The following is a 288,358-nucleotide window of genomic DNA, read 5'->3' on the forward strand; positions in this document are numbered from 1 at the left end:
CAAGTGTAGGCTTAGTCTTCCTAAAGTCCATCACCAGCTCCATTGTCTTACTGATGTTGAGCTGCAGGTGATTCAGCTTGCACCTTCAAAGTCTTTCACCAGGGCCCTGAATTCATCCTCGCATCCTCCCTTTACACACCCAACTATTGCTGAGTCATCAGATAATTTCTGCAGATGACATGACTCAGTGTTAGTGTTATAGCTAAAGTCCAAGGCCCCAGTGCTTCTTATAGCCATGTCTGACACACAGCTCTGAAGCCACACATACTGTGGTCTGCCAGTCAGGTAGTCCATTATCCAGGATACATTGGAGTGCCAACTTGCACTAAACTGAGTTTTTCCCCTAGCAATGAAGGCTGCACGATACTGAAGGTACTTGAGAAATCAAAAATCATGATCATCACAGTGCTGCCCTGCTTATCCAAATGGGAGCAGCCTCTGTTTCACAGATAGATGTGAGCCAAGTTATTGTAGGCTGAGAGTGTTCTCTGGAGTCAGCATATCATATATATTAGTCGATATGAATAGTCTGACCCAAAGTATCAACTGTCTATTTTCCTCTATACGTGGGGCCTGAAACATCAGGAACTTAAGACATATGAGCAGAAGTAGGCCTTTTGGCCTATTGATTCTGGTCTTCCATTCAGTCATGGCTGATTTATTTCCCCTCTCAGCCCCATTCTCATTCCTTCACCATCTGCATGTTGTACCAGTGACTTCTTGTAAGATGGTAGCACGCATACAAGCAGTAGCCTCTTAAAAGCCAACCGAAGGTGCTTTTCTCCTTGTTAAATGTGTTTTTATACATAGTAAGACTCTTCTTTATATCAATAATGACCTCCTGTACAGCAGATCCTACACATCAGTGAGCTACTTGTTGTTTGGAGTAGATGGCTGGCAGCTCAGAGAAGACAAGTTGGCCTGAAAGGCAAAGGTTGTCGAATTGGCTTGTAGGGCTGGGATGTCGAATCGGGCCATTGGGCTGGGGATGTCGAATCGGGCCATTGGGCCGGGGATGTCGAATCGGGCCATTGGGCCGGGGATGTCGAATCGGGCCATTGGGCTGGGGATGTCGAATCGGGCCATTGGGCTGGGGATGTCGAATCGGGCCATTGGGCTGGGGATGTCGAATCGGGCCATTGGGCTGGGGGATTATAGCTGGGACTTTGGGCCGCAGGAGAAACTGGACTGGGTTCAGAAGAAACGACCTAGGTGGAGACTGTGCTACTGCCTGGAGTTGGGGCCTTCGAATTGGCATAAGGACGGTGAGCAGGGAAACAGTGAGTGACTGTCATGGATGTTTCTTTAGTGATCGCAAGACCCTGTTGGATATGGAATGTTGCAGACCTACTTCCTTTGTTTGGAGGTAGGACAGGCGGTGAGGCAGCAGCATCGCCTCGGTTGTAGCTAGGACTAGGCCTCAGTCCTCTTGTGTTGTAATGTGCCGTCCAGGCTCGGTTGGGATGGCCTCTCCCGTAGGTGCTGACCCCAGTGGTGATCGGTGGAATTACAGGCTGGACTGCTGAGAACCATCTATGTGTGGGACTTGTCACTCAGGAACTTGCTGTAAAAAATTTGTTTTCTTGTGTGACTATGTTCTTTTTCCCTTATTATTTTGAATGTGCATGTATGGCTTTATACCTTGGCCTCAGAGGAACACTGTCTCATTCAGCTTTATCCATGTATGATTTGAATGACAATTAAACGATCTTATTTGATGCAACCTTTGGAACCCTTTCTAATACGAATGTATCAAACTCTGCTTTAAATATACCCAATGGTTTGGCCTCCACAACCATAAGTGGCAAACAATTCCACTGATTCACCAGCCTTTAGCTAAAAGAATTCCTCCTCATCATTGTTCTAGAGCAACTTCCTTCTGTTCTGGGGTTGTACCCTCTGGTCCTAGACTCCCACCATTGGAAACATACACTCCATGTCCACTCGAACTCAACCTTTCAAATATTCAGTAGGATTCAATGAGATCCCCCTTCCATTCTTATAAACTCCAGCAAGTACATGCCCAGAGACATCAAACCTCCTCGTATGTTAATGTTTTCATTCCTGAGATCATTCCCTTAAACTTTCTCTGGACCCTTTCCAATGCCTGCTCATCCTTTCTTAGATATAGGAGCCAAACCTGCTCACCACACTCCAAATATGGTCTGACCCCCAATGAAGTTCCTCCAGCAGATTTTGCTCAAGGTTCCAGAATTTGCAAACCTTGTACTATTGATCACAAACAAAATGCAATCCAATGGCTTTATCCAGGCTACCAAGTAGAGATTCTAACAGAAATAGCTGGCGTATCAGTTTCACTGCACAATTTGTGACATTCCATTCACAGCTGCAGAAATAATTGAGATAGCACAAAAAGCTGTTGTCTCAAAGAAGTATTTGCTTCAACTGTCCTTTAAGGAAGAGCTTCAAAGGTTCATTGAACCTTAAGGGAAAAACACCTTATCTCTATCTTGAGTAGGTGACCACTTACTTTGAAAATGGAGAATTACAAACTCTCCACATAGTCCTTGTCAAATCCCCTCATGGCCTTGTATGTTTCACTTGTATTTTGAAAAGGTACATATAATGCATTCTGTCTTAATTTAAGATTTAATTGTTAATGAAGTGATATTTTTAAGTACTTGCATGATTTGACTGCAACTCCTGAGTTCTCAGATGCAATCAATGTTTTTATTTTAAGCTATTTTGATTTTTCAACTTATGAAACATTGTCCAGCAACACAATTCTTTCATAATTTAAGGAGCACCTATGCAATAGCAGGTGTGCAAAAAATCTGCGTGTCCCAAAAAGCCTGCCAGTGAACTCAACCTTTAATTGCTGTAAAATTGTGAATAATTTTTTAAGAGAGCAGTGAATTATTTTCTACATAAATATGTGAAGGCATATAGCAATTGAGAAATAAAACAAAGAGAAGCTACAGGAGGCCATTCTTCCCCCAGGACTACCATGCCATTCATAAAAATCATGACTAATCTTCTGCTTAAGTACCATATGTCCATACTATGGCCTTGATTCTTTAAGTTCCTTAACATCCAGAAGTCTTTTGATCTCTGTTTTGTATAAGATGTTGGTGAGGCCAACATTGGAGTGCAGTCCTGGTCAACCACCTACCTAAAGGAAGGATATAAATAAGGTCAAAAGACTATAGAGAAAATTTACCAGGATGTTGCCAGGACTTGATGATCTGAGTTATAGGGAAAGGTTAAATAGGTCAGGGCTTCCCTGGAGCAATGGAGATTAAGGGGAGATTTGATAGAGGTATACAAAATTATGAGGGGTTTAGGTAGGGTAAGTGCAAACAGGATTTTTTTTCCACTGAGGTTGGGTGAGACTAGAACTCAAAGTTATAGGATAAGGGTGAAAGGTGAAATATTCAAGAGGGCATTGAGAGTGTGGAATGAGCTGCCAGTGGAATTGGTGGATGCGTCAACATTTAAAAGAAATTTGGATAGATACATGGATGAGAGGAATATGGAGGGCTATGATCTGGGTGGAAGTCAATGGAAGTAGGTAGAATAATAATATGGTATGAACTAGATGGGCTGAAGAGTCTGTTTCTGTGCTGTAGTTTTCTATGACTCTATGATGAGATGTTTATCTCCTCAAACATGTCTCCTGCAGCTATTACCATAATTTTATGTAACCTCAATTACTACTTCAATTTTGCTTTCTTTTGCCCTCTGTTGAAATAATATGAGAAATGGGTAACTGCTGAAAATTTGTATTGTAATATACATATGAACGTATGATTTATGATAAGGAGTCAGGCTCACAAGCATGCATTACTATTTTATAACTGTGATTGAGTTCTAAAGAGGCAGGATCAATTTGCACTTGGAAGAGCAAGAAATGATTAAAGTAAGTCAGAATGACTTTGTGAAAATGGATTTTAGTAAGTGTTTTCACAAAGTTCCATATGATTAACTAGCCAGAATGTAAGATTCATGGATGCAAGGCGACAGGGCCAATTGGGTAGAAAATTAGTTTGGTGGAAGGTGTGGTGGCAGAGAATTATTTTTCCAGACTAGAGCTCAGTGATTAGTGAAGTACCACAGGGACAGGTGCTGGGGATATATCCTCATTCAAACTGCTAATATGCCAGTGGCAGGAGGACACCAAAATTGGTGGTGCAGAGGACAATGAAGGTTAAGATTTTATAGCTTCTAGCCAACAGCTCCTTCCTCCCCACCATCCTCAACACGAGTGCCCTCAAGGCTGAGTGTGGAGCGCATTGATGTACACTCTGCTCGTACGTGACCGCACGTCCAAACTGCCAAATAATCACGTTATCAAGTTTGTAGATGACACAACATAGTGTTGGGGCTCATCGTCAACAATGATGAAGTGGCCTATAGAGAGGAGGTGGAAGATGAAGAGGCCTAATTCCTGGCAAATAACCTCTTCCTCAATGTCAACAAGACATAGTTATCTATTTCAGGAGAACTCACACCCCTCTCTACATTAGTGGCATAGCATTGAAAACTGCAAGCAGTTTCAAACTCCTGGGAATGCACATCTCACACAACCTCTCAGGGTCGCAGAACACATTCCACACAATCTTGAAAGCTCACCAACGCCTCCAGTTTCTGAGGAACCTGAAAATAGCTGGACTCGGCACGTCTATACTCGCACCATTCTACAGCAGAGAGGTGGAGAACATGCTAACAAACTGCATCATGGCACAGTACAGAAACTGCACTGTGGTGAGCAGGAAGGCTCTACAACAGGTAGTCCAATCTCCCCAACGCATCACAGGCACCAGCCTACCCACCATCACATTAAGTAAATACAGACATTAAGTAAATTAAGTAAATACAGTAAATTAAATTAAGTAAATACAGACATTAAGTAAATTAAGTAAATACAGACATTAAGTAAATACAGAAAGGTGCCGGAAAAGGGTCAGTCACACCATAAAGGGTCTCACCCACTCTGCTCATGGACTGCTTGTCCAACTCCCACACTGAGGAAGCTATGTAACATCCACACCAGGACCACCAGACAGAAAAACTGTCATTTTCCCTAAGCAGTAAGGCTGATAGACATCTCCCCTCCCACTAACTCACCGCTCCACACCCCCGGACACCACCACTACTTTATCATTTCCTGACAGTCACCTCCCAATTAGCATTAAGATAATTTATAGGTATAAAAAAGACAAACTAGCATTTAACTGAGTAACAGTTTATGTATTTAAATGAAATACAGAATAAATTAGAACACTACTAATACTTCCACAGTACCGTAAACTGTATATTAGTTCTTAATAGCTACTGACGAAGGATTTGATCCATCATATTCTTTTGATTGACTGTAAATGAACAAAATCAGTGCAGACATCGATAATCAACTGCCTTCATGCAATGGTTTAGATGATTGCATCCTCCAAATCTTCATTTTCATTGTAACCTTCAAGATTGGCGATACCATCAAATTCTTCATAATTCCTAACTAGTTGAAGTGAAATTGTTTCATTTTCACTCCCAGCTGTTTCTAGCATTTCCAAACCTGAATGCTTGAAACTGCAGTGAGTAAAACGGTTCTGAGTTGCCTCACTGCTTATATCTCTCAAACTATCAATGACAGAAATCACTGCTTACTGAACGCAATCAAATGCAATTGACGCTATTTAAAAACTGATCTCCCTAAGCATGGTGGAATGTCTAACGGCCACACAGGAGCACGCGACTGATGCAAGTCAGAAACTGTTTGGCAACAGTCCTTTGCCCGAATTAAGCAGCATAGTGTCCCAAATAAGTGAAGGGAATCACTGTTTTTTTTCTTGGTTTAGTTTTTGTTCTTCAAGTATTGTCCCAAATAAACAGCTGCCATGATTAATCAATGGCCCAATTAACCAGAGTTGTGTGTTTGAACTTGTGTAATCCAGTGAAGATACTTTCCTGAGAACATTATTCATTTGCTAACCAGGAATCAATGTGGTTACAGGGAAGACAATATCTGCCTACCTTTTCAGACTGGTGAATGATGAATGTTTCGTTGAAGGTCTAAATGAGAAAGGGAAAAATAATTTTAAAGTTAATTTGAATCAAAAGATATAACACATTCTAACTAACATATAAGATCTCACACTTTTAAGTAACAAAATATGCCGTAAAAATGTTCAAATAAAGTGGTCTAACAATTCTCAGAGTTTTTAAACTCCTTGATTTGTAGTATGCTACTTTAGCTTTTAAAAATCCAATGATGAAATGATACCCTTCTATCCTCTGCTGAATAAAAACAGTGATTTGTCTCCAGTTTAGTATGTGTAATCTGAATATGTAGGTCATAAGTGGAGAACATGGAGTTTACAGTAATTCTCCTGACCCAAAACTCTGAATAGATTCAGTACTGAAAAAGAAATAACGCTCCTACTTGTCTGACCATCTTAGATTTAATCCTCTCTAAAATGTGCTGAGTCCACAAATCTGTTGACTAAGAACCTACTTAAAAATAAACATCTGTGACTTTTAAAGAAAAGAACATCTGGAATTTTTAAGTCCAAATCCTTAAAAAAAAACACGGCACCAGCAGAAGAGGCTAACTCACAGACATGAATCACATGTCAAATTCTTGAATTCTCTTGCACTTTACTGAGGAGAGCACGCATTGCTCCTAAATTGCAGAAAAATGGTTGATATAAAATTATCATTTATATTGTACGGGGGGGGGGGGGGTGTCATAGGGTGAAAGAAGGAATTTATTAATTTCAACTTGGAGCACTAAAGACACAAACACTGAGATTTGTACCAGCTGCAAAAATCACAACCTCTTCAGGATTTACATGCACTTTATAGATTTATTAGAGGTGATTAATCGCCGACTTCTACTTGTTTGAGAGATTAGGCTGCTCCTACTGTCTGCATTAAAAAGAGGCCATTATCACCTTAGCAATGCCATTCTTTGCATTGCAAAGCCTCCATATGGGACACAAGAGAATATTCACATTCCATCTGCTGCAAGCATTTTTTTTTCAAATTTTAATGCTGATTTTTGCATTTTTATTGTTCTCTCATGGTGGCAGCAGATCTAGTTTTTTTTCCCCCTGACTATGTTTATAATAATCTCATAGGCCAAAACCTTCATCTCCTCTTCCGTGGGAGATAATGGCTTATTTTTTTCCCTATTTGTTTTATTGTGATGTTCACAAAGCCTTCTGAACATTCATGGGTTAAACTCAACACTAAAATAATGCAAGGCAGAAAACCGAGCCCATTAACTCGTCACCAGCACATATTGCTAAGAGCTTCCTTGATACCAGCAAATAATTGTGTGCCCATTCTCCGCGTGCAGTTGTTGGTAGACTATTGAGAAACAGTGCATCCCAATTGAGCCTGATTGAGTCCTCACTATGCACATATAGTACATATCCATAAAAATATTTAACTTTCACACAAGTAATGACCCTATTTCCGTTTACCATCCCCGTGTATTCATATTCTTCCCCCACTACCACCACCTACCCATTTCTAATACAGACAACAGATTGACAGTGGCAAATGAGATTGCAGATATTGGTTGGAAGCTGGAGCAACGCACAAGATGCTGGAGACACTCAAAGAGTCAGGCATCATCTTCCATGTTCCACCTTTCTCTCCTAGCTGATTCGATGATCTTTGTTACCTCTGTTACGTACCCCATAACTGGGTCACTTACCAGCAAAGTGAGAGAGGTCCGTTGAAGTCTGATGGTACTATTTTTAACAGTATTTATTGATAAAAATACACAAAATAATATCAATGCAAACATACAGATAATATACGTTGTCAATACCAAATCTAAAAGCGCGGATCTAATAATAATCATTAAGAAATAGCTCTATCGTTGTCTAGGGTATAATATATTGTCCAATGGAAATATGAAAGTCACTTTAGTTCCTTCAAGCTGCAGTGTTTTGGTTTGAGAGAAAGACGGGTTAAAACTTGCCCATTCCTTTTATGATGTCAATCCTTCGAGAGTCATTGGGAGTTGATTTCCCTGTTGTTAGCTAAAAACCGTTCTTCTGTGGTAAAGGCACACCGATTCCGTGGCAATTGGAACCGAACGCACATGGCCTTCCCCACCGGCTTTCGCTATTATGGGATCGCTAGCGTTTCTTCTGGTGCATCTGAGGGGCTGTTCCCACAGACCCTCTTTTATCCTGACTCACAGGGTCGCAGATGTCAATCAGGTTGGAATGATGCAATCCCTCCACCAACCAGCCCACTTTGCCTGAGGGCTTCCACGAAACACAGTATTTTAATACACAATTCCGTCTCCAAGAGACAATGGCCGTTTCCTGTAGCTCTATATCGCCGGAGGGGTCAAGACATTCCAAACGTCTCTCTCTCTCATTTCCTGGCTCTCCTGAACTGACTCAATAGTGATCTTGTGATTCTCACGAAGGAGGGGGCTACCCCGCACCCTTCGGCCCCTCAGAGCTGTGGTACATTCATAACACCCCCTTTCTTCAAAGCGTTTTCACCGCTGGTGAAAACGAAGTAGTACAGAGTCTTACAGGATTTTAGAATCTAACACAATACAGAAGTTTTTTTTTCACAGAGTAATACAGTTAAACATTCAATTCAGCATCTAAACAGTTAATGATTACAGTGTCACTTCCTTTAATATCTTAACATCTTGCACCTTACTAAAGTCTTGTAGCATCAGACTTCAATTTAATAACCACCTATTTTTATTTCTTTCCTTCAGCAATCAAAAACTAAAGAGTTGTGATCTTAGCTTACGTGTATACTACAAAAGTTCATGCAAATGCTAATCTTTCTGTTGCTTTCAAACTTAACAGGCAGGCTTCCATGGGGTGGTCTTTAATATTCACATGCTTTGTCGAAATCCCGTAAAACCGGCTTTTGCTATTTCAAAATGGCATCCCCATTAACCCTCGCCTCTTTTCCGGTTAGTTCCCACGTGGGGAGCTTGGGTACCCTGGCGAAATAGGCTTTTGCCCGCTTCTTCCATCGGAGTTATTTTATCAACACTGTGTCCCAAACTTAGACCATCTTCTGAATTTCCACCCAATTCTTTAATTTTACGCAAGTTGTTAGTTTTCTCTTCAGGACCCTTCAGGCTATTAGTTTTCAGTACGAACTCTTTGTTCAAGCAGCATTTCAGATTCTGCCTTTTCACACCACACTCTGGAATAACAATAGCATGGGGGGCCCTGTCATCTCCCAACTCAACCTGTAAGTGATCCGCAGGCTTTAAATTTTCTTCATTCGATTTGGGAACTACATATTTCCCGTTTCCTTCAATAATAATATTCATCTTCCCACTTTTGATCTCCGCATTAACCTTTAACACATTCGAGCACAACCAACTGGGAACTCTCACTTCCCACTATTACCAAGGTTAACCCTTTCTTCAGTGAACCAAGTCTATCTGACCCACAAGGACGGCCTTCCTTTTCAACTGAATCAAATACCTCAGATTTTTTTCTGAGCTCCATTACTAGGTTCAGTACCACGTGCATCCACATCTTGGACACACTCAAATGGGACATTTGCCTCTTCCAGGCTTTCAATACCCATACCCGGTCCAAATTCTAAATTCCCCTGATTCTCCCAGTTACTCTCTGGGGAACTCCCTTCTGGAGTAAACTCAACCCCACGGGCTGAAACAACCTCATCTGCTAACCCAGGAGACTTCTTCAAGGTAAGAGCACCCTTTTCATCTAGGACGGCCCTCATTTCATTATCGGGAACACCTTTAGAATTTTCAACTTCTTCAAACAGTTCTGCCAAACCAGACAGATCATCCATGTCCAACTCTGGACCTCTTAACAGCTCTATCTGTTTCTCATCTTTATCTCCTGCCTCTAGAACTTTTCTCCTTGCTAAGGGCAGGTCTACCTCCTCTCCCTTACTCTCTTTCACTTTACTACTCTTCATTTTACCACCCTCTAAACCCTTGTGGTACAGGGTTGGTAAGAACATCTCGGCCAAATCGATACTGGCCTGATTTAAACTGCTCTCTGTCTCAACTGCCTTTCTCGACATGCTGCGAGTGACCGCGCATGCGGGATAGATCTGGGAATCTAGGGGCGGAGCCTCAACACTCACCAGCCAGCTTGTCAGCGTCATTGCTGCCCAAACCTTACCACCAGCTAAATCATTACCCAGAAGGACTTCTGCGTCAGTTCTCGGGAATTCTGATCGCACTCCCATTTCAACTGGTCCAGAGACTAGCTCACAATTCATAATGACCCTATGCAAGGGCACCATTTCCGTCCCTTTGCCTATTCCTTTCACTGCTACCATTCCCGTCTTGTGTCCAAAATCTAGTACCTTACTGCTGATCAATGATAGCTCAGCCCCCGTGTCTCTCCAGATCCGTACTGGAACTGGTGTGTCTCCCTCCCTCACAGACAGGGTTCCGTTTGACAGACAAGTCTCAGACCCTTCTCGTACTCTGTCTACCCGGGGCTCTCTTGTCAATTTACTGATTACCACTGCACATCCGATAGGGACTGCCGCTTTCCCTTTTCCTATCTCTTTCCCCGGAGGAAAGCACTTAGATGCAATATGCCCCCTCTTTCCACAATTAAAACAGGTCAAGCCAGGAAATTTCTGGCCGTCTGGCCTTTCCCCCTCAACCTTACCACTAGCTCCCAGCGGGACCTCTGCCTCAGCCGGCGGGCTTTCTCGATCATTCCCATGGTCTCTCTGGGAACTTTTATTTGAGGAAAACTTTGTCTTGTGGGTTACGGCATATTCATCTGCGAACCTAGCAAATTCTGAGATGGACTTATTCGGCTTCTCATTCAAATACATCCGGATATCCTCCGAAACACAACCTTTCAATTCCTCAATCAGAATTAACTCCCTGAGACACCAATAATCCTCTTCCACTATCTCTGTTGTGCACCAATGGTCCAAGAGCACACCCTTCTCATAGGCAAACTCGGTATACGTCTGATTCCACCCTTACTCTAAAGTTCTGAACTTTTGTCTATACGTATCAGGTACTAACTCATAACTCCAGAGAATGGCCGCCTTTACTTCGTCATAACTCTCCTCCTCTCCCTCCTCCATGGCCAACGCCGTATATGCCCGCTGTGCCTTCCCTTTTAACACACTTTGTAACAGCGCCACCCACTGAACTCTGGGCCACTTCTGATTCACTGCCACCTTTTCAAAAAGCAAGAAATAACTAACAACATCCGTCTCCGCGAACGGAGGTACAAACCTCAACTCTCGACTAACATTGAACCGCTCCTCTCGGTCTGACCCTTGATCGCTTCATCCTTGCCTTAACTTTGCCATCTCCAAGTCATGTTACCTTTGTTTCTCTGCCTTCCCATACTCTCTCTTCTTCTGGGCTCTCTCTCTCTCTCTCTCTCTTTCTCAGCTGCTTCCAGCTGTTTTAACTGAATTTCATGCTCTCTTTGTTTCTCAGCTCTTTCATTCTCCTTCTCAGCTGCTTCCAGCTGCTTTACCTTAATTGCATGTTCTAACCTTAATTTCTCCAACTCTAACTGAGCCGTCCCACTAGCTGGTACCTTTTCAGGGATATTTTCCAACACCTCAGCTGCAAACACATTCCTCCCAATATAATACTGAGTTATTGCCCTTCGCACCTCCTGCTTTTTCATTGACAACCTCACCTCTGCGAGGTTTAACCCCTTCGCCAAATTTATCAAGTCTGATTTGGTGGCCGCCTCTAGTGTCTCCAGAGCCGGGTTTTCTATAAATTCACCAACGTCCATCTTTGCTGGTTTCCCATCTGGCTACCTGTGTAACCAGATCCAAGTTTGGACTGACAAGCCCGATTCACTGGCCCTCCAATTTGTTATCAAATCCCGGACGAGCCCCCAAATTGTTACATACCCCGTAACTGGGTCACTTACCAGCAAAGATAGAGAGGTCTGTTGAAGTCTGATGGTACTATTTTTAACTATTTATTGATAAAAAATACACAAAATAATATCAATGCAAACATACAGATAATATACTTCGTCAATACTAAATCTAAAAGCGCGGATCTAATAATAATCAATAAGAAATAGCTCTATCATTGTCTAGGGTATAATATATTGTCCGATGGAAATATAAAAGTCACTTTAGTTCCTTCAAGCTGCAGAGTTTTGGTTTGAGAGAAAGACGGGTTAAAACTTGTCCATTCCTTTTATGATGTCAATCCTTTGAGAGTTGTTGGGAGTTGATTTCCCCATTGTTAGCTAAAAACCGTTCTTCCGTGGTAAAGGCACACCGATTCCAGGGCAAATGGAACCAAACGCACGTGGCCTTCCCCATCGGCTTTCGCTATTACAGGATCACTAGCGTTTCTTTTGGTGCGTCTGAGGGGCTGTTCTAATTTTAAGTTCAGGAACAAACTGGAAATCTAACCTGATATATCTGGTAGTCATTTTGTAACCTTTAAACCTGATTATCATAAATAACTTTTTGCAGATTTAGCTTCACATCTTGTTTTTGTATATTCTATATCACTTGATCGATGACCAAGTTTGTCATTAATAGTGTTATCCATGTAATTGTGAATCTTTTAATACCTTGAGAACTAATACTTCCAGGTACATCATCGAATCATACAGGAATTGTACAGCACAAGAACGACCTCTTTGGGTCATCTCATCCACACTGACTTTAATGCTCTTCTACAGTAATCCCATTTGCCTGAGTTGAGGCTACTTACCTTTACACCAGGTGTTCCCAACCTTTTCTTATGCCATGGACTAATAGCATTAAACAAGAGGTCCGTGGACCCAATGTTGGGATACCCTGCTTTACACCCTTCCTACCTAAGTAGCTGCATCGGAAACGGGCTCACATGCGCCAGTTGTTCTGGCTGCTTGTTCCACACTTCCACAACCCTTTGAGTGAAGCAGTTTCCCCTCATGTTCCCCTTAAACTTTTCACCTTTCACCCTTAACCCATGACCTCTGGTTGTAGTATCACCCAACCTCAGCGGAAAAAGCCTATTTGCATTTGCATTTATCCTGTCTATACCCCTCACAATTTTGTATACCTCTTTCAAATCTCATCTTAATCTTTATTCTGTGAATAAACTCTTAACTTATTCAATCTTCCTTATAACTCAGGTCCTCCAGACCCAGCAACGTCCTTGTAAATTTTCTCTGTACTCTTTCAACTTTAATACCTTTCCTGTAAGTAGGCGACCAAAACTGCACACTATATTCCAAATTATGGCTCAAATATGCCTTTTCGATCTTCAACATAGCATCTCGTGATCTTGTGATATGCCTGAGGGCTGGATCACATAGTGCTGAGGAGTAACTGTCATCAGTCACTCCCAGAACAATTACATTTTCTCAATTCAGCATTGTAATTTCCGCAACTCCTCTCACACTAGGTCACACCTGAGCACTGGCAAATTGACAAAGGTAATTCCTGCATCTTGGTCAGTAATGGCCTGCCACATATTCTGACAATATGCCCCAAGGAGTTTCTCTCTGATTTGTGCATTGTTCAAGAATCCCTTCTCATTTTTCAAACACACCTTAAGGGTGAACACCGCAAGCCAAAACTCAATCTACTGAACATATATTGCAGAACAATCACAAAACCAAAACTGCAAAGTGATTCTCGAGAGTAAGATCTAAACTCTGTACAAGTACAAAAAACTTCCTTGTATTTCAACCCGTTGCAATAAATTCGACATATCATTTCCCTTCTTAAGTTCTTATGTTACCTGCATGCTAACATAACTCTTTCATAGACCATGACATCAAGAACCTCCTGAAGAACCTTTAATAGTTTTCTCAAAATTTTTTTTAAAACATTCAGGTTTTTTTTAAACTAAGTGAAAAGCCTGTAGCCCTTTCTTACTCATCTACTGAATCTTTTTATATCCCTTTGCCGATTGAGTACTTTCCACAAGCTCACATTCCCAGCTGTTCCACTTTCAATACTGAAGTCATACAAAGTGAAAGAAGATTCAGTACAGTGTCTTTTCATCATTACACTCCCATGACTAATCAATGCAAAGGTCTTCTGTTCGATCACAGATACATTTGTTACCAATTATTATGTTGCCGACTATGGAAATAATAATCTCTTGAGGGTTGAAGGAATGAATGTTTTATGCTTAAAATTTCCCAGATGAAGATTTCCAGTCTCCTACCTGATATTTAACGCTCAATGATAATTAATATGGAGAAACAAACAGGCATATGTAATTATCACAAAGATTGATTCAAGTATTTCTTCTCATAACTGCCTGCTGTCAGCATGAGTTGGAGATTTAGAGTCCTTCTTTGTATTAATTCATTGAAATTAATGAAATCAAATTTTATATATGCAAGCACATGAAATTCAGATACATGAGGAGATAAATGTCTTCCCAAGGTCTCACTCTATAATTTCCAATTTAAAATAATGGACTGACTTTTAACTAGGAGCTATGGAGATGGTGTAAGGGATTTTGTGAGAGCTGCCTGGGTATCTCAAAAGTTCATGAACCAAAATTTTTATGTGACTTATTATTAACATATTATTTCTAATTTATTTGATTAGCTAAGTTGCCCATACATGCCAATGATCATCCTGGTACATGTTCGGTTTTCAGCTCCTTTCCATAAAGGGGCTTGAACTTGCAGCATAATTGATTTTGAAGCTGTTGCTTGTTAACCCAAGTGCAAAAAACAAACAACAAATAGCACAAAATTGCACTGACACTTTATATCTTATCAGATTAAACCATGATCAGCACTGCCATAATGAACAGGCATAGTATTCTCCTCTGACAGAGTAAGATGCCTGCAGATGATACAAACTCAGCATGACTTGAGGTTACCACAAAAGAAGTCAATCGAAGCATATTTTCCATTTCCTGCACTCAGAAGAGAAAGCAGCTTTACAACTTCCAAAATATAAGTGTGAAGCCATGTTCTAACAGGAAAGTTATTCCAGCCCCCTCTACATTCCGTCTTAATTTATTCAAACACATCATTCCTCTAATCACTCACCTCATAGGTACAGCAATGATTCCCTGTCTGTGCACTTGTTCATATTACCACCCAATCTGTAACTACTCATCTTTGTACAATGTCAATCCTTTCCCACGCAGTGATTCATAACAAAAATGTGTTTTCATTCCTTTCATTCTTCCTTTCAGTGCAAGATATTAATCTCATTTACACTTCTCTTCTCTTCTCCAATGCTGGAGAAGAAAGAACGCCATGGAGTGCTGAAAACTAGTATCCTACAGCTGTTAAATATTAGAACCATAGGGCAGTCATTCTGGAGAGAGTTAACATGTTAGAAGATAATTGGGTAATATGTGTCATATCCATTCATAAAGTAGGGACCAAATTGACAACATTCTTGTTCAACCTATTTAATAAGGAAAACTCAAAATAAGATATGAAGAAAATAAACAAGGAATGTATCCTCACAGCTCCTGGTAATAAAATTAAGTTGTAAACTCTAACCATTTTAGCCCTTATATTTGTGATTTAGTATACAGATTCACTGCAAAGCATGGTGTAAACGATGCCTGTTTTCCTTGTTACTACACTGTGATAATGGACATGTTCTGAATTCACAGAGAAAATGCACACAATCACCTTAAAAAGAGAAATATAACAGAGCATAATCATAACAACATAAAAATATATATATGTTATTCAGCCATAGTTCAGCTAATGGGCTGGAGATCACTTTACAATTTGCTCTCACCTTCAGCCAGTATAAACCCTTCACCCATACATTATCAAACCCAGCCACCCACAAAAGATAAAATTCAGGCCAACATCCTGTGAAGCTCCTGCAACTTATATTATCCAGCAGAAAAATCCTTTCAGAGAGAAGAAAGTAAAATATGATAATTGATATTACAATTTAGAACAAGAATGCTTGAGTTAAAAACGTATCCTGCAGCTAAAACTTCTCCTGCATGAGAAAACTCTGTCAAAAGTGTAACAGTGCATTTCTTTCCTACAATCAATATTAATATTTTAGCCACAGCTCTTTACCTCATGTCATCATTAAGCATTTCTTCAATGTTGGAACACTGCATGGGGCCTCTTTTTCTTTTAAACGCATCTGTCACAAATACTGACATGAAAGTTCAGAAACTGAAAAAAAGTTGATTGCATTAAAAGATGAGTTAGTGAGTGGTTTCCTTGCTCGATCTGTATGCAGTACATCAATCTAGATGCTGACAGACAAAATCTAAATAATGTTCACTCCTCTATGATTAATAGTGAGCCTGATGTCAAATTTTAGTACGAGTTTAAAATTTCTTGTGGATCAGAAAATGGATCCATTAGTGTTGTTTTACATGCACACATGAACACGATTTATCTAGATTAGATCGTGTTGGTGAGCAGTTCTGCATGAAACTGCAGTCATTACAAAATTGGACCAGGTACATTGGTGCACAATTCACGTAAGTGCTCTTGGCATTTTCTGGAGTCAGTTTTGCATGTAATGAGAGCCACTGGTTAGGCATTGCACAATTCCTCTCTTACTACCATAATCTGAAACTTTTGGGCCACTGAGCAGCCATACAGATACTTACTGAGCGAGCAGGGATACTTGTGTTAGAAGTTCATAAAAGAAGGGAATGAACACTATGACTAAAGCCATTAGTAACATCAGTGAGGTGAAAGTGTGGTGAAGCTATCCCCGGTTAGGTTTAATGGCATAATCACAAACCTAAAAATGTTACCAGTTATTTAGCATTTCTTTACATTATCATGAGCTACTAATGATAGTATCATAAATGGCCTAGCACTTCACGAATGTGACAAAGCTCAAGGTGCAAAGTTCTAAGTACTGTAAATTTATTATCAAAGTACATATATATACTACTTTGAGATGCATTTACTCCTGCAGGCATGCACAGTAGAACAAGGAAATTCAATAGAGTCAATGAAAGACTACACTTAAACAAGGACTGACAAACAACCAGTGTGCAAAAAAAGACAAACTGTGCAAATACAAATAATAATGATATGTGAGGTCTTATCTGTCCCCCATTGTGTGGCTGATTGGGGAAATCTCTGCAGATATGCAGGGCAGGTGCGAAATAAAATACCACCGAAGGAACAAACCAGAAACAAATCCAGGCACACCAGTATTCAGACTGGGCAGTGCTCTGGTCAGCATCTGTTCTCCATGTTAGGGCAGCTGAGACCAAAACCTGGTTCTTGGTATAAAAAGCAATACCCTTTCACTTTAGAAATAAAGAGATATCTCCGGAGTAGACGGACATGACTGCTGCCTGGGCATGCCTGGAGCTGGCACCGGACATGACAGGAAGTGAACCGCAAGCGGTGCTCTGCTGAATAAGTGGACAGGCACTGGGAAACCTCAACAAAAGATACAACCAGCTTTCAAGGTAGCCCCCCAACACCAGAGGCTGCGACTGTAGCAGGGAGTCTCAGGGAAGCTGTCCACTTACAACTGAGACCACTCAAACAGTTACGAGAAGAAAGTCACACATGAGATAGTCATTAGAAGCCAACACATTCATAATGTGTGTGTATTATCGAGTAATGGAATGTGCGACTGACATGGCAGCATACAGGGACAAACTTCATCAATAGTTTATAGCACAATAACCATTCCTGCAAGTAAATGCACAGCAAATGGCAGATCAGAGTAGGGTGATAATAAAAAATAACTTAATCCCTATACTGTAGTTATGTTAAACCATATAAAACATGACATTGCACAAGAGCTAGAAGGAAACCAACATAAAAACAACAACACCATACAAGAAAAAATTGAAGATGCCATTCCTCTCCCCCCCCCCCCCCCAAAGCACTGATGAAAATAGAATTACTTCTACAACTGCTCCATGCAAGATACAACCAACCTAACAAAAGACAATGCTTGGCACCTCTAAAGCCAGACTAAATGCTCCAGAGGAAGAAAACAGAATTATCAGTTCAGGAACAATAAGAAAGGTTCATATATTGAAACAAAATTTGACGCAGCAAAGTATCACCAACCCTATCACAGAAATACTCTGATCAAATAGGGGTGCATTATCAAGAAGCAGGCCAGATTAGGGAGGAAAAAGAATGACAATTGAAGATATTCAAACCCCTGAAGTTACAAAGCATGCCATCAAAAATTGAAAACGCTCTCATGAATATTATATTAACATAATATTTAGGAAAACTTGAAAGATTTAAAGAACTACACACAATAACAAATGGATATGCTGAAAGTGGTTATAAAAAGTACCCACAACTGAAGAAGTACTGGCAGTGATAATATTCATAATTATTGGTAAAAAAATGTAATTGCCTTCATCTGTACCTATTAATACACATCAAATTTTTTTCTTAAACATCCCAAAACATGCCCAAATTTTTGACAAAAAGTAAAACATATTTCTTACCTAAAGGAGAAATCGCAAATGACCCATCAAGATATTGACCTATTACTTTTTTATAAATTATATATAAAACTGTAACATCATGCATCTCACAACTAATCTCCACTCACTTGGATAACCAAACCATACTTACAGGAGAGCAGAAGGGATGCTGTAAGGGTATGAAAAGATGTAAAGAACTACTGATGATAGATAGATTCTGTAATGTTAAAGCAAGCTATGAGAAAAAGCTGAAATCTTTCATGTTGTTACATTGACTACCAAAAAGCATTTGATTCTGTCCCACATTCATGGTTAATAGAAATTCATAATATATATATAAACTACACCCAATACAGGTGTCCCCCGCTTCACGAAAGTTTACTTTACACCACTTCACTTTCTCAAAACACCTACATTAGTACCTGCTTTTGCTAACCGAAAGAAATCCGAAGATGATTTTTGCTTTTGTGAGAGAAGGTGCCTGCTTTAAACTTGTGTTTACCCTGAGAATGACTACAGTGACCATGAGGCCTTGCGTGGGCAGCTGGGTGCGCATGCATGTATGTGCTGTGTTTTTTGTACAAATCGGTTTTGTCTAAACCTTCCCAATTCTGGTAAGTGAAACTACACTGTACACACATTATTTCTACTTTATATAGGCTGTGTATACCTGCTTTTACTATAGATTAGTGTTATCTTAGGTTTTATGTGCTATTTGGTATGATTTTGGTAGGTTATTTTGTGTGTCTGGGAACACTCAAAAATTTTTCCCATATAAATTAATGGTAACTGCTTCTTCGCTTTATGCCATTTCGGCTTACGAAAGGTTTCGGAGGGATGCTCTACTTTCGGATAGTGGGGGAAACCTGTACTTGTGAAATTTCTATAACATCTGATGAAGCATTGGAGTACTATAATCACATTATCTATTAACAACCACAAAAAAGCACTTATCAATATAAACTGAGGCATTTATCAGGGTGACTCTCTAAGCCTCACTATGGCTTTGTCTAGCTTTAACCCTGCTCTCTAATTTACTGAGTTAGACAAAAATAGGATATCAGATCAGAAACAACCAAATGAATTACACCTTGACACACCTTCTATACATGGATGACTTGAAATTATACACTACTACATCAGTATAGCTAAAGCAATTAATTCAAATAGTAGAACTGCTTTTGAAATATTTAAGCTTGAACTTTGGACGAGATAAGTGTAAACCATTAAACATAAAGAAAGGTGCCATATAGCTAGTAGAATATAAAACAGAGCAGCAGGATAGAATACAACCAGTGGAAGAATAGGAAACATACAAATATCTGGGATATGAACAAGCAAAGAAAATAGATCATAGTGTGATCAAGAGAAAACTTCCGTCAAAATTTACTTCAAGGCCAAAGAAAATCTGCCAAACAGAGCTCAGTGGTAAAACTATAACAAGGGCAATAAACACTTTTGCAATACCCATATTAAATGTAGACTGTCGGCATGATATCTTAGTCTGAAACTGATCTGGAAAATTTACAAAGAAAAATAAGAACTGAAATGTCAAATTTTAGAAAACACTGTATATTCAAATGCCGTTAGATTAACACTACCTAAATCAGAAGGAGAAAAGGAATAACAGACATAAAAAAATTACTATAAAATTTGATAAAACTTCTAAGGATATATTTTCATCAACAAAAACAGGATTTAGTACTCTATACGAGGAAATGTAATTCTGATAACATATCTTTGAACTTAAATGAAAGCACAATGCAGAAAAATGAATAAGTTGTAACCATAGAAGAAAAAGTTAACCAACAAAAGAGGATGACCCTCCACAGAAGACATTCCCATGATCTGACCAGCCTAGATGCTGATAAGGAGTGTTGAGTGCCTGGCTCAGAGTTGGAGACCTCTTCCCAGAAACCAAAGGGTTCCTTGTGAAAATACAGGACTAAGTGGCTAACACAAAAAAAAATCAGAAACACAAAAATAAAAGATCAACAAATTCAAGACAATAAATGCAGAAAATGCCGAAAGAAACCAGAAACAATCCAAACATTCCAGGATCCTGTGGCAGTTTAATTCAATCTGATTACTTCCACAGGCACAATCAAGTGGCAAACACCATTCACCAAAATCTTGCCTTAAAATACAAACTCATAAAAGAAACCATACCTTACTCTAAATACAAGCCTGATCCAGTGAAAGAGTCAGATTCCTACAAATTATATTATGACTGGTCCATTGTTGCAGATAGGTCAATCTATAATTACTGTCTGGATCTGATATTACAGGATAAACAAGCAGGAACAACTTAGTTAACAGATATATCCATTCCAACATGCATAACATACATACAGTGGCATGCAAAAGTTTGGGCACCCCTGGTCAAAATTTCTGTCACTCTGAATAGTTAAGTGAGTAGAAGATGAACTGATCTCCAAAAGTCATAAAGTTAAAGATGAAATATTCTTTTCAACTTTTTAAGCAAGATTGATGTATTATTTTTGTTTTGTACAATTTTAGAGAGGGGAAAAAAGAAAAGGAGCACTATGCAAAAGTTTGGGCACTCCAAGAGTCTTGAGCTCTCAGATAACTTTTATCAAGGTCCCAGATCTTAATTAGTTTGTTAGGGCTATGGCTTCATCATTAGGAAAGGCCAGGTGATACAAACTTCAAAGCTTTATAAATACCCTGACTCCTCAAATCTTGTCCCAACAATCAGCAGCTATGGGCTCCTCTAAGCAGCTACCTTGCAACTCTGAAAGTTAAAATAAATGATGTCCACAAAGAAGGAGAAGGCTATCAGAAGATAGCAAAGAGCTTTCAGGTAGCTGTTTCCTCAGTTCATAATGTAATTAAGAAATGGCAGTTGACAGGAACAATGGAGGTCAAGTTGAGGTCTGGAAGACCAAGAAAACTTTCTGAGAGAACTGCTTGTAAGGATTGCTAGAAAGGCAAATCAGAACCTCCATTTGACTGCAAAAGACCTTCAGAAAGATTTAGCAGACTCTGGAGAGGTGGTGCACTGTTCTACTGTGCAGTGATACCTGCACAGATATGACCTTTGTGGAAGAATCATCAGAAGAAAACTTTTCCTGCATCCTCACCACAAAATTCAGTGTCAGAAGTTTGCAAAGGAACATCTAAACAAGCCTGATGCATTTTGGAAACAAGTCTTGTGGACTGATGAAGTTAAAATAGAACTTTTTGGCCGCAATGAGCAAAGGTACGTTTGGACAAAAAAAGGGTGCAGAATTTCATGAAAAGAACACCTCTCCAACTGTTAAGCACGGGGGTGGATCAATCGTGTTTTGGGCTTGTGATACAGCTGGTGACACAGGGAACAGTTTGCTGGAAGAGAGAAGAATGAATTCAATTAAATACCAGCAAATTCTGGAAGCAAACATCACAATGTCTGTAAAAAAGCTGAAGATGAAAAGAGAATGGCTTCTACAATAGGATAATGATCCTAAACACACCTCAAAATCCACAATGGACTACCTCAAGAGGTGCAAGCTGAAGGTTTTGCCCTGGCCCTCACAGTCCCCTGAACTAAACATCATCAAAAATCTGTGGATAGACCTCAAAAGAGCAGTGCATGCAAGATGGCCCAAGATTATCATAGAACTCAAAGCCTTTTGCACGGAAGAATGGGTGAAAATCCCCCAAACAAGAATTGAAAGTCTCTTAGCTGGCTACAGAAAGCATTTACAAGCTGTGATACTTGCCAAAGGGGGTGTTACTAGGTACTGACCATTCAGGTTGCCCAAACTTTTGCTTTTTTGTTACTTTGAAACTGTAAAAGATGGAAATATAAAAAGTAATCTTGCTTAAAACATTAAAAAAATGTCATCTTTAACTTTACGCCTTTTGGAAATCAGGTCATCTTTTACTTGCTTAGCTATTCACAGTAACAGAAATTTTGACCAGGGGAGCCCAAACTTTTGTGTGCCACTGTAAATCAATAAGTGAAAGCACCAGAAATTTGCTGAATTAAAAGAGGAAATTGAAAGACTATGGAATATGAACAGGATATACATTGTCCCAAAAATGATATTGACAACTAGCATCATCTCAAAGTCACTACACAATAGCATTAAACAATTAGGCATACACAGCAATATTTATGTAAATCTTCAGAAAGCCACAATACTAATTACCACTGGAATAGTCTGAAAGATCCTAGCAACTGAGAAATGAGTGTTTATACCTCAGGTTTTACCAGCTTGAGCTGAGGAAAAATAAAAATATAATAAAAAATAAATCAATCAATAATACTGAGAATATCAGTTGTAGAGTCCTTAAAAGTGAGTCCGTATGTTGTGGAATCAGTTCCGATTTGAAAAGTTCAGTTCTGAGATAGTTAGTGCAACTCTATTATAGCTCGGAGTGTCCAAGTTCGAAGTTCAATTCTGGTGCCATTTGTATGTTCTCCCGTGACTGCATGGATTTCCTATGGGTGCTCTGGTCTCCTCCCACAGTCCAACGTTGTGGGTTAATTGGTCACTGTAAATTGTTCTTTGATTAGACTAGGGTTAATTGGTGGGTTGCTGTGTGGAGTGCCAGATGGGCCTGTTCCATGTTGTATCTCTCAATAAGTCAACAAACAAACATACTTTCCACAAACATTGATAGGATTTTAAGTGTGAAATGCCATTGGCCGGGTACTAAATCTGCCAGAGTTATTTGGGTAACTCCAGACAAGTCCAAATTATGGAAAACAGCATTTAGGATGAAAACTGAATCCTAATAACAAATGTTCATAAATAGATTCATACAACACTACAGGACAGAATCAATCTCTTAAGTACATCTAGTCCATGCTGAAATATAAATCCATTCAACAACTATTTTCACATTTTTATCAAAATAATGCCTCATGGATTTCCTGCTTTAGGCCATTCTTAGCCACAGGTGATGTGCTTGTTATACTGCAAGTTGCATGAGATTTTTTTTTCGAAATGAACAGATGCAGCCTTGGTAAAGAAAATGGAGTTACAAGAATGGGTTTATATGACTGCTAGCACTGCTTGCCCTTTGCATCAGGCAGTATTCTTAACTTTCATCTGCAAACTTAGAAGCATGCAAAGCTGTATAAGAGTGTAGCTTTGTTTCAATGGCTTGGCTACCCTTGAGATGGCACTGAATCACTTATTGTGCTACATGGCAGTTCAAGCAATGGTTTACAAAATACTAAACCATTTCTACCACCTTATGATCCTTATGCTCTGGCCACTAGGCCTCAAAATCTCTTCCTTCCAGTTGTTACATTAGAACTGCAGAGGCATATCTGCAAAGCTAGGAGACCACATTCTTTTTGCTTCTTCCTGTCGCACTACTCTCCCACACTTGTGCCACCGGAAACGGAAGGTGCCTTACCTTTCTTCGCTTTAATTGGCTTCATCATTCTAAACAATTCATCATTATTCAGCTTCCTTCTCAGATGCAGCAACTTAAAATAGAAGTAAATTACCAATCAAATGGTGAATGCATCAAGAAATTACAAGAGATTTCATAGAGAAAAGAGAATTACTCTACTGCAACCATAAAAGTCAAAATTCAGTTCATTTGCCTTAAATTCAACACTATCTTCCCCGTTCGCAACCTAAGTCTCAGTTATATTCTCCAAATATTACTGTGGCGAATCAAGTCCTAATATGCTAAAAATATTCAGTGGCTTAATAAAAAAATCAAAAATTGCAGCCTGATAATATTATCAGAGACACAAATATTTTCAATGTCACCTGCACGGATGTCCTGCAATGCATTTCCTCCTATGATGCCTCTTGTCAACAAAGTCTTCACAGACTTCAGTCAATCATATTCAGACCTTTCCCCATTCCCACTGTTTTCAAAGCTCCCTTTTTCCAATGACAATTATAGCCCTACTCTCCCTACCCCCCTTCTAATGTTGGGACTGATATTTTTATAAAAGGCAGGGAATTCAATGAGGTTTGATGTCTGTGAACAAAACCATGCCAATGCCTAGTTTGCCTTTTGAGAATTCAAATGTTATTTTGTGTTACACTTTTAAAGTTAATGATATTAATTGTGATATATGAAAATATTATGATTAACCAAAATGCATCATTTTAAAGTTAATTCTTACGATATTTTCATCTAGCATTTTACCAACACTGGTGAAATGTTGAATAATAGAGCCCATGTAACTACTTATTTTCAAATTCTGTGGCTTACAAATTAGGCAGCTCTTGGGATGCTATCTATTTGAATCTGTTCCAAATTTGTTTGGTTTTTGGCCAGTTTTTTATTGAATTTTGGATTGCCACAAATATTGTATCTACAGGCCATCCCAGGAGAATTCCCAACTAATGAATGCTCTGCACTAAAATGAACTCTCATAATATTCTTCAATTCAAAAGTCTAATGTTCATGATCCTTTTTGCAAACGGCTGAACTAGTTTCCCCTTTCCACTTTTAGTAATCGTTTTTCTTATCAGTTTTATCTTCTTTTAATGCTGTTCATTACAATACTGCGGAGGCACAGTTACCATAAAAGGTGACTTTTGTGTAATTTCTGTCTCGTGGACAAAATCAATGTTTGTAAAAACAGAACCCATTCATTATCCAGGGACAGCCTGTACCAGTAATTCAATAATCTTGTATTGTAGCAGCAACAGAGTAACAGAGAGAGTTTCTAACATAGCCTTGTAAAGTTCTCTTGAATCGTCACCCGATTTACTAGATCCATTGGTAATTTTCTTTTAACCAATTATTAATGCATTGCCACTTCTTATTCACTCAGCTGAGTTTGCAAAGTTGATTTGGTACAGAAAATACAGCATTCCTACTGTGAGCCTTTGCTATTTGTCTGTCAAAATTTCTATCAGAGCTGATGATTATTCAATTTCTGTCATTGTCCTGGAAAAAAAAACATGGGGAGTGGCAGCCTCATAGCCTGTTCTACCATTTAATGATATCATCGATGATCTGTGATCTAGTTGTACATACATTAAAGTTTTGTATAAGAAAAATACTTTAAAAAATATCTTAAAATCTTATTCAGTTTAAGAATTGACCTAAAATCAATTTCTTTTTGAAGAGAGTTCCAAAACAAACTATCCTCTGCCTGTAAAAGAGGTTCTCAAAGTCCTGGCTTTACTTGTTACTCTGTGCCCTTGGTTAAAAATTAGCAACCGATCAGAAATATTTGTCCACATACACACACACATCCCCTTGAGAACTCAGAACCAGTCAACTCTTTATCTAGCAAACTCCAGAAGATGCAATCAGACTTTATGGAATCTATTTTTGAATGCAAGCTGTTGTACTTATTTTCCAAGAACCAATCAATATCAGAGTGCCAATGGCACAATTGAAATTGATCACAGAGGGAATCATTTGGTTAAAAGAAGACAGAATTTTGAAATGAGCCAATTCCTTCACATCGTTACATGCATAGTTGAGATTTCGTCCTGGAAGATCAACTACCGCCACCCTAACACTTCTCCATCCTCTATCTTGAAGCACCATCAAGAATGGAGAAGATAACAGCATCTGTTCATCATAAGCTGGAACAATTTGATTCATACTGAGGAAAATGGTTTAACTACATAATGCCTCATAGGCCTGATTTTATTCTCACAAATCAATGAATCTGTTGTAAAAAAAAAGATCACTCCCTACTTGTAAATAGTGTTTTCCTTTTGCTTGTTTTTTCTTTCCGCTCTTTTCTGTAAGTGTATACCTCAGATAAATACTTTGTGGAGATTTATGATATATATGACTATATGATATATATGTACAATGTCTAAAATACATCTTATGGAAATGTTTGTTTGATGATGAACTTCAATAAAAAGATAAATTACAAAAAAAAGAAATAAAAGAATGTGAGTTCTTTTATTATGCTAGTATTATCTGAACTGATTTAAGATTGATCTTACTTTCTTTTATCCTTGCAAAAGTAAGCTGTTGAGTAATTCTGCTATTAGTTCTTAACTTTGAATTGGCTTGCAGCTTGTTAAACTAAAAACATTCTTGTGCTGGTAATGCCTGCAGACTACTCCCAACTTCCCATGGTTTGAGACCATAAGACTTAGGAGCAGAGAACTAGGCCACTCTGTCCATCGTGTCTGCTCTGCCATGCTCTGACTGGTTTATTAACCTTCTCAACCCCATTCTCCTACTTTCTCCCCATAACTTTTGATGCCCTGACTAATCAAGAATTTATCAAACTCTGCTTTAAGTGTACTGTGTGGCTTGGCCTGTGGCAATGAGCTCCACTGATTCACTACTGTCTGGCTAAAGAAATTGCTGCCCATCTGTGGTGTTCTAAATGAACGTGCTTCTATTCCGTGGTTGGGTCCTTGGGTCCTAGACTCACCCACTAGAGAAAATAACCCCTCTCCACATCCATTCCATCCAGGCCTTTCAATATTTGATAGATTTCAGTGACATCCCCCCTCCCCCCATTCTTCTAAACTCCAGCAAGTCCAGTCCCAGAGCCATCACATGTTAACCCTTTCATTCCTGGAATCATTCTTGTGAACCATCTCTCGACCCTCTCCAATGCTAGCACATCTTTTCTTCAACAAGGGGCCCAAAACGGCTCACAATACTCCAAGTGCAGTCTGACTAATGTCTTATAAAGCATCAGCATTACATCCTCACTCTTATATTCCAGTCCTCTCAAAACAAATACAAACATTGCATGTGCCTTCCTTGTCACCGACTCAACCTACAAGTTAACTTGGAGCAAATCTAGCATAAGGACTTGCCAGTCCTTTGCACCTCTGATTTCTAATTTCTCCCCATTTAGAAAACAGTCTCTGCCTTTATTCCTTATACCAAAGTGCATGACCATACACTTCCCTACATTATAATCCATCTGCTACTTCTTTGCCCATTCTCCCAAACTGTCTATGTTCTGCAGACTCCCTGTTTCCTCAACACTACCTGCCCTCCACCTATCTTCATATCATCCACAAATTGGCCACAAATCCATGAGTTCTGTCATCCAAGTCATTGACAGATAACATGAAAAGGAGCAATTCAAATACCCACCGCTGCAGAACACCAAGCTGGTGTGAATCAGCATATAGGAGGGAGATTGAAAATCTGGCTGAGTGGTGCCACAACAACAACCTCTCACTCACTGTCAGCAAGACCGAGGAGATGACTATTGATTCAAGAGGAGGAAATCGGAGGTCAATGAATCAGTTCTCATCAGGGGATCAGAGGAGGTTGTGTTATTATTTATGTACATAATAAAGAACTGCAATTCCCAGTGTGCAGTGCAAGCAGTTCACCTGGAACTGGAAGTGACATTGAAGAGCTGGCCACACGCTCAGGTTGAACTGAAGCCATCACTGTTAATAAAAGTGCCAGTGTTTTTAGCCACGCTGTTTGTCTTTATTAAGAGCAAGCATAACATAGTGCCAGACATCAGCATGAGGACTAAACACAGACAGTAAATGTGCCACAAGCAATTAAGAGAGAGACGCTAGGTTTCAACAGAGAGAAGCTGCCAGCCAAAAAGCACATTGTGTCCTGAAGTTGCCGTTGTTCACTGAGAGAGATTCAAGTGGGAGCCCAAGAATTCTGTATGTTAAGTCTCCTCCCACCTATACAGTTTACCAGCAATCTAATTGATAACAAGAAATGCTTCAAACAACGATTCAATATACATTTGGCAGTAAGCAGAGCAGAAGGGAACGATCAAAAATAGAAAGCATCAATCTTTCCACATGTAGTTGGTGAAGATGCTTTGGATATCTACAACAGCTTTCAAATTGATGAGACACCTTTGCCATTTGACACTGGTGACAATATTGGTTGAGTATTTTGTCCCAAGTAAAAACATCAAATTTGAAAGATAAGTAAGTTCTTTTCCTGTGACCAGAAACAAGCTGTTAGCTTTGATCAATACTTAGCTAAACTTCACACACTGAGTAAGTCCTGTGAGGTTGGACTTCACTAGTTAGAGGCAAAATAGTTTGTGGAACTTCAAATAATAGTCTCAAGGAAAAATTACTCCATTAAAAAGATTTAACGCTGGAAAAAGTTGTAGAATGTATAGGGCAGCCAAGACCACACGATATCAAGCTAAGGAGCTGTAGAAGACAAAAACAACAGTGAATGTTGTGAAAACAGAGGGGCAGAGCACAATGTGTTTCCCAAGGCAACAGCAAAGACGTAGGCTCAAACAGCAAATGTAGAGGATGGCAAATCCCAGAGACATGTCCTGCTCATGGAAAATCTGGCAATATGTGTGAGAAGAGGAACCATTTCATAAAATTCTGCAATACTAGGGCTACCATGAAAAAGGTGCACACTGTTGCTAAGGAAATGGAGGAAGCCTTCGTGGATTCTCTGCAGACTGCAAGTGCTGGTAGTACAGAATGGATTGTTCTAGTGACTGTGAATGAGACAGTAGTTCCATTCAAGCTCGATGCCGGAGCTCAAGTGAATCTGTTTTCCATGGATGATTACAAGACTCTCAAGGTAAAGAGCATTTACCCAGTGAAGTTAAAAAAGACCAGCTATACGGGACAGAATGTCCCAGTATAAATATAGTGAACTTCAAGTACATGGGGCAGCACCTAAAAGCACAGCCACTGATTGTTGAAAAGAGAGTACAGCCAATATCTGAGTGTATGTGAAAAGCTCAACCTGGTGAAAAAGTTTTCATTGTGGCTTCACAGACCACACTTCACTTTTGGAAGATGTCTTTGAAGGGTTTGGATGCTTACTTAGTGTACACAAAATTTATATAGGGAAGTTCCATTTGCACTTAGAGTCAAACTGAAACAAGAAATAACACACATGGAAAGGATAAATATCATATAGAAAATTGAAGAACCAGCAGATTGGGTGAGCTCACTGCTCATCATGCAAAAGGAAAATGGAACATTGTAGATATGTTTAGACCCAAGACATCTCAATAAAGCTATCAAGAGAGAGCATTTTAAATTGCCAACATGGGAGGAGGTCATGTCCCAGTTTGCAGGTGCCAAGTGGTTTAGCAAACTTGATGCAGCTTCTGGGTTTTGCCAGATGAAGTTTGATGAGGCAAGTTCAAGACTGAGTATTTTTAACACGCCACAGGGAAAGTATCACTTTCTCCAGTTACCATATGGGATTCTGTCCACACTGGAAGTCTACCATAAAACCATCCACATGGTGTTTAAGAGCATACCAGGTGTCGAGACCATGATGAATGACATCGTCGTCTGGGAGTCCACCAAGGAAAATATGGACAACTGAAACAGGAGCTAGAGGTGATATGGAATGCCAATATGAAATCAAATAATGTGAGTTTGGTGTTAAGACACTGACTTTCATAGGAGATGTCATATCGGAAGAGGGATTGAAGCTTGGTCCAAGAAAAATGTCAGCCATTGAGAATATGGAGAGGGCTCAAAACAAAGAGGAGGTGAGATGTTTCCTGGGTATGGTGACCTACCTGGCCAAGCTCATCCCTTGACTGTCAATGGTGTCAGTACCACTTAATTCACTCTTGAGTGGCAAACTGAGTGGATTTAGTCTTACAAGCAAGATGAGTGTTTCCAGAGGCTGAAAAGCATCCCATGCTGAAGTTTATGATCCAAAAAGGTATACTAGGACCTTGGCTGATGAGCCCCGGTATGGTCTTGGAGCAGTACTACTGCAGCAGCAGCACAATGATACTTGGCAAATTGTGGCCTTTGCAGCAAGGGCTTTAACAAGTGCAGAAGCCAACTGTACACAAATGGAGAAAGAACTCACCAGCATTTGAAGGGCTCCATCAATATATCTATGGACAAGCTTTTGAAGTGGAGATAGACTATAAACCACCGGTCACAATAATGTCCAAACCACTGAATGACTGTCCCATGAGGACAGTGCATGTTGATAAGGCTGCAGAAATATGATGTGAAGATGATCTACACATCAGGAAAATATATGTTTGCTGCTGATGCTCTGTCTTGAACAGTCAACAAGAATGAACAGAGTGACCAAGAGATTAATGCTGATATTCTGGCCTCTGCTGACATGATTGTAATCTCCATTCCAATATCTCCTTATGGAACAGAGAAGATTAGGACAGCAGCAGGGACAGATGAAACAATGAAAATACTCAAGGAGACAAGACAGAAGCAATGGTCAGCAACTAGGAATGACTGCCCAATGTATATTTGGGATCAATTAGAATGTAGAGCTGAACTGATATGGTCTTCAAAGGGAACAGGTTTGTGATTCCAGAGCCGCCACACAAGGAATTGCTCTAGAAGATATATGAAGGTGAGGAAAAATGTGAATGAAGAAATCATGAAGTGATGTACTGGCCAAGAATGAACTAAGACATCAGCCAGACCATTGCTTCATATGAAGCATGTTTTACTTATAAACTAAAGCAGCAAGCAGTACTGCTTACCCTGCACCCTGCACCTGACAGGCCATACTTCAAAGTTGGAATGGATTTGTTTGATTGCAATAGGAAGAATCGTATTGTTGTAACAGACCACTCTTCCAATTACCCAGATCAGATGACACTACAATCAACATCCAGCAAATTGGCCACTACCCACATCACCCAAAATCTAATGGCCTAGCAGAGAGTTAATTCAAGGCAATTAAGAGCTTCATGAAGAAAGTGCAAGAAAGATGAGAGGATTTCTACAAAAGTCTAATGATTAACAGAACTGTGCTACTGCAGAATGGCCTTTAACCAGCCCAAATGCTGATGGGTCAATGCATATGCACTAACCTTCCAGTGCATAAAAACTTGTTGACACCTAAAGGAGCACAGAAGATCGAATTGGCTAAAGAGAAAGGGAAAGAAAAGCGGAAACGGTATCACAAGACTGTGAAAATCCTACCAGTCCTGAAGCCTGGAGATCAAGTGCAAATCTGAGATCATAATTCAGGCACATGGTCCATGCAAGGATATGTGCAAGAGGAAGTTGTTCCACATTCCTACCAGATACAGATGGAATGAAGGACACCTCTGAGAAGGAACCATGTGCATCTACAACCACAAGCTCCAACCCATAGCTGTGACAGGTCACCTGTCAGTACACCAAAGGAGCCAGCAAATGTGAAAAATAAATTCATTGATCAAATTCCTCAGAAAGACATTAATATTAACACAATGCATCTGTGGAGACAAATAGCAGACCAAAAAGTTTCAACAAACCCCTGGATTGAGAGCTACTGAGTAATTAAGGGACTGTAATTGCTCAGTACTATTGAAGTTAATGTGAGTATCGTTTTTGGAAAGCATTATTGTTTCTTGCACATGTACGAGGACATAGTATTGTGGTTGTTTTTTCTTTAAAGGGGGAACGTGTTATTATGCGTATACATAACAAAGAACTGCAGTCCCCAGTGTGAAAGGCTGGCTGTTCACCTGGAACCAGGAGTGAGCGTTTTTACCCATGCTATTTGTCTTTATTAAGAACAAACATAACAGTGGAAATGGTCAGCAACTTTAAATTCCTTGGTGTTATCATTTCATAGGATCTGTTCTGGGTCCAGCACGTAAATACCACTATGAAGAAAGCACAGCCCCACCTCTAATTTCTTAGAAGTTTTCAAAGATTTGGTATGTCGTCTAAAACTTTGACAAACTTCTACAGATGGATGGTGGATAGTATATTGACTAGTTGTATCATGGCCTGGTATCGAAAAACCAATGCCCTTGTGTGGAAAAGCCTATAGAAGGTAGTGGATATGGCCCAGTCCATCACAGATAAAGCCATCCTCACAAAAGAGCACATCAACATGGAGTGCTGTCACAGGAAAGCAGCATCCATCATCAAGGACCCCAATCATCAAAATCATGCTCTCTTTTTGTTGCTGCCATCTTGAAGTCTCAGAACCTGCACCACCAGTTTCAAGAACAGCTATTACTCCTCAACCATCAAGTTTTTGAACCAGAGGGGATAACTTCACTCAATGTGACTTGACACATCACTGAATTGTTCTCATTGAATTGGTCTCACTTTCAAGGATACTTGATCGCATGTTCTTGTTATTTATTATTATTAATTTTCTTCTTCTTTCTTTGTTTTTGTATTTGAACAGTTGTTCTTTTTGTTGGCACATTAGTTATTGTCTGCCCTATTGATTTTATTGTGCTTCTTGTACTTACTGTTACTGCACTCAAGAAAATTAATCTCAGAGTTGTATATTGTGACATATATGTACTTTGATAATAAATTTACTTTAAACTTTGAACTAGTCACAAGATGCCAACCAGAAAAGGCCCCCTTTATTCCCACTCTTTGCATCCTGCCAGTCAGCCAGTGTTTGATTGATGCTAGTATCTGTGCTGATGTACCATGGGCTCTTATTTTGTTAAGCAGTCCCATGTGCAGCTCCTTGCCAAAGCCTCAAGAATTCTACACATCTGTCAGGCAAGATTTCCCCTTAAGGAAACCGTGCTGACTTTGGCCTATTTTATCATGTGTGTCCAAGTACTCCAAAGCCTTATTTTTAATAATAAACTCCAACATCCCAACCACTGGAATGAGGTGAAGTGGCCTATAATTTCCTTTCAGCTACATCCTCCCTTCTTAAAGAGTGCAGTGACATTTGCAATTTTCGAGTCCTCTGGAACCATGACACTATCTAGTAATTCTTGGAAACATAGAAACATAGAAAGCATACAGCTCAGTACAATCCTTTCAGCCCACAAAGCTGTGCCAAACATGTCCTTGCCTATAAATACTATTGGTAACCCATGGGTGAAATTGACTCTTAAAATATGGAACACTAGTATAAAAGAATATAATCCAGAGGGAGATATTGCAATTCTTAAATGGTGTGCATATGACTCAGATTTTACACCAAATAAATTGGATGCTAGTTTTAAGGACTAGACAGCTAAAGGAATAACAGTTATTTGCAACATAATGAAAGAAGGAACATTGTTCAGTTTTGAAATGCTTAAAGAGAAACACTTAATAGAAAAACAAGATTTTTGTCGGTATTTACAGATGCGACAATATGTTAATAAGATGCTTAAAGATGTAACCAAGGCAAGTACATGCTTGATAGAGCTCTTTAGAAAAGCATATAGTCAGATAATGGTAGTTGAATCATTTCAAGTATGTATAAGGGGTTGTCAAATCTTAAAACACATTTGACTTCATATAGTAAAACAAAATGAGAGAAGGAAGGAAGGATAATTATATCTGAGGAAGAATGGACAACAATATGGAGATATCAATGGAAGTGTACCAGTTCACAGAAATGGAGGGAGTTTGGATGGAAAAGCTTGATAAGATATTTTATTACACCCTCTCAGAAATCCCATTATGATAGTAACCTCCCTGTTTGCTGGAGAAATTGTGAAAATCAAAATGCAAATCATTATCATATTTTTTGGAACTGCCCTGTTATCAAAAACTATTGGTGGGGGATACACAATGCCCTACAAGACATCTTTAAATGTGAAATACCCTTAGAATATAAGACCATATATTTTGGATATATACCTCAAGAATGGTGGAAAAGAGATAAATATTTAATGAATATACTGTTGGTGGCTGGTAAAAAGACTCTTACTAGGAAATGGTTATCACAGGAGAGCCCAACTTTAAATACATGGATGGAAATTACAATGGACATTTACAAAATGGAGAAGATAACAGCATCTGTTCATCATAAGCTGGAACAATTTGATTCATACTGGGAAAAATGGTTTAACTACATAATGCCTCATAGGCCTGATTTTATTCTCACAAATCAATGAATCTGTTGTAAAAAAAAGATCACTCTCTACTTGTACATAGTTCTTTCCTTTTGCTTGTTTTTTCTTTCCACTCTTTTCTGTAAGTGTATACCTCAGATAAATGCTTTGTGGAGATTTGTGATATATATGACTATATGATATATATGTACAATGTCTGAAATACATCTTATGGAAATGTTTGTTTGATGATGAACTTCAATAAAAAAATAAATTACAAAAGAATAGAAATTACCTAGGGTCACACATAGCCCTCTATTTTTCTAAGCTCCATGTACCGATCCAGAAGTCTCTTAAAAGATCCTATTGTATGTGCCTCCACCACTATTGCCGGCCCCCCATTCCAAGCACTCACCAAACTTTACGTAAAAAACTTATATCTGACATCTCCTCTGTACCTACTTCCAAGCACCTTAAAACTGTGCCCTCTCGTGTTAGCCATTTCAGCCCTAGGAAAAAGCCTCTGACTATCCACATGTAATCAATACCTCTCATCATTTCATATACCTCTATCAGGTCACCTCTCATCCTCCGTCACTCCAAGGAGAAAAAGCAAAGTTCACTCAAACTATTCTCATAAGGCATGCTCCCCAATCCAGGCAACATCCTTGTAAATCTCCTCTGCACCCTTGCTATGGTTTCCACATCCTTCCTGTAGAGAGGCAACCAGAACTAAGCACAGTACTCCCAAGTGTTGTCTAACTAGGGTCCTATGAAGCTGTAACATTACCCTTTGGCTCCTAAACTCAATCCCATGATTGATGAAGGCCAATGCACCATTGGGCTTCTTAACCACAGATTCAACCTGTGTAGCAACTTTGAATGCCCTATAGACTGGAACCCCAAGATCCCTCTGATCCTCCACACTGCCAAGAGTCTTACCATTAATACTATATTCTGCCATCATATTTAACCTACCAAAATGAACCACCTCACACTTATGGGGATTGAAGTCCATCTGCCACTTCTCAGCCTAGTTTTGCATCCTATTGATGTCCCACTGTAGCCTCTGACAGCCCTCCACACTATCCACAATACCTCCAACCTTTGTGTCATCAGCAAGTTTACTAACCCATCCTTCCACTTCTCCATCCAGGTCATTTTTAAAAATCACGAAGAGTAAGTGTCCCAGAACAGATCCCTGAGACTCACCACTGGTCACTGACCTCCGTGCAGAATATGGCCCATCTACAACCATTCTTTGCCTTCTGTGGGCAAGCCATTTCTGGATGCACAAAGCAAGATCCCCTTGTATCCCATGCCTCCTTATTTTCTCAATAAGCCTTGCATGGGGTACCTTATCAAATGCCTTGCTGAAATCCATATACACTACATCTACTGCCCTACCTTCATCAATGTGTTTAATCACATCCTTTAAAAATTCAATTAAGCTTGTAAGGCACAACCTTCCTTTGACAAAGCCATGTTGACTATTCTTAATCATATTATGCCTCTCCAAATGTTCATAAATCCTGCCTCTCAGGATCTTTTCCATCAACTTACCCACCACTGAAGTAAGACTCACTGGTCTATAATTTCCTGGGCTATCTCTACTCCCTTTCTTGAATAATGGAACAACATCCAGAACCCTCCGATCACCCAGAAACTCTCTCATCCTCACTGATACAAAGATCATCACCAGGGGCTCAGCAATCTCCTCCCTTGCCTCCCACAGTAGCCTGGGGTACATCCTGTCCGGTCCAGGCAACTTATCCAATGATGATTTCCAAAAGCTCCATCACATCCTCTTTCTTAATACCTACATGCTCAAGCTTTTCAGTCTACTGTAAGTCAACCCTACAATCACCAGGATCCTTTTCTTTAGTGAATACTGAAGCAAAGTATTCATTACGTACCTCTGCCATCTCCTCTGGTTCCATACAGACTTTTCCATTATCACACTTGATTGGTTGTATTCTCTCATGTCATATCCTTTTGCTCATCACATACTTGTAGAATGCCTTGGGTTTTTTTTTTAAATCCTGCATGCCAAGGCCTTCTCATGGCTCCTTCTGGCTCTCCTAACGTCATTCTTAAGCTCCTTCCTGCTGGCCTTATAATCTTCTAGATCCCTATCACCCAGTTTTTTTTAACCTTTCATAAGCTTTTCTTTTCTTCTTGATTAGAGTTACAACAGCCTTTGTACACCATGGTTCCTGTACCCTACCATAACTTCCCTGTCTCACTGGAGTGTTTCTAAGCAGAACTCCATGGAAGTATTCCCAGAACATTTGCCACATTTCTGCTGTACATTTCCCTGAGAACATCTGTTCCCAATTTATGCTTCCAAGTTCCTGCCTAATAGCTTCATATTTTCCTTACTCCAATTAAATGGTTTCCTAACATGTCTGTTCCTATCTCTCTCCAATGCTATGGTAAAGGAGATAGAATTGTGTTGACTATCTCCAAAATGCTCTCCCACTGAGAGATCTGACTCCACCCCATCTAAATGCCTTGCTCTAGGGAGATGCCAGTTAACATTTGGGAAATTAAAATCTCCCACCACGACAACCTTGTTATTATTACTCCTTTCCAGAATCTGTCTCCTTATCTGCTCCTCGATGTCCATGTTACTATTGGGTGGTCTATAAAAACCACCCAGTGGAATTATTGACCCCTTCCTGTTCCTAATTTCCACCCACAGAGACTCCGTAGGCCAACCCTCCATGACTTCCTCTTTTTCTGCAGCCGTGGCACTATCTCTGATCAACAGTGCCACACCTCCACCTCTTTTGCCTCCCTCCCTGTCCTTTCTGAAACATCTAAGGCCTGGCATTCTAAGTAACCATTCCTGCCCCTGAGCTATCCAAGTCTCTGTAATGACTGCAACATCATAGTTCCAAGTACTGATCTACGCTCTAAGCTCAGCCTCCTTGTTCATAATACTCCTTACATTAAAATAGACACATCTCAAACCATCGGTCTGAGCGTGTCCCTTCTCTATCACCTGCTGATCCTCCCTCTTACACTGTCTACAAGCTTTCTCTATTTATGAGCCAATCACCTCTTCTTCCATCTCTTCAGTTCAGTTCCCACCCCTCAGCAATTCTAGTTTAAACTCTCCCCAATAGCTGTAGCAAACATCCCCACCAGGATATTGGTCCCCCTTGGATTCAAGTGCAATCCGTTCTTTTTGTACAGGTCATACCTGCCGCAAAAGAGGTCCCAGTGATCAAGAAATCTGAATCCCTGCCCCCTGCTCCAATTCCTTTGCCATGTATTTATCCTCCACTTCATTCTATTCTTATATTCACTGTCACATGGCACAGACAGTAATCCTGAGATTACTACCTTTGAGGTCCTGCTTCTCAACTTCCTTCCTAACTCCCTTTCTTGACAGATCATTACTAGTACTTCCACAAACTCTTCAGCTATCTCTTTCAGAACCCTGGGATGTAGTCCATGTGGTACAACATTTCAAGGTTTAGAAGTACATAAAGCACAGTATACAACCCTGAGATTCATTTTCCAACCTTGAAGCAAAGAAACTCCAAAGAACATGTTTAAAGGAAAAAGCACACACAACAAAGACCAACAAATACCCAGCATGCGATAAAAAGAACAAATCATGCAGACAACAAAAAGCCAACAAATAGCATACAGAATATTAAACATCAAACCGCAAAGTCCCTGAAAATGAGTCCTCGGCCGTGAGATGCTGAGGTGATTGAAGCTGCTCCAGAAGCTGATGGCCGTGGCCACAGCCACCAAGTCAGTCAGTTCAGCGCAGTGATGTTGGTTGCAGGTCACGGCTGCAGAGCCGGTTCCATGCCAAAGCACCTTAATCAAATCACACAGATTATAAACAAAGAGTAAACAAAAGCACGTGAATCATGAATTGCAGTGTTCCCAGAAGTGACTCCACAGCTGCAGAGTGCAGAAATATCAAATTGCAGATTTCTCTGAAAGTGCGTGCACAGTCACAAGCTGCTGAGGAGATTGACCCAAGCCTCCTAATACCTTCAGTGAGAAACAACTAGAGGGAGACCAGTCAAACACAGCAGCCACCGCTGAACACCCACTCATTTTCTGCTCTCGTCCTCATAGATTTTAATCTTGCTCGATGCTTTCATTGACACAGAGTAATAGAGATGTGTACAGGTTCATGTTCTTCCATTAGGAATCAATGACTGCCCCTGCACACTTTACTCTCAACCTCACCAAATTCCCCTGGAGATTACAAAAATACCAGATTACCTAGTTGGCACAAAAATACATCCTTAACCTGGGAATTACAGAATGCAATTGATCACAGTTCAGGAGATGTATAGTTAAAAGAAGAAGCGTATGTAGTGGTTTTGTGAGTTATCTGCTGGATGTCATAGTTGGTCGCTGGCACCATCTTGTCAGAAGACCTTGATAAGTTCAGGTGACTTTCCTACCTTTGGAACATTCAGCTTCACAAGCACCTTCTCCTTCATCCCAACCTGATTGACATCTGAGACCCCGTGAGGAAGTATAAAAGAGGGTCTGGGGAACAACCCCTTCAGACACACCAGAAGAAACGCTAGCGATCCCGTAATAGCGGGAAGCCATTTGAAGGAAGCCACGTGCATTCGGTTCCCTTGCCTGGGGGTGGTGGCTGGTACCACAGAAAACGACTTGGAACTAACAACGGGGAACCAACTCCCCCGACTCAACGGATTGGCCTCATAAAAGACCCGGGCAAGTTTAAAACCATCTCTCTTAAACCCAAAGAGCTGCAGCTTGAAAGGACAGTGACTTTTATCTTTCCATTGGACAATACAATATCCCCTAGACAAACGATAGAGCTATTGCTTAATTGATGATTATTATTATACCCGCATTTTTAGATTGAGTATTGACAACGTATTTTATCTGAATGTCTGTATTAATCTTATTTTTGTGCCCCTTTATAAATAAAGACTTTAAAAAATAGTACCATCAGACTTCAACGGGCCTCTCTATCTTTGCTGGTAAGTGACCCAGTTACGGGGTTCGTAACAATACACATTTCCACCCCCTGAGACTCTCGAGTTTCTGACTTAATGTTTTCCATAGTGACGACTGAAACAAAATTCGTCTGCCATTTCTTTGTCCTGCATTTTCACCCCTCCAGTGTCATTTTCCAACAATCTGAAATCCATACTCACTTCTCTTTTACTGTTGAAGTATCTGAAAAAATCTTTTTGAATCCCCTTTTATATTATTGGATAGCTTATCTTCATATTTTATCTTTTCTGTCTTTATGGCTTTTTAGTTGCCACCTGTTGGCTTTTAAAAGCTTCACTAACTTCCACTAATTTTGCAATATTATAGACCCTCCCTTTTGTTTTTATGCTGTCTTTGACTTCCTTTGTCAGCCACAGTTGCCTCATCATCTCTTTAGAATACTTCTTGCTCTTTGGGATGTATCTAACCTTGCATCTTCCGAATTGACCCTAGCCATTGCTCTTCTGCTGTCATTCCTGCTAGTGTCCCTTTCCAAACAACTTTGGCCAGTTCCTCTCTCATGCCTCCGTAATTCCTTTTAGTCCACTGTAATACTGAAACAACAAACTTAATGTTCTCCCTCTCAAAGTTCAGGATGAATTCTATCATATTCTGATACTGCCTCCTAAAGTTTTTTTTTTATCTTAAGCTTCCTAATCTAATCCAGTTCATTAACAATATCCAGTCCAGGGTTACCTTTCCCCTAATGGGATCAACCACACTCTACTCTAAAAAGCCATCTGATAGGCAGTCTACAAATTCCCTTTCTTGGGAAGCAACACCAACCAGATTTTCCCAATCTACCTGCATATTGAGGTCTCCCATGACTAGTGTAACATTACATTTTTTACATGCCTTTTCTATCTCTTGTTGTAATTCATATCCCACATTCTGGCCACGCTTTGGAGGCCTGTATATTATTCCTAACAGGGTCCCTTTACTTCTGCAGTTCCTTAACTCTACCTACAAGGACTCTCCATCTTTCAGTTTTATGTTACCTCTTCCTAAGGATTTGATTTCATTTTTTACCAACAGTCACCCCACGTCCTCTGCCTACCTGCCTGTACTTGTGTGTATCCTTAGATGTTATGTTCTCAACTATAGTTTTCTTTCAACCATGACTCAGTGATGCCCATAATGTCATACCTGTTCATCTTTAAATGTACTGCAATACTACCTTCTTGTATATTGCAGGCATTCCAAAATAACACTTTCAATCCTGTATTCATCATCCTTTTCAATTTTTCCTGTATATTACACCTCAACTTATCCCATTGACTGCAATTTTGCTCTATCATCTACCTGTCTTTCACGGTTTCACTACACACTGCCTACTTGTATACTAACTGCCCCATTTTTAATCCTATCACTCTGATTCCCACCCCCAAGGGTAATGGTCTCGCTCAAGCTCAGGTTTAACCTGTTCTTTTTCTACAGGCTATACCTTCCCCAGAAGAGATCCCAATTATCCAGAAATCTGAAACGTTGCTCCCTGCACTCGGCCACTCATTCATTTGTTCTTTATTGAAGATACTTGTTCATTGGCGAGAAATGGTGTCTGTAAGATCTTTAATTTTAACAGTAACTCATTGAAGTCCAGACCCCTAAGCTGTTGGTCACTTGGGCTAAACATGTTTTATTACTCCACTCAACTTTATGAAATTGTACACTCTGGTTCCTTGAATTCCTGGTCCTGATTGAGAGACAGGACAAAGTCTAGAGTTTACTCTTGGGAGAAATATAGGAATAATGAAGTTATTTGGACATATACATTATAGAGCTTACTGAAAACTGCTGGAGAGATATAAAATCACTCACAAAGAAGCATCAAGTAATATCAAAATTGTATATAATTGTAGAAAGGTTATCTGGAGTTTGGCACAATTTAAAGAGAATTGTGCAATGACATGAATAAAGATTGCATGAAAAGGAAGGATGAATTGTATGCATTGTCCTTGTTTTTCTTTATACCAAGTTAATCTCTACAATATTTTCCAATATATCTAGACACTATTGCAGATATATCTGCAATGAAAAGCCTTGCAGATTCAGGGCCTAAAACTTGGTGACTGACATCCAAAGACTTTTCGATGGTCAATTGGTCAAAATCACCCTTTCTACCAGGGTTTTAACATTATTTACGCTCTGGACCCTTACAAATGGTCCATGGACTCCCAATTAGGGAACACCTGCTTTAGATATAATCTTGTGCATCATTTAAAACTAAAAAAAAAAATCTCTTGACGGTAACCAGTGCATACAATAGACTTAATAAGCCCAATAATTAGAACTGGATAGGGAGCAGCTGTTCCACTCCCCCCTCAGTAACCACTCTTGTCAACCAGTAAAGAAATTGGACAGGAATATTCAAGTGTTAGCTTATTGAAGTATAACTTATGTTGGTGAATAAAGCATTTTTTATTGAAGGCACCAGTTCTGTTACCTTGTATCGAGTGGTCAACTGCTGCTGAGGAAGTCCTTGTGTTCCTTGTCAAAGCCTTCTGAAACCAGGGAGCCTGCTCTCCTCTTCCTCTGGTGGCAGTGAAGAGTATAATCCTTGAGATTCCAGCTCAATCTTACCAAACTGTGCAGGGTAAGATACTTTGCTGTTATGGATGCCATTATATCTACACTTTTTTGCCTACTACAATGTTACTAACCATAGGATTACTCCAACAATTAGTCAACTATCCTGTTACATAGTTCCCATTTACTAGAGCTGGCCTTCTATATGATGAACCTGGCTGCTTTCAATTCACCAAACATCAACAAAATAAGATAAGCTCATGTGCATTAATAATTCAAAAGCACTTTTTCTGAGTGACAGATGCATTCAAAGAATTCTTCTTTCTTCAGACTTCCTGCACCCTGTCTTGGCTGTTTAAGGGAAGGTACTGTTTGTTCTCAGTGCTAGATCCCAACATCGCTAAAGAAGGAATGTCCTCTCCAGGACATCCTATCATGACCAATAATTATTCTTCAATCAATGTCACTTAAACAAATCACCTGGCTGTTATCAAACAACTTAGTGCTGTAAATAAATTGGCAGCTAAATTTCCTAAATTGCAAGTGTCCTAATTATCTCATCAGCTTTAAGGACCTTTGAGATAATTCTATTTCCATTTTAGAAAATGATGGTAATTCAAGGCAAAAAAATCCTATTACCATATTTAAAACAGTTAAATGGAGACTGTGAAAAGTGCCCAAAAATACAAGTATTTTGCTGAATGTAGCAGTGAGTGCTGTCTGATTTCTCTGTGGAAGGCCAGGAACACCAAGAATCTAGGGGGGAAACACATTCAAGGGAATTGTCAACATGACTGGAATTGCTCTTTAGCCACAAGTTGCCATGTTTCTCTCCTGGCAGTGAGTGAGTAACTTGCTCTATACACATGCACAAAATGGCGAATGAACTCAGCAAATCACTTGGCCTCTATGGAAGTGGATGGTTGACATTTTAGGCCAAGACCTTTCATTTGGACAGGAAAGGAAGGAGGAAGAAACCAGAATAAGAAGGTGGGGAGAGATGAAAGAATACAAGCAAGAAGGCGATAGGTGAAGCCAGGTGGGGGAGGGGATGAAGCTTGGAAGTGACAGGTGGAAAAGGTAAAGGGCTGGAGAAGAAGGAATCTGGTAGGATAGAGGAGTGGACCATGGGAGAAAGGGAAGGAAGAGGAGCAGGGTGAGATGAGGAGAAGAGTAGAGCTAAGATGGGGACCACAGTAGGAATTGAAGGAGAGGGAAAGGTGAAGGGAAATATTACTGGAAGTTGAAATTGATACTCATGCCATCTGGTTGGCAGCTAACCAAATGGAATATGAGGTCCTGCTCTTCCAGCTTAAAAGTTGCCTCATTGTGGCAGTAGATGAGACCATGTACTGATGTATCAGAAAGGGAATGTGAATTGGAATTAAAATGACTGGCCACCCATAAATCTTACTTTTAGTGGATGGTGCGAAGGTGTTTGGCAATCTATGTCGGATCTCTTTAATGTAAAAGAAGCCACACCTGTAGCACCGGATACACTAGAGCACCCCTATAGATTCACATGTGAAGTGTTGCCTCACCTGGGAAGACTGTTTGGGGCCCTGAATGGAGGTGAGGGAGGAGGTGAATTGGTAGGTGTATACCTTCTGAAGGGTTTCAGCTGAAACATCGACTGTAAGTCCCGCTGAAGTGTTTCAACCTGAAATGCCGACTGTACTTTTTTCTACAGATGCTGCCTGGCCTTCTGAGTTTCTCCAGGATTTTGTGTGTCTTACTTGAATTTCCAGCATCTGCAGATTTTCACTTGTAGGTGTAACACTTTGGGCACCTTTAGGGATAACTGTGAGGAGGAAATGGACAAATGGACAAGGGAATCACAGTGGAAGTGATCCCGGTGGATAGCAAAGCATGGTGGGTAGGTAAAGGTGTATTTGGTGACAATTGGACGTGTTCAGGGCCATCAGAACCAGGGTTGGAGATTTTGGGACCTATGGGCTGAAAGCATCTGATCAAGTTGAAGTCCTCTACCTTTAATCAGATCAATTAATTTTCAGTTATCTGGGAATGTAGAAGCTTAATCCAAGAAGACTGTTCTTCTACTTTGACCCAGGTATCATTCAGAGCAATTATATTGTGTCTGAGGAATAGGATCAGACATTGAATACTCATGTTAAAAGGTATAGAAAGGATTTGTACCTGCATGTTAAGTAATATTGTAATTTTGCTGCAGATGCATAGTTGTAATGACACCTAGTCAGCTTAGAAGTAATCATGCCAAATGATTAAAAAAATTTATGGTGAGAGCAATCAGCAAGTGGTTCTCACTGGTAGAATTCAGAGGGATCTTCAGCTGAAGGTCTTTTCAGTTAATAGTTCTAAACTTGTAGGAAAATGTTGAACCAAATAGGTTACCTTGTGACACCTTTGAGGTTGAAGGAAGGCAGGTGATACTTTACTGATTGGCTCCTTTCAGTTACAGAACATGGTACTGCTTGATTGGTGCATAAACTGTAAATTTTCCATTTTAATTTACCCACAAATTTTGTAAATGACTCAGCTTATAAACTGAAATTTAGTAACTATTTAAAAACTGTCTTTACTGACAATGATGAAAATGGAGATAATAAGAGTAAAGGTCACTGCAGTATCAGGAACAATTATTGTTGATTGTCTCCAGCTATGGTTGACCTTTTGTTGCCACAGTAACATATTTGGAATACTTTCATTTGTTGAATGTATAACAAAGCATTTGTTTCAGATTTCAGTATAACTGTAATGATAGTCATACAAATTTGAAACAAATCCTTCAGACTAACCTGTCCATACCAACTGAGATGCCTATCTCAGTTAGTCCCTTTGCTTCTGTTTGGCCTATATTCACCCAGGGGTTCTCAACCTGGGGTTCATGGACCTCTTGCTTAATGGTATTGGTCCATGTTATAAAGTAGGTTGGGAACTCTGTGTCTAGACCTTTCCTATCCATGAGCATGAACAAATGTCTTTTAAATATTGTAATTGTATGTGCCTCTACCATTACCTCTGGCAGTTCATTCTGTATGACTGCCACTCTCTGAGGTTTCTCTCAGGTTTCCTTTAAATCTATTCTTTCTAACATTGAACCTTTGCTCTCTTGCTTTAGACTACCTACCCAAGAGGAAAAAGACTGTGACATCCACAGTCTTATAAGTTGTCCTTCACAATTTTATAAATCTCTCCAACATCATCCCTCTACCTACGTGATATGGTGCCAGTCTATCTAGCCTCTCCTTGTAACTCAATCCCTCCAATTCCGCTGTCATCTAGTCCTGGCAAAATCATGATGAATTTTTACCGCACCCTCTCCATCTTATTCACATCTTTACAGAACAGTGACCAGAATGGCACACAATATTCCAGGTGCTGTCTCACTTAAGTATTGTACAGCTGTAACATCATGTCCAAATCAAAACTCTGATAAAGAAAAGCTTCACTTGTTATCTTGAAATAGTATCATTTTATAACTGTGTTACTTGGCAGAGCTAGAGATTTAATATATTGATACAATCACTAACATGCAGTATAAATTGTTTTGCATTCAGAAATGTAACTTCAATGATTATTTTATTCAGAATAAAATAATTTCTGCCCACTTAATATTTCAGCATAGTTTTATCAGATGTTCTATGAGGAACTGTGTATCACGTAAATCCAATACTTGACTTATCATTTGGCACATCTTACTGTGGTAAACTCATACCTCATGCAAGGAGCACGATAAAGGTGCCTTACATTGACTGAGATAATAATTAAGCTTGCAACAACTCAAGGTGATTCAATATTTTACGAGGTCAAAAAGTAATTTATATTTTCATAAATGTATGCAAACCCATGACAAACCTTTTGCAATCAGTGGCCCAATGAAAAATAAATTGCACTGTTGATATTAAAACTGTAGGCACAGCTTATTATTTCATTTTTGTACATTGTATGGTTCAGCAGTAATCAGTTGTTTATTTTAATTGAGTTCCTTTGGCTTTTGATATTTTAATATTAACTTTTAATATTTAAATGATTAATGGATATTTTGGGGATGTATATTCCTCAATAATATTTGATAAGTAAAATGGTATGTGAACAAACTATTTTTTTTAAAAAAGGTGGTGTACATATAATATATTTAGCTGGCCGGTGGAGTAGTGGCATCTGCACCAGATTTGAGTCAAGTGGTCCCGGGTTTAAATCTGGCCAGCTCCTTGCATGCTTTCCATCCGTGCTGGGTTGATCATAGTGCCAGCAACTGGGCTTCATCAAAATCCGACAAATGCTAAAGAAATGGAAAGCTTTCTGCCCGCTGTGCTACAAGGTGTAGAAAGGAATACGAACATATAATTATGATAGTAACAATGTAAAATCGGTAGGTATTTCTAGAACTGTCCCATCAGCTGCAATAGAATAGTGCATTTTATCAATAATCTTAGTTGAATTAATTCTTAGTTGAATTACCACTATGTACACTATTTTATGATGTATGTATTAGTTGAATATTAAGCATACTGCTATATCTTTGATTATTTAAAGTATCTGGTTGCTCCTGGAGAAAGAAGAGCTTTAAATTAATGTTTAACCAAATGAGATAATTAGTTTGTGGAACAAAGAAAGTTTGTGTCATGTAGTGTGAAATGGACTGTGTGAAAAGTGGTTCTTGTGAAGGTGGGGATCTTGGGAGAAAACCAAAACCGAGATGGAATATTTGGCTGAAGATGACAGCAAGAAACAATGACGGGGAAGCTACCCATTATAAAATGGCATTTCATTGTTAACAAAATTTCAAAAGCCATTGCAAAACTTCTGTGACAAGAGATTTAGAATGTGTGGAAACTTGCATAGAAGTATCTACCCTTAACTTTGTTGCAATCTTCTTGACTGTATTTAAAGTTAATCTGTGGCATGGGAGTGTATGATTATATTTAACATAACTGTAATTGGAAATTGTATGATGTTGAAAAAAAACACCATGCTAGATCAAATGAACAAACAAAACACAAAAGTTGTGTTTACTTCACATTTCATCAGAATTCCCAGAACCACCACAAAATACATCAATTTGCTTTGTGCTAGATTTCTACTCTGCCTTTAAATCTAGAACACAATAATGTTTTGCAATTTATGATTACAAACATGAAAAAATCTGTAGATGCTGGAAATCCTGACGTCTCCTCTTCCTTTCCAGTCCTGATTAAGGGTCTCGGCTCAAACCATCAACTGCTTACTCTTTTCCATGAATGCTGTCTGGCCTGCTGAGTTCCTCCAGCATTTTGTGTGTGTTTTGCAATTTATGATGATGGTGTCTGTACTAGTGTCCTGAATTACTAGACCAGTACCAGACCATTAAGTTGCTATTTCCTAAGAATCAAATTGCATCATTGGCTAGTGTGTAATGAAGCCCAACAAAACTCTTGAAGTTTGATGACTTGTCAAAATTGGCCTTTTTTTCAACCATCATGTTTGAAGAGCCAATGATATTTTAAAATTTGCTGCCTACTTTGTTAATTGTTCTGTGCCGAAAAGGATAGTGGGGTCATTCTGAATTATTTTTAAAGTACAAGAAAATATTCAGATACATTATGCCTTGTAGTGGCTGAAAGAGAATGGGGTTTGAATTAAGAAAAAAAAGGTTTTTTTTTGCTGTACCTCTTACCAAATAGTAAATAGTTACATTGGAACTATATGGATTTGAGTATAAAAGTCACCGTTAACTAGTACTGGAGTTTGATTATTCAGGAAGTCAACTTTGGTTGCCAGTGAAGTCAGTACTCTGGTCACTGTGCTAGTGTATGCAAACATACTATGGACATTTACAATTTTGCATGTAAATTCCTTTGTAATGAGATTAGCAGCTTGAGTTTAAAGGGATAGATTTATGGTTGTTTATGGGATTAGCAAATGTGTCTTGATATGATTACAGATGCTCAGAATCTCTTGCTGATTTAAGTAGGAAAACTTTATCCTGTTTGTAACTCCATATGCAGAGAATTCTGTGATGACTTTTAAATCTATTTGTACCTCCAGAGCACTTGACCGAATGAGCCTATTCCACATGTCTCCATTCGAAAACCTATGGGATTGGTTGGAGACTAAAAGCCTTGTATTTCTGGCACTCAAACAAGGACACATGCAGTGTGGGGTGGGGGGGGGGGGATTGGAATATAAAACCTTGCATTAGTCATTAACCTTACTGAGAAGTTGCTCTGGCTCATTAGAAATACAATCATAAAGCAGTACAGCAGAGAAACAAGCCCCTCGGCCAATCCAGTCTGTGCCAAGCCATTTGAACTGCTTACTCCTGTCGACCTGCACCAGGACTATAGCCCTCCACACCCTTACCAACCATGTACCTATCCAAACTTCTCTTAAATGTTCAAATCAAGCTCGCATGCACCATTTGCACTGGCAGCTTGTTCCACACTCTCACAACCCTCTGAGTGAAGAAGTTTCCCCTCATGTTTCTCTTTAAATTTTCACCTTTTACCCTTAACTCATGATTTCTAGTTGTCGTCCCACTCAACCATAGTGGAAAAAGCCTGCTTGTGTTTATCCTATCTATACCCCTCATAATTTTGTATAACTCTAACAAATCTCCCCTCAATCTTTTACATTCCATGGAATGAATTCCTAACTTATTCAATCTTTCCATATAATCCAGACCCGACAAATTCCTTGTAAATTTTCTCTGTACCCTTCCAACCTTATTTACATCTTTCTTGTAGGTAGATGACCAAAACATCACACAATACACCAATTTAGGTCTCACCAAAGTCTTATACAACTTCAAAATAGCATCTCAACTCCTGTACTCAATATTTTGATTTATGAAGCCTAATGTGATAAAAGCTTTCTTTATGACACTATCTATCTGTGATGCCACTTCCAGTGAATTATAGACCTGTATTCCCAGATCCCTTTATTCTACAGCACTCTTCAGTGCCCTACCATTCACTGTGTTAGACCTACCTTGTTGGTTCTATCAAAGTGCAACACCTCTCACCTGTCTGCATTAAATCCATCTGCCATTTTTCAGCCCATTTTTCCAGCTTGTCCAGATCTTGCTGCAAGCTCTGCTAATTTTCCTTGCTGTCCACTACACCCCAATCTTGGTATCATGTGCAAATTTGCTGATCCAGTTAATCACGTTAACATCCAGATCATTGATGTATATGACAAACAACAACAGACACAGCAGCACACCACTAGCCACAGACCTTCACTCAGAGTGACACCTATCTACTACCTACTACCTATCCACACTCTGGCTTCTCACACAAAGCCAATGTCTAATCCAATTTACTACCTCAGCTTGAATGCTGAGTGACTGAACCTTTTGACCAACCTCCCATTCAGGAACTTGTCAAATGCCTTGCTGAATCCATGTTGACAACGTTAACTACCTTTCCTTTATCAAGTTTCCTGGTAACTTCTTTGAAAAACTCTATAAGATTGGTTAGACACGACCTACTATGCATGAGACCATGTTGAGATCACTCGGCACTCCATGTCTATCCAAATACTCGTATATCTGGTCTCTTAGAATACCTTCCAATAACTTTCCCACTACTGATGTGAGACTCACTGGCCTATAGTTTCCTTGTTTATTTTTAGAGCCCTTCTTAAACAGCAGAGCAGCATCAGCTATCCTTACCTGTCACTAAGGATGATGTAAATATCTCTACTACGAACCCTGCATTTTCACACTTGTCTCCCACAGAGTCTGAGGGAACACCTTGTCTGGCCTGTGGATTTATCTGCTCTAATTTACCTCAAGACAGCAAGCATCTCCTCCTTTTGTAATCTGTATAGGGTCCAGTACCTTGCTGCAGATTTGCCTCACTTCTATAGACTCTATGCCTTTCTCCTGAGTAAATACAAATGCACTTGAAATCTCCCCTCTTTCGGGTCCACACATGGATTATCATTCTGATCTTCAAAAGGACAGATTTTGTCCCTTACAATCCTTTTGCTCTTAACATATCTGGAAAATCCCTATGGCTTCTCCTTTATCTTGACTGCTAGCACAACATTGTGTCTTTTTTTAGCCCTCCAGATTTCTTTCTTAAGTGTTTCTCTGTCATTTCTTGTACTCAATAATCACCTCATTTGTTCCTATCTGCCAATACCTGTTTTGCACCTACTTTTTTTTCCTTAACCAGGGTCTCAATATCTCTTGAAAATAAACCTGTTATATTTACCTTTTGTTCTAACAGGCACATACAAGGTCTGTATTCTCAAAATTTCACTTTTGAAGGCCTCCCACTTTCCAAGTACACCTTTGCCAGAACCAGCCTGTCCCAAACCACATTTGCCAGATCCTTTCTGACACCATAAAAATTGGCCTTTCTGAAATTTAGAATCTTAAGCCAAGGAGCAGGCCTATCTTTTTCCATATTTATTTTGAAACTAATGGCATTATGATCACTAGATGCAAAGTGTTCTCCTACACAAACTTCTATTGCCAGTCCTGTCTCATTCCTTAATGGCAGATCAAGTATCACACATTCTCTCATTGGGACTTCTACATACTGAATAAAGAGCTTTTCTGAATACATTTGACAAACTCTATCCCATCTAGTCCTTGTACAGTATTGGAATCCCAGTCAACATACAGAAATTTAAAATCATCTACAAAACCAACCAAATCATTAGAAAGAACTGATATTGGGTCCGATGGTGTTTAATCATTGTGGATAGAGCTAATGAACTACAAGGGTAAAAAGACTCCGATTGGAGTTACAAGGGGTGATTGATACGTTCCTGGCCTAAGGAAGAAGGAGTCAATTTTAGAAAACGTAGCACATTTATTTTTCAACATAGTCCCCTCCTACATTTACACACTTAGTCCAGTGGTCGTGGAGCATATGGATCTTGGGCCTCCAGGAAGTGTCCACTGCAGGGGTGATTGATAAGTTCATGGCCTAAGGCAGAAGGAGATGAGTTATTAACTTCTAGAATGTCTATGAGATATGAGATGGCTTTTTAGAGCAGCTTATGGTTGAGCTGACTAGGGGATCAGCTATTCTGGATTTGATGTTGTGCAATGTACCAGAAATGATTAGAAAGATTAAGGTAAAAGAACGCCTGGGGAAAGTGATCATCATATGATCAAATTCACTCTGAATTTTGAGAAGGAGAAACTAAAGTCAGATATATCAGTATTACTGTGAAGTAAAGAGAATTACAGAGGCATGAGAGTGGAGTTGGCCAGAATTGATTAGAAAGGAACACTGGCAGGGACGATGGCAGAGCAGCAATGGCTAGAATATCTGGAAGCAATTCAGAAGGCACAGGATATACGTTTGTATATCCCAAAGAGGAAGAAGTATTCTAAAGGTAAGATGACACAACCATGGCTAACAAGAGAAGTCAAAGCCAACATAAAAACCAAAGGATGGACATATAGTCAGAAAAAAATTAATAGGATGTTAGAACTTTCAAATACCAGCACAAGGCAATTAAAAAGTTATCAAGAAGGTAAAGATGGAATATGAAAGTAAGCTATCCAATGATATTAAGGAGGATACCAAAAGTTTCTTCATATACATCAAGTGTAAAAGGGAGGCGAGTTCTGTATATCAGATCACTGGAAAACAATGCTGGAGAGGTAATAATGGGGGACAAAGAAATGGCATATGAGTTAAACACATATTTGCGTCAGTCTTCACTGTCTAGAAGACACTAGCAGTATGGTGGAAGTTCCAGGTGTCAGGGATCATAAAATGTGTAAAGTTACAATTAGTAGGGAGAAATGTTCTTGGGAAACTGAAAGGTCTGAAGGTAGATAAGTCACCTGGACCAGATGGTATACATCCTAGAGTTCTGAAAGAGGTGGCTGAGGAGATTGTAAAGGTATTAGTAATGGTCTTTCAAGAATCACTAGATTCTGGAATAGTTCCAGAAGACAGGAAAATTGCAAATGACACTCCACTTTTTCCTAGAAGGGAAAGAGGAAAAGAAAGGCAGTTATAGTTCAGTTAGTCTGACCTCAGTGGTTGGAATCGATTGTTAGGGATGTGGTTTCAAGGTACTTGGAGGCACATGATAAAATAGGCCATTGTCAACATGGTTTCCTCAAGGGAAAATCTTGCCTGACAAACCTGTTGGAATTCTTTGAAGACGTAACAAGCAGGATAGACAAAGGAGAAGCAGTGGATTTCTGTACTTATATTTCCATACATGAGACCACTGCAAACCCATTGTATTACAGTGAAGATTCTGGCATGGATAAACCAGTGGCTGACTGGCAGGAGACAAAGAGTAGAATAAAGGGACCCTTTTCTGGTTGGCTGCCGGTGACTACTGATGTTCCACAGCAGTCTGTGTTGGGATCAATTCTTTTTATGTTATATGTCAATGATTTGGTTGATGGAATTGGTGGCTTTGTTGCAAACTCTGCAGATGATATGAAGATAGGTGGAGGGACTCGTAGTTTGAGAAAGTAGAGAGTTCTACAGAAGAACTGAGACAGATTAAGAGAATGGGCAAAGAAGTGGCAAATGGAATACAGTGTTGGGAAGAGTAGGGTCATGCACTTTAGTATAAGAAATAAAAGCATAGAATATTTTCTAAATGGAGGGAGACCTCAAAATTCTGAGATGAAAAGCATCTTGGGTATCCTAGTGCAGGATTTCCTGCAGGTTAATTAGTTGGTGGTGAGGAAGGCAAATACAATGTTAACATTCCTTTCAAGAAGATTAGAATACAAAAGCAAGTATGTAATGTTGAGAATTTGTAAAGCACTGGTGAGGTCTCACTTGGAATATTGTGTGTAGTTTTGGGCCCCTATCTTAGAAAGGATGTGCTGAAACTGGAGAAGTTTCAAAGGAGGTTCATGAAAATGATTCCAGGTTTGAATGCCTTGTCATATGAAGATCATTTGATGGCCTTTACTCACCAGAATTCATAAGAAGAAGGGGTTACCTCATTGAAACCTATTGAATGGTGAAAAGCCTTGATAGAGTGGATGTGGGGAGTATGTTTCCTATGGTGGGAGTGTCTAAAACCAGAGGACACAGCCTCCAAATAGAGGGATGTCCTTTTAGAATGGACATAGAGGAATTTCTTTATCCAGAGAATGGTGAATCTGTGGAATTTGTTGTCACAGGCAGCTGTGGAGGCCAAGTCTGTCTGTATATTTAAGGCTGAGGTTGATAGAACATTGAATGGTCAGGGCATGAAGGGATACAGGGAAAAGGCAGGAGATTGGGACTGAGAGGAAAATTGGATCAGTCATGATGAAATGGCTGAGCAGACTTGATGGGCCAAATGGCCGAATTCTTCTCCTACGTCTCATGGTCTTATGCTTCTTGCAAATGTCTGTGATCCCTCTACAAATATTTTCCTCTAAATTGCATGGAGTGCTGGGTGGTCTGTAATATAGCTCCATTAACATTGTTGTTCCTTTCTTATTCCTCATTTCCACTCATAAACCTCACTAGACAAGTTCTCCAGTTAGGCCTTTCTGAATACTGTTATGACATGATAAGAGCCCATGGTATTACAGGAAAGATACGAACATTTATAGAGTACTATCTCATTGGCAAGAGGCAGAGTGGGAATAAAGAGAGCCCTTTATGGTTGGTTGCCAGTGACTAGTGGTGTTCCACCAGGGTCAGACTTGGGATTGCTTCTTTTTACGTTATATGTCAATGATTTGGATGATGGGATTGATGGCTTTGTGACCATGTTTGCAGATAATTCAAAGATAGGTAGAGGGGCAGATAGTTTAGAGGAAGCAGGGAGGCTGCAGAAGAATTTAGACAGATTAGGAGAATGGACAAAGAAGTGGCAAATGGAATACAGCATCAGAAAGTGTAAGATTATACAGAACTATGAGGGGTATAGATAGGGTAAATGCAAGCAGGCTTTATCCACTGAGGTGGGTGAGACTACAACTAGAGGTCATAGGATAAGGGTGAAAGGTGAAATGTTTAAGGGGAACATGAGGAGAAACATTCACTCAGAAGGTGGTGAGAGTGTGGAACAAGCTGCCAGCACAAATGATGGATGCTATTTTGATTTCAACAGTTCAGAGAAGTCTGGTAGGTACATGGCTTGGCATGGAGTAGAAGGGCCAGTGGGCCTGTTTCTTCAATTCTATGAATCTACAAGGTATAGTGTAGTAATAGTTATTATTTGAAATATTAATCCAGAAAGTGTTATTTAAAGATCACAATAACATTTTGAAAATCTGGATTCAACTTTTAGAAAGTCCTAAAATGAATTTCAAACTTTAAGAGCTTCACTAATATCCTGCAGGGAAGGGAACTTGCCATTCTTACGTAATATGGCTAGCGTAACTCCAGTTTTGAAAATAATCTAGGTTAAAATCTTTGGCTGGAAAAAATGGAAAAGTTTCAAGGAATTTGTCAAGGCATTGATCAAAGGAGGAACATGCAATCATATCCTGGTTACAAGTTCTTAGTTAAACTATATTGCTGGATAGTTTATTGGACTCTTCTCCAAGGGACAGTTCATTTACAAAGGCACACATTTAACAGATGTCTGACTTACTTCATTTAATTCTTTAGGGAAATAATAACATCAAAAAAAGATGATGCATTTAATGTAGTTAGAAGACATTCAAATTGTTTTCCATTTTCAGGAGTCAGAAATGAAGAAATGCAACTGGGCTGCAGAAACATCAATGTATGTTGAACCTTCAGAAGTGAAGTATTCAGTGAATAAAATGCTGTTAGTACTAATTTCTATAATCAAGACGACTTGTTTATTTACAAATATTTTATGCCACAGTAAATTACCATGCAGCAACACCTGTGGAGGCAAAATGGTGGTCAGTATTTCAGGTAGTGGGTAGATAACCAAAATAAAACTGAGAAGGAGGGGTGAGACTGATTTGAGGAAGGAGACGATGAGTGGATGCAGCAGATGGCAGAATGGGGAGTACTGACATGGGTTGGTGTGTGACAAGAGAGAATGGATAAGCTGGACAGAAGAAGGTAGCACTGAAGGATGATAAGTGGAGCCACAGATGGGAGGGAGGACAGGCAGATGGAACCTAATGGGGTAGGGGAATAAGAAAGATAGGCTATGGGAGAAGAAAACCAAATTGATAGATGTGTTGGTTATTTCCCATTCCTACCAATCCACCAGGGTTCTCACTTTGTTCATACTTTCCATATTTCCCCTCCTGTCCCACCCCCACCTAATTACCTATATTTATTATCCTTCAACATCTAGACTGTTTGCTCATCACCCACACTCCTATCCATCTGTGTTTCATCTTGCCTGGCCTACATTTCCTATCCCCTGCCCTATCCAGTTCCATCTGCCTATCAATCCTCCCTTATTTGATTCCACTTATTACCATCCAGTCTCTGTGTACACCTCCAACTCCAACCTGGCTGCACCAGCCCCATTTTTCTTCACTGTCTCTCTCTCTCCCCACCTGGCTTCATCTGCTCACCACCCGCTCCTCATCTGGATACCCTACCAGTCCCAGTCTCATCAATTGCGCTCATCTCTTTATACTGGTCATCTTCCCTCGACGCTCTCAGTCTTGATATCAGGTCTCAACCTAAAATGTTCAGCATTCCTCTGTCTCCACAGCTGCTGCCTGACCTGCTGACCGGCAACATCCTAGATTTTCTCTATAACTCCTTCAACTTTATTTACTATACATATTTCCAGTAGATAGGTGACCAGATCATTGATATAGATGACGAGCAACAACGGACCCAGTATTGACCCCAGAGGCAGTCTACTCATCACATTCCTCCAGTCAGAGGGGCGTCCATTTACTATCACTCTCTGGCTTTTCCCACAAAGGCCATGTCTAATCGAGTTTACTACATCATCTTGAATGCCAAGCAACTGAACCTTCCGTGCATGACCTTGTCAAGTGCCTTTCTGAAGTCCATGTAGACAACTTCCATTGCCTTGCCTTTATCAACTTTTCTGGTAACATCCTCAAAAATCATTGTAAGATTGGTTAGACACAACCTACCACACACAAAGCCATGCTGACTATCTGTAATAAATCTCTATCTAATACTCATATACCCGGTGTCTTAGAATACCTTCCAATAACTTTCCCACTACTGATGTCAGGCTCACAGACCTATAATTTCCTGGTTTATTCTTTGAGCCTTCCTTAAACAACAGAACAACATTAGCTAACTCCCAGTCCTCCGTTACCCCACATATCACTAAGGAAGATTAAAATATCTCTGCTAAAGCCCCTGCAATTTCCGCATCTAACTCCCACAGGATCCAGGGGAACATCGTGTCGGGCCAGGGTGTTTGTCTACCCTTTTTGCCTGGAAATAGCAAACACCTCCTCCTCTATAATCTGTATAGGGTCCTTGATGCTGCTGCTGATTTGCTTCACTTCAGATACAGATGCAAAACATCCATTTACGATCTCCCCCTTCTCTTTTGGGCACCACCATAAATTACACTGCTGATCTTTCAGAGGACCAATTTTGAACCTTGCAATCCATTTGCTCTTAACGTATCTGTAGAAGAGCTTCGGCTTCCTCTTCACCTTGTCCGCTACTGCAACATCGTGCCTTCCTTTAGAGCTGATTTCTCTTGTGTTTCTTATACTCCTCAAGCACCCCATTTTATTCCCACCAGTCTACACCTGCTATGCACCTTTTTTTTTCTTAACCAGGCCCTCAATATCTCTCAAAAAGCAGATTCCATATTTATACTGATATACAAGCTCTCAAAACTTCACTTTTAAAGGCCTCCCACTTTCCAAGTACACCTTTACCAGAAGACAGTCTATCCCATTCCACACTTGCCAGATCCATTCTGATACCATCAAAATTGACCTTGCTCCAATCTAGAACCTTAACCCAAAGACCAGGCCTATCCTTTTTCTATAATTACCTTGAAACTAATGGCATTATGATCACTAAATACAATGTGTTCCCTTACACACGCCTCTATCACCTACTCTGTCTCATTCCCTGATGGGAGATCGGATATTGCACTCTCTCCCATTAGGACCTGTATGTAAAGTTTAAGGAATCCTTTGCTGGATACATTTGAAAATTTCTATCCCATCTAGTCCTTTTATAATATGGGAGTTTCAGTCAATATGTGGAAAGTTCAAATGACCTACTTCCACAGTCTTATGTTTCTTGCAACAGTCAGCAATCTCTCTACAAATTTGATCCTTTAAATCCCGCGGAGTATTGGGTGGCCTATAATTTAGCCCCAATAATGTGGTAATACCTTTCTTATTCCTCACTTCCACCTGTAAAGCCTCACTAGACAAGTTCTTCAGTCTTTCCTGTGTGAGCACTGCCATGGCATTTTCCCTGATTATTATATTAACCCCACCCCTCTCTCTTTAATCCCTCCCACTCCATCACATCTAAAGCAACAGAACCCCGGAATATTGAGCTGCCAGGCCTGCCACTCCTGCAACCAAGTCTCACTAGGGGCTACAATATCATAATTCTGTGTGTTGATCCATGCCCTGCATTCATATTCCTTTCCTGCAATACTTCTTTAACAAATATATACACAACTCAGAACATTAGTCTAACTATTATCACCGTTTTTCATCCTAACTTTGTCTGAGGTCTCAAAAACACCTGTCTCCTTTATCACTCTACTATCTGTTCTGGCACTCAGATCTTCCCCTCACCCCACCACCGCCGCAACTCCAGTGAAAACCCCCTGTGCAGAATGTATTTTAAACAAATTTATTCAGCTCTTCTATAATCATTAGGTTTGTTCCAGTTTTTAATATTGCATTTCAACTGGTAATGTTCAAAATATTTTGGCAAATCTCTTTATCTTGCTTGAGATCAATGTAGTATCCATAAATTAATCTTTCAATGTACTGTAGGTATTCATTAAGCCAGCAGATGTATCACCTGGATGTTTCTAAAATTCCTTGTTACTACTTTAGGTGGAGCAAAGCATTAATGTTCTAATAATAAACAACGCCATCCTGTAACACTTCCTGCAATTATTTTTTATACAAATGCACGCTTGCTGTACTGAGATTCAAAATTCTATGCACTCACAGTTGAACTAGATACCACAAAAGATTAAAATAGTCACTTCCTATGCCTGCAGTGGCATAGGGGTTATTGGAATGGTATCTCACAGTATTTAGTGATGGTTCTACACTGAGAAAGACACAATGAAATCTATGATGCATAAAATCAAGAGTGTATCTCTTCAAGAGGCCACACAAACCTCATGGAAGCTTGCAGGGGCAATCTTAAATCCACAAAACGGGCGGGTTGAAGCAATCAAAATGTTTAAAATTCAGATCATCTCAAATCTGAATCCAACATGTTTCAAATTGAACTATTCTCACTGGTTTAGAGGCTGAATTGGGAGGAGCACCCAATCTGCTCCTGAGATGCACATAACTTATTTATAACTTATGAAGTGGATTGCTTCAGATTCCTCTTAAATTTTGTGTGTTTTGGTCAGTTTTCCAACGTGTTCCAAAGATGTGTATTGATTGCTTTGCTAGTATTCCTAATGAAAAATTTGGACTGCTTTGTCCATAGTAACTTTAGGTCTTCTCCAGCTGTGCACAATCACTTTCTAGAAATAAAAATACACAAATTTAATTGGCTTTGGCGAGGACTGATTTATTTTTGCTTGCATTGTCAGCAATTTTGATTTTGCACCAATGGTTCAATTTTTAAGTTGTCTGTATGTTTCTAAATTATAAGATTTTAAAAAGTAAAACTTCATTTCCCATTTATTTATATCTTGCAACTTAGAAACTGGTCTATAAGTCACTTTTCTGTTTCATTTAATGGTGTTAAAAGTTGTGTGTGATCTTAACACTATTTTATACAAGCCATAAGAATCATTATCTTTAATTGTGAGGTTTGCTGAATAATATTGTCAAGCTTCCCTATAAAACACCTTACTGTGTCAGTTTTAGTATGTGCTACATCACAAAGTCTTGCAGCTCCTGGCACTTGGCTGTATAGCTGTGACTTTGGCAGCCTACTCCCAAAGGAAAGTGTGCTCGTCGAGCATTTCTAAGCAGGATGTCTGCCTTCCGCTTGCCCCTTTCAAGAGTTGGTACATCAGTGATGAAAGAAGGATGGCCGATCTCTCCCAGGCCAAGAACAGCATCCTCAGAAAGCTGCAGAGACTCTCTGCTATAGTGACCATTCATTTCTCAGAGTGCATTATTGTACAACAAAATGTCACTGGAGCATGTAGAAGATAGAAGTGTTGGGCAGGATCAATATGGAATGATGGAAATGAATATTCTGTTTGAGAAGTTTGTTATGGGTTTTTGAAAGCGAGGAGCTACACATGCTGGAACTCTAAAATAGAAACAGAAAATACTCAAAATAATCAGAAGGTCAGGCAGCATCTGCGGAGAGAGGTAGTGCTGATAGGTTGAACTGATGATCACTTCGTCAGGAGTTTGAGAGGTGAGCCAACATGTTTTAAGTTGTAGAGATAGTTTTGGAAAAAACAAGGGAAACATTTGTGATACAGTGGGATCAATGAGACAGTGATTGTGTCAGGTGAGAGAGAATGTTGAAGGCTTATTAATAAGAGCTGATATATGTCTGAGGTATAAACGTACAATAAATAAGGAGAGCAGAAATGTTTTAGAAATGAGATGTAGAACACTACAGTTGCTAAAAGTCTGGAATAAGCAAGAATGTTTTGACCTCTCAACAGGTCAGATAGCATCAGACACTTTGTTGTTCAATAAGATAATGATACAACTTACCTGAGGTATTCTTTCTCTGCCCTCTGCAGATAAATTTCAAAATTCTATCTACCTCAGCTTTGAATCATCTCTTGGACTGCCTTCACTCGCCTCTGCACTGACCTAACTCTGCAACCTGTGGACTCACTTTGGGAATCTGAAGCTTATGTTCATGTATTATTCCTTTATTCTTCAAAATTATTTGCACAATTTGTCCTCTTTTGCACATTGGACATTTGTCAGTCTTTCATGTTTGTGTGTAGATTCTATTGCACTTCTTTGTTTTCCCACAGGCTCCTGTGAGAAAATGAACCTGAAGGTTGATTATTACTTTGATAATAAATTTCCTTTGAACTTTGAATATGTTCAAGATTTCAGCTCCCAGGTTTCTGAGGCAATGAATTCAGACTCAGTCTGTTCGGAAGAAATCCTTCTTCATCTCTCTTTCAAATGAGTGGACTTTTGAAACAATGCATTCTGTACCTCCACAAGAAGAAATGCTGACCATAAATAATTAGAGTCGGTAAAACAGCTAACTGGAACGAGCTCAGGTGTGGAAGCAGACAAACCAAATGTCTTTTTCTTCTTGCGTGTGGTCAAAGGAATGGAGACTACGACTTTGTGAGACAGTCCTCGTGGTCATCATCTTTCTCGCTCTGATTAAACCATCCCTAAGCAATTGAAAGGGGACCTAGCGATGATCTGCCACCCCTAAGACTATATCCAAATAAGAAGCAGATTATAGGTTATGTAGAAACGGCGGGCAGGCTGAAAGACCAACCTGTGATCTGAAGTAGCCTGAGCACAGTGTTTGGCTGACCTGTTTAAACTGGTTGGAACTGACCTGATTCAGAGAGAACAAAGAAAGTGACATGAGGCACTTATCTGGTTGGACAGCAATAAAGTAATACTGCTTGTAGCTTGTGTCGGATCCAGTCTGACACAGACTAGCCAGATAAGACTGAAATGAAAACACAACAGTTCAATCTGATCAGAAAGAATTTTGAGTGTAGAAGTGAAAATAATGAAGATCAACCATCACAAAAGCAGATAACTCCTTGTTGGAAATATCAGGATCAAGAGGAATGCCAAATCGTGTAAACTTCTATTCCTGGGTATCAGTTTCTCTATTTTTTAACTGTTCACAGATGGTCAAAGAAATGTAATGAGTATGCATATAGATTCTTAATTTCATATGCAATGCATGTTTTAATTGAACCAATAAAGGTAGTTGTCAGTTAATACAGGTTCCTTCTGTGCCTAATCAATTATTGTTGTTGAGGATGACTACGTACAACAAAGACATTTTCTCAGCATTTAGCCCATCAGACCATGTAATAACATTTACACATTTGACTAGATTGCCTCTCATACTTCTACATTCCAGTGAGTAATGGCCTAACCTTTTCATCCTTTTCTCATAAACTAATTGTTTGATACCTACAATTCTCCAGATTTCTTTCAAGATTATAAGACCATAAAACTTAAGAGCAGAATTCAGCCATTTGGCCCATCGACTCTGCTCTGCCATTTCATCTTGGCTGATCCATTTTTCCTGTCAGCTCCAATCTCCTGCCTTCTCCCTGTGTCCCTTCATGCTCTGACCAATTAAGAATCTATCAACTGTTGTCTTAAATATACATAAACACTTGGCCTCTGCAGCTGCCTGTGGCAATGATTCCACAGATTCACCACTCTCTGGCTAAACAAATTCCTCCCTATCTCCATTCTTAAAGGGCACCCCTCTATTATGGAGCAGTGTCCTCTGGTCTTAGACACACCCACCATAGGAAACATCCTCTCCACATCCACTCTATCAAGGCCTTTCTCCATTCAATAGGTTTCAACGAGGTCACTCCTCATTCGTCTGAATTCTAGTGAATATGAGCCCAGAACCATCAAACACTCTTCATATGATAAGCCTTTCAATCCTAGAATAATTTTCATGAACTTCCTTTGAACACTCTCCAGTTTCAGCACATCCTTTCTATGATAAGGGGCCCAAAACTGCTCACAATATTCCAAGTGAGGCCTTATGTGTTTTATAAAGCCTCAACATTACATCCTTTCCAAGTATGTCACAATAATTTTGTTCTCTTTTACACTTATGTATTGGAAGTAACATTAAACAATCTTGAATCTTGAATGTAAAAGTTTCTCCAAGTATTCTTCCCCCCCACCCTGCCCCCCAGTGACTTAAGGTTCACTGGCTTTTTGTTAACTGATAGGTCCTTACTAACCTTCTTCAATGAAGGAACAACATTGGCTCTCATTGATATCTTGCCAAAGGATAATTAAGATGCAAAATTTGTAGGAGACACAAGAGACTGTAGATGCTGAGCAAAAAAAAACAACTGCTTGTTCTTTGCCCAAGTCGAAATTTATCCTATTCTTTGGATCTGCTTCTAACTTCTGCCACCCTATATTTTTCTCAACTTCCTCACTCTGATATATTTTTGCTTGGAATCATGAATAATCTCATTCAGTGTCTGCTACAGCTAGTCCATTGTCTTACCTGTTGGTCTATTTGTCCAATCTGCTTCAGCTATTCTTCTGAAATATCCCATACTTAAGTCTTAACATAGCTGTTTCAGGCACACTTCTGACACTCTCAAACAGAATGCTGAATTCTACTATACTGTGATCATTACTTCCCAGTGGATCTTTGACTCTGGGATGATTTGTTAAATCTATCTCAGTACACATCACCAGATCCAAAATAGCTTGTTCCGAGTGGCTCCATAAATTATTACTCTCAGAAGCTACCCCATAGTCACACTATGAATTCATTCAATGTAACATAATCTGATTAGGAGTTACAGTTTACTCCCACTTGATTGTTAGGCCAGCTGCTGAGCTTTGGGTGAAATCTACTGGAAGGATGGAAGATGTGAAGCTCAATAGATTATGTTTGTAGTGCAGTGGACGGTGCTGCTATGGTGAAAGTGATTGCAAATATCTGGGAACAGGACAGCATGTTAACAAGGCTTCTGTTGAAGGAAATACTCAATAGTTTGAATAAAACGCATGAACTGGATGTCACGGAGGAGGCTTCTGTTTCTCTTTGGAGACAATTTGACCCCATGCAAACGTTACCTGTGAATAGATGTACAGTACTGATGTTGACTTCAGCATTAGTAACACTGTATGTGAGCTGGGAAGGCCCAAAGTGAGAATTGCAAAGTGTGTGAAAGCCCTAACCTGGAAGCTTTAAGAAAAGCTGATTAGAGAACTGCTAATGCAGGATATTGTTATTTAGAAATGTTTTGAAAAGAATGTATAATCTACAGAAATAGTTGGTTTGTATTTTTGGAAGTTGCAGCTGATGTTCAGAGATGCATGTGACAGACAGTAGCTATGCATATGTTCAGTTAAAGTAAGTCTTTGGTGCAAGCCATGAGATTAGTTTTATGTGAAGTGAATTATTGATGTCAGTTTTATTGCTGTCAAGGGAACATACCGTTGAATTATTATGTCTAGTTTATATTGTGGAGGTGCACTTGAGAGAATTAGATAAGCAGATTTATGATTTGCTTAATTTATAATTGGTTGTATGGAAACATGAGGTAATTGAATATAAGTGTAGTCATTGCTGTAACTGGTTTGATATATACTTAGGGAAAGGGGTAGTGGTGGTGGTGGTGGTGGTGGTGGTGGTGGTGGTGGTGGTGGTGTGTGTGTGTGTGTGTGTGTGTGTGTGTGTGTGTGTGTGTGTGTGTGTGTGTGTGTGTGTGTGTGTGTGTGTGTGTGTGTGTGTGTGTGTGTGTGTGCTTTTTTTTGAATGATACTTATTGTCTACCATGGGGAGTGACTGGATTATTCCATTAGCCACAGCTGTATATTGAGTGTTGATGGTAATCACTCACCAATATTGAAAAATAAAGGTGGGTAAAGAATCTTCAGGGCATGAGGACTTGGGTTAAAATAAGAAGAGTTGATGTGCAAACTCTTGTTGGGCTTCCTGCTGGGTACAGGTATCGATTATAACTGGCATTTTGATGACAAACTCAAGCCACCTTCTTCAAGGATAGTGATATTGATATATGAATAAAGGAATCCATTAACATTGCAAGGGGAGAGTATATCCTAGGTAGGATCCTCAAATGGGGTAATTTCAACAAAGGTGAGAATCAAAAGGAGAAGATAATTGTTTATCTGCTGAGGAAGTACGCTGGGTCTCCAAGGAGTCAGCAGGAGTTAGAAGAATAGATTTTATGGTAAGTAACAGAAAAGAGTTTAAAAAAAATAAGGTATTAACAGGCAATTTCAATTCGGCCAATATTAGTTGCAATATCGTGAATGTGAAAGACTTGTATTGGTCCAATTTTTGAAGTACATTTAGGAAAGCTTTTTGAGTCGATACATAGTCTAATGAAATAAGGGGCAGTGCTGGGCCAAATCTTTGGGATTGAGGGGTGAAGAAAATGTCAGCAGGCCAACAATTTGGAGGTAATATGAACACAAGGACAAGTAGAGATGGGTAATTTATACTTAGAATGATGGGGGAAGGCTTTTCAAGCAATTAAAGCAAAAATAATCTACTGAAAAGTGAGTTTACATGTAGCAGTGGGAATCATTCAAAAGTTAAACAGTGAGAATTCAGGGCCCATTATGGTTAAAAGAAAGGCCAATGGATCTAAGGAGTTGTGGATATCAAAAGGATCTGATGGTTGGATAAAGAAGAAAATTGGTAGCATTTAGCAGGTTTTGTCATCGTCGTGGATATCCCTCGAGGTCAAGGATGATGGTCTTCGTTCTGTTTCCACAGTGCAAAGACTCCTGTACATTTATTTGTCTAACGTATACCTGATGTTGCACTCCAAGAAGCATACGATACTTCACAAATCAACCAACTGATTCCGATGGCATGGAAAACACAATAATTGGAGCTGATGGATTTGTTGTAGCCTTCATCTGCCTTCACAGCCGTTGAGTTCAAAATAACTTTGTCCGCCTGTTCCACCTTTGAGGTCTTGGTTGGATTGTTCTTTGTCAGGGACCTGACAACTTGACCTTACCACCATGGGTGACCCTATCAGGAGCATAGCTCCAGAAGGCATCGCTCTCGGGATCTCAGGACCAGACAAGCTTTTCCACCACGACGTTGACAATCTACGGAGAGAGCTGAGAAAGTTCCCATACAAGTTTAGAAAGTGTAGGTGTTACTTGGAAAATAATAGGAGAGCAACTGATCTGTATCTGTATCCGTATCTGATTAGGCTTGTGTGTACTTGAGAACGGTGGGGAAGGAGTTGAGCTGAGAAAGACTAAGGAAATTCAAAGCATTTCAGTTAGTTAATTAGAGATATGGCATGGTAACAGGTCGTTGGGCTGCATAGGATTTTAGTATAAATTCTTGGTACAAACACTTTATCTTCAAACATTCTTTTCCTAAGGCGAGACTTTGCTCTGGCACAGTGAAACCAATGGTGAATTTCATCATCGGTGTTGGCCTTTGCTGAGGGGAAACTCCTTTAAAGTAGGATGGATTCTGCATTTTCCAAGCACTTGTCCTAGACCTCTATATTGGAAGGATAATGCAATATTGTCATTGTGGACGGGGTTGGAGGTGGTGGAGGGATGATGGCTAGGTGTATTATTGTGGGGGGAGGGGAGAATGGCAGGGTGTGGTAGGTGCATGGAGGTTGGTGTTGGAAACTTGATTGACAGGTGTAAAATGGAAAGTGCTTCTTTTCTGTGCTTCAGTGAATAAGTTGTTGATATCTTAGAGCCTGGACTCCACATGTGCACGTGCAGAAGACCTGGTTGAGAATGTTGGATTGTTATTTTTATTGAAGTTTAACTTTTCCTTTAGTTGCTTGTATTTTAACATTGTCAACTATATAGGTGCAATTGTTCAGTGATATTGATGTAGCTTATTCTGTATTTTTCTACAAGTTTCTCTGCAGCAAGTATCATGCCACCAAACCTGACTATTTCATAGGTTATTCTTAAAGTGGAATAGTCTAATATGAGTGAGTTTTCAGCATACGATAGAAGTTTGGATGTCAGAGATATTTTAGAAATTATAAAAAAACACTTACAAAATTAATAGGTGGCAAACTTTTGAGAGCTGTGGCGATGATTTAGGGATGACCCATCCTGCTGCCAGAGGTTCTGCAATGGTAGAGATGACAATGCCAATTTCAGGACACTTCAAACTAGCAAGTATAGGTGGAGAGAACCAGTCAATCCAGGATCTGGCCCAGGTTGAGATCACATCTATCTCATCAAATGATAAAATATCATATTTAGCACCGTTTAAGAGAAGGTTGTTCTTTCAGCATGCATGGCAATATTCATCTCTTAATTAAAACAACCAATTAAGTAAGCCGAGTTGTAATCTTACACAGATGTCTAGCAGTCCACAGAAGAGTCACTACATTTTGAAAAGAAATATATTTATCTGGCAGCACGCAGATGCTATAGGGTAATATTCTTCAATTAAAATACCTAATTGTTATCCATTACTGTAAAACCAGCAAGAAAATGTGACGGATTTCTGGTGTTAATGCAGCAAGTGATAATGACATTTAATCAGATGTTGAGCTAATGGTAAAATGCAGCTTCTGTGCTTTGTGGTTCTCTAACACTGTTGGAAGAGATCCGGGTTTCAATGAATTTATTGGTTCATGGAGGCTAGCAGTAACAAGAGGGAGAATGGCCAGGTCTGATAGTACTGGTGGAGTCAAGTTCTGAAGTCTGGCTGCTTTGATTTATATATTTCTAGATAGAATTTGACTAACTTTTAACTAATTATTTTGTAACTGATTCCTGGAAATCAACAGTTTTCTCTGTATCACAGCTGCATGAATAAACATGCAAATTCCTCTCTCTGTACTTGTCCCTTGGCCCTTTTACTGTAAAGAATGAATGAGTTGGTGCTTTATTTACACTTAGTTTTACGAGAGGTGATTGATAAGCTTGTGGTTTAAGGTAGAAGGAGTCAAGTTTAGAAAGCGTAGCACGTATATTTTTCGACATAGTCCCCTTCCACAAGTTAATAACTCATTGGAATAATTGATAAGTTTGTGGCCTAAGGTAGAAGGAGGTGAGTTATTAACTTCAAACTTTCTGCATAATCACTCGGAGTTGAACTGCATGTAACAAGAGCTGTATAACTCATCTCCTTCTACCTTAGGCCACAAACTTATCAATCGCCCCTACTGTGGACACTTTCTGGAGGTCCAAGATCCGTGTGCTCCATGACCGCTGGACTAAATGTGTAAATGTAGGAGGGGACTATGTTGAAAAATAAATGTGCTAGGTTTTCTAAAATTGACTCCTTCTGCCTTAGGCCACAAACATATCAATCACCCCCTGTATTAGCATTCTTTTGTACTACTTGGAATTTGCTGTAGAAGGCTACTTTTTCCTGATAAAATATTCTCCATAAAGACCATTAAGTGATGAACATTTTCATAAATCACCTCTGAAAAGATCTATTTATACAATTATGATTCTCAAAATATATTTGTGTATTAGAAACCTGAGAACAACAAGATCTCTTGAGTCTTATTAGAAAAGTCTAAAATACTAGAAATTGTTAGGGTGCTGAATGGAGTCAGAAAAATCAATCCTTCAAATCAACAATGTTTGATGAGAACAAAAAATGTTGGAAGCATTCTGCAGGTCAGGCAACCTCTGTAGAAAGAGAAACTGTTAACTTTTCAGATCCAGACCCCTTTAGCAGAACCCCTTGTCAGTCTACTGATGAAGGGTCCAGGACCTGAAATGTCTGTTTCACTTTCTACACAGGTGAGCTAACCTGCGGAGAGTTTCCAACACTTTCTATTTTAATTTTAAATTTACAGTATTTACGGTGTTTTATTTTCAAGCGTCCATCAGAACGGGAGAAGTTAAAGATATAAAATGCTTCACGATATAATGAAATGGACGGAAAAACAAATGAGAAACAAAAGCTGAAAGGGCTCATGACTGTTACTACATGATCTTAAAGTCCCTTCATATACTGGTGACGCTCATGAGTAATAATTAACTAAATAAAAACCTAGAGATGCAGTAAGTGTGTGGAGAAAGGAGCACTAGAGATAAGCGGGCTTTCATTATACTTGGCTCCTGGAGATTGGGAGACTTGGAACTTTCAGCTACTCAACCACCACTGAATGGTGACCTACTATCCAGTCACATTAATTTAATTTCCACAGCAGTGAAATGTGATGTCTTCAGCATTCTTGCTTTGCAGCATTTTTATTTTGAGATACTTGTTGCTGGTAAGAGTTCTCATTATTTACATAAGAACATAAGAAGTAGGAGCATGAGTGGGCTATCCGGCCCATCAAGCCTACGCCACCATACAGTAAGATCATGGTTGATCTGTAAGCTCAGCTCCATCTACCTGCCTTATCCCCATAATCCTTAATTCCCTTACTTTGTAAAAACCTACCTAAACGTATCTTAAATATATTTAGTGAAGAAGCCTCAACTGCTTCCCTGGGCAGAGAATTCCACAGGTTCACCACTTTCTGGGAAAAACAGTTTTTCCTCATCTCTGCCCTAAATCTTCTCCCCTGAATCTTGAGGTATTTATCATGATGAGGCCTCCATGCGTGCTTTGGTTTGAGTCCAGATTTGCTACTTAGTCACAAGAGTAAATCCCTGTGAGCTAGTTGTTCATGAAACACAGATGGGTTGTGTTCAAGTGGCTGCACTAAAGACTGAGAAAGACTAATACTACCACCACAAAATTTCTTTTGCATATTGGACATTTAAAAGCATCTGACAAGTGGCTAAAAATAGCCATGTAACTTTTTTTCTCTCTGGGGTTCTACTGACCTTCTGCAGTTACAATAATCATCGGTAGAAAGCAATGGAACTTCACAACATCCAGATGTTTAGTTTGTATCCTCATGGGATACAGAGTGCATCTTTGCTGCCGACAGAGACGCGAACCAGATGGCTGTAGAAGATCAGACGGCCTGAAATGCAGATTTTATATGGCAGTGGGAACTGGGGGCACAGAAAGAAAAAATGCAGCCTAGGTCTGTCATTTTAAGACAGATGCATTCATGAACAGAAGTTGCCCAGGACAGTTGGGTTCAACAGATAAAGAATTGGAAGTCCATTTGTCAGTATTGCCATTGAATGTTTTCTTTGAAAACTTGACTTTAGAATGCAATGAGTGGGTGGCAGAAAGTCCTGGCTCTGAACACAGTTAGGAAAGCAGTGTGAGTTAAGTAGAGGATTTAGAGTTTCTTTTGAGTTCTTTGGCAGTGCACATCAGCATCATTTTGCCCATTCTGGCCCTCAAGTACCAATATCTGTTCCTACTAGTACCACTTCTTAGCACATGACCTATAGACTTCTACTATCTGCTAACAATCTTCATCCAATACTTGATTAAACCCTCTCTTCTAACACTCAATATACTATCCTCCGAAACTTCCTCTGCTTTTCACACAATGTGAAGTATTCTATCAACATAAAAATATTTGGTTCAGTGAGTTTTGCAGAAGACCAAGCTAAATCTGGTAACCAGGTCATCCATGAATTACCATGAAGAGAATAATGTTGGGCTGCAATGGAAATGTTCTCAGTGATAAAGGTTTATAGTCCGTATGTCCTCTTCATGCACAGATCTAAAACAGTACAACAGGAAGTTTAATGTCTACATCAACCTATCATGAGAAACTAAACTACAGAGTATCACTCAGGTTACAGCTATCAACGCCTAGGATAAATTGCAGTGCTTTGACCAGCAAAACATGGAGGCACCTTCACAAACTCCCACAGTGCCTAATGATCCTTTGATTTCAGTCTCAGAGCCTAATGTGAGAGCATCCTTCTGGAGGGTGAATCCATGAAAAGCATGTACTAAAGACTTGTGCTAAACAATTGGCTGGAGTGCCCCCCAATATCTCTAACATTTCACTTTGGCCTTCTGATGTATCCGCCTGCTTCAAGCAGGCTTCGATCATTCCAGTACCCAAGAAGAGCGTGGTAACCTGCCTCCATGACTATCATCCAGTAGCATTCATACCTACTGTGATGAAGTGCTTTGAGAAGATGGTCATGAAGCATATAAACTTCTGCCTGAGGAATTACTTGGACCCGCTCCAATTTGCCGGCCGTCCTAACAGGTCAACAGCAGATACCATTTAATTGGATCTTTACTCTGCTCTGAGAAATCTAGACAATGAAAATGCATACATCAGGATGCTCTTCACTGACTACACTCCACATTCAACACGCTCATCCCCTTGAAACTAATCAATAAGCTCCAAAACCTAGGCTTCAATAGCTCCTTGAGCAACTGGATCCTTGATTTCTTCATTTGCAGACTCCAGTCAGTGTGGATTGATTGCTCAGTAACTTTAAATACCTTGATGTTATCCTATCAGGGAGCCATTTCAAAGAAGGCACAGCAACACTTTTACTTAACAAATTGCATAGATATGGCATGTCATCTAAAACACTGACGGAATTCTATAGGTGCACAGCGGAGAGCATCCTGACTGGGCATGTTATGGCCTGGTATGGAGACACCAATCCTCAAGAATGGAAAAGTCCACAGAAATTGGTGGATACAGCTCAGTCCATCACAGGAAAAGCCCTCCCCATTGTTGAGCATATCTGCAAGGAGTGAACGTGAGCAGAAAACATAGGAGCAGAATTAGTCCAGCTGGCCCATAGAGTCTGCTCCGCTATTCCATTATGGCTGATCTTTTTATCCTGCTGAACCCCATTCTCCTGCCTTCTCCCCATAACCTTTGACACCCTAACTAATCAAGTAATTATCAACATCCTTTTTAAGCATATGATGTTTTGGCCACCATAGTGATCTGTGGCAATGAATTCCACAAATTCACCACCCTGCCGCATGAAGGCAGCATCAAGGACCACCACGTCCAGGCCATGATCTCGGCACGTTGCTGCCATCAGGAAGGAGGTACAGAAGCCTTAGGTGCCATGCGATCAGGTTCCGTAAAATTTATTATCCTTCAACCATCAGGCTCCTGAACCAGCATGGATAACTTCACTCACCTCAACTCTGAACTACTTCAATAACCACTCACTCACTTTCAAGGACTCTACAATTTATGTTATGAGTATTATTTATTTACCTATTTATTTAACATTATTATTATTTTTTTTGCGTTTGTACTATATAACACCCTTTATGTCATGGATGCCTATCATTAAATGAGGACTCCAGATTAGGAATTCCTGCTCTTGTTCAAGAACATGGGCAAAACTTAGGCCTAACAACTTTCTGCGTTGTGCATTTGTAGGGGCTCAATCTGAAAATCAAATTTGATTGCTTTTGTAGGATCACTTTAAATAAATGCATACTTTACATATACATAGAGTATTCTTAATGGTTGGTTGTGTTGGGGGAGGAAAGGAGAGAGGGGAAGTGGCTCTGTCCCTGATTGCCACATTCTGAACACACATCTAGGCACTTTTAGAGAAGCTAATATCCACTTCTTGCTGTCTCTGTAGTTGGCACAATCAAAGACCCTACCCATGTCAAGCATTCTCCCTTATTCCCTTTCCCATCGGGCAAACAATATAAAAGCCAGGCTCCAGGACAGCTTCTACCCTGACAACTTCCTGAGTGGAATAAGGTGGACTCTTGACCTCACAATCTACCTCATCATCATCTTGCACCTTATTGTCTACTCACATTGCACTATAACACTTCACTCTGCATTCTGCTGTTGTTTACCTGTGTAATGAATTGACCTGTGTGAACAATATTGACAGGCAAGCATTTCACTGTACCTCAGTACGTGTGATAATAAGCTAAGTTCAATTTCAAACTGTCAGAGGATGGATAGTGGTTGTTAAACTTCCACTTCAAAGTTGTGATTATTAATGAAAAATGTATGGAAACCTTCTCCAATTCATTTGTTTCTTATATATTGTACTAGCTGACATTTAGCAATAAAATATTTTTCTACTAATAGTTAACCCACTTCTGACAAAATTGTCTTATTACAAGAAAACTTCTGGAGAATAATGAGTAATTTTTGTAGCATAAGTAAAAATTGCTTGTGAAGAAGATAAAGAATTATGATCAAAATTATTGGATGCACTTGAGTCTTATCTGAAACATCAAATACTAAGCACTAAATGAAGCCTTGAAGATTAAAGCACCAATTTATACAACCTGTGTTATAACGAATGAAATAGAATCCTGTAATAAATTAAAGTACCATTTTGTTTTCTCCCATTGAAAGCAAATATAAATTCTTGATAATTTCCACAAGAAATAATGAAAACTCTTGAGTCACTGAGCAGAAAAGCATTTTGGAATAAAATACTCCCATTTGGGAGGTAAACAGGCTGCTTACTCATATATCCTTGTTACTGGATTTGGAGAAGCACTTCTCGAGCATCATAGGGGTGAGTGTATACTATAAAGGAAACCAATTAGAAGCAAAAAATACAACGTAGGAATTGAATACAAAATGTAAACTTGCTGTGTATCATATGGTAATGAGCACGTGACTTTATGGGCAACTGGGATTTCGGTAGATAGGAAAAGAAGTTTGGCATGGATGTGGTGAGCCAAGGTTCCTGTGCTGTGCTGTTTAACTCTTGTGCTCTATACTATACCAAGATGGCCATGGCACGATACAACCAACTAACAAAATTAATAGGAAGGAAAAAAATCTATTTTACTGGAGGTAAATAAATATTGTAAATAAGTCCATTAGAATTGCAATAGATTTTTGTTTCAGCAAACAAAGATTTGATTAGTTGACATTTATACAATAAATGGTATACATATTTATCAAAAGCAATTGTAAAATGTGAATAATTTTGCACATCTGCAATTGGTGTATACTAAATGCCAAATTACAGAAGATACTGAGTTGTGTGTACTTCATGTTGAAATAAAGTCCTCACTATGGTTACAGAGGTGGTTTTCTTTGCCATATTACTTCTACCGTCTACATAAGTTTGTCATGTTACCACTAAAACTGCTCAGTAAGTAATTGCTTTAAAGATTCCAGTGAGCAAGCAAGGGTGTGATTACGGAGATCAGAGTAATTGAACTTAAATACAAATTAGCCATCATTTAAATATATATTTGTCTAGACTTTTTTTTCACTGTCAGATGTCTTGCATGTGTTATTCTGCTAAATTGAAATTTAGCCCCATTGATTTCAGCTGAATTAAATCTTGGAAGTGGAGTAGAATGCACAGTGCTGCTATGTCAAATTTTTAGCCCTACTAACTGGGAATACATTTCAGGGCAACATAGCTGCACTTAAAGATGTACACAAATGTCCTATCAATTAATCTATAGCAGATTTTGATCTTCGGATCATTTTGAAGTTTTTGAATGGCTCCAGTCATTGGCAAACCCAGAATTGTTGGTGTTTATGTTGTCATTTGTCAGTATGAAGCAGGAAGTGCAATGAAATGTGCTAAGAATCTAAAAGTCTTCTAAAGTATGTGTTTTCTAGCAGACCTGTTTTCAAGGATTGCGATTTAAATGGCTTCCGGGATTTTGTGCAGAGTGGTGATACTACCTTTTGGCAGAAGTCATGACAGAAGTCACCAAATTGATATTTCCATTCTAAATGAAACAGAGGGCCTTGATTTAGGGATCTTAATGAGGCATTTGCCTGTCTCCAGCAGGAGAAGGAGTTGATGCCTAAATTGTCTGTTTGAAAATCACTGCAGGCACACTTCAATGAGGAAGTTGTCAGTGAATAACTTCATAATTTTAAACTCAAAGCTGCTCTGCCTTAATCGTTTTGCAAAAGAGAAGCCAAAATCAGAGCCTATTGTTATTAACATAACCATTGTATAAATAACTGTTCATTTAGTTTAATCAAGTTCTTTTATATAATGAAAGAAACTGAATGCACGAAATGCTCTAATACGCATCATGGAAGGAAGGCTAGTTTCATTGATGAATCTCCAGTGGACATGACAACTTACTGTCAAGATGAGGCAAGTTTCTTGTATCATTGGCAAAAAACAACTTCAGATGCAAAACACTCTTCAAAACTTTTTTTAAAGGGCAAAAGTGTAAGTTAAAAATGAACAAAATATCATTGCTAATAATTACAAATTGACTGCCTGTCAAATAAATAATGAATTCTCTTTAAAAATGAACATACGAGCAAGATTTTTCCCCAACCCCTGGAACAAATACACGGTTTTTAATGCTTTGTGTTCTATTAAATGGTGTCCAGCATGTTCAATAAAAACAACCAGCCTATAGAATTATTCCTGATCCTGAAGATATGTGTTTTCTTTTGCTAGAGAAACCTCAGTGCTAAGTCACTGAACTCCAAAATAGACTTATTTTTTAACACATTTAATAAGTCTTTTAAAATACTTTGATAACAATTAAATTTAAGTATTTGTAAGTCATGTATTATTCTCTATGCATATAAAAGCAAATTCTTTATTTGAGTTTATAGCTAATGTTTTAACTATCAAGGAGAAAATCAATTGTAAGAGAGTGACATTGCTAGAATGGTTTGTTGGTTGGTTGGATCTACCACGATATTGCAGAAGATGAATGCATTGTGGGAATTTAGGAAAATAGTTAACAGTGTATGTTAACACTGTACTTCCTAGTCCCTGATTTAGGCAATATTGTGTTTGGCATGCAGTGTTTTGACACAAGCATTGGGGTTCATTGAAAGTAAAGAATATAGGTTTTATTTCAAAATGGACAATGCTAATTCCATATTTCACAGCCCTGCATGGCAAACAGTTGAAATGTACCAATAAAAGATTTGCAGAACCCATAATAAACCTGCACTAAAAGGGACAATAAATGAAAAGTTATGCAGTTCATTTAAAAACATGTTAAATCTTTCATTCCTAGCTTCCCATGCATCAGTCCATTTGGAGTGGTAAAGACATGCAAAAACATGTTGCAAAAATTCCATCGAAAACAAATACCACAAAGTTGCTGCTTATTAATTTCCAGTTTCCAATCTGACCATTTTCTAAGTACTGTATACTTGAAAATAACATTAAAATGAAAGTGGTCTTTTTTTCATGGTGCATTTCTATTTTATCTGGAGAAAACTCCCAAATTAAACTCAAATAACTGCAAATGTTGCAGACTCTTTAGTAATGTCTGAAAGTCATGCCATGTAATGACTTTTGAGTGTTTCACCAACATAATAATTCAGTAAAACAGATGCAGAGAAAATGCTTATTATGATGACAAGGGACCTTATCCCACAAAAATTAATATGCTGAGAAAGACTAAAAACATTAATCTAATTTTCATCAATTTCTTCTAAAAAAGAATTATAATCTGACAGGAGTCAGAAAAATAAATATTATATTCTGTCCTCCTGATCAAATAAAATAAAGAATTGAGTTCAGCCAGAACATTACTTGATGTTTCAGGAATCAGTATATAGATGGTACACAGATGCCTGTGCCCAGAACTCAAAAAAAACTGTCCAAATGTAAAAGAGTCTGTGGTAAAAATTAAAAAAATATGAAAAGTGTACAATTATAATGAGTCCAAAATAGAAACACTACAAAATTGAAACATCAGCAGGAAATCTGGTATCAGCATACAGCAAAAGGCACCACAATATTATTCTATTTATGATGTGAAAAATTGGCACACCGTCATTGATTTAACTGTAAATCATATTTTACATATAAATACATGTTTCCCTATAAAAGACTTTCCTGTTAGCTGTAAGACAACTTTGCTAAAATGAAAATAAAATGTTTAATTTAATTTTAGAATATTTGATAATTATATAAAATAAAATATTTTTACAGTTGCAGATCTATGGCATTTACACAGGGAGTGAGTCTTGATTTGATTTTACACGCGTTGTACGGGTATGTAAGTCCTCCCGCACATTGTGTCTATTGGATGAGTAAGTCCTGCTGTCAGAAGACCAGAATACTGAAGCTGTTTCTGTATTTACTGCTGGAGGGTTCTGAGTGTTTAAGAAAGGTGTACGCTCTCCTATTTTCTCACTATCAGAATCTGTGTCAGAACAGCAGCTTTCTGAGTTTGAATCACAGTCGCATTCTGCTCTGTGTGAAATGTGACCATTTGGTTTTGTTTTCCTCCACCTTCTACTGCTGTTTGCCATTTTCTTTGGTTGATCAAGTGCTGGGATGTACTCCTGTGTGGTCTCATATTCATCATCTTCTACCATTCTTGCTGGGCTCGGGGGGAGACTTCCAAAGCTGTCATGAAGATAGCTGCGGCGCTGTTTGTAGAGGTCGTATTTCAGGTTGTCTTGGTGGTGCTTGTGGTATCTTCTCAACAAAGGTTGTTCATCTTCCACAAAATAACCCACCACTGCAGGAGGCAATGATGTCGCATGGGCAGATCCATGTGGAGACAATTCAAAACCAGGTGCATACGAAGGGAGAGAGTAATGTAAATCAATGGGTGATAACCGGGCTGGCGTGGTGAGAGCAGACACATACCTAAGGAGAATAGATAGTATCAATAATTGCATTATTTAATATGTTTTCAACTAGTACAATTAAATTGCAGTTCTATTTTAATTCATCATGAGAAATTATATTACAAGGCCCTTTGCTTTGAAACTTTTAGTATTATTGTATCATTAGCTATAATACCCTCTCTGGAACTCAGCAGATGATCTCTGCATTTAACATGGACAGTGAACCTATACACTTTTCATTACAAACCTATTGTTAACTGGGATTCGACAAGCTTTCAGCTGAGATTATGCTTAGATGTCAGGTTTATGAATTGTATGCCCTGACAAAGCCTCAAATTTTACAAAGTTAATAAGCAGAGCTCTAAATAAATTCACGCAAAGATGACTTCCAGCAGAACCTATCATCTCTTTGCAAACCTGATGATCAATTGAGAAACAATTTTCAGTGGGTATACAGCATAACAGCTCATTGATTTTAACAGTGAATTACAGTGATGTATTTGACAGTATTGGAAATGGCGAATTAAGGAGATTTAGGTGTAATCTTGAGATGCAGTAGGAATTTGGAATCATCTGATAGGAACTGCAGAAGATTAAGAGAAGAATCTCACATTCAGAGAAAATTACACAGAGATAGAAACTAATCACTTTACCCAAAATGAAGGGTAACTCATGTGGCATGTTCTAAATAAATGAGTAAGAGCATTAAAAATTAAGAAACAGGCATAAATTAGTTTTGTTGAAGATAAATTTTTTGATCAGACAAGATAAGGCAAAAATATGCCACCATGTGAAAAGAAAACAAAACTGCAGATGTTAGAGATAACAACAGATAAGAAGTGCAGATGGAAAGGGGGTGAGGGCAGAGAACCTACAAGTTGTTGTTGGATAGAGAGTTCAAGGATCTAGACTCCATGGCAATGACGGACTGATCCTTGAAGGATGATATATTTCCCGATCAGAAATACCTGGAGAGAATCCTGCTGGTAGTGGTGATGCCACATAACTACTGCTCTTGTTTTCTGAGCTAGTAAAAGATGTATATTTGGGAAGGGCTGTCAGAGTAGCCCAGGCAATTAATGACAGATAATTGACAGTATGCACTACAGTCATTGTGTACCAATAGTATAACATTTTAAGACTTGAGGTCTGGATGAAAACCTGTTTTGGTAACAAAGAATGCAAAGACAATCCAGTGTGAGAATGCTGTTCTTGGACTACAGTTCAGCATTCAACACCGTAGTTCCATCCAGGCTCAATAGGTAGCTCCGAGACCTCAGCCTTGACCCTGCCTTGTGCAGCTGGATACTGGGCTTCCTGTCAGATCGCCAGCACGTTGTAAGTGTGGGCTCCCTCACCTCCAACCCTCTGACTCTCCATACAGGAGCCCCTCAGGGCTGCGTACTGAGTCCCCTCCTTTACTCCCTGTATACCCATGACTGTATTGCCACCCACAGCTCCCACCAGCTAATTAAATTTGCCGACAACACTACATTGATCAGCCTTATCTCAAACAATAACAAGGTGGCCCACAGGGACGAAGTCATCTCTCTGACACAGTGGTGTCAAGAAAACAACCTCTCCCTCAATGTCGCAAAAACAAAAGAGCTGGTTGTGGATTACAGGAGGAATGGAGATGGGATAACCCCTATTGACATCAATGGATCTGAGGTTGAGAGGGTAAACAGCTTCAAGTTCCTCGGCATCCACATCACCGAGGACCTCACGTGGTCTGTACACACCAGCTCTGTGGTGAAAAAGGCACAACAGCGCCTCTTTCACTTCAGACGGTTGAGGAAGTTTGGTATGGGCCCCCAAATCCTTGGAACTTTCTACAGGAGCACAATTCAGAGCATCCTGACTGGCTACATCACTGCCTGGCATGGGAACTGTGCCTCCCTTAATTGCAGGACTCTGCAGAGAGTGGTGCAGACAGCCCAATGCCTCTGTAGTTGTGAACTTCCTATGATTCAGGACGTTTACAAGGACAGGTGTGTAAAAAGGGTCAGTAGGATCACTGGGGAACCAAGTCATCAACCACAATCTATTCCAGCTGCTACCATCCAGGAAATGGTACCGCAGCATAAAAGCCAGGACCAACAGGCTCCAGGACAGTATCTTCCACCAGGCCATCATCAGACTGATGAACTCACACTGATCTGAATGTACTCTATATTACATTGACAGTTCTATTTATTATGAATTATTATAAATTACTATGATTGCACATTGCGCATTTAGACAGAGACATAACGTAAAGTTTTTTACTCCTTGTGTATTTGAAGGATGAAAAAAATAAAGTCAATTCAATTCAAAAAATACTGTACCTTGTTTCTACTTGATAATCATTCAACCTACAGGTTCTTTGATGAGCTACTGAAATATATTTCTCTGTCAGTTTCTCAAATGAGAAGTTGCACATTTTGCAAGATATCTGATTTCAAAAAGAGAACTTCCATATTCAAAGGTTTAACAACAGAATGGAACAGATTGGAATCTAATGGGTACACTGGATAATTAGGTATCAAATATATAGGAGCATTTTAGTTCCATAGGCCAGTTTTGGAAAGAAAAACACTTAGATATAGTAACATACAAAGCTGTGATTTCAGCAGTTGATCTGGGACTTGTTTGATGCCTGACATTGCTTCTCAGTCTGTAGCAATCCAGTGAGGAGAAGGGTTAGGTTTTAATAGCTTTTAGGAAGCAACTTTTTTTTAGTGGGGGTGTGAGGTCTGGAATCCTACATTTGCCGTTGGGTAGAAATAGTTGTTTACCATTGAAGCTCTGTGTTTGGATGTTATTTGAATACGTCATCAGTAGCTAATGGACATGTCGGGGTCAAGGACACAACTTGCTTGAATTATCATGTGAGAGTGACTCCTGCTACTGTTCACATGCACCTAGGGAGATTGGGTTTCATTTGCTAATGTGTACAGCCTACAAATATATTCTGTCTTCCCTTTCCGTGATTGATTGTGCAGGGTAATATATTTTGGGCCAAGAAGAAAGCACGTCTTAGTCCCACTAAATTTATGGCCACTCCAATAAATTTCCACAAGAATTAAAGCTAGAATCTGCCATATTAATGTCTAATAGTTTATGGTTCATTTCACAAAAAAAAATCCATGAAACGCAATTTAATTTGCAAAATGATTGATTTTATACCTGTCACTGTGAGGCGAGTCTCTGAGCGAATCCACTGAGTCTCTGCAATGGAAGATCGGGTGTCTTGTGTCCTGATAACCACAAACTGCACTTAATCTGCCTCGTGGTTCCATGGGACTGTTACACTTGCTAGTTTCCAAAGATGAAGTCATAATTCCAGAATGCATTTCTGAAGTAACGCTGTTGGATTGCTCTCTACTCCATGTATTGTTTCCATGTCTACGGAAAAGAGTCACATTAAAGGCAATTGAAAAATACAGGTAGATATTTCATAATTCTTCAACCAAGATATTTTGCAATTCTCATTCAAGATGTATTCCATTGATAAATAGACACCATGATAATGACAATCCATCTGGCTAGGTTAGCGATGGTATCACGTTATAGGGAAGGCAAGCTTTGCTGTAAAATCAATTGCTGTGTGAGCCAGGAAATTGAAAACATTTCATAGAGTAGAAACTATTAGGATGACTAGAAAGAAGATAATGAGGGAGAAAATAGACAGAGTAAATTTGTAAGAAATGCAGAAACAGACAGCAAGTGCTTCTAAAAGTACATACAAAGGCAGATATCAACCACCATTGCCATAAGATAACAATACGGAGATGATAATGGGGAAAAAGGAAATAGCAGAGGTATTGATACTTCTATTTGTCTTTAAGACCCTGACTGAATGTACCCCAATAATGATCCAAAAATAGGAGTAAATGAGGAAACTATATTTTCATAATGAAGAAAAAACTTAAATTAAAATCGAACTATACTATAAGTATGACAAGTCCCATAGATCTGGCTGCCAGAATTCTAAAGTTTTATTTTTAAAGAACAGTTGCAGAAAATGTGCATTGTAATCTTCTAAAATTCACTAGATTCTACAATCATCCCAGCAGACTGAAAAACTGAAAATATAAGGGAAGCAGAAAGAAGCTGCAGACTTTGCACCTTAACTATTGTGGAAAGTGCTGGAATCCATTGTTACGAAAGTAGCAGCAGGAAGATTTACTCAATCATAGTACATTTACTAAAACTAGCATAACTTCATTCAGGGGAAATCATACTCAACAATAGTTTTTCTTTTAAGGACAGATCATACATGCATTGGAGGCTAGAATGACTCCTTTGATAAAGGAGAGGTTAGTCTATGAGAAAGGCCAGACAGGTTGGGCCATTACTTAGTAGTGTTCGGAAGAACGAGAGGTGAAATGTAAGATTCTGAGGAGCTTCAAAGGGAGAATGATAACAGGATGTTTCATCTTTGTGACGGCTTTAGAATAGGGGATCACTGACTTAAGACTTTCAACTCTGAGAGTTTCCAGTCCTACCCCTTAAGACTGTGAATGCTAAGTCACTGAATATATTTAAAGCTGAGACAGAGGACAGTCAGTCCTTTGTGGTGGGTGAAGGACAAGGATTATGGGAAGCAAACAAATAAGTGAAGATGCGGCCCTGATCAGGTTACTCATGAACTTGTTGAACGGCTCAAGAGACTTTATGAGCTACTCTTGTTATGTACAGTCATTAATCTCCAATATTTCTAAGGATTGAGAAAGTATCTTTCTTTACAAATAACAAATTGTGGTCTGAAATGTGTTAAATCATTTACACAACAGTACTGGAAATCGTTTCACAATCTACTCTGTATGCCTGATGCAGTAAGGAGGGGACTGTTACATGGATGGAGGTATTGACTTTTAGATGTGTGGCAGTTCCTCCATTGTGGGTACAGGCTTAATCATTCTACTCAAAGACAGCAGCAGAACCAACCAAGATCGCTAATGAACAAAATGATCTTATTATTGACCTCATGGTGTTTTCAGGAATATTATCATCAGCAAATTGCCTTCTACTGGTCCCTTTGTTACAAAAGTGTCAGCAATCAAAATCAAAATAGAGTGCAATATTCTTAAGTCATATCGAAATGCAGCAAGGCTAAAATTCGCTCTCAATCATATGCATTAGATATGCAATGCAACAGATGTGTTGAACTTCACTTCCAAAATTTGGGTTCCATTGCCTTGAATAGCTCTCTTTTTCTGTCCCAATTATTATCCTCCACTTTGAGAACTTCCCAGATTTCAGCAGTGATTTACATAGTGTTGAATCACCTATGTCTCTAGTCAAGCTTATTTTAATATATTGTGTTGTAAAAATGTATACTTTTTGGCATTGGTGTAAAATGTGTAGGAGCATATTAAGTCACACATTATAGATCCAATGAATTATAATGTCCTAATAATGTAGTTTGGAACTGCAAGACATTTTTGCTTTAATGTATTTATGGGGACTTACTTGGGCAGTAACAACTAGTTGAAATGAAAAGGGTTTAATTTATTGTAGGTATTGATAATTCTGATTTACAGCCAACAAGAAATACATACTGATTCTATCTAGAGTCATAATTTTAAACTGAAGTGAGCCATCAGCATCAAATATGATTTGTTGCAGTATCACCATTGCATGAAAGTCATTTGTAATCTCCTGTGCTATTCGAATTGTTTTACAACAATGGATTGTACAGATCTTTTTTTTTATTAATGTTAGTACTGCCATTTTTAGCATTATTAATGAACTACTAAAATTGACTAAAATGTATTGCTTTAAAATGTGCAATTTTGGAGTGACATTAGGAAAGATGCTATTAATCACAATGTACTTCCATTTAACCCTCATAAACAGCTAATGATCGCTGAAATAAATGTTGAATTCAGCCATGGAGGGCAATTTTCTGTTGGCAAAGACTAAACATTAAATAGAAAATGTACCAATTATGCTTTACAAGTGCAGTGATGGGAAACAACCAAGAACACATCTTTTAGTAAGAAAAATGGTCTTCAATTTGCACGTCAGTGGTTAATTACATCATTTCTGCGGTTAACTGGTTTAGGGTTCAAAATAGGTTGAATGATTTAAAGAAACACATTAAGGTAACACGCAAATGCTGCCATATATCAATAGGATAGCATTTATATTTACAAAAGCAACCCTTACTGTCATGAATTACATAAGAACATAGCCGCAAAAGATAAGGATGCTGATTTTAGAGCCTGTTTTGCCATTTGAAAAGATATCACCAAAACATTTCCGCACAGCTACCTCTTCCGGATATCCACTGATTCTTCACCTGTGAACAACTCTATTGAGTTCAGTAAGTATTTTCACTGAGTAAACAGTTGTAGCACAGCAGTATTCCAGAGGACAGAATCTCCTCATCTTAGTCCTAACTAGAATTTCAGTGCAGCTGTAAGAATTAGCTCATGATATTTGAGCTCTGTGGGTGTCAATTTGGCTGGAAATTTCAACCCGCTGCTGACCTTTCATCATACTTGAGTAGGCGGTGGCACCCAGGTGCATTAAGAATTACCGAAGCAGCCAAATCATGAAGTAAATACTTGTTTGATGCTGATCTGAAGGCAACACTGTCAAAATAGAACTTCACCATCTATCTTAGAATAAAATTAGCTTGTTTGGGAAATTCAGTGTTCAGCAGCAAGAAGAATTCTGACCCCATTATCTATTATGCTGCACAGCTTTTTAAAAAATATTATTTATTAAATTTTAGAAATTACAAAGAATAAATGTGGTGATAAAATAGTAAGAAAAATAATATTGACCCTCCCCCCTCCCCTTAACCCTTATCTAAAGAAAGAAAAAAAGGAAAGAAGAGAAGGATTGCCTGGACATCGGAGGATCCCCACATGCTCCATGGAGTTCAAAATAACTTTGATATTTATTTTTACTTTCCCCAATTACTATAATTTTATCTTCAAAGGACCTATGTATTTAATCCTATTTTTTGTAAGTATGGGAACCAAATTTTCAAAAATATATCATATCCATTTCTTAGATTATACGTAATTTTTTCAAGTGGAATACAACTATGTATTTCATTATTCTGATGATCCATAGTTAAACATAGATCAGATTTCCAAGTAACTGCGATAACTTTTTTGGCTACTGCCAATGCAATTTTTATAAATTTTTTCTGATACTTTTTCAATTTATGTTTCGTTATTGTCCCTTCAATGTCTCCTAATAAAAATAATAATGGACTATGTGGGAGTTGTACTCCAATAATTTGTTCCAATAAAAGTCTTAAATTTATCCAAAATGGCTGAATTTTAAAACAAGAACAAGTAGAATGTAAAAAAGTACCAATTTCTTGATTACATTGAAAACATTTGTCAGACATATTTGAATTTAATCTATTTATTTTCTGTGGTGTTATATATAATTGATGTAAAAGATTATATTGTATTAATCAAAGTCGAACATTTATTGTATTTCTCATACTATCAGAACATAATCTTGACCAGTTTTTTCCATCAATTTTAACATTCAAATCAGATTCCCATTTTTGTCTTGATTTATGAATTCCTAATTTAATTGTCTGCTTTTGAATCAAATTATACATACAAGATGTAAATTTTTTAATTTTTCCTTTCTGGATTAATATTTCTATTTCACTAGGTTTTGGCATCAACATTGTTTGTCCCAACTTTTCTCATAAATAGGCTATTAATTGAAAATAACAGAAAAGAGTGTTATTTGATATTTTATATTTATTTTTTAATTGATCAATATGCTGCACAGCTTGACAAGATCAGGAATTACTCGCAAGTTAATGGTTGCATACAGCATCGTATCTCAAGAACCAGTCTTGAAGATATTGGAAGTTCATGACCATGGAGTCAGGGGCGTGGCTGAAGTTATAGCTCTACTTTGGTGTAATCCAGTTTAAGGTGGGAGTTCTTGAGTGAAGGTTGTGGTGGTTGTTAGTCTTTGACATAGGGAAGAGGAGGAAAGGGCTTGGAATGTATAACTGTTGAAGGGAGAAGAAAGCACTCAGCAGGAGGGCCTGTTCACAAAGGGAACTTAAAGAGCATCAACCTCACAGCTCCCGTTTCAGTAGAGAGTTGCTCAATGTAATAGCAGCCTGCCGGTAAAGAGCTGCCATATTTCAGGGCCAGAACCGTGTTTCCAACAACTACGATAGTGACTGTAAGCACAAATTCCTTCATTTCTAGAGGTTACAGGGCTGGAGCTTCAGCTATCATTGACATTCTGTAGTATATTGCTGTATTATGCAGGCAACAAGGGGGCCGGGGAGCAGATTAATCCCCATCTGAGAAGACAGCATCAGGGAGCATGTGTGGATACACAGGACTCTTATCTTGCTGGTGGTACAGGGAGCCAATTAAATATACCTTGACTGCTTTGGCCACAATATCCAGAATTCCTGAGATGTCATGGACAGCAAAGGATTTCACTTTCAAATTTTCAGCAAGTCTGCGCCTATTCGCAACAGATCGAAGGTTAATGCCTAAAACCAAGGGAACAGGAACACGGCTAATGAAATGTCAAGTGGTCTGTTTCAGATGGAAGTGTAGCTAAGGCAGAACAAACTAAAAAATGCAATTTTCAAGCAGGTTCAGAAACAGAAAGCTAGGACTGTAGCTACTTATTTTAAGTAGAAGGGATAATGGATAGGTAATCCCAATTAAGATGATATGTGGGACCAAAGAAAGGCTCAATCTGTCGAATTCTGAAAGCAGAGAGGACGTCAAAGACTTAGGAAGATGCAGCTGAGATTTACTGGAATGCTACCCAGAATGACAGCTTGATTTATTTGGAAAATTTAGAGCTGTTATTCTCCTTAATGAGGAAGAAGTTAGCTGGAGATTCAGTCATGTTTTCAAGTGCAAGGAGGGATTTTTTGGGTTAAGCAGAGAGAAACATTTTTAGGGGCAGACATATGAAGAAGGCATTTATCATGTTGCAAATGTTCAAGATGTTAGTGAGATCTCACTTGGATTATTGTGTGCACTTCTGATCTCCTGGTTATATGAAAGATTAAGCTGGAAAGTATACAGAAAATAATTCACGAGGATGTTACTCAGACTGGAGGTTTGAGTTATGAGAGACCAGATAAGCTTTTTCTTCCCCCCGTTAACATAGGAGACTCAGGGGATGGGGTGTTACCATTATATAAAACCACGAGGGGAATAGATTAGATGAATAAATCAGTCTTTTTCCCAGGGCAAGGGAGTCTAAAACTATGAAGCTAAGGAGAGGGAGAAGGATTTAGAGATTCTGAGGGAAAGGTTTATCATACAGAGGATAATGGGGTATGTAGGATGAGCTGCTAGAGGGATTGATAGAGGTGGATACGACTGCAGCTTTCAAAGGATATTTCAATTGGAAAGATGTCGAGTAGAGTTTCTCCCAACCTGGAATAAAAATCAATGAAATCATGGTAAAATGATGGTGGTTTCAGCTCAAAAAAATACCAAAAACATGATCTGGGGTGCATTGTCTTAAAAGGTGATTGAAACACATTCAATGAGTACTCCAAAGAGGAACTGGTTAAATTTAAAACAAGAGAAATTTGTAGGGCTCCAGACATAGCAGGAGGGAAGATGAATGGATGGTTTCAAGTAATCAATATGTGGGAAAGATAGATGAAATGCCTCCAGCCATCCATTGTGCTCTTTATTTACGAGCAACATGCTTTATCAAAGGAGGTCTGTCTTCCAAATGTCTTTTGCCTTTCTTGTGCTGCTGTGTAACTTGTGGGTCATCTTGAGCACTTCTAGGCCTAGAAACCTGAGCTTCTTGTCTTTCCAATTGTGGTAGATAAGCAACAGCAAGAGCACTACACAGTGGAAGGCAGGCCACCTAATTCACCAAGTGATGCAATTGTGGTTCTACCAGTAGCCTACATTACCAAAATCCTGTCCGAGTCCTCTCAAGAGGAATTTGTGGGTGATCTTGCTTGCCAGGGAGCTGGTGTAGGTTTGTCATGTTCCTGTGGTGGTTCTAAGTCACCTGTATCTGGTAATTCACTACATGCACATCCTGCTGCTGAGTCAACCTATAAAGAACATGGTGACAGTATCTGAGGAAGGGATTGCAAATATAAGACAGAGTGTCTACCTGCCTTCTCCATTTTCCATCACTGCATGGAAGCTGCCAAGCGGACTGGCCAGCTGAAAGGAGCAAGGTGTAAGGGTAGGATTATAGCAATTAAGAGAGGCAATGCTTACATAATCCGTAAATTCGAGAGATTATAGAAAAAAAATGCAGAGAGGCTGAGGAAAATGGAGTATGAGTGAGCCATGAATTACACTATTTACACAAACGATGGCCATTCATTGTAGGCCTGAACTCTGTTCTCCAGTTCAGGATGTTATCATTAAGGCTGCTCAGTAGCTCAAGCCAAACATGTTGAAACTCCATTCTTGCAGGAGAAGGGATAGGTATCTGCAGCAATCAATACATTGGACAGCTTCCTGGCACATTGGGAAGGAAAGGTCCTACTTCTCCTCTCAACTAATCTAACAAGGCCTCCAAAACCAGAACCAGAACCATTACCTGAGCCAGAATGTTCTGTCTTGTGTTGTTCAATTTCCCGCAAGGTGTCAAATCTCCTAGAATGAGTTGCCATTCCATTTCTAGTCACAAAGTCTCTATGTGTCACTGGCTACTTTAAATACTAATTGCAAACACTTGTGTAATTGGGTATGGTTGGAAATGTACTGGGTTAATAAACACTATTAATGCTGGCTAATCAGTGAAATTATGGTAAAGGATGGTGGTCTCAGCACAAATATACAAGTGAAAATATGTACTCTCCAGGAATTGTTTACTAGTTAATTACCTATGACTGGACGTGTGAGTTGCTGTGGAAGAGTGTTGAGATGTAGACGATGGCTGGCTTGCAGAGAATGAAGTTTCCGTTTCATGTCGTCTCACGTGTTCAGCAACTGGGACATTTTTTGAAATGTACTGCACGATCAAAGAAATAAACATCTTCAGATACCAAGAATTACATTATTCATCCCATATTTTTACACCTGGTTAACCAAACCATTTCCTGTTACTCACACACTAAACAATCAGAATAAAATGATTGCTATCATCTAAAAGCATATTTGATAATAGATTTGAATGCTTTATAGGTTCCCTTTGGGGGAATTTCACTGTGCACTTTTCACCACAAGTCTGAAACCTGCACTCTTGAACTGATACAATTCAGAAGAGAAAATGTGTCAAGGGAGGAAGGAAAGTTTACATTTGGTCCAGATGTAACTAAATTGCAAATGCATTAATTAGAAAGGATTCATAATTCTAATATGTGCAACTCTATAAACTTTCCTACATGCACCAGAAGGGCTGAAGAAGAGATTCACCAAGGTGATGCTTCGATGGGAGGATTTCAGTTACAAGGCTAAGCTTGTTTTCCCTGGTGCAAAAGAGGCTGAAGGGTAACTTTGCAGAAATGTGGAAGTAATTATGAGAGCTATAGATAAGATAGATCATCAAAATCATTTTTCCATATAAGGATATCAAAAGCAGGAAGGCGAGGGGAAGGAGTTTTGAACAGAATTAGAGGGGGTTATTTTTTCCACTCAGTGTTTGATCTCTGTAGTATGCTGCCAGAGGAGATGGTGGAAGCAGATACATTCTTTGTGTTTAGGTGGCATTTTGTTAGGCACTTGCATAGGATGGTATAGAAGAATATGGTTCTAATGTGGGTGTGTGGATGGGTAAAACAGTATTAATGAACACGGAAGAGACCATTTCTATCTGTGGCTTTCAGCTTTGTTAAAATTATTATTTTTAGATGACGTGAGTAAAATGCATTTATCCTTAATCTTTCAAGGTAATCCTTGATTACTATTATTGATCAGAGCAGCTACAAATCAGATATGAGAGACTATTATAAAACTGCAGCATGAACACTGTCTGACCAATACACCAAACAGGAGAACCATAGAACCTCTTGATTTTCATCCCTTAAACAACATACTGATGCTAATTTTTAATACTGCAAGTAAGATTTAGGTGTCATCCTTTGTTCCAACATTTAACTAACGTTTTAATGATTTACTAAGTGCATTGGACCCTATAGTTGTTCTACAACCCCAGGGAAAACTGAGTGTATTTAGCTCATCTATGCCCCTGGTGTTTTACACACCTCTATAAGATCACCTCTCAGTCTCCTACACCAAGAAATAAAGTCATCACCTGAACAACCTTACAGACTCAGTTCCTCAAGTCCTGGCAATGACTTTGTCAAACTTTTCTGAATGTCTTCCAATTTAATTACATTTTTCCTATAATAGTGTGACCAAAATTGAACATGATACTCCAAATGTGGCCTTATCAGCATTTTGTACAAATGCATTATGATATCTCAACTCATTCCCCTGATTGTTGAAGGCCAGTCGCCAAAGGCCTTCTTTGCCACTCTGTCTGTCTGTGATACTACTGCCATGTACTGGAACTCTGAAGGTCCCTCTTTTCTACAACACTCCACTGGGCCCTGAGAAAGTCCAATCTTGATCTGTCTTTTCAAAATGCAACTCCTCACAATTATCTGACTTGTACTGTAGGCACTATCAACTGAAATAAATCCCACAAGACTTAGTGGATTAATGGTGCAGATTGAAGGTTGGTCACACACTATTCATCTAATTGAGTAGAATGGAACCAAATACATATTCAAAACTGCTTCAGAGTCATACGGCTGAAATCATGGTTTTTATCAAAAACAAGATACCAATAATAACAACTATCGCTATAATTAATAGTTAATGTTCCATATTATTGACTTTATATCTAAATCTGTTACAGTGATTGTCTACTAGCTTCTCACAAACAAATATAAAGGCACAACGCTTGATATTTTTTCATCAAGCCATAAGAGTTAATAATAAACAGGTATACATAGGCAATTGGCTATGTAATGAATGTGTACATAATTTTCATAGTACCACAATTTACTCTGCTTTATAATTACATATCCTGTTTAGAATATCAAGAAGTACTTTAATTCCTTTTTCAGGAAAAGAGTTTTAGTGTTTTCCTTCTTATACCAACATTTTCTGTGTGAATTCAGGCAATAAATAGTGTTCTGATTATGGAATTATGCTCTCTTTAGCACATTAATACCTTGGAAAATTCTGTACGGCAGTCTCAAACAAGAATTCTGGCTGATCCTTTATCTTTACTGATCTACTTTCGGTGGTCTAGGCTGACAGAATTTGTCGGATTCCTGTGTAGGTCGCTCCGGCATAAGTATTTCAGTCCAATATTTACTCTACTCTAAATTTTTGAGACTGGTACAGGCTAAGCTGCTTATCTCTCTCCCCATTACAATCAGGGTGGAAGACTGAGTTTGCAGAATTAAAAACTTCACAATCACTATGCCACTTAAAGTGACGAGAAGGTAATGCTGACGAGTCTATGTTGCAGTTAGAATGAGAAGCTTCTTGAAACAATTTCAATCTGGGCATTGTAACATCATTGCCATCTGAATTCTAAATATTAAGAAGCAGATTGGCCAAAGGAAAACCATATTCCTGAAAATATGAAAATGCAAATTCAAAATCACATGCTGGCAATTGTGGAGTAAAGGATAATCCAAAAAACACAGGAAAATGTTTTTTTGGTTGGCTTTTTCCAAAACTGCTTCTAAAATATAATTTTGTCATGGATCTCAGGTAATTAACAATACTCGTCCTAGAGTTTTAATTATTTTTCCATGTGTTAATCAGCTGTGAGGAAAAAAAGATGAAGAGCTCTGCAAAATTTAAAAATTGAAAGTAATTCCTAGTTTTCCAGTGATTCCTACCTCCCTCCTCCTCCAACTACCTCTCCTAATGGGGGAGATCTAGTGAGGCAAATTCTGAGTTGTTTTGTGAACTAGTTTCTGAGGGACCAAACAACACCACAGTCTGATTCCATTTCACTCCATGCCAATATCAGTCACTACTGCAGTGGATTCTTGGCTAATGTTGTTTAGTATCAGAATTGGCAGCCTAATCAATAGATGAACTGCTACCCTGGAAAAGACTTTTAGACCTAATGCTAAATAAGATGATCACTAAAAAAATATCTTACAAATAAATTTTTATTTCTCAAATCAGTCTATGAATAGAAGAACATACATCCACCATTTGAATGTCTTCCGGGAGAGGGCCTGGATGGTTCGGACCATTAGCAAGGTTTCGATTTTGATGATCTACACAAAGATTTTGCCTCAAGTGACTGTGCATTTTTTTTCTTTGTTTTCTATGGGAGAACAATAAATACAATAAGTTTTACGCAGTGATAGGCAACATTAACTTACAATAAATTCAGCATTACAATGAAAGTATTTTTATGATCTTTGCTTCTTTGGGAAAAAATACAAAGGATCACATTTTACAATAATAGAAAAAAATAACTTTAAATGTCTTTTAGCAATTGCAAAATACAGTTAATGCAAGGTGCAAAGACTTACTTGGTTTTGCAATATGCCACTACACACACAATTCCAACTACAAGAAGTGCAACACAAATGCCAGTAATAGTCAAGACTCTCTTTTGATATAATTCCTCAGCTTCTGTTGACAGAAACACAGGGTACAAGAGGGTTAAACATCTTATTCTAAATAAATCAATTTATTTCAGTCATCAGATGCATTTGAATAGCCTTCTCTGGAGCAATTCTCATCTTAATTCCAAATGCAGAAATACATTTGCAAATATAATAACGTGTATTGTACAAAATAGCTAGCAATAAGCTGAAGTAAATTCCCAGCAGAGTCACAATTAACATTCTTGAACACACCAAGGACAGTCTGCAGGCCTCATATTAAACCCAAAACAAAGTGCCCAAAATATGTGGTAAAATTAAAATGACACCATATGAAGTTAATACTCTTCAACTATTAAAGGAGAAAAAGTTATTCTGAATGATAGTTACATTTGTTTTAATTTTCTTATTTTCAGAATTGCAGTCACTAAATGAAACATATTTTCCGTGACCTAACAATTAGAGAGGCTGAAAATTGACATCAGGCAGACTTGACTGCCAGTTTCAGCAATGAAAGTATAGAAGTAAAAAAGACAACAAAAAAATGGGAGACAGAAAAAGCATTGTAGTACAAATATCTAGTAATGGGGGGAGCGGGGAGAGAGAGAAATGAGGAAGTCAACAGCCTGGCATAGCATGCTTGTTACTGAAGAAGAGAATGGCGACACTGAGGGAAGAAAGATAAAGCAGACTGTGAAGGGATGCTTCAGACTAAAAAATAAGTGGTGTCCTGTCAAGGCTTGGGAGTTGGAGTTCATTTTTGCGATTAGTAATTAGAATTTCAGCAGCACTCATTTTGCTGAAGGTGAGAGAAATTGTTATTAACCTTTTGCTATAATCCATTTGCATTTAATATTAGCAAACGTTAAATGACAGTAATGACATATTCTTCCATATCTAAGGACTAACCAAAGTACACAAATGGATCTTAAAATCCGAGAATAATTGCACAATTTCACCTTGGATAAAAATGAACGTTAACAAAGTAACATTTGGAACAAATTTAAGATACTGTTTAGTTTTCTCTTGATAAATAAGCTTAATTTACTTTATCTTGTTTTTTTTTCGCTGGGCCCATTTCTAATTTTTAAACTATGTGACATAAAGTTGTTTATATTAGCCAACTTCAGCAGAAACATGATGGCCTGCAGCCTTGCTTGATTTACTGTTAAATCGACTTTGCTATAAACCAAGTTTGGAGTTCAAAGAACAGGTCTTCCAGTCTAAATACCAGCTTCACATATTGAGAAGCTAACAAGAAGACACAAGTTTACACACATCTGGAGCTAACATGAAATTTATACGTCAAACAATTAAGCAGAAGTTTTATGCTGTCTAGTTACAGCAGTTATAAATCTGGCATGAGTTTTGTTGGGCCAGCTGCAGCTCATCTCTAGTCAAAAAGAGTGCTGCTATAGAAAAGCTTTGCTTATCTGTAGCTCAATGTCATCATTAGATACTAGACTCCTTTATTTTGGTAATGGATGGATTAGTACCACTAGCCAGCTGCAGTCAGATCATCCCTTCAAAGCAAAAGAAGTTGCTAGAAATCCAAGGCAGCCTTTTAAATTTGCAGATTAAAATGAATGGTTTTTCCATACCCATAAATTCAAATCCAAGATGCTCTGCCAATACAGAAAGTTCACAAAAAAGAAAGAAAAAAGGAGAACAGTTTCAGAGAAGAATATTTAAAACATACCAAAAAGTATACATGTCATGTGGTTAGCTTGAACTTTGGTACAGAAATATGGCAGGTGTAACATTTAAATGGTGTTCAGGAATGTGTTTCCATCTTGGATACAGGGCACTACTGTTACAGGCAAAGTTTTAGACATGCAAAACAAGACAGAAATGGGTGGAATACAGTTAGTTGCAAATGATTGCTCCTTCCTGTACAATTCTAAGGATCAATGCTGTGTAAGACCCAAGGTGACTATTTAACAGATGGTTATGACTTCAGATAAATTTACCTAAACTGTAAAAAGACTGTTTGCAAGTGGACTGATGTTACCTATACTACATTAAAAGGGACTGAAAACACTTAATTTCAAATCTATTTAGTTTTATATATTTAGTTCACAAAAATAAAAAAATTAACCCCTATTCATTATTGAAGGCAATATTGACATGTAGAAGAAAACAAAATAAATCTTATTACAGAATTATACTTGCACTTTTTATTATTTTCCTTTGTCAATTATCTCACCTGTCCTCCCTTTCTAAAGGGGCCACTGCCTGATTAGTATTGAATTCTGTAAATCCCAACTGTGCAATAATACATCCTGCCTATTACTGATTCCTAAACTTCAAACCTGATTGTGGTCAAGCTACCATTAAACTATCGCTGCTGATACTATCATTTTTACTCCTTAATATTCATTTCTCTGGCCATCAGCAAAGAACAGAAAGTATGTTCATGTTTGCTATTGTTAGATGAGAGATACTGAAGTCATTTGCTTTTCAACCATGCTTTGCTGGCATCAATATTTCAGCTGAAGTGAGGACTGATCGATGGAACTTCCTAAACTTTATGTTTCCTGATGATTAAATTCCACCTGGGAAATCTGGATTGTTTAAAGATATGTTGTGGTTTAGAGTAAATAATTTCCTCTGAGATGTACTCAAGATTATAAAATGTTATATTTTGACATGCACACCAAAGTCACTAAGAACATACAGGTTTATGTAATAGTAGTTACTTTGATAGCTATGAAAATGTTTGTTAAAATCCCCTTCTCACATTCATCAGCTGTTGCATCAATGGAAATGTCGTGAAATCTCAGAAACTTTATCATGTAATCTGAAGAACCCATGCACAAATTCTACCACTCTGCCACCCCATCCTGCCTCTATTTCTTAGTTACATGATTATTATACAAACAAATGAACAGAACACATTTAAGGTTATAATATTTGGATTCTCATTCCATTATGTACCTGAAAAATGTCTACAATTTATATGTTTTGAATAATCTCAATTGGGATGAATGTCAAAATATCCCATGCCCTTAAATAACAATGATTCAAGAGCCCCTAAGTAACTTAAACAGGGAATCAAGAGGGCTAAAAGGCACCTTGAAATACACGGTGTGTAGGATTATGGAGAATCCCAAGGCAATTCATACATAACTTCATAAGAAAAGTGGAGATAGGAAATGGGAAAGAACATTCAAGGGCAAAGGAGATAATTAATGCCTGGAGCCAGAGAAGTCAGGAGTATCTTGAATCAGTATTCACCAGGAGAAGGGCATGGAAGATAGTGATATCAGGTTATGGCATATTGATATTCAAGGGCATTTTGATACCATGATTGAGAATATTGGGTTTTTAGAACAGTTAAGGTGGGTAAATCTCCAGGGCTTGATGGGATCTGCAAAAGCTTATTGAGAAAGGCAAAGGAGGAGGCTGCTGGGGACTTGACAAAGATCTTTATGCCCACAGGGGAGGTCCCAGAGATTTAAAGAATGGCAAATGTTGTTCGTAATCTCCTATTAGCGAATGAGACAGGGCAGGTGACAGAAGTTGGTGTCAGGAAACGCTTTGTATCTGATTATCAAAATGCCATTAGATTCAAGGTAATTATGGAAAATGATAGATCTAGCCCTTGGCCTGATATTAGAATTTGGAAAAAGGACAATTTTGATGGCATCAGAGAAGGTCTGGCAAGTGTGGATTGGGGCAGGTTGTTTGCTGACAAAGGTGTACTTGGTAAATCGGAAGCACTCAAAAGTGACGTTTTGAGAGTACAGAGTTTGTATGTTCCAGTCAGAATAATGGAGCACGGGTTTTCGAGAGTTATTGAGGCACTGCTTAAGAAAAAGGAGGTGCCTAGCAGGTAGAGGTATATAAAAAAATTCAAGAGGACACTTAAGAAAGAAATCAGGAAGGCTAAAAGAAAGCATGAGTTTGCTCTATCCTCAAGGTGAAGGATAATCCTAAGGGCTTCTACAGATATGCTAACAGCAAAGAATAGCAAGTGAGAAAATTGGAAGATCAGAATGGTAATCTATCCATGGAGCCAAAGGAAGTTCTGAAATGGATTTTTTGCATCTGTATTTACTTGGGAGAAAAAGGATCTAGTACACAAAGTCTGTAGGCAAAGCAGCAGTAAGGTCATGGGCCCAATTCAAACTACAGAGAAAGAGATGTTTGCTGTCTTGAGGTATATTAGGGTTGATAAATCCCTTGGCCCTGACAAGGTGTTCCCCCAGATCCCATGAGAGGCAAGTGCAGAAATTGCAGGAGCCCTAGCAGAGATAGGTGGAGGATTGGACAATAGTTAATGTTGTTCTGTTGTTTTAGAAAGGTTCTAAGAATAAGCTAGGAATTTATTGGCCAGTGAGCTGGACATCAGTAGTGCAAAGTTATTGGAGGGCATTCTAAGGGACTGGATACATAAGTCTTTGGATAGACAAGGACTGATTAAGGATAGGCAACATGGCATTGTATGTGGTAGGTCATATCTAACCAAAAGTATTGAGTTTTACAAGGAAATTACCAGGAGAATTGATGAAGGCAAGGTAGTGGATGTTGTCTACATGGACTTTAGCAAGGCTTTTCTCAAGGTCCTGCATGGGAGGCAGTCAATTGGCATTCAAGATGAGAGGTAAAGTGGATTAGACTCTGGCTTCTCCTGCAAAGCCAATGAGTGGTAGGAGATGGTTGCCTCTCTGACGGAGGCCTGCGACTACTAGTGTATCACAGGGACAATATGGTAAACTGGATCTGCAAATTTGTGGATGATACCACCACTGGGGGTGTAGTGGACAGTGAGAAAGGCTATCAATGCTTGCAGTGGGATCTGGACCAGTTGGAAAAATGGGCTGAAAAGTGGCAGAAGGAATTTAATGCAGACAGCACTGAAGTGTTGCACTTTGGGATGACAAACCAAGATAGGACTTGCACAGTAAGTGGTAGGGCACAGAGGAATCTAGTAGAACAAAAGGATCTGGGAATACAGATCCATAATGATTAGAAAGGGTTTTATAGAAAGCTTTTGGCACCTTGGCCTTCATAAATCAATGTATTCAGTACAGGAATTGGGATGTTATGTTGAAATTTAATAAGATGTTGGTGAGGCATAATATGGAGTTTTGTGTGATGTTTTGGTTCCCTACCAACAGGGCTGATGTAAATAAGATTGAAAGAATACAGAGAAAATTTACAAAGTTGTTGCTGGGTCATGAGGACTTGAGCTATAAGGAAAGTTTGAACAGGTTAGGATTTTTACCCTTAAAAGTAGAAGACAAGGGGAGATTTGATAGAGATATACAAAATAATGAGGGGTACAAATAATGTAAATGTAAGCAGGCTTTTTCTGCTGATGTTGGGTGAGACTCCAAGTACATGGACTTAAGGGGAACATGAGGATCAACCTCTTCATTCAGAGGGTGGTGAGAGTGTGGAATGAGCTGCCAGCACAAATGGTGGATATGGGTTTGATTTCAACATTTAAGAGATAGGTATATGAATAGAGGAGTGGTTATGCTCTTGGTGCAGGTCGATGGGTCGAGGCAGATCAATGGTCCAACATGGACTAGGTTGATGCGTGGATGGTTATAAAACTCAATACATTCTCCAAATAATGCACATGGAGAGAGTAAATTTGAGGAAAGACACTTCTGATTTAAAAGAAGACATCAGTCTGATTCACTAGCTGGTAAATCACCATGCCTTTTTTTTCAAACTCAAGTTTTTGATTAAGGTTATATAGATGTGTTCCCATACGTAAAAATATAATCTCGATAGACTATGATTAGGGTGTAATTACTTAGTCACACAGTTAACATTGGCAGTTGTATTATCTGGGCAAAGGAATTTCTGCTTCTGAGAGGTTCAATTATGCTGTATTTTAAAGCACATTTCAGTTAAATTTTGTGTAAAAAAGGCCCATATTATGCATGTTTCATAATACAGCTTTTGCTTGGGATAATTGTGTATGTAACTAGCATGGTCCTGTGCACATCCAAGTGAAACTGATCCGTGTCTATGTGCTTTCACTCTCCGTGGGCCACATCCAGAACAGCTGGGACAAACCTGTGATACTTGCAAATACATATTTGATTAATTCCAGTAAATAAGAGTTTGCTCCAAGTATTAATTTGTCCATCAGCAGACATTGTGTTGTCTATCTGGAGTGGAAATATAGGAAAGTAACCTAGATGCTTGTCCAATTTAGTGCTGGTGATAGGGACTCCAAATTACATGTTTACTATGTCAGTCTGTCCCTGTCTCACCAAGCCTGGCATCCTAACCACTATAGCAACTGAAGGAACCAGCTGTAATACCCTTGAGTACATCCTTTGAAGGGCAACTCTGCCTTAATAGAGAAGTACAACCACTGTTTTAATAATATGTAAATGAAAGTCCCAAGTTGACATCCAAGGTTACCACAGTTGAATGTGTAGGAAAGAGAAAGTACTACTGATTACATACTTCATCAGTAGCAGTCCAAAATGAGAGTTCTTATGTCAAGTATTGTTATTTCAACATAGCTGATAATCCTCCATGCTAAATCTTGGCAAAAGCCTATAATTAGGATCTTCCTCTATGACTTCATTTTTTGTTCAGTGTTCAAAAGCCTCTCTCCAAGGAAGTCCGAACCAATAGAATGGTCCAAAGCCTCATTAATCGTGGCCAAACAGAAATAGGGCTTAGCATAGAGTAACTGAGAGAAGCATTCCTATCAAAATGACTAAAGGATATGGGTACTTTTTTTCATTGAAATATCCTCTTCTGCAAAGCTTTCTAGTTTCTCCCAAATTGCAAGAATTAAGGAATGATAAGAGTTAAGAGTTGATAAATTGCATCCACATACGAATCTGCAAAGGCTATTGCAAGTTATTGTGTATTACTTTAACCCTTTAATATCAGCCTTCCAGATACCCTTGCTTGTCTTACTTTTTAATACAGTGCTTCTCCACCACCAACCAGCCCTCCAAGCTCTCCAAAGCCAACCTAGCTGCTCCATCCAAGTTGAAGATGTCTATTCTCTTACAGTGCAAGAGGTTGCAGATGGATGAGACAGATGACCACAACTAGTAGAGCTTCAGCTTGGGTTAGCTCAATGACTTGAATACAGAATTAAAGTAGGGGTAGCACAAATTCTTTCATCCTAAGAGGTGAAAGCAATTCTATGCAGTCCTTCCTCAAAGAAAGACAACACTAGCCCGGTAGTGGTGGAAAGCGTGGTGACTCAAATTGTTGCTGATTTCACGAATGACCATAGGTCTGTAATGTAAACACAAACAAGAGAAAATTTGCAGTCAGCCCTGCCGAAGGGTTTCAGCCCGAAATGTCGACGGTGCTTTTTTCCACAGATGCTGCCTGGCCTGCTGATTTCCTCCAGTATTTTGGGTATGTAATGTATATACATTTTTCTTAGTCATTGTGACCAGGTGTGTAACATCAATATTTATCCCTCAGGCCAGCAACTTCAATGATATTTCATTTCAGCTATTGAGTTCCTGAGCATTTTGGGTACTCGATCTTCTTCAGTGAAGTGCACTATCCACTTCTTTTTTGTCTTTGTCAATGCTTGCCAAGGTGCTTGGCAACCTCTGGTAGTGGCAGAATTTGGTGCTCATTTCTTCTTTACAGCTTGTAGGCATGCAGGTTAGTTTCAGTAGGTGCACAGGATTCGTAGAATCACTTGGGCTCAATGCGTTATAATGTGCAAGTGGCATCTCCTAAAATTTGAAATTCTTACGCAATATTCACACATGAAAATTATACATTACTGGTCATACAACAAAGGTGGATGAAATTCACTGTTTCAGTGCAAGTTCACTTCTAGGTCAAGACTTTAAAAATGGTAAAATGAATTAGCTCTATGTAATTTGTTCTAATTATCATATATCATCCAAACCATGGGATTTTATATATGCATTTTAAATTTGCAAGCAATTGTGTTCTTAATTATTAATATCTATTGGTATTTCCAATGGGAAATACAAATGTATTACATTTGTATCCATCTTGAGGATGTGGTTAGGTTACCTGATGCTCATTCTTTATGCAAACTATGAGCCACATCTTGAAAATCACACCTCTTCACAGCTACTGAACAGTAAACTAAGAAGCTTGACATAGGGACCTAAAAAACTACGTTGGTATCAGTTAATAAATAATAAAAAGTACCAACAATATATAAGAAAAGGCAGGAAATTATAAGAGTTCTCTCAATTGACTACAGTAACTTTAAAGAGCTCAGCTTTCTTGTATAAATTTCATATAAAGTTATCTTGAAACTATACCTTTAGGATAATTAGATTTGAGTTATATGTGATCCAATTGTAACTGATAGTTGATGATAATTATGTTTGTTTTCAAAAACAAAGCTTAGAATATAAATCTAGGCTTGGGCTGAAAATCAAGTATGCAGGGGAAATTCACCTCAATTATCCTTCCCAAACAAGAATTGAAACATGTAGGTCATTTTTGAAATGAGTCTGCTCACCCAGCAGATAGTGGGCAAAGCTAGGCTACCACCAGCTGATGAAACAAACAATTTTCGTGTCCAGCTTTCAAAAGAGTAAAAATGACAAGCTGTCAGTGCCATACAACTGCTGACAGACAGCCTGCTGTTTCAGGGGCACAGGCAATCTGAAGACAATTTAATGGATGAGGGACAGCTCAGATGAAGGAAGCGTTTTTTTTTGAGACACAGGAGAAGCATTCACGTTGTTCTTGCCCTGCAAAATGTCTGCTACTTAGATGAACTCTGTCCTTTGCGAGCAGCTTTCACTGACCTTGCTTAACTGCTAACCCATATAGAGCACCAAATTTTGTGCATCAACTTTAAAGTTGCATATATTGCCATGAAATAAAATGCAGTCGGGTTCCAAATGGACAGGCAAAGTGCTTCTTCAAATTACTGCCCAAGTGGCAAAGCCATTAACTTGATTTACAAGATGAATGATTATTATTTAACGATGGCAGATGGGTTTGAAGAATGGTGTGTAGACTAATCTACTAATAAGTCCATTAATAGGTATGATGAATGAAAACTTAGTATTTGAATGCAGATTTAAATTTCCCAGAGCAGATTTTAACAAAATCATACTTGTTGGCTGTAAATTGATTGTTTGAGGCTTGTAAGAGCTAAAGCATTGTTCATGTTTTTACCATGTTTGGAAATATGAAGTAGTAAATTCCAAAATAAGTATAAGATTCATTGGTTTACATGTAGAATGGTTGTGGCTAGTTGTATTTTTTTTTAGCAAAGCTTATTAAATTACAGGATGACTGCAGTTTGATTCTAGTGAATAATTTTAAAAGAAGCTTGACAGGAAATCAGATCAGAAGAATAACTTTTAGACCAACATATGCATATTAAATATTGGTTAAGGTTTTAACAACATAAAATTAGCATCTATGTGATATACATAACAAAACAAATAAGCAGATGAGTTGGTCTTTCTTGGTGTTTTCCTGATAACATTTTGAACATTCTGTGTAGGCGGGTTTTAATGATGCAGCAAAACATGAGTTTTTAGAGTAATTGGCACCAAACCTAATTATTTGTATTGTCTCCTTGCAATGGGGTTAATTGACTACAGCTAAGATCAAAAGGGCATCTTACCTGTGATTTACACTCCATCCTTAAAACGTTTATTGAGTAAATCTGTTCAAGACTTGACCAACTCAGCCAGCCATGGTGCTATTAATCCACTCTTGGTTCAGGGCACTGAAGTCCCCCAAACGGAGTACTTCTTAATTCTATCCTGTGCCAGCATATTCAACTAATCTTTCACTTAAGATGACAATTTTCGGAGGGTAATGGAAACATCCAAGCAGTTTGTTGTTATATGACTATACCTTTTCATATTTTCATTTATTTTAAAGGCTTGCTGGATATTTTAGCTGGTTTGGAGCGGAAATATGGGGTGTACATCTTTTAGACTACAGTGCTGAGATTTGTCTGCATATGCAATCAAAAAGTCAGAATTTGCTGATGATTTGAAAGACTGACAGGTGATCACATCCCATTGACGGGGATTGTAAGGTAATGATTCAGAGACATATGAGAAGGCAAATGACTTCCTTAATTATTTTGCTTCTTCCTCAGTTATATATTTAAGTGCCTTAGTTAACTTTCCTAAAAAGTTTAATTTTTAAGAATTCTTTACTTCAATGTTAATTTTTAATGTCCCTAATTGATTGAAACATTTAAAATTATGAAGGTCATTTATAATTTTTATAGCTAGCTGTCTGTGATGTTTTGGAGGAGCAGAGCCTCATCATATTCTGAGGCTCATTCTGCTAATTCAGGTTCATGGGGCAGGGCACTGTGAGTGACCTCCCTGTCTGGACTGGTTAAGTAAGGGCATGGAAGGCCCATGGACAACGTTAGGGAGCCAGGCCAGCAAATCTTGTACAAAGAGTTTCTTGATATATAGAGGATTTAACTCCTGCACCAGCTTCTGTCTTGGTTATTGTTAAACTTTCTGAGGCCTTCACACTCTTAAAGCTTGACTCTAGTTCCTGACTGTGTCTCATTCATACCAACTGATTGGATTCAGTTATGTTAATCAGGTTACAAAACTGGCCAATGTGACTAAAACACTCAATGTGAATTGAAATGTCATAGAAAAATTCTCTAGGATTCAAATATATGAAATTCATTTCACATAACCCAATTTTAAAACATCACTTAGCATGCCAAAACTAATTTAAAAAAATTTTGATTGCATTTCCTTCCAGTAAACTATATTTAACTAAATGCATGTTTACGTTATCACGTGGTCTCCATCATTTAATCACAAGAGTTGGAAGGGATGCTGTCTACATCCAAGAGGTCAGCTAGTGATGGTATATTAAATGAGAATGTGTGTCATTGTGGGCACATCAAGTTAACATTCAGGGTGAGAGAAAGTGATTATGCATAGTGACGAGGAACTTACAGTCTCTACTCAGTCTCAGTAATAGTAGAAGAAAGGTCAGTAGAATTGATTGAGGCAAGGGTAGTGTTTTAGAAAGACAGGTAACCAAAGATAACGATGTTAGTGTAAGAGCAGGCAGGAAATTGAAAGGATGAATGATGAAGATAAAAGGCAACTCGAATGAGTAGTGATCTCTGATAGAAAATGTACAGAGCATTACCAGTCATGGTGTCATGCAGGACAGAAGCAGGCCTTTCCACTCACCATCTCCATGGCAACCAACTACCCAGCACCCATTTACAATCATCACATTTTATCCTCCTCACATTACCAACAACTCCCCAGCCCTCCAGCAATACTCAGCTATCCTCTGGGCAATTTATAGTGGCCAATTAATCTACATGTCCTGAGGATATGTGAGGAAGATAGAGCACCTGGAGAGTTACGAGGAAAAGGTGCAACTTCACACAGAATGCACTAGAGGTTAGAAGTGAACCTGGGCTGCTGCATTCATGAGGCTGCAGATTTCCTAGCCATGCCATTGTGCTGCCAGACATTTGTTTAAAGGTGTGCTTAGCTCTGAATGATGAAAGCTTTAAGTTTTTAAGTGAGCATTAATATGTCTTTGGATTAAAATAGAAATTAGAGTTTTATCTTTCAAATTAAAATTATTTGCTTTAATCAAAGACTTTTTTCCCCATTGTAACTGAAACAATAAATTAGATGTGATACTGCAATTGGAACTAAACTCAGGAAGAAACTAATATAAATGACCAAATATTCAACTAGAATGGTAATTTATTAGCTCTTTCTTATTTATTTTAAAGTACTCTGCTTCATTTTGCCTTCATTAGAATGTGCATTTTCATACTTTATACAATGTAGTTGTTTTTAAAGATATCTTCATAGAATTTCACTTTAACAACATCTAATTATTAAATTACAATCACAACTTAATTTTACAGAGATCAGATTTCTGTTTTCGTAAAGACATCTTTTAGCAGAAGTAAATGGATTATTCATATAAGAATTTATAGCATCAGGAAAATGAACCTTCAAATATTGTGCAATCAGAAATGGCTTTTCTCTTCCTCTGCCTTGAATGAAACCTCTGTCATATTGGGCAAGTACACCCACAATATTTCTGCTTAGTTTACTGAATGACGATAGGAAGCTGGTTTCACAAACAAATCCAGATGAACATAAACACACCATAAACCATTTGCAAACTTGTTTTTGCATAAAATAAATAACTGAAGCAGAACTGCATGCAAATGTCATAGAAAAATGCTTTTTTCAATTTTGAACTAACAATTTATTAGTGATGTTTTGATTTTATTGATCATGTACAGAATAGACATTTACCTACATTTTGCAGTTTTAGATGCCTGCTAAGGTGCAAGTAAAACTAAAGGATTTGGTAAAGATTACTTTTTCCTTCCAAACAACTTGATGTGATCATGCAATTGATTGAAATGCATAACAGAGATTTGTCATGCTTTATCATCATTAATGATCTTCTAAATGTACGCTAACCTCGACTTAATAGTTTTCCATATATTTTTCAATGAATATACTTAATAAAGCCACTTAATAAAGCTGTGCCTCATAGATAGTACTACTCTTTTATCAAAACTAGTGTGCTATTATAGAAATATGTAAAACTAGCCATTTTGTGTATTGGCCATGTCACTTGCACTTATGTTTAATTACATAAATCGTTAAGTGTGCAAATTAAGCCTTACTATATTCACATGAGTTATGCACAATAACTATGGTTAACCTGACCAAATAATCCAGTCAAAGAAATCATGTAATCTTTGACTTGATTAATTAGCATTTGAAAATTTCGGATTTACTTACATCCCAGTGTAGTATATATTGAAATGCTATTCTCTCTCTCTCTCTCTCTCTCTCTCTCTCTCTCTCTATATATATATATATATATATATATATATATATATATATATATATATATATATATATATATATATATATATTCAATTGTGTCATTTAAAAATAAACAAGTTAAAAGTAATTTGTTAAATATGATAACTCAATTTGTATTTGACTGAATTTTTTTTTTCAGGTTGTGTGGTCCTATCATCCCAATTTCATTTGCTTCTTCTACTCTTAGGAAGTATAAGGTTAATAGTTTTTGAAAAGTTTTTAAAGATTGCGATACAGGAAGGACAGGTAATAGCATCGTCAATAGAGAGCAGCAGCAGAAAAGCATGCTATGATTTAGCAATAGCATGCTTTAGTTAAAGAAGAGAAGAAATAGACGTACTGTAGAAACTGGCCATTACGTAGTGTTGGCAGCGATCACCTGTAAATTCATTTGGACACCTGACAAGAAAAACAAAAACCATAGAGAAAGAAAGAAGAGAGAAAGGATTTAACATTAGGATAATCAAGGACACACATCCGATAAACATTGGTGAGACCACTGGATCAATCAACAGCATATGTAAAGCTTTCAACAGAATCTAGCCTATTTAACCTAGTTGCTTTCATATGATACCTCCATAAAAATTCATAACTCCAGTGGTGTCACCAAGGATACCTAGAAGTAGTGCAACACTTCCTTACATAACATACTTAGATCGGGTTTATATGTTCTCAAGGGCTCAGACTCCAAACATCTTTGTCCGAAGAATCCAGGTTGGCATCTGGGGGAGGAAAAGGGGACAAATCACAAAACAAATGTAGGCAAATGCTAGGTTGAAGTTGCAAAATAACTTCATTCCCCTGTGAATCATTCATGTCATCAATGAGAATGCAAAGAAGCTGCAAATAGCATGTTATCACTATTCCTTTTAATAGTTCCAGTGAAGGCAGGAACTCTGAGGAAAAATTAGAAATCCAATAATAAGTACAAGACATTATATTTATTAAATTCAGTAAAATTAGTCTGAGTAATTTGGAATAAATAGTTTTGTTTAGTGGTTCAATACAATTTAAAACTGCACTATATACTTCTGATGATTGTAGTATACATAGTCAAAACTACAAAACCTGAAATAATTCAAATTGCAAAGACAAGTTACCATGAAAGTGATGTTGATTCACAAAATGATAAATTCTTAAATGAAATTGTCATGTAAACAGACACTGAAAATATAAATTGTCTAGTATGCTGAATGTTTGTATAAATTTAAGGTAGAACTGTAATAATGTAATGTACAAGGTAATTAATCAGTGGCTGCAGTTTTTTTGTAATGATAGTCATTTCATAATAACCAACTACATGCAATACATTCACAAGAAAAATGCTCTCATTTAAAAGCTTCTTGGAAAATGACTCTGAGTTACTTCTTTAGCTATATTAAGGAAAATTTAAATTAGGATGTGAGACCTGAGACTTCACAATACTATTTTACCTTCCTGTATATTCAGGGCAATAATCTGTGTATAGAGTGCAGTTCTGTTTTGCAAAACTTATTAATCTTTCTTTTCATTTGATTAAAAGGAAACTTTACAAGCACAAAACATTGCACCACGATCCAATAAAACTATCAATTAAATCTGAAGAGATGGTGACATGAAAAAGAGTACTGTTTGTTTTAGCTGTCTGTGCCTTTGCATGTTTCCAGTGCATTAACTGTCACTCACTTTCCAAGGTTATATGGCTGGCACCAAATCCACTTGAGTGGTGCTTCAAACAATTTTATTCTGGGGACATACTTCTGTGTCATTGTAAAGATTTCCCATGGGATTAGTTAATTAATACAATTATTCAGTAAAAGAGAGGATGCATTTGTGAATTTATAGATTACTACCTTAACACTGGGGAAGCTTTCAGAAACAATTATTTTTGAGAAAATTATTATTTTAATTAGAGGGAATTTGATAACGTAATGGGAGTGTGTGTGCGGTCAGATATAGGTTTTCAAAAGCTTGATAAGGGAGAACATTTTAAGATATTTAGCAACATTCTAATTCCTGAAATATAAAGGATATTTGGAATAAGGATAGAGCATCGACTAGTGGATCAATTATAAAATTTTGCAACTGCTTTTTTACTTAGATTAGAAAAGAAGTGTACAGACATTTTTCTCCAAGCTTCCAACTAAGAAAGCTCAGAGAATTTTGATGACTGCAAATGATAGAGGACATTGAAGTGGAATAATAAAGAAAACTGAGTGTGATAGAATTAGATATAAACCGACAAATTTGAAAGAGGAAATTCTAGCAGAAAAGCCCGTGGTTGTACATTTTGTTAGAACGGAGGAAGTGAGGCAGGCAAAATGATACAACTTTAAAGGCTACTTAAGGACAAGAAGCCTTAATACTTGTATGCGAATCTTCCACTGTTCAAATAGGGTAAGAAAGCAGTTCATAAAACAATGTGGTTTTGTGCTTTATATTCAGAAGCAGAAAAAGCAGGAAATTATGTTAAATATATAAGTCAGGTGAGTACCAGTTGGATTATGTACATTATTATCTAATTTACAGGAATGAACTGGAAAAATAAGGATGGAGCTAAAGGGAAAGTAAAAATAAGAAAAGTTAAAAAGGACAACAGAATCAGTGGAGTAGAAAGCTCAAGAAGATATCATACAGTATGGCCAAGTGAATTAGGAATTGATATGAAAGGAGAGGGGAGTAACGAATTAAAAGTATTATATATGAATGCAGGAAGTATAAGGAATAAAGTAGATGAGCTTGAGGCTCAGTTGGAAATTGGCAAGTACTATGTTGTGGGAATAACAGAGACATAGCTTCAAGCGGACAGGGCCTGGGAAATGAATATTCAAGGATATACGTCTTATCGAAAGGACAGACTGACTGGCAGAGGGGGTGGGGTGGCTCTGTTGGTGAGGAATAATATTCAGTCCCTTGCAAGGGGGGACATAGAATCAGGGGATGTAGAGTCAGCATGGATAGAACGGAGAAATTCTAAGGGCAGAAAGACCCTAATAGGAGTTATCTACAGGCCCCCAAACAGCAGTCTGGATTTAGGGTGTAAGTTGAATGAAGAGTTAAAATTGGCATGTTGCAAAGGTAATGATACAGTTGTCATGGGGGATTTCAACATGCAGGTAGACTGGGAGAATCAGAATGGTACTGGACCCCAAGAAAGGGAGTTTGTGGAGTGCCTCCGAGATGGATTCTTAGAACAGCTTGTACTGGAGCCTACCAGGGAGAAGGCAATTCTAGATTTAGTGTTGTGCAATGAACCGGATTGATCAGGGACATGGAGGTAAAGGAACCATTAGGAGGTAGTGACCATAATATGATATGTTTCAACCTACAATTTGAGAAGGAGAAGGGAAAATCAGATGTATTACAGTTGAACAAAGGGAACTATGGAGCTACGAGGGAGGAGCTGGCCAAAGTTCAATGGAACAATACCCTAGCAGGGAAGACAGTGGAACAACAATGGCAGGTATTTCTCGGAATCATGCAGAAGGTGCAGGATCGGTTCATTCCAAAATGGAAGAAAGATCCTAAGGGGGTAAGAGGCGGCCGTGGCTGATGAGGGAAGTAAAGGGCAGTATAAAAATAAAAGAGAAGAAGTATAACATAGCAAAGATGAGCGGGAAACCAGAGGACTGGGAAGCTTTTAAAGAGCAACAGAAGATAACAAAAAAGGCACTACGCCAAGAAAAAATGAGGTACAAAGGTAAACTAGACAAGAATATAAAGGAGGATAGTAAAAGCTTCTTTAGGTATGTGAATAGCAAAAAAATAGTTAAGACCAAAATTGGTCCATTGAAGACAGAAACGGGTGAATTTATTATGGGGAACAAGGAAATGGCAGATGAGTTGAACAAGTACTTTGGATCTGTCTTCACTAGACAGGTGTTGGATAGACTGTTGAGTCTGAAGGCTGATAAGTCCCCGGGATCTGATGGTCTGCATCTCAGGGTACTTAAAGAGGTGGCTCGAGAAATCATGGACGCATTGGTAATCATTTTCCAATGTTCTATAGATTCAGGAACAGTTCCTGCTGACTGGAGGGTAGCTAATGTTGTCCCACTTTTCAAGAAAGGAGGGAGAGAGAAAACAGGGAATTATAGCCTGATGTCAGTGGTGGGAAAGATGCTGGAGTCAATTATAAAAGATGAAATTACGACACATTTGGATAGTAGTAGAAGGATCAGTCCGAGTCAGCAGGATTTAAGAAGGAAAAATCATGCTTGATTAATCTTCTGGAGTTTTTTGAGGATGTAACTATGAAAATGGACAAGGGAGAGCGAGTGGATATAGTGTACCTGGACTTCCAGAAAGCTTTTGATAAAGTCCCACATAGGAGATTAGTGGGCAAAATTAGGGCACATGGTATTGGGGGCAGAGTACTGACATGGATTGAAAATTGGCTGGCTGACAGGAAACAAAGAGTAGCGATTAATGGGTCCCTTTCGGAATGGCAGGCTGTGACCAGTGGGGTACCGCAAGGTTCGGTGCTGGGACCGCAGCTGTTACAATATACATTAATGATTTAATTTAAAAGTAACATTAGCAAATTTGCTGATGACGCAAAGCTGGGTGGCAGTGTGAAATGTCAGGAAGATGTTATGAGAATGCAAGGTGACTTGGACAGGCTAGCTGAGTGGGCAAATGTATGGCAGATGCAGTTTAATGTGGATAAATGTGAGGTTATCCACTTTGGTGACAAGAACAGGAAGGCAGATTACTATCTAAATGGAGTCAATTTAGGAAAAGGGGAAGTACAAGATCTAGGTGTTCTTGTACATCAGTCAATGAAAGCAAGCATGCAGGTACAGCAGGCAGTGAAGAAAGCTAATGGCATGCTGGCCTTTATAACAAGAGGAATTGAGTATAGGAGTAAAGAGGTCCTTCTGCAGCTGTACAGGGCCCTGGTGAGACCCCACCTGGAGTATTGTGTGCTGTTTTGGTCTCCAAATTTGAGGAAGGACATTCTTGCTACTGCGGGAGTGCAGCATATGTTCACAAGGTTAATTCCTGGAATGGCAGGACTGTCATATGTTGAAAGATTGGAGCGACTGGGCTTGTATACACTGGAATTTAGAAGGATGAGAGGGGATCTGATTGAGACATATAAGATTATTAAGGGATTGGACACGCTGGAGGCAGGAAGCATGTTCCCGCTGATGGATGAGTCCAGAACTAGAGGCCACAGTTTAAGAATAAGGGGTAGGCCATTTAGAACTCAGATGCGGAAGAACATTTTCACTCAGAGAGTGGTGGATATGTGGAATGCTCTGCCCCAGAAGGCAGTGGAGACCAAGTCTCTGGATGCATTCAAGAGAGAGTTAGATAGAGCTCTTATAGATAACGGTCTCAAGGGATATGGGGAAAGGGCAGGAACGGGGAATTGATTGTGTATGATCAGCCATGATCACAGTGAATGGCGGTACTGGCTAGAAGAGCCGACTGGCCTACTCCTGCATCAATTGTCTATTTAAGAAAGCTTTAAAATGTTGGAGAGAATAAATAATTTGCTTAGATCCAGTTATGAGGGATAACAGTTGTGTGATCAGACTAGAAAATTGTTTTTGTTTAAAATCAAAAAGGATACAATAAATTTAGAAGACTGAATAGCTGATCATAGAAGGCAGTAATTTAAGATGAAGAATTAAAGTTGACATGGGAAAAACTGCTTTTAGGGGTTAGAAATGGAAGGAATTTTCTGGAAAGATAACTGAAGTTTATTCAAGAGGGAAATTCATGTCAGCAGGTAATTGAAAACATTTTCTTCAGAAAGTATTACAATTACTGAGAAACATATTTGAATCTTTTAAAACTATCATATCCATACACCTGTAACTACAAATTTAAGTGTGATTAGATGTAACTATATAAGTCAACACAGCAACTTTAGCAGTTACAGAGCTTATTAAGTGGAGTACAATTCTAAAGACTGCTTCAGTCCAAGTTGTGCAGCTCTCTCATGCGTTTTAAATTTATCTTAAATATTCATTGTTATCAAAAAGACATCTTTGAGCATGATATTTAGTGTCTGCTTCTTTCACAATTCCAAATAAAGACATTTATCATCAAACTATTAAAAATAGCTGTAGGAAATTTTTTTTTAAGTTCTTATGGTAATATGGTTAAAATTCTCCAAATGCATCTTCTAACTGTGAACGTTTTAAAAATAAAAACAACCAAAATGAGTCATGATCTGCATTATGTTGAATTACTTATAATATTCTCATAAAATGTGTTAATGTGGCACACAAAATAAAGTTTACCTGTTCGCCCTTTTATATACAGAAGAGCAAAATTACCAATAAACAGTGGGATTAGGAAGTATATAGTTACAATTAAAACTGCTGAAAAAAGAACCACAGTAGCCAAATTATCATAAATACAGCTGAATCTAGTCAGAATGGAAAGGATCAGAGGTAAAACCACCTAATAGAAGCTGGTCCTACCTGTTCCTGATGTCAGTAGTGAAGCACATTACAAAATTGTTAATTGCAGCAAAGTTGCAGATGAAGAAGTGTGGCAGCCAGGACAAAGGTTATTTGATCATCAGAGAAAGAAAGTATGATACATAATATATACATGAACTGAAGCATGTGGAGCTTTTGAAGGAGCATTAAAGAGTCTGGAAAGCCAAAATAAAAGTACAATTTATGAAAGCTGAAAAACCAAAAACTGGAAATCTGAAATAAAATCAGAGTGCTGGAAATACACAGCAGGTCAGGCAGCATCTGTGGAGAGAGAGCCAGAATTGACAGAAGTTAATGTTTCATTCACTAACCTTTCATTTGATGCTGCCTGGGCAGCTATATATTTCCAGCTCCTTCTGCTTCTATTGTAATTTATGATCAATGCTAATCCCAAAGGTTGCTGAGATGACTGGACACTTTAATGTGTTATATGCCATTCTCTGCAAAGTTTGCAGGAAAATATTTATTTCCAAATTGAAGATGAACATGGATTGAGTTATTAAAATAGCCCTTTGCAATTATCCTATTAACACAGAAGCTCTAACTTTAAAAAAATATTTTACACAGATTGTTGGAGCTTGAGGACAATTATTAAATGATTCTGTCGCAGAGTGTGATAGGTGCCTTTGTCTCTCTGAAATTCCCAATCTCAGCAAGGCAGAGAGGCAATCCAGCAGAGTGAATTAGAGAATGGGCCAGTCACAACCACTGAGTTATGCTATTGGATAATGTATAATATATGTACATTCTGTGAACAGCTGACTAGCACATGTTCAGAAGAATCTAGTGGAAAATATCCACACTTTGGCAGGCAAGTGGCTTTCTGTGAGAGGATGTATGTGGGGTTTATCCCTGAACCATCTGGTGTAACTTTGAAACAAACCCTTTAGAATTTGGAAAAACTACTTCCCTGATAATCCTGTTTAAATTATGGAAGGATGTTAACTGAATCTATGCTTGTGATTGTCATTTGATGACTGATCCAAAAGAAACTCGAATTATTAGGAGATGCCCTGATTTGTTTTAAATAAGTGAAAAGTGGTGTGACTTGATTGACTAACTAAACCCATCTGAGATGAGGGATAAACAATAACACTATGTATCAACTCACAGGACCAGGGCTATAAACAACTTTGGAAAAGGTGTTGCAGATAGCAGTTGGACAGAGATTTGGGCAGTTTTGTCACAGTATAGCTCAGTGAGATAACAGGAGGATCTCATTATGGAAGCTTTCACTTGGCACTCTACTGGCACTTTTAGCAGAACTCAACACCAGCAAAGGAGGCAAGTCCAAAAGGAAAGAAGTGGTGATGAAATAAAACAAAGAGAGATTTAAGAAATGTAAATCTGATTTTCAGAATGCATTCTTTATCAAAAGAAATGTTTAGTTCCCTTTATAAGATAGTTTTATTCTTGAAGAATGAGTTGGTTTCACCAAACCAGGAAAGCTCACCAACACCTTTACTTTCTGAGGAGGATGAAGAGAGCTGGACTGTGCACACCTATACTTAAGTCTTTCTACAGATGGATAGTAGGGAACCTGCTGCATCACACGGAAACTGCATTGCAGTGGACAGGAAAGCGCTACAACAGATAGTCAAAACTGCCTAACATATCCCTGGTCCAGTTACATCATGCTCATGGACTGTTTGTCCCACTCCCATCAGGGAGGAGGTTATGCAGCATCCACACAGGAGCATTGGACTCAAAACTGTTACTTTCTCCAAGCAGTAAGGCTGATCAATGCCTCCACACACTAACCCACCCCTCCCCACCCTTCACCACCACTAATTTATCATTTCCTGTCAGAGTCACCTGATATACAGACACTCCTGTGGCCTAACATTACTTCATAGACATAAAATCATTCTATGTATAGAAGCCGCCTTATGTATTTATATTAATTTTGGATTTTTTTGTTATTATGTTCCTTATCTTATCATGTTTTGTGCTGTATTGTATCCAGAGTAAATATTATTTACTTCTCCTTTATACTTGTGGACTGGAAATAACTAAAATAATTTTGAATCTTGAATTTTAAAACACCATGCTCCGACAATCTAATAAACCAGTTCTTCATATTGACTGGTGACTAGATTTATGTCACAACACGATTGTTTATTAGCTCATACTGTGATTAATGGCTAGTGAAATTATTGCATCTCAGTGATGTGGTTCTATTTTCAACTCTGATGCTATTGAGGACAGAGCAGGACAAGAGCTAAAACAATTGAGTGACACAAAGACTTGTTCATCAATCACGTTATTGATGAGAATTTATCTCTGTGAGGCAGACGGTTCCATTGCTCATCTTTTCAAGACTTGGCATGAATTTTATCTTAAAGCTTTATTCCTTTAGACAGAGCATGTCTTCCCAATCCAGCACTTCAGGTGGATTAATTGAACAGCCTGATTTATCAATCAAACTGATTGTCAGACTGGTTAGACAAACCTAATCTGATTGTTATTTACATAGGCAAGCAGGAGAGAACAAGAGGCATTTAGTATATCTGATTCATCCATGTTCATGGTTGCCAATAGTTCATTTTATTTATCTTTTGAAACAGATTAATTACTAAGACACATTTATTTTAAGATACAAAACTTAGTACAGTAGAACATGTGTCCAGTATCTTGGCAGGTCAGTAACGTGAAAGCAACACACAGAATGATATCATGATTGGTTATGTTAGTCGTGATGTGATCAGTTTATACTTGTTCTGTCATTATCCCCAGATCAGACCCAGACACCCATGCTTGGTAACTCAGTAGTCAGAGCAATAACCTTTGAAAAACACACATTAGTTGGGCAGCACAGAGAATACTTCAGCTCTATTAGCTCGCAAGTTAGTATTAAATGCTTTTAACCAGGACATACACTCATACAATAACATACTTTCTTTAAAAATAATTACAATTTATATCTTCAATTTCTGCATCACACAGCAATTTTTAAATGGCTTATTTGTGGATTTTATGCAGTTAAGCACACTTATCTGCTTTCACTCCCAACACAGAATAACATGAATATTTCTACACTTTTTTCACTTTCAGTTTAATGTACAGTAAAGCAAATCATAAATAAGGTTAAGTCTATTATAACTTAATGGGATCTTCTTGCAAAATTTGCAGTGATAGGTATACCACTGGTTTATCATGTAAATGTTTTCAATATTTCATATTGAAATATGTTATTATTTTGTTTGACAAATCTTACTTTTATATTGCAGGTATGACCTCAGCAGAATAAGTTCGATATTCCAGCATTTACATCTCTACAATAGAGCTAAATTTCCTCTCAATAAGGCTGGCACTTGTTATGTATATTATTGGCTTTTGTGGGGGAGAGAAAAGCCAGCATTGTAGTGAAAAGTAAGTTGTACCATCTCATGGCAACACTATGCATTAGTTTGTGTTGCTTGTGTTGTCACTGCTAGCTATATCCAAAAAGAGGATTCCTGGAAGATGTGGCAGTTTTAAAAACAATCATTTCCTTTTTCCTTAGTCATAAAGTGATTCATCAAAGGTACTTTCTGAGCACTGTTAGCTGAGTGAGGCACACATGCTATGAAAGTGTTGGATTATCGGCTAGTTGGATCCCAGTTTAAATCTAAATCTTTACTTGTAATTTTTCTGCTCTTTATCAGAACGATAGATGGGGAGGCTGTTGAAAGATTTGCACATTACTTATGGGATGAAAAAAAGCCACGATATCAGTCTTCTTCTCACTAATGCCAAATCACCAGCCCTTTTCACAGATTCGCTGCACAAGCCTCAAGCTCAAGTGTTCCTGCTTTATAGAATGCTGGAAGCTGTCAGCAGTAACAGCATACAGTAGGTACTGGAATTCATACATTATACAGAACAGAAACAAGCCCTTGGTTGTCCATGCGACCAAGATGAACATCTATGCTAATCCTACCTGCCTGTGTTTGGCCAGTATCTCTCAAACCTTTCCTATCCATATTCAAAACATCTAATGCATGCATTGAAGGTGAGGGGAAAAAGTTTGTAGATGAGCGGGCAAAGTATTTTTTTTAAACACAGAGTGCTGGAGATAGATTGGAAAGGAGCTCTTAGTTAGACACATAAATATGCAAAGAATAGAGTGATATGGACCATAAGCAGGTAAAAGTAATTTGTTCAACTTGGCATCATCTTAATTTAGTTCAACACAAGGTCATGGGGTGAAGTAGCTGAATTGTGCTGAGCTGTTCCACAGTATGTTCTAAAAATACATGCCTGTATTTTGTTTTATGTTGCTCTATAAGAATGAAAATACGGTATAGAAGCAATTGCTACGGGATGTAGTTTTGCAGAGTCAATGAAAATCAGTGCTAGATTTTTTTTTGGAATGAATTAGTGCTTTCCTGTGGAAGCTACCATTTGAAGAAGATGTAGCACACACAAAACGCTGGAGGAACCTAGCAGGTCAGGCAATATCTATTGAAGTGCTTAAACAGTCAAGGTTTCAGGTCAAGATCCTTCTTCAGGACTACAAAGGAAGGGGGGAAAACAGCAGTATAAAAAGGTGGAGGAAGGAAAGGAGGACCTGCTTTGGGGACCCCTTTGTTGACCAATTCCACTCCATCTGCCACATTTCCCAGTGGCCAACCATTTTCTTTTCTGTTCCGACATGTTGGTCCATAGCCTCCTCTTCTGCCACGATGAGGACACTCTCAGGGTGAAGGAGCAATACCTCATATTTGTTCTAGGTAGACTCCAACCTGATGGCATGAGCATCGATTTCCCCTTCCAGTAATTTTTTCCCCTTTCTGTTCCCTCTTCTTCTCTTACCCACTCTGGCCTCTTGCCTCTTCTCCTCATTTGTCTGCTTATCAACTTCCCTGGTGGCCTCCTTCTTTTGTTTCTCCCATGGTCCACTCTCCTCTCCTACCAGAAACCTTCTCCAGCCCTTTACATTTCCTACCCAACTGGCTTCATCTATCACCTTCTAGCTAGTCCTCCTTCTCAGCCTCCACTTTTTATTCTGGTATTTCCCCACTCACCCCACCCCTTTCTTTCCAGTCCTGAAGAAGGGTCACAGCATTGACTATTTATTCATTTCCATAGTTGCTGTTTGGCCTGTTGAGTTCCTCGAGTGTTTTGAGTGTACTGCTCTGGATTTCCAGCATCTGCAGAACTTCTTGTGCATTTGAAGAAGATCATATTTGCAAGAGAGACAGGGAAATCAAGCTGAGCCATGTCATTGGAGTGCCTCTATTCGTTGGTATCATTGGGAAGTAGTGTTGAATACTGTGTATAATCAATGGCACTTTCAGTGGGATCAGTACTAGGGGAGGGGTGGGGTTACCAAGTAACCATTTTAAAAAGGAACATTTATTTCCATAGCTATACTCCTTGGTGGAAATGGCAGATCTTTTTGAAAGTGAATTTGAACTGAAAGCTTCCTTGCCTGTTTTTGTCTATCAATATATTTTCTTTAGTTAGAACGGGAATATAATGCTGATGTTTGTTTAAATATATGCATCTGCAAATGGCAGCTATTTAGCCTATTATTTCTGAAATCATCAAATCTGTTTCATAAAAAATCAATTATAGTGAATATTCCAGGGTTTTATAAATCATTGTTCAGTGATTGTAGAGCAAGTAAACATTTTATTGCTCTGCGGAAGGAATAAAAATTTATAGCTCAGTATACTTCAAAAAGCTGAAAGCCAGATAATTGTATGTGTAGAAAAGGGAGCTGATGTTAGATACCCACCTAACAGTGTGCCAATAATGGAAAGATAACAAAAGCCAGTTACAATCAGAAATGAAAATGTTTCTTGATTTTTTTTTAAACGAGATTCATTTGTCCCATTTTTTTTGTGAATGATGTTGATTGTAGATGATGCTTGAGGTGAGGATTCTCTAACAGGACATGGCCCACAAGGTAGCCTGCTGCTTGCCTTCTCCATCAAACTGTCAAAGCTTTATCACAATTGCCTCACCTTTCAGGCTTGTTTCTCACTTCTATTTTGCTGCATCAATTTACTCATCCTTTATATTCCAAATCTTTCTCTAACACACCAGTGTTTCTTGTATTCTCTCTTCTATTGCCCTGCACATAAATTGAGTATTTATTCTCTCTGGGTCTTTTGAAAAGCTGATTGAAGGTCAGTGGACTGGTACATTAAGCCACTGTTCACAATGTTGCCTCATCTGCTGTATTTTCTTTTTTTTAATTCCAGCACCTGAAGTAATTTTATTGGATTTATATTATATTTAACACAAATTATTATTATTCTGCCTCATCCTATCAAGCTTCACCTGGACCATACCCCACCCATCCATGTACTGTACTTATTCAAACTTCACTTACGTTTTGAAATTGAACTCACATCCACCAGTTGCGCAGACAGCCCATTCCACACTGGAACCACCCTCTGAGTGAAGAAATTCCCACTCATGTTCCCCTTAAACAGTTCTCCCTTAACCCATGACCCCTAGTTCCAGTCTCACCCAACTTTAGTGGAAAAAGCCTCGCAATTATTTTATATGAACCTCTGAAAATTTTATACACCTCTTTCAAATCTCCTCTCATTCTACTATGCTTCAAGGAATAAAGTTCTAACGTATTCAACCTGTCCCTGTAAGTACGGGTTTCATGTCCCAACAATGTCCTTGTAAATTTTTTCTGTACTCTACCAATCTTACATCTTTCCTGTAGATAGGTGGTCAAAACTGCACAGTACACCAAAAAAGGCCTCACCAATATCTTATACAACTCAACATAACATTCTAAGTCCTGTATTCAATACTTTGATTTAAGAACGATAATGTGCCAAAATCTCTCTTTACGACCCTATCTTCCTGTCACCCCACTTTTAAGAAATTCCAAGATCCCACTGTTCTACCGCACTTTTCAGTGCCTACTGCCCACTGTGGAAATCCTACCCCGGTTCGTCCTTTCAATCTGCAACACGTCACACTTGTCTGCATTAACTTCCATCTGCATTTTCAGCCTATTTTTTCAGCTGGTCCAAGTGCAGCTGCAAACTTTGATAGCCTTGCTCACTGTCCACTATGCTCGCAGTCAAATTTGCTGGTCCAGTTTACTGTATTATCATCCAGATCGTTGATATAGATGACAAACAACAATGAAACCAGCACTGATTCCTGCGTCACACCATTAGTCACAGCCCTCCTGTCAGAGAGACAACCATCTACTACCACTCGCTGGCTTCTCCCATTAAGCCAATGCTGAATTCAATTAACTACCTCATCCTAGATATCAAATGGCTGAAAGTTCTTGACCAACCACCCATGAGGGACCTTGTCGATGGCCTTACTGAAGTCCATGTATACTACATCCACTGTCTTTCCTGGTAACCACTTAAAAAAAACTCTGCAAACGGTCTTAGTTATTGTGTTTTGAAATATAATTTATTCAGCAACCTTCTTTCTCTGCCTTAATTTTTCCTCACATTTACTGATTCATCAAGGATACTGCACCTACTGCATGCTATGCAAGGGGGAAAGTACTTTAACTTTCCTACTGTTATGATCAACCAACAATATCTGATTGCCAATTTAGCACATTTATACTAATCGCACCGTCCAGTTTATTTTTACCAATATACTTCAGGGGCTTATTTTTTTCTTCTCACAGAATCTAATGCCCATTTATTATACATTATTCTGCTAAAGAACAGTTTTTTCTTAAAAGAGTGAGGCATATCTTATCCAAACATAATGGAACAGAATTTGTTTCCAGGGTAGTTCCAATTCTTAGTCAAGACAGGTCAGTAAATCTCAGTCTTCTGCACTAGCTCTAAAGTACAAGCAAGTCCAGAATTTCCAAGTGACACATAGTGAATTACTTGCTACATTGCTAGACTTCAGGTAAAATCCAATGCCAGAGTCCAGGTAGCTGGGATTCCCAAGGTTCATATTGGAAAAATCTCTTGTCAAACTTTGCAAAAACAACTGAGGCCCCATTGATTTCAAAGGGGATTCTAGGCTTGCAAATTATGAAGCAAAGGGGAAAGTAAGTAACACTTTATTTTAAAAAAATATATAGATTAGATTAATATTTCCAAATGGTCTGTTTTTAAAATTTTTAAATTTGAAATGAAGGATTAAAATATTTAATCTATAGTAGGTGCTGTCCTAGCTTCTGTAGCAGGGCATGGAATGATTTGGTCAGTGGATCAGGTCCACCTTTAACCAACCCAATGTTGGCTTTTCCTAACATCCAAACATAGGAGAGTGAATCCTAATCTATTCTTTGCTTCCATCATTATCTTCATAAATTGCAGCAGATCAGGCAAAATCTACACCTCTATTCTTTGACCTGATGGTATGTTTCTAAAATAGATTAGTTAAAACATTCCAAAATCATTTACACATACAAAATACAATGGGCTGACCTATAAAGGTTCTATAAGTGCTCATAGTGATCAATTCTTTGTAGAAAATGCTATTTTTATGAACCATATCTGTAGTTAATTTGTTTGTATTGAGAAAGCTTTACAACCTAGGGATTACAAAGAAATGATCTTTCATCCTTGTGTAAATGCCAGCACTACACAGTTATAATGTGTCGGATTGGTAAAATGTCCTGCAGGGAATTTAGCTCAGAAAATTCTAAATTAATGTGAGTTAAAGTCTATTGGAATGGGAAATGTTAAGCTATCCCCATGAATGAACTTGTTTGAGAATTTTCACCTTGTTCTTGAACAAAAATACATAAGCAATTTGGAACCATTTTTATGTCAGATAAAAATAAATCTTCAGCAGTTTGGACAAAATGATTCATTAACTATTTTCATGGAAAACCTTATACTTCAAAGTGAAAGATGTAACTATAGATAAGGAACAGCTTGTCTTTTTCTTTTAAAGAGGTGAAGGATCATGTAGCAGGAATATAGTGACTGAACATGGCAGTTCAAAGCTCCCAGTCCCTGCAGGCATCATCTACATTATCTTACTTTTTGGACTCATGCTGTCTTCATAGTGAATAAGCCATTTGAAATGAATTATTGCTTGGTAAAATTTATATTCTCTTTATTGAAAATTTCTCAAGGAATTAGCCAAAATGCCATTTTGAACACTGTTAAAACCTAAGTACACTCTGCATAATATGGAATCAGGTGTTTTATTTACACAATACCTGCATACAGATGTTATGCCAGGAGTCCTGAAGGTGATTATTTTGTAACATTTTGAAGGATAAATCAGTTTTACTACAACTAGAACTGCCTGGACATGGGTACCATGAAGATATTCATTACCTTCAGCTGAAGCACTGTGTCTAGTTTCAATTGCATTTCAGCTTGCCAATTTTCAAACAAAACTATTAAAACAATGGAAAAGTTAACACTATAACTTCATCTGTGTCATTATATTTCTCTATAACTGTAAAGCTGCATTATGGTTGTACAATCCAATTATTAAAATAACACTTTTGTTCATCACCTTCAGTACTCAAAAGGCAAATCAATTTCAGCATTGTCAAATAAAACACACTTCATCGCAATAGAAATACTGAATAATATCCTTCTAATATAGCATAGAAAAATGCACTCACTTACTTGCAAGAAAGTTCATTAATACCGTCAATGTAATAGCACACTCCGCCATTAACACAATAGGATTTGTCTGACTCATTGCATCTTCTAGCATGACCAGATTCAGGTGAGAGTGTAGTAGTAGCAGCAGCTGCAAAATAAAATGGACAAGTTCAGAATTCCAGGCTCATAAAGTAAGTTGGTCACATTTCATAGAATTATAAATAGAACATGAGAAGACCATTCAGCCTATCTGTACTTGTTCTGAGGCAGCAAAAGGTGTACACAAACTCCCTGGTTTCCATGATGTGTTGAATTATGTCCATGATGCTCTGTTTTTTTTGTGGTCTTGAGCAGAGCATATTGCTGTGATGTATCCAGACAAGATATGAAATTTGTATTGGACACCTTTTATTGTGATTGAAGCTGGCATGCTCAATTTGTACATAGTGTCAGACAGTACTATTAGGTAGCAAGGTTAGCACCACACCCTTCACATGCTAAAGACCAAAATTATATCTTCCATGTTGAGGTATCCACTAAGATGAGAATCTTGCTTTAATTCATTTCATTGAGCATCTTCCACCCTCACTTCAAATAACTATGTTATGCATTGGAAAAACTCTGTACAGCTTTCCCCATAAAACACTGCAAACTTCTTTTATTTTATGTAGCCAGGTGCACTGGGTTTGGTCTATGCCTCAGTGATCAGTGTGCATTAATGTATGATCCACACATGACATGAAGCCCATGGCAGAAAGCAGCACCATCAATGTCATGTCATCAATATTGAAGAATTGTGTGCTCCACTCTACTGCACAACACTGCTTCTCCACCCCACGTTTCCCCTCAGTTTTAAGATAAATTCTTTTATGTTTGACTGCACTCCTTGTGATCAGCTCAGTGAAGCTGTGGCAGTTGTAAGCTTCTTGTAATGTACAAAACTTGACTCTCTTTCAAGGTAAGAAGTGTTTTGAAAGATACTTTTCATCTAATTCTCCATTTTTTTTCGTAGAAGCGTAATATCATTACATGCACTGTTGTTTCAGAGCACCCAATTAGATCTCATCCAATATCTAAGCAAATCAATTTTTCTAGGCATAGCGCCAACAAGCACTGCCCCAACTTTTATGACAAGGTATTTTCAAAGCTCACAACTCTCGAAAATTTTCCACCTCTAAGTTTCAAATGGACACCTCATTTCTTCAGAGATTTTTTCCTCTAGTCACTAATTCTTCCAACAATGGAAGTATTGTCTTAGAATTTTCCCAGTTTTCTCCCTACTTATCATGCATGCTTCCATAAAAACGCATCACTTTTTTCTAAAATGAGTATATTCTCATTTTTCATATCCAGGATCATTCCACTTTTAATGGAATAATATCTTTCCATGAATAGAGGATCAAAACTGTTTAAACTACCACTTTGTTGATGGCATGTATAGCCGTATGTTCAATCATAGCTGGAGGATAATCCCTAATGCATGCCAGTCAAATATTACAACCATTGAGAGCAGGATGTACTCTCCTAATGATGATTATAATAACTCAAATTAAACAGCAAACATGTCAATAGGAGAGTTTTAACTCCTTCCACCTGCAAAATTAAGGCAGGGAAAAGGAGCTAAAGTGGAGGTAGCACATTTATTGCCTATTTTGGGATGAGCTGGCATCCACTACATTATTAACCTTGAGAAATCAATGTAAGCTGACACTGATAACATCTCAATGGCATTTTAAATATTTACAAGCAAGGAGCCTGTGGTACAAATTAGCTTTTCCGTTGCATCATCAAGATTGTTAGGCATAATGTCTAAATATATTTTGGTAGTTGACTCTACAAGGATAATACTAACTGCTGCTACCCAAGTTCCCCTCTAACCTCTAAATGTGCCTCTGTTCCCTGTGGTTCAATTGGAACTAACAGTAGATTTGGATTAACATTTTGCACCTGAACTGTGGCAATTGTGTGACAGAGATCTGGCCTATAAAAGGCTCTGTCCTCCTTGAAGTCAGCAGTGAGTGAGCTGGTTGCCTGAGTAAATTCGATCCCAGTGTGTGTTGGTTCACTGTCAGTGGACGCAGTCAAGTATCATCTAGTATTTAGTGTACAAGCACATTGCTTCCAAACATACATTGATAAAGTGAGGCAAATTTTAAAATATAGATTAATTAATCAGGAAAGGACAAAGATCTTGCAGCCTTAATTTGCTCCTGCAGCATTTTTGAGCTTGCATTACAGAAGACCAAAAAATGGACACAAGGCAAAGAATGAATATTCAGTTTGTCAGGAGCAGATATTTTGTTGATTTATCAAATATTAAGTGTAAAATATTTCTTACATAGGTTCCTGCAGGGCCTATGTTCTGTTAGCTTGTGATTAATTATCAAAATCAGATTTGATTTGATGTAAAGTTCTGTTAATTACAAAATAATACAAAATAGAGGCAAAACCATTAATCATGGCCAAAACTAATTACACTTGAGAAATCGATGCAAGCTGATACTAAAAACATCTCAATGGCATTTTAAATATTTACAAGGAAGGAGCCTGTGCTAGAAATTAATTTACTAATTCCCATTTGCTATGAGTGAGTGTAATGGCCCTTCTTTACACTTACTTAATCAGGTAGTATGGTAATGCAATACCGTCCAGTATACAACATCTATATGCTCTAGGGCAACAGTAGATAATGGTCAATAATTGAACTAATAACATAAGGGGAAAGATAAATTTGAAAGATTTTGAATGGACTAAACAACTGCAGATGCTTGGAATCAAAAAATATTTGACAGAGAAAGGATTCACCATCATAACTAGTTATAAAAGAAGTACCTAATCAAAAGACAAATTATTTGACTACAAAATGATTGCCAGAAGATTGAATTTTTTTAAAAATGAAGCTAGCCAAAAATAGAAAAACAGTTAATACAAAGTTCCATAGAAATTTTAAAAAGAGCTAATAAGCTAAGCACTTATCCAAAAGTCAATGAGTCTGGGAAATAAGACCAAAGGAGCAGAATTTGGCCAATTTCTTCATTGAATCTGTTCCACAATTAAATCATGGCTAATTTACTCTCTCCTAATTTCATTCTTCTGCTTTCTTGTAACCTTTGACACCCTTACTTATCAAGAACCTATCAATCTCCACTTTAACTATACCCAGTGACTTAATCTTCACAACCACCTGTGGCAACATATTCCACAAATTCATCAACCCATTGGCTAATGAAAGACCTCCTTATCTCTGATCTAAAGAGATGTCCTTCCACCCGAGGCTGTGCCCTCTGGTCTTATACTGTCCCAGTATCTAGGCCTTTCAATGTTTAGTCGAGAAGGCCCCTCACTGGGCTCGTATAGAAACCTGGCTCACCCTGCTAACTGCCACATGTCTCAGTGGTCAGAAGGCTACCTTCCATAAACAATAGGCATCCAGGGTCAGTACGGTTTGGGGTTCAACCAAACAGGAACGGTGTGATGTTCTAATTAAAGAAATATTAATTTGAGCTAATGCTGTGTAAATACAGTCCTTGCACAAGTGTCAGTCAGCAAGAAATATCAAATCCTACACCCCATGAAATTATAAGGGAAGTATATTTACAAATTTCAGCTTTATCAAACAGTTAATAGAAAAGAGAAAAGGAAAAGAAATAGAAGTGCCCATTACAGTTAACCCAGTCCAATTGTGCCCATTAAATTGGAGCTCATACTGGAGTCCTTAACTCACACACTGGACGCATGGACTGCGTGAAAACACACACCCACATTCTGGACTTCGCTTGAAATCCACCTCGAACAAATGGATGCTCTCTCGGGAGTATTGGCCCTTCTTCCTTGAAGCCATTCATCTGCACAAAGTACCTTGTGAAACAGGGACGGCTTCCTCTGCCATCTTCCCTCCGATCCTTTTCACAGCTCCCACCAAAAAGACCCCTGAACTAGACTACTGTCCTTCAGAAAACTTATCCTCACAGTCCTGATTGGCTGACTCACATTCCCAAGATGGACAACATGTGACCTTATCTTAGCTGAAGTCAAAACACACCTTCCAACATGACACACAGCTTTTACAGAAAACTGTTAATAATAAAATACCCACAGTATAGCAGTAAAAATCTTAACCAGGTATTACACTCTCCCCCCCCCACCAAAAATAGTCATGCCCTCATGATTTTGGAACTTATTAAACCATTATTAATAAAACAGTACTGTATTCAAATAAATTTTGTGATTTCATGGCCCCTAATCCATTTACAAATGGAAGTGGCATTTCTCACCATGGGATTGGACATCATCCTGTTTCCCAGCACCCATCTTGATGGCCAAGGTGTTGGGCATTCTGGCAAATTCGCAGGTTCCTGTTACTCTACCTACTCCTCTAGGACATAACATGACAGGTTTGGACTGGGTGTACCACACAGTTCCTCATTTTGGCTCACCATCCTGCTTAGGATGAACTTTTCAAAAGCAGCTCTGAACAAAGGGAGATTCTACAAAGTTTTCAAAAAGTTCTTTCCATTTCTCTCCTTGCATGCTCCCACCAGCCTTCCCACAGTGGAAGTAATTGTTCCCACAAGAAAGGAAGTTCCAACCTTTCCGACTGAATCCAGGCAGACTAATACTGGTGTGGCAATAGTCTCAGTTACTCCAACAACTGCTTCAGAAAACTCCAGTTCCAACAACAACAAAATAATGTACTAAGCCCTCAAATCCCAAGGGTGACGAGTGCTATCAATGGTAAATGCGCCAAATACCAGTTGTAAAAGGATCTATGAAGCAAAGTAACTTGAGAACCTGTGTCAAGTATGGCTCTAAGCATAAACAGCTTCAACTCATATGGATACATCAGAGCTTGGTTCCACTAAACCCTCAGGAGTAGTGTTCTGCACTTTGCCATTTCCCTTGATACACTGAATGGAACATATCCTCTCCAAAATGCCAGACCAATCCTTTACTGGGTCCTTCTATAGTTTTGGTCTCTTTTCTTCTCTGTTTGATGAATCACTGACTTACTTTTCACAGATTTTCCTGACCCCCACAGTCTCCTTGAAAAGTCCATCTTCTCCACAGTTGTAACAGAAAATACCTGTTGTCTCTTTGGTCAAGCAGTACTTTTCAGCAGCAGTCTGCTGTGTCGTAAATCTTAGAGGTGGTTCAGGTTACCCAACGGATGTGTCACGTTAGTTCCTCAAATGATCTATCTCCGTGGAATCAGGTGCCACTTTAGTAACAGAGGTTACCATTGATGACACTGCTTGGATTTTAGAAATGTCCCACTTCTGAATCATATTTTCCTTCTCTCTAACTTCTCTGAGTAACTGGGTAAAGATGGAGGAGGGCGCATCTTGCAGGTCATTCAAAGACGTAGAGCAATCATGTCATCTGACAGTGTGTCCTTCACAACTTGCTCCATTCTCAAGCAACTTCTCTCAGACAATTGAATGCCCCCTTTGAGGCAGAAACAGTGCAGCAGCTTCTCCAATCTGAAAATGCAGGAAGACAGCTTCTCTCCTTCCACCTGGAATGTGTGTCTAAATGTCATCCTAAGATTGGCTGAACTTTCAGCAATGCCAATAGCATCTTCCAGAGCTTGGAGGTAATTAGCCGACATGGCTAATGAATTTTCTGCCTTTAGGAACCTCACTATATCAGCTGCCAGACTCTTTAAGCTTTCTACCAGTCTCTGTTTTTTTGATATTTTCTGAGCATTGCCATTCATCCAGTGACAGAGATGTCTGCTGAGCCCGACCTTCACCATTAGGTGTGGGCTTGACCCCAGAGAACATTCCCAGCCTAAAATCTCCATAGATACACTGCTGCCTTTATCAACCAGTGATGTAATAGCCAAAACCAGCTCAGAATTTATATCAACCACTGAAAGTCCCATTAGACCTTACACATCAGGTAATTCTTTTCCCTCACTTTGCAGAAACATGAACAGCTTGTCTTTAAAGTCTTCATCCTCAGCTACATGCTCCTCTTCTCTAAAAATATGTACTACACATGGGCCATCTTTCCAGGGTCTCCCAACCTTGTAGGCAGTGCAATTTCAACCTCGTTATGTTAATCCATTCAAGTGAACAACATCCAGTGATTCTCCTTTGTCAACTCTGCCAGCTATTTCATTAAAGCATCCCAACACATTTGCCAGGCAAGGTTTTCCCTTAAGGAAGCTACACTGACTTCGGCCTATTTTATTGCATGCCTCCAACTACCTCAAAACATCCTTAAATGGGCGCTAACTTCTTGCTGATAATGATCCATGAATTAAACAAGTACATAACATCATTCTTTATCGTAGAGGATACAAACTATAAATAACTTATCTGCTAACTGCTCCAAAATATCTGTTAATCAGGAATTAAAGGGAAAATTATGTTTACCGGGGCACCAACACTGATCAAATTGTTGGATTGTTTGAGCAAACTGGAAGGGGATGGTCTTGAAGCAGGTTTGAATTGATCTAGCCAAGCCCTTCGACTCCAAGGACCATAAGCTTATTTTCAAAGCTCTTGGCCACTTGCGCTTTGATAAAGATTTTATTAACCTTATAATCAATATTTATTTAACATGGAGACACAAAATATTACAGGTGCAGGAATCTGGAACAACAAATAATCTGCTGGGTGAACTCAACGAGACAAGCAGAATCTGTGGGAAGAAGTGATTTGTCAAAACCCCTACAAGAATCCTGTTGCAGGGTTTTGATGTGAAACATTGAATCTCTTTCCTTCCAGAGATGCGGCACAACCTGCTGAGTTTCTCCAGCAGATTTCATGTGCATCACTTGCATTAGAACCCATCCAAGTTCTGATGGAATTCCTCTTAAGATCCTAAAAATGGTTACTTGGAGAAATGACTCAGCGGTTTGAATATCCAAACTTTGCCAGGTTCAGAAAATATTCCAATTAAATTGAAAATGGCAACTGGAAGTACTTCACTCAGAAAGGGAGGGAGACGCAGAGCACAGAATTGGAGGCCAGTTGGCTTAGATTTGTCCAAGGCAAAATTTTGGAAGCTATTATCAATAATGTTATACAAGGTCTTTTAGAAACAAATTCAAGTAGTCAGGCAAAGTCAACGTGGTCTTTGTGCAAGGGAGATTATGTTTGCTCCAATTTGTTGCAGATCTTTGAAATAATAATATTGGCTGTGGACAAAAAGGAACCAGTGGATGCATGTGCTTACATTTCCAGAAGAATTTGCTAAGGTAGTGCATTACAGATTATTATATAAAATTATAAAAATCATGTTGCTGGAGTTGTCATTGGTCTAGTTGGAAAGCTAGCTGGTTATCAGGAAACAGAGTGGTTGTAAACGGGTCTTTTTCCCCTTAGCATGATTTAGTGAGTGCTGTGCCACACAGTCAGTGTAGACTTCAACATTGCACAAACCTTTTCACAGATAAATTGGATAAAGTCATTAAGGCTTAGTTGGTAAATTTGCTGTTGATTCCAAAGATGGGAAGGAAGTTAAGTTATGAAAAAGATATAAGGACGCCATTATGGGATTTAGATAGTCTAGAAGAAAATCTGGGGGAAAATATCTAGCAAATTGAGTTTAATCTGGAAAAACTGAAATTGTCCATCTTGGTTGGAAAAACGAAAAAAATATTATGTAGGTGGTAAGAAACTGCAGAAATTTAAGATGCGGAGGGATTTGGGTTTTCTAATGCTTGACTTGCAAAATGCTAATATGCAGCTACAACAAATAAATAAGCTTGCCAGTTTTCCTAATCATCATTAGGGGAATTGAATAGAAACACAGTATGCTGATACTTTGGTTATATATGGTGTTGTTGAGAATACATCTGGTAGAACTTCACACAGTATTGTTCTCCTTGTTCAAGGACTGGTGTTAGTTCACTGAAGTCTGCTCAGAGCCAAATACCAGACTAATGTAAGAGCTTGTCTTATGAACAAAGGTTAGACAAGCTAGGTTTGTAACTACTGGAGTTTAGAGTAAGAGGTAACAATTCAAACATAAAAATCCTGAGAGTTTTTGACAGAGTGGATAGAGATGTTCTTCTTGTTGAAGAATGTAGGTGTAATTGATTAAAATTAAGATCCAGCCGCTGGAACAATTTTTGCCTTGCCTTTATCTTAGCTCTCATTCACTTAAGATCAAGGGAAGACAAACTTTGTTCTCAGGTTCTGAGCCTTTTAAATTCTCTTCCTCAAAGCATAGCAGAATCAGAGTCTTTGGCCTTCTTAAAAACAAAGGTAAATAAACACTTGATAAAGAAGGGGATAAAAGCTCAATGTGAACAAATATTAAAACAGAACTGAGGTTACAGGTAACTCAGTGACATTCTTATTAAATAGTGGAGCCAGTTAGAAAGGCTGAGTGGCCTACTCCTGTTTCTTCGTTCCTTCATTTGCCTGCTAATAACCATGGCAGGAGCAGTGCTGCAATGGGCTGTTACCATTTTTAAATCATCAGCTAGTAAAGTAGCAATTTAATTAAAATTTGATTGCTTTAATTCAATTAATGTGCAAACCCATTGAGGGAAATATTTCAGTTCACTAATTCGCCTAGTTTGTAACAATTTGTAATAGTTGCATGAGAATGTGAAAAATACCAGCAATTTAATAGAAAACTTACTTTCGAAAGACTTGACAATTATTAAATCAATAACAAGACCCTTTTAATTAAACCCTTGTAAACATTACACAATTATAATCCTGATGACATTTAAAGAAGTGGGCAGGGAAATTCCATCCAGCCGCACTGCAGACAGGTAATAAACAGCAGGCTAATTGGAATGTAACATCTGTGAAGTAAGCTGCCTTATTTTCTACTATTGATGCTAATGGTGCACTGCTATTTGCAATTAAGTCAGAGCTATCTGCAATTTCATCACTGTTCCCTTCTCTTCCATGACTAACAGCAAAATAGCAACCCATTGCTTCTATGCAGAGATTCTTTGTGTATGCCAGATTGTTAGCCTGGATTACCAACTCTTTGCAAAAATCAATATATGTAATGGAGGGTGTGAGAATAGTATTACAAATCCACTCCTTCTCTCTCTCTCTCTCTCTCACACACACACACACACACAATTACACACACAATTACACACAGGCGCGCACACACACACACTCTCTTTCTCTCTCTCTCTCTCTCTCTCTCTAACCAGGTGCAAGTAGCTGAGCCAGAATAAATGAACCACTATCTACCATTTAAGAATAGTTAGTGGATTAGAGTTTTATACCTGGGTTACCAAATAATAATGTTTTATTGGATTTTAAACAGAGAATTTGACAAAAGGATTTATAAGCCATTGGATAACAAGTTGCCAAGAATTAACAGTGAAACTAGCAACGTCACGGTAAAGTTTGATATGACTGGAATGAATTCAAGTTATTTTCCAATGTCATAGAAATTCACCAGAAAGTTCTGTCGCAGCTACCTTCGCTTATTGTGATATCTTCATTTCAATTATCATAAAGAAACTTAACATGTCAGATTTTTGCTTCATTTCAACCAATGACAAATAAATAATCCTATTTTGAACATGGTGCCAGTTTGGAAAAGCAATATTTCCCCCTTTGTAATCTCTGAGGGGATAGCCAATAATACCAAAATATACTCCATCACCCCCTAATTCCTTGTAGTTTTGTCTCCAAGTGAACTAATGCTTTCAAACTAAGAGAGTTCTGATCTTCTTCCATTTTACTCATCTGCCACCTTCTCTGGTACTAAATAAACTTATTGCCGTTCACATCTGATTATATTATGGACTGCCTCACTTTTATAATTTCCATTTTCTGTACTCTTGACTCTTCAGCAACCAGGTCAAGCTGAGTTCTTCTGTCATACCAATCAAAGCTACCTCAGTCCTCTTCTAGGCATTTTAAGTACCAAATTTACCTACCATATCAGTACAAAAACCCACATTAAGCAATTTTATTTCATTTTCAAATACATTTTGAAATAGTTAAATGCTTACCAGAACAATTTTCTAGAAATAAACTGAATCAGTTTAAAATTTTAATTCAAAATTTGACATTATGCGTATCAAAAGGTAAAAGGAATCACAACTTCCTATCTGCACATATGAAGGAATGCGGTAAGTATTATTTATTTCCAAGGAGATGAGCATGAAGTTGGCACTGTGAAGTTTATGAAACGCTCTTCCCATATTTTATTTCTTTCTCATCCTTATCCCATTTATGCAGCTACTTCAGTTGCTTTTTTTTACTTTCCTAATCTATCATATAAGACTAAATGAAGAAATGTGCCAGAAAAAGGCCAATAACATCATGAACATCCCATCTACCCTGTTCATGGACTGTTTGCCCCAGTCCCATCAGGGAAGAGGCTATGCAGCATCCACACCAGGACCACCATCTCCCCTGGACTTCCCTTCACTCACATTAAATGTATGTTCAAAGTACAAAGTTTCTTTATTAGTAAAGTACATGGTGCATATATCACCATATACAACCCTGAGATTCATTTTCTTCTAGGCATACTCAATAAATTCACAGAATCATAACCATAACAGAAGCAATGATGCAGCCAGTAATATACTCTCCACTACATATTGATGGGCCAAATGGCCTACTTCTGCTCCTTTATCTATAGAAGTTTGTCAATGCTTTTGCTATCATGCCCCTATTGATTCAGTCCTCAGGTACTGGCTATTGTTGGCCAGGGAATAATGTCACCCGAGCATGACAATTGATTCTACATCTGCTGGTTAAGTCTATCTTTCATACCTCCATTTTCCCTCCCCACCATACCCACTCTCAAATATTGCACTAACACCCTTACCTCTACTTCTGATTTATCACATCACTGACCCAATAGCCAAAGGACTGGACCTGAACCTCCTCTCCTCCACACAGCAAAACTTTCAATTGTCTGAGCCAGGACTTCCCAACTGTTTTTATGCCATGGACCTTTGCCATTAACCAAGGGTCTATTGAGCCCTGGTTGGGAACCCCTGGTCTAGGCCAATGGCACTTCCAACCATGCCCTGGGTTCCAAATTGCTCATAACTCTTTATCTATCTATTGACCCGGGAACCTTGAGCACAAGCAATGAAAGGAGTGTCGATCCCAAAATGCATAATGCACAATCATTTGCAGGCCTGAAAGCATAACTGGTTTATAGTGGATGGAGTAGAGGGAGGAACAATCAAAATATCATCTGGCTTAGCCTCTTTAATGCATTGGAGTTTCTAGGCTAATATCTTACAGTGCTTACGAGAGCTATGAATCATACAGAAGCCAGGGCTCTGCATAATCATAAGGTTTTCTTTAATATGCATGACAGAGATAATCATACCTCATGCATAATTACAGATTATTCACTCAAACTCTTATCTTGCTTCAGTGGTTGGGAAAAAAACCCACCAAAAATATATCACTCTCAAATGTAAAAGACAGACATACTTAATTTAAAATGATTAAGTATGTAAGGTAATAAAGATTTATTATGATAACTAAGAGAAACAAATTACAAGGTCTCTAAATATTCTGTCTCACAGTTAGCTGATTCATAACTAGAAAGCTACACTCACTGAAAGGCAAATGCAAATCAGCACAGAAGGTCATGCAGGAATCCACTCTCACGTGATGGAAAAGTGCTTTCCCTAGTCGCCAATCCCTTTGCTTTTCCACCTTCCAAAAGCTCATGACAGCGAGAAATGTGGAAAAAATAAAGCTTTTCAAAAATAAACAATATTTGTTTTAAATATTTGAAATTGCTTTTAAGTAATTAGAACATTAATGGAAATTAATTTAAAAACATGCAACTTCCCTAATTCACTAATTAGATTAGATTCAACTTTATTGTTGTTGTGCCGAGTACAGATACAAAGCCAATGAAATGCAGTTAGCATCCAACCAGAAATGAAAAGAATATCGTTATTTACAAAATAACTGTGAATAAAAAGTAAGTGCTACAGCACACAAATATGAAAGTACTGAGACAGTACAATATGGGTGCAATACTGCTTAGCGCTGTGATGTGAGGTTCAGCAGGGTCACAGCCTCAGGGAAGAAGCTCTTCCTGTGCCTGCTGGTGCAGGAGTGGAGGCTCCTGTAGCGCCTATTGGATGGAAGGAGAGTAAAAGGTCCATGTTTAGGGTGAGATGTATCCTTGATAATGCTTTTCACCCTGCCCAGGCAGCACTTATGGTAGAGGTACTCAATGGTGGGAATTGGGTGCCGATAATCCGCTGGGCTGTTTTCACCACACGCTGGAGTGCTTTGCGGTCCGATACGGGACAATTGCCACACCACACTGAGATGCAGTTGGTGAGTATGTTCTCAAGGGTACAGCAGTAAAAGTCCATCAGTATCCTGGGACAGAGGTGAGCTTTCTTGATGCTCCACAGGAAATAAAGGCTCAGTATAAAGGAAATAAAGGAATAAAGATCCTTTATTCCTTAATAAAGGAAATAAAGGAAATAAATCACACTTTAAGATTAATCTACCCACAGATTGTTTTTGGTTGATTTTATGGTGGGTGGTGCTGCCAACACCAGTATTTACTGCCCCTGCTTATTTCCCCTCAGTAGGTGGGTGGTGAACCACCTTCTTTAACTGTTAGATTCCTTCCAGGGAAGGTGTTGTCATGGTGGAGTTCAGGTAAAATTTCCAGGTATGATGAAGAAATGACTATGTATTTCCAAGTCAGGAGAGTGTGCAACAATGGCAAAATAGAATATCCAGTGTCCAACTTAAAACTGGTTGACTGTATGATTTAGATTGGAATTCCCAAGAATATAAAAGCCTACAAATAGGAGAGAAAAACGGCCCAACCCATCACTGGAAAAGCACTCCCCACCACTGAGCACATCTACAGAAAGCAGCATCTATCTTCAAAGACCCGACCACGCTCTCTGCTGTCATCGTGAAGAGGTACACAAGCTTTAAGGGTTACATCACCAAATTCAGGAGCAGTTATAATCCTTCAACCATCAGGCTCCTGAACCAACACTGAACTGATTCTGCAACCCATGGACTCTAAAATTTGCGTCCCTAGTATTATCTATCTATCTATTTATTTATTTATTTATTTATTTACTAAATTGTATTTACATGATTTGTCTTTTGCACTTCATTGTCAGACTTCCTTGATTTTTCATTGATTCTGTTGCAGTTCTTTGTTATACTGTGAATGTCTGCAAGAAAATGAATTTCAGGATAGTATATATGACATATATGTACTTTTCTAGATAAAAATGGACTTTGAACTCACTCTGAAGTAAGCAACTGATCATTTAATCATGCAGTTCACACCAAGCAGCGATGCTCTACATGGTGACCAGGATTACAAGTTTGGAGTGTCACTGGTGTGTCAAATAACAGGAGGCCCCTGATTTCTTTCATAATATTGTGATATAGGAGATACATCATGCTGTAGTACTTTCTTGACTGTAAACCTACACCCCTGCTTGAGGGCTCTCATTAATTACAAGACCAACATTACTCCTGGATGTCCCCCCTCTCACCACCACCCCAACCAAGCCTATTGAATGGTCAGTGTGCATAGTTGGGCTGAGCCTCACCCAGTGCTGGGCCTGTACTCTTATCTTACAAGAAACTGATGGCCTCTTGCATTCAGTGGACTTGCTGCATCGATTCACTGTTGGTGATGCCTGGACTAGTGAGAAGGCCTATCTGCAGCTACCAGCCCTTGGCTCAGGCCTGCTCAGCTCGTCAAGGATGTCAGCAGTGCAGTCAGATTCTCTGCTAAATGGCAAAGGGCATATCTGGAGATTGACAAATGGACACATGTGAGCACCTGCAGATTTTCAAGTAACGTTTGCTAGAAAAGTCTGTCAGTGTTTTCAGCCTCACAGGATAAATACAAGTTGTCCAGTGGAAGATCCGTCCATGGAGATGGAGACATAACCGAATGATGTCAAGCCTACAACAACCGCTGCTCTCGTTTTTAGGATACATTGGTACTGTAGCAGACTGTATGACCCTTGGGCCATCAGAGTTTGTTCAGTTCCAACATCCTCCCCATGGAATGTGTGGTTTTCTCCCACAGCTCAAAGACATACTGGTTGGTAGGTTAATTGGTTATTGTACATTGTCCCATGGCTAGGCTAGGGTTAAATTGAGGTTGCTGGGTGGCACCGCTTGAAGGGTCATATCTCAAGGTACTGTATGAAACATATACATATTTTGATAATAAATTTACTTTGAACTTTGAATTGGGGAATTTACCAACACTCCTAATGTGCTTTGGAGAAATTATGCCTGTTCTGGCATTAGTGATCTTCTACCACAGCATCACTTTTATGCATTAATCCTACATTGCTGGATTTCATACGAGTTACAGTCTTAGAGCAGTACATTGCTCTACTGTCCACTGCCTGCACCCAACCACCCATTTTTATACTAATCCAACTCTACTATACGAATCCAATCTGATCAAGTTGCCCCTAAACACTACACTTGCCTAACACTAGAGGTAATTTACTGTCATTGATTAGCTGACCCTCCTACGCATTTTTGGGATGCAAGAAGAAACTGGAGAAAGCACACATACGGTCATAGGAAGAACATGCCACCTCCATCAGGACTGAAACTGGGTCACTGGAACAGTGTGGCAGCAGATCTACTGGATGCACCAACGTGCTGCCCAAATCATATGGGGAAAACATCAAAAACATCTAAAAATGTTAGGCCCAAGATTCGAGTCAAGGTGGAATTCCAGAGCAAACAATAGTAGTTATGAATTATGTACAATGATTAATAGAAGCTTATGTGCTGAATTTAGACTACTGAGATACCTGCAAAAAATACTCCAAGCAGCAAATAGTTTTATGTAAAGTAAAATATAAAATCGTATAAGCTATTAAATATTGGAAATCATATCTAAAGTTTTGCAAGTGTTTATTAAGTGTCTCAGCTAAAAAAAAAATCTGTAATGTAACAAGGGTTGATTATCATGCATAAGAAAGCGATAAAATTCAGAACTTACACAATCAGAACAATAGGTGTTAACAGGGCAAGTATGTAATAAGTTCCTTAACAGTCTTTTGAATTTATTCTGTCCTCTGAAAGGAAAGAAATATATAGTTCCCTTTCTACATATGTAAATCCAAGATAACATTGCCTATGTTGTGCCATTAAAGTGTTCCTTCATGAGAAAAGAAATCATGAGGCTGCATAATATCCAGCGTTATTCAGTTTTAAAACTGTACGCATATTGTCTATCACAAAGCAGACAACCATTCACTGCATTAGAAATGTACTAAGAACAATCGCAGATTAATTCTGTTGAAGGAGACCTTACGGTTAAGGTTATAAACAAGAGATTCTGCAGATGCTGGAAATCCAAAGCAACACACACAAAATGCTGGAGGAACTCAGCAGTTCAGGCACTTTCTATGGAAATAAGTAAACAGTCGATGCTTCAGGCATGACCTTTCTTCAAGTGTCTCTACTTCAGGAGTTTCAAATTAAAGATCTGAATATTGCATAGAACTTCATAGGGTATACAAAACAGAAATGGTTCATTCCATCCAACTGGTCCAGGATGGTGTTTGTTGCACACACTTTCTTTCATTTCTTCTCATCTAATCTAACATAGTTTCTTGTCCTTCATGTGCTTGCCTAATCTCCCCTTGAATTAACCTGTGTTATGTTTCAACCAATTGCTGTGGTAGTGAATTCCATGTTCTCACCAAACTTTATGTAAAGATATTTCTTTTGATCGATCTATAGGACTCATTGGTGGTTATCTTACAAAGCTAGCAACTGCTCGTGCTCTTCCCCACAAGTGAACCATTCTCTTTGGTTCCACTTGCTGAGAATCAGAGACCTATTCTTTCCTGATGTTCATATCTCCTATTTTCAAATTATCCTTGTAAGATTTCTCTGAACCCCCTCCATTGCTTCCATTTTTTTAATTAAATTGTATGGGGAGTATTTCAAATCTAAATCAACTGTTCAATATGTTTAGCATAAGCTCCCTTTTAAATTCTGTACCTTTAGAAATAAACCTCTGATGTTTATTACACACTCTAGTAACTTGCTAATCAGTGTACAACTTTTAGTGACTCATGCATTCATATTAAGTTCCCTTTGACTCTACGCCTAGCTAGACTTGTGCCTTCCAAATAAAAAGTGGCTTGATTCTTACCAATATGCATTCACTCATACATGTCACCATTGAACTTTCATTCGTCCATTTGTTAATGTATCAGAGTCTGGTATGGAGCCTCCAAAATATAGAATCGTAAAAGGGTTATATCTCAGTTAATTCCATCATGGGGACAACCGTTCCTACCATCAAGAGGCAGCAGTATAGATACCATAGAACCATAGAACATTACAGCACAGAAACAGGCCTTTTGGCCCTTCTTGGCTGTGCCAAACCATTTTTCTGCCTAGTCCCACTGACCTGCACCAGGCTCATATCCCTCCACACGCCTCTCATCCATGTACCTGTCCAAGTTTTTCTTAAATGTTAAACGTGATCTCACATTTACCACTTCATCTGGCAGCTCATTCCACACTCCCACCACTCTCTGTGTGAAGAAGCACCGCCTAATGTTCCTTTTAAACTTTTCCCCCTTCACCTTTAACCCATGTCCTCTGGTTTTTTTCTCCCCTAGCCTCAGTGGAAAAAGCCTGCTTGCATTCACTCTATCTATACCCATCATAATTTTATATACCTCTATCAAGTCTCCCCTCATTCCTCTATGCTCCAGGGAATAAAGTCCTAACCTATTCAACAATTTCTCTGTAACTCAGTTTCTCAAGTCCCGGCAACATCCTTGTAGACCTTCTCTGCACTCTTTCAACCTTATTAATATCCTTCCTGTAATTCAGTGATCAAACCTGCACACAATACTCCAAATTTGGCCTCACCAATGCCTTATACAACCTTACCATAACATTCCAACTTTTATACTCAATACTTTGATTTATAAAGGCCAATATACCAAAAGTTCTCTTTACTACCCAATCTACCTGTGACGCCACTTTTAGGGAATTTTTGTATCTGTATTCCTAGATCCCTCTGTTCTACTGCACTCCTCAGTGTCCTACCATTTACCTTGTATGTTCTACCTTGCTTTGTCCTTCCAAAGTGCAATACCTCACACTTATCTGTATTAAACTCCATCTGCCATTTTTTTAGCCCATTTTTCCAGCTGGTCTAGATCCCTCTGCAAGCTTTGAAAACTTTCCTCACTGTCCACTACACCTCCAATTTTGCTGATCCAATTTACGACATTATCATCCAGATCATTGATATAGATGACAAATAACAATGGACCCAGCACTGATCCCTGTGGCACACCATTAGTCGCAGGCCTCCACTCAGAGAAGCAATCCTCCACTACCACTCTCTGACTTCTCCTATTGAGCCAATGTCTAATCCAATTTACTACCTCATCATGGATACCTAGTGGCTGAATCTTCCTAACTAGCCTCCCATTTGGGACCTTGTCAAAGGCCTTACTGAAGTCCATGCAGACAACATCCACTGCCTTCCCGTAATCCTCTTTCCTTGTAACCTCCTCAAAAAACTCTAATAGATTTGTTAAACATGACCTACCATGCACAAAACTGTGTTAACTCTCCCTAATAAGTCCCTGTCTATCTAAATACTTGTAGATCCTATCTCTTAGTACTCCTTCCAATAATTTACCTACTACCGACATCAAACTTACTGGCCTATAATTTCCCCGATTACTTAAAAACACCCACTGTCTGGGGCACACCCTTTTCTTATCGCTACCTCAAGGAAGGTACAAGAGCCTAAAGACTCACTCTGAATGATTTAGGAACAGTTTATTCTCCTCCATCATCAGATTTCTGTATGATCCATAAACTCATGAGCATTATTATTCCTTTATTTTGCAATACTTATTTATTTTTGTAATGTATAGATTTTTGTCTTTGAACTGTACTGCTGCCACAAAATAACAAATTTCACATTGTTTAATTCAGTGATTCTGATTGTATTCATCTCAGTATTATCTCCCCCACTCCCTGTACGGTATTATCCACAACAGAGACTGATAATGGTGGTTTTCTCACCGCTGAGTCCAGTGGCTGTTGGCCAGGGGCTAACGAGCTGCATCTCTGGAGTCTAAACAAATAATGAAAACTGTGAACAGCAATAGTGCCTTCAGCTCCTTATTTGTTAATTATGAGGTATGCTACTGAAGGCTTTTTTTAAAACAAAAAACTGAATTATGATTGTCTGCCCTCTTTGATAACTCATCAAAAATCAATACATATAGCCACCCTTCCTGAAATCCATGTACATAATTTATTATAATACTCTACATTTCTGCATGCACTTCTGTTCTCTCTTTTAGTGGAGATGGTGTTATTTCACCTCCGCTGATATGAAGTTGACTGGTCTATAATTCCCTGGACATGCTCCATGCTTGTTGTTTAATGATGATATCACAGCAACAGTCTGTCAGTTTTATGCTACTTATTTTTTGAACAAATTATGAAGAATATTTAGTAATATCTCTGCTATTCCTTACTTAGATTCTTTTAAAATGTCAATGTGTAGCGGTGTGCTACACGCAGCGCTAAAATTACGACACGGAGTCAGTAACTGCAGTCGAAGGAAAAAACTTTATTCGAAATCTTCAGCCTCACTTTTAAGCCTCCCTCAACCTGCCCCCCATGGCGCAGAGGCTCCAAAGCTCTGTGCTCGCAAACCCCCGTAGGCTATCTAATTGTGAGTCGGTTCGGATGTGCCAGAAAATGGGTCGCCACAAATGCAACAAATCTCAATTCAGAGTTTTATTCTCTTTGTGTTTGATTAGCTTATTTAACAAAACACTTACTTCAATCTTAATTACACTAATGTCATTATTTCTCTCATTAGCCAACATCTCCATTGCAAGTAACAAAGCAAAATAATTACTATTTCTGTTACTTCAGTCCTCTATGTTATTGCCCTGTCTGTTTAGCAATAGCCCTGTTTACATTCCATCACTTTTTATTGATGGGTCATAAACTATTTTAGTATTTTGTTTATATTCTTTGATAACTTAATTTCATACTTCCTCTCCTCTTGCCTCATTGACATGTCAATCTCTTTATTTTTCCTACTTTTTATGATCATATAAAACCATACTACAATGTAACAGAATTCCTAAGGTTACTACTAATTATAGTGATCATTACAACTGAAAAATCCAGTATCATTTATTTTTTCTCTAAAACAAGGTTAATTCAGGAGTATTTTTTTCAATTTTTTCAAACAATTTCTCTTTCCTCTTCTGTAGTTCGAACATTTCCTGAAAAGTGGACATTGTCATATTGCTTGGTGTTTTTCAACTTTATTTATTAGTATTATGGGAATCCTGAAATAAAGGTAAATACTTACAGGGCCTAATTAGAGGATGTATTGGTCAGAGTAATGTCAGCTGGAGTAAACAATATTTGCTTTCAAAACCAAACCACCATATCACAAACTGAAGCAGAGTGTTTACTCCCACACAATTATTATGGAAGTTTACATTTATGTTATTTTACCTAAAGAATGTACGATGAATCCAAATTACATCATCTGCAGATGGTACGCAGACCACATTTATTGTATTCTTAAAGTATTTTTTCCAACAGTTTTGTCTTTCCACCACAAGTTTGCTCAGAGTTTTTATTTTAAAATTGACATAAGCAGCAGAGAGCCAACCTTTTCACAAGTTGCTTTCCATGTGTTTTATTTTGCCTGATCAATTATGCTGTCAAACTGCTGGCCTAAAATTTGTTTGCATTTTGGGATCTTGCTAAATGACTCAGAAAACTAAAAGGAGGAGTTATGAAACACTGTTCTTACATGTGGGTACATAGGTAGAGGAGCCATGCATCTGTTCTCTATTTACTTTGTATTCAGTGTTGTGCATTTATTATGTTAATTAGTCACATGAGTGTGGTGTGGTAAAAGTGAAGGAAATAAATTATGTATTCTTGCTTATTTTGTGGCAGTTTGTAGCTTGGAACTGGTGGAGGTCATCTTTCTGCTGACCACTCAATATCACTTCAAGATTGTATGTTGGCAAATTCCTAATAAAGGATCGAAATGAGGGATTTGTGTCTTTGGAACAATCATTTCATTGGAGCTGAGATGCTTCATGCAAGTATAACAACCCCATGCCAATCCCAAGCTACTGGTAATTGCTTAGACTTTGGGTCAGTATTTGCTGCTACAGTAGTTTTGTTGTTATTTCATCTTTTCCAAGTAACACTTCAGAATAAGAATGGTTGTGGAATGGATACTGGGAAAATGGGTTGCAAGTTGCCTACTGATTACACTCTTCGTATTTTTTTTGCAAAACATTAAGGGGTATAAATTTATTCTCGAGCCTTTTCACAGATCTTTGAGTGTAGTAATATCAGCACATTGAACTCTGCTCCAGATAGTTTCGCCAAATGGAACACTTATAATAGGGAACAATTGCTAGGTCTCTTTGCAAATTCACTTATCATCCACATTTGCTGTCTGTTTCTAAAGAAAGGTTGAACAGGTGTGAAATGGCTGTGTTGTTTGCAACCTTTCACAAGGTCAGCAATCCAGCCTGCCTGACAGATTGCAGCAGTGAAAAGGTGAAAGAAGAAGGCATTCTTCACTGTCACTGGTGGTGTTATTCTTGCAGGATAAATTGATTTTAGTGCCACATGCAAAGATGGCATAGATATGCAACCAACTCCAAACAGACCTAGATCTACAGCATATAGCTGCTCCCTTGCTATCACTCCGATACCAGTGTGCCAGAATCTGGAGGTGTGCCTGACAGTATAATCAGATTGGCCTGATGATCTGCGTGTCACACCTACTTTTCATTTTGCACAATTTCAATCATAAAGGCTTATAAAAGAGTTAGTTGTCATCACTGAGCTGCACTAGACTTGCTGGCCAATAAGGATTCTTCATTTAGCTAAGTTGCAACATCCAAAGGTTATCTATCATTCAGGAGTTACTTAGGAGTAGCTTAGAACCTAGAATCCTTTAAGAGTTTGGAAATTTGAGGAGATTCCCTTCAATCCATTAGAAAATGGACAAGCTCTAGCAAGGTTAGGGCAGAAGAAACATTAGTGCTAGGCTTCAAATCTTATGTAATGCCCTGGTGAAGATTTTACTGCTAATATTGTAGGGTATTTCATGTAATGGTTTTGTGTAGAAGCAGTGTGTTCTGCTGGTAGTGTTTGCATTACTATTAAAGGTAAGGGATGCTGAGGAATGGTGGTGGAACTGGGAGAATGTTCTAGAAAGTGCTGGGGGAGAGATTTCGTGCAGACACTGAGGTGGGTCATGGTCTTTTTCGGTGGGAGATGGGGAGAAGAAGTTTGAGACAACCAGCTGTAGGATTTGATCCAGAGGGAATGCGCGACCTGATGAAGCCCAAGAGGAGGATCGGTGAATAGAGTTGCATTGTGAGTACCTCGAACACAATGCCTTTGGGAAGATTTGAGCTCCCACCTGAGCACATTTCGCTGTTTAACTATGATGGCCCCTTTTGTTTCTTTCCCCCTTTATTTCCTTTAATGACTGTTTGGTTAAGCTAACATTCATAAATATACTTTCTTTATTATTGTATGCAGTGTACAGTCTGTTATTTCTTGTCACTGGGTGATTGCATGGGAGAAGTAAGTTACACAGTATTCACACAAATCGGGGTTTGTGTGGGCGAGACATCCCAACCTCACGGGTTTGCTGGGACCCAAGTCGTATCTACCCCAGACATATGGAGATTGATAAACGTGGCCTTCTCACCTCTGAGGCCAATGGCTGTTAGCCAGTGGCTAACAAGCTGCATCTCTAGAGACACCCAGTAAAAAGGGATTTCAGTTTGAACTTTAAAGAAAAATAAAACTTTCCTGATAGATTTAAGATGTATAAATGTAGAAAAGCTTATGATTCACCAACGATGTATACACTCTCTAAATTTATCAGCCTACTGAGATCAAGGGAGCATCAAGGAGTTCTGGTAAGACTGGAATGTATGGGGATCATACAAATATTGCATAGGTGGAAGTCATGCTTCACACAAAGCATTGTTGTAGTGGTTGGAGGTCAATTATAAGAGCCCAGGATGTAACTGCAGCAGCTTATTCATCAAAGACTACCCATCTGTATTAAGTCAAATAAAGGAAGTGTTCACCAATGGTTGTATTCAATGGTTTCAATTCCTTTGAATGCTCTTCAATAAATGAAGCAGCCCACACGTTGCAACATGACCTAAACAACAGTCAGCATGGTCTCATAAGTAACCATCATCATTGATGCCATTCAAGTACAAGGCAATAAGCATCAACAGAAAAAGAGAATCTAGGTGCCTATCCGTAATATTCCATTGCACTATCACTGCCAAACTTTCGCCATTGACTCAGCTAGTAAGACTCTGAAAACCTTGTGGTGAGTGATTCGACTACTGCCATCCTAAAGCCTTTTCTCCATGTAGAAATCATAATAACAAGATGGAATATATTTCATTTGCCTGGATGAGTGCAGCTCCAGTGATATTGAAAAAAGACTGAAACCATGCAGGGCCACCTGTGACCAGTACTAGGACCCTCGCTGTTAGTGCTCCATGTTAATAATTTGGATGTAATTGTAGGAAGTATGATTAATAAGTTTGTGGATAGCAAGGAAGACTGTCTAAAGCTTACAGCACAGGATATAGATCAGATAGAATGTTGGCTGGAATGATGGCAGATGGAATTTAATCAGAATCATGTTTAATATCACTGGCAAATGTCATGAAATATGCTGTTTTGCAGCAGTAGTATATAATAAAAAAGCTATAAATTACAAGATGATATATATATATATAAAAAGTGAATTAAATAAGTAGAGCAAAAAATAGTGTGGCAATGTACGTGGGTAATCTGATTGTGGAGGGAAGAAGCTGCCCTAAAATGTTGACTCTGTGTCTTCAGGCTCCTCAACACCTCCTTGATGGTAGCAATCAGAAGAGGGGAGTCCTTAATGACAGATGCTGACTTTTTTGACACATCGCCTTTTGATGATCCTTGACGCTAGGGAGGCTTGTGCCCACGATGGAGCTGGCTAAATTTGCAGCTTTCTTCAGCCTTTTCTGATTCTGTGTAGTGGCCGCTCCATACCTGATAGAGATGCAACCAGTAAGAATATTCTCCATGGTACGTTTATGGAACTCTGCAAGACTCTTTATTGACATATCAATTCTCCTCAAAGTCCCAATGAAATATAGCTGCTATTGAGCCTACTTTGTAATTGCATCACTATGTTGGGCTCAGGATAGATGTTCAGAGTTATTGACACTTGAATTGGTCATCCTTTCCACTGTTGGTTCCTCAATAAGGACTGGGGCATGTTCCCTTGCAGTACACTTCCTGGTCCACCATCAATTTCTTGGTCTTACTGATGTTGAGTACAAGGTTGTTGTTGCAACACCACTCAATCAGCTGATCTCACTCCTGTAAGCCTCCTCATCATAATCTGAAATTCTGTCATCAATAGTTGTGTCACTAGCGAATTTCTAGATGGCAGTTGAGCTGTGCCTAGCTACATAGTCACGTGTGTAGAGAGATTAGAGTAATGAGCTGAGCATACATCTTGAGGTGCTCCAACATTGATTGTCAGTGAGGATGAGATGTTATTTCCAATCTGTACTGATTGTGTTCTCCCAGTGAGGAAGTCACGAATCCAAATGCAGAGGGAGGGACAAAGGCAAACACGAGGAAATCTGCAGATGCTGGAAATTCAAGCAACACACACAAAATGCTGGTGGAATGCATTCTCTCCAGGATGTTACCCGGAGAGAATGCAGAGAAGATTCACCAAGTCATTTCTTGGATTAAAGGTCTTTAATTATAGGGAAAGATTTGATAGGCTTTGTTTGTGTTTTCCTGGAGTGAAAGCGAATGAATGGTGAACGACAGAGGTATATTAGATTATAAGGACCATAGGTAAAGCTGATAATCAGAATTTTTTCCTTAATAACAGATATATCAAAATCAACATAACATAGGTTGAAAGAGAAGAGTTTCTAGGGTGTTTGAGAGGAAAGGCATTTTTTCCTGTAACAATTGAAGTGGAACTTACTGTCAGAGCTGGTAGTGGAATTAAATTCCATGTTCTGAAGGGCTGTTTGGTATGCACAATAAATACTGACATTGCCAGCAGTGCCTATTGCTTAAAAATATTTATACAATCTTTTTTTTTAAATAACTCAGATCCCAGCACCAGAAATGTGCCCTGTGCTGATTCTCTGCCACATTTTCATTTCCAGTGCTTGAAAATCACTCTCATACATGAATACGTGTCAAGATATGCTTTGACTGGTACAATATATATTTCACCAAATATATATTGCACCTGCTTTACACTTCACTGTTTTGCCTATCTAGTTTCATGGCTCTCTCAACCACTGCTTTATTGGACTTGTTGGTCATCAGATCAAGATAGTGTGATTTGATTCATCTCATCTCGGGTTGTTTTGGAAATTTAAAATGTACATATATGTGTTTCCCTAATACATCACATTGCTCAACATTAAATTTTATTAAATTTATGACTCGTGCAATTATTCCTTCCAAATCATTTTGTAATTTGTATCCTTCTTCCACAGTTTTCAAGCCCTATTTGTTCAGAATCCCAACTAAAATGCCAGGTTAGCAGAAAATATTTTTGTCTCAATTTGAGCTCCAGGGATTCAGAAGCATTTCTACGGACTCAGAAATAACTACTTCATGCTCAAGCAGCATTGAAGATAACCTGCTGAGTACTTTCAGTTCTTGCTCCAGAAATAACAATCAGTTTTGGCATTTGGCAGGCCATCCAACGGAACATCCTGTTCTTGCTATCTCCACATTACATCAATGATGGGCAAATTTTTTTCTTCCTACACTGACTTTAACCCAATACTAACCCAGAATAATGGTTTCATATTTGAGATACCTATTCAGAGTTGTTAATTTTGAAGCTGTGATTGTTCAGTCATTGTTTGACAGAACTTGATATCTCTTTGGTCATTTAATTTCTTGAATATCATGACTAGCCTTATCTTGCCAATTCAGTGCAACAGATCTGCTCACTCACCATGCACAACATTATCAAAGTTCATTTGGTCCTTTATGTCTCTGTGTCCTTAAACATGTATCCTTTATCCTGTATATCATGGCATCTTTTGACCATTTGAAAAGACTTCCACTGAGTCCAAAGATTCTTGTGCTGCCTTTTGATAGGCTGGATAAGTGATGACAACAATAATAGTTCATCACTGACTTTTCTCAATGTTACTATTCCTCACCTTTGCTGATGGAATGAGAGAAAGATATTAGACTTCACAAACACAAGAGATCGTGCAGATACTGGAAATCCAGAGCAACGCTGACAAAATGCTGGTGGAACTCAGCGAGCCAGGTGGTTTCTATGGAAATGAATAAACAGTCGATGTTTCAGGCCGAGACCCTTCATCGGGACAAGAAAGGAAGCGGAAAGATGCCAGAACAAGAAGGTGTGAGGAAGCGGAATAAGACAAGCTAGAGGTGATAGGTGAAGTCAGATGGGTGCGGGAAGGGAGATGAAGTAAGAAACTGGGAGCTGATACGTGGAAAAGACCAAGGCTGAAGCAAAAGGAATCTGATAGGAGAGGAGAGTGAATCATGTGAGAAAAGGCAAGAGGAGGGGTACCGGGGGGGAAGTGATAGATAGATGAGGAGAAGAAGTAAGAGGCCAGAGTGGGGAAATGAAGAAAGGGGGAAGCAGAAAATTACTGTAATTGGAGAAATCAATGCTCATGCCATCATTTTGGAGGCTACCTGGATGGAATATGAGGCGTTGCTCTACCAACCTGAGTGTCATCATCATGGCTGAAGGGAAGGCCATGGACTGACACGTCATTAGAAATATCCTTCTTCAAAGAACGAGGTTTTCCTTCCTCCACCGCTGATGCTGCCCTCACCCGCATCTCCTCCATTTCCCGACATCTTCCATCTTCACGCCACCTTAACTCTTGTCCTCTCATTCCATCTCACAAGCCTCTGCATCCAACTCATCATTCTTCACAACTTCCACCATCTTCACGAGGACCCTACCACCAAACACAACTATACCTCCCCCCATCCTCTGTTTTTCACAGCGATCCCCTGTGATTCCCTTGTCCATTCATCCCTCCCTAATAATCTTCCTCTTGGCACATAACATTGCAGGTGGCAGGAATGCAACACTTGCCCATTCATCTCCTTCCTCACCTCCATTCAGGGTCCCAAACAGTCCTTCCGGGTGGGGCAACACTTCTCATGTGAATCTGCAGGTCATCTACTGTATCTGATGCAGTCTCTTTTATATTGGTGAGACCCGTCATAGATCGGGGGACCACTTTGTCATGCATAAACAGCAGATTTTCCCAGTGGCCAACCATTTTAAATCCTATCCCATTCCTTTTCTGACATGTTGGTCCATAGCCTTTCCTCCTGCCACGATGCGGCAACTCTCAAGTTGGAGGAGTAATACCTCATGCTCTCCTCTCCAGGTAGCCTGCAAATTGATGACATGAACATTGATTTCTCCAACTTCTGGTATTTTCCCCATCCCCTTTTCCTCTTCTTCATTTCCCCACTTTGGCCTCTTACCTCTTCTCACCTGCCTTTCACTTCCCCCAGTGTGCCTCCTCAGTCACCGTCTCCCATGATCCACTCTCCTCTCCCTTTGTCTTTTCCACATTTCTTCCCAGCTTCTTCCCTTACACCCCCTCTCTCACTCACCTGGCTTCACCTATCACTTTGTAGATTGTCCTCCTTTCCCCACCCCCATCTTCTTATTCTGGCTTCTTCCCTTTTCCTTCCAAGTTCCGATGAAGGGTCTTGACCTGAAACACTGACTGTTTATTCATTTCCATAGATGCTGCCTGACCTCCTGAGTTCCTCCAACTTTAGTCTTCATAATTTGCCTTCTCAATCTCCACCTCCCCAATTTCAAATGTTTCCCACAAAGGCCATGAGCAAATTGTAGAGTTCTGTAAGAAACCAGTGTATAAATTGTGGGTTGATCTACAATGTCTCAGGGTAGTGCAGTTCATCCGTATAATTCCTTCATAATGAGGGATTTCATGTTTTCAAATCTAAACTGTTACCCTGGAGCAAAGACTGTGCCTGCTTGACTGTAAGAAATCTTCAGTATTACACATGCAGACACAAGTAAACTGTAATGGTCTTTTGCAGTTCTTTTGCCCAAAGATCAACAACAGCTGTGTGTTGAATTTATTCTGTGGGAACACAAACTCCTGACACAGTTCCTTCAGCTTTAACATGATAAATTCAAATATACCACGCCTTCCCTTCAAGCACTTAATATTAATTTATGAATGACATCAATTATCATCATATAAGATAGACGGTAAAATTGTGAGCTGCCCAAAAGTCAGTGAGATAATCCAAATCATAACACTCCTTTGCATGCTCAAACATTATTAGTGACAGCCTAATCCAGGAAAGGAAACTGAGAAAGCAGCACTTCTGCCATAAAGAAAGGTGTTCTTCTGCTGATTGAGTTTCTTGTAACAGTTGCATAACAAATAATGGTTGCATAATTTTAAACGACTCTTTCTATGTTGGACAAGAGATTGAGATGATATGTCACTGCACTTCAATTTATTAATTTCCCCAATCTGAGGAAAATCCATTTGAGTATTATTTCTGCTGTAATTAAATCCATTACCCTATTTTTAAAAAACAGTATTTACCCAAAAAAAACACACGCAATAATACTATGCAAAGAAATTGTGCAGATGCTGGAAATCCAGTGCAACACATAGAAAATCCTGGAGGAAGTCAGCAGGTCAGGCAGAGTCTATGGCAAAGAATAGAGTCAACAGTTCAGGTCAAGACCTTTCGTTAGGACTAGAAAGGTAGGGTGAAGACCAGTGACCTCTGCAACATGTCCAATTCTAGTTGCTCCACTATTGAAGACTAGCTGACCTATCTATAACCTTCAGAACTCTTGTCTACCTCTGTCCTAATACCATAATGTGGCAGTTCCAAATTTTGTTTCAGAATGCTCTAGTAAAGTACTGAATGCGATACATGCAGGTTATTACTACTGTGAAACAGTAATATTTGAGTTCCATTATTCCTGCTAAGCCTACTTATTAGTCTTAGTTCATACCTTACGCTTTAAAGAGTTAATGTAATATAATAATGCCTTGAAGCTGTTCTGTAATTTAATATGTACAAAATGGAAAATATATAATGACATATTAAGCATTGCATTATGATAATTCCACACAAAATTTTTGCATGCATAAATAGGTGTCTGGCACTGAATCCAAGATTAATGGTCAAAGGACTCACTCCAGTGTGGTCTTACAGTTCAAATATTCCCCTCTTTCCTTCTGGCATAATCAAACATAATAAATGATATTACAGTGACTATCCATGCATAACTATCTGGTATATTTGAATATTAGAAATGTTTGAAATATTTTTAAACATTAAACACAGCAAGTAACATGGATCTAAATATTCAGCACTGTGCTGCCTCATTTCACAGTCAGAAATGCAGGAGGCCACACACACGGCCTGTTAGATGGATTGTGCAAGGTAACATTTGTTTTCTAACAGTTTCAATTTCAAAAATAATCAATGGTAAAGGAAATAAGAGACTTACTGTGAGTTCCATGATTCTGTGATCTTACTTCTGGATCCTCCATGTATCTGCAGCACTAATACATGGATGGTCGATGTCATTGAAATGTAATGGATGTCTTGTCATTAGTAATTTAATCTACACATGTGTGCAGCCTATAAGTATCAGACATCTTAACCTGGGAAAAAGATACCAATTGCCTGTTCTATCTCTGCCTCTCATAATTTTATAAATTTATTAAGTCTCCATTCAGCCTTTGCTGCTACAGAGAGAATCAATTCTAGTTTGTCCAACCATTCAGGCTACGAATCCATGGGAAGGCTACCTGTAAGGACCCATCCAAGTTGCACATTTATTAATTTTCTACATCGAGGATAACTGCAACTTTTTACCAACAGCATATTCACCTAAAGTATCATCTATGCACTAAGTGTGGAAAATAACAAAAGTAATGGTGTGCAAATTCTAAAAGAGAACTGCAATGCCAACCTAAGTATCTGTATAATATTTGGCATTTTCAAATGAAACTTTCATCAGATGCTGACAGATGAGCTCAGGAGCCTCAATGCCTCTGTTGACATAGCAGCTGCTCTCACCAGATTACTGGGTGAGAACTTTGAAAACATCTTCCTGTTGCCATACCTTGGAGAAATTCAGTATATGTTAATGTCATAGAAGGCAGCAGGATTGTTTTCATTTTCACAGAGATATCTCGGAATAAGGTATGGAAGACAGCCAATCTGTAAGATCTTAATAAATGAATTCCAGGAATCTGGTCTCTCCACAGTGCGCTCATATGTACCCATCAGAGGCATGGTGGCCCTTAATACCTAAACCTAAAGTTCCTACAAGTTGTAAAGCAAATTTAGTCCCTCACAATATTGGTCAGGATCTCCAGTGTTAGCTGAGAACCAATCTTCTCAGCTCGTGGCACAGTCTCATTTGAGTTGTGGCAGAAGTCCAGCAAAACTTACAAGAAATTTGAAGGTCAATAAACGTTTACTTCACAACTGAATCATACTGACATGATAGGATTGCTGCAATCATGATGGTTTGGAGCTCTTTGGTGTTGTTTCATTACTGCCAGATGGAGCACTTTGAATTTACCCACTATTTAATGTGAAAGAGGAATAAATATTAAGAGAATCACAAAGTAAAGTTCCTGAAAAGAGGAAGGTAAGAGTTGGTTGAACAATATATTTCAATTATTCCTTGATCATGATATGTAAGCTTTGACTCCAGTATTGGCAGTTCTCTCATAGTTGTTTGTTTAATGGAATTATATTTCTGTGAAAGCTTTGAATCTATTGGCAGTGATAGAGCTCTGGGAAATCTAAAAATAATCTCACAACAATAGACAAATTAAAAAAATGAAATGTATTTCAACAAAACATAAATTCTGAATGGTATGTTTGGATGGCTTTCATTATTTTATCTTTCTAGATCCTTCACTATAAAATGGATGGTATTTACAGGCAGAAATTGAATGCTACAGAGACAAAGGCAAACACAAGAGATTCTGCAGATGCTGGAAATCCAGAGCAACACACACAAAATGCTGGAGGAACTCAGGAGGTCAGGCAGCATTTATGGAGAGGAATAAACAGTTTTGGGCCAAGACCCTTCATCAGCAGGCAAAGATAAAATACGCAGGAAGTCCTTTGCAGTCTTTAAAATATTCTGTCAAATCGATGTTTCCTTCTGTTTTCCAGGTCCTATGTCCCATTGCTATTTTTTGGATATAGGATTCAAGGAAATTTAGGCTCCAGTTAGGTATTTGCATGTGTGAGCAGCCCACTTTACTGCAATGGAATGAGATCAATAAAAGTTGATTATTGAACCTAGCAGCAATGAAGTAACTGTTCAACAAACTTTTGTCTTGTCAACCATTGTCACTTCCAGCCTGTGCCTTTCCACAATGAATCAGCAAGTCATTTAAAGTCTCATCCGTTATCCATGGCAGATACCAAACTGCTCTGACAATGGAACAAAATCAGGCAAAGGGATTAAACTCTACAGCGCAGTGGTTGCAAGAAGCTTTGTTTTAAAAAACACCGATCTAATTCCTGGTGGGTAATATCAAGGGTACAGATATAGGGATTAAACAGGCACTAAAGTGATGGCTACCATTGTATTTGTTTCCACTGAAGTTGCATTTTAATCATTGGATTGTCAGAATAAAGGCAAAATGGACAGACAACATTTGCCATGTGGATGCAGATTTGCATTGGTTTTTAATCTCAAGCATACAGCTATACTCCAAAATGAGAATGTCATGCTGATGCAGTAGGGCTGGTTTTCTAATGCTAAGGCACAATAGAAAAAGCATCATTCTGTGTATGGTTCTCATGTGCATGTCAAGGAATGACTGAAGCTGCCAAAGATCCTGCACTCTCGGAATAGCACAAGCTCAGAAATGCTGCAGGCACTTTCAGCAGCCAAGATTTATGGTTCCTGAATGTTTGGAGATAGTTTGATTAATTGGTTTGCTGTGTGCTTTCCCCGGAGAGACCAATCTGCATCTAGGCTTCCCAACCTAGGGTCCAAAGACCCCTTGCTTAATGCTATTGGCCCATGGCACATACAATGATTGGGAATCCCTGATCTAGGCAGAAGGACTTTTAAGCCTTGACTTCTGCTCTGTCATTTGTTTTCCTGTAGCTCAGTGGAAGTGGCAGTGGCAAAGTACATTTTATCTTTGCTCAGGTTGTCACCAACTGCTTCCCTCCCCACATCTCACACCAGCGCGTACCACAATGCCAGAACATCAGTGGGGCTGGGTTGTTTTGCCAGCTGCCAGAGTCTTGCAGTCTGTAACTGGGCTGGGCTGCCAGATGCTGCTGCCAACAAGCAGCACAACTACCTCAACAGAAGCCACAGTGGCCTTCCACCAACTCACACATTTGGGTGAGCATCACATGGAAAAAGAGGCATGAGCAAAACTTCTATGTAACTTACAAAAGATGACCAGTTGATGAAAGATTAATTCTATGTTAAATTTTATTTAGGAGTAAACTCAACAATCTGGTCATATTGCGTTGTCAGACAATGAAACAATTAGACAGTGGTTGAATGATAGCAAAGCTATGTACAACAAAAATAGTTTGAAGAGGTTAAAGTTGCGCTTTTCTCTGACTTTACGATCACTAAATTGCTGCTTTATTGGTGGCTTATGGATCTTCAAAGGACAGCATGTCACAATATTCTTCTTGTTTTTTTCTCTCACTTTCAGCCTCAGGCCATGTCCTCATGTTGATCTTTCATTTTGCACTGCAGCGTGCATAAACTGCAGACAATAATTTGTCTAGGCCACAATGAAAGGGGATTCAGGGAGCCGAAACATTTGCTTTCGAGTGCAATTATGGTGTTCTAAGCTGTATGTTATGTCTTTGTGTCCAGGTAGCTCCACCGAGCAGGAAAGGAAAAAGTTCTGGAGAGGTGACACCAGTCAGGAACGGAGAGAAATATGTAAGATCTAAGCAGATTGCTTAACAATTTCTTTCAAACATCTCCATCTGCTGATTGCTTCGGGTCTTCAGGCTGCTTTTCTAACTAGTCATTCAACAAGTACATTAATGCCCATGGAGTATATATAAAAGCTGAAATTGTATGTACAGGAGTTCAGAGCTGATTGGAAGTGCATCATTTACAGTGATTATGCAGCTCTTAATGACCCAAGTGCCATGCTAGTGAATGCCCCTTTAATTTCACCCTCCAGTAATACCAGTTATTTTGTGAAACCAACACTGCCAGGTTTTAATGTGTGATTGTGACAGGCAGAACATTTGACCTGTCCAATTAAAATCACATCAGGTTCAAAACAATGTAAGTAAGTGTGAATTTATTTATAAGGCACCAATCTGTTTCCTGCCTCAGGTCTCTGATCTGTCAGATCCAGCATTTAAGTAACAGTCAGCAGGTTGCCGATAATTCTGTGATTCTGACTGCTCACAGTTCACTTAACAATGTACGTGGTGGGTAAAAGCAGAGGCATAGCTACAGGAGGGGAAAGTCTTTTACTTCTCCTTACAAATCTTAAAAAGATGGAATTATGACTCTAAAGTCAAAAGATAAAGATGCTTAAAAGTCAGGAAAACCTAAATAAAAACGTATATACATTCTTCTTGGGAGAAAGAACTATAACACCGAACAGTATAGTGCAATACAGGCCCTTCGGCCTAACCCTTCCCTCCCACATTGCCCTCATTTTTTCTTTCATTGATGTGACTATCTACGACCCCTTAAATGTCACTAATGTAAATGCCTCTACCACCAGCCCTCGCAGTGCGTTCCATTCACTTACCACTCTGTGTAAAAAAAAACTTGCCTCTGATGTATCTCCTATACTTTCCTCCAATCACCTTAAAATGATGCCCCCTTACGTTAACCATTTCCACCCTGGGGGAAAAAAATCCTCTGGCTGTCCACTTGATTTATGCCTCTTACCTTGTAATGCTGTCCAATCCAGGCAGCATCCTGGTCTATCTCCTCTGCACCCTCTCTAAAGCTTCTACATCCTTCCTATCATAAGGCAACCAAAACTGAGTACAATACTCCAAGTGTAGTTTAACTGAAGTTTTACAGAGGTGCAACTTTAAATCATGGCTCTTGAACTCAATCCCCTGACTAATGAAAGCCAACAGATCCTACATCTTCTTATCTACTCTATCAACTCGTGCGGCAACTTTGAGGGATTGATGGAAATGGACTACAAGATCCCTCTGTTTGTCAACAATGCTAAGAATCCTGCCATTAACCCTGCATCAATTTCAATCTTCCAGAGAATATCATTTCACACTTTTCCAGACTGAACTCCATCTGCCACTTCTCAGCCTAGCTCTGCATCCTATCAATGTCCCATTATGATGTTTGATAACTTTCTACACTCTCCACAAAACTACCTTAGGGTCATCTGCAAACTAACTAACCCCCCCCCCCACCTTCTACTTCCTCATCCCAGTCATTAATAAAACTCACAGGGAGCAGTGGTCCCAGATCCTTGAGGAACACACTAGTCACCACCCTCTGCCTTCTATGGCAAAGCCAATTCTGAATCCACCCACACAGTTTTCCTGATCCCATGCCACCATGGGAAATTTATCAAATGCTTCGCTAAAATCCATATACACAATATCCACTGCTCTACCTTCATCAACTTGTTTTGTCACATCCTCAAAGAAGTCAATCAGGCTCAAGAAGCATGACCTGCCCCTCACAAAGCCATGCTGACTATCCTTAATCAGATGACATTTCTCTCAAATGATCACATATCCAGTCTCTAAGTATCCTCTCCAATTGTTTTCCCTCTTCTGAAATAAGACTGACTAATCTATAACTTACCTATTACCTTTCTTGAACACAGGAATAACATTTAAAGACTAGAATTCTTTTTAAAAAGATTAACTTCATTTGTCACATGTACATCGAAATGTCCAGCAAATCAAATCAGTGAGGATTGTGCCGGGCTGCATGCAAGTTTTGCCACAGCATTCCCACAGCTCACAAACACTAGAAACCTGTCTTTGGAACGCGGTTGGAAGCCAGAGTACACAGAGAAATCCCACACACACAGGGATAACATACAAACTCTTTACAGACAGTGGTGGGAACTCAACCCCAACCTTACAGCTTCCGCTATAATAACGGCACACTAACCATAACAATACCTGCTGCCCCAATTTGCCACTCTCCAATCTTCTGGTACCAACCCTGCAGCCAGTAAGGGAGCAAAAATCATCACCAAAGATGCAGCAATCACTCCATGTAAACTATGCCAGTGGTCCCCAACAACTGGGCCGCAAAACACGTGTTACCGGGCCGTGAGGAAACAATATGATTGGTCGATATGAAACGATATGAGTCAGCTGCATCTTTCCTCATTCCCTGTCACACCCACTGTTGAATTTGAATGCATGCGAGGTCATTACGCACGTGAAGTCATCACCCCCGCGAGGTCATCAGTCACCTAAACGCAGTGATACCCTAGTGCCAGGGATCACTGGCTGGCATCAGGTAACCGGCCACCTCACACGGCCGGTGAGAAGTGCCAGTGCTACTGGCCTGAAGCACAAATAGATTGGTGTCGCCTCTAAACCTGTTTAGCACTCAGTGTTCTTGGGGAACCCGGTACTAAAATATTCGCAGACGACCTAATTCGGCCTCAGGGTTTCGTAAGTAGCAGAGCAGCTACCTCGCTGCGATCTACTGAAAGTCATCCCTCCAGCCAAACTTTTGTCGGCTGATAGATCCTACCTACCTACAAGGGGGGGGGGGGCACATGCCCTGTCACACTCCTCACTTGGTCAGTCGCTCTCTCCAGACTGCGACTGCCGCAGCCCCAGTACGGGGACATCCGGCCCTTACCATGTCCTCTCACTGGTGTGTTACAATGATTGCATATGTTCATATGAGAAAAATATGTGCTGTGTGTTTAATATCCAAACATTACTTAAAACAATATGATGCTATTGACTTATCACTATGTTCGTGCGAGGAAAATATTCGCTGTGTGTTTAATATTAAATTCATTAGATAAACCCTTTTAGAATCGAAATTGAGTGTATTAGCCATTTATAATTGACTTATAGTTGACTTACCACCTATCTTTCGGTCGATATTAACACCCGCACTGCTTCCCACCCCCCACCAGCCGGTCCGCAAGAATACTGTCAATATTAAAGCGGTTTGTGGTGAAAAGAAGTTTGGTGACCCCTGACCTATGTTATACCCCACCTGGCTCCGAGGACTTTCTGTTTTAATGGTTTGCAAACATTTCAGTACATCTACTTTCTTAACATTAACATGTTCCAGCATTTGAGCCTGTTTTTTGCTGTGCTCACATTCATAAAATATCTATCTCATAGATGAATACCGAAGCAAGGTATTCATTAAGGACCTACCCTACTCCCTCTAACTCCAGAAAAATGTTTCCTCTTCAGTCCTACTCCCACTCGTCATCCTACTGTTTTTCATGTCTGCATTGAATCCCTTGGGGTCTTCCTACTCAACCTTCTCAAACTTATTCTAGCTCTCCTAAGTCCATTCTTAATCTCCTCTCTAACTACCTTGTCTGATCCTTGCTTCCTAAATATGTGCCAAGTAAACTGAATCTATCTCAGGCATAGATAGCAGCTTCAGCAAAAATAAATCATGCGGGCTTTTAATGATCATAATTCCATCACAAATCATACATCTAGTTTCCTGCACTGTTTTATTTTCAATAAATAAAACATTTTACTTCTTAATTTCCAATTATCACTTAATTCAATTGTCAATTTATCATACTGTAGCACAAGTGCTCACATACTGGTGATATCTTTACCAGACACTCCTCAGAAATGCAATACATTAGTTGATTAGTTTTACCACTCAGACTTAAATAATGTAATCACTCTTTACATAAAGGTGAATATTTTTGAATATTACAAAATCCATGTGATTAATTAAGGTAAATAAATTCCTTAAATTACTTGAAGCTAGGCAGCAATGAAAACAACTTTGGTTAGCTCTTAAATACAATACTTTTGCTAGCTTCCTCCTCACTTAGACGGAACCCTCAAGTAGGCAATGCCAGCGTCCTACTAAATGGGAGTTGCCTACTTCAACTCACATGCTACCAAAATTATCTGCACTTTGCTCATCTGACAACTTGACCTGCCAAATGTATTTTCTCTCTCCTGCACTAACTACTTAGCACAAACATCTAACTCATCTAGAACTTTAATTTTAGACTCCTTAGGGAAACAACATTATCCAGCATTAAGGTCATTGATTGACATCCCATCCAGCAGTATAAACATTCATTTCTGCAGTCAGCAGTTCACCCATGACCGCAATGCGTGCAGCCTAAAATGTGCACTGAAGTTGTTTACCTAGACTGCTCCAACATCACCTGCAAATTTGCAACCTCTGCCACCAAGAAAGAGAACAACAAACAGGAACACCACTATCAGCAACTTCATCTTCAATTTACTAGCTATTCTAAAACTATCTTGGCTTTGAATTTTATCACTGTTTATTCATCCTGAAACTGCTTTCCTAATGATATTGTGAGACAACTTTTGTAAGGATTGTCATGGCTCAAGAGGTAGTTCACTAACCCCTTTGATGTTACATTTCTTCATTAGATTCTCACAAAAAAATGATATAGAGCAACGCAAGTGAACTCTTAAAAAATTAATGTTCTTGTACTAATAATCAGGGTGTTTTATTTGTACTGGATTTGACAAGGTAACAATTATCATACCTGAACTCATGACATCTGCAAATGTTGTTTCAAAGAACTTTCAGCTGCCTGCAAGTTGTTGACTGCTAGTACCCCATTAGCTAAGTACAAATATTTGTGTTCTATTCCAGAATTTCACTACATGCTTTCTGCTTTACATTAGCTCCAGTTTTCCAATGGCTCATTAATATTTCTCTTCTGCACCTGTAAATTCATCCATGTCCTTATTCCTTTTTATTAAGGAATTCAGCATCTGCCCCTCTGATGGAAATCTGGTCTTATATGCAACCCTTGCTTATTGTTTCACTAGTAGCACCAAAATTCCAAACAACTTGGAATTATTTGAGATTTATTCTCCAAAACCCATCCATCCTCCTCCTTCAGAATCATCCCTAATTCCACCAGTTTTGTTCACCCCCAGCTCATCTTCTATTTGATGTAATGTCTTTGAGGAGGCTGCATCTTGGTAAACAGCCTTCAGATGATTTTCCATGCCTAAATGCACCTGGTCTGCTTTATTAATGCAAGATTACTTTTAAAAGGGTTCATCAACCTGCGGTGTGATATTTAAGAAAATGCTCAAATTAAAACATTTTAAAGCAAATTTTTCTCCTTTTCAAACTAATTGGTTCAGATTTGTCTTATAATTTTCCCTCTGCTGTATTTTATGGAGCAGGGTGATGGCAATGGCTCTGAAGTATGTAATGATTGTCTTGCATCTTTAATGGTGCCATTCCAAACTTTCCAAGGATATTTTTGCCTTACCTGTTTACACTCACTATAATAAAGAGAAGTTAATTATCATAGATCTGCACTTATTAAAATTAACGGTGATTACAATTTTACTGGTTTAACACCAGCTTTCATGGCCTTGCCTGGTGACTAGGTAGATGCAGAGCTTAGCATCCCAACCTCTGACACAAGTTACTTTCAAGCAGTTGAGCTTTCCGGGATGGATTCCTAATCTGTGTGAGTATTAATATTACCCAGCAATTTCATTCATAATTTATCCTAAAATTGTTGATTCAAGTGCCTAAAGCATCAGCACAATCAAATTACACATTTAATGGCTACAATTGCTTCCTGGTGAATATACCCTTCAGGAATAATGTTAATGCCCTCCCCACAATAATAGGTACTGTAATCTTATAGGCAGGGAAGGATTCCCCTTCTTTTAGTTACAACAACAGACACTGGTTCACTTGATATACTTTGCAGAAAATGAAAGACTGTTGGAGGCCAAGCACTTCATGCTGAACAAGTTTATCAAGTTCCTGAACTCAAGGTTATCAACTTCAGCTCAGTGACTGCTGCCAAAGTGAAGAAGAGACAGTAGTGATTTAATAGTTAAGGGTGTTCCTTCTAGAGAAGAGTTTAAGATTTATGACATATTTTGTTGCATTACCTAAACTTTAGTTTGGCAGATGGTACATTTCAGAAGGGGCCAGCGTCTTGGCATGTGGAAGCCCACTGGCTTTGGACTTGGTTTTGAATTATATTTATTCCCAGTGCCCTATGCTAATTAGAAATGCGGAGGAATGTGGAGGATGTTAACAATGGTGAGAGTGGCTCTGCAGGATATATGTTGCTAATCTTTCTATTGCTGACATAACTGCCAGTCTGGAGATACACAATAAAGCTTTAAACAATACAAATCTATTCCAATCTACAAAAGGCAAGTATCTTTTCCTTTAAAAGAAGACACAATATGCCAATTAGTCATATTACAAACTGCTCCAGTTGTTAATGGGCATAGTTATCTCATTCAGAGCCTGGGTTAGTTTGTTTTTCAGATGAAGTTGCTTTATTCAGATACAGATCATCAGTTCAAGCACAGATCCATTTCTTGCTCTTAATTACCTGGTCTTATGTTGGTATAAACCTTGAGATTATACAGCAAGTTAATTTGTTAAGGGCTAAATTATTTTGATTTCATCCATAACTGGTGGAGTACATAATTTATGATCTGCTAAAAAGAAAACCTGCAGTTTAAAGCTGTCTTTGTTTTATTATTTTAAATTGGTAATAAGTATTTAATAAAGATTATTAATAACCGCATACTTCTTTGTTAGCATTTCATGCAAATCAATTAAAGCAAAGCCATTTTCGTACAAAAAGTGAAGCTGTGTAAGGACTTTGTTTGGCAGGCATTATGCTACCTGAAAGAAATCTTCAACAGATTCTATTGCAGCTGCAAGTAAGGGAGCAGCCTGTTTCTAAGGTGATCACTGACATCTGCAGGCACCTCCAGGAGCTGGCTGGAAAGGTCAGTCATCGGTGATGAAGAGAGAAGAAATATCAATAAAGTGGACTCTAGCCACAGCACCATTCAGCAGGCATAGACCCGATTATACTGGTTAGATTCTACAAATGTCAAGAATTATTATACAGAAGATTTCAAGATCCTGTTGATTACATGGAAAAGACCATCAAAAGATGGTTTCAGGCAAAATAAGCATATTACCTGACCTCATTAATGAACCATTAATGCAGTATATAAATTTACTACAACAGCCGATCTAGGAGGACCTCCTACTTTGCAAATGCTGATTGCATTAAATGTTTCATGGAGTAAACCCAGTTGATAGCTCTCTCCAACAACAGTTGCAGGGTTTCCACTCATTTCAAAAGTGCTTCTTATCAAAGTCATTGATGAAATCTTTTGTGATGATGTCTCAGATAACATGTCACAAAGCACCTTAAATGCTGCCACTTTCATGGTTGACCATAGAAAATTCTGTGTTGCTGCACCCTTACCTCTGAGCCCCATCCACACCTATCCATTCCAGGGTGTCTCCATTTCTGATTTAGCTGATAGGCAACATCTGCAAAAATATATGATCAATTCTCTTTGCCCATTCATGATACCTGGTTCTACCTCAACACCACCTCTCTGAACCACTATCTCCTTGAAGATCCTTAAATTTGTAGGCTACTTGCCTGAAGATACTGCTAACTGATACTGTGAAATAAAGAGCCTTTAAACCCAGCTCCGTTCCTTCCTAATTCATAGGAGATCTCAGTAACCCACCTGATACCTTTCACCTGCACCCATTTAAGGAAGGTGCCATTTTGAAAGTTCTCACTGTTTTAGAAATTCCTCAGCAAGTCAGTGAAAAGAAACACAAAAGCAAAATTTCAGGCTGAAAACCTTCTGTCAGAACTGGGAAAAGAAATATCAAACTGGTTTTCAAAACCTTTTTCTTCAATTCTAAAGAAGGGTCTTCAACCTAGAACTTAGTTCTCCATATGAAGAACTAATTCTGGTTACTAACTACTAGTAACCAGAATTGCAAAGAGTACCAGAGCTGGTCTAACTAATGATTTATGAAATTTATATGTTATGCTCTGACAAATGAAGACAAGTATCTGAAATGCTTTATTCACCACTTAATCTATCTGTTCTGCAACCTTAGTACACCAAGATCACAAGGATGTTCTTATAAATACATTTTGTTACCTTTGCAAAGTATTCAGCCAAACTGGTCAAACAGGATCTCCCTTAACAAATTTTGTTTGATTACCTTTGATTAATTCCAGCCTTTTCAAATGTACAGCTAAACTGTTCATCAAAACTTTTTCAAGTAACTTCTCTTCTACTGATACTTACTCATCGGCCTTAACCTGGTTTATCCCTGCTGCCTTTCTTGAATAAAGGTACAATGGTTCTGTTCTCTAGAAACCTGGGACTTCTTCTGCAACCAGGTATATGGCTTGATATCTCCATCAGGGCTCCAGCAAACTCATCCACAAAGTAGTCTGGAATAGAACTCATCAGTCCCTGCAGATTTATCAAACTTTACACCCAACAAGAGTATAATATTTCCTCTGCTCTTGAGTTAGCATTTTGTGAATTTCATTGTTTCAGACCCTGGATTCTTAAAGTACAACATGCTTCTCAGTGAATACAGATGAGACACATTTGTTAAAAGATCTCTCTTTCATTCTCTGGCTCCTTGAACAGTTTTGCCTTTTGGCCCTTAATGGATCCTATTCTTTCTTCTTTCTCTTGCCCTTAATATTTTAATAAAATGTTATGGGATTTTCCTTGAGCTTCTCCACCATTGCCATTCTGTTCCAACACCTTGCCCCCTAACTTTATTTTTTATTCCCTCCTCTTCCTATACTGCTGATGGGGGGGTGTTAGTTCTCCATATGCACCATATGAAAATCTCCCCTCCCCAAACTTGTTATTAATACATTTCACCTTTTACTGTATTGCTGTGATTGTTTAAAATATCAGCTTGTATTCCATGTGTTTTTCTTATTAATATCTATTCATAAAGCCGTAGCCCCATTTGTACAGTTATACATTTGAGTTTCCCAAGTAGAAAATGCTGAAAATACTCACCTAGTTAGGTAGCATCCATGGAGAAGAATATATATTTGTCAATATTTCAGGTCATACTATAAAACATCACTGACCAGAAAGCATAATTCTTCTTTGAATATTTGCAGCATTTTCTGTTTTTATTTCAGGTTACCAGCAGTTTTTTTTTTGCTCTTTTTTTGACATATTACTTGTGTCAGCATGTGATCAGAACAGGTGAATCAAATGTCTTCTTGCAGGAACTGGCAATAAATTTAGAATCCGTGGATCAGTATTAGAGAACACCAGCCGAGTTTGAACAGAGTTGACAAACAAAATCATTGCTCATGGAAACAATGGTTTAAGGCAAGGTTTAAGGCAACGTGGCAAAAGAGGTAGACCTATTGAACTTCTTTTGTTCTCTAATTACATTTTTTTACATTTTCATTTAGGAACACAAGTTAGACGTGAGGGAGACAGTGTTTTGACCCAAAACATCGACAATTCCTTTCCTCCCACAGATGCTGCACCACCCGCTGAGTTCCTCCAGCAGATTATTGGATAAGAACATAAATAGTACAATGATCATGATTAATTAAGGCTCTCCTGAAGATATATGTGGTGATTAACAGTTAACAGCACGGTCTAATAAAACAGTATTACAACATTGCATTCCTGTCCAAACAAGACCCTTCAGCTCATCTAACATTATTCATGGAAGAAAAAAGAATAATATTACTTGCAGGACAATGGTAGATTCAATTTTAATCAAGAAATGTGAAATTAATGTGATGATTAAACAAGTCAGTAAGGATTTCTTCTGAAAAGAACCAATTTATAGTCTACACTTGGCTTTGGTACACCCGAAAGAGAACAGTGGTTTACATGGCCTCTTGCCCTATGAATTAATTAGTTTAATTGGGATGGGTGATTGCTGGAATGATTAATAAAATTCTACTTATCAAAGTAAGTAGGTTGCTATGAAATAAGATGATGAAGCATTTATAATTCATAAATATGTAGAAAAATTAATAATGTTACCAGCATTCATTAGAGAATATCTATAGAGGAATGCAAATTTTTGGTGTGTTTATTTTGTTATATGCTCTTTTATGTTTACAGTTATTTCCACACAGTTTTCTGCTATCACCTGACATTATCAACAATCACATACAGCACAGGCATCGGGTCATATCACTACAAGAGATGATTGGAATGAGAGATTATTTTCCCACTTACTGCTTTATTCAAGAGTATGTGCAATTTCATGGTATAGCAGATCAAGTTACACAATGGGAAGGAATGGGTAATTTGACCATTTCTGTTGAGAGAAGTAATGTTACATTTATGTTGATACTCAAATAAAGTGTCATCATAGTTTTGGATCTCCACAGATTTCACAGAAAATGTGCAGGGCCTTTGAAGTAGTCAAGAGGTTGCCTTGCCCTTTATTTGCTCTTTGTATTGCTTAACTTCACTTTCAACAATACTTCATGTGAAGTAAACTAAGAATCATTTAAGTTTGTAAAGGAAATCATGGGAAAATCTGTATACATTTCTACACTTCATAGATTAAGCATAACACCTACTTCGCCTTATCTACACTAAAGTTTTGCCACACTTGAAAATATTTCAAGGGCGTAGTTTAGGGGCATTGAGTTAGGCGGGAGCAGCCTCCAACTTGCATACCACTAAAAATATGTAACTTCATAGGAATGGGCAAGTTCAAACAGATTGCAAGTGTCCCACACATCTCTTTAGAAGTCTAAATGCAGATACCAGATCAGATTTAAAGCAGATTTCAAATGCAACCTGATCAGAGCGAACATAATTCAAACTAAATAATTTATCACCATTTAGACGTATAAAATCTGTCAGCTTCTTACCGAAAAAACTCTGGAAATAGCAATGCAATGCCAAAAAATTATGTGCAAATATCAAAGCAGAAGGTACAAGCTTGATATCTAGTCAGAAAGACTTCGAGTACAAAAAAAATGACCAAGTAAAATTTTGCTTTTCTATTTTTCTAATACTATTAATCAGTTTGCTGGAGATCTTGCACAACTAATCAGCTTGTGATATTGTGGAGCTAACTGGCCTGCCAGAATGCTAGTAGGAGAAATATACAGCTTAGTTGTTTGTCACTCAGAGTAACATTGCTCATTCAGTACTATCTCAACTCATCCTTTTATGCTTTCCTTGAGCATTTTTTCAATAATTTGACTGCAGAAAATGACACTCCGGGAATGCTTTTGAAATTCTAAGGTTTGATCTCAAAAGTTTCAGAATACAAAGCCCAAAAAGACATAATACCCCTCTATCTAACCGTAGTAAGACCTTCAGTTACCATGTGCAGGTTAAGTTTCACAATATAGGAATTATTTTGATAAATTATTGAGAATACCATGCATACATACCAAGATACTAACTGATAAATATGAAGAATCAGTTAAAACCTGCAGGGAAGACTTTTGCACTAAAGTCACATATTGAAATGTAGCTGCAACTTAAATGCTGCTTTGGAAATTCATTGCCAGAAGTAAATTACAGAAATGGAGCACAACTGGTAGATACTACTACATTACTGTTTAATGCTGGTGACCAAAAACATAATTCCACCATATGATAATATAATTTACAGAACTTTTGTGTTTAATACAATGACATAAAGGTACAGCAGAAAGCAGCAGATTGTTTCAAGACTTAAGGAAAAGTACAACATAGAAACAGGTCCTTTGGCCCATCTATTCTGTACTTAATATTTAAACTGCCTACTCCCATTGAACTACCACAGTGCTATTGTCCTCCATATCCCTATCCTCAATGTACCTATTCAACCTCTCTTTAACATTGAAATTGAGCTTGTATGCATCACTTTCTCTGGCAACTCATTCCACACACTCAAGTCCCTCTGAGTGAAGACGTTTCCCTTCATGTTCCCCTTAAACTTTTCACCTTTCACCCTTAAGCTATGGCCTCAGGTTATAGTCCCAGCCAGCCTCAGTGGAAAAGGTCTGCTGGCAATCACCCTATCTATACCCCTCATAATTTATATGCTTCTCTCAAATCTCCCCTCAATTTTCTATATTCCAAGGAATAAAGTCCTAACCTACTCAATCTTTCCTCATAGCTCAGGTCCTCCAGTCCTGGCAACATTCTTGTAAATTTTCTCTGTACTCTATGAACCTTATTTACATTTTTCCTGTTGGTAGGTGATGAAAACTGCACACAATACTCCAAATTAGGCCTCATTGACATTTCAGCTTTCAATTAACATCCATTCAATACTCAGTACTTTGACTTATGAAGGCCAAGGTTCCAGAAGTTTTCTTTACAACCCAATCTACCTGTGACACTGTCTTCAATGAATTATGAACCTGCGTTCCTTGTGCCCTTTGTTGTAGCGCACTCCGCAGTGCCCTGCTGTTCACTGTGTAAGGTTGGTCCCACCAAAGTGCAACATCTCACACTTGTCTGCATTAAATTCCATTTACTCTTTTTCAGCCCATTTTTCCAGCTGGTCCAAATTCCCCTGCAACCTCTGATTGCCTCTAAATAACAAAATATTAGTGAATTTTGAGGAACAGGAAGATGATTTTGTTTAGAGGGAACTAAAATAAATATAGGATATCTGATGAATCACCTAAAACCTGCATGGAAGTAGTTTATCTTCAACCTTTTGCACATATTAGGTTGCAACTACATTTTAAATTCTGCTTTGGAAATTCACTGCCAGATGTAAACTGCAGAAATGGAGCACACTGGCAGATATTATTATATTTCTGCTATATTATTATGTTACAGGAAATACTTAACAGGTTAGGCAGCTGTGGAAAGAGAAACATTCATAATGCTAACCAGAAATACTTAATATACCCTGCTGAATATTTATAGCATTTTCTGTTTTTATTTCAGTCCTCCAGGCTTTTTTTTTACACATTTGCACAGATTGAATTGGCCTCCCATATATCTGATCAAATCAAATGTTATTTCAGTGTTCAGGCTGAATATATAAGTAGATGTAGATAAAAGGCTTTTATAGTAGAACTAACTATTTAGTTCTTATGGCCATTTCCTCTCATAAAGGCTAACATGGTCTAATTGTGGAGAATGGATTATTACTCTGTGCAATCTTCCACGTATATCTAATTAGGATAAAAATGTTGAGAATGCTCAATATGCAGAAAGCAGGTATCTACACGATCAGGGCAACTCAATGATTTCATTCTGTGTTCTGTTTATTCCCACAAACGGCACAGGCAGTTGGAAGTTCACAGGAGCTTTATCAATGAAAATCTGCCAACAAGCAACATGAGGAAATATGATGAAAAGCAGCAAAAACTGGGCCAGACAGATAGAAGTTAAGGGGATAATCAAGATAGAGGCAGAGATGTTCCAGGAGTAATGGCTTATGCAGCTGAAGAAACAATCATCAATGGATGAATGGAATTTTGAATATTGAGGAAGGACACACAGCCAGAATTGTGGAATGTGATCAACACCACCTACAGGTGCAAATTCTCTTGCCAAGCATAAACACTCATGAAGGTGTAGATTTCCCATTCCCTTTCCAACATGTCAATTCCTATTCCAACGAGTCGAAACATTTTAATTCTGATTCCCATTCCCTTAAGTGAGTCCCTGGCCTCCTCTTGTGCCACCCTCAGGGTGGAGGAGCAACAACTTATAGTCTGACTGGGTATCATCTATCCTGACAGCATGAATATGGAATTCTCTTTCCGGTTAAACAAAATTCCCCCACCCCCCTCAATTCCCCACTCTGACCTTTTACCTCTTCTCACCTGCCTAGCACTTTCCCCGGGTCCCCTCCTCCATCATTTTCTCCCATCACTCTCCTCTCCTATCAGATTTCTTCTTCTCCAGCCCTTGGCCTCTCCCACCCACTTTGCTTCACCTATTGCCTTTCAGCTAGCCTCCTTCCCCTCTCCCATCTCTTTATTTTGGTATCTTCTCCTTTCTTTCTCAGTCTGAAACATCGACTTCCATAGATGCTGTCTGACCTGCTGATCTTCCAGCATTTTGTGTGTGTTGCTTTTAATCTTATTATTCTTCAAGCACCTTGAGTGTATACACCTGAGTTTTAAAATTGAAGTCACTCAACCTATATATTTTATTTTTGGATTTAGTGATCTGCTAATTCCTGCTCTTCAGCTTTATAGTTTTCAGTAGAAAAGTTGATCACTATTTCTGCTTACACTTTCCTACTACAGCTGCCAGGTAACCGTTCAAGAAAAATCTGTTCCTTCACAAAAAATTCTACATTTGACCTTGATGTGTGTTTCAGAAAGATTAAACCCAGATCAGAAAACAATACCAATTCAGTGATTGTTTTTGGAAAATATAACCTTTTTGAAAGAGTTTTAAATACTAATGCATTTTAGTACAAGACAATTTAAAATCTGGATGTCAAATGTCATCCTTATCCTCAGTGTATTAGTATGAACTGCACAATCTCTTACCCTCTAAGTGACAGACATAACCTTTTGTCTACGTTCTGATGAAACACAGATTCCTTTTAGTTATTTCTTGAATTCAGTTTCAGTGATTGGTTTTTGCAATCTATTAATTTTGACATTTTCTCTAATCTAAATGTTTAGATATCTACAAATTCATTGTACTTTTAAAAGTTAACAAAGTAAAACACATCTGGTATTTCTGACATTTTGAAGAATTCATGAAAATATTATGCTCTTTAAATCACAGACTGAGCAATAAGCCAGTGAATGATAATATTATGGTCAGTAGACCACAGAAATATAACAATTTTTGTTTAATTAGGACAGAAGTAACAATAATGAAGAGTACAGAGGACAAATTGAATTCAAATATGACCTAACATGTGAATCATTAAAATATATTAGAGTGCAATAGAACTCCGCTGGATATTTTTCTTTGCCTTGTTCTTACAATAAACAATGCTGGATGTTAGTCAATTGAAGCATATAGGAGATTACTTAGAGTTTCTTCATTGACATCAACTTGAGATCTGCAGTAGATAAAGGACTGTGTTGAATTCTCTGTCATAGGCGTTTGTAACTGTGACATCATGGCTAAGGAAAAGGCTGAAGGGGAGATGGTGAAGTTTGAAAATGGAGGAGCTTTTGAACAAATTTGTTGTGAGCATACCTATAAAATATTATAGCTTCTTCCTGAGTCCCAAGAGCTGGCCTTTCTGAGGCCACATTATTTAAAGGTCGAGACAATGTGGAAGCCAATGGGGCTCTTCCTTCTTAGATCAAAGAAACTTGACATTTCATTATCATACATTCTGGTCACAATAAACCATTTTGTGCCAGTAGAACACCAACAAAAAAGTCAAAAACACCAGGACAAGGATGGTACAGATCTTTTCCAAACCTGAATAATTTTGGCTCTTGTATGCAATGGCACAACAAAAAAGCTTGGTAGCAGGTTCAAATGCAGTTGGCTCATTTCTCTAAGTTGGCTTTATTCTCACCAGAGGCATTAATTGGAATGAACACAGGGAAGTGGTGCACAGGATGTGCCAATGTCTGAGGAGATCTTTCTTCAGTCATCAGCAAGGTGCTGAAATGTAATATTACATCCGTAAAGTCAAAAAGCACAGGTATCATAAATACTGGGAGAAATTGCATAATTTATGTCAATCTCTATAGTTTGTGCTTCCTCCAGGGAAGTAAACAGAATAATCGAAAAATACATAACTTAATAATAGGTCACTGGTTCGTTTTTCTGACATAATAGAATAAGGATACGCTGAAAACAAGAATTAATACTTTGTAATGTGCAACATTTTTTAACTGTGTAGTTCTTTTTGCTAAGAACAGTTCTTTTTCACAAATATGTACAACTGATGAAATTTTTAACATCTAACAGATGAACAAAGTCTCTGAACACCTTAGCTGTCAGTTCCGTTAAAACCTAACCAGCAACACCGGAAAGTATGTTTTCCCATCAAAAGCTATTTGAGATCAAAGTATTCCACTCAATTGTAATCAGTGGCTATGCATTCTTCAACCAACGTATTATCAAATTAGGATGCAAAGAAACGGCACTTAATATATCACTTAGACTAGAAAGGGTGAGTAATCGATTATGCTAATACAAAGAAACACATATGGAGAGCTGCTGGTAAACTGACATGAATGGCATGTGATTACACTGTGGGGAATAGCAATCCCAGTTTGTCTTTCCTGTGGGAATAGAAAGCACAGCTTATGCACATACTGATTAAATTTCAGGCAACTAGTGTAAACAAAGAACAATAAGAATCAAGGAATAAAAAGTGACGCTGCTCCTGAGTTATGGAAAAGTCCATGGTCATCTAATCACCGATGCTGTGGGGGTTTTATTGGATATGGAGATGTGTTGCAGCTGTGAGCTTCCATGTGTGGTTTCTGTTTGAACTGATACTCACAGGCCGGTGTCTATCCATCATGCTCCAGAACTACCTAACATCAATCCTGAACGTGCAAAAAGGTGTAAAGCATCTAGATGAGATTTTATATCTCTTATTTGCCAATAGCTGAAGTTTATTTTCATGAATATTCTCTGGAATGTCATTAGTGCAGAAAAAACTTCAGTTAAAGGGCAATTACAACACAAACAATAAAGCCTGCAATTTACCAAATAGAACCCTATTAAAATTAATTAATTCAAGGGTTGATTCACCAGGTCCTTCAATAATTACACAAAACCTAGAGAAATTATTAAAAATTCTTTGGTGCATACCATAATCTCACTAGATACAGAATTTTGTGAGAGGTTCCTTGCAAAATACAACACTCCAGTAATGAAAAGATTGAATTCAATTTCAGTGCATGTGCAATATGCATGGTATCAAATCAACCCTTCATTAAACACCTTGTCAGATTTTTCTTTCCATTGAAATGACTGTGGAGGAAAGTGAGGCTGGGTTGGAAACAGAAATGGAGTCTGTAATTTAATGTCAGGTGCAATTGTTCAATAAATATTGGATCCAGTGACACCTCTGTATGTTTTTAACTCATTGAATTTATGTCCAATTTCCCTCAAGATTTGCTTGTGTATTTGGTAAATAATGGAGATCCAATTCAAATCTAGTGAAATCAATCTATGTACTAATAGATACACAGACTATGTATATTGTATTTCTACTGAGTTCAGTTGGAAGGGGAATATTACACGCAGGCATTCGTTTCCAAGCATCTTATATTTTTTGTGGCATTAGAATGTAGTTGCATGTGGATGATGGGCAAATCTATAGAATTGAATGCCATGGCAGTAAAGATGGAATATGTTATCTGTGCAAAACATTATCATAAATCTTGAACAGTTTGTTCAGGTGCCATATCAAAGTAAAAACCTGGTAAGTTCCAGACCTAAGCAAAAATAAATAACAATGAATATCTCTTACATCCCAAATGATAAAGTTACTTAAAGAATAGGACAAAATTATTCAGACTGTTTCACTGGAGACTAGATGATTTATTCATTCTGTTAAAATAAAGATATCAAGAACAGGTAAGCTTATACACAAGCAAAGACTAATGAAATTAAATCCATGGTCACCATTACTAAAGATAATCCAAACCACATTTCCCCCAAATATTAGCATTAGCAAAATCAGATTCATATTAATGACAATATTTTGCTTAGTGAAAAGAAAATGTACAACACCTCCCCTCCGCACAAAATAATATTATTTCAGTTATCCAGCCTAGACTTTGCAAGTTCAAATAGCTACTTCGCATACATAAAAGCAAAGGAGAGAGCATATAATTGAACAAAAATTAATGGGAAGTTAGAGGATTTGGGAGCTTTTGAAAACTTACAGAAGGCAACTAAAAAAAGTCATTAAGAAGGTAAAGATAGAATACGAAAGTAAAATGGCCAATAATATTAAAGAGGATATCAATATTTTGTTCAGATACACAAAGTGTAAAAGAGAGGTGAGAGTGGATAGCAGACCACTGAAAAATGGAGTGGGAAAGGTAGTAACGGGGGGGGGGGGGGAATGGAATGGCAGATGAACTGAATAAATATTTTGCATCAGTCCTCACTGTGGAAGACACCAGCTGTATAGTGGAAGTTCCAGGTGTCAGGGGGCATGAGTGTGTGAATTGACCATGACTAGAGAGAAGATTCTTGGGAAACTGGAAGGTCTGAATGCAGATAGGTCACTTGGACTCTGCAGATAGTGTCCATCCCAGAGTTCTGAAAGAGGTAGCTGAAGAGATGGTGGATGCATTAGTAATGATCTTTCAAGAATCATAAGATTCTGGAATGGCTCTGGAAGACTGAAAATTGCAAATGTCACTCCACTCTTCAAGAAGGGAAAGTGACACAAGAAAGGAAACTATAGGCCAGTTAGTCTGACCTGGGTAGTTGGGAAGAGCTTGGAGTTGATTATGAAGGATGAGGTCTCAGGGAACTCAGAGGCACATGATAAAATAGGCCACTATCAGCATGGTTTCCTCAAGGGAAAATCTTGCCTGACAAATCTGTTTGAATTCTTCCAAGAAATAACAAGCAGGATAGACAAAGGAGAATTGGTTGATGTTGCATACTAGAATTTGCTGAAGGCATTTGACAAGGTGCAACACATGAGGCTGCTTAACAAGCTACATCGTATTACAGGAAAATTTCCAGTATGGATAAAGTAGTGACTGTTTGGCTGGAATCAAAAGATGGGAATAAATGGACCTTTTCTGCCTGCTGCCAGAGACTAGTGATGTGCCAAAGGGGTCTGTGTCGGGACCAATTATTTTTACATTATATGTCAATAATTTGGATGATGGAATTAACGGCTTTGTTGAAATGTTTGCAGACGATATGAGGATAGGTGGAGGGGCAGGTAGTAGAAGGGATTAGGAGAATGGACAAATAAATGGCAAATGGAATACAGTTTCAAGAAGTGTATGGTCATGCACTTCGGTAGAAGAAATGAAAAGGTTGACTCTTGATAGGAAATACAAAAAAAAACTGAGGTGCAAATGGACTTTGGAGTCCTTCTGCGGGATTCCCTAAAGGTTAATGTGCAGGTTGAGTCTGTCGTGAGGAAAGCCAGTGCAATGTTAGCATCCATTTCAAGAGCAGTAGAATATAAAAGCAAGGATGTAATGCTGAAACATTATAAAGCACTGGAGAGGCCTCATTTGGAGTATTGTGAGCAGTTTTGGGCCCCTTAGAAAGGAAACTGGAGAGGGTTTAATGGAGATACACAAAAATGATTCTGGGATTGAATGCCTTGTCATATGAAGAGCGTGTGATGGATGGGTGATCTCATTGAAACCTGTCAAATGGTGAAAGGCTTTGATAGAGTGGATGTGGAGAGGATGTTTCCTAAGGTGGGAGAGTCTAAGACCAGAGGCCATAGCCTCAGAATAGAAGGGTGTCCTTTTCAAACAGAGATAGGAAGGAATTTCTTTAGCCAGAGAATGGTGAATCTGTGGAATTCTTTGCCACAGGCAGCTGTGAAAGCCAAGTCTTTAAGTATATTTAAGGCAGAAGTTGAAAGGTTCTTGATTGGTCAGCGCATGAAGGGATACAGGGAGAAAGCAGGAGACTGGAACTGAGAGGAACATTGTATCAGCCATGATGAAATGGCAGAGCCAACCTGATAGGCCAAGTGGTCTAATTCTGCTCCTATACCTTATGCTCTTATAACTTACAGTCCCAGAAGTCTATTCATATAAATGCCTATTCAAGAACAATGATTTTCTGATAAATCAATGGGCTTATTTCTGTCATTGTTTTCTTCAAAACCTAATTAATGTTGTACTCTGCATCATGTCTGTGCCTCAGTGTAATTTAGGGGGTGAAATTAAGCTTAATTGTAGATAAACACAGCTCAGAAAGTAATGCAGCCATTGCGCATTGTGTCCTATTTTATTTTCCATTATCTTTACAATTTGGTGTGCTCAGGTAGAGGCTGCCAATTTGTTATTAGCTTTTTGTTTCCCACAATGGCGTACTAGGCTCAATTCATGTCTTTGAAAACAAATACTCTGATTTTACACCTTGAAGGATGATCATCAAGGGAGAGATCGACATATTTCACAAACTTTGGCTTATAAACTTCAGTCATTTGGACACAGATACTGTCTAAAGGTCACTAATGCAATTTTTCACTTGGACTATCCTATTACTTCCTGCTATCATATTGGAGCAATACAAAGGAGTTGATTCCACAGTAAGACTACTAAGTTATCTCTTCTTCCAAATGAAATGCTCCTAGAGTTCTGACACTTATGGATTTCAGTAAAATCAAATATTCAGCCATACACTTTCAATGAAAGTACTTTAGATATTTAGTCATTGCTCCTTCTGAATGAGCAATTTATTTTCTTTACATTTTCTGAAGTTTTTCTACTTGTAAGCCAGTAACTGACATTAGTGGAAAGAAACTACTGGCTTTAAATGTATGATGGAGTAGAAAGCAATTGCAGCCTATTCAAAACCTCATTTCCAATAAGCTTCAGAATATACTTAACCTATCCATCTAAGATGTTACTCAACAATTGTAACTTACATTACTGCATAAAAGTTTAGTGGCACAACTTTATCCCCAGTTCAGAACCAGATGATTAAATTTGAAATAGATGACTGAGAGATTTACGGATAGCTCTGGTAGTGTAGCGGTCAGTGTGAACCTATTAAAGCTTGTGCCATCGGAGTCAGTAGTTCAATTCCAGCATCATCTGTAAGGAGTCTCTGTACTCCTCCTCCCTATGGAATGTGTGGATTTTCTCTGGTTGTTCCTGTTTTCTCCCACAGTCTCAGGTTTAATTAGTTTATTGGGTAGTTTAATTAGTCATTGTAAATTAACCTGAACGTAATCACAGGATAGTTGAGGTTGTTGGGGGTTCCTGGGGCAGTGTGATTCCAAGGGCTGGAAGCCCTACTCTGCACTGTATCGTTAAATAAATAAATACCTAGAATGGTTTTACAGTATATACTGACAAGTGGTACACCTACCTATTTTCAAATGTAACTCTTTAACACCATTAATAAATTTAACAAGAGACTGGTCAGAGATTTTCATTGTTGCACTGGTTACTAATTGCATTCATTTGCTCTGAGTTGCCTACCAGCAACTGTTCCCAAAAAATCAACACTTTTATTACATTCAAGGAACCAAATATAATTACAAATTGATGTTAGTCAAACTGCCTCGTCTGCCAAGGTTGAAGACTTTGATTTGGTTAAGTTTGCCTCAGCAAAATATCAGCTGAATAATTCAGTTCACACTTAAATACACAACGGTATTAGACTTAGTATCAGAGAAAATTGGAGGCTATTTGTGACTGTACCTCAGCAGGAGTACACTTGTGCTGGGTAATCATGCTATTATAGGTTTAAAATTATTTTTATTCTAGGAATCTTTCTTAAATTACTGGTATTTCTCAAAAAAACTGCATAACTTCCATTACCTGAGAGTGCAGTTTTGCTATCACAGAGTGCAGACTTTACATTATTGCACAACTAATGTAAATAGAAGGCTGTATATGATGAAGAGAAGGACAAGAAAGAGGAAAAAAGACCACCAGTAATTGTAGTTTGATCACAAATCACTGAACATAAATGCTCCTAGCTTTTGCTTTTAAGTTGTGGCAAAAATAACAATGGAAGAATCAAGCACATACCATTTTTTCAATCAAATTTACTGAATTTTAATATATCGTTTTGATTTTGCCTTGTGAATTTCATATAATATGTTGTTTCTGCCTATTGAAAGGCTGTATTCCTTTAGTTACCAGCAGCACTTATGGTGAATCACTTGGACATAATAAATATTGTTATTGATTTTAAATAATATAAATTTGAACATTTGCACCAGCCTGTCTCAGACAATATCTTGCAAGGGCATTGTAACGCAATCCAGTGTGACAGTATGAAAAGGAGAGTCACCCGCACGCTCTTTTTTGGAAGAGAATTTGTTACTGACAGCACATCTCACTTCCAACAGCAGCTTCTTTTTGCCTCAGCACCTTTTGGCCAAGGGTAATGGTAAGCTGGAGAAAAAAAAATACCTCTAACCACACATTAATCATGCAATGGTCTGCATGAAATGTCTGGGAAGCCCTGTGAGAAAAGAAAACAGTGGATATTGTCCGACGGTTCCCTGAGCAGACTGTCAAAGTCATTTGGCAAAATGCCTCATCACCAGAACTTTCAAACAGCATCAAGGCCTTTCTTGGCTGGTGGTGAGAAGGCCCCTAAGCTGTCAGATCCTTCATGCACAGCTGGAATCTCGATGCCATTGCACTCTTATCCTCAAGGCAACTGTATCACAAATTAGTCCATCATCCATCTCCCTGGAGAGCACACATGCCAAATACTGTAGGTCTGCAAAGAAATATGCAGTGGTCTTGGTCAAGGTTCCTCTTAGGCAGCAACAGCCATGGAACAATGGATTCTGCTCATATTCAGACTGTTGCTGGAAGATGACCTGCTTTAACTTCTCCAAATTTTACTGCTCTTCCGGTGGAAAGATTTATCTACAACCGAATGCCGTAAACTGGCATACTCCAATGTGCAGGACCATGCGTCAGAGAGGCACTGAAGCATGATGCAGCTGCCAGTAAAGTTTCTTGGAGAAAGGACACAGCTTGGGGTCCTTGTGCTCCCGGACACAGAGTCTGGGCCCTGAACCACTGAGGAGAGTATTTGAGAATAAAGACTTTGTTTATTGATGGCATAATGTAAAATTTGAAAACAAATGTCATGTTGTGCTAAGAACGGTAAATGGTGACGAACGTTCGATTTGTATAATTGCATCTTTATAAATAAAATATATTTGGGCCAAGAAAATATTATATTAAAAAAACATAGATGTAGCGCTTCCGTAGCATGCACTGGTAATAGCCTACACTGCCCTCTAAAGGATGGTACAGTGGTTTGGGCATTTTATCTCAAGAACTATATGTTACAACATATCTATGTTTCATGTCATTTGAGGTTACCATAAAGTTTTGTTGAGTAGAATTGCATAGCGATACTACTTCTAAATTTGAGAATGATAAATCAATCAAAAAGTAATTTCACAAAATGGCTATTTGCCATAATACTTGTTTCCTCTCTAACAAAATGCTTTATGTCATGCCATGATCTGCCAGGAGAAAAAAAAAAATCAGGAAAGGTCTAATATGCACACTTCACCATAATATCAGAACACGGATCTTGGCTCTGAACACTGATTTGAAGCCAAATTTATTATAAATAACAGATGTGTGCTTAATCAGTGCGGAAATTAAAAATCACTGTTAATTTTAGTTCTGTAAAACTTCAGTTTAATATTTCAAAGAAACAAACTTTGGAAAAAAAATTGTGTTACTGTTTTTGAAACTGAATGCCGATAAATGGAACTTTCAAGTTTATATTTCCTTATGGTTTGATCCAGTGCTCTGTGAACCATGTGACCATGTGTGAAGTAGAAGAAAGATCTGGTGTGGTTAAAATGATTTAGAGGAGTTATAGCCTTGGATTTCTATATAACCTAATATAGTTTCCTTTTACTAACCCTACGGATGTTGAACAGGACAGTTCAGTAATCTCCTTTAACAAAGGCAACATGGATTTGTAGTTATGAACAGGATTAATTTATATTTATCACTCTAATTATATTTATTTAGTACTGCTGCAAATGATAAGTCAAACATATAGCTATTTAGGCATTTTAACTCTGCCTATAATAATCCTTATTTCTGAGTTTCAAAGCAGTACACTAAAGTGAAACAGACTCATTGTTCATCAAATTTGTTCTTCAGTGAAGGTGATTTATTACCTTTGGCCAAACATCCACTTCACTGAAATTTTATGTTTTTCTGGGAGTCCTCTAAAAAACAACTGAAAGTGAAATCACCTGCAAGTTGAATAGATGTTTCAAAATGCAAAGGTAGAACACATCAGAATTTACTAGCTAAAAGATGTTATTCTGGTAGAAGCAAAGGTGAGATCTGATAGGTCCTCAGGGATTGCTGAGAATGATTGATCAATGTAAATGAATTGTTACCAACAATCCACCAAACAGAAAGAGAAATGGAAAGAAAGCCAAAGAACTGCAACATAAATATTTTTGGTCAGGTTTCTATAGCGACAGAACCCCCAAGGCTCATTAGTTTAATAATTAACGTCAAGTTGTGAGAAGGTGGTGAACGTAACGGCAACTTGATCTTCCCCCAACGAGTTGCAATGAAGATCAGATTTATTGGTCAAGTGGAAGTCCATCTTACGACAGAACAGACAGAAATCGCAAAGCCATCTGGTAATGTAATGAAGTAGCTAGCAATAGGTGCAGATGTTAAGGTTTTATCTGTTATAGGTGATAAGTGTTTTGTCTGTTCAACTGCCACTGCTTAGAACAAGGGTAAAATCTTGCCTTTAGTTGGAAAAGCTCTACACCAGAAGAACATGCAACCAGATCCCAGACGGTTGGCCCCTATAATTTGATGAGTGTTGATCTCCACCGTGCAAGCTATTTTTCCGTCATGTTTTAATATATTCAAACCGGTATTTAAGCAAAACTAAGCATCGCAAGGTAAGAACCGTGTTACTGGATTATAAATCCCCATGAGAGTGACCATAATTTCACTGGCAGACAGCACAAAGAATTGTTGTTGAAAGAACATCCAATTTCATGACTCCTCCAAGCCTAACCTCTCACAGGACCAGAAGAACTTTTACAAAAACTCAATGAATCCCAGGCTTGAACAATTTGTCATGGAGTGTTGAGGATTCATTTGGGTGTGGCACTACACTAATCGAACAACAGTTCACACATATCCTCTCTCTACACATTGCTCTTTCACATAACGCTCATAAATGATAATACACAAACACTAGGTTCTCTCAAAGGAACTGAAGCAACTTTCTACTTGGATGAAATGTCTTGAGCCATTCCATCTCAGCAATGTGGTCACACTCAAACTTAAAACAAGTCACAAGTAGTAGAAGGGAAGATGAACGAAAAATAGTTAGATTTACACACAGGAAAGAGGGATGAATGAGGCTGTAGTCATTGAGGGAAAGAATCCTTCAGTGTTGATTATAGGCATGAAGGATTGTCACATTTAGTGCAACACTATTACACCACGGGGCATTGGAGTTCAGAGCTCAATTTTAATCATCTCTGTAAGGAGTCTGTAGATCTTTCACATGAATCCATGGTTTCCTCTCACTCCAAATCTGTACCAGCTAGTAGGTTAATTGGTCATTTTAAATTGTCCTGTGATTAGGCTAAGGTTAAAACAGGTGAGTTGCTAGGCAGTGCAACTTAATGGGTCAGAAGGGCCTGTTCCATGCTGTATCGGTAATAAAAAAATAAATTGAATGGGAATATGGAGGAATATATGCTTCTACTATGCCACAGAGAACTGTTTTGGTGTTTTCCTGAAAGATGTACATTGGAGGTGATTACAATGACAGGGAGAGAAATTATCAGCTTGTAAATGAGGGTCATAATTTTAAATTTGACGTGATGGTGAATTATGCACAATGCAGCCCAATGAGCACTGGGGTGATGAGTAAGGTTAGGCTCGGCTCTGGACAGACGTACTGTTACTCGGAATAAACTTCAGCTTACAGAGGGTAAAGCAAGTGAGCCTGGCCAGAAGAGCATCACTGTGGTTGAATCTACAACTAAAGAAAGAAAGTATGCAGGTTTCAACAGCAAACGAGCCGAAGAGGAACTGGAATATCATAGAAATTGAGGAATCTTGAACAAGTGGAATAGCTACAAAATAATGAACTGACTATAGTTAGTATCCCACATCCTGTTATAGTTCAGAGGCCTCTACATAAATCCCATCAGAGTCTTTTTATCCTTGCAGTTTCTTAACTCTACACAAAAGGATTCTACATCTTCTGATCCTGTCTCGTCTTTCTAAGGATTTGATTACATTTTATACCTAAAAGCCTCCCACCCCCTCTGCCCACTTTTCTGTTCTTTTAGAACAATGTGCATTCTTTGATGTTAACCTTCCAATTTTGATCCTCTTTCAAATATGATTCAGTGATACCCACTCATGCTTGCACTACAAAATCATCTATTTTATTTTCTGTATGCATTCAGGTATAACACCTGCAGTCCTGTATTCATCATCATTCTTTTCAATTTGTTTATCCATGTTGCCTGAAGTTAATGTTCTATCACTTTCTAATCTCTCTATCTTGTTCTTTATTCTTGAGACTTCAATGCCCTCCTCTTCCCTTTTGCTTTATCCACACTTTTCCAAGCTATTGAATCCGTCCCCTGCAATTTAGTTAAAGCCCTATCCACTGCCCTAGTTATGAGATTTCCCAGGACCCTAATCCTGGCATGGTTGAAGTGGAGTCCACCAATCAGAAAAGCTTCCTCCTTCCTTAATCGTGGTGTCTATATCCCATAAATTCAAACCCATTTCTCCCACACCATTCCTGAACCACACATTTAGCTGTTTGACCTTCTTAATCCCATGCCAATTTGCATGTGGTTCAGGTAGCAATCCAGAGATCATTACCTTTTCATCTCTGTGTTTTAATTTAGCTGCTCAAATTCCCTCAGCAGAACCTCTTTACTTGTGCTCGTACATCACTGGGACCCACGTGCACCATGACAACAGGATCTTTACACTCCCACTCCAATTTCCTCTGAGTGGTCTGGTCAGTATGAGACATTGTCACTGTTTTTCTTTGCATGGGGGTGGGGTGATTGGGGTTAAAAGTTTAATGTTCTAGCTGCCATTTTCTAGGTGGGTGATTTGTTAGTGTTTGTGCGAAGGAGGGGTTGTAGAGTTTGGTTTCTTTTTGTGCGGTGTGGGGGCATGTATTTTCTTTCAATGACTGCCATTGTTTTTTTGTATGTTATGGCTATCTGGAGAAAACAGATCTCAGAGTGGTATTCTGCTTACATACTTTGATAATAAAATTAACATTTGAACCTTTGAACATTGTTCTGAAATGGAGAACAATCACTCTGATTTTACTAATTAAAGAAGTTGTGGTTCATCAAAGACTGGATGTCAGACATGTGCTTCTCAATGAATGTCAAGCAAAAAAAAAATGTTAATCATGCCTTTCACTCCAATGATCTTGTTAGATAGTCCCCTAATGCATCTTGTGGAGCAGTTGAGAAGCCAAGCCTATTCCTACTTCCCCCTTGTGTTTTTATAGCACTAAGACAGTGAAGGATCAATGAGGTAGAGTTGTGCATTGGCAGAAGAGCTGCAGACTCCAGCATCATGTATCCAGATGCTATTGATGAGAGGCAACATGCAGAAGTGGAAAGAGATGAGCTAAGAATAACTGCACAGGGATCTCCCAACTTAAAGGTGCTGGAAAGCAAAGAGACATCACTGCAGTGGATCCTCCAGTGCTTTTGGAGGGTTGGAGTTGGACCATGGAAGAGCACACAGCTAAACATATTCCAAATAAATCTTTGATATAGGATAGTGTTATTGAACATGGGAACGGTGCACAGACATCAAAAAGGATGTAAAATAATAAAGAAGCACAGAATCATACAATATATGACAGAGTTTCATTGTATCTATGTATAATGACGATAAAGATAATTCATTCATTCAAGATAGTGACTTTCCTCACTCTTCCAACATCACTGGTACCCACATAGGTCATGATAGCAAAGTTGGACTTGAGCAGTGAAAATGTGTTTAAAGAGCTTGAACATTCAAATCAACATTATGTACATTTAAAGGGGGGAAATATATACAAGGAAGAAAAACTAAGCTCTAAGAATTGAGGGAATAAAAGACTGTCGTGGGAGTGAATGATTTGGGGGGAGGGGCATCTGCAGTGCTAAGAAAAGGTGCATAAATGGCTTCAATACAATTCTTCAGTATTTGGATAGTCCTATTAAAATTTGAACAGAAACCCTGAACATCTTTACTCTTCATCAACAAAATTGTCAGATGATTTATTAAAGGATGCAGAAAAATCGATAGCCTATTCAAAATCATATGCATCATCACAAAAATGAAGACACTGTAAAACAGTTGTTCCTTCAGTATTCACCTTCCCTGTGTTTCTTAGAATTTATTGAGGCTCTCATTCCTAGTTATTCAATGCTGCTCTGTGTAAAATGCCATTGACTGCAAAAAGCATTTACCACAAAAATGATAACAATTGTATTTACATTCTGGAGAATATAATCAGGAAAGTATTTTCTGCTTTATACATTAGGAATGTTGACAAAACAATAGGATGTATAGACACTCACCAGCCTGCACACTGACTGTAGTTTTTGAGACATCCTTGCCTAATGAATTCTCAGCCTCACATGCATATTCCCCGGCATCTTCCACCTTCAGCTTACTTATCTGAAGCCTTGAGTTTTTTCTGCAGAAAACAAAGAAGAATTTGATATTGGTTTTGGGAATGGTTCAGTGATGGGGTGAGTAGACTGAGCAACTGACAGTTGAATTCTCATAGACACCAAGCCAAGATATAAAAAAGTAATAATTTTATTTAACCTTTCGAGTATTTTTCAAAAATAAAAGTACTAATAGGGATAGCATAGAACCTGAAATATTTCCAATAAAATTTTTTAAGAATAATTCACCTCTGGAAGGTAGGTGGATCACAGTGGAGCTGATTTTCCCTTAGTAATCACAAATGTTCACAAATAATGCCAGTAACATGGAAGTATACACTCCAAGCCTGCTTAATCACTCTTGGTAGGTTTATTTGTGGTCAGCATCAAATGTTATTCTTCTGATCCAACAGGTAAATCCAGGGAATCCTTTTCAAGGGGTTCCCTTTAACTCACATAAGCAGATAGAATTTAATGCAGACAGGTGCGAGGGTTTACATTTCAGTAGAACCAACCTGAGTAGGTCTTATGCAGTAAACGGTAGGGCACTGAGGAGTGTGGTAGAACAAAGGGATCCAGGAATACGGGTACATAATTCTTTGAAAGTGGTGTCACAGTTAGGTAAGGTCATAAAGAAATCTTCTCACATATTGGCCTTCATAAATCAATGCATTAAGTACAGAAGATGAGAGATTATGTTGAAGTTGTATAAGACGTTGGTGAGGCCTAATTTGGGGTATTGTGTGCAGTTTTGGTCACCTGCCTACAGGAAAGATGTAAACAAAGTTGAAAAAGTGCAGAAAAAATTTAGAAGAATGTTGCTGGGTCTGGAGGACCTGAGTTATAAGGAAAGATTGAATAGGTGAGGACTGCATTCTTTAGAATGTAGAAGAGTAAGAGGAGAGTTTATAGAGCTATACAAAATGGTGAGGGGCACAGATAGATAAGAGGGTCATAAGAGTGTGGGATGAGCACCAGCACAAGTGGTCCATGTGACCCTGATTTCAACATTTAAGAGGAGTTTGGATAGGTAGATGGATAGTGGGGGTTTGGTGCAGGTCGATGGGAGTAGGCAGTTTAAATGGTTTTAGGCATGGAATAGATGGGCTGAAGAGCCTGCTTCTGTGCTATTCTTCTCTATGCTCAATGACATGGCCACAGAAGCTGACTTCACTGGCTCCAGCAAACTTCAGTTGATATGAGTGCTTGCCCGTCCCAATCCCGCATCTTACAAGCATTCAAATTCTACTGAACATCAGGGTTGGGACAGCCTGACACTATCTACTCTCAGATGCTACTGCACATGTCCTGTTGCTTAATAAACATCAAATAAACAGAAAATACCATGACAACTCCAATTAAGTCATTTTCAGTAAACTTTCAATCTTTGTGAAAGTTGGTCTGGATGACACCCAAAATTCAATATCTAGGCATAGGGAAGGAGATAGCAAATCTATTAGCATACCAGATATTATTACTTCCGGCTTTAATGGTAAGTTTTAATAGCAACCAGGAGAAAAGCCAGCTGGTTGTTCACTCAGGCTACATAGCATTAGATCAGCCTGTTTTGTTTACAGCGTAAAATTCTATCTGTAATCAACTGAAATTGCATTTGCGATACTGATTGCTTGTGCAATCCTTCTTCAAGTGTTTACGCTACATGAAGGGCTCTGGTTAACTGCATTCAACTTTAGGAGAAACTCTTCCAACATCATCTACTTATGCAACTGAATTTGATCTTGCTTTCAGAGGCAAAACAATGATCAAAAACAGTGACATAAAGCAGAGGTGAATTACATTCATCTGGTGTAGGGATTCTCACCATTACTTCAATGGGATTTGCCTCACACTGTCCAGCCAGTCATGTTGCAACCTAATCATAAACACAACTGTATCTCCCCAATTGATTGCAAATACAGTACACCCTCAGTCTCTGCAGAAAATGGCCTGACAATGGTGTGATCAAAGATTCTAGCAATGTACTGTGGAGAGCATTCTAACTTGTTGCATCATCTTCATGTGGTGTCGAGGCACAAATGCACAAGATTGGGAAAAAGCTGCAAGAGGATTGTCATCTCAGCTAGCTCCATCATAGGCACTAGCCTTCCCAACATCTTCAAAAGACAATGTCTCGAAAAGCAGCTATCCATCATTAATGATGCCCACCACCCAGGACCTGCCCTCTTCTTATTACTACCATCAAGAATCAGATATAGGAGCCTCACTTTTTTTAAATATTGATGAGAGGCATTGATTGAGTAGCTAGTCAGAGGCTTTTTCCCAGGGCTGAAATGGCCAACATGAGAGGGCACAGTTTTAAGGTGCTTAGAAGTAGGTACAGAGGAGATGTCAGGGGTAAGTTGTTTTTTTTTTACGCAGAGTGGTGAGTGAGTGGAATGGGCTGTCGGTGACTGTGGTGGAGGTGGATACAATAGGGTCTTTTAGGAGGCTCCTTGATAGGTACATGGAGCTTAGAAAAATAGAAAGCTATGGGTAACCCAAGGTAATTTCTAAAGTAAGTTCATGTTTGGCACAACATTGTGGGCTGAAGGGCCTGTAACATGCTGCAGGTTTTCTATGTTTCCATGTTTCTATATAGTATTTCTGACTTTTGCACTATTTTTAATCTATTAAATATAGGTATACTGAATAAGATTTATTTATTTATTTATTTATTTATTTATTATTACAATTATTTAACTTTCTTTTCTTCTATATTATGTCTTGTATTGAACTGCTGCTATTAAGTTAACAAATTTCACCTCACATGCCTGTGATAATGAACTCGATTCTGATTCTGAAGACACTCAACATTTGAGGAACAGCTTCCTTTCCTCTGCTCTCACATTTTTGAATGGACCGTGAACCCATAAACACAACCTCACTATTTCTGCTCAGTTTTTGCACATTTCTTATGACAATTTTTAGCATATTTTACGCATTGCATTGTACATTTGTCACAAAACAGAAAAAAAGGTTATGACATATGTCAGTGAAAATAAACCTGATTCTGATCTCCTCTCTGACACATAATTGATGTGGTGAAACCAGGCAAGAACCAGTCTTCAACCCACAAACCACAATTCAATGCACAATAAAACTCTAGTTCTGGGCCCTTGAATGTGATACTCATTTGCATCACACACAGTCAGGTTCAAATGATTTTTTTTAGGTCATTACACTTTGATAAGTGTCATACTTTTATATGTAAGACTGTAGAAGTGAAATCATGCATTTATAGCCTTCAACATGATGAGGATATAAACAATCTTCAAAGTCAGCAGAGCTTCAGAAGTTGGAGATTTGAAACTGCTGCTGTTTAACCAATTGGATTTGAAGTGAGCATCAAGTCGTTTCCACATTTCCCCATGCGATATGGATAGGCCAACACCCGTGTGATAGTAATCTTTACAGTAAGGCCACCCAGGTTTTACCAATGCATCCTCCATGACAATACCCAAGCCTCTTTAACTTGCATTTATCTCTTCTCTCCCAGCCAGTGTCTGGGCCTTAATAAACCGACACCTATATTGACAATAGCTAAACCGATCTCACGCGAAAACTGATTTCAACAACAATAGGGTGCAACTCCTGATCGTAGTGTGTGGCAAGCCTCATTGTAAAAAAATGTCTGACTGGATCCTGAGCTCCCCATTGCAAGCTTCAGAAGTGCTGCACAGCAAAAACTCAGCACAAGTGAACTGTCCTGGACCAACGGCCGAGTCCAGAGCAGCTTATGGTCAGGGGTTTAACTGAGACTTGAAAACCATTGGAAATTGACACTTTGTGGTTGAAAATGGAACCTGAGGCCTTGAATGTGGAGTTCAAGCAAGAAGGGTCAGAGCCAGTGCTGAGAATGGTGGTGTAGTGTGGAGAATCTATATCCTTGGGAATGGAATGAGGAGTCAAAGAACACAAAGCAAGGAGTGGGGCTTATCTTAATGAGATACCAGGCTAGATTATAGAAACATAGAAAACCTATAACACAAAACAGGCCCTTTGGCCCACAATGCTGTGCTGAACACATACTTACTTTAGAAATTACCTAAGATTGCCCATAGCTAACTATTTTTCTAAGCTCCATGTACCTATCCAGGAGTCTCTTAAAAGACTCTACCATATCCACCTCCACCATCGTCGCTAGCAACCTATTCCATGCGCTCACCACTCTCTGCATAAAAAAACTTACCTGACACCTCCTCTGTATCTACTTCCAAGCATCTTAAAACTGTGCCCTCTTGTGTTAGCCATTTCAGCCCTGGGAAAAAGCCTCTGACTATGCACATGATCAATGCCTTTCATCGACTTATACAGCTCTATCGGGTCACTTCTCATCCTCCGTCACTCCACGAGAAAAGGCCAAGTTCACTCAACCTCTCAAAGGGCATATTCCTCAATCCAGGCAACATCCTTGTAAATCTACATCCTTCCTGTAGTAAGGTGATCAGAACTGAGCACAGTACTCCAAGTGGGGACTGATCAGAGTCCTATACAGCTGTAACAATACCTCTCAGCTCTTAAACTCAATCCCACGGTTGATGAAGGCCTGCACTGTATGCCTGCGTAACCATGGAGTCAATCTCTATAGCAGTTTTTTAGTGTTCTATGGTCTAGGACCCCAAGATCCCTCTGATCCTCCACACTGCCAAGAGTCTTACCATTAATACTATATTCTGCCATTAGATTTAACCAATCAAAATGAACCACCTCACTCTTATCTTGGTTGAGCTCCATCTGCCATTTCTCAGCCCAGTTTTGCATCCTAGCGATGTCCCACTGTAACCTCTCACAGCCCTCCACACTATCCAAGACACCCCAATCTTTGTGTCATCAGAAAATTTACTAACCCATCCCCCCACTTCCTCAACCAGGTCATTTATAAAAATCACAAAGAGAAGGGGTTCCAGAAAAGATCCCTGAGGTACACCTCTGGTCACCAACCTCCATGCAGAAATTCACCCATCCACAACCACTCCTTGCCTTTTGTGGGCAATCCAATTCTGGATTTATAAAGCAAGTTCCCCATGGATCCCATGCCTCCTTATTTTCTCAATAAGCTTTGCAAGGTGTACCTTATCAAATGTCTTGCTGAAATCCATATACACTACATCTGCTGCTGTATTTTCATCAACATGTTTAGTCACATCCTCAAAAAATTCAGTCAGGCTCAAAAGGCACAACCTGCCTTTGACAAAAGCCATGTGACTTCCTAATCATATTATGCTTCTCCAAATGTTTATAAATCCTGCCTCTCAAGATCTTTTCCATCTACTTACCAACCACTGAAGTAAGACTCACTTATAATTTCCTGGGCTACTTCTACTCCCTTTCTTGAATAAGGGAACAACATCTGCAACCCTCCAATCCTCCAGAGCCTCTCCGATCCCCATTGATGATGAGAAGATCATTGCCAGAGGCTCAGCAATCTCCTCCCTCGCCTTCTGCAGTAGCCTGGGGTACATCTTGTCCGGTCCTGGAGACTTATCCAACTTGCATTCCAAAAGCTCCAGCACATCCTCTTTCTTAATGTCTATGTGCTCAAGCTTTTCAGTCCACTGTAAGTCATCCCTACAATCACCAATATCCTTTCTGTAGTGAATACTGAAGCAAAGTATTCAGTAAGTACCTCTGCCATCTCCTCTTGTTCCATACAGACTTTTCCACTGTCACACTTGATTGGTCCTATTCTCTCATGTCATATCCTCTTGCTCGTCACATACTTGTAGAATGCCTTGGGTTTTTTTTTTAAATCCTGCATGCCAAGGCCTTCTCATGGCTCCTTCTGGCTCTCCTAATTTCATTCTTAAGCTCCTTCCTGCTGGCCTTATAATCTTCTAGATCTCTATCATTACCTAGTTTTTTGAACCTTTTGTGAGTTTTTCTTTTCTTCTTGACTAGATTTTCAACAGCCTTTGTACACCATGGCTCCTGTACCCTACCATCCTTTCCCTGTTTCATTGGAACATACCTACACAGAACGCCACACAAATATCCACCGAACATTTGCCACATTTCTGCCGTAAATTTCCCTGAGAACATCTGTTCCCAATTTATGCTTCCAAATTCCTGCCTGATAGCCTCATATTTCCCCTTACTCCAATTAAACGCTTTCCTAACTTGTTTGTTCCTATCCTTCTCCAATGCTCTGATAAAGGAGATAGAATTGTGATCACTATCTCAAAAATGCTCTCCCACTGAGAGACCTGACACCTGACCAGATTCTTTTCCCAACACCAGATCAAGTACAGCCTCTCCTCTTGTAGGCTTATCTACATATTGTGTCAAGAACCCTTCCTGAACACACCTAACAAACTCTACCCCATCTAAACCCATTGCTCTAGGGAGATACCAATCAATATTTGGGAAATTAAAATCTCCCACCATGACAACTCTGTTATTATTACACTTTTCTAGAATCTGTCTCCCTATCTGCTCCTCAATGTCCCTGTTACTATTGGGTGGTCTATAAAAAACACCCAGTAGAGATATTGACCCCTTCCTGTTTCTAACTTCTACCCACAGAGACTCAGTAGACAATCCCTCCATGACTTCCTCCTTTTCTGTAGCCGTGACACTATCTCTGAACAGCAGTGCCTTGCTCCCCTCCACCCCCCCATGCCCTGTCCTTTCTGAAATATCTAAAGCCCGGCACTCTAAGTAACCATTCCTACCCCTGAGCCATCAAAGTCTCTGTAATGGCCTCAACATCATAGCTCCAAGTACTGATCCACACTCTAAGCTCATCTGATTTGTTCATATTACTCTTTACATTAAAATAAACACATCTCAAACCATTGGTCTGAGCGTATCCCTTCTCTATCACCTGCCTATCCTCCCTCTCGCACTGTCTCCAAGCTTTCTCTATTTGTGAGCCAACTGCCCTTTCCTCAGTCTCTTCAGTTCAGTTCCCACCCCCGAACAATTCTAGTTTAAACTCTCCCTGATAGCCTTAGCAAACTTTCCTGCCAGGATATTGGTCCCCCTCGGATTCAAGTGCAACCCATCCTGGTCACAATGATCCAGAAATCTGAATCCCTGACCCTGCTGCAATCCCTCAGCAATGCATTATCCTCGACCTCCACATGATCAGAATTATAGCTATGAAAGTGTGGTTGCTTAGGAATACTCTACACCCAGGACATCTGCACCCAGGACAGCATGGTCTAATTTCTCTGACATCATTTAGGGAATGATCTGGCTTAATGCATTTCTGTGCATCAATTCAGATGCTTAATCTCGACTCACAGAGGGAACATTTAACGGAATTTCTGAAGAACACTGAAGTGATCTGAAAGTGTGGAGGTCAAGGCCTGAAGCTCAAAGCCCCTGGGTTGGCACAGCTGGAAGTAAGAGGCCTGATGTCTGCGAGTCCAGGCCAGGGATTGGCGGTTGAAGGCCCAATGTCTGGTAGTCTGTGTCCAAGGTCAAAGAATGGAGGTCAGAGACCCAGACACAACCTGTCCAAGGTATAGAGGCGAAGACGTGAACGTGTGAGAGTGGATGTTCGTTTGAACATTGTGAGAACATTTGGTTATGCTGGTTATTAAAGCAAATGTTGCATTTCACTGTATGATTCGATGTACATGTGATAAATAAATACATCTAAATCACAAATCACATCAGAGAAATCACACAGTACTTAGAGCTAAAGTGGCTACATGTTCAGGACAGATTTCCTCTATCTACTAGAAGGAAACGACTCAATCATATAATCAGTATACTAAGGGCTGTACTCTATACCAACCATAGTTATTAAAAAGATACTGTGATTTAGTAGTTCCCAGACTTTTTCAGTAAGTTTGTGCTATTTGATAGTTCACTCTAAAAGAATACATATGAAGTATGAATTAATAAAAGGATTATCTGATTTTAAAACAAAAAATCTAACATTCTTTTTAACTTACTTTCCAGTTTTTATTCTGATTGCTTTGTTTCTTTTTATCTCTGTCCCATCTTTGAACCATTTATATGTGGGTTGGGAATTACCCACTGCTTCACACTTCAGTGAAAGCTTTTGTCCTTCAAGAAGGGTTTGGTTCTTCAGTTTCTTCAACTTTGGAGGACCATCTGTGAAGATACAAATCAACCACAAAGTCAACGGACCAATTATTCTTAAAACTAAACACAATCATTATTGCAAAAAAAGTACCCAGAAATATCTGGTGGGGGCTTCTCCTGAACAGCTGCCTTAATTTTAGCAAAATCCAGTCTGAATCAGGTATGCTAACGTTTCTGCCAATCCTCTGCCAGAGTTAATGTAAAAAAACAAAATGCTGGTAACACTCAGCAGATGAAGCATCATCTGTGGGAAAGAGAAATAGAGCTATATTTCTGGTGGAAAATCAGTTGTGACGATTGGAAAAAAGAGAAATCATGTTAGTTTTGTGGCTGATAGAGTGGTGAAGGATGGGTAGGATGGAGTTGCCATGTGGATAATTGCAGAGGACATCTGTTTGGTAAGTTAATAGGAGCAGTTAGAGAGTAAAAATATGAACAAAAATATGAAGTATGAACAGTTAGTGAGCAAGAACACAAAAAAGGAAAGTAAAACTTGCAAAATGCAGAGGAGTAGGGATAGGTAAGGAAAAACTAATTCACTATCACAGATGGATGTAGCAAAAATGGCCAATGCTTGTAGAAACAGAGAATGCATCTTTCATTAGAAGACACTGCAGCCATCCAGGCATAATAACTTTTGCCAGCTTCAGCAGAACTCCACATCCAGACACTTATTCCACTTTCTGTTTCTCAAAGCACTGTTCCCTTTGCAACTCCCTGGACTGCTCTTTGGTTCCCCTTCATGACCACAGACTCCAGATGGAGAGTGCATGACAGCGTAACAGCTTTGCAGGTCACCAGCGTTCATTCCACAGGGAGTGACCCAAAGCTGCCTGTTGCTGCCACTTTAATTCTCCATCCCGCCATGGTCTGTGAGTCTGTGACCTCCTGGATTGTTACTGTGAAGCTCATTGTAAGTTTGAAATAAAACATTTTATTGATCATCTGGGCACATTGTAGAGTTCAATGTTGAGTCCAGAATTCTGCAATGTCAGTTAACTTGCTATATTTGTTTATTTCAGAACTGGCATTTTTGATATACAGAATGTGATGCATCTGTGATTTACGTTCAGTTTCTCTTTCTTTGTGAGTACAGTCTCACCTGCTGGCATGCCTCCCATCGTGTTTTTAATATTTCAATAATATTTGAGCAATATTGTAAATACATTGTTTGACTGACCATTCTTTGCCGTTGACATAATTAATTATGAGTTATATGTAAAAGTATGTCAATATCATATGTCATTATGCCAGAAACTACAGTACACATATTATTCCCAGCTCCGTATTTTTCTTTTGATTAGTTTCATGTTTTGGAATTAAAAAACCTAACAGTGACAAAAAGGAAGTTTTAAATGAACCCAGGACAACTACCTACATGTTAAAGCTCAGCAAGACGTTCGATTTTAAAAAAATGCACTGTGACATTCAAGTTTAAAAAAAAGGCAGAAAACGGACAAAATTCATGGGTTCATAAACAGTGAACACTGTATGATAATAATAACTTTCAAGAATAACAGAAATGGCTGGCTACATTGGAAAGGTAGAGGGGTTCAATTGCACAAAACTAAACTAAATGATGTATACTGAACAAATTGAGCATATTTTAAAGGAAATGGAATAGCCAATGAGTAACGAGTGCCAGTTTTGCTGAGTGTAATAGGTGGAAGAGCATAAAGTTTGCTTAGGAGTTTCAATGCTCCAACCAAACCAGCCAAAATAAACTTTGCTGATATCGTGAAATTAATGGAGGAACATATAGAACTGAGACCATTGTCAATTGTAGGATGCTTTAGGTTTCATTAGTAGAATCAAAAGGAAGGGGAGCCCATTTCACCATATGTGTCTGAATTGATGAAGTTGTCTGAGCATAGTTCATTTTAAGGACTGGCTTAATGATGCACAGATGGATCATTTGGTATGTGTAATCTTACAAGAAAACATTCAAAAATAGCTCCTAGCTGAGGCACAAATCACATTTGAAATAACAGTTGGAATTGCCGTATCAATTGAAACAGCGGACAGAGGCACAGTTAAGTTGCAGTCAGGAATGAAAGCAAATGTGAAAAAGATTGGAACACCTTAACAGAAACCTGCCTGGCCAAACAAATTGTGGCAGGGATTCATATACACCATACCAATGCAGGCTCAAGGGCAAAACTTACAGAAGAAGGAAAGTAGTAGGACTCCTAGAGAGAACACGTCAGGCAGACAAAAATAAATGGATTGCACAGTGAAGATTAAAGATAAAAAGTGAAGTTTCAGTTTCAAAAAGAACACTAATCTACATGCTGTTGTTTAAAAATCTGATAAAAGTGACAGAGGACTAGGTAGCATTGAGATTTACAATGTACAAACAAAAAATAGACAAGCAATCTGGCTTGCACCCAAAGTGAATGGCAAATTAACTAAAAGACATTGGCTCAACTGTTTCAGTCATTCCACAAAATGCGTTTGAGTGGCATTTCAGATATTGAACTGAAGGCTATAGATATCTATCTAAAAACTTACACTGCAAAAAGATAACACCTACTGGAATGACATGCTTAACATTGAAATACAACAATCAACAAGTCACACTGGGCTTGTATGTGGTAAAAGCATTGTACTGAGTCAAAGTGACTTGATTTGAGATTCATTCAGCATCTGGCATGCCATGCTTTCTGCAATAGAGTCCACTGAAAACAAATTAAGAAAGATACTGGATGATGCCACGGCAGTGTTCAAGGATGGCAATGGAAAAGTCAAACATATCAAGTGTGAAACAGTATTAAGGGGAAATGCCACAACCAAGTTTTGCAAAGCCCGTTCAGTTCCTTATACAATCCATGATAAAAATAGCCGGTGAGCTAAATCACAGGGAGGCTGAACGAATTCTTTCTAAGGTTGTGAGGAGCCCATTGGCAATGCCAGTTGTCCCAGAAGCCAAGACAAAATGAGTCTGATACAATCTGTGGTGATTTTAAGATTACCATCAACCCAATTATGAAAGTAGATCAATCCCCATTTCCCAGGGTAGAGGATATCTTTGCAAATCTTTCTACAGGAAAACACTTCATCAAAATGGACTTAACTGAGGTGTACCTTAAGATGGAGTTGGAATAATCCAAAATGTTTCTCACCATTAACACTCACAGAAGTACTCATCAGTACAATATGCTTATTTTTAGAGCAGCATATGCACCTGCACTCTGGCAAAAAACTACAGACCAGGTGCTGCAAGGTTGCCCAGGCGCTCAGTGTTACCTGGATGACATCATTGCTACTGGTAAGGTTGACAAGGAACATCTCCAGAATCTCAGGACAGTATTTAAGAGGTTAGAAGATTGTGGGCTCTGATCACAACACAAAAACTGTTAATACTTTAAACCAACTTACTGTGGTCACACCATTGACACACAAGAATTACAAAAGTGTGCTGAGAAAATTCAAGCAGTGGTGGATGCCCCAAGGCCAAAGGACGTGTTACATTTGGGGTCCTTTTTAGGATTAGTCAATTACTATAACAGGTTCCTGTCAAACCTTGCTACTGGGCTCCACCCTTGAACTCATTACAGAGTGGAAAGAAGTGGCAAAGGACAAAGCAGTGTGAGGTGGCATTCCAAAATACAAAGAAATGGTGGTCAGACGCTGTACTCGCACATTATGACCAATGTTCCCTGTAATTTGTAATGACCAGTGTGCGCAAAAAACTTAGGCTGTGCATTTTTTGCCCAGTGACAACAACACGTGTGCACCTAATTTTGTCTATAGAGGTATTCATTTTACAGCTAGCAAAACATTGTCAATAAGCACTTTGGCTCTCATTCATTTGCTCTTTCACAAATTATATGCAGCAGGCCTGCAGTGGGTAATGAAGGATTTTCTCAGGGGAGCTTTTGCACACCATCCATATGTGATTTGATTGCTAAATGATGCTTTAAAAAAAGTCATGATTTCAAATGTCAATCCATTTCTTCCCACTTGTAAATTCCCCAGCAACTTTTGCATTGTGACAATACTCGTAAATAGCACCAGTTTCTGCATTGTGCATAAATATTTCTCATAGCTGCACGTTCCTGACCTCATGAGCTTTCAGTGTAGCAGTTTCTACAGTTTCATTAAACCATTCAGCTTTAAATGAACTAGAGGGCCCCTTGGACTTTATGCCCTTTGCTTCTTTGGAATTCAACATAGTGAATCAATAATTTCTTCAATAAAAACAGTATCAATAACCCAGTTCTAAAATCTGCAGAAAAATCATCCCAAACTCCATGTCGTCAACACCATCCACATCAGACACCGGAAAAGGAAACGTGATTGTGTACAATGGAGAAATATGCCAACAAGGTAGAGGGTGACAACCTTTCATGTGCAGTTTAAATTCCTTAAGTGTACTGGTAGCAAAAGATGTGTGCGTGCGCACGTGCACACCTTCGAGGGAACATTGATTATGATCCAGATCATGCAGTGAAGCTCGCCTGTGATGCCTGGCTTTATGGTATATGTAACTCAGCAACTCAGGCAGCTATGACACTCGATCCCCAAAAATGTCCTTCATTGCCCTAGCAGAGGATTTATATGGATTTTGCTGGACCATTCATGGGCACAAATTTCTTGGTAGTAGTGGATGCAGCTACAGAGTAGATGAAAGTGTACCCAATAGTCTCCACTACAGCCTTGCACACTTTTGATGTGTTGATAAAGCCTCTTCACAAGGACTGGTGTTCCAGAATACTTAGTCAATGACAATGGACCACAGTTTGCTGTGGAATAGTTTCAGTCATTTCTGAAAATGAATGGAATAAGATGTATTATATCTGCACCGTACCACTCAGATACCAATGGCTTGGTGGAAAGGTTTGTCCAGAGTCTAAATAATACTGTGTAATGTCAGCAGAACGTACTGTACCAACACAGAATCAGAAACTTGTTAACTTCCTCCTTGTATATCACAATGCAGCACACTCCACAACCAACAATTCACCAGTTATGCTGTTCCTGGTCATCCCTTTGTGCTCACAATTGGACCTCCTCAAACCCAGTCTCAGTAGGAGTATGTAGAACAATCAGCTGAGACAAATTGAGGGCTCTACAAAACAGCAGGTTTGATGTTCCTCTTATGGACAAGCAGTCCTGATGGGGGATTAGTGAGGTAATCAAAAGTGGGTATTGGAGAGATTCAGGACAGAGTTGGACCATTCTCCTACAAGTGGAGATTGCGTCTAATGTCACCTGGAGGTGACAGGTCGATCAGTGGAGGAGGGCAAAGTCAATTGCTAGAGAAAATTGGAGTCCAGAGCTGTCAGAGCCTCTTCCTACAGTCCCAGAGTCAACTCCAACAACCAACATGGAGAAAAGCTCAGAACATGAGATTGTTTCACAGCTACAAGTCTCACTTGCAAGTAGTCTCCCCCCTTGTCAGCAAAGGTGTTATCCCACAGTGAAATCCTGCACAGTGATTAAATCTTTAGGCCTGAATGAGACTATATGTAGAGTGTTCCCAAATTTTCACAATTTAAAAATTTTCACTATCATTAACTACTATTTTCAATGACTAGATTGCAGGGGTAAATATTCTACAAGAATCTTGTGACTTAATTCTTAAAATTCTTTTCAGTAATTTATCAGATTTACACATCAATATTATTTCTAAAATTTCTGCAAAATTCCTCCTGTAGATTTGAGCAGATCATTTTGAAGTGTGTGCAATCATAGAAACTATGTCAAACACAATTGTGTTCTTTCATTCTGCTCTGTGTTGACCATTGCATCTATAAAACAATCTGTACCATAAGGCATCTGAAAAGCAAAGTTACAGTTTAAAATTAAAATTCTGCTTTGGTGAAATTCGATTTTGGCATATGTGCTACATGAAGAAAATCGGGTTTGCTTCTTGCCACTGATTTCCCCTTTATAAGGAAAATGAATTTAATATTGAGCAGGGCACGTACCCTTCTGATTGCACAGCTTTTAAGTAGAATTGCCTCCCCATATGTATATTCGTTCTTAGTCATGTTGTAACCTAACAAAAATTATGTGTATACACCATTCAGTCTATTATGTTAGCTTTAATCATTTTAAAGGTCTATAATTGTTTACATACAATGGCATGATGAATACAAATTACTTTTTAGCAAGCAAATTAGTTTAACTGAAAGTGATTCTTACAATATAAGTGAAGGCCCTTTAGCTCCTCAAGTCTATACCAGCTCACCTAGCAATCCCATTTCCTAACTTGTCTGTAACCTTTTCTCCCCACATTCCTGTCAATTCCTTTCAGACTCTATCATTCACCTACACACTGGGGGGGAATTTGTAGCAGCTAGCTTACCAGCCAAGGTCTTTGGGATGTGAGAAACAAGAGCACCTTTGAAGCCCGTGTGAATGCATTAAGGATGTGCAAACTCCAAATAGAGACAGTGAAGATCAGATACAAAAGCCTAAAAGCATGTCGTTCAAGAGTAGCTTTTACCCAACTCATATAAAATTATTAAATGGTTCCCTGGTACGATAAGACTCTTGACCTCATTATAATCTTGCACCTTCTTGTTTTATCTACATGCACTGTCTCTGTAGCTGCTACACTTTATTCTACATTCTGTTGTTGTTTCCCCTTGTTCTACCTCAGTGCACTGTGTAACAATTTAATCTGTATGAACCGTATGCAAGGCAAGTTTTTCACTGTATCTCAGTACATGTGACGATAATAATAAACCAAACTAAAATTAACAGAGTTGGGAAGCAACTGTTCCACTTGCCACGACTGTGCCACTTACAATCACCGGCACCTTAAACCCATTAATTAACCCTTGCTCCAAATCCCAGCATAACGTAATCTATAAATAATATCCATTTTCAGATATTAAGGACATCTAGGTACAGAAATGGTCTTACTGAATGGTTAACAGGTTAACATTAAAGTTCTGAAGCTCTTATTAAACATTCCCTGTTGCTTTATTTTTTTTGTTTTCTATTCAGCAAAGTAATTGCCCTTTTATTTCTTTTTTAAATCGCATGCTCTGTATTATTAACTGAAGATTTGCCAATTACCCTCTTTTAATTACAGGATGACGGTAGGTGATACTGGGATTACATACCAGATCAGATAACTGGCCTTGTTCATGTAACCAGTCCAAGTAATTACAGTATCTTAATGCACAGCACTTGAACTTCAGCTGACTGTGTCCTACGCCTCTGACGTCACACTACTTTATGCTTTGACTGTATACCTAACTCCAGCGTGAACGGATAACCTTGAAAGTTTGCCCAAATGGTATGCAGCTCTTGAAATCCTCTGCATGTTCCTGAAGAATGAAGGCCCAAAGATGGCTTAGGTGTTGCCACTGCAGGTAAATAATTCAGAGGATTGGATACTGGTTCCCATTTTCCTTCCTTGCAGCCTACACACATCACTTTGTTCCTCCATGGAATAACTCCACTGTTCAGTGTCCCCACCACCCCCCATCTCAAATTATATTCGCTAACCTTCCTACTACTGAACTCTAATGCCTTTAGAAAAGTAGGAAGCAAATCATTGATAGTAAGATTCTCCGAATTTTGTGGATCAAAGTCAAAGTAAAAAGTATTATCAGAGTACATACATGTCACTACATACAACCCTGGGATTCTTTCTCTACCCTAGATTCTTTTCTATTGAATAGCTGTAAACAGGATCAGTGGGCAACAAACTAAGTAAATGCAGATATAAATATATAACAATAAATAATGGGCATGAAGTGAGAAGACAGAAGTCTTAAATGAATGTAGTTATCCTCTTTTGTGCAAGAGCCTGATGGTTGAGGGGTAATAACTGTTCTACTAGTCACCGGCCACCAACGAGATAAGGCTCCGTTTATTTCTGCTTTTTACCATTTGTCAATTAGCCACTGCTTTATCCATGTTAGAATCTTTCCTGAAATACCATGGATTCATAGCTTGTTCAGCAACACCTTGTCAAAGGCCTTCTGAAAATCCAAGCACACAACATCAAGCGATTCTCATTTGTCTATCCTGCTTTTTATTTCTTCAAAGAATTCCAACAGATTTGACAGGCATGATTTTCCCTTGAGGAAACCATGCTGACTATGGTCTTTTTCATCAAGTGCCTCCAAGTAGCCCAAAACCACATCCTTAACAATTTACTGCCGCATCTTCCCAACCACTGAAGTCAAACTAATAGGCCTTTAGTTTCCTTTCTTTAGCCTCTCTCCTTTCTTGAAGAGTGGAATGATATTTGAAATTTTCTAGTCTTCTGGAACCATTCTAGAATCTAGTAATTCTTGAAAGATCATTTCTAATGCCTTTACAATGTCTTCAGCCACTTCTTTCAGAACTCTGGGTGTACACCAACTGGTCCAGGTGTCTTATCTATCATCAGACCTTTCAGCTTCCCAAGAACCTTCTCTTTAGTAATGGTAACTTCACACACTTCATGACCCCTGACAACTGGAACTTCCACCATTCTGCTGGTGTCTTCCACCATGAAGACTGATGCAAAATACTTAATTAGTTCATGCTTCATTTCCTTGTCCCCCATTGCTACCTCTCCAGCATTGTTTTCCAGAGATCTAATATCCACTCTCGCCTCCCTTTTACACTTAATGAATCTGAAGAAACTTTTGGTACTCTCTTTAATATTATTGGCTAGCTTAATTTTGTATTCCATCTTAATCTTCTTAATGATTTTTTTAGTTGCCTTCTGTTGCATTTTAAAAGTATCCCAATCCTCTAACTTCCCCCTTTTTTTTGTTCTATCATTTGCCCTCTCTTTGGCTTTGACTTCTCTTGTTAGCCACAGTTCTGTTATTTTTCCTTTAGAATATGTCTTCCTCTTTGGGATGTATATATCCTGTGTGTTCTGAATTGCTTCCAGAAATTCCAGTCATTGTTGCTCTGCCATCATCCCTGCCAGTGTCCTTTTCCAGTCAATTCCGGCCAGTTCCGCTCTCATGCCTCTGTAATTTCCTTTCCTCCACTGTAACACTGATACATCTGTCTTTAGCTACTTCTCAAATTTTAGGGTGAATTTGACCGTATTATGATCAGTTCCTCCTCGGGTTCTTTTACCTTAAGGTTCTAATCACCTTCACTTATGAACCACATTCATGTATGACATCATTGAGCTTTCCACAATCAACAGGAAGCTCAGCTGCCACAATTCCAGTTTCTGCTACATCTCTTCTCTCAAACGTGGTGCATGGCAGATTTTGAGAAGAGTCCTCCATTAAATCTTTCAGGCAAAGCCAAAATGCCATTGATATCACTTATTGCTCTTGAGGCAGCTGTGGCAGATGAGACTGTTGTTCATCATCTTTCTGACTGCATGCTCACTGGGTGGTTGGAAAATAAATGTAGGTATTTATACAGAGTGGCCACAGAACACAAGACCTTGAGTTTTATGTGTCATTGCCATTACTCAATTAGACACATGCTAACCACGGCTGGAAGATTATCAAATTAGTGCAAAACACCCTCTAGCCTGGCTGAAACTTGCTTTCTTGCAATGCAAGGCACATTCCACAACAAATGTTGCAGACTGGCACATTTTGACGTCCTGGTGGGGCTCCCACAAATACTTTATGGGTAAAGGCTACATTTTAATGGCCACTTCACCTCTGTATACTAAGAGATTGAAGTCTAAATTTTTTGCTTTAAAAATATCCATTATTGCTGCCTGACCTATTGAGCTCTTCCAGGACACTGTGTGCATTGCTCTGGATTTCCAGGATCTGTAATACCTCCTGTGTCTATAATGTAAATCTGGTTGGGAAATGAAATAATGTTGGTCCTATGAAAGTCAAGATGAAGATGTCCTGTATCATGCATCTGCAAATGTTATGAATAGAATGTATTATTTGAAGGAAAGATCAACCCTCATTACAGCTGGCCCTCAAGCCCTCTAATATTGTGACTCCAATCAGCCCATCACTATGAGCAAACTACAAATCTGATCCTCCATCTAGCTTGATCTTCAGTTCCTGTTAACCTTCTGACCAATCCTTTGATCCACCTATGGTGCTTCCACCAGCCGATGGTATTTCTACCACTCAGGCCTGCACAAAACACACATTAACCATTTTATCATACACCTCTCCTACCACCAAATAGTCCAATTGTACAAACTATTTTCACAACAAAATACCCTTAAAATATTACTCTTTGTTGTTTTGATGTCATTTTAGGCTTTAAACCTCGTAAAACAATAGTTTGATGTAGGACCTTGTAATTCACCAAACAAATATTTCAAAATCTGATGAGAGTTAAGATTTTTCAAATTTTGGATATGTTGTTTATATAACTTTTGTGGATAGTTTCCTCTGAAGTGGTGAATTCCAATTTTTTTTCCATCACCAACAGCTAAACCCTAGGCAATAATTTTAAAAATTAGATACTTTTTAAGTGCCGTAATGGTCAGTTTGTACACAACAACACTACACAAATGGCAATTAGATATATAGACAATTAATTCAGTAAATTCAATATTGATAATCCTAGTAATTGTGAAATGTGCAATGTACTGTGTCTATTAAAATAGTAGCTGGATTTCCTGTCCCTACAGATTCATAACTTCTAAAAATTTATCAGGGGTAATAACGAAAAAGGAAATGGATTAAGGAAAGACAAAGCACATTTAAATGAAAAGGATTTTGCTTTCCCTTATTGCTCAAGTTTTTCTTCAAAGAAAATTCAAACAAGATTAATACTTTAGTGTTGTCTGAGGATGGAGGAATTTGTGTCTTATAGAAATTGAGATGTTTGCATCTATATTCTGGCATTTCAGATGACCAAACTCTGGATCAGTGTGAGGCACCCAAACACTATCTAGAGTAAGGGACAGAAGTCACAATTGTGTGGTGAGAAGCCTTTTTTTTGTTATACAGAAGGTATCCTGCAGCACACAAATCTGAGCAACAGAAGAAACAAATACTGGAGGAACTCAGCATGTTAAAACACATCTATGGTGAGGAATGAACAGTTGATTTTTTAGGCCAAGACCCTTCATCAGGAGTGGAAAGGAAGGGGGCAGAAACCAGAATAAGGAATTAGGTGGAGGGGAAAGATTACAGGGTGGTAGGTGACAGATGAAATCAGGTGGGGGGAAGGCCAGTGGGTGGGGGAGGACGAATTATAGTTGAAAGAGGTAAAGGGCTGACAGAGGGAATCTATTAGGAGAGGATGTTGTACCATGTAAGAAGGGGAAGGAAGAGGAGAACCAAAGGGAGGTGAAGGGCAGGTGAATAGAAGAGAGAAGGTGAGAGTAATTAGAATGGAAAATGGATAAAAAAAGGAAGGGAGAGAAATAACAAGAAGCTGGAGAAATCAACGTTCATGCCATCAAGTTGGGAGTTACCGAGATAGAATATGAGGAGTTGCTCCACAAACCCGAGTGTGGCCTTATCGTGGCAGGAAAGGAGGCAATGATCAGTCATGTTAGAATGCGAATGAGAAGTCAAATTGTAATGGACAACCACTGGGAGATTGCTGCCTTCTCTTTTAAGAGATAATGGCAAGAGACTGCAAAAAGCAGGATCAAGTCACTCACTGATCCAATCAAATCAGGAGGGTGACAGTAGGAAGAAGGCATAATATTAAGGAATTTGATTAGTGGATTTCTGAAAACAGAATCCAGTAAGGATACATTCATTTTCTGAAGGATTTAATGGTTGAGGATCAATAACCCCAGATGAAAGAATTCTAACAGGAGGAGTTGAATGAACAATTGTTATCAGCCACACTGGATTAAAATAACACTGATACAAGCACTATGGAGATTATTCATGCTAAACATAGCAGATTAGCCTTGACATTTAAGAATCTGAAGTGCAATGTTTCCTGAAATATGTCAATTGCAATTATCTAGCCGTGAGAAGCGGAAAATAACAGGCAAACTGGTAGATGATTGACAGCTTACAAAATAGAATCAAAATTCTGGTTCTTTAAACCTCAAATATTATTTTAAAAATTTATTTACAGTATGGTAACAGGCCTTTACGACTGAATAAGCATGTGCTGACTAATTATATCCATGTGGCCAATTAACCTAACCTGTACACATTTGGAATGTGGGAGGAAACAGCAGCACCCCGAGGAAACACAATCTATCACATGGAGAATATACGAACTCCTTATAGACAGTGATGGTACTGAACCTGGGTCACTGGCGCTGTAATAGTGTTACACTAACTGCTGTACTATCATGGCGCTCACATTGTTGTTGAAGTAAAGAAGTCTACAGGCAATACATAAAGTGCATCTAAACAAAACAGAAAAGAAATACTGGCAGAAAGAACAGACAGAATGTGTAACAGCTTTAAAATGATAAGCCGGGTGTAATAGACTGCACATCAATTGCACCCAGTCATATCAGTCATATCAGTCTTCATCTTCTGTAGCAAACTTTGGCAGAAGTGATTCCTGTTATCATATGCAATAAACAAAGTGTAGATGCAGTGGCAATCAATACCTAACCACAATCTCACCAAGGAAATGGAAGATTGTTGATTTTGCTCAGGGCAACTCATTTTCCAGGAGGATCCAAAGGCCCCTAAGGACCTTAAGTATTCACAGAGTGCTGGCCTCCACATTGATGAATGCAGAAGGGGACAAAGAATAGAACAGAATGGAATAGAACAGAATTGTCTTTGCTCAAGATAATGAGATTGTGCTGTTATTCCAGTCTACACAAACCAGTTATTTAGATTGCATGTTGTATGGCTTAATATAAACATAATTCCCATATTTACATGCCACAAGTGGCTTCAATAGTCCATAGCATTCACAGGCCATTGGCCAGCAGGGGTGTCGCATTGCACAACTGCACAACAGCTTTCAGTCTAACTGTCTTGGCTAAGATGTTTCTGTATCTCCTACCTGATGGCAGGAGATTGAACAGATAGTGTCCAGAAAGAGATAGGTCTTTAAGAATGTTATGAGTGCAGCGTAGGCATCAAGGTTTGTAGATGGTCTCCGGGAGTTGAATCTCTGTGATGAGCTTGTACTGAGTTGTCTTAATCACCCGTTGGAGTTTTCGGTACATTTAGGCACCACTTTCAAGGAATTGTGATCTGTATTCCAGATCCCTCTTTTCAATTGCACTCTTCAGTGCCCTACTGCTGACTGCCTAAAACCTACTCTGGTTGGTCCTCCCAAAGTGCAACACCTCGCACTTGTCTGCATTAAATTCCATCTGCCATTTTACAAGCAATTTTTCCAGCTGGTCCAGGTCCCGCAGCAAGTTTTGATAGCCTTCTTCGCTATTCACTAAACCCCCAATCTTGGTGCCGTCTGATTCAGGAAATTTGGTTGAACACATTTGACAAATTCTTTCTCATCCAGGAGACTCAGTCAATATGTGGAAACTTAAAATCACTTACTATCACAACCTTATGTTTCTTGCAACAGTCTGCAATCTCTCTACAAATCTGCTCCTCTAAATCCCCTGGAGTGAATCCCAATAACATGGTCAGACATTTCTTATTCCTCTGTTCTACCCATAAAGCCTCTCTGGCCAAGTTCTCCAGTCTGTCCTGTCTGAGCATTGCAGTGACATTTTTCTTGACTAGTAATGCCACCCCTCCCCTTTTAATATCTCCCAGTCTATCACATGTAAAACCACAGAACTCCGAAACATTGAGCTGCCATTCCTGCCCCTCTTGCAACCAAACCTCACTAACAGCTAATTCCATGTACCGATCCATACCCTAAACCGGGGGTCGGCAACCCGCGGCTCCGGAGCCACATGTGGCTCTTTTACGTCTGTGCTGCGGCTCCCTGTTGCTTTGGGAAATAATTGGTTGTGGCGACCCTTTTCCTGGCACATCCGAACCGACTCACAATAAGATAGCCTACCGGGGTTTGCGAGCACAGAGCTTTGGAGCCTCTGCGCCATGGGGGGGGGGGCAGGTTGAGGGAGGCTTAAAAGTGAGGCTGAAGATTTCGAATAAAGTTTTTTTCCTTCGACTGCAGTTACCGACTCCGTGTCGTAATTTTAGCGCTGCGTGTAGCACACTGCTACATGGTCAGTATTTAATTAATATGTATTTTATGTTAGTTTGTTAGTTTTTGAAATGTAAATCTAAATTTGAAGATTATGGTGATCTTGTACAATCTAAATAAGACATTGTGGCGACCCATTTCCTGACACATCCGAACCGGCTCACAATTAGCCAGCGTTCAGGCTAAGGGAGATAGCCTATGGGGGTTTGTGAGTACGTGTCTTTTGCAGCATCCGCGCCCATGGGGGGCGGGTTGAGGGAGGCTTAAAAGCAAGGCTGTTTAGTTCGAATAAAGCTATCTTTGACTGCAGTTTACTGACTGCGTGTAGCAACCGCTACATGTTTTTATCGCTGGCTGTCCAGAGGGGAGGTGCTGAAACGCTTTGTCGCGCGTCTGGAAGAAGTGAAAACTTTCCTGGGCAGCAAAGGGCTCAACTTTCCTGAGCTGGAACAGCCAGAGTGGCTGGAAAAGCTACACTTCATGGTAGACATGACAGCGCACCTGAACACGCTGAACACAGCTCTTCAACGGGGTAAGGACGTACAGCCCTGCACATGTTGGAGGATGTTTTGCATTCGAGCGCAAGTTGACGTTGCTTGCCAGAGATTTACAGAAAGGCACATTGTCTCACTTCCCCAATTTGAGAGAGTTCAAACAAGGTCACGACATGATAAATTCGGAGTATTTACATTCTGCAATCATCGCAATGCAAACATCGTTTGGGAAACGCTTCTGTGAGTTCAGAGAGGAAAAAAACACATTATCCTTCCCGGTCACTCCCCTAAGCATCGATCCATCCCTACTGAATACGACTGCATTGTCAGGTGTGAGTCAACCTGAAGAAGTATGATAAATATTTTAATTGCGTATTATTTTACGTATATTCATATGTTTTCATTGTTCAGTGAAATAGTCCTTTTATTTTTCAGGTTGACAGCTGGCTGACGTTATTTTTGGTTTGCTGCTGGCGGCAAATTTAAGTTTGGCGTTTTTCATAAATACAAGAAGGACTCAAATAGACGTTGAGTATTTTACTTAAAAGTAACCTTCAACCCAACGTCTTTTTTTCGGAGTTCAAAATGTTTTTGTTGCATGCAGAAATGTAATTTCGTTTTCTCTGCAGGAGTTCATCAATTTCATAAATGCAACACATTATAGTTTATTTATACATAGCATAAAGGCAAAACAAAACGTTGTATGCAGTGTTATTTCATTTTAAATGTCAAACAGGTTTTGCGGCTCCCAGTGTTTTCTTTTCTATGGGAAACGGGTCCAAGTGGCTCTTTCAGTGGTAAAGGTTGCTGACCCCTGCCCTAAACCCATTTGCCTTTCCTACAATACTCCTTCAATGAAATATATGCTGTTCAGAACATTAGCCCCACCATTCGCAACCTTTGTATGCAGACTTAACAACATCTTTCTCCACAACCATTCCACTATCTGTCCTTCTGCTCTGGTTCTCTGCTCCCTGAAACCCTAGTTTAAACCCCTCCCCCATGCAGCACTGGCAAACCATCCTGCTGGAATACTAGTCCCCCTACAATTCAGGTGCAAACTGTACCTTCTGTATAGATCTCATCTTCCCTGGAAGAGAGCACATCAATCCAAAAATCTGAAGCCCTCCCTCCTGCACCATCTCCTTAGCCACATGCTTACCTGTATAATCTTCCTGTTTCTGGCCTTCCTAGCACATGGCACAGGTGGCAATCCTGAGCTCACAACCTTGGAGGACCTGTCCTTTAATGTGGCACTTAACTCCCTAAACTCACTCGTAGATCCTGGTCACTCCTTCTACCCCTAGGTCATGGCATCTGGCTGCTCAACCTCCCACTTAAGAATGCTGTGGACACAATCTGAGATGTCCTTGCCCTGGCACTCAGGAGGTAACCTACCATGTGGGAATCTCATTCTCATCCACAGAAACTCCTTTCTGTTCCTCTAATCACTGAATCTGCCATCACCACAGCTTTCTTCTTCTCCCCTATTCCCTACAAAGGCACAGAGCCAGACTCAGTGCCAGAGACCTGACCAATGTGGCTTTCCTCTACCAGGTTGTCACCCTCTTCCCCAACAATACCCAAAGCGGCATACCTGTTGCTGAAGGGAACAGCCACAGGCATACTTTGAACTGGCTGCCTATCCCATTCCTTCTAACAATCTCCAAGTTATCTGTGTCCTTCTCCTGGGTGTATGTACATCCCTGTATACCTACTGTGATGAAGTGCTTTGAGAGGCCAGAATCAGCATCTGTCTAAGCAAAGACCTGGACCCTCTGCAATTTGCCTATTGCCACAATTGACCTACAGTGGGATGCAATTTCACTGGCTCTCCACTCAGCTTTGGATCACCTGGACAATAGGTTGCTGCTTATGGATTATAGCTCAGCGTTCAACACAATCGGTACTAATCATCAACCTGGACCTCTGCAAATGGATCCTTGGCTTCCTCATTGGGCGACCACAGTCAGTGCAGATTGGAAATAACATCTCCTCCATGCTGATCATCACCACTGGCACACCTCAAAGACGTGTGCTTAGCTCACTGCTTTATTTTCTCTACACCCACAAATGTGGCACTGCACAGCCATCTATACATTTGCCAATGATACATCTATTTTTGTATCATTCATGTGGTGACATGGAGGCACGCAGGAGTGAGATAGATTAGCTGGTTGAGTGGTATCACAAACACAACCTTGCACTGAACATCAGTAAGATCAGAGAATTGATTGTGGACTTCAGGAAAGAAGGGAAAATTGAGTGAACACACACCAGTTTAAAGTTCCTGTGTGTCAGCTTCTCTAAAGATCTATCCTGGCACGAACATATTGATATAATCACAAAGAAAGCACAACAGTGGATATATTTCATTAGGAGTTTGAGGAGACTTAGTATGTACCAAAGAATCTTGCAAAATTTTTACAGATGTACGATGGAGAGCATTCTAATTGGTTGCAACACTATCTTGTATGGAGGGGCCACTGCACTGGATCAGAAAAGCTGCAGAGGGTTGCAAACTCAGCCAGCTCCATCATGGGAACTGACCTCCCCAGCATCATGGGCATCTTCAAAAGGCAATGCCTCAAGAAGGTGGCATCCATCTTTAAGGTCCCCCATCACCGAGGACATGCTCTTTTATCATTGCTACCCTCAGAGAAGAGGCACATGAGCCTGAAGACGCACACTCAATGTTATAGGAACACCTTCCCCTCCACCATCAGATTTCTAAATGGATGATGAACCATCCCAAGAAACGTTCCTCAATATTTTAGCTGTTTCCATTAATTATTTAATTCATATGTACATACACACACACAAACATACATGTATATTTCTCACTGTAATTTATGTATTTCACTGCAGTAAAGATGGCATTGAAAATTGGCAACTCCATAGAAATTATCAAATATTTCTTTTTAGGACTACTACAGCTGAAATCCATAGTCACACCCAAGGCACTTCAGTAAGCCAAACCACTTCAAGATAACTAAAAAAAAATGGATCCTCAGAACTGGACAGCAGATTCAGGCCGTAAGTGCAGTTCACCTTTGAGAAAAAGTAAGTGGGAAAGGTGTGCTGGGCTAGAGGTTCGACTGAAGCACAGAGGTCTTCGAGGCGCCAGCCCAACAATGAATCCCCGCTGTTCACTACCTCACTGATTCTTCTAGCTCTCTGTGCACTGCTTATTCAACTTAATCTTATACAAGTTTTATATTAATATATATATATATAATATACAGATTTCTTCATGTAATTTATAGTTTTTTTATTATGTACTGCAATTGTACTGCAAACAACAGATTTCAAAACATGCAATAATGTCGGAAGGCTGAATGTTAATAAATTTCAGTCATATGTAAAGTGTCAATATTGAACTGAACTAGTCACACTTTGAATTATCAGGAGCATAATGAAAAATAATAATAAAAACAATTACAAACATCAGAGTTAATGCTTATTTTTTTTCTAATTTGGATCCAGGAATTTATAAAGTTATTCCTATCTGCAAGCCTTCCGCATTAATTAGTTGTAGAGTACTGGATTGTTTTCAAATTATGTGTAATTTAATTGTGCAAAATATAAGTGGAACTCAATGAGTAATTCCATTTCAAGAAAGTCATCAATCACATCACCAAAAAGTAAAGGGGTCTGTTTAGTATTCTAATCTCTCCTCATTCCACTCTGCAATATGTATAAAGGGTTTAGGATAACAAGATGCTATTTTTTGAAACATACAATTCATTAGGGGACTGAACAGGACAAACACAAGGACAAACCTCATAGGAAAGTCGAAGATCAGAGGACACGGACTCAAGAATAAGGGGACAGAAATTTAAGACAGTATGTTGAATAATTTCCTCTTGCAAAGGGCAACAAGTCTTTGAAATTCCATGCTCCAGAAAGGTATAGAATCCTTTAATAAATAAAAAATGAATTTGATTCAGGTTTTAATCACCAAGTGAATGAAGGGTTGGGGGATGATTTTATTTAATGGCAGAACAGGCTCAGTGGGTTAAATTACCTACTCCTGTTCCTATTTCTTTTATCTTCTATTCTTAAACAGGTTTCTGTACAACTTTGAGCAATAATTGATGGAAATTTAAATGGAAAGCTGGAAATGCTGAAAACAGCCTGTTGGTCAATCAGCATCCATTTAATCATGGCTTTAAATGGTTCCCTTTGGCTTTAAAAAGACATAGATAAAGATTCATTTTAAAATACAGAGCCCGAAGAGAAAGGATGAAAGAAACAACTGAATCAAGAAATAAAATAACCACACTTAAGTGCCAATAAGAAATTGCTAGTCAGCACGAGATGCTCCCTTGGGTTTAATGTTTCTGGTAAGTGGATCCTGGAACCCCTTACAATGGGGAGATCAACATTACAGTCCAATATCTAGTTACCTGTTATTCACCCAGAATTGTAACAATAAAAACCACTGTTGTATGAACAAGATATTTAATTCCATCTGGTCTATTATGTAAGTTTCTCCAATCCTCTGAAATGCAGGCTGATACTTTATTGACATAATAATGGATCAGCATGCTGATCCATTCTACAAAATGAGCAACATTTCATAGTAGAGCTCAGCTTACTTTAACTTATTTTTAATGAACCTTGTGTTATTAGTTTAGAGCAGGTAGGAAGTCAAGAGTTAAAGCTCTCTAACCATTTCCAAATCTCCCAAAATAAAACATGTAATACTTTGCATATTGTTACTCTGAAATAAAAGCTACTAAAGAACTGAAGGCAACAGATTTTGTGCTAATGGAGAGTCAGAAAGAAGAGTTACTTTTCAGCAATATGAAGGCAATCTGAAAGAAAAGAATGTTAATTTGATCCTTTTCTCACAGTTGCTATCTAATCTGTTGAACTTTGAGGGATGTTTATCTCCCAGCTCAGTGTGCAGGGAGATCACTAGCAGTGCTTCCAATTAAATAGGACTACCACCCTCCAGGTGAGAACTCCTGCCTGTGAACCCCAGCTGACGTCAAATGAACAGAGCAATTCCAACATCTCACTTGTGAATGTTTACTGAGCTGTTTTGAATAATCCACACTCACCAAAACAATCTGAATAAATGTACTTTCATTCAATTCCTTCCTTCAACAGACAGACAGAAATTCCAAAACGTGATAGAGACTTATCTAAAAAGATCAGTGTCTCAAGTCATGAAAGTGTCTGGAAATCTTTTGCCGTTCAAGCAACTTAAAGCCTTGTATATTTTTATTCCAGTGATTGCTGTGGCTGTTATTTCCTTCTTGAGTGCCAGTTTCACTCAGTGATAGTACTCTCACCAATGGCACTATGTCATGGGTTCAAAAAACACTCATGAATCTAGACTGCTATTTGTCTGAAATGTTAACATTTTCTGAAAAGGCAGCCATTTCATGAGATATGCTGGGAATTTTGGAAAAAAATGTGTTCATATTGAGCATGCTAAAAGTTGTGTCAGTGGATGTCCAAAACATTTTGAGGCCTTGGTGTTATTAACATTATGGAACTGCAGGCACCAAAAAGGAACTTCATTCCCTAGAGAGCACAAAAACACCTCACCCTCACTCACAAGCAGATCTGTCCATCAGGTCACATCTTTGGGTAAGGAAGAAATGGTATGAGATGGAGCGGGGGCATGATTTACATATTTAGACAGTCTTCTTTATGGTTCTCATAAATCTACAGGATTAGGTAAAAATTGCATCACATTCACATTGGACATTATGAGTTTGCCAAATCCTCAAGACTTTCTACAGGGGTACCATTGAGAGCATCCTGACAGGCTGTATCACTTCCTGATATGGGAACTGCACCGACCTTTATCACTGGGCACTGCAGAGAGTGGTATGGACAGCCCAGCGCATCCATGGATGTGAACTTCCCTCCAATGAGGACATTTACAGCAGTGGGTGCTTAATGAGGGCCTGGAAGATCTTTGGGGAGAGCAGTGACTGTTTCAGCTGCTTCTGTCTGGCAAACGATACTGCAGCATTAAAGCCAGGGCAAACAGGCTACAGCACAGCTTCTTTCCACAAGCCATTAGACTTATAAATTCACATTTCTGTACAGATTTTTACTCCTTCACGTTGTAGGATGGATGTTCAAATTCACACCATCACTTGAGGCTGTTCATTTTTTGGACAACAAACAAATGATCTGCAGCTTCAAGTCCATGCATCTAGCCAAGAATGATTAAAACGAGGCCCAGTCTTACTCTTTACGTGGATGCAAAAGATCCCAGAGAACTTTTTCCAGAATCTACTGAGTTCTCTTGGAGCTCCAGGCACCAATCAGCTTTCAAAGACCACCACCAAGGGATTAGTCCCACTAACAGCAGATATCCTGCTACATACAAATAGTTAGTTGTGTTAAAAGCAACACATATGGCATTGTCTTTGTAACACTTTGATGCAGTATTTAATTAAGGAAAGCCCTCTGTAAATATTGGTTCTTAATTGTTCTTTAACTACTTGTGAAAAAATGCATATGATTCTGATGTAGATTTTCTTATTAGGCAAATATATTTACATCATATGTAAGCTTTGGCTGCTGTTTCAAAATTAAAAAAATATACAATGTGGTTTCCTTCTTGAATATCTTTTAAATCCATTAAAGTTTTGGTCTTGAGGGTGCCTCATGTTACACAACATTCCAACAAGCAGTCTACCTCAGTTATGGTCATGTAGTTAATGGAGACATTTTGAACAAATTGGGAAGTTTTTCAAAATCTAGGCAAATAGTTCAGCATGCAACATATCTGAATTTTAGATTTTAAATTTTGAAAGCTGCCACAATTCTACAAAATTTTAAGTTTCAATTTTGGTTTCCAACAATCCATAATCCATATTCATCAGCAGATTGATGTCTTCCATCTTCATCTTTGTAATACTGACCTGGAATATTCAGCAAAGTCAAAAAATATGGAGCAATGAATAATCTGCCGAAGAAACTCAGCAAGTTGAGCAGCATTTGGGGGGTGGGAATATGCGAGTGAGTGGCCGGTGTGGATGGGTGGGAGGCGTAAGGGTTTGTCAACGTTTCAGGTCAAAACCTTGCACAAGGACTATCTGCGACCTCTTGTGTCTTTCTATTAATATAACCCTATTGGCACAGTCTTTGACAGAAACAGTATTGCAATTACATAGCATTACAATGTTACGTATTCCCCTTTTTATTGGGAAAGAAAGAAAAATTGTTGTCCAACACCCACATCCAAAACAGTTATTATTGGTACTGTATATGGAAATAGGAACATAACGTTTAATTGAGTTCAATCAAAATGATTCCCCAAGGCAACAGAGCAGTGTCAGCAGTAGTCAGTTAAATCTTAACAGCAAGCATGCCTACTTCAATATGTACCAATGGAGTGTGCTGGACTGTAAGGAAATGAACCTCCACTCACAGTCCCACCTCAGGCAGACCTTCGATTATGCCTCTCGTCCTCTCCACAATATGGTTAGTCACTGTTCTGCCTGATCTTAGGTTCTTCTTCAGTTGTGTTGTGCCAGCTACCTTGTAATGAATAGCGAAATGGAAAATTGAGCTTTTGGTATCCAGGTTGAGGGCAGCAGCATGTTACTTTTGTTCTGACTCTTTTTTGTACTTCAGTCTAATTAAACATAAGCATTATTACCTAATATTGAATTATTTAGAACATTTTTCTGTGTTTACCAGGGTGACCTCCCCACTCACTGGTCAGCTGGTCAGTTCAGTGATATCCAACATTCGAAGGTTATCCCAAACATCCGCAGTTGGCAGCAGTCGTCAAGTCTACAAAACATGGGATCTATTAACTTCACTAATTATATTGCCGAATTCACAGAAACTTTGATTTTTTTTCTGGTACCTTAATTCATACTTAATTCTGAGCTGTTGGTTTGATATATTCCCAGTCTTATTGTGAGTTAATTGCAATGGACAGAGGCCCATAACCTTTTGTCATTTTCCATTAAATAGTTAAACTAAGCTGTGTTCTTTGATGACTTCATTAGGTGCGGGGAAATATAATAGGCAAGTGAAACCTGTGTTAGGATCAAAAATTCCCCAATCTAAATGTTCAGAGAAGGTGATGTTTGCTACAAATGGATGCAAACATTTCAAAACTGAAGGATTTTGCTTTTAGATGCTTTATGCATAAAACACAGGTGTAAATGGATTCAATTGCCAGACACTACTCAACAAGAACACTTAGTCTCAATAGTTTCAACCAGCAAGTTGTTCCAATACTAATATGAACACATTGAGTTCGGCTATTTCAGGTAAACAACTATATAAAATCAGAGAAAACCTTTGATTTCAAAATGCTGCTCAGATTGTACAAATGCATATTATCATAAGTAATAACTGCACAAAATGCACCTTCTCTGAATACAACACAGGAACGGTGCATTGTTGTTACCTTAATGCGCTGTATTTTGATTCTGTCTGTGGATATAGGCAAGTAACTTGCATTTTGAAGCTTTGCTCTCAATGACACTTTTGGCAGCAGAAATATTATTGTGAGCAAGCCTTTTGACATTTAAGAGTTTTCACACACTCTTATTTCAGTACATATACCTTAGCAGATAATATCAGCTGTTACAAAGCTCACTGCCTTGTGTCATGCATTTGGACATAAACCAGACAAAATGAGTTTCAGATTTTATTGCTTACCTCCATCTAGGGATACATTAGCAAGCATTCAATACTATGCATGGAATCAGGGGATGGAATTGGCCTACAAGCTTGGCAGTGAGGGAATTAAAAGGGAAAATGCTGATATGAGCAGGAGGACCAGATGCTGATTCAAAAGTAAGAAACTACAGCAGGCTGAGATCTCCTTTAAAATCTCCTGGCACTGAAACCACAATTCTTTGCTTTCAACAAATGCACTTTTGAGTCTTCATTTTACTTATTTTATTACTAGATGGTGCAGTTAGATTAATAAATCTGAATGCGACTGGATTTTCAATAATATAAAGTCTTTTGAAGTCATGGCACGCAGCCACAGAAAGGACCAGAGAGTGTGTTAGTACACTAAAGCCCAATAGACAGGATTATTGAGAGTCAAAGGCAGCCTGTTAACTGAGTTGTCAATCTCAGCCAAATTCAAGTACTTCTCCCTGGAGATCGGTGCATCCACATGTGGCTGGTTGCTGACTGGTTTCATTTACCACCCAGCAACCGGCCACATAGCTGTGTTGGTACCCAGACTGAGAGCAGTTGTACATCTACTCTCTTGATATTCCTTAGGGTATGTCTGATGGATTTGTTAACCACCGGAGATTCCTGGCCTGCGCAAAGTATGTTTGCAATGCCACTGAGAAACACGAGCCCATCAGTGGAAAGAAAACAAACTATCCTCATCTCCTACCCTATATGTGGAAGAGTTTGCAAGTTCTACACCAGTCATCACAAAACCCATAAACGTGAATGAAAGGAAGCCATCCTCAATCCTGGGTGACTGGTTAACAAGAACGTAATCCATTCATATTAAATAATGCCTTGCTAACTTACAGTGAAACAGTCTGGTCAGCACTCTAAACGTTTAGATGCAGGAAAGGGTTACTCATTCAGTTATCAACACTAAGATGAATTCGCTATAAAGTGATCAATTAAAGCAATTACATTGTGTTTGAAAACATATTCTGCTTGAAAGTCACACATCACTAAAACATCGTGCTGCTCGAATTCAACCGCATAATGTAAAGTTCCTTTGATAAACTTTATCTTAAACATCTGAAAGTAAATATTTACATCATCAGCAGCACAGAAGCTAAGAACACATAAAGCAAGATGTTTAACTTGACGCTTTGCAGACATGGTACATCTAAACATGCACAGAGGGTCTGCCCTCCTTCAGCATACTGCACACTCTTCTAAAGAAACTGGCTGCAAGTCACATTCTCACTGATTATGAATTACTATTATGTTTTGTCAATATAACGGTGGAAGAGGTTAATTCAAATCCAATGTGACATTTTCATGCTTAACTTTCATTAAATAAAGGAACACATTTAGGACCCGAAGAAACACTATAATTTCAAACATCACACAAGTAAATCAATGCACTTGAGTCGAGCTGTTTTCAGATACTACAATGGAACATGGACTTTACAGTGTGTCAGATTACTCCTAAAGAGGGAACTCTGCCCATGTTTTAACAAACATCTTTGAGAACTGAACAACTTGTGCTGCACTGATTTACTTTTCTTCCATTCCTAGCAAACAGTTTTCAGAATGCATTTTGTGTAAACAGCTACTTCTTAAATATTCGACTACGACCTTCAGTAACATTTGTCATTTTATATCGTACAAGTTTTAACTTTCAAGGCTGTCAAAATAAGACAAGTGTTACAGGCATGTTTTACATGCTAAACCACATCAACTTTTCATAGAATCAAAATTCTTGATATGCAGAAACATGTCCATTTTTGCAAAAGTGTACAACCTTAAAAAGCAGTGAGAGGAATTGCAATATATTAGTTCCTTCACTGACATTAAAGTGACATGTTTCAAATTAATTACCTTTCTGTTTACGTCCCTTTCCTTTACCACGTCTTTCACCCTTCTTTTTCCCTCTGTTCTTTTTCTTGTTCTCAGACATGCTGTGTAGTTGGAAACTAATCCTAGCAGAGACGCAACAGACTATCCTGTATGAAGACTGGCTTAACTTCCTTGTCCCTTATGTTTATTCAACACCCACTGTTGCACCTCCTACTACTAGATGACGTCTGTTAGAGGCTGTCTGGATGGGGGTTTCCCACGCAGCGACCATTCACTAAACAAGCTTCTCCAACCTCCACCTCCAACCTCCATTGCTAGTGACTTAATGACTGAATATTTTAATTATTTTGCTTAGAGTAGCATACAGGTAATTTTGAACAACTGTTAAAAAGCAAAACTCAACGGACACTTATTTTTACACTAGCTTTAACACAAATTATTTGTATGCTTTTTTAAACATGATAAACTAAGTAAACAAAGCAGAACAAGCACATTCATGCTTACGATGTGTGGCTCAGAAACTCCAGACTGCTTAAATGCACGTGCTGGATAGGCACCGGGGCAATACACTGGCCATTTCTGTTGTGCTGCACACTACACATTAGTGCAAGAAAAAAGTATGCTATCCATAACCAAAGTTGGCTTTTAATTTGGAGAGGCATAGGGTATGAGACGTGAAGGAAGAACCAGCAGCTGTTGACCAAACACTCAAATAGTCAGGGATCAGGTTCGATGAGGAGGGTGGTGTCAAGAACATGTATAGATTAAGAGGTCTGAAACATTGGTTTGAACGAAATGGTGCCTGGTTACGCAGTGGAATTGGAGAGTTGTCTCCATTGGACGATTGGGAGTGATGTAGTGAGGGAAGTGTTGGTGAGGGCACGTGGTGTTGCAAGACTGGTCCTCGGTACCAGGGTGGAGAATGAAGTGCTTTGACACCCTACAGTTATGGGAAGAGGATTGTTCAAATGATCAAACATTACTATGGACTTAAACTTTGAAGTGTGTGGTGACATCAATGCCAAGTTGCTCCATAAATGCCCAGCAATGGTTGCTCTTGAGACAGCTTGGTTTAAGTCCCCCGACTGCGCTCTAAAAGAACCATTGCACACAGAATGGTGACAATCCATGTGCAACTGCACTAGGCACATGAAACTGAAACATTCCAGAAGCTTATGAATGATTTTCCAGAGCAATATAAAACAACCGGGTCATTATCGTGTCCTGGCGGAAAAGCCAATTTTCTATAATGCTGAAATGAATAATGCAAAGTAATTGGATTTCCAGGCAATGCATTTTTGAAGGTGTTTCAACTACTTTATTACTTTCTCATGAGAAACTATTAACAAAGCCCCACCAATGTAACATCGAGTTATCTCCAATGATTATCCAGTAAGGTTACAGAAAGAATCCTGGTGGAATAGCTAACTAAAGGCCATGTTGGGAAAATGATTGAAAACATCTCTACAATCATTGCAAAGTATCAAAATTACACTACAAGTCAGTTAGTTTTAAGTACATTTCAGAGAGCTGGAGGGATGCAGGATGGGCAAAGTACTCATGGACATTTGAGCAGGGTTTCAGAGCAGAGATGAAATGTCATTCAGTACATGAAATGTCATTTCTGGTGGACTTTCTGTTTAAAGACAGAACCCCTTGCTGTCGGGCAGGAATTACTACAAGGAAATGGTCGGCAGCAACGAGACAGACTTTCTGATGTTTTCTTTGGTTCCTTATCAAAGATATGAAGTTCCAAAAGATTACTTTTACCACTTACAGCTGAAATATACTCAGTGGCCGCTTTATTAGGTACAGAAGTGTACCTAATAAAGCGTCAACAGGAGTGCAACCTTGTGTTGTCTTCTGCTGCTGCAGCCCATCCACTTCAAGGTTTGATGCATTGTGCATTCAGAGATGCTCTTCTGCACACCACTGAAGGGGAGGAGCTAAAGATGGTGCTGGAGGGCATCCATCTGCAAAACAGTTTAAAATTCTTCTCTCCAATGTCCCTTCTTTCCCTTTCAGGGTGGCTGGGGCCCTGTTGGAGACTGTGATCTACAGCTGCACTCAAACTGCAGTTCTTCACAGCAGTGTGTTCTCAGTGAGCGGCCTAGCCGTTTTGATATGTCCACGAGTGGCCTGTAGACAGACACCTTCGGAGAGCAGCCCTGCTGATTAATCAGTTCCAAGGCAGTATCACCAACTGAAGTGTTGTGAAAGATCGAGACAGCAGTGTACGCTGCTGTCAAGATAAGCAATGCTGTAACACCGAAACAGCAAGCTGTTGGTCTCCCTCTCACAGTGGCAGGAGCAATACCTCAAACTGCTGGGATGAACAGTGGTTTTTGATGGGTTTTAGATCATGGTCTCTTGGGCGGGGAGGGGAGCTTTGCTATTCCTTGAATATTGGGTGGTGGGGGCTGCTGCTTTTCACTGACGCAGATGGGGGAGGGGGAAGGGTTGATGCTTTTGCTGTGTGTGTGTGTGTGTGTGTGTGTGTGTGTGTGTGTGTGTGTGTGTGTGAGGGGGGAGAGGGTCTTTGAGGATTCTAACATTTTTCTGTCATTCATCCTTTGGGGTTTTTCTTTTGTTTTGTGGATGAGTAAGAACTTCAGGTTGTGTACTGTATACATACTCTGATATAAATGGATCCATCAAGCCACATGTAACGCATGGTTATCGGAGATACTCTCACCCTCCTGTCAGCTTGAACCAGTTCGGCCATTCACTTCTAACGCCTCTCAAATAACATGTGGCATGTTCACCCACAGTGCTGCTGCTCACTAGATGTATTTTCCTTTTGACACCATTCTCTGTTAACTCTGAGACTGGTGTGCATGTGGATCCCAGGAGGTCAGTCTAAACCACCCAATCTGGCACCAACAATTATTCCACGGTCAAGGTCACTTCGATCCCATTTCTTCCCCATTCTGGTGTCTGGTATGAAAAACAACTGAACCTCTTCACCATCTCTAGATGCTTTTATGCAGTGAGTCGCTGTCACAAGATTGGCTGATTAGATATTTGCATTAATGACCAGGTGTGCAGGTGTACCTAATAAACTGACCACAACATGTGTGATAAGCATGAAGCTGCAAAACAAAGGACTTCTGCAAGCTCCCTCCACAAGCACTGGCTCTATCTGAGAGCCTGAACATTTAATAAAATGTATGAATAAATACATTCATCGATTTATGCACTGTCTTAAAGATTAAAGGCAGTGGTGAACATGGGAATTATTCCCAACATCTGTTCTCCTGAATACCACTACTGGAGGTTGTAGCATTTACCCAGAGGCCATTTGGCCTACAGGCTCCCAGCTAGGAGCACAGGGAGACCTAGGATCGGCTGCACAAAGACATCTCTGTAAGGGTGATTGATGCTGACAATTTCAACTAGGAATTTCACTTGACTGTACCAAGACCCCTGTTAATATAAATAAATTACCAACAATCTTACATCAAATCCAGTATCATAAACCAAAAGGCAGCAGGTCAAGTTGCAGGAAGATGGCTTTTGGCCTTTAGACGCTGCAAGCTGAATAAGGTCTCCTATGGGATGGTTCCACAGTTGCTGCTATCTAACAGGCCCCCTGTTGTTCCACCTTCGATCATTTTGCTGTTGTTTCTCTTCCTAGAACTGACACTTTCTCAGGCAAGATTAACAAAGTAAAAAAAAAGGCAAAACTGAGACTGGAGAAACTTCCCAGGATCCTGTTGACTTCAGCAGAAATCCCTTTCACTACTTCCACTTATGTTAATTTGGCAATATCTGAACCAATCCTGTGGAGTTGCAGTCAGCAGGTGGACACACCCAGTTAAGTCATTTTAGGTTCTAATTAACTTGGAGAAGCATCCTTCTGATGGATTGCTGAACTACATCTTTCCTCTGACACCATGAACTACTTCTGCCTGACTACTTAATAATGTAACTAACTAAATTTGGAGCCAGTGCATTTACAGCAAGTGGCTAGTCACGTCAAACAATTTAATTGCCCACCTAAGAACCAAAACTAAAGCAAATGAGGCTACGATCAGAGACATATTGCAACAGTTGCAATCCACACTCCACAGCACCTCCAGAGTGAGATGGGTTGCTTCTCTCAGGCCTGCAAGGAATTTGGGCTGACTATCAGACTGAAAAAGATAAATGTCTTGGGACAAGATGTGGAAGCAATTGATAAAAACAAACTGGATATATTTCCTCATTTCATATACCTGGGGTCCATCATCAGTCATAACCTCTCCTTCGATGCATAAATCTACAAGCTGTTCGGGAAGGTTGCAGCAAATCTTGCCTGCCTCTCCAGACCAGTCTGGGAGAACTCCAGACTCGGTCGAAACAAAGATGGCAGCGTACCACACCTGTGTCACCAGCGCACTGTCGTACACCTGGACAACTTACATTAAGCAGGAGAGAAGGTGCTTCCATTCAAGGTGCTTTTGTCACATCTTGGGCATCTCCTGGAGGGATAGAATACCCAATGCTGAGGCTCTCCCTCTTGCTGTCCTCTCTGGTGTGTGCACCCAACTCAAGCAGCATAGACTAGGCTGTCTGGGGCATGTCTGCCACATGCAGGCTGGTCACACCCCAAATGGCACCCTCTGCGGTGAGCTGGGCTCAGGAAATAGAAACGCTGGTAGCCCACAACTGAGCTACAAGGGTGTCTGCAAGCAGGACATGAAGGCGCTGGACATCAGCATTGAGCCCTGGAAGGAACATGCAGCTGACTGCACCTCATGAAGAACACCCTGAAATAAGTGGTACATAAAGTTGCACGAGGTTTATTTTAATAGTTGGCATTGACAAATCAGAGTTTCATTTTCTTCTGTATCATATCATTTTGGCATTAAAACCATTCCTATTGTTCCTTAATTTAAAATAAATTCTACCTTCATTCAAGTGACAATGTGATGAGTGGTTGAAAAGCAAAACGATATTCAAAGAAGCTAATATTCTACTGAAAGCATAATTTAGAATAATATTCGTAAGTGGGATGCCTGTTGAGCAGTATCCATACTATACTGCAGCTTCATTTCTTGAACTTCAACTATGATTGAATTCTATCTGTGGTACAATAAATTCTTAAGCATTTCTTTAGAATTCTTTAAGGTATTAGAAAGTGAACTATTACAACCACACTGAGATAAATGTAGATTGCTACAGACTTTGAAATATAAATTTAAATAACTATTCCCTTAAAAGAATAATTTATAAATCTGTGAGAACGTCCACGTTTTTGCTCTTTGCAAACATACCGAACAGTACCAAAAGTTTCTTACAGAACATTTGCAAGGTCTTTGAGATCGGAAAAGAAAACATTGTTGTAATGTACAACTGTTATCAGTCACAAAACTAATAATGCTCATTGACCTTTCCATTCAATTCATGCCAAAGGTTATCTGGAATAGGTTCTGCAGAAAATTCACTCAAGGTAAGTATTTAAAACGTATACTCTAGTGATAATGACTATTGAGCAGAGCTGGGAAGAGGCAGGGTAGCTGGCCAGAGCAGTAGGTTGATGAAAGGCTATTGGGTCAGTGTTGGCTGGCAAATTGCCGGAAGGGTGATCCACTGAGAATCAAGCGCTCTGTGGGGGAGATGAAGGTGGGGGGCAGGTCGGAAGGAGGTAGAGGGTGTAAGTGAAGATAAAGATAGCTCAAGGGAGCCAGGTAACGAAACCAATTCCCAGCACTAGACTGTGGTTTCTACAAGTTCATTCCTTCTAAGTCATAGTGCAGGTAATCCCAGATGCATGGAAAGTCTTTCTGCATCAATGTGCCATGGACAACATGGGTCAAATATGCATCAGTGAAAATTGTAGAACTAGTATCTAGGAATGCCTTGTATATTGTTATATGCTACTGTATGTGTCTGTCTTCCAATGTGTTAATGTATTGGACACATGGAGGACTTGGAAGGAAAATCATAGACTTTACAATCACATTAAGTCTCTAATTTTTAATTATACTTTAGTTTTAATTGGAATCAAGTCAAATAGAGAATAAAAATAGCACCACATGATCCAATTTCAAGGTGCATAGGTTTTCAAAGAGAAAACATAAGTAAACACGAGGCATGACTCAACAAAGATTTTCTAATCAGAGATAATTCCTCCATAGATAATAGAAGTAGATTAGGAGGATTTGTTGATTAAATACCTGGTGACCTTCATGTGGTCCACTTTCGAACAGTCTTCTTCATGCAAAAAAGAATCAATTCAAAGGTGAATATAAATAATATTTGTACCAAACTTATTTTTTCTCACCAATGTTGACACTGTAACCTTCTCTAAGGATACAAATAATCAACACTAATTAAACTAGCTTTGTGGGGATAAACACTTACTGAATGTAGGTGCATGCATGGATCTATATGTTTGTGCAGTTTGCTAATCACAGGTGCAGAAGATCTGCAGAACCATTTTACTAGTTGCCTTTCCTTGAACACATCAACAAACTGAACTTGAGATGCATAATCATTTCAATACAACACATTGAAGCCAAATTGCACTTAAAGTCCAATGGCCAACGACCTATGAAGTAATCATCTGAATACATATTTTTATTTATTTCCACTTGTATGTTTACCTCTCATGGAACACCTAGAAAATCATTCAATAGTTGTGTATCATGCAGCATTCGTGCCTTTAATGCAACTATGTGTTAGTAAAATTTTGATTGCTGAAATTACTAAGATTTTATGCAGATAATACAGTATTTTGTTTGTCGATATGCCAAGCATTAGCAATTTCTCTGAATGATTGAACTAAAAGTTTTTTTTTATATAAGTCATGAATGAGCTGGTACATACTTTCGTGACTGAGCAAACCCCAAAATAACACACCTTTTTCCTATTATAGGATTAGAAGCAGCCCAGACTCATGCTGAAACTGGTTATAACAATCTTTAAATGGGAAAATACTATGCAGTAGAAAATTAATTCAAAATTATCACTTTCTTTTTAAAACATAAAAGTCAACAAAGTACACCATTGATGTTCTTACTAAGAGTTAAAAGGACATTATCTGATTAATGCTGTTCATTGTAAGGTTAAAATCAATTAGACAATATTTTATCAGTGTAGATGTTGTCAGTATTCATAACACCGCATCCACTGGTAGACTAAAATCGAAGACTTGCCCTTCCGTAAAAAAATGCTTCCGCCCTTAAAAAGCAAGCAAGGACATGTGTATGGATGCATTTGTGTTTTGAAACTGCTTATTAACTTCTCCCACTGCTAAACTTTGCCCAATCACAACAAACTTCAGTTAAACTGAGTACAGATACTTATGCACCGTGTAGGTGGTAACAAAAACTTTATAATAGGTTTCTGCTTCGTTCTCACGCTCTGTAAAGTGCAGTTTCTATAACAGTGAATACGTGACTTTTAACTGAAACATTATTTATAAACATCGGAAAGAAACTTATGTGGTGATCCAAAGGTAGAAAACAAACTTGGAACATGTTTGATTCACCATTAAAATGAATTACTTACTGCTACAAGAAGGTATAACACATCTTCAGGAAAGAAAACTTCTTTACCCTGCACAGAAATAAACATATCCCATCTTCCCGCTGCCTTAACAGGGATAGAGTTCCTTATATTGTCACCTACCACTCGATGAACCTTCGGATCCAACACATTATTTTCCATAACTTCTGCCAGCTTCAACAGGATTCTACTACTACACATATCTCTACCTCCACCCCACTTTCCTCAGATATCACTTTTTCCATGAATCCCTTGCCAATTCATCTCTCCCCACTAATCTCCCTCCAGACACTTATCCCTGCAAGTGACAGAAATGCTACACCTGCCCATTCACCTCCTCCCTTACCTTTATTCAGAACCCCAAACAGTCCTTACAGGTGAGGCAACACTTCACCTTTGTATGTGTTGTGATCATCTATTGTATCCGGTGCTCCCAAAGCCACCTCCTCTACATTGGTGAGATCTGACAGAAACTAGGTGGGCCACTTAGTCAAGCAGCTCTGCTCCATCCACCTAAAGTGGAATTTCCTGGTGGCCAAACACTTTAATTCCTATCCCCATTCCCGTTCTGATTCATTCCTCTTTTACCATGATGAGGCCACTCTCAATGTGGAGAAGCAACACCTCACAATCCATCTAGGTTGTCCCCCCCATCCGATGGCAAGAACATTGATTTTGCCTTCCTATAATTTTCCTCCCTCTCCTTCCCTCCATATTCCGGCCCGTTACCTTTTCTCCTCACCTGCCTATCACCTCCCCATATTGCCCCTCCTTCTTCCCTTTCTGCCATGGTTGTCTCTCTTCTCCTATCAGATTCCTTCTTCTCCAGCCCTTTACCTTTCCTACCCACCTGGCTTCACGTACCACCTTTCAGCTAGTCCTTGCTCCCCTCCCCCAACCTTTTCACTCCGTGATTTTCCCCTATCCTTTCCAGTCCTGAAGAAGGGTCTCAGCTCAAAATTCGACTGTTTATTCATTTCCATAGGTGCTGCCTGACTGGCTGAGTACCCACAACATTCTGTGGGTTTTGCTCTGGATTTCCAGCATCTGCAAACAAGAGAGTTTTTATTTTCCGGGTGATTTTTTCCAAAAGTATCAGACGGATATTGATGTTGTGAAAAATTTTAGTTCTTTACATTCTACCCTGAGCAAGTTATTTTCGCCACTGAAAGGTTTGATTTAAAAATGTCACTTATCTGTACAGTGTTCACATCCTCAGGTACATTTTTAGAACCATTTTGTCAGGACATGAATACAAAGCAAAGGCTGAGTTATTTGCTATCCAGGAACTGAATGTTTTGAGCCTGATTATGCAGTACAAACATGATTCATTTTCAATCTAAAGTAGTGGTATATTTTGATATGCTTTAACTTCGCCTGATATAAAAAAATCAATTTCTAGGCAGCACTCCATGTCTTAAGTGCAAAAGCTTGTCCTCAATTTAATGTTTTATCACTGTTTTGATTAAATATTTAGCATAAATATTATAGCTTTGGAATGAATGAAGAATCTGTACGAACTTGGGAGACTTCATTCAAAAATCTCGTCACCTGCTGTAAGTCATCAACAGATGCTGCCCAGAACATTGATTCACCTTACTCTGTGTTGTTGAGATAGGTGGCTTACTCTGATATCTCATGATTCAGCATGCTTGTTACCAGTATCAACTGTATGAAATCTGTCATTTTCTAATTAGAACAGAGTGCATCATTTATAGAAACAAGTACCACTATGATAGCGTAAGTCACAGCTCATTCACCATCTAGAGTAAAGGAAGTTTCAGTAAATGAATGTGCAACTAATTAATCTTTAATCTCCAATTATTTTATACTTAGATTTACTTTTCAATATTCAACATAATTCACTTTCACAGCCTCGAATTCCACACTTAATTCCACGCTATGCCATGGAACCTAATCTCAATAAGCCAAAGCATGCTAAATGACTGGTGCATGGTATTCTAATAACTATTATGGATTTGGTCCATATCACAGCCAAATTGAGCGGTACTCACCCAAAGACATCATGCACAACAGATGACTTATTGCGTGCTGCAGAGCCTGTGAAGGAAATGGATCTGGCAAGAGCTCAGTAAGGCTAAAGTGGGAATGGAAGCACGGAGGTCAAGAAAGTGAGAAGATCTAAGGTGCCATTAATGGACATTCATGAAAATAAAATCATTGTTACGCACCGTTTTTTTGGTCTATATTAAAATCTCTTGGTGTTTTAGGCACCTCTGCTATAAATATCCTCAATAATGCTGCCTCCCAAAACTACATCCTCAGCTCCCTGCATTGCTCCCTAAACACTCACAACAGCGTGGTCAGATTTTGCTCTAACTCCATCCACAAGTTTGCAGATGACACCACAGCAGTGGGACATCTTAAAAAACAATCAGAATATGAGAATAAGATAGAGAACCTAGCAACAGAGTAAAGCAAAAGAGCCGGACATTGACTACAAGAAGGGGCAGTATACATACCTCTGTTTAGGTAAATGGCACTGAGGTTGAAATACTTGAGAGTTTCATGCTCTTAGGAGAAATCATTAGCAATAGCTGTCCTGGTCCAATTACATGGATGTCATCAAATCAAATCAAGTTTAATTATCATTCAACTATACAGCTGAACGTAAGTGTTCCTCTGGGGTCAAGGTGCAAAACATATGCAGCACATTCAAAATAGCAAGCAAAATATAATCCATAGTCACACAAAAAAAAACACATATCCAAAAGCCCAAGCGACATGTCTTGCAAATCAATGGTACAATTCCCAACAATCAAACCTATCATTCCACTGATTGAACACTAGAGGGCAGCACTGATGGGAGAGGCCATCCCCCAACCGAGCATGGATGCCATGTGACACTGCATCTGGCATCTTCTCACCTGGGCTGCAGCAGCAGGCAAGACCATGGATTGAGGCCTTGTCCTTGCTACAACAAAGGCAATGCAGCTCCTACGTCACCTGTCTTGCTACCAAATAAAGGAAACAGGCCTGCAACGTCTTACATTTTTAATATCCAACAGGGTCTTGCAATTGCAAGAGAAATGTCCAAGACAATCACCCATGGTTATGCTGCATCCACCTTCACAGACCAGCTCTGTTGCCTTCGAGTAGCAGGCACCAACTTAGTCTCCACTCAGGTCAGCTCCTCCGACACACCGGCTGGCTGTTCCGACATGCCGTCCGCTACTCTGATCAACGAGCAGCTCCCAGATGCGGTAGACCTACAGTGCCCAAAGTTCTTGGAGTTCAGTATAGTCTTGAGATAATAAAAAATCCATTTAACAAAGGAAAAAAATACTTTGGTTGGCCCCTAAGAGGCTGCTGCATTCAAACATGCTGCCAGTTTTCCAGGAGTCATAGCCAAGAAAAGGCACTAATACCTCTACTTCCTGAGGAGGCCAAAGACACCTCGCATGTCCCTTTTGACTCTCACCTAGCTTCAAAGTTGTGGATGTACCTCATCACGTAATGGAAACGAGCCTCCCCTCCAAGGACTTTGTCTACATTTTTCACTGCATTGGTAAAGCAACCATCATCACCAAAGGCCACACACACACAACCTTACCTTCCTCTGCCCTCCCATTGAGCACAAGATATAATGGCCTGAAAGCATGCAGACCAGAAGAGACCATAAGAGCAGAAACTAGGCTCGTATACAGTAGTCTGTTCCACCGTTCCATCGTGGCTGATATATTATCCCTTCAATCCCATTCTCCTGCCTTCTCCCTGTAACCTTTGACACCTTACTAATCAAGACCCAGTTAAGTATATCCATTGACTTGGCCTCTATAGCTGTCTGGCTAAAGAAATTCCTCATCATCTCTGTTCTAATGGAATGTCCCTCTATTCTGAGGCTGTTGCCTCTGGTCCAAGACTCCTCCCGTACAGGAAACATTTTCTCCACGTCCACTCTATCTAGGCCTTGCAATATTCAATAGGTTTCACTGAGGTCCTCCCTCATTCTTCTAAACTCCAATGAGTACAAGCTGAGAGTTATCAAATGCACCTCACATGTTAACCCTTTCATTCCCAGATTCATTCTTCTGAACCTCCTCTGGACCCTCTCCAATGGCAGCACATCGTTTCTTAGATGCATCACCAGACTCAAGGACAGCTTCTCTCCTGCTGTTATGAGGCTGCTGAAGCCCCCTAACACAATTAGTTGGACTTTTGATATAATCTGCCTCATTATAGATTTGCACCTTGTTGTCAGCCTTCACACTGCACTTCCTCTCTAACACTGTTCTGCATTCTGATACTGTTGTTTCTTGGACTTTCTTTATACATTGATGTAAAGAAACAATCTGGATGGGTGGTATGCAAAACACAGTACATGTGACAATAATAAACCAATTTAAAACAATGATTGATTTAAATGGACAACGAGGACATAAATGAACTTTAATTTTCCAATTTTCTGGAAAAAATTGCAAAACAATACATTTTCTTCTGAGTAGATGTTTTGTCTCTTTCTGTACATCAAGTTCTCCATTATGATTCATGAAAAGAATAATCAAAAACAAGTTGGAGAACTTCAAGAGGTAAATTCTAATCTATGTTAATATTCTTTGAGATAGTAATCATAGAGCAATTTATCAGTGAGTTTCCATTGTTCGTGGTTTCACAGAGGATGAACACAATGGAACAACAAACCGAGCAGACTTCAAAGATATAGTGAAGAGGTTTTTAAACTAGAAATCAATCACTGGTGTAGCGAATTAATACCAAAAGGTAGCAGTTATATAGATCCCATAGTGTAAAATACAAAGGCAAGTCATTTGTCCCAACTGGTTTAACCACAGTGTTTATGCTCTACCAGGAGGATCCTCTCACCCATATTCATGTAATCCAACCTTTATAACAGAAATTCTTCTTGAAGAACTGGTAACTTAAATCCAGTCCTGAGCAGTGAATCACTCCAGCATCAGGTCACTTGTGCCGTCATTTCTGTGGCCCAATGGTAGCAACATGAGAGCTTGAAAATAGTCATTGATTTTAATCCATAAAGTAATATTATAATTACCTTTTAAGAGTCTTTGGCAGAGCTTCTGAAATGTTCTAGTGAAATATATTTAGTTGTAATTCATCATGCAAGTCATTTAATGTATAATTTGGTCCATTATCCTGTCCAAGGGTCCCTGAGATGTTAATACATCATGACAATGGTAGGTTGGCAGGAACTTCCGGCCAATATATTCAGTGCTGTTGTCTACTGTTCCTATCCAATGTCAGAATGGACATTGAGGAGGTGGGACTGATGCAGTGAAATTTGTGGAGTTAGGAGGGGTGTCTGTCATCACTACAATGTTAGTCAACTCCTTTGATACACTAGAATTTCTAGACAGAAATCCTCCTTTCAGCTTGAGCACCTACAACCTCATAAGCAGTACAATTCATGTCCATGATTTATAATTGCACAAATCTTAATTCTATCTTCACAAATAGACAACCAAGTTCGAAACTTCTTGTACGTTTCAGAAAAAAATCAAATTTAAATCTAGAAGTGTTTTTCATATTTAATTAATATATTATTCACAATTGAATGCAATTTATGATATAAAGTCATCTGATTAAATGTCTACAATAAATAGAAATCATAAAAAATATTTTTGTACTCAAGTATCTCAAGTTTGATTCCTTTGGATTTGTCATGTTCATTCCCAATTCCATATTGAATATTTATTCCTTAGTTTTCATAATGCAACATGTCAAAATAATGTTTGCACTAACTCTGATACTGTGTAAAATCTGCCTAAAATAATGGGTTTTTTTTAGGTTAAACATACATCAGATAAATGTCCAAATACATACAAAATGATGGAGGAACTTAGCAGGTCAGCCAATACCTATGGAACTGAATAAACAGTGAACATTTTAGGCCAAGACCTTACTTCTTCAGGAATGTGCAATTATTTCCTTATAATTAGAGACTAGATCATTGCTACAATCTCAATCAAATTTACTTATTAGCTAATTCCTTTTGTTCTATATTATCTTTACTGAATTTTTTTGTAAACATGTAACACAAAGTAGCCAAATCACGGGGTTTTGCTCAGACAATGTGATTCAGATTTCCTTGAAACTATATTGAAATTAATTATATAAACCATATAATAAAACACACTGCAATTCAATCTGCACAGTTATAAACAGTGCAATCAGACTAACAACCTTTTACCCACAGGGTTTTCTTTCAGTAAGGAAAGCTATATTAGCACATCAGAAATAATTGCACTATAAATCCATTGGTAATATACCTCAAACATTGCTTGTCAAAGAAACAAAGTGGAATAATGCTTGCATGTTACTCTTCATCTTACTACATTTGCCACCCAGAATTAAAATTTTAAGAACACTACACCTGGGCTTTTCCAAACTACGTCACCTGTGCCTCAGTAAGTGAAACTCCATCTTCTGGGTAGAAGCTCTTATGTTTAAACCAAAAGCCCATCTTGAGTAAAGCAGTTCCTGGATTTCATTGCAATGCTTTACTGGGGGAGTTTCACAGTTTGGAGATATTGGTTGCAAATGAGACACTTCATTGGCTTTCTAACGTGAAGAAGCCTTTTACATTTGTCAATGAAGAGGAAGATATCCCTGGTTACTGGCCAAAATTCATCATTTAAATCAACTTAACTAAACTGATGGTCCGCTCTTTATCCGTAGCTGTATTTGGGAGCTTGTTCCACACATATTCGCTGCCTTTTTCCCTACATTAGAGGAGTTACTTTCAAATATTCAAAAATACTCCACAGAATGCAAAATATTTTGAGGTGTTTTAAAAGGTATATTGAAGCTGATTTTCTTTTTTACTGTTGGCTCTACAGCATTATGCAATATCATGAGGGAGAATGTTTGGGCAACATTCACTTGTACTTTCTTTCTAGTATCTGAAAGGGGAAGTAGCAACTACAAAGCCATAAAATATGATGAGAATCTGGTTTCAGTGGTTGATCAGCAACAATGAAACCACACCACAATAAGTCATTCAAATTGTTTTATAAGTAGTTTTAACATGGTAATTAATAGACAGTTATATGATATCTCACAGCTGAAAGATAACTTCAAAGCAACTTTTTTTTATTTGGCCTAATGCATATATCAAGTTTGCACTGATCATGATAATAAATAAAACATAATTCTTTAAGGTAACATGGTTTATTAAATCTATGGAATTCAAACGGGTTCATGGCACAAATATACTATTAACTTCCATTGTACTCTGGGATTATAATCTCAGTATGTCCTTCACAATTAAAGATGCGAAAGGTACAGAGTTTGAAATGATAGTTTAATTATTAGGACTATTTTTATGTGTACTGCATCACTGATGAGATAATCAGTGCCTTGAAGCTGGAGCTGCACTGAAAAAGTTGGAATCTGATGTCATCCTTACACTGAATTTCTGCTGCAGTGCTTTTGTATTTCAGCAAATGATCAATGCTGCATTCATGCCAATGTGAGTCTTCAGCAGTCTGGTCATGAGCTCCACAACCCGCACTGATGATCCCTTCTCCCGTCTCAAACCCTCCTCCTCTTCTCGGACACCCCACTCTGGCTCTCTGCCAGTCCTGGATCTTTTCATCTTATATTGCTGATGAGACATCAACCAGCTCAATTTCAGCACTCCTCTCTCCTCCTCGAACCTTACCCCTCTGAACACACTGCCCTCCACTCTCTCTGCACCAATCCCAACCTTCTCCTCAAACCTGCAGCCAAAGAGGGTGCTGTTGTAGTGCTGTGCACTGATCTCTACCTTGCTGAGGCCAGGCAGCAGCTCTCAGACACCTCATACCTACCTAATGAAAACGACCCCTCTCTGGACCATCAGAAAACTATGTCTGACACCTTCACTCCTGAGAACTTCCATCCACTGCCACCAAACTCATAGTTCTCTTACTTTGTACTGCTTGCTTCTCTCTCCTGCCCAAGACCCACAGACCTGACTGTGCAAGTAGGCCCACTGTCTCTGCCTGCTCCTGCCCCACTGAACTCGTGTTCTCACAGTCTTAACGTGAATGAAGCATTTATTCTAATATATATTAAAATATTGTCTCTTGCATTCTTTATAACACTGGCGCTCTTTGGCGGTTTCATTGACACAAAATAGTGCTGGGATATTGAGACACAATTAATACAGAAGTTGCTATTTTAACCAAATCCAGTTGATAGGAAATGGGTTGGGATCAGCCACCTATTTCATACCTAATCTTATTTTACTTCCCATTATATCACAAATGCTATTCTACAAGGTGGTAGCTCTCCATTTATCTCAGATGCAAATATCTCATAGAGTTCACCCATGTAATTTGCATACTTTCAAGAGCTATTTTAGTTCTCTCTCTCTGAGTTTAACACTTCAGTTTAAATGTGTGATCTTTAAATCGGAAATTCAGCAAATTTCAGTCCAGATGGAAGATTTTCTTTTAGGAAAGTTGGATAGTTTCAGTATTCAGACAAATATATTGCAAATGCCTTAAAAGGCAATGAAGTGTACTTTGCTGCACATCACAACCACTTATTGTTTTCCAGCTACTTAACAATTTAGTTAATATTGTAAAAAAAAGGACGTGCCACAACTATTTGGGACAGCAGAGTAGTGTAGCAGTTAGGGCAATGCTTTACACCTCACAAGCTGTAAGATTATGGTTTGATTCGTGCCACTGTCTGTGGAAGTTTGTTATGTTCTCCTGTGGCCAAGTGAGTTGCCTCAAACTTTTCAAAGGTGTTTGCTTTAGGATTAGTATGTTTTGGGCATGCTGTGCTGGTGCTGGAAGTGTGGCATTGCTTGTCGGTTGCACAGCACAGCCTCTATGATTTGATGCAAATGACACAGTTAGCTGTGTATTTCGATATACATGTGACAAATGGAGCAAATCTTATTTGTTCATTAATTTTACAATTTAACCATCTTATTTTTCAACTCTAATCCTAACCCAGAATGTTATTTCATTGATTTTAAAACATGAAAAACCTTAAGGTGAAGTCATTCAAACCATGGACGTTAAATTCCATTCCACAGGATTCCTGATGCAGGCACAGCATTCGAGACAGGGGCAAGAATTAATTCAAGGTCCTGACTTAACTGCCAATGAAAAATAGTGCTGCCAAAATGTTATCAGATAGCTCAAACTCACTGGCTAGCATTGGGTCCAGAAACAGGAACTTTCTAAAATAAAAAGGCACAAAATCACAAGACAGATTTTAGATACAGTACTAAATTGTGAAGATGTTGAGAAAAACAGAACACACACCTTTCACAGACAATTATTTAGCTTCAGAAGTTGCTCTAACAAGTAATAATAATATTGAGATATTGCTATTCTTTGATATTCTCCTGATTAGGTGCCCTGCCCACCTTTGTTTACAATCTGGCACCAAAGCAGCATTCCAATTGGGCTCCTGTGTCCATATAGCCTTTCAAATGGAGTTCTTCTGTAGACCTGTCAAAAGTCAGCATTCATTCATCAAAATTCAGAGACAGAATTTGGCCACATTAAGCATCTGTGCTCACGATCCAACTGCTTTCCTTCTACCTATGGAACTTCAGAGCCAGCAAACAAAGAACTGAGTTATGAACTTTAAATGTATGACGTTGGGACAAACTTGAATTGTTTTCTCCGGAACAATGAAGAACTACAGGTGACCTTATAGAAGGATATCTAATTATGTACAGCATAGATAGAATATATAATCAGGCCTTTTCTCGAGGCAGAAATCAGTGGCATAGCTTTAAGGTGAGAGGGAATGTTGAGAACATAGGAGTGAGGCAATGTTTGAAGGCATTTAGACAGACACATGACCAGCTAATAAGGGGATATGCAATGTATGCAGCTAGATTGTATTTGTTTACATTGGCATCATGTTCAGCGCAGACATGTTCCTGTGCTTTGTTATTTGATAAGTTTGTGGCCTAAGGTAGGAGGAGATGAGTTATACAGCTCTCGTTACATGCTCACGCGGGTCAACTCTTTGAGTGATTATGCAGAGAGTTTGAAGTTAATAACTCATCTCCTTCTACTTTAGGCCACAAACTTATCAATCACCCGAATGACTTATCAACTGATGAGTTATTAACTTCAAACTTTCTGCATAATCACTCAGAGTTGACCTGCATGTGCATATAACGAGAGCTGTATAACTCATCTCCTTCTACCTTAGGCCACAAACTTATCAATCACCCCTGCTGTGGACACTTTCTGGAGGGTCAAGATCCGTATGCTCCATAACCGCTGGACTAAGTGTGGAAATGTAGGAGGGGACTATGTTGAAACATGAATATGCTAGGTTTTCTAAAATTGACTCCTTCTGCCTTAGGCCACGAACATATCAATCACTCCTCGTAGATTTGTGACCCATGAGGTATGGGCATGTGCTTCCTGCCTATAACAAAACATACCACTGGGGCCTGTTCCGTTGTACTCAACACATGTTCAAATAAAATTGAACCCTATAATATTCAATAAGCAGCAACATACACAAATACATTAAATTAACACTTTTAAAGGTTTAAATATCCAGAAGAAAGAAATGCTTTGTGAACAAAATGCTTCAATTGAAAGATCTGATGCTTCAACAGAGATTAGCTTTGAAATCAAAAGATGCAGCTGTACAAAGAAAGACAACTCCCCATTACTCAACAGGGTGCTACTTAGCGTAAGTGGCATGGAAACCGATCCTCATTACTTATACAGGCAGTGGTGGCTTCCTCAATCTATGCATGCACAAATGTGTATATTTGTTTAACAAAATTTCAAGATGGGGCTTAGGACCAATCACGTGAGCACATGTCCGCAGATGGGCAGTGAGTGAACACTGAACAAAATCTAGTCCCGAGCAATCTTCCACTGAGTGTGAGACACATGCTTGCTGATACTAAAAAGTGAAACAAAACAGAAAATGTTAGCAACAGTCAACAAGTCAAGATGCTGCCTGGTAAACTGAGTGACTGTCTGTAGCATTTTTTTCCTCTTTGTCTCATGATCCCAGCATCCACAGTGTTTTTAAGGCTTCAATTGAACAGTTCCTGAACAGTAAAACTAACTGAAATGCATGATAAGAATACATTCAATGAATGCAGTGGATAATGTTATTGTTCAAAGTATTCATCACTTATTTTCATAAAATATACAGATTTTTAAACATGCAAGTAAATAACAATAAAAAATTGTAAGTATTCAGCAGATCTGGCTGATCAGGGAAAAGAAAAATCGACTGAATAGTTAAGGTCAATGACTTGAATCAGGGTGAAGAATTAATGTCATGAAGTTGTTTGTTTACTCCACAGATGCTGCTGCTTGACTTGCTGAGTGTTTGTACCATTTCTGTTCTGTTTCAGACTTCCAGCAGCCACAGTATTTCACTTTTGGATCGTGAAAATAAAGCTGACTTAATTTTCAATCAGTCAATACTAGAGACAGAAGTGGAGAATTGATGACTCAGTTTATTAATGGATCGAGTTTTAGATTAAATAAATTCAATACCTAGATCACATTAGATTATAAGACATATGAGCATGTCATAGGAGCCTCTGCTCTGCTATTCTACCATGGCTGCTTTATTATCCCTCTCAATCCCACTCTCCTGCCTTCTCCCTGTAACCTTTGATGCCCTTACTAATCAAGCACCTATCAAACTCTGCTTTAAATATACCCAATCACTTAGCCTCCACAGCTGTCTGTTCAAAGAATTCCACAGATTCACCACCCTCTGGTTAAAGAAATTCCTCCTCATCTCTGTTCTAAAGGGATGTCCTTTCTGTGCCACCTGGTCCCAGACTTCACCCCTACAGGAAACATCCTCTCCACATTCACTCTGTCCAGGTCTTTCAATGTGGATAGGTTTCAATGAGACCCCCTCTCATTCTTTAAAACTTCACTGAGTTTAGGTCCAGAGCCATACGGTAACCCTTTCTTTCCTGGAATCATACTCTTGAACTTTCTCTAATGCCAGCACATCTTTTCTTAGAAAAGGGGCCCAAAACTGCTCACAATACTCCAAAAGTTGGACTTGGGTACAATGTTGCTGCTTGCCACTGCCACCAAGGAGGAAAGCATCAGAGGCAGTGCACAGAAGTAGTTGCTGACTAACAAACAGTGCAAATAATTGTCTTGGACATTCTTCTTCTGATCGCAAGACCCTATTGGACGTTGCTTCCTCCCTTCGCTGCAGCTCTCCAGTGTTTGCTTGGCGAAAGACAAGTTGGATTGCCCTTGTCCATGGCTTCACCAGAACGTAATGAGGACTGCTCCCTGCTTGGTCTTGCCAGTGACATCCCGTGCACCTTCAATCTACAGGGCATGACACTCAGGCTATATTACATTTTCTGTGACTGTATGTTGTACAGCTACCGTAACTATATGTGCTGTATGTGCCTTGTGCTGTTTGTGACTGTTCGTACTGTGTTTTGCACCTTGGCCCCAGAGAAATGGCATTTTGTTTGGGTATATTCATGTGTATAGTTGATAAAACTCAAGGTGAGGTCTGATCATGCCACATAAAGCCTCCTTGCTTTTAAATACTAGCCCTCTCAAAATGAATGCTTGCATTACATTTGTCTTCTTTACCTCCGACTCAGTTTACAAGTTAACCTTTGGGGGATCCTGCATGAGAAATTCCAAGTCTCTTTGCAAGTCTGATCTCTGAATTTTCTCCCTATTTCGAAAATAGTCTATGCCTCTATTTCCCCTACTGAAGTCCATGACCATACATTTCCCTACATTATATTCCATCTGTCACTTCTTTGCCCATCCTAATCTGTCTAAATCCTTCTTCAGATATCCTGCTTTCTCAATCCTGTTGCCCCTCCGCCTATTTTCATATTACACACCCACTTGGCCACAAAGCCATCAAATCAGTTATCCAAATTATTGACATATAGCATGAGAAGAAGTGATCCCAACACCAACCCCTGTGGAACACCACTAGTAACTGGCAGACAACCAGAATAGATCCCCTTTATTCCAACTCTGCCTCCTGCCAGTCAGTCAATCTTCTACCCATGCTAATATCTTTTCTGTAATATCATGGGCTCTTATCTTGTTTATCAGCCACACGTGTGGCATCTTGTCAAAAGCCTTCTGAAAGTCCAAAATTTGTCTCTCCTGCCAGTACCAACAGACTTTTCAGCCATTTCAGGTTGCATGGACACCTTATAGTTAAATGAAAAAATTTCTGTACCTTTCTCTAGTCTAATATTTCCAACCCAGGCACCAGAACAAAATCAAGTTCTGTCAGCCAAGAGCTTAAGAAGCCTGGGACAATATGTGCTCTAGGGTCACTGGACACTCAGAATGGTAGGAAATTAAAGGAAACATATCTTGGAGTGTTCTTTACAAAGCTAATTTTTGGGAAGTGCTAGCTGAAATTGTCCTCAGAAGTTCAAAGCAAATTTATTAACAAAGTACACACATGTCACCATATACAACCCTGAAATTAGTTTTCTTGCAGGCATACTCTGTAAATCCAAGAAACAGAATAGAATCAGAGAGAGAATGCACCCAACAGGGCGGACAAACAACCAATGTGCAATAGACAACAAGCTGTGGAAATATGAAATAAATGATAATAATAACAACAATAATAATAATATTGTGCGATAATATGTAATTCTGATAAGAAGTATATACCACTAAGCTTAAATGAAAGCAAAACCCAGAAAAATAAAGAAGTTATCACTATAGAAGAAAAAGTTAACCAATGGAAGAGCATGACCCTCCATGGAAGATATCTCCATGATCTCAGCAGACTGGATGTTGACAAGGAAGCATTGAATGCCTGACTCAGAGTTGGAGACCTCTTCCCAGAAACAGAGGGCAGTAAAGGACCAGGTGGTAAGACAAATAAATTATCAAAACTACATAATAAAAGATCAACAAACTCAAGACAATGAATGCAGAAAATGCCGAGAGAAACCATAAACAATCCAACACACTACAGGGTCCTGCAGCTGTTTAACTCAATCTGATTACTTACAGAAACACAATCAAGTGGCAAATATCATTCACCAAAATCTTGCCTTAAAATCCAAACTTGTAAAAGACACCATACCTTACCACTATAAATACAAGCTTGATTCAGTATTAAAGTCTTACAAATTATACTACAATTGATCCATTATTACAGATAGGACAATTCATAATATCCACCCAGGATAAACATGAAAGAATAACCTACTTAATAGATATAGCCATTCTAAACACACACAGCATACATAAGTCATAAGTGAATAACATCAGAAATATGCTGAATTAAACGAGGACATTAAAAGACTACGTAACACAAACATGGTATACAATGTCTCAGTAATAATATCTACAATTGGGATCATCCCAAAGTTACTACGAAAGAGCATTAAGCAATTAGGCCTACACAGCACTATTTCAGAATCAGAATCAGGTTTATTATCACTGGCATGTGATGTGAAATTTGTTAACCTAACAGAAGCAGTTCAATGCAATACATAATCTAGCAGAGAGAAAAAATAATAAGTAAAATAAAAAATAATAATCAATAAACTAGTAAAGCAATTACGTATATTGAATAGATTAAAAACGTGCAAAAACAGAAACACTGTATATTAAAAAAAAGTGAGACAGTGCCCAAAGATTCAAGGTCCATGTAGGAATCGGACGGCAGAGGGGAAGAAGCTGTTCCTGAATTGCTGAGTGTGTGCTTTCAGGCTCCTGTACCTCCTTCCTGATGGTAACAGTAAGAAAAGGGCATGCCATGGGTGCTGGAGGTCCTTAATAATGGATGCTGCCTTTCTGAGACACAGCTCCCTAAAGACGTCCTGGGTACTTTGTAGGCTAGTGCCCAAGATGGAGCTGACTAGATTTACAACCTTCTGCTGCTTCTTTCAGTCTTGTGCAGTAGCCCCTTCATACCAGACAGTGATGCAGCCTGTCAGAATGCTCTCACGGTATAAATATAGAAGTTTTTGAGTGTATTTGTTGACAGGCCAAATCTCTTCAAACTTCTCATAAAGTATAGCCGCTGTCTTGCCTTCTTTATAACTACATTGGGACCAGGTTAGATCCTCAGAGATCTTGACACCCAAGAACATGAAGCTGCTCACTCTTTCCACTTCTGATCCCTCTATGAGGATTGGTATGTGTTCCTTTGCCTTACCCTTCCTGAAGTCCACAATCAGCTCTTTCATCTTACTGACGATTTATGGAAATCTTCAGAAAGCCACACCTCTGGAATAGTCTGAAAGCTCCTAGCAATTGACAAGTGTGTGTCCTTGACTATACCCGTACATCAGGTTTTACCAGTTTGAGCTGAGAAAAAAAATTAAACAAGCAATAAGTATTGAAAATTCGAGATAGTGTAGGAATAGTTCAGTGATGGGCAAGTGAAGTTGAGGGAAGTTATACTTCCAGTTCAAGAGTTTGATTGTTCAAGGGTAAAAACTGTTCCTAAACCTGGTGGTGTGGGTCCTGAGACTCTTGTAACTTCTTTCTAATGGCAGCAGCGAGAAAAGAACAAGGCCTGGGTAGTGGGGGTGCTTGATGACAGACGCTAGTTTCTTGCGACAGTGCTCCATGTAGAGGAGCTCAATGGTGGGGAGGGGTTTAGCAGTTGGATTTTCTGTTCAAGAGCATTGGTATTTCCATACCAGGCTGTGATCCAGCCAGTCAATATATACCCCATCACACATCTATTGAAGTTAGTCTAAGTTTTCGATGTTGTGTCTTCAGCAAACTTAATATGGCTTTGGAGTTGTGCTTAGCATCACAGTTATAAGTATAAAGTGAGTAGAGCAGGGGTTAAGCACACAGCATTGTGGTGCACCTGTGCTGATGGAGATTGTGGAGAAAGGAAGAAGGCAGGCTATCCTCCAAAGCCTTTCCAGCTGGGTAAGTCACATCTGTAACCTTAGCAGGTGTCAAGTACTTCCTGTTAATGAAAGTTGCCGCAGCAGTACAGAAGAAGAAGGAAAGGTGGCAAGATGTTGGAAGGAATGAGAGGCAGGCAGTCAAAGAGAGTGAGAGATGAATGTAAAGGGAAAAGTACAAGGAAAAATGAGTGATAATGTGATAATGAAATGAAGAGTGGAGATGGAAGAATGCAGGACATATGTGGGAGGGAGTAATAATGAAGGCAAGGAAGTAGGGATGGGAGTAAGGAAGAGGAAGATGAGAGAGAAAGAGCAGCTGGAGATGAGGGACAGCAGGCTGAATAGGAGGAAATGGGTGTGAAGAAGAGAGAGAGTGTTGAGCAGAAATAACAAAATCAGCAAGTTATTGGTTTACGAAGTTATGACAACAATGCAGTTAGACCAGCGCATGAACAGGCAGGGAACGCAGGAATATGGATCATGGGCAAGCAAATGGAATTAGTATGGATTAGTGTCATGGTCAGCACAAACATTGTGGGCCAAAGAGCTGTTCCTGTATCTATCTTGACAACTCCCTCTAAAAGGTAGCAACTGTTCCCTACTGGCCCCCTTTTTGCTTCCTTTGGTTCCAACACTTTTATTTTACAGGAACGTACAGCCTTGTAGAATCACTTTATAAACATTCAAGCACGTAATTTGTTCTTGATTTACAAGTTATTAAAGCCATGGTTGCTTTATTGCTCAAACAACACAAGTTGCCATAAATTTGCTATGAATAGTCAATTCACTGTCTCGTGTTGTTTACAAACTGCTGACATAATTTAAAAAAGAACAACTTTTAATGCTATACAGCTGCTAAAAACAAGTTTAAAATAGGTACTTGACAATTTGTACCTGAAGTTGTCGGCTTGTGGCATAGAGTCATCAGCGCTGGATTTCGGGGCGAGAGGTCCTGAGGTTGAATCCGGCCGGCTCCCTTGCATGCTCTCCATCCATGCCTGGGTTGAGTGTCGAGCTAGCAACTCAACCTCATTAAAAAAAAAACCTGGACAGGGATGAGCTCTTCCAGGTTTCAGATGCCCAAGACACGCCATGCGATGAGCAATCACCAAAACGAGCAGCACAAAAAGCTTGTGATGATGGTGCCCCGACAACTCCACCAGGAGTTAAGGGCCTGCGCACGCGCGCGCACACACACACCTGGAGTTGTGTAAGAATATCCTGCTTTAACTCTATAACCCCCTGATGAATATCTGCCTTTCATAATTTGTTTTCAAAGGGGAAATGCCTTGGAACAGGGTTCTCAGCAAATGGCTCTCTGCTTAATTCAATATTCCACTGTGTCCAATTAACCAACGCTACCATTATCTTCACGTTTCCAAAATCCGAAAAGTTACTTTCTTCAGATCAAGTGGAATTCCAAGGTCCATTTACATTTATTCCATTGTCCAAAAATTATTAACAAAAGATTTGCTCTTACAATTTGGGATAACTCTTTTTCACTTCACATCTTAAAATTAACAAAATTAAATGCAGGGCTTATCCTTCATGGAAAAAAATGAAAGCTACAATTTGATATTAAGAAGAGTTAACAATATTTTATAGATGGTGGCCAATATTCTAATCCCGAAAGGCTATGAAGTGGCTATATTAAAAATAGGTTAATGGTTAATGTAACATTGATAAAATATTCCCACTATTGAGCGCATTTATAAGGAGTGCTGCCACAAGAAAGCAACATCATCAAGGACCATCACCAGCTACTTCATACTGCTACCAATAGGAAGCAAGTGCAGGAGACCAGGTCTCACATCACTAAGCTCAGGAATAGTTATTACATTACAACCATCATGCTCTTGAACCAGTGTGAGTAATTTCACTCACCCCAATTCTGAACTGATTCCCAACCTGTGGACTCACTTTGTAGGACTCTAGAAATCATGTTCTCAATTTTATTTACTTCCCATGAATTTTTGTATATTTACAGTTTATCTTCATTGGTCACTTGTGAGTCATTCATGTGTGGTTTTCCATTGATTCTACTGTATCTCTTTCTTCTATTGTGAAGGCTTGCAAGAAAATAAATCTCAAGGTGTGTGTATATATATTTATGTATATATATATATATATATATATATATATATATATATATATATATATATATATATATATATATATACACACACACACTTTGATAATAACTTTGTTTTACTTTAAATATTGTGCAATCTAGCATTTTCTGCATTTTTACAAATCGCTCCCAATGCACTGTCAGACATTTCCTTTGAGGAGGCTGTGAAACTGTAGTCAGTTTTGTGTAACTAGATCCATGGACATTTGTTTGCAGTACAAGCCTAGGTACAACATTTACAATGCACTGGATTCCCCTTTTTGCTTATATACTAAATGATAGTTGGCTCCACATAAGTAAACCATATTGTATATATTTCCATTTTATCTCTTAAGGACAGTACATTAAGAAAAGTTCCTGGAAACTAACACATCCTTTATACAGCATTCAAATCTATTTCTAAAATAACAATAAATTTATTATTTAGTGTGAAGTATCATCAGAAATGGTAATGCCTGTTAAAATTGAAATGGATGTCATGGAGTACATCTGCACTGAGTGCTCCAGTAACAGTCATACTTTGTTCATGGTGATTGAGCCCATCGCATGTAATCATTTGAAAAGAATATTCAGGAATGTTGGAAAGAACTAAAAGGCTAGTTTTAATGTAGATATTTGTTGTACCAATTGCATGATTTATTTTATTTTCAATGCTTTGCAACTAACGAAGTGATTATATAAAAGGTCCATAAAACATCTAAGGAAATGAATTATAAATTATGACATGTTGGCCATTCAGTCAGTACCCTTCATCTTTCTGCCAACATCTAAACAGATTGACCGAGCTAAAGTGTACTTCATTGTCTACTGAGGTCAAAGGTCCATTTCTGACATTCATAGGTACAGGATTAATCATACCATTTGGTCATCTGCCTCCAATCAAACTAATCTAATTTTGTTGAAAAATTGACAGTTGCAGATGCTAGAAATCTGAAATAAAAGGAGAAAGAAGTGGAAATGTTCACTTAGCCAGGCAGCATTTGTGAAGACAGAGAAAGAATTAACTTTGCAACTCAATGACTTTGTATAGGAATTGAATCATGTATTCCTTTATTGGTAATTATTTTTTATTTATAAGTTCTACAAACTGCCATTTGATTTATATTTTAAATGACTAAGAATGTGATAGACTCAAGGCCAAGATGTACAACCAATCTTACAGCTCTGCTGGCTTCAAAGAGCTTTGCTGCTCCATCCCCTAGAGGTCCGAAGTTTCTATAACTGACATCATAACTTTGGATGTCCTATTACAATGTTCAGAGACACAAGTGGCTCATAGATGACCCAGAAAGAGAGGGAGAGGACAATGTATGCTACACAGATATGATAACAGATTATTCAACCATCTTCCCACCGCAGTGAACATTGCATAAGGACTTTGTGTCCATCTTTGTAGTATTGTACAGAGAATTTACAGGTAACAAGAAATAATCTGTGAACACAGGTTGAAAGTAATATAAAGATGATTCAGCACAGAATCATCACTCAGACTTTCCCAAAAGATATTTAAAGTAAGTTGTATCAAATGAAACATATTTTACTGTACTGCTAATTTTCTTTGTTTCTTCTGTCCTTTGCTCTTTGTTTCATTTGGTATGACTTAATTTAATCTGTTGTAAGTATCTGCTGCTACTTTTCTACATGTCTCTTTTGATTACCACTAGTATCTTACTGAATCTGTCCCATACTCTTCCTTTGAATCAGAAATAATCCTCCTTGGGAAAGTTTGGGCTGAGACAATAGGAGATTGTTTAGTGGTGAAATAATCAACCTTATTCTACTCTGGAATACTGAACTGTTGATAGAGCTACTTTGTCCATTATCTGCTTCATGTCATTGATGTTCATTGTAAATGTGAGATGTTACATTGATTGGAACTTATTTGATGCCTTTATTTCCATTATACATTCCAAGGAAATGACTGGAATACCAAATAGCTGTGTGACCTGGAGCTCTCTGTGACGAGAGAGCTCTCTGCACAGTAAAATCAAGAATATTACCAAATTGTTCCAATGGAAACTGTACCTGGCTTAAAGATTGCATGCAGAAAATCCTTGATGCTCTAGCGTAGCTGACAAATACGGTATGCTATTAAAGGAAAACAAATGAAGCCATTGTTTCAAAAGACATTTCGTGTATAGAGAAACATTCTGTAATTCTGAGTGAGTGAATGAGCACTGGTGTTATGGAAACCTGCAGCAGAGACCAGCTGAGCTTCCTGTGTGCAACGTAGTCATAACATTGAGGACGCCCAGTGAATAGTTTAATTCCTGTGCTTCTTTGCATAATTGCGACTGGCAAAGTCGCACCTAAAGCATCAACAACTTGCACTTGAAATAAATATTGAATGCAAAAAGCCCCACAAGATCTAATACGGAATAGAATTCCACAGGAAAGTTTGATCACAAGTGTTAGTTTCTAGGAGGTTCAGAAAGGAGATTTTAGGGAGAGAGTTGAAGTATTTATGTCCTTTACAGCTGAAGGCGTGATTACTATTAGTGGAACCATTAAAATCAATATAGAAATACAGGAAACACACAGCAGATCAAGTAGTATCTGTAGAGAGAGAGAGAAACTAGTCAAATAATCTTCATCAGATTTAAGGAAGGGGGAAAAGAAGTTAGGTTTCAGTGGCTGAGGAAGTGGGGGAGGGATAATTGGTGACGTGAGTTACCTAGTTTAAAGAACAGGTGGGAGAGGGAGGAGGGGTTAGGAGGACACGTTGGTGGGACAGGATGGGGGGAGACTTCTAGAGACGGTTAGAGATGGCTGGGGAAGGAAGAGTAAGAAGGGAGACTGTAAATACAGGTTAGACATGTTGCTGAAATTCGAAACCAACTGGAGAATGTTGGAGATATCCCAGCAGATCAGACAGTGTCTGGAAAGAAAATGTGCATTAATATTACAGATAAATAAAAATAAAACAAATAAATAAAAACTGGCCAGTTTTGATATAAACAGGAAACATTAAGTTACCTGAAATTGTTGATGTCAGTATCAAGGCTGCAAGTTACTCAAACAGAAGTTGAGATGCTGGCCCCCAGGCCGATATTGGACTTTGTTGGGTCAGTGCAGGAGGCTACTCACAGAAAAGGAATAGTAGGAAATGGATGAAAAATTAAACTAATTGGCAATTAGAAGCTGCGGCTCCCTCTTTGTGCAGTCTACAATGATTAAACTGAGCTTCTAACTATCTGTTGGTAGTGGAACTGGTCAACTCAGCTGCAAGGTTATCCTTCTGTAATATAAACTGAATTTGTTTTCTCCCTCACTCATGGCCTTCATTAATCTAATAACTAAATGGCTCTGTAAACTGGGCAAGTGTAGCCTCACCCAGTCAGAGATATTCCCTTTATCCTACCCAACCACCCTAATCTTTCTGCAATTTAAAACTAATATGTCTTCTCTCTTTACCACAAAGGTTCTCCAACCTGAAACATCAACTCTGTTTCCCCTCACACAAAGGCTATCTGACGTGCTCAGTGTTTCCAGCATCTTCAGATCTTATCTCAATTTTCCAACAGGAGAAGACAGACATGTCATTGTTGTACAGATGCAAGAAGGTATAGAGAAAGGCTAAGTCCTTTATGGAAGGTTAAGACCTTCCCTCTGTGTGCTATTTAATTACGGCAAGCAGGAAGGAGTATATAAAGAAGGTCCCGAGGAGTGAGGCCTAGCAGTCAGCATCGAGGCCTGGGATTGTTGTGCTAGAGAATGCTGTGTTGTGGCCTTGGTGGGCAAGTCACATCTGAGAATGTTGGGTGGGGGGCAGATTGGGTATTGATATGTAGAGTTATGCATCCAAAGCTTTGAACCTGGCTAAACAGTTGCACGGAAGGCCATGTGGTAGGGCAAAGGAGGATCTGGGTTCATGAACTTGCAAGTACAGTAGGGATCAGTGCAGCAAAGTGAGGTGAGCAGAGCAGAAGGTGGGAAAACAGCAAATCAGATGGTTTGAGTTTGTAAGGCATGCAATGACATGAAGTCCAAGGAATATTCTGTTCCCTTATTCAAAATTTAAATTAAATCAGAATGACTCACCCAAAGGTTATGTGATACTGGGTGTACTTTAACACTGGTACAACCAAACATCGTGCAGGGCAAGCAATACTCAAGAGATAAAGCAGCTCACATTCACGTTCTCACTGGATAAAATTCAAGCAGGATAACTTAGCTTCATAACCTTTCACTGACTGAGTCATTACCAACACCTCTCCCTATTTATCAAAATCATCAATGGCTGAGAGTAGCAGGAGTATCTTCACTTGTATTGTTTTCAGTTTCTGCAGAGAGTTTCTAAATAAAAGGAGCAGTACGTCAAACTGGGAAGGTAGGGAAAAGTAAAAGGTATTGATGAAGTTAAAGGTAAAAAGTTAAAGGGAAGCAAATGCTATGTCACCAAATTAGTCTTAGATGACAACACAGGTCATAGCCATGAAGTCTGTTTACACAGCAAGTTAAATTTTAGCCAAGTCTTGGGGAAATGAATTCCGGCCAGCACAATGATACCAAAAGCTCTAAGGTGCAAGGGGTCTGGACATTCCTGGGAGGATATGCAACAAGAAATCAACAGCTAGGATACGTGGAAAATTCAGGGCCCCAGAACACAGGACCTACCTGATAAGTTCTATGTCAAGCTTAAGCTTCCTGGACTTTACAGCAACAGGGAAGTGCAGTGCAATCTTACAAATAAATAACAACTGAGAGTCAGAAGGGAAGTGAAAAGAATCACCAAAGGTTACTTAAGGCTTGCTATTTCCTTCTCCACTTTGGTTTTGATCAAAGACAGGGTGGGACGCGCAACCACTGGTTCCCAGGAGGTAGATCAGTGACGGAAAGGATTTAAGGAGGCTGCACGCCTCTATCCTCACAAGCTGTCAAATTTTCACTTACGTCAACCAAGATTGTCTGGCCTCAGGGGAATCTGTCAGATAAAAGCAGGCAAGAAAGACTGGGCCATAAGGCAATTGTATTTACAACACTGCTTGAGATACTAAATTAACAGGAGCATTTTTGGCAATAATCTTACTTATAACTTCCCATAATCTGTTTGACCGCTTCCACTTTATTCTATTCCCATTTACCTCTCTCTCTTTTTAATAATCATGCCTACCTCCATAATCTCATTTTCCATGCACTGACAGTCCCCTTCCCATTACTACATATCCCTGTAACTGTCTTTCCACTATCAGTCTCCTTCCTCATTGAAGCAACAAGACTCACCATGCTATTCTGCTATAGGGTTTCCAATTGTACATAAATGCACCTCAGTATTTGTTAATGTATTTATAGTAATAAAAGTTTATATGTTGTGGATGAGTTATATGTATTGTGATGCGCATGTTGGTCCATAGGAACATTGTTTCGTTTGGTGGTATACAAGAATATGATAGAATATGGCGATCATGAGAGGGCACAGTTTTAAGGTGCTTGGAGGTAGGTACAGAGGAGATGTCAGGGGTAAGTTTTTTTATGCAGAGAGTGGTGAATGCATGGAATGGGCTGCCGGTGATGGTGGTGGAGGTGGGTACAATAGGGTGTTTTATGAGACTCCTGGATAGGTACATGGAGCTTAGAAGAACAGAGGGCAATGGGTAACTCCCGGTAATTTCTAAAGTAAGTACATGTTTGGTTCAGCACTGTGGGTCGAAGGGCCTGTATTGTGTTTTAGGTTTTCTAATACAGTTAAATGACAATAAACTTGAACTTGAACTGTCAGAGAGCCAGGTTTATTTTTTTAATAAATCTCTTACCACCCTGCTACTTTTGCTCTGTGTGCTTAGGTAACTTTTTTAAGTGGCTTTACCTTTAGGAGGTAGGTGAATAGACCAAACATAGGATGTAGGCCAAATACAGGCTAATGAGACTAGCTTAGCTGAGCACATTGGTCAGCATGGATGAATCGGGCTGAAGTGCCTGCTTCCGAGTTAAAGTCTCTGTGAAACCACTCATCAGTCAGGCAGATGAAGGCATTTATGAACATTTATAGCGGGGTCATATGTTAATGGTTACTATCAGTCAGAGTAACGTTCTTCATTATTTAAACTAGCCAGCAACTGAGTTGGAATCCAACCTAATGTCTCTGAATCAATGGTGCAGACAACTGCTAGTCCTGTAATTACTGAACCAGGAGGAGTGTGGCCCACTGTATACTGATTGACATGGTCTATGATAGAGTCCCAGTCCAGCTCAAATCAATGGTGACATAGGAATATGTTTAGTGTAGATATTTACCAAGGTTATTTCAGAATGCAGAAGATTATGTTAAATAATCAGACAACAGCAAAATGGTTAAATGAATATTATGGATATGTTCTACAGCAGAGAAAGAGGACAAAGTGCAACATACATAAAGAGACTTGAAAATGATTAAGGTGGGGGGGGGGGAATTAATGGATTTAATATAATTAAATATATAATTTCAACTAACATTTTTATTATGGAAAACAAAAATGGCACTTAAAATAGCAATACTTTCAAGAGATTATGATTTAATGTGATATTACAAAAGAACAATGCATGAAAGCTGCAGAAGATTTAGTCTAGTTTTTCTTTCGTTCATGCAAATCCCTAATTGACCTCAAAAACGTGTTGGAAGGCTATCACCTTAAATGCAGTAATCCTTATGGTTATATGGAAAATTCCCAAATGTCTCGGGCAAGGGAAATGTAAATCTTAAGCCATTTGTACAGTCTGCAACAGTTCAAAGTTTTTATCCTGACAAATAAACTTGAATGCAATATTCTCAGTGAGAGATCTTTAAAATGAAGCTATCACATCATTTTTTTTATATTTTACATTACTTGTGACATGGTCTAATGCATTAGCTGCATCACCAATAGTAGATTTGTCCTGCAGATACATCTTTATATAATTAGAACCACCAACCACCATTATCCTTTACATTTCATCACTCTTGCAACACATGGAACTCTTTGTTAGCTGACTGACCACATAATATTGATTGCCCAACATTTCTTAAAAGCTTGTGAATTGTATACCAATTTTCTTGTACCATTATTAACCTGCTGTTGAGAAGTTCACAACAAAATTTGAAACAACTTATCAAACCTTTCAAGAAAGCCACTTAACAGTCATAAATCAAATTGTGATTTTTCCCTGCTCGGCTCCAGAAATGTTGGCAAAGCTTAGAATGTATGTATATTCAAAATCATACACTTGCACTAACTTATTTCAAGTGTTTATTTATACAAATCACAACATGGACCCCAAAGTCCACTTCACAAGAAGTTGGAAAATTATGGTTCAGAGTCAACCAAGTATTCCAAGCAATAGTGTAGCGCTATTAATTACTATTTTCAAAAATTGTATACAGTGAATGATAGACTTCCAATGAACTTGAAAAAAATGTCATATGGAGTTTCTTGGATTTTTTCCCCATTAATTTGCTGAATTGCAAGACTACTGCTTCTGCTAATTCAAACACAACCTTCACAGACTGTTTGCAAAGTCGTGGACTATTTAACATAGATGAGAAATGCAGATTGATGCAGAGTTGTTCCTCGCAGTAGTAGATTTGGCTATAAGCAAAGTTAATTCTGTAACCTAATTGCTAAAGCTAAGTTACCCAGTAAAACAGTCGGAAAACAGATTAGCAAGAGGCAAAGTAATGGCCTAAGTTCAGATGGTTTAATTGGAGGCAACATGTTGAAACTAGATACTTTCAACTCAAGCAGCAAGGAAATATTTCAGAGAATTTGGCCAGAGCTCTGCAGCTCACATGTTAGATTACAAACACATTGAAATCTTATGTCCCATTAGTCACTGCTGGGTTCTGGTCAAGATCCCTCAACATTATTTTCGTGAAGTATCTTCTGCTTGCCAAAGGTTGCTGGTCACTCTCCCAGTTACTGTTGCTGCCCCACAACATTAGGGGCCTGGGTTCAATCCTCACCCCAGGTGCAATCTTGTGGAGCTTTATCAATCTCCCGTAACTGAGTGAATGCTTGCCAGGCTTCCTCCGTCATCCCAAAGGTAAACTGATAGGCTAGTTGGAAATAATAAATTATTACAAGTGAACCTAGGGGCAGGGGTGAAGGCATGAGTTGCAGGGACCACTGGCACTGAAGGGATCATAATTCTGGGAGCCAACATGCATCTGCTGGGTTGAAGTGCCTCTTCCAGTACCAAACTGAGAAGGCTGTTGTGCCAGTCCTCTCAGAGTCAATGGTCTGACTAGCACTGCTTTATATTGCTTAGGATTTCCCAACAAACAGTATTGTAGGACACCAAGTCAGGGTGAATTTCAATAGAAGATCTTTTTTACTGTAATCACTTTCTCGATTTGGTGGAACAAATAATTCGGCAGTTTAGCTACTGGTTATTGAAGGGACAGAAGAATCACTGTAGATCAGGTTTGTAACTTCATGCAGAGTTAGGAGGAGTGGGCTGCAGCCTCCTTGTCAACCACTGGACTATGGTACCAGTTTTGCAATGATCCATAACCAGACAGTGTGTTTAGGATGGTCAGTATTGAATATCAGACCCACCTGGGTGCAAAGATGCACAGATGATGTTGTGAAAAGCTGTATCATCTAATTGTAATTAATGAGGGAAAACCTCCTCTCAACGTTACTGTCAAAGGTCTTTGTAAAATGAGTCTGGTCTATCTCAATCCCAATTTCAGTAATATTGGTCCTGAAAAGCACAACAGCACATAACTTTGCACAAATTGACACTAAGCAGGCAGTCTCATTCAGTCAGCTGATGTCAGAGACAGAAAAATATATTGACAAAATATTTATCAATATTATACCTTATAATTTACAAAATATTTACTCTGAAATTTAATTTATGGTCTGAGAGGAGCAGTAAAGGAGGCCAGTCTGGGAACTGAGAGAAAAATAATTCTGCAGCTGCAGGGAGTTCTATCTGTCCCTGAAGTTCCGCCACATGAACAGACTAAAGTAAAAACAGCTTTGCTTAGAAATGCTGATGCCCTTCCTCGATCTGGTAATGTAAGGAGTTTGCAAATGAGTGCAACAGTGGTATGTGTGAGGGTGGGGGTAGAGAGAGAGGATTGAGAATTGGACTGATATGCTGTCAATCACTCTGTGCAGGCATACTTCACCTTAATAATAAGAAAAAATAGTAAAAATAATAATAGATTGAGCTTACTGCTAACCAGTTATTGTTACGATTTTGGTTAGAAAGACAGTCTGCCAGCCCACCTGCTGAAAGTCTTTGTTTAAGCATACAAATCATAACCATAATAAAAAAAATCCAAAATTGGTGAAATTCAGAAAGTTACAAATAAAGTTCGTGCCCTCAAACATACATAGCCATTTGCTCAGGCCATACATTCCAGGAGAAATTATTTCCTCCTACTTGTTGAGCTGTTGTAAGGAAATCCAAAACACAAAATTGTAGCAAGTACAAGTGAATTGCTGCCTCACTTGGAAGGACTGACTGGGCTGCCAAAATGATATGAGGGAATGAGATAAAAGAGTAGGGATCAGAAGAAGTATATAAGGTGGCAAAGTTAGGACAATGGAATGGAATCTTTACATGAAATGAGAGGGAAGTGTAGTCTAAGTGTCTACGTGCCTATAATGGATACTGACTATAAACTTTTGTGAGATGCAGCTCAGAATTAAGAAAGGGAAGGGTCAGAAATGCATGGTGTGAATGTGAAGAGGGGAAATTTGCAGAGTTAATTAAAATTTTGAGTTATATATGTCTAGAAATCAGTGCCAATACAGTCATTGATTTGAATCAGTGACTATGTGGCTGAATCAAAGGTTGGGACAAATCAGCATATAGGAAGGAGATTGAGAATCTGGTTGAGCAGTAGCACAGCCACAACCTCACACTCAAAATTAGCAAAACCAAAGATCTGATTATTGACTACCAGAGTAAGAAATTGGTGGGTCAATGACTCAGTACTCATTAGGAGATCGGAGGAGTGAGAGGGCCAGTAACTTTAAATTCCTGGATATTATCGTATCACAGGATCTGTACTGGGATTACCAAGTAAATACTTTTCCAAAGGAAGTGCTTACACTTCCTTAGAAATCTGCACAGATATGGCATATCATCTAAAACTCTGATGAACTACTACAGGTGCACAGTGGACGCTCTCCAGACTGGTTACATCAGAGCCTGGCATGGAAACACCAGCATCCAAGAATGGAAGAGCCTACATAAATAATGGTTACAGACAAGTTAATCACATCAAAACCCCTCCCCCCATTGAGCACTTCTACAGAGCCATCGAGGAACCCCACCATCAAGGCCATGCTCTCTTTTCACTGCTACCATCAGGAAGGAGGTACTGGACCTTTAGATCCCAAACCAACAGGTTCAGGGACAGTTACTGCCCTTCAACCACCGGGTTCCTGAACCAGCGTGGACATCTTCAATCACCACAATACGGAACTGATCGCTGAACAGAACCTATATACCCACTTCCAAAGATTCTACAACGCAAGTTCTCAGTGTGTTTACTTATTTATTATTTGCCTGTTTTTTGTACTTGCGCAGTTTTGCACATCGATTGTGTCAGTCTTTGTGTCTTTGATTGTCATTGACTCCTTCCTGGTTGCAAGGGAACATAAATGATGTGACAGTCAGTGTAAGTTTGAGTAGCAGCAACTTAATTTTTCACAAGGTTCTGGCCCTAACACTGAATATAACAACTTGGGAATTTCACCACCGGCCTCACTTCTTCATCAGAGTGATGGGGAAAATGTCCATGGGCACTATTAAGCAAGCATAATATCTTCATGAAACACATATTGCAAGTCTAATGTTAAAGAAAACTCAATTAAAGAACATTAATGATTACTCATATATCATTGGATCCCTTTCACACCATAAGTTGCTGAGTAATATAGATAGTATGGTATGTTCTATTGAAAAGGCAACAAATAACCATTTTCTACTGCTACTACTGTGAGGTCTCTTCAAGGGATGCCTACCCTGAAGAAGTTTAAATCTTCCCCTCAACAGATGTTCAGTGAAACTCACTTTCACTGCTCCCCTTCTGTGATCTCTGTGGTTCTCTGACAATACCCTGTATGTTGGTGAGACCCAACATGGACTGGGAGACTGCTTTGCCGAGCATCTTCACTCCATCCAACACAAAACAGCAGGATCTCTCGGTGGCTACCCATTTCATTCCTACTTCCCTTTCCAATTCCAGCATTTCATTCATGGCCTTCTCTACTGGCATGATGAGGCCACACTCAGGTTGGAGGAGCAACACCTTATATTCTGTCTGTGTAGCCTCCAACCTGATGACACGAATATCGATTTCTTGAACATCTGGTAATTTCTCCTCTCTCTCCTCTCCTTCACCATTCCCCTTTCCTGTTTCCCTCTCTCAGCTTATCTCCCTACCTGTCCATCAACTCCCTCTGGTGCTCCTCCTCCTTCCCTTTCTTCCATGATCTCATATCAGATTTCTCCCTTCTCCAGCCCTTTATCTCTTCCGCCAGTCAACTTCCCAGCTCTTTACTTCGCCCCTCCCCTTCTCCCGGTTCCATTTATTACCTTCCACCTTTGACTCCCCCCCCACCCACCTTCCTACTCTGACTTCTCCTCGTCCTTTCCAGTCCCGCTGAAGGGTCTAGACCTGAAATGTTGACTGTTTACTCATTTCCACAGATGCTGCCCAGCCCTGCAGAGTTCCTCCAGCATTTTGTGTGTGTTGCTTTGGACTTCCGTCATCTGCAGATTTCCTCACGTTTGAAATGATCATCTTCCTCCGATTCTGAAAACGTCATGCTTTCTCTTCTGCACAAGGTGTTATTTGATTTTTTAAAAATGTATTACATGGCTAAAGATTCAGGTACTTCAATTTAAATTTGCATGTGAGAATTTTTTAAAGATATGCTTTTGATATCTCCAGTGTAAGGGATAATATGATGTGCAGAAACATGCTGACATTTAGAAGTACATCAACCATATTGGCAGCCAACATATGTAGTAAAATCTGTGCATTTATTAACAGAGCTGCTAGCTATTATTCAGTGAGGTCGTAAGTCCCAGCCATTGCAAGAAGCTCAGAATCACTGCTCCTTCATTCAGATGTGCAAGGATGCTGTTCGTATACAGTACTTGCTATGGTGAAACAAAACTGCTATGATAATAAATCAATATTACGTATTCATGTGGGGGCAAAAACATTCAATGATGATCTTTTAAAATAAAGCCATAGACAAAAAGAGAAATTAAAATCCTTGCTGGCATTTCAGAATGTTCAATTTCCAGATAGTTCTCTTCTTTTTTTAGCTACAGGCAAATCACAGCACATCCATGCATAAAACTAGGAATAACTCCATATAATTCCAAAATGTCTATCTGCCCTTCAAGACCTCCATCAAAGATGTACAAGATTGTCAAGTAATCAAGGTAAGATATGCTGATTCAGAGTAAATTTATCACCTAAGTATTTATATGTCACCTTGAGGTTCATTTTCTTGCAGTCATTCGCCGCAGAGCAAAGAAATACAAGAGAATTAATGAAAGCCTACACACAACGGCTAACAAATAACCAATGCGCAAAAGAAAATGAACTGTGTGAATACAAACAAAAAACAATTAACTAAATAACCAGTACTAGGACGATGAGTTGTAGAGGCATTGCCAGTGGGTCCACAGTCTGGATTCAGCAATCACCTCAGAGTTGTGGTGAGTGAAGTTATCCACAATGGTTCAGGAGCCTGATGGTCAGAGGCTGTTACCGTTCCTGAACCTGCTGGTTTGGGATGCAAGGCTCCTGCACCTTCTTCCCAATGGCAGTGAGAAGAGAGCACGGCCTGCAAGGTGGGGGTATTTGCTGATGTTTTCTTGTGGCAGTGCTCTGTATAGATGAGCTCAATGGGGAAGGCTTATATGCCTTAGGTTTGCTTTATGTAGAAATTGCTTTATTCTATCATAAGTATTGATAAAAGTATGTTTTAAGATGCAAAGCATATTACTTCATACTGTATTTATTTACCTCCAAACAGTAAATTGGTAAATCAATATGATTGATGCAAGTCATGCTATTTCATCACGTCCCAAATGGCAGAAAGATATTGTTCCTGAAACTACGGTTTCACACATAATGCATGACATCTTTAAGATGATGTATTTCAGGTTTCATGAAATTTATTGCACGATATGTACTCGATCACAAATAAAATTGTCCTTGTCACATACAGGCTCAGAACATTCAGCAAACATTGACAAAGGAATTAAGATGTTGTAGGAGCTTTGGCAACCATTGTTCAAATGTTAGGAGGTTTGAAAAGTCAGGTTAACAGTGGCTGGATTTATCTCCTCTGTGATTGTACTTTATCTAGATGCATAAGATAAAATCCTCAACCATATTTTCTTCTTATTCTCAGTTTTCTCTACCCTGACTTTCCTGATTCCTACTTCATACTTCTGAAGCCAAGCTGACCTGCAAAATCTAAACTTTAAACCAGCTTTAAAAAAAATTAAACAAAAAGTTCCTCCAACTGATCATTCATAAGATCAAAGCCATTTTCAATCTTCATCTCAAATATTGCCGAGCAAACTACTCCACCTCCAAAAAAATGTAAAACTGGAATAGTCTGTTTGCAAACTTGGTGCCATTTTCAACTCCAGATTGAGTATGAAAACAGAAAAAAATTGCCAATCTATTTACTGTCATCTCTAGTGCAATGCTTGCTTCCACTCAAAACTTTGCTCATCGATTTCCTCATCTCTGCCTTGATTATCGATTATATTTAGGTACAACCATTCCATTGACATCTTGACCTGCCTTGCTTATTCTACAATGTTGAAATCAATCAAAATGCCGACTTTGTCCTAAGTTGCACCAACTTCTGTTTGCCCTATGCAGTTGTTGTTGCTTTGATTTTAAAGTTCCCATGATTGCTTTCAAGTCCTTTAATAATTTGCCCTGTTCATATCCTGACAAGCTTCACCAGATTTACAGCCCACTGACATCTCCAATTCTGATCTCTTGATCATTCCTGAGTTTAACTGTGTCTTACTGCCAAAACCCTAAGCTCTGGAGTCCCCTTGTTTTCTCTTATTCCTATAATATGTTCCTTAATCCCAACCTCTTTGATCAGCCTCCCTGATATTTCTGAATGCGGCCTGGCATAATTTTTCTGCATTCCAATGCACCACTACAGTGCTTTGGGATCATTCTGCATCACAGGTGCTATATGTAGAAGATTTTCAAAGGGAAATCAGAATCATAAGTAAGTATGCATACACGCAGATTACACACACACACACACACACACACACACACACACACACACACACACACACACACACACACACACACAAGAGAAAACACTGGCACTTTGACGTGTTACCTTCTGCATTCTTCAGTGACATGACAGCTGATGTGGAAAAGTAACCTCTAGAAAACCATCTTCTCCAGCTGCCTGACATGTGATGTGGTGGAGGGGTGATGATGTGCTATTTCTCATTACACTCGTGGAGGCTGAGGTGTTGGCTGCCTTCCTATTGAAATTTGTCTCAATGTGAAATCACTTCACTCAAGTTACTTTTCTCCAAGGAACAACAGCTTTCAGCCTTTCTAGCTTGACTGGTAATCGAGTTACTAAAGGGAGTTCTGGCTGTGTCTGTTTTTTGATTCTTTAGCACAGCATCCATGGAATGGTTATGATAATTGCAGAGGTGAGGGGGAGATTAAACAATGAGCTTTTGAAGACTACAAGCTGCTTAAAAATAAAATTTTGTTTTCACCTTTGTGCTTAGTTTGAAAAGGCACAGCGCACCCCAATTTAAAATTGGAAATTCCATTTCAATCTATTGGGATTTGATGTCATTATCAGAACTGATCAAAGGTGAAGTATTCTGGCTATAGTCTGTAAGGTGATTTCCAAACCAGCATTTGAATTGCCTGCACAGATGCTGATGCAATTTGCAGCCTGCTGTGCTCAATGCTGTTAGGATTGCTGAATGAAATATAAAATGGATTACATTTGACACTCAATGAACTGTATTGCAATGTCTGTCCTCCATCACAAACCAATCACAGTAAACTTCCATCAAATTTAGTTTAGCTTATGGCATAGGGAAAACAAAAATATTAATTACCTTTTCATAATTTTATAAATAAAAATTTAAATAAACATTAAGTCTGTCCAAACAAAACAAAAATTATCCACAAGTGTGCAACTGGGCCTCAACGAAACAAAAATCAACCTTTCCCCTTTATCTCCAGAGAGGACTACACCACATACCTGAGCAAGTAATCCAATTTTGGGATCGAGCAAAGAATTATCTACAATATCCTTCATAAATCTTCAGATCTGACAGGAATTTCATTGCAAAGATACTAGAAGTACAAGTTTACCCTCTCCAATCATAGTCCCCTATATTTTAGTCCTATGTTGATTTTGCTAATTCGTATACAAATTTCTCAGGTTCCACCAGCACCCTATAAGGAGTCTGTACATTTTCCCTGTGAGCTGTGGGCATGCTATGCTGGTGCCAGAAGCATGGTGACACTTGTGGGCTGTCCAGCACAATCCTCGACGATTTGATTTGACGCAAAAACAATGCACTTCCCTGTTCATTTCAATGTTTCAATGAAAATGAGACAAATAAAAGCTCATCTCTAATCTCTAAGCCAGCAAGTCAAGTCAGGGGGGAGGGGGAGGGGGCAGGAGGAGGAGGAGGAGAAGGAGAAGGTAAGAAGAAAAATAGCCCTTAACTCGGCAGTGAAGTTATCGGGGCACTGTCTTTTTGACAGTGTTTCCGTGGCAAGCTATTCTTGTTTTTATGAGGCCGAGTTGCTAGCTCGACGCTCAACCCGACTTGGATTCGAACTTGGGAACCTTCGCTCCAGAGTCCGGCACTGATATTATTGTGCCACCAAGCGGAACCACCATTAACTTAACAGGAGAATAATTTGAAATCTTGTGTTATTCATAACTCATATTAATGGACAAGTGGAATAAAGTAATCACAGAGATAACTACTGAAGCAACGGCATCAGCATCATCTCAGAGTCAATTATTAAGGAAAGGAGAGATGCACTGGGGCATGCTTCAGCTTGTACACCAGCTTACTAAAGTAAGCATGCAGGCGAAGCAAGAAGTTAAGAGAGCAATAATTTGTCAGTATTCTCAGTGAGGAGATTCAAGTACAGCAGTAGAGATGTTTTACTACAATTTGAAGGGCCTTGATTATTGTGAAGTGCTTTGGTCTCCTCACCTGATGGAGAATGTTCCTGCTTTGGAGTGAGAGTGGCAACAGTTCACGGACTAATCCTGTGATGAAGCAGCTGATATCCAAAGAAAGATTGAGATAAGCCCTCCAGTGTGTCCCCTCCCAACTTTACATTTGCCTGAGTTTAGAAGGATGTAAATGTAGCTTACTGAAACTTTCAAAATCCACACAGTACAATGTAGATTCAAGAAGCATGTTCCCAGTGATGGGGATATCAAGAAGCAGAGCTCACAGCTCAGAGATATGGGGGAAGAAACTTATAATTGAAATGGGGAGAAATTTGTTCACCCAGAGTTGATGAACTCTTTCAAAACAAAATTAGATTTAGTGATAATGACTAAAGGGAGGAAGTGGAATGGAGGGAAAGGAAATTTGAATGATCGGCCATTGATCATATTGAATGTTGAGATAGGATTAATAGTCAAATGACTTACTCTTACTCTCTGGGGAAACTCAGACATGGATATGCGTAGGGATGGGGTGTACCTCACAAGGTACAACACTGAGTCATGTCATCTGCAGAAATTCTCTGATGACTCAGCCATAGTTGGGTGTATAAAGGGAGGATGGGAGAATGAATACAGGGCTCTGGTGAAGGATGTTATTATTGATGGTGAGGGCGTGGATGTGGGGAGGACCTACAAGTACCTAGGGATGCAACTGGATGTCAGACTTGAGTGGAGCACCAAAAAGGAGGCTGTGAACAAGAAGGGCCAGAGTCATCTCTACTTCCTGAGGAGACTGGGGTCGTTTGGAGTATGCAGGCCCCTCCTTCACATGTTCTACCAGTCTGTTGTCACCAGTACAATCTACTATGCGGTGGTGTGCTGGGGCAATGGCATCAACATGGGTGGTGCCAATAGGCTCAATAAACAAATTAGAAAGGCTGCCTCTGTTATAGGAGTCAAACTGGACACACTGGAGGCTGTGATAGGACAAAGGGCACTATAGAAAATCCTGGCAAAATGTTTCTCCCCTCTGCATGCCACCTTGGCTTAATAGAGGAGCAATTTTAGTATTAGACTAAGACAATAGCACTGGTCCAAAGAGCACCATATGAGGTCATTCTTACCCTCAGCCATTAGGCTCTATAATGAGTCAACCTATAGCTGGGGACGTGATAACCCCCAACTGTTAGACTGCTTGAGGCAACTTACTTTTTATTCTTTCTTACTTCTCTTCTAATATTTGTATGCTTGAATATCTGTGCACTTACGACGCCACTGTGACACTATAATTTGCTTTGGGATCCTTAAAGTTTCTATCTACAATATCTATCTCTTGATCTATCTTTTTATGTAAAAATAAATAAAAAAATAAAAATACTTTTATTATAAACTCTCTTTTATGTAATCATCTGAAGCTTTGTGTTGCATGTTCTCTGCATCATTCCTGAATTATCCTATTCATAATATATAATTCAGATCAATGAGCTCAGCTGAAATCATTCAGGAACCACTTTCCTATTGGTACTTTTATGTCAGTTCAGTTGAAAATATTCCTCTGTCTCAAAATCTTTGATAATTATCTAAAATGGTGCATCTTTGGTCAGTATGGTTGCATAACCATAGGAAAACTGATAATTTAAAATGTTGTTAAAACATAAGAAATTAAATAGCAAAGATCAGGTTCCTTTAACACAATCATTCTTACAGTCCTGGTCATAAAGCTGCAGAATCTAGGCCTCTGTACCTCGATCTGTAACTGGATCCTCATTTTCCTAACCGGAAAGACCCCAATCTGTGTGATTTGGAAATACCAGCTCCACCTTGCTGATAATTAACACTGCTGCACCTCAGGGATGTGTGCTTAGCCCACTGCACTACTTTCTCTATACCCATGACTATGTGGCTAGGCATAGCTCAAATATCATCTATAAATTTGCTGATGATATGATCATCGTTGGCAGAATTTCAGATCATGATGAAGGGGCAGACAGGAGCGAGATATACCGGTTAGTTGAGTGGTGTTTCACCGATAACTTTGCACTCGATGTTAGCAAGACCAAAGAGCTGATTGTGGACTTCAGGTAGGGTCAAACGAGGGATCAGAAGTGGAAGGAGTGAGCAATTTCAAGTTCCTGCGTGTCAAAATCTCTGAGGACATAACCTGGATGCAATATATGGATGCAGCTATAAAGAAGGCATGGCAACGGCTATACTTTCATTAAGAGTTTTAGGAGAGTTGGTTTGTTAACTAAACAAAACTTCTATAAATGTACCATGGAGAGCATTCTGACAGGTTGCGTCACAATGGGGGGTGGGGAGCTACTGCACAAAATTGAAGTAAGTTGCAGAAGATTGTAAGATTAATCAGCTCCATCATGGCTACTAGACTCTAGAATATCCAGGGCATCGTCAAGGAGCCATGTCTTTGGAAGATTGTGTCCATCATTAAGGACTCTCACCCACCCAGGACATGCCCTCTTCACACTGTTACTGTTGGGAAGGAGGCACAGAGCCTGAAGACACACATTCAGTCAGTCAGGAACAGCTTCTTCCCCTCTGCCATCCCATTTTGAAATGAACCAATGAACACTCCCTCACTACTTTTTATTTGTTTTTTACCCGACTTATTTTAACTTAACTACTTAATATATATACATATATCTATATATATATATATATATACTTACTGTAATTCAGGTTTTTTTCCCCTCTATATTTCCCACATAGGAGATTAGTGGGCAAAATTAGAGCAGCATATTGGGGGTAGGGTACTAACATGGATAGAAAATTGGTTGGCAGACAGGAAACAAAGAGTAGGGATTAATGGGTCCTTTTCAGAATGGCAGGCAGTGACTAGTGGGGTACCACAAGGCTCGGTGTATATTTACAATATAAATTAATGATTTAGATGAAGGGATTGAAAGTAACATTAGCAAATTTGCAGATGACATAAAGCTGGGTGGCAGCGTGAAATATGAAGAAGATGTTAAGAGAATGCAGGGTGACTGGGACAGGTTGGGTGAGTGGGCAGATGCAGTTTAATGTGGATAAATGTGAGGTTATCCACTTAAGTGACAAGAACAGAAAGGCAGGTTACTATCTGAATGGTGTCAAGTTTGAAGGGCCAAATGGCCGACTCCTGCACCTATTGTTTATTGTCTATTTATTTATCATGTATTTCATTGTACTGCTATCATAAAGTTAACAAATTTCACAACATATGCTGGTGATATTAAACCTGATTCTGATTCTAATACTTTTTCAGTAGATTACACCAGAAGAGTGAAGAGCATCAAATCAGAAGGAAACTTCTGGACTCCAGGAGCACAGATTCAAGTCATAAAGTTAAGGGACAACAGGGCAGCAGTCTCTTTTCCTTCCAAATACTTCACCTGCCAGAATTAATGTTGTTCAGATTTTGAGGTATTTGTGCTCTGTCTCATTGATCTGCAGTATGGCTAACCACTTCATATTGCAGCATATCCTGGTATACCCAATCCTTATAAAATTCCTTCCTCTTCAAATCATAGCTCTCAAACTTAATTTGATGAAAGCACCACGATTGCTAGCCTTCACCTAATTTATTCACTATTGCTACAGCTGAAAATTGTGTACATCTCCCCTGAACATCATACTACTGAGAAACAAATCTACGGTCTGATTAAAAATATGTACGAAGACTTCCTATCATTATGATTTTCACAATTTTAGGCTCTATTTCAGACCCAAACTGATCTTTTTACATATTTCAACAAAAGGCAGATTTTTCCATTTTCCAGTGGGTGATCTAGTATGAATGACATTGCCATTTTTTGAACGACAGGAAACACTAAACAAAACATTGAAAATGATAGGGAAATACCAGACAGGATTGTGTGAGGAATGTCAGGAAGGGGAGTCAGTAGAACATGTATTTCTGAGTTGCAGGAAGTATGGGATACAGAGAGAGATAATGAGAATTTATTTAAGAAAATTGGGGGTGCAGGAATTCACATTAAAAAGGTTACTGGGCATGGGTGAGAGAGCACAGGTCAGTGTACTTTTAGCTTTCTTAAGGGCCCAGGGTTTTTTTTCAATAGGATATTATGGATAAGCAGGAATAGGGTACTAGGATGGCCAAAGAAGGAAGGATAAGGTTTAGATTAGGGTGGGAATGCGTGTGTGTGTGAATGGATGAAGGGATGTAGAATGTAAGTCTATCGTCTGATCCACACTCAGGAGCAGAAGGTGGCGGTAATGCACCATTAAGCTGGGTGCCAACCACCGTAAAACAAGAAGAAGAAGAAGAAGAAGAATGACAGGAAGTAGTGTAATTGCATTTTCCAATAAATGCGACACAACAGAATACTCTTTTTTTTGCAATGGGAGGTCTCCATTTCAAAGCCAAAACACTATAGATGCTAGAAATGATCAAAGTCTGGCAGCATCTGTAAAAAGGAAATAGAGCCACAGTTTCAGCTCAGTCAAACATATTTTAAAGAAACTGATGATGAAGTGGAGATAAAAATGGAATGATTGAGATAAACTGAGGACCAAGAGAGATTGAATGAGACAAATGGTGGTGGTGTCACCTGAGAAAGCATAGTGAAAGCAGCTGATATATCTGTTGAGATATAAACAGAAGGAGATGAATGGAAATCAAGAAAAAAATACAAACTGGAGTGGTGAGATACAAAAACAGAAATCCTAGAAATGCTTAACCATCAAGCTGCCCAGTTCTGCTACGAATTGAAAAGGTTTGTGATCTAAAAGTGTTGAACTCAATTTTGGGACTTTGAGTGATGTCATCTACACAGTCAGAAATAAAGGTACTGTTCTCAAGCTTACTTTTAGCTTTGTTGGAAACAGGAGAGACCAAAGGCAGAAAGGGGTTGAGATGGTGAATTATAGTGACAGGTAACCAGAAGTTCAGGGTCACATTTGAAGAATATATGGAGGAGTTCTTCAGCAACTACACTCACTGGAATTCAGAAGAATGAGAGGAGATCTTACAGAAACATATAAAATTATAAAAAAAGATAGATAAGATAGTTACTTCCACTGGTAGGTAAGACAGAACTAGCGGACATAACCTCAAGATACCAGGGAGTAGATTTAGGATGGAGATGAGGAGGAACTGCTTTTCCCAGAGAGTGGTGAATCTGTGGAATTCTCTGCCCAATGACATAGTGGTGGCTACCTCAATAAATATATTTAAGACAAGGTTGGATTGATTATTGCATGGTAGGGGAATTAAGGGTTATGGGGAAAAGGCAGGAAGGTGGAGATGAGTCCATGGGCAGATCAGCCACGATCTTAATGAATTGTGGAGCAGACTCAACAGGCCAGATGGCCTACTCCTGCTTCTATTTCTTATGCTCTGCAAAGTTGTCATCAAATCTGTTTGCTTTTCTGACATGGAGAAACTACATTGTACAGATGGAATGCACTACACCAAACCAGTGACCAAATATCTGCTTTAGATGGAAGGAATGTTTGGGCATCTGGATAGTAGGGAGAGATAAATGTGCAGGTTCTGCATCTCCAAAAGCAGCATGAAAGGTGCACTGAGAAAGAGAACGGGTGTAGCTGAGAAAGGAAGAGTGAATCAGAAAGTCACAGAGGAAAAATCCCTAAATACTAAAAGTATAAAGCAAGGAACATTCTGGATTCTGAAAATGGTAGCGACAATTACAGGATTTCTAAGGCTAATGGGGACAAAAGGAAGAACTGAGGATCCCTATGGTTGTTTTTTGATGGGGAGACAAGATTAGAATAAAGATAGGATTCCTCTTTGTCTCTGTAAAGGAGTTGACACCACTTTAAGGGTTAGCACAATGCTTTACAACACCAACGACCCAAGTTCAATTCTCGTCGCTGCCTGTAAAGAGTTTGTACATTCTAACCATGACCACGTGGGGTTTTCAGGTGCTCCAGTTTCCTCTCACAGTCCAAAGATGTGCTGGTTGATAGGTTAATCGTTCTTTGTAAATTGTCCCATGATTAGGCTCGAATTAAATCTGGGATTGCTGTGTGACACAGCTCAAAAGGCCGTAAGGGTCTATTCTATGCTGTGTCTCAATAAATAAATAACCAAACTGAACCAAACATTGAATAGGACTACATTGCTGAGAATGCACTCTAATATATTTGAATGCTTCTCCAGATGCCTCTGGTGGCACAGCCGGAAATTAGCAGTAATTTCCCATGATCAAGGACAGCCTTCACACTCACATCTGGAATACAGCTGAAGTAGATAAGCTGAGTGGCAGTGGCAGGTGTTGGCCACCAAAAGACTGGATCCCAGTAATGGAATAAGTTCAATGACCTCATACAAATGGTCAAGATCAGTGAATGGATGTTCAAGTGATACCAACCACAAACATTTCAATTTTCCACTCTCCTTCAATCTATCATCAAAACTTCAATCTTGTACTCATCCATTCCACCACATTATCACAGATCTAGTTTCACTGAAACCACACACCACATTTCACTCACAGCTGGCAATACATCTAGCTACATTATCAAGATTGAAAAACAAAATAACACATTCTCTCTCTCTCCCCCTCTCTTTCACACACAGTGGTCTTCACCTGGAAGATGAAAGACCAACAGCCCAACTGACATATCCTAATCGCCAAGGAGCTGGCCATAGAAAAACATAGCAAAAATGGAAAGAAAACAATGATAATGAGGACCCAGTCTTACTTATAGACACTAGATTAGATATGTGCACTGACAAAATAGCATAAAGATGAGACCATCTGCTTTCAGAGACCAAGACTGATAGTCAAAGAGAGATAGAGCACAGAAACGGCACTTTGGTCAACTGAGTCTGTGCCATCATCACTTAACCTCATCCAACTTTTTCAACAATGTCTGCTACCAAAGACTCCACTATTCATTGATATGCCTGATGGACAATTTAAGGCAGATGATTAATCTGTTAATTTTTCTACAGCATTCAAATGTATGGGGCAGTTTACTGAAAGCTACCTGCATCAAGAATCACAGCAAGTCTGTGTTCACTGTCAAGGACAAATTGTGCATCATTTTAGTATAGGGCCTTGTGTAGAATACAGATCCAGGAAGAGGTGACCATTGGACATTTGTAGGATTAACCTTGCCACAGTATTGGATGATGACATTGCGATTTCCATTGGAGCACAGACAACACTCATGCCACATCTGAGCATTGAAGTTGATGCTCAAACTGCTGTCACATAAGTTCAACCTGTTGCCATCAACTGAGGCAGCTGCTGTTGCAGATAAGGGATTGCCAAGGGGCACACAAGGGGTTACAGCTGTCTGCTAGGCTATTGGCAGATGAAGCATGAATTCAGTGACCCAGAAGACAGAGATGAAGGTGTGTTGTTTATATTTTCTACTCACCACTGAAAAAGCTTTAAATGCAACGCACACAGTTCCATAGCAGAAACTTGTACATCGAAGCTAGCCAGACCTCAGGGGTGAGGCATTGAATGCAAATGCTAATATAAAGTTTGAATATTGACAAAACTATACCTTGATGCTTCCCAGCATCTGATGATGAATGCTTCTAAATATTTCTGACTTTCAGAAACTTTACAGCCTCTTATGGCTACTTCCTCTACAGAAATCAATAGAAGAAAACTCATTGGAGCAGGATTAAGCAGGTACAGTGTCTGAAGTAGATTCCCCACATGGAAGGGAATTTTGCAATGTTTAGCACTTATGTTGTATATTCAAAGGGCATTTGAAGCAAAACTAGCGACCCATCATAAAAATTGGATCTCCTGTGTATACAATTGTATGCAAAGAAATCCCCAACTTGTTATCCGAATCTATTTAAAATCTGGCAGTTATATATCAAACTGCTGGCATTGTCCTGCAAAATCTCGGCCAATATCTTCTCTCAGGGTGCCAGTATTTTTAACTGCCACCGCCACTCTACAGATACATGTGCATGTATCAAGCTGCTGCAGTCGATAGATGATGCTTCTGAGTGTACTGTGTTTTTAGCCACTATTTAAAGCCTCTTTCAGAGGCAATCATTAGAATTTTTCCAGCTCTTCTGCAGTCAAAGGGGACACCTTGAATACAGGAACTAAGCAAGTGTAATAAACTGTGTGGTAAGGCAGGACTTCATTTATACATACAGTTTAAGAATATTATTCTGCGGAGGACAGTGACTGAGGAAGGTTAGATACAGAGCAATTTGCAAATGAGGAACTTGGGTTCATATTAATGCACAGCACTGGGTAAGTTCACAGGTAGCTAGAGTAGGAACTGACTTTCTAGTTGCTTCTTGGTTCCTTTCAAAGTTCCATGTAAATATATTATCAAAGTACACATATGTCATATATGTCATATTTTCTTGCAGGCATTCACTGTCAAACGAAGAAATACAATATAATCAACAAAAACAATACACAAAGACAGACAAGCAACTAATGTGCAAAAGAAGAAAATCTGTGTAAGCACAAAAAGACAAATAATAATAAACTGAGCTGAATTGAATATGCCTGGGATTCCTTCGATTTTGTGTTTTTCATCTGTTTTATTTGCCATTTGCCCAATCTGTCTTTTCTTTTCGTGTGTTGGAGGAGGTTGAGATTTTTTTCAAAATTGTTCCATGTTTTTCTTTGTTTCGTAGCTGTATGTGGGGAAGACGAATTTCAGGGTTTATACTGAACACATACTTTGTTAATAAATGTAAATGTACTCTGAAATAATAAGTAAATAAATAATATGGAGAACATGAGTTGGAGACTCCATGAAAGTGAGGCCACAGGTTGTGTTCAGTGTTCAGTTCAGTGTTAAGGTGAATGAAGTTATCCACACTGGTTTAGGAGCCTGATGGCTGAAGAGTAATAACTGTTTCTGAACCTGTTGGTATGGGCCCTAAGGTTTCTGTCTGTTCCTCCTTCCCAATAGCAGCAGCAAGAGAGAGTAGGTCCTACATTGTGGGGATTCCTGATGATAGAGGCTGATTTCTTTTGGCAGTAATCGTTGTAATTGTGATGAATCGTGGGTAGCACTTTGCCTGTGTTGGATTGAGCTGTATCCACATTTTTTTTAAGTTTAACCATTCTTGGGCCCTGGTGTTTCTATACCAGTTGGGATTCTCTCCACTGTTGTCATTATCCTATTTCTCCAAATATTCAAGTGACAGCTACTCAGCCACAGTGAAAGGTAGACATCCCACAACTCTGCCACACTGCGCCCAGAGATCATTCTCTGATCAGCCTGTGTGGATGTAAGCTCCTGCTTAGAATTGTGCACTCTCAATCTCTACTTCTTCTTACTTCAGCCCTTTTAGTGCAGGAACCTGAAGATCAGATCTGAAAAAGCTATAGAAATCACCAAACCACATCATTGAACAGAAGACATAAACCAGAACGTAAATTCTAAGCCTTGAATGAATCCTTTAAATAAAAAGATGGTTTGGAGGGAGTAAAGTGCATTGTGTGTATTCAGCATTTAGCTGTGGTTAAGGGAAGACACAACTCAAAAATGGCAGTGCTGGAACAAAATCAACATTCCACAATGACCAACTTCATTATCTACTAAGTATGTGCCAAATATATAATTTATGGGTACTAACTGTCTTGCCAATGTAGCATCCAGTATGATTCACTCCATAAATGTATACATGAGTGTCTGTGCTATCTGATATATCAACAACTCCAAGGCAGCACAAACAAAATGTCAGAGGCACTCAGCAGACCAGGCAGCATCTGTGGAAAAAAAAGTATACAGTCTCGGGCCAAGATTCTTCATCGGGATCACAACACCAATGATGACATTGGTGAAGCAAATTTCAAACCAACGTATTTGATGATATTCATACCTGAAGACCAAATGGAAGTTAACAAGTTACTGCTATGGTTTGACTCAGTATAATATTCACACTTTAAACATGGAACCCAGTGTCACTTTGTGCTGAGTCATGGCTTCACCTGGTTCGTCACCTACATTTGCCTTCTACACTATTCTAACAGCTGTACATATCTTCTGCAGCTCTACAAGTCCAGCTATCCTTTGTATATGGTTTCTATGGTTACCCCATGAGTGGAGGAAGCCACAAGCAGCAACCTGGCATCAAGTGTTAGGTAGAACCTCTGTCCTATCTGACCAATCATGAGTTGGTATTGGATAGATCAGAATGAAATTCATCTTTTCAAAAATGACAAGAGGGCTGGAGGGGGAAATTGCAAATTTAATGTTGTAATTGCAGAGGGGAATTAGCATAGACAATACCTTATGGTGGAATGCTCTACATTGCAATCAGTGGGGCCTTGGAGGAGGTTTATATTTCTAATTGTAGAACCTAAACAATGACTCTCAAACTTCTTTCAAGCCTATTGGCTTATTGTAATGGTACAGCTTTGACAGCATGATAAGCTTTTGAAGATTTCAATCAGCAAACAGTATTCTGTCAAAAAAATCATTTGGCAAAATGATTAACTGATACATTAATGTATTTCATACTTCCAACTGCCATTTGTCCATCATTTTAAATTTACTAGCTTGGCCTCTGTTCCCATTATTATGGATTAATACAAGAGACACACTTTCATCGAGTTAAATACAAAATTAATTAACTCTAAAGGTTAATGAGGCTAATAGTTATAGTCATTCTTCTGTACATTTGCTTTTAACTGACATTGATCTATATAACACTAACCTTTTTACAAAACCTAAAAATAGTAAAAATCTCATAAGGTTTCTAATTATTGAAATAAAACAGCTGAGTGACAACATGGGTTAGAAAATGTCTGATTAGCAGGAAAATACTCTCTGTATTCTGACCCTGCATGGGAGCAAGCTCCATGTGAAATGCAAATTCGTCCATTCTATGAATAACTTTACGTTAAACAGCAGACTGAATGTTTATGCTGCCAGAGAAAAGAAGAAGAACCACATTGCAATGCAGATATGTCACCTTGAATATTAATTCATTTGCAATCTAATGCATATCACATATGAACATTGGAGATATGTCCTGAGGCTACATTGCAAGAGATGAGGGATTCATTATTAAGGAATCAATCACCCAGGACATGCCCTTTTCTCTTTGTTACCATCAGGGAGGAGGTACAGGAACTTGAAGACACTCATTCAATTTTTTAGATTCCCCTGCACCATCAGATATCTTAACAGACAATGAATTAACTCAAGAACACACCTCATAGTTTTGTTTTCCTCCCATTTTTCACTACATTTCTTGACATCATTTAAAGTTTTTTAATATATTACTCTGCACTGCTACCACAAAACAAAAAATTTCACGACATACCAGTAATCACTCACCCCATCCCTGAACCTTTCTCACTGAACTGGACACACATTCAAGGCCACTTCATCTCATGTTCTTGATATTTATTGCTTATTTATTTGTTATTATTATTTTTTTCCTTACTTTTTGTATTTGTAGAGTTCTTTTTTTTTGCACATTGGTTATTGTCTGCCCTGTTGGGCATGTTCTTCCATTGATTCTATTGTGCATATACTGTGATTGCCTGCAAGAACAGGAATCTTGGGGTTGTATATGGTGACATATATGCACTTTGATAATCAATTTACTTTGAACTTTGAAATTAAATTAAACCTGATTCTGATTCACAATAGCACTGACAGCTTAAATCATCATGACTGCTGGACACAAATTCCTTTGGTATTTCACCCTAATTTACTTTAATGGTTTACACAATAACATTCATTCCTATCTGCGCAGAAGTTCAACTCTTCCCAATTATGTTCTTTATACAGTATGCTACATTTTGAAACATATTTTTTTCCACTACATCTCTTGACTCCACAACTGATCTCTTTGACAGTGCTTCTAGTTTGCTGAATATGGCATATGCAAATATGAGCACAGCTTCTTTGGGCTTCATACTTACACAAGAAAATTTGCATTTTTATTTATTTTATTCATTTAATAGGAGAACCCTACACATGGTAAGAAGAGAATATGTATGCTGAGGAGGTAGCATAGTGCAGAAGTAAAAAGATTGACAGTGAAATAGAAAAAAAAACCCGGTTTCAACTCAAAGTTATGATCAAACAGCTGCTTCTCCTATCTCCAACTATTCATTCTCTAGAAACCAGCCGTAAGATGATGTCAATAACTCATCCGGTGTGAAAACTAGCAGGACACATAAAATGCAGATTCTGAGAACTTCCTTAGCTAGTGGGAAGGAAAAAATTAACAAGAACAAAAGCCTGTTCCTTACGAAGATAGAACATTTATAATTGAGTTAAAGGCAATGAAATAGTTTGGTTCTTAAGAAATGACCTAAAACAACTCCAGTACAAACAAGTAAATAACGTTTGTAAATAAATACTTTTATATAAGTTATTTAAAGACATTCCAAGGACTTTTTGATCTACTCCCCAGTGTTCTGAGATAAAAAGAGCCTCACTAAACCAGATTGGAAGTCAACCTCAGTCCTGGGGAAATACTGAAGAAGAAAAAAATGTTCTGGCTATAATCTTACGTAATCATACAGATTATTCAATGGTTTTTGCAATTTGAAGGGTTGCAAATACTTTTCTATAATCTAATAAAGAAAGAGAGAAAATAGGGATCCATCAGCCTATTAGCCTAGATGGAGAAATGCTTTATTGAGAATGCACTTTTACTGCACTTTTGTTAATCTTCTCCCACAAAAAAGGTCAGTATAATCTTGCCTTATACACTCACAATATCAGGCACTGAGGTTACTATGATTGGTTTCATGATGCCTTGCTCATCATAATGTTCACTGTTGGACTAATTCTCAACCAGACTAGTATCAGACAAGGCTGCCTCATTTCTTCAAAATGCCTTTGCTGCAATAATTTTGAATAAAACTGTATGTCATCTCCAATAACCCTTCCCCTCAAAGGCAATTATCAGATCGATGTCACTCCGCGTCGGTTCCAATGTTACTTCCACTGCTTTCATTAAGCTTCAGCATGCAGTCAGCATTAGTAATTGCACTTATTCTGAGGGCAAACTGCAATGTCATTTACTCAGTTAATCAAGCATAAGAGGGTGTGGGTCTTACACGAAATATCTGTAAAATGAAGGTCCTCCACCAACTTGTCTCCAACTCTGCAATTCTACCTGCTGGCAATTAAGAACTCTGATGAGACAAGAGTCACCACGTACATCAGGAGCCAGATACTGGATGATGTTAAGATGAAAGGTCTCAGTCTAAAACATCAACTATCCATCTCCCTCCACAAATGTTGCCTGGCCTGTTAAGTTCCTTCAGCAATTTATTTTGCTAATGTTATACAGTGTATTAAATGCTTTACAGGAGCAGCATTCAGGGTGGCCTGAGACAGCGTCCCTTCATTAGGAGCACAAAAAAGCTCAATGCAAATAGCAGAAAGAGATCTCAACCTGCAAAACTACTCATCTGCCTGCCCTACTTAGCACCTTCCAATACAGCTGTGGCGGAAACTGTTGGTCAAATGTTAGCCTCATCAGCCACTGATGGAAGGAAGTCATCCTCTACCCCAATCGTGGAAGAAATAATGACTTCTTCTGTAAAAACTTGAGAATAGGAGTAAGAACAGGACCTTCAGCCTTGCATTTGCTCTGATATTCAATCACATTATAATTCTCCTTTTAATCTAGTTTCTCTTCTCCGCATCTTTTAATTCCGTTAATGTTTAAAATTCAGTCGAACTCTTTGTGAAAGTACTCACAGTTGAGCCTCCACTGTATTTTTTGGGCAGTGAATACTTCATTACACATTGGTTGAAGAAAATTTTCTCATCTCTATCCTGATTTGTTGAATCTATATTTTGAGACTGATCTTAGGTTCTAGACAATCCAGCAGGAGAAAACATCAGCTCTGCACCTACCCTATTAAGCCCCTTAAAAATGTGTACTTTTCAGTGTAATCATTTAATTCTTCCAAATGTGAGGTACTACCCCAGTATACTTAATTTCTCCTTGCATAACAATTCTGTACCCAAATCAATTTGATAAATCTTCACTGCAACTCCTCTATTCCAAATCAATACCCCTTTGGGTAAGAAAACAAATGTACACAATAGTGCAGATACAATTGCATCTAAAGTCATTATTTGTGGAGAAACTCATCTCTGCTCTTGTACTCATACTTGTTCATATTATATTTCATCCACCATGTCCCTTCTGAGTTGTTTTGTTTTAAAATAGAGCCAACTGAAGCAAAGCAGGGAGGAAGATTGAGCAGAATAGCATGGGTATGGAGATTGCCAGTAGATTATTAGGATCAAACATAAATACAGAGATTGGAATTTACTCCCCTACACCCCATGAGCTTTCACATTCAATGTGTGTCATTCTCCACCACCTTCTAAAAGATCCCGGCACGAGGCATGCTCTTCCTCCCCTCCCTTCTCCTCTTCACTTTCGGAAGGTATCACTCCCTCCATGACTCCCTTATGCATTCACCCCTCCCGTCTGACACCCCTTCAGATGTTTAGATCTACAACCATGCTAAGTACTACTCCTGCCCCTACATCTCCTCTCACACCAACATTTGGGGCCCTAAACCATCCTTCCAGACAAGGCAGCACTTCAAATATGAATCTGTCGGTGTCATTTTCTGCATCCAGTGCTCCTGGGGAAGCTCCCTCTACATCCCTGAAACCCGGCGCAGATCTGGCTTCACCAATGTATTGAGCACCTTTGCTCCATTCACCATAATAACCACGATCTCCCGGTGCCAGCCATTTTAATTCTACTTCCCATTCACACAAGTCCATGGCCTCCTCTACTACATATTAAAGAAACACTATATTACTACGTGTGTGTAAACAATAAAGAACTTCAGTTCCCAGTGTGCAATACAGGCCGGATGTAACATTGCTAAATGGGTTACATGCACACACCCTTGGTGAGTAAAATGTGGTCAAGCTGAAGCCATTCTGTAAATCTGTAAATAAAATAGTTCTACCATTTTTACTCATGAAAAGAACAAACATAACATGGTGTGAGGTCTATAAATATAAATATAAAGCATAACTGAATAACTAAGACTAGTTAAATGGAGAGGAGCTGCCAGCAAGAGAACACATTGCTTCAAAGTTCACCAAGAAATTGAGGTGAGAAAAGCTAAAAAAAAAAATCAGTTATGGGTAGCCCAGTACACCCGCACCTATACAGTTTACTGGCAACCTAACTGCTAATTGGAAACACTTTAAACAGCTAATCAATGTATATTCAATGGTGAGCAGGGCCAGTGGGATGGAGGAAAAATTGAAATCATCTATCTTTCTACACGTAATTGGCCAAGATGCTTTGGACATCTTTAACAGCTTTCACCTTGATGTTGGACAGTCTGATGATGAAATTTCAGGGGTCTTTTGTCCCATATAAGAGCAACATATTTAAAAGGTATAAGTTCTTCTTCTATGAACAGAGACAAGAAGTTTGCTTTGACCAATACCTAGCTGAGCTTCACACACTGAGTAAATCCTGTGAGCTTGGAGATTTGAGAGACTCTCTAGTCAGAGACAAAGTAATTTGTAGATTCTCAGATAATGGACTTAGAGAAGGCTTGCTGTATGAAAAGATCTCAGGCTAGAAAATGTTGTGAATATATGTAGGGCAGCGGAGACTACACACACACAAGCTAAAGAGCCGCACAGAGCAGATACAACCGCACTTGCTGTGAAAGCAGAGGAGCAGAGCACAAGGCATTTCACAGATCAACTGCAAACCAAAGTGTTAGGCTCAAACAGCAAATGTGAAAGTAGGCGCATCCCAAAGTAGTCATGCAATAATCATGGAAAGAAGAAAAATCAGTTTGCAAGGTACTGCAGAGCTGGGGCTACCAGGAGAAAGATGCTGAGGAAAGGGATGAAATCTTTGCAGAGTCTCTACAGACTGCCAGTGCTGATAAGACAGAGTAGATTGTTCCAGTGCTTGTAATTGAGACAGTAGTTCCATCCTAGTGCATGTGAAAGGCTAAACCTGGTGAAAAGAGTTCACAGATCAAAGACGACCATGTAACACTCATGGGAGAGTACACGGATGTCTTTGAGAGACTTGGATGTTTACCTCGTAACAGCATCCATGAGAGCGCCAGAGAGGTTATGCCAGAGAAGCACAAAAACCCCACCTTCCATAGACATCTGTACCAACATGATTGTCAGGGTGCCAGTATTAAATACAGTGATCATGATGAAGACGTCCCCAATCTTAAAAAGGAAGATGGAGAGAACACGTTGTCCCTAAGGTCAGAACAACAGCAATAGGTCAGCACAGACCAGCAAAAAGAGTTGATATCTATGAATTACGATGGAATCAGTTGGAACTTGTGCAAAGACTCAATGATCCCATGGATGTAGACCAGGGCTCCTTATGAGGTATGTGGAACAAATAATGGCCACACAGCAAGAACAAGATCAGAAACTGAACACAGCAAATGAAAGCTTTACATCTGTGGAAACAATAGCAGACTGTAAGGGATTATTAAACCACCACAGAGGTGGATTGAAAGTAAATAAGTGAATAGGGACTGCATTGTTTATTACAATTGGTAATTACTTTTATTTAAGAGCATTATTGTGTCTTGCAGGCTTATATCGACATACTATTGTGTTTGATTTCTTTAAAGGGGGAAGTTGTGTTATTACGGGTGTACATAATAAATTCTTCAGTTCCCAGGGTGCAATGCAAGCAGTTCACCCAGAAGTGGAAAGGACATTGGTGAATGGGTCACACACACGTTCTTGGTAGGCTGGGTATCCAATATAAAATGTGGTCAAGCTGAAACCATTCTGTAAGTATGCAAATAAAATAGTTCCAGTGTTTTACCCACACAAGTTTGTATTTGATAAAGGACAAACATAACAAACAGCATCTCATATTCTGTTTCAATGATCCCCAACTGATGTAATCAACATTGATTCCTCTCACTTCAAGTCACCTCTCTTCTGTTTCTGCCCACCCCCACCTTTCTTTCCCTTATTCCTCTGGCCCTTACAATCCTTTTTCTTCCCCTCTCTTGCTTTCATGATCAGTCTATCACCCACACCTTCTTTCCTCCTGTCTCTTGTTCCCCATTTCCTCTCTTTTATTCCATGGTCTATTGTCCTCTTTTCAGGTTCCATCTGGATCAGCTCTTTCACACTTCACCTATAACCTCTTGGTATAATTTTGATTTACCTATCACCCACCAGCTTGTGATCCTCCCCCATGAACTCTCTCTACCATTTTATTCTGGCTTGTGCCCACTTTCATTCCAGTCCTGATGAAGAGTTTTGGCCCAGAATGTTGACTGTTCATTTTCATCTGCAGATGCTGCATTCTCCGCTGAGTTCCTCCCGTATTTTGTACCCATTGCTCTGAGAATTTTAGTGACCTGTCAACAGTGGGTTAACTGAGGTCCAAACAGATCTTGCTAAACTATTATTCTTTTCTCCATTTCGGACTTGCCTATATTTTTGGGTGCTCCTTAAAGGAAGAAATATTCATGAGAAAATAGATCTGGCTAAATTTTAGAGAAATATAACAATTAGAGCTTCTCTAGATCCTGAAGTCTTGTTAACACCTTTACATCAGGCCTAGCCTTGTGCATTAAAATTTACTGCAGTGCTGATGCCTGCTCAGTGTTCCCAGGAGCATGTATCATACTTTTCACACATTCAGTATATCATGTTCAGAGATTATCTTGATCCTTCTCCCTCTCCAATCATTCATTATTAGCTTTCATAATTTCAACAATTTTCATAAACATGGTGGCTTCCCCAAACATGGTTTTGATCCAAGATCCACAAATATGTAAGGCAAAAATTATAAGATACTAAAGAAATGTGAAGCAAAAATCAGTATGATATACAGATTATCTCTGTCGTTATTCTGTCTGAGTTTTCAATACTATATTTGTTTTGCCTTTCTATCAATCTTTAGAGTATTTACTTTATATTATGCATTTCTTATGAGAAGCAATGGTAAAACCTTGAACAGGTTCATGAGTAAGTTTAAAACACTGGAATTTTTTATAAAATACCAGAGATTAGTGGAATTTACTAGTTTAATTACCAAAACCAGGTTCATATTGGATAGCCCTTAAGGTTTTATTTGCACACGAGAAAGAATATTGCAAAAAATATTATTTTTATTTTAAATAGACCATATTAAAGCAATAGCATAATTCATAGTCGGATAATTATTATGAAAGTTTTAATGGCCTTTAGTGCCAGCAGGCATGCGTGACACTATAACATATTTACAGCTTCATTAGATGTTTCAGCATTAGCTAAGGGTAGGGCAGGAGCTCTGATAATACTTGTGGGTGTTTGGACACAAATTCAAAACATGAATCAGGCTCACCGGTATGGGCAAAAACCAATGATTTCTAAATAATGTCATTAAAGAACATCACAGGCAAACAGAAATTTGCAGAGGATGTTTCAGTATAACATACTTCAATGGAAGATTGTTATAGAACTTTAAACCATTAATGAATGCATTCTAAAACCTCAGGAGTCATTTTGACTAACAATAGCTTAATAGACAATATCATATCAATAATCTGTTTTTCATTTTTCATTGTCCAAGTTTTAATTTACAATGTGCAACGCATAGGTGCCTGACGCCGGACCCCTAGGTCTGAGTCAACACTGTAGTAGTAGTACTAATGTATAGGTGACCACATCTAGTAAACAAACATCTAGCTTACACACATATCCAACGGTAACATTTCCCCTTATTTCATCAAAACATACAAGACAGAAAAGGCCCTTCAGCCACAGATTTCACCCTATCAGCCACCCACTGACACTAACCCTAGTATACATGTTAATATCTATCTTCTATTCTTCTCACATACTGATCAACTACTTTCATACTGCACTTACAGACAAGGGAAAATTATTTAGAGTCACCAATTAACCTACCAAAACACATCTCTGGAATGTGGGAGAAAGTCAGAACACCGAGAGTAGTCCCGTGAAGTTCCAGGGAGAGGAGGAAAACTCCTTATAGGCAACACCCAAAGCCAGGTCTCATATATTAAATGACAGGAGCATTATAGCTGTGCAGCCAGAATACAACACACTTGTCCTTGTTTCTCAGTTATGGAACCCAAGCATTTCAACTGCATGAGTGGAACTTACTAACCTTAGACACGTAGCTTGATCATGAATTTGTCAAGAAGATGTTGGTATTTAATTGTTTTGTCAGCTCTCTTACTGATTAAATATATTCTTAATTTGCTGAACTTCCCATGAATAGGTCAGATTACAGTATATGTTTTGATAATTGGTAATATATTGTTATGATTGTCATTGATGTGCACTCCAGATTGCCTGTGATAGGTACATTTTCCTTTGCAACTGAACAGCCATTTGAGATTGTGCATGAACCTGCAAAATCTGAGCAATTATAATAGAATAGTCAGAAAATGGGGATTATTCAGTGGTGAACGATTATTCTCCAGATCTGGGCTCTACCATCAAGTGCAGAGGAACTCCTGGGACCTTGTGTTGCTCAGCAGTGTCAAAGATCTTTCACACAGTGAGTTTCCTGAACAAATGCTCACATTGATGCAGTTGGGGGCTTTGTCTCCGATTTACAATAAGCATTCTTGTCTGCTTTTAATATATTACGAAATAAGATCAAGCGAGATTTCACAAAATTTATTGTAGCACTGAAATCTATTCCCATGGAGATTAGTAATGGAAGTGAACCCCACAGGCAAATGTGGCCGCTGAGGAGTTGTTTTGTTTAAGCCATAAGCAAGCCAACTATTGCCTTGAGATTCAAATGATACAGAAATATTTCACAGTGAAGGCAGAACCATCTAGTGAACAGAATATTAGATGTGACACAACTAGCTGCAGGGTAACTTACTGACCTAGTACAAGAAAAAAAAGTCAACATCACAAAGATTTCCAAGGACTTTTGACAAGCCATCCACTTTTTTCATGCTTTGATTGTAAAATAATTAGAAAGCATATATTAAATCCTAAAAGGCATGCACCATATACAGTAAAATAGGAAATGGACCATAACTTGATGCATTAGCACTTGGAGTCAATTTTAACTGCACTTCTCCAGCATAGCTAAGTCGATGATTGGGGAAAATGCCCAGATCACTGACCTACTGCTCAGATGAACCAACTAATTGTAACTGTCACTCAAAGTTCTAGAAGGGATACCGAACGATTTGCTCAGTATCATTTTGTGTCTTTTATTAAATGCACAGATGAAGTCTATGACTTAATTGCACACCAACACTTTTTTTTACACTCAGGTTTCACAACAGGCTGTAAATTTTCCAGAAAGTGTAAGAGATCAAACAGTTAAATCTCTCCTCTTTCCTGAGTTCAAGGAGAATTAGGAGTGGTTCAGCAGTTCTTACAAAATCATGGGCTGCTTGGGCCATTACTTTATCTCCACACCTCAAACTTCTGTGACTACTCCACGCCACGCCTCTCTTTACAAAGGCAGATGCTCAACGGTAGCGCAACATTCGATCACCTGGCAGCTGCTTCCCAAATGCTTCCTGTCTATTTCACTCAGGAAATTTGATAGCATTTTAATGAAGGCCATTAACTCAAATATTACCCTTAGCTCTGTCATCAAAAGTTAAAATTACTCCACATCTAGGAGTTAACTGTAGAAACTTGTTTGAACTTTACATGTGAGAAGTTAAGGTTGAATCTGTTATTCTATGGATGGACTTCCATTACAGTTGCATAAGTGTAGAGGTAACAGGCAAGGAGCAAATATTTGCATCATGCATTTGTATTCATCTGATACAAGCATGTGTCACTTTCTTGAAGGGCAGCACCACCCACTGTGGTGCCTTCTTCATTTCAACTGATTTCCAGGACCTCAACAATAGCCAACAAGGCCAAAAGTTCTTGCCCATACCTAATTGTCCTTGAGAAGGTGAGTTTCTGAGTAGACCTGAACTTCTGATGAATGTACTTCCAGAATGCTCTTGGGAAGGGAGTTACAGGACTTTGATCCAACAGCAACAAAGAACTGGTGGCATTCTTCCAGATCAGGATGATGTGAGTGATGTTTCTAAGCACCTACTGTAATTGTCCTTCTTGGTGATAGAGGTTGCGAGATTATATCAGAATAGTTCAGGCAAGTAACTACAGTGGAATTTGTGAATGATACCAATGATACAACAGTTACTTTGTTACAACAGTGGAGGCAATGAATGTTAAGAATGGTAGACCACCCCGGCCTGGGTGATGTTAAGCTTGTCAAGCAAATGGAGCGGTAGCCATTATGCACCTGACTTGTTCCTTGTACATGGTGAAAGAACCCTGAAATATCATGAGATGAGTTACTCATTGTAGGATACCCAGATCCCGATCTGTTCCTGCAGTAACAGTATTTAAGTGGCTCATCTAGTGGCGACTCTCGGTATGTCAACGGTTGAACATTTAGCATTAGGAACAATCTGGAAATCACACCTCAGATACCATCTGGGTAGTCTCCAGGCTCTTGGTATGAACATCAAACTCTCCAACTTTTGGTAATTCCCTGCCTCTCCTTTCCCCCATCCCACCTTCAGTCTGCCTCCTTTTCTAGCTGCCAATCACCTCTCTCATGATTCTGCCTTCTTCTATTACCCATAGTGCTTTCCCCTTAAATTCCTTCTTCACCTCTCCTGCCTATCCCCTCCCTGCTTCCCCTCCCCCACCCCTTAATCATTCCTCTGATTGGTTTTTCACCTGGCACCTTCCACCCTCCCCCCCCCCCATCTTCTTTATAGGGCCACTGCCCTTTCCTTCTTCAGTCCTGAGGAAGGGTCTCAGCCTGAAACATTGACTGCTCAATTCAACGAATGTTGCAAGACATGCTGAGTTCTTCCAACTTGTTTGTACAGCATTAGGAAGGTTGTTGAATTCAAAGGTAGAATTTCTGACGCTTCCTGTTGGAGACGGTGTGCACTTTTTGGCAGAAATATTACTGGTAACTTATCAGTCATTGAATACGTACACGAAGCTGGAAGAACTCAGCAGGTCAGGCAGCATCCGTGAGAAAAGAGTAGTCAACGTTTCGGGCCGAGACCCTTCATCAGAAATGGGGGGGAAGAGAGGGTCGAAGCCCAGTAATAGAGATAGGGGAGGGGGAAGGGCTTGAGGTGCCAGGTGGAGAACCAATCAGAGGAAGGATAAAGGGGGGAGGGGATAAGCATGAAAGAACTGTAGAGGTAAAGGAGCAGAAAGTTGAAAGGGGAGAGAGGCAGAGGGGGACCTAGGATAGGGGAAGGGGGAGGGGGAGGGGGAGGGGGAGGGAATTACCAGAAATTGGAGAATTCAATGTTCATACCACCAGGCTGGAGGCTACCCAGACGGTAGATGAGGTGTTGCTCCTCCAACCTGAGTTTGGCCTCATCATGGCAGTAGAGGAGGCCATGTATGGACATATCTAGATGGGAATGAGAGGCAGAGTTGAAGTGGGTGGCAACCAGGAGGTCCTGTCTATTGTGACAGATGGAGCATAGGTGCTCGACGAAGCAATCCCCCAATCTGCGTCGGGTCTCGCCGATGTAGAGGAGGCCACACTGAGAGCATCGGATGCAATAGACAACTCCAGCAGACTCGCAGGTGAAGTGTTGCCTCACCTGGAAGGACTGTCTGGGGCCCGGAATGGTGGTAAGGGGGGAGGTGTGGGGACAGGTGTAGCATTTGCGCTTACAGGGATAAGTGCCGGGTGGGAGTTCTGTGGGGAGGGACATGTGGACCAGGTAGTCACGGAGGGAACAATCCCTGTGAAAAGCTGAGAGGTAGGGAGGGAAAGATGTGCTGGGTGGTGGGGTCCTGTTGAAGGTGGTGGAAGTTGCGGAGGATAACGTGTTGGATCCGGAGGCTGGTGGGGTGGTAGGTGAGGACAAGGGGAACCCTGTCCCTATTGTGGTGATGGGAGGATGGGTTAAGGGCTGAAGTGCGGGTTGTGGAGGAGCTGCGGGTGAGGGCATCTTTGATGATGCTAGAAGGGAAACCACGATCCTGAAAGAAAGAGGACATTTGAGAAGTCTTGGAACGGAAAGCCTCATCCTGGGAGCAGATGTGGCGGAGACGGAGGAACTGGGAATAGGGAATGGCATTTTTGCATTGGGCAAATGTCAGTGGATAGTCTGTCTCCGGAGATGGAGACCGAGAGATCAAGAAAAGGGAGAGGGGTAGGGAGGGAAAGATGTGCTGGGTGATGGGGTCCTGTCTGACCTTTCGCTATCTGAGGCAGAACGCTCTGTCCTCAGTAAGGGCCTCACTTTTGTCCCCCTCCGCGCCCACCTCAGTGAGTTCAGTGCCCCCCATGACGCTGAACTCTTCTTCCACCGCCTACGTCTCCGAGCCTACTACTTCAACAAGGATTCCCCCCCTCCTCCAGTGATGATCCATTCTCCTGACTTCTACGCTCCTCCTCCTCCTAGACACCCCCATCAGGCCTTCTACCTGCTCTCAAATGTTTTCATCTCTAACTGTCACCGAGATATCAACCGTCTCAACTTCACCACCCCTCTCTCTTATTCTAACCTCACTCCCTCTGAACGCACTGCCCTCCACTCTCTCCGTACTAACCCCAACCTCACCATCAAACCCGCACACAAAGGTGGTGCCATAGTAGTCTGGTGGACGGACCTCCACCTCACTGAGGCCAAATGGCAGCTCTCTGACACCTCCTCTTACTTACCCCTGCCACAGGACCCCACCAAAAAACATCAGTCCACAGTCTCCCGCGCCTTCTCCACCCTCATCAACTCCGGACACATTCTTCCCTCAGCCAAAAAACTCGTAATTCCCACGCCCCACACAGCTTGGTTTTAACTCCTCCCCAAGACTCCCATAACTATCTTGACTATACCTCTTCCCACCCTGCCCAATGCAAAAATGCCATTCCCTATTCCCAGTTCCTCCGTCTCCGCCGCATCTGCTCTCAGGATGAGGCTTTCCGTTCCAGGACTTCTCAAATGTCCTCTTTCTTTCGGGATCGTGGTTTCCCTTCTGGCGTCATCAAAGATGCCCTCACCCGCATCTCCTCCACCACCCGCACTTCAGCCCTTAACCCATCCTCCCGTCACCACAACAACGACAGGGTTCCCCTTGTCCTCACCTACCACCCCACCAGCCTCCGGGTCCAACACATTATCCTCCGCAACTTCCGCCACCTTCAACAGGACCCCACCACCAAGTACATCTTTCCCTCCCTACCCCTCTCAGCTTTGCGCAGGGATCGTTCCCTCCGCAACTACCTGGTCCACATGTCCCTCCCCACAGAACTCCCACCTGGCACTTATCCCTGTAAGCGCAAATGCTACACCTGTCCCCATACCTCCCCCCTTACCACCATTCCGGGCCCCAGACAGTCCTTCCAGGTGAGGCAACACTTCACCTGCGAGTCTGCTGGAGTTGTCTATTGCATCCGATGCTCTCAGTGCGGCCTCCTCTACATCGGGGAGACCCGACGCAGATTGGGGGACCGCTTCGTTGAGCACCTATGCTCCGACCGTCACAATAGACAGGACCTCCTGGTTGCCACCCACTTCAACTCTGCCTCTCATTCCCATCTAGATATGTCCATACATGGTCTCTTCTACTGCCATGATGAGGCCAAACTCAGGTTGGAGGAGCAACACCTCATCTACCGTCTGGGTAGCCTCCAGCCTGGTGGTATGAACATTGAATTCTTCGATTTCTGGTAATTCCCTCCCCCTCCCCCTATCCTAGGTCCCTCTCTGCCTCTCTCCCCTTTCAACTTTCTGCTCCTTTACCTCTACAGTTCTTTCATGCTTATCCCCTCCCCCCTTTATCCTTCCTCTGATTGGTTCTCCACCTGGCACCTCTAGCCCTTCCCCCTCCCCTATCTCTATTACTGGGCTTCGACCCTCTCTTCCCCCCCATTTCTGATGAAGGGTCTCAGCCCGAAACGTTGGCTACACTTTTCTCACGGATGCTGCCTGACCTGCTGAGTTCTTCCAGTGCCGTGTACGTATTCTTTGATCTACAGCATCTGCAGTTGTATTTTTGTGTTTATCAGTCATTGCCTAAGTGTTGTCCAGGTCTTCCTGAAGGAGCTGTTTTATTTGTTCAGGAGCTGGAACTGGAGTGCAAGCATGAACGTCCATTCCTATTTCTGACCATGTGTATTACAGAATAGTTGAACATGCTTGGGCCCCGGGCACTTCCCTGAGGAACTGCTGTGGTGATGTCTTGGAGCCTGGAATGATTAACCTCCAACAATGACAGCAACCTTTCTTTCTGTGAACTATCACTCTAATCATTTGATATTTTGCTCTTTGATGCCATATTCAGTCAAATGCTGCTTTGATATGTCAAGAGAAATCATTCTCACTTCACCTCTGGAACTGCTTGGACCAAGGTTTTGAGCAGGTTAGTGCATAAGTGGCTAGTGAAGATGACTTTGGTGAATACATGCTGCCTGATACCTCTTTAGGGCACAACTTCAGGATTGAAGGGCATTCATTTAGAACAGAGATGTGGAGAAAGTACTTTAGTCAGAGAGTGGAATTTGTTGTCAAGAGCGGCTGTGGAGGCCAGTCATTGGGTGCATTTAAGGCAGAGATAGATAGGTTCTTGATTAGCATCAAAGGGTATGGGGAGAAGGCAGGGGAGTGGGGATGACTGGAAGAATTGGACCAGCCCATGATTGAATAGCAGAGCAGACCCAATGGGCCGAATGGCCTACTTCTGTTTCTATACCTTATGGTCTTATGGTCTTACAGAATGGAGCTTCCATTACTTCGACAATTACAGAGTAGACTGATTGGGCCTCAAGGATTTTATACTTTGCCAATTACAATAACCCAAACACAGATTTACAGATTACAGTAAAGCAAAGCTGACCGCTGCTTATGAAAGTTCACAGTCGCTGAGCACCTTCACTCTGATAAGTTTATCCTTTGCATTCACGAACGTCATGGTATTTACATTTGAACCAGAATATCATAAGCACAATAATAGCCCATACTTTAAAAGCTCTTGCAACATTTCCAAGAATTTATGTCTGTGGGAAAATGGCAGTGTTGTCATTTTGGTTTTCTGCAGGGAAGCCAATGAAGCTATTTGTCTTGGTGATTGACTCATCAATGAATTACTCAGTTTATTTACGCATGGAAAATTGTTTGGTGTAGTGAGAAAATAACCAAAGAGATAAAAGTTGAGCGCTCTGGTGAGCCGCTAATAATTACCTGCAGTTTAGATTCCAGCCACTATAACCTTAAACTGTCGACGTAACAAAAAAAAACAGATCTCACTCAATCCTGAAGAAAGGTCTCGGCCCAAAATGTCAACTGTTTATTCATTTCCGCAGTTGCTGCCTGACCTGCAGAGTTCCTGCAGCTTTTTGTGTGTGTTGCTTTGTATTTTCAGCATCTGCACATTTTCTCCTGTTTATGATCTCACACAAAGCTGTGTTTGGGCTTGCACACAGTGTCTATTTGCATAATAAAGGGCGCGGATGACTGAACTCCACTTTAAACACCTGAACCTATTTTTTAATGTTATCATCTTAATTTGCCAGAAGTTCAAAGGCAGGCATATCGTATCCTCTGAATGAAGATTCTGACAGCTAAAATTACTTGCTTCCTGAAATGGCAGAATTACTTATTTTAGATTAACACATTGCATATTCTTGTTTAGAACATCAGCAAACCACAAAAAAGGTTATTTACCTTACATTGATATTACATTTCCCATTTAAACAAATGTCACCTATTTTTTGTTAATATTGACAAGCCCGATGAAAACTCTCATAATGCAGGTGGACAGCCTACAGAATAGCCATATTGGCCTCCAGTATGGCCAAATCATTCTATGGGGATCAGATTATTAATCAAAAAGCTACCTTTGTAAGTCAAGCCTTTATATGTTTCTCTTTAGCAAATTACTTGTAAATACTGCATAACTCTTAAGTAATTAGTCTGCTTTGATGCTGGATAGCTGTGGGATAATTTTAATTCCCCCTTATGCACGCATACATACACAACTTTGAGCTTAACTTCACAGTGGCTATGTTCCAAATCAGATCAGATTCCACTCTTAAATCAGTGATTCTGGGGCACTAATGCAACTTCGAGTGAACAAATCAGCAGGTGCCATACCAGTAACGATTATCAACTCTAATTTCTCATCCAAAATGCCAGAACATTCTTCAGAGCTCTTAATTCCTCTCTGAGTGGAAAAAAAAGAATGTTACTATTCTTAATCACAAATTGAGTTTAATCAATCCACTTAAAAGATAGCCCATGTTAAGGGCCACGTCTATACTGTTTCCATAATTGAGAAAATGTGTATTGAAACATACCAATTCTTGCTTCTCTACTTGTTGGTGGTATTAGAATTAGTTAGAGCCATGTAGAATGGTGTTAACAATAATATTAGTGACTAGCTATATAATCCACTGGGAATTCAAATGTACTTCACTGCATATTGTACTGGTTAATGAAAATGAATACCAGTGGCCATTGCCATTGGCCGTATCAGTGTACCAATATCATCTTAATATCTTTGACTATTTATTGCTAAAGTAGCAAGAAGAAAGTAAAAGGCAAAACTGTTTTAGTATCACTTCCTTGCTTACTGCTGTTTGGTTGCCAGATAAATCAGTAACAAGCTGAAAACTTCCAATTTCCAAGATGGTGGTGTGACGCAGTTTGCAGCGGCCACTACGGAGCTGATTATCTGTTATTTGTGAAGCGGGGTGCCGTGTGCAATCATAATCGATTGAAAACAAATGTGGGAGCACGGAGGAACATCGGGAAATCTCCAGGAAGACCTTCTTCGTTGCTGCTACTGCTGCAGTGAGGTCTGGGTCTCTGCTGGGAAGAACAGGCCCCCAGTCCTCGGGGTCGCATTGCCGATGGCCGTTGGCGGGGCTGTCTTAATATGCTCAGCAGAGGATGGTGCACGGGGAAGCTGTGCCGGAGGGAATGGTCGTCAGCTCGGAGGTTCGACTGACTCGGAGTCCGCTGCGGTCAGGTCGCTTTTGTTGTGCGCTGTGTCTGCGAGGCTGAGTCGGGCGGCGCCATGGAAGTCCATGGGGGGGTATTCCCTTCTGCTGCCAGCGTGGGATGGCGAGTCTGTCAGGACCCTGGGGACTTGTGGAAACAGTGTGGTGATTTCTTTTGAACTTAGTCCTTTAACATCTTTGGACTATTTTTACTGTGCCCATAGTCTGTTTCTTTTTATCAAATATGCTATTGTTTGCACTGTTGTAACTATATGTTGCTACTATGTGGTTTTGTGCAGGTCTTGTAGCTTTAGTTTTTGGTCTTGTTTGTCTGGTGGATTTGGAGCTCCTTTCCAGGGAATGCGCTAAGATGGTAGCGCGATATTAATACGTAGCAGCCTCTTCGGACTCTGGATTGGGGATTGCCAAACGTTATGTGGATTTTCTAGTGTAGTCTGTTTTCTCATATGCTTTTGTGATATCATTCTGGAGGAACGTTGTCTCATTTTTTAACTGCATTGCATTTGTGGTTTCTAAATGACAATAAACTGAATCTGAATCTGAAAACACTGGAGTTTGGAAACAAGAAAGTAGTAGCAACATTATATGCACAGAGCCAGTCCTGCAGAAGAGTCTCAGCTTGAAACATCAACCGTACTTTTTTCCACAGATGCTGCTGGCTTGCTAAGTTCTTCCAGCATTTTGTGTGTGCTGGTTGACTTCAAAACTCACCTCAGCAGCTGATTTATAAACTTTAAAGCATACAATTTATACAATATGAATACTGCTGCCTACCTTTCTGGCAGGATATTTGTGTGTGCACCTTTTGTTCTCAGCATTACTCCCCAGATACGGCAGACAATGTTGCTTTGACACAGCAAACACTGTTGTATTCATTACCCACGGAGGGACACATGGCTAACACCTGTAGGAACTTCTATACATGCTACTTAAAGGAGTGATTTACATGAAGTGCAAATTCAACAGATTTACACTTCATACAAATCAGATGGTGGTAGTGTTTAAAGCTTCAAGGAATAGTGAAAGAGTATGCGTTGACTTCAAGGCCTCCAATCCCCATTTGGATACTAAAGCAGATGTTCTTCTCAGTATGCAGCATTGCAAAAAGAGAGGAGGAAGCACACAGCAAGGCAAACTGCAAGGAGTGGAAGAGCTAGAATACCGACTTCTGCAGCTGACTATATTTATTCTGGGAACAACACGCCCTCATTTCACCCTACCATGGAACCATGAGTTTGAGTACCTGCAGCAGCTTTTCACTGAAGATACTGGAGACCTAGCCTCTGGCTGCATTATGAAAATATGGCTCATGATGGCTTGAGGCCACCTAGTGCATGGGAACAGATGTATAAGTGTAGGATGGGAGAGAGGGGAGGGGTGCAGTCAACCACAGCATGCGATGGATTTTCTCCGAGGTGTTTTCTCTCCATAGCAACCTCCACACTGACACAAGAGGCTGCAATGAAGAGAGTGCTGAGGCCAATTCTCACTTCCAAAGACTTGTAATAACAATGGCTCAGCAATTACTGTTGGGAATTTCATTTTAGCACACAAATACAGAAGAAAGGCATCCAAGATTTCTGAAAGGTAAGTTTCACTAGTTTTGCAATATTTTAGCAGGATCACCCAAATTAGGTGCTTAAGCTAAACAAGTAGGACATCAGAAAAGGGTAAAATACATTTTCTAAGCAATATTGCGATTGCTGCACCCATTTCCTGCTACTATCCAATTTGGGTTAAATATCTACTGTAGATTACCCCAAGTGGTATGTAAGTGGTAGAAACTGTACTGAAGTTATGCAGATAGAGAGAAAATAAGTTACAGGGAAAATTTTAGGGGAATGGGATTGCTCTATCGCATAGTGGTGTCTCAATGAGCTGAAATTACATCCTTCTATGTTGCAAGGAACTAGGGGACAAATCTCCTGTAAAAGAGATAGCACAACCAATAGCAAGCCACTCCAACTATGAACATCATGGTCAATTATAGAGAGTACTTGATATAGAGAGTGGCATTCCGTTTAACTTGGCCTCACTAAAGAAAATGAAGGATCAACTGAGCTTTCGGCAGGGATTGCTCTCTCAGTAATTCCCTGTCCATTCGTCCCTCCCCACTAATCTCCCTCTTGGTACACCTACCCATACACCTCCTCCCTCACCTCCATTCAGGGCCCCAGAACTACCAAGTGAGGCAACATTTCACCTGCAAATCTGCTGGTGTTGTCTATTGTGTCCAGTGCTCCTGATGTGGCCTCTTCCACAGTGGTGAGACCCACAGTAAGTTGAGGGGCCATTTCTTCTACCACCTCCGAGCCATCGGCCACAAGTGAGTCTTCCTGATGCCACCATTTAAATTCCGATTTCCATTCCCAATTGGACATATTGGTCCATGGCCTCCTCTGTGCTAAGATGAGGCCACCCTCAGGTTGGAAGAGCAAGATCTTATATTCCATCTTGGTACCCTCAAACCTGATGGCATAAGTATCAATTTCTCCTTCTGGTGACAAATCCCACTCCTCTCCATTTTTCACTCCAATCTTTCACTTTGTCTCACCTGCCTATTGCTTCCCCTGGGCCCCCTCCTTCTTCCCTTTCTCCTACTGTCCACTCTCCTCTCCTATTAGTTTCTTTCTTCTCCAGCCCTTGACCTTTCCCACCCACCTGACTTTACCTATCACTTTCCATGACCTACCGCTCTCCCACCTTTCACTCTGGCATGTCCCCCACTTCTCAGTTCCAAAAATGACCTGCTGAATTCCTCTAGCATCTTGTATGTGTTGCTTTGGATAAGTATGATTCAAGTGTAATGAGTTTGTGTTGAAAACATTGAAGAACCAATGGAACTTGCAGTCAAAGAGATTCAGTGTGTGGCAAAGAATAAATAAATACTTCATCATGAATCTGATATTCATTTTCCTGGTGGAAAGTGATTAAAAAACAACTTCCCTGTGGAAACAATTCATCTTTGAGCATTAGTGCAAAATGTGTATACTTTATACTCCCCTCAGTAAACTTGGTTTGGCTAATCTCAAGCAGTGGCTGTACCCACGGCCAACTCATGTACACAGTTGTATCATGTATGACCAAAGGCCCCCTTATACATTCTATGCACAAGAATGTTTGTTTACAATAATATTATTAATCTGAGGTTATATAGATAGGAAAGGTTTACAGTATAGGGGTCAAACACAAGCAAATGGGATTAGTATAGTATAGAGACAGAATGGATAAGTTGGGCCAAAACACTTGGTACTGTTCTATATAACTCCACGCATTTGATGGAAAGTAAGTCCTCAATCAATTTGAAGGAAAAAAAAATTCCAGTCAGCAGAAATGGTTCTAGGTCTAATGGTTTTGCATTGGGAATAAGGTACAACAGGCCAATTGCAAAATTGTTTTGATCCTTGGTTTCACTCCACAACATCCCCATTCCACACACCTTCTGATGAAAGATGCTGAAAGGAGTTATGGTGGTAGTGAAAAACATGCAATCAGAGAACCATGAATTAACTATGAGAAGCAATGTCCTGAAACAGAGGATTATAATTCAGTTCACAGTCAGTTTGTTGGATCTGGTTGTCAGCTAGAAGCTGAACTGTAAACATTCTGAAAGTGATTGGCAAGAAAAAACAGAATGGAGTTGTGATCTGAAGCAAATCACAGTACCGAATTTCCCATCACATCCAAACTTGGAGAGATTAAAAAAGCACTGCAAAACAAAACTGACTCCTTCTGGATATTCAAATATATTAGGGACGCTCCTTTTCAACCACCATAGGTAGTCAAAGCTACTCGAGGAGACCACACACACCAAACAATGCTGTAGCTTGCACACTGACAAAATTGTTTTCACTTTAATGAAGTGACAAGGAGCAGAAACACCTCCTTGCATTTTCATTTGCACTGGGTAAATATTGCAACTTCAGCAGTGTGGCCAAGCCTTCAGAATGGGAGACCAGCTGTTGGTGCCCACTAGAAACTTTTGAATTAAGTATTTGGTTTTCACTGCACTAACCAGGAATTAAATTTTACATAAGTTGTAAACTGGGTGTAACCAAATAACTATTTCTGTATTGGAACATCCTCACATTAAAAACTCAACTGCTGAGTCCATTCAGGCAGTTGGGTAGAAGTGGATCAGTGTTTTTAAAGTGCTCTCTCTGTAGCAGTCACACAGCCTGCCGGGGAGATGAAGGAGACCTGGGGTCTTGTCAATGCAACAGAAAGCAGAGAGGGATGAATAGAATAGCTGAGTCATAGCAAAAAATGTCTAAACCTACACCAGATGAGCAGGATATCTGCTAGAAAGAAGCACCAATTAAAACACACACAAAACATTTTAAAAGTGCCATTTACACAGAAACAAGTAGTTTCTTCCAGCTCAATTTCTAATTCAATGGATGCAGAAGGATAACAAGTCACGTAAACCCATTCTGCCCAGTAAACTGAGGGCTGCTCTCAGATTAAATTAACCTCGCTGCCTCTCCCTACATAGTCACTGGTTATACACCATGGAAACAAGCCCTTTAGCCACCTTGATCATGCCAATCCAGTTGCCCACTTTTCTGTGTTTGATTTTGGCTACTCACTCTATTCTCTGACAACCCCCTGATGTAAAAACATTGTTGTTTCAATCTTTTCTGTCTCACTTTAAACTTATGCCCACTGGTATTAGATGCCTCTACCACCGAGAAAAAAAAATTGGCTTTTTTCTTTATTCATGTGCGTCATGACTTTACAACCTCAATAGGGTCACATCTCAGCCTCTTAAGGTACTGTGAAAAAGGTTCCAGCCTATGCTGCCTCACCTTATAGCCCAACCCTACAGTCCTGGCAACATCCTCACAAATATTTTTGTACCCTCTCCAGTTTAATGATATCATTCCTGCACCAAGGCAACCAAACCTGCACAGAGTATTCCAATTGTGCCCTTACCAAAACCTTGCAGTAACATGACCTCCAACTCCTGTATTCGGTATTCTGACCAATGAAGGCAAGCAAGTCAAATGCCTTCTTCATCAACCTGTCTATCTGTGCATCACTTCAAGGAATTATGTACCTACACCTGCAGGTCTCTCTGTTCTACAACACAACCCAGGGGCCAACCATTTACTGTGTATGTCCTGCCCTTACCTGTTTTACCAAAATACACCTTGCATTTACCTGAACTCAACTCAATTTGCCTTCCCTTGTCTCACTAACCCACATGATCAAAATTGCATTGTAACCTTCTTCACTGTCTCTGTGACACACAATCAGAACTAACTACAATTCACAACATTCCTGTTAAATTTCCTCATTTTTTTTCTAGCAACAGAAACACAGGTGTCTCCAAGTGTCCTGTTTTACGAAAGCCCAAGTTAATTCAAATTAATCACAAAATCCTCTTCAGCTCCTCAACACTGTTCCTAAAATTTGGTCTGATAATTGAACCCAATACTCCAGTGAAAGCATAAGCATTATTTTAGAAATGTCATCCTTATTTCTTTGTATTTCTACTCAACGGTTTCAATAAAACTTGCCGGGTGAACACTTTTAGCTGCTCAGGGTTACACTGGATTGGTCGTGGCAAATGTTACAATGGGTGTGGCTGGTTGAAACTCACTGTACTGACTAAGTAAGATCAGAGGCACATAAGAATCATAGGCCTTTGTTTATAATTCATGAAGAAAGATGCCATGAAAACTGTTGTAAACATTACCACTTTCAGCTGAACTAATGTGGTAAATTCATCAGCAGTTTATTGAACTGCTGAAAGAACCTAGTGGCCCAATTCAGAAATAGTTACTTCATAATTGTACTCTGGCAGAGTTGGGGCATGATGCAGGAAAGATTTGTGAAAATGTTGGAGATATTTTTCAATCAAGGCAAATTGATCAATTTTATTTTAACCTAAAACATTTTAAGTTCAATTTTACCTTTTATAGTCACAGTAATAATTAGTCTTGAAGAGACATGTGCAGATGCAGCAAGGGGACGCTGCCCTTTGCCCACTGCAGTCCCTGCTGATAGCAAGCAACTATGGGGATGCAGGACTGCAGCAGAAAACAATACTGACATACTGAGTGCCAGGGAATGCACCAACACTGTCTAAAACCTGTCATCACCACCTAATAAAGACATTCATAACCTTCTCCACCCACTGTCAGAATTCATAATAGAAAATTCCACAACTACTTCTGCTGCATAGTCAAAATAAAGGAAGTCAATCCTGTTTTGTTCCACAGCAGAGAGAAAACACCACAAGCAGTAAACAAAAAAATATAATTGTCCCCCATCTTTCTTGGGCAATCCCTTAAACAGGGGATAGAGAATAATTCATTTCCTCTCTGATTTTGTGGTAGCTAATGGGACCAACATGGGATCAGCAAATTCCTCCATCAATGAAGCAGTGGCTGAATTCCGGGGCTGGCATGGGGCAAAATTGTAAGCTGGTCTGCCGTGTCAACTGGTCACGCAGGGGCTCTGTGTGTTTCTGATGCACAGCCT

The 288,358-nt window shown here is 39.2% G+C and overlaps 1 protein-coding gene across 1 annotated transcript; it reads right to left on the bottom strand.

Moving 5' to 3' along the window:
- Nucleotides 1-73,715: 73,715 nt before the first annotated feature.
- On the bottom strand, nucleotides 73,716-212,456 carry LOC132405463 (pro-neuregulin-2, membrane-bound isoform-like). Its single transcript, XM_059990293.1, has 10 exons — nucleotides 212,337-212,456; nucleotides 187,203-187,365; nucleotides 179,206-179,324; nucleotides 118,918-119,044; nucleotides 103,590-103,660; nucleotides 90,031-90,133; nucleotides 89,696-89,819; nucleotides 86,401-86,528; nucleotides 78,744-78,962; nucleotides 73,716-75,594 (listed from the first exon to the last, which is right to left on the bottom strand). The coding sequence occupies exons 1-10, from the start codon at nucleotides 212,413-212,415 to the stop codon at nucleotides 74,946-74,948; spliced, it is 1,782 nt and encodes a 593-aa protein (XP_059846276.1). The 5' UTR covers nucleotides 212,416-212,456; the 3' UTR covers nucleotides 73,716-74,945.
- Nucleotides 212,457-288,358: the final 75,902 nt, after the last annotated feature.

Source organism: Hypanus sabinus, chromosome 15 (genome assembly GCF_030144855.1).
Source record: "Hypanus sabinus isolate sHypSab1 chromosome 15, sHypSab1.hap1, whole genome shotgun sequence".
Taxonomy (NCBI): Eukaryota; Metazoa; Chordata; class Chondrichthyes; order Myliobatiformes; family Dasyatidae; genus Hypanus; species Hypanus sabinus.

Bases quoted from the DNA above. Each gene is read 5' to 3' on its own strand.
- LOC132405463 (XM_059990293.1), bottom strand. From the start codon at position 212,415: ATGTCTGAGAACAAGAAAAAGAACAGAGGGAAAAAGAAGGGTGAAAGA. The intron at 103,661-118,917 runs GTAAGTGAGTGC...TTCCTCCCCCAG, and splicing joins ATTAATGAACTTTCTTGCAA to ATGCCAACCTGGATTCTTCG. The intron at 89,820-90,030 runs GTAAGTCTTTGC...GTTCTCCCATAG, and splicing joins GTGGCATATTGCAAAACCAA to AAAACAAAGAAAAAAAATGC.